At 44.0% G+C, this 288358-nt stretch overlaps 2 protein-coding genes across 3 annotated transcripts; both read right to left on the bottom strand.

Moving 5' to 3' along the window:
- Positions 1-39074: 39074 nt before the first annotated feature.
- nrn1a (neuritin 1a) lies at positions 39075-46245 on the bottom strand. Its single transcript, XM_068049932.1, has 3 exons — positions 46155-46245; positions 42842-42986; positions 39075-40257 (listed from the first exon to the last, which is right to left on the bottom strand). Exons 1-3 carry the CDS (start codon positions 46207-46209, stop codon positions 40032-40034), a joined length of 426 nt encoding a protein of 141 aa, XP_067906033.1. The 5' UTR covers positions 46210-46245; the 3' UTR covers positions 39075-40031.
- Positions 46246-137134: 90889 nt separating this feature from the next.
- Positions 137135-248520, bottom strand: LOC137382228 (coagulation factor XIII A chain-like). 2 transcript variants are annotated; one of them, XM_068054456.1, is made up of 15 exons: positions 248391-248520; positions 245228-245405; positions 213222-213410; positions 201088-201339; positions 199854-199972; positions 195926-196033; positions 185226-185400; positions 181497-181635; positions 178176-178279; positions 174715-174803; positions 171052-171205; positions 159130-159411; positions 155632-155792; positions 145470-145606; positions 137135-140337 (listed from the first exon to the last, which is right to left on the bottom strand). In XM_068054456.1, exons 2-15 carry the CDS (start codon positions 245385-245387, stop codon positions 140199-140201), a joined length of 2208 nt encoding a protein of 735 aa, XP_067910557.1. In that variant the 5' UTR covers positions 245388-245405; positions 248391-248520; the 3' UTR covers positions 137135-140198. The 2 variants fall into 2 exon arrangements, with proteins under 2 accessions (XP_067910557.1, XP_067910558.1); XM_068054457.1 differs by having other exon boundaries at positions 245228-245401.
- Positions 248521-288358: the final 39838 nt, after the last annotated feature.

The raw sequence follows: 288358 nt of genomic DNA, 5'->3' as shown, positions 1-288358 counted from the left end.
AGTGGATAACCTCACATTTTTCCACATTATATTCCATCTGCCATGTTCTTGCCTACTCACTAAGTCTGTCTAGATCCCCTTGAAGCCACTTTGCATCTTCCTCCCAACACACATTCCACCTAGTTTTGTGTCATCCGCGAACTTGGAAATATTACATTTGGTCCCCACATCCAAATCATTCATATATATTGTGAACAGCTGGGGCCCAAGTACTGATCCTTGAGCTACCCCACTAGTCACAGCCTGCCAATGTGAGAATGACCTGTTTATTCCTACTCTCTCTTTCCTGCCTGTTAACCAATCCTTAATCCATGCCAGTATATTACCTAATTTTGCTAACCAACCTCCTGTGGGGGACTTTATCAAAAGCCTTCTGAAAATCCAAGTATACTACGTCCACCGACTCCCCTTTATCATTTCTGTTAGCACATCCTCAAAATAGGCCAGAATTAGAGGAGCTCAAGTATCTTGGAGAGTTTTGGGACTGGAGGAGATTACAGAGATAGGGAAGGTGAGGTCATGGAGGGATTTGAAAACAAGGAGGAGAATTTTTAAATCAAGACGTTGCTTGAACTGGAGCCAATGAAGGTCAGCGAGTACAGGGGTGATAGGGGAACGGGACTTAGTGCGAGTTAAGACACAGGCAGCAGAGTTTTGGATGACCACAAGTTTAAGAAGAGTAGAATGTGGGAGACCTGCCAGGTGTGAGTTGGAATGGTCAAGTCTAGAAGTAACCAAGGCATGAATGAGGGTTTCAGCAGCAGATGAGCTGAGACAGGGGTGAAGTCAGAGATGATACGGAGGTGGAAATAGGCGGTCTTAGTGATGGCATGAATATGAGCTCTGAAGCTCATCTCGGGGTCAAATGTGACACCAAGATTGCAAACAGACTGTCTTAATCTCAGACCATTGCCAGGGAGAGAAATGGTAGATTGGAGAGGAATATAAAAAACAAAAATACCTAAAGTAAGAAGGATAAAGACCCAAAACATGACAATGTATTTATGAGTATTCACCTCATGGCATAGACCTTGAAAATGTGGAGACACTGAAAGGCAGTAGAATGTTCCCGAAAGACTGAGAGGGAAGGTCAAATAACTAGGATCCTCTCACCATCTTTGAATACCTAGCAGCTGATTAAGCAAACATTAACTAAAGATTAGGAGAACAACACAGAAGCAAAATATGGCTGATGCTGGAAATCTGAAATAAAATAAATGAAATTCTCACTCTCAACTGGAAAACTTATCAACTTTGCTTGCAATTTCCACCCTTCTCTCAGCTTCACATGGTCTATCTCTTCCCTTCTTCAACTTCTCTGTCTCCATTTCTGGAGATAGGCTTTCAATAACTATTCACTGACTCCCATAGCTACCTCGGCTACACTTCCTCATACCCTGCTAAAGGCTCCATTCCATTCTCCCAGTTTCTCTGTCTCTTGTTGCATCTGTTCTGATGATGCAACCTTCCATATCAGTGCTTCTGATATGTGTTCCTTTGTCCTCAATCAAGGATTCCCCCGCCACCACAACCATGGTTGACAGGGCCCTCAACCATGTCCATCCCATCACCCAAACTTCTGCTCTCACCCCTTCCCCTCCTTTCTATAGCTACAATTGGGTTCCCTTTGTCCTCACCTTCCACCCCACCAACCTCCATATTCAATGGATCATCCTCTTGCATTTCTGCCACCTCCAGCATGATGCCACCAGGAAACATATCTTCCCTTTGTCTCCCTTTCAGCTTTCTGAAGGGAGCCTTCCCTCCACAACACCCTAGTCCACTCAATCATCCCCAAGAGCCCTCCCCTTCCCACTGTATCTTTCCATGCTAGTGCAGGAGATGCAACACCTGCCCACAACCTCCTCTCTCCTCACCACCCAAGGCCTCAAACACATGTCCCAGTGAAACAATAATTTACGCGTACTTCTTTCAATTTAGTATACTATATTCACTGCTCACAATGCAGTCTGCTCTACACTGGGGAGACCAAACACAGATTGAGTGACCGCTTTATGGAACATCTCCGTTCTGTCCGCAAGCATGATCCCGAGCTTCCGGTCGCCTGTTGTTCTAATTTTACGCCTTACTCTTACTCTGGCCTCTCTGTCCTTGACCTAATGCAGTGTTTCAATGAAGCTCAATGTAAGCTCGAGGAACAGAGCCTTATCTTTCAATTAGGCACTTTACAGCCATCTGGACTCAAAATTGAGTTCAACAATTTAAGACCGTAATCTCTGCCCCCATTTTGTTTCCTTTATCTTCGCACGTTTTGGTCTTTCATTTTTCTTTTGTCTTTGCTTTTGGATAGCAGCTGTTCATCATTCTGCCATTCCGACCTCTTCTTGACACATCTTTTGTTTCGTTACTTGTCCCATTGCCACTCTCTTTGGGCCTGCACCACCAACTCTTTTGTCATTTAATATCTCCCGTGTTCCGCCCAAACACAGACCTTCCCTTTTCTTCTAATTTCACCCTCCCCCATTTTTCACTTGCTTAAAACCTATTACATTTCTAACTTTTCTCTGTTCTGATGAAAAGTCATCGACCTGAAACGTTAACTCTGTTTCTCTCTCCACAGATGCTGCCAGACCTGCTAATTATTACTAGCATTTTCTGTTTTTATTTTATATTATGAGCAGAACCTCTAGTTGCTGTCTTGGGCAAGACAGTGTTCTCCAAAAAAGACCTACAAAAGGCAGAGAAGAAAAAATTCAAATGCGATAATATCGGCAAAACTACTTTTTATATCTATAATCTGTAGATCAAGGTTTACATTTGATGGTTACACTTCCCACAAGCAACCATTAAAGATCTTTGTTATTGATGGATTACTGTCAAGTGATAATGTATACAGGGTTTAACTTACCAGTAAACACTTACTGCTAATGCACTTAAAACACTAATTGAGTCAATTGTTTGGAGATGGAGCAATTTTTTGATATTACTAAGCCTTTACATTTAAATGACAAATCCTTGCCAACACTATAAAATAAAGACTACATGATATTATTGTCAGAATGGATCTATCTGAGGTTAGGCAGGAGGAAAAGGTAATATTCCATGGTCGGGGTCAAGACCAGGTCTGTACCCAGGAAAAACTATGCTGATTCTGTATGAAGTTTCTAATTGTGCCAAAGAAGCAGCAGATTAAAGAATGGAGCTCATTAGGAAAGTCACGATTGCGTTGTGGCAACTGGTCACACCAAATACAGAGGGGGTATTCTCACCCTGTTGCTGTAAAAGTAACAAAGGCCATAAATAGTTCAGTTCCTTCTTGAAGTTACATGGGGCAAAACTTCCCGCAGGCTTCGGGACCCTGACATTGGGGCCAAATCTGAGTCCCGGGTCCACACTTGCCAGAAGGGAGACCGGCCGAGCAATCTTCCCAGAGGCGGCCTCCTAATTGACTACCTCTGCAATCGCCATCCTTTTAAGGACGGCAGGCGGGTCCCCGATGCTGCTGGTCCAATCAGAGGGCCAGCAGCTCTGGGGCCTTGGCAGCCCCACCGGGAGAGGTGGGCACTGCTGAGGCAGGTCAGGTAATGCGAGGGTGCCTCAACATGGAGGCGTCCTTTGAGGCGTAAATCTAATTGCAAATTTTAGAGGGGCCAAGACAGTAGGCCCCTCAGAGTGGAGGGAGAACCCCTCCAGCAGAAGTATTTGGGCCAAAGGTGCAACCTTTCCTGATGACCACCCCCTCTTTGGGGCATGGAGTCTCCAGCTCTGATAGCCCTCCTAGCCTGCCACAGGGAGGGCGCTTCAATGGAGCTTGCGGCCTCCGCATGTAGCGGGGGACTGCTCCATTGCCAGCAAAATGCCAGCAGTGCCACAAAATCACCCCTAATTCATGCATTGTATATAAGTTGCCTATCCAGCTCTGTGCAGTATCCCATGCTGCTTCCCAGGCCTCCCCCGGGGGCACGTCCCTGGTTGCGGAAATGTTTTGGGGAGCCGTCCCGTTGTGCCACCCCCCCATTTTCCTAGCCCTCCCACTTCCAAGTCCGACACTGCAGGGCCAGGAAAATTAAGACTTTGGTATTGTCCATGCATTGACAGGAGAGAGTAGAGTCAACCTCACTGAACAGTACTTCAGTTAAATGGAGCTCTCTTGTTTTGACTTCCATGAACCATAATTTTTGTCGATTGCTGCATCACAAAATACAACCCATCAAATGCAGACAACTGCACTTACTTATTCATGTTATTTGTACCATCTCCAAATAAAGGTGACCAAATATATTAGATAATGCTTCTGTTCTTTAACTATACAATGTGCCTAAATTTATCTCTGGGAAGCAAATATGTCAATGAAACACACAAGTGTACCAAAGAAGGTGCCAACTAATTTAAAGGGGACAAGTGTAATGTTTGTGTGCTTAGTTTGTATACTGGGTGTATTTATACTGTGACACCCTTATAATTATTCTCTTAAGATACTTATGTTCTTAAGTATGATGGAACCAAGCATGAAAGCAAGAGATAAAAATGAAATTTTTGCAAAATTCCTCAGCCAGAACGTCTGGCTGAAGATTGTTGCAAATGCTTCAGCTTTCCTTTTGCACTGATGTGCTAGGCTCCCCCATCATTGAGGATGGGGATGTTTGTGGGGCCTCATCCTCCGGTTATTGGTTCAATTGTCCACCACCATTCACATCCGAATGTGGCAGGAATGCAGAGCTTTGATCTGATCTATTGGTTCTGGGATTGCCTATCCCTGTCTATTGCATGCTGCTTCTAATGCTGTTTAGCATGTCTGTAGTCTTGGCAAAGGCCTGGAAGTAGGTTGGATGGACTTTTCTTCAGTTGGCAATTAAAACCTCTCTTCGGGAGACCGAAAAAAGGGAGAAGAAATAACAAGGGTTTAACAAAGGGAAGTGGAAAGCAATTAAAAAAAACATGATGAATATTTTTTGGTGATATCTTGTAAAGATATTTTTGAATAATATAGATAAAGGAATATACAAGATCATCATGCATTGTTCACTGAATAATATACAAGGCACTTTTTATTTGGAAGAGGAGCTTTATTTCCATGTTACTTTACAGATCCCTCTTTGTTACATTGAACAATTACTTGCTTCTGAATGATCAATCCACCAGCACTCCTGCTACATACCTACATATTTCTCCTTTTTCATTTGCACATATATCATAATTTTTCTTTCCTTCCATTTCTCAACAGGTTGTAGTTATTTAATAATCTGTTATCCCCTTGTAATTACTGTGTACAATTTCAACCAGACTACCTTCTCTGAGTGCCTCCCATCTAGATGCACATACCCTTCCATGGCCATTTGCACACACTTCAGGTCAGTTTTCATCTGGGTCTCTTCCAGCAAAGCAATTACCGACTCCGACAAAGCAGGAGGTAAATGCACCAGAAGATGAGTCTATTAGCAGAATTATACTCAGAATAGCAACCTCTTAATTGCTTCACCACACACCACATCCTCAGATCAAACTCCAAACAGTATTATATCAATTTCACAAGGCCCCAATTTAGTGAATTCCTTGACCGGGAGCTTCCATAAAAAAGCAGTTCCAGAACAATAAGTTATGGACTCTCCCCGTAGCTCCCCCCCCCCCCCCCCCCCCACCATCAGCACCTTGCATTATAGCACGATGTAATGGACTTGGCGTTGGGTGTACTGTGTGGATGATAACTCTGCTCTTACACTTGTGGTCATTCTTTCCCAATCCGCATTTTTACTCTTTTTTTCCCCCCATGTTTTTTTACTGGTATGTGCTGAGGAAGTCTTTTCAAGGTGTTGTGCAAGAATAAGCAGCAGGCAAACGCACACCCCACTACCTTAGACATCTTTTTTCCTCCAAAGTTTCTCTCCTCTTCTTCTGAAGATGCTGATTCAAGCTGAGGGATGGTTTCAATGGGTGTCAGCAGCACAGAATTCTCACATGCAGGCATCAAGATAGTGACTGCTAGTAGACTATTGGGCGACAGGAGGAATTTTAGCAATGTCCTTACTCAAAGACCACACATTTGCACTTTCAAGAACGGATTCACTCTTTAGTAATCAGGATTAATTTCCCTCCCTTGTCCAAGGAGCTGATGGCAACTGTATTATCTCAAGAATCACAACCTCATTGGAGATTAGCCAACTCCATGCAAGCCAGGTATGTAACCTGGTGCCTTTGTGGTTTGCATGACTTAGTGCTAAGACATCGCGGGAAACTATCTTCCTGCTTCTAGCAATGTGTTTTGGTACGTTATTTTAGTATGACTGTGGTGTCAGTCATGGCTGAGTTGGTAGCACTCTTGCTTCTCTGTCAAAACATCGTGGCTTCAAGTCCCACTCCACTGACCATTTATCATATTGCTGTTGTGGGAGCTTGCTCTGTACAAATTGGCTGTGTGTTTCCTACATCGCAACAATCACTAAACTTCAAAAGTACTTCATTGGCTGTAAAGTTCTTTGAAATATCCTGAAAGGCGCTATATAAATGCAAATTCTTTATTTATGATGGATCTGATGAGGGGACCAAAGTGTGCTTGTCATTTCATTGGGCAGCTACAAATTACACCTAATGAGTGAAATCAGTTTTGACTATACTTGAGGATAACCAGAGAAAGAGTAGGGCCCATTAGAGACCAAACTGGCAATCTGTGTGTGGAGCCGAAGGACATAGATGAGGTTTTAAATGATTACTTTTCATCTGTGTTCACTATGGAGAAGGACGATGTAAATGTAGAGATCAGGGAGGGGATTGTGATATACTTTAACATATTAGCATTGAAAGGAAGTATTAGCTGTTTTTGGTGGGCTTAAAAATGGATAAATCCCCAGGCCCAGATGAGATATATCCCAGGCTGTTATGTGAGGCAAGGGAGGAGATAGCAGGGGCTCTGACACAAATTTTCAAATTCTCTCTGACCACAGGGGAGGTACCAGAGGATTGGAGGACATCGAATGTGGTACCATTATTCAAGAAGGGGAGCAGGAATAAACCAGGTAATTACAGGCCAGTGAGTCTAACATCAATGGTAAGGAAACTATTGGAAAAAAATTCTGAGGGACAGGAATAATCACCACTCAGAGAGGCAGGGATTAATCAGGGATAGTCAGCATGGCTTTGTCAGGGGGAGATTGTGTCTAACCAACTTGATTGAATTTTTCGAGGGGGTCACTAGATGTGTAGATAAGGGTAAAGCAGTTGATGTAGTCTACATGGACTTCAGTAAGGCTTTTGATAAGGTCCCACATGGGAGATTGGTGAAGAAGATAACAGCCCATTGGATCCAGGGCAATTTGGCAAATTGGATCCAAAATTGGCTTAGTGGCAGGAGGCAGAGGGTGCTGGTCGAGGGTTGTTTTTGCGAGTGGAGGACTGTGACCAATGGTGTACCGCAGGGATTGATGCTGGGACCCTTACTGTTTGTAGTGTGCATTAATGATTTAGACGTGAATATAGGAGGTATGATCAGTAAGTTCGCAGTTGACATGAAAATTAATGGTGCTGTAAATAGTGAGGAGGAAAGCCTTAGATTACAGGATGATATAGATGGGCTGGTAAGATGGGCGGAGCAGTGGCAAATGGAATTTAATCCTGAGAAGTGTGAGGTGATGCATTTTGGGAGGACTAACAAAGCAAGGGAATATACAATGGATGGTAGGACCCTAGGAAGTACAGAGGGCCAGAGGGACCTTGGTGTACTTGTCCATTGATCACTGAAGGCAGTAAACGAACATCATGGGGCAGGACGTTAGAAATGCTCCATCCATCAATATTGGCGACCACGCTCTGGAAGTGGTTCAAGAGTTCACCTGCCTAGGCTCAACTATCACCAGTAACCTGTCTCTAGATGCAGAAATCAACAAGCGCATGGGTAAGGCTTCCACTGCTATGTCCAGACTGGCCAAGAGAGTGTGGGAAAATGGCGCACTGACACGGAACACAAAAGTCCGAGTGTATCAGGCCTGTGTCCTCAGTACCTTGCTCTATGGCAGCGAGGCCTGGACAACGTATGCCAGCCAAGAGCGACGTCTCAATTCATTCCATCTTCGCTGCCTCCGGAGAATACTTGGCATCAGGTGGCAGGACTATATCTCCAACACAGAAGTCCTTGAAGCGGCCAACACCCCCAGCTTATACACACTACTGAGTCAGCGGCGCTTGAGATGGCTTGGCCATGTGAGCCGCATGGAAGATGGCAGGATCCCCAAAGACACATTGTACAGCGAGCTCGCCACTGGTATCAGACCCACTGGCCGTCCATGTCTCCGCTATAAAGACGTCTGCAAATGCGACATGAAATCGTGTGACATTGATCACAAGTCGTGGGAGTCAGTTGCCAGCATTCGCCAGAGCTGGCGGGCAGCCATAAAGACAGGGCTAAATTGTGGCGAGTCGAAGAGACTTAGTAGTTGGCAGGAAAAAAGACAGAAGCGCAAGGGGAGAGCCAACTGTGCAACAGCCCCGACAAACAAATTTCTCTGCAGCACCTGTGGAAGAGCCTGTCACTCCAGAATTGGCCTTTATAGCCACTCCAGGCGCTGCTTCACAAACCACTGACCACCTCCAGGCGCGTATCCATTGTCTCTCGAGATAAGGAGGCCCAAAAGAAGAAAGAAAAAAAAAGACTGAAGGCAGTAGCACAGGTAGATAAGGTGGTTTGGAAGGCATATGGGATACTTGCCTTTCTTAGCTGAGGCACAGAATATAAAAGCAGGGAGTGTATGATGGAGCTGTATAAAATGCTAGTTAGGCCACAGCTGGAGTACTCTGTACAGTTCTGGGCACCACACTATAGGAAGGATGTGATTGCACTAGAGAGGGTGTAGAGGAGATTCACCAGGATGTTGCCTGGGCTGGAGCATTTCAGCTATGATGAGAGACTGAAAAGGCTAGGGTTGTTTTCCTTAGAGCAGAGAAGGCTGAGGGGGGACTTGATTGAGGTATACAAAATTATGAGAGGCATTGATAGGATAGATAGGAAGAAACTTTTTCCTTTAGCAGAGGGGTCAATAACCAGGGGGCATAGATTTAAGGTAAGGGGCAGGAGGTTTAGAGGGGATTTGAGGAAAACAATTTTCACCCAGAGGGTGTTTGGAATCTGGAACGCACTGCCTGAACAGGTGGTAGAGGCATGAACCCTCACAACATTTAAGTAGTATTTAGATGAGCACTTGAAATGCCATAGCATACAAGGCTACGGGCCAAGTGCTGGAAAATGGGATTAGAATAGTTAGGTGCTTGTTGGCCAGCACAGACACGATGGGCCGAAGGGCCGGTTTCTGTGCTGTATAACCCTATGACTACAGCCATGAAAGGAATCTAGGGAGAGTTGCTATTTGACCGAATGTTCAAAATAATTTCCTCATATTTGTAAAGCTCCACAACAAGTATAGATTTATTGAATTAGACACCAGTCTATTTGATACAGTAATATGTAGAAGGAAATATAATTAATCTGACTGAAAAATCTTTCAAGTGGATGGACATCTCAAATGTACTGGGAATGAACGAAATGATAAAGAAACGAAACAATTTAGTGACATTATGCCGGCCTGTTAATATCAAAATATTTCACAGAGCTAAAAAAAAAAATCAGCAGGTACCTGGCAAGTGAGGAAAACTACGTTGGGTAGTTTGTGCTAGTTTGTACTAGATGTTTCAGCACAAGCCGGGTGAAAGATTGGGGGAATTTTAAATGTAAGTTACATCAAGCACAAATCGAGTTTCAGTGATCTTTGACGCTGGTCTAAAAATCAATTTGCCCAAAGCTGGCACTGCCCTCAAAACTGGTAATGCCCCAAGATCGGAATATTGCTGTTCAAATTCAGCTTGTTTTTTTTAGGCATGCAGCCACTAACAGGCTCGTTTTAAAAGTTGTTACATTATTTTAAAAAATTTTAATTTACTAAGAAACAGTACACCAATGAAACTAATAAATAGTTCAGCATAGTTTTTTTTAAGTCCTTTCAGTGATTTTAAATCAGGTTATTCACAAGTGGAGCACTGAACACCATTATTAAAAATGCATGTTTACCCATTTTCAGCTTTATTAATAAAACTGCACCAGGTTACCACTCTTAAATACATCATGGAATATTTTTAATGCAAAGAAAAAAATAAACAATTAGGTTCTATCGTGCTGCGCTGGTTCACAGAAGATTGTACACTTGTGGTAATGCTGATACATTTTTGTGGAAATTTGAACTGTAACCTAACCAGTGCAATTTCAAGCGCAGTTTGCACCCAATTTCCTGATTGCATCCAAAAGGGAAACCTACCCTGAATAACTCACATGATTGAGATATAGGAATTTTCCAGTGGACAAAAGCATTTCAAGAGGGGTATTTTTTAAAGAATAATTTAGTTAAGTTAAAGGAACATGTCAAATGTTTGTAGACTTTCACACTGACATTTGAGAAATCAATCAGAGTTCCAGCAATTATTGCTAGTCTTGTCTTTAAGCCAAACTGAAATTTACAATAAATCAAAGCCTACTGCTTTTAATTGAGATTTCAAGCATCTTTAGATTCAAGAGTATCAAAAACTACAAAATATTTGCATGGTGATTTGTGTAGCCTGAGAATTGTTGAAATATTTTTCACATCTCCAGGCTTATAATGTCATAGTACCATACCTTTGTTTTAAAATTATATTTGTAAATTCCTGTTATAAATAGAGCAGTGAGATTTAATAAATGCCCTCCCTTTGTAAGGTTATCTTTAACTCAGAAGTTATCCTGAACAGCTTTACACTTAAGGCTCTTGTTCTTATTGTTTCTTTTTTGAAAGCTATGAAATCCCTTTTCTTCCCCTGCCCTTGCAAGACCTTTCAGGTCATGGACGTTCTGTGATTGAGGGGTGATAGCTAGCTTGCTTGCAAACTTTCACCAATGCTGCACCTCATTAACTGCAAGAAGGCTAGACCCTCATCACTCTGCCTATGCTACCCTCCCCATGGGGTTGTACCAGGCCCATCTCAGTATTGCACCATAGCAGCATTGCTGAGATTAGATTAGATTAGATTAGAGATACAGCACTGAAACAGGCCCTTCGGCCCACCGAGTCTGTGCCGAACATCAACCACCCATTTATACTAATCCTACACTAATCCCATATTCCTACCAAACATCCCCACCTGTCCCTATATTTCCCTACCACCTACCTATACTAGTGACAATTTATAATGGCCAATTTACCTATCAACCTGCAAGTCTTTTTGGCTTGTGGGAGGAAACCGGAGCACCCGGAGAAAACCCACGCAGACACAGGGAGAACTTGCAAACTCCACACAGGCAGTACCCGGAATCGAACCCGGGTCCCTGGAGCTGTGAGGCTGCGGTGCTAACCACTGCGCCACTGTGCCGCAGATCTGGAATGCAAGATGAATTGTCCTATGAGGAGAGGTTGAGTAACTAGGCCTATATTCCCTAAAGTTTAGTAGAATGAAAGGTGATCTCATTGAAACATATGACATTCTTTAGGGGGTTTAACAGGGTCGATGTCAGGAGGATGTTTCCCCTGGCTGGGAAATCTAGAACTGGGGTCACAGTTTCCGAATAGGGGGAACATTTAGGATGGAGAGGAGGAGAAATTTCTTCATTCAAAGGGTTGTAAATCTCTGTAATTGTCTACCACAGAGAGATGTGGATGCTCAGTTATTGAGTATATTCAGGTCAGAGGTAGACAGAGTTTTGGACACAAAGGGAATTAAAGGAAATGGGGATAGTGCAGGAAGGGGTAGCTGGGGTAGAAGATCAGCTGTGGTCTGACTGAATGGCGGAATAGGCTCGAGGAGCTGAATGGCCTACTCCTGCTCCTATTTCTCATGGAAGGATTGAACCTGTTTCCCATTTATTTATTTTTTAAATGGAGAAACCAAGTTAAAGATGCAAAGTACAAATCACAGATGATGTCCAGGCTCAGTGGGCATGCTCCGCCTAGCTCGTTAGTGATGGACAAGAAGAGAAGCGAGAGCTGGTAAATATACATGTTTAATTGTATAATTAATTTTTATATGGAAATCATCCTTGCATTACGGGGGGGGTGGGGTCGAGGAATTTTAAAAACATAGGAGGCGGGACTTAGAAGCAAAAAGTTTGAGAACCCTTGATCTGTACCATAGCTTTGGAGTTTTCACAGAAAAGAATGCATGGAATTGTGGAAATGTGTTCCCCAAAAACAAAGTCCTATAATCCTACGTAATAACAAAAGATTTCCACATATTCAATAGGCATAAGTTAGCTCCCTAAAAAGAATCTGACGGAAGTGTGGAATGCAATTCTCAAAACATTGGTAAAATTCTCAGAAAATATGTTCCTATACAGTCCTCATAAACCAATGGTCTTGAATATATTCAAACTGGATGACATTTCAGTTATTTCCTTGTCTTAATAATTTCATCCAGTCTAAATGGGCATTTTATTTATTTATTCACATATTAAAGCTGTTTGACATAAGAAAAACATTATCATATCATTGTCTAATGTTTTATTTTTTCTTTATTGGACTTTGGAGGTTTGACTTGCTATAGGCATTGAGCCTGACAATGCCATAATCATCAGTTAACAAAAAAAGATTTATGGTATGTTTATATGTAACCCAGAGGTTTACCTTTTCATGTAAAAGTCTTTCCTCATTTACTGACTGGCATATTAATGATTCCTTGGCTGATGCTTTGAAACACCAGTTCTCAACACTCTTATCCTGAAATGACATTCCTCCCAGCGGCATATAAAAACATATCAGAAGTCTGTGCTGTATAGTACAGTAAGAATTGGCCTGTCTGGTTCCATCAGCCCTAATCATAGTCTTCCATGGGAATTGAAGGCCTGTTGTAATTTTAATAAAATACCATAAGCCTGCTTATGAGATTGCATGCCTACCATAGTCACTATGCCTAAATCCCAATGCCATTATTAAAATTTCCTGCTATAAACAGAAAGGTTTACTGTAATCCTTCTGTGAGATGCATGTGCTTGTGAGTAAAGTGTAATCTTTCCTACCTGTTGATTGATATTTATGGTATGATTTGGTGAAATATAGATGGTAATGTGCTAATAAAATATAGAATTCATGTATTAAAATGTTGAACTAATACTGGGAAGTAGAATTGATCTAATAAAATGTGGAATTTGTACTGGATTGAAAATGCAGAATCATTGGCCAGGATTTTGTCGTAGTAATGATGGTGAAACTATCAGTGTTTGCTGTCATTACGCCCCTGAAACTGACAGCAACTTCTGGTGTCCGCACAAATGCAATTAAATGCAGAAATTCAGAAGTTGCTGTCTCTGTACAATGTGCTGTTGATGTCCCTGTAGATAAAGAGAAATTGTTTCTAATGTCTGAAGTGTTGATAACCAGAGGGCACAGATATAAAGTGATTGGTAAAAGAAAGAGGTGACATGAGAAAAAGCTTTTTTACACAACAAATAGTTAAGATTTAGAATGCACTCTCCAATAAGGTGCTGGATACGGAGTCAATAGTCGTCTTCTAAAGGGAATTGGACAAATACTTGAAGGAGAAAAGAACTGCAGGGATATGGGGAAAGAGCAGGGGGTTAGGACTAACTGGATTGCTCGTCAACAGATCTGGTGCAGACTCGATGGGCCAAATAGCCTCCTTCTGTGTTGTATTATTCTATGATTCTATGGGATGGATTTTCGCAGCCGAGGGGACTGCCAAAATGGGGGGCGCGCGTCAGCATGGCTCCCTGACACGTTCCCACTGGCAGTTTCCTGGGATGGGCAGATAGCCGGATCGGCTGCCCATACCACCCAGGCAAGCAGCCAATTAAGATGACTAAGGCAACAATTAGGGCCGACTTTGCAGCCTCGCCAGCATTTGAAGGCAGCAGCAGGCTGGGGGGGGTCTTCGGAGCCAGAAGCTCCGTGCCTCCGTGCCCCAGTGAAGGGGCTGCAAGCATAAAAGGTCCAAACTAGTCCTCCTCTCTGAGAGGTCTCACCGTCTTCAATCCTCCTCAGCTTTTAATTTCATGAACGCCTTTGAAGGCGTCTCCATATTGAGGCACCCACATGGTTCCCAGCCTGCCTCAGCAGCGCCCACCTCTCCCGGTGGAACAGCCAAGGTTCTAGAGTGTCTGCCCGCCATCCTTAATAGGATGGTGAACGCAGAGGTGACCAATTAGGAGGCTGCCTCCGGGAAGATTGTGGGGTGGGCGCTCTACTACAAGTACGGGCTAGGAATCCCCATTTGGTCCCGAGGTCAGGGTCCTGAAGCCCGTGGCAAAATCCAACCCTATGATTAAAGATACTAAAGAATTAATCAAACAGATTAAATGTTTTTGCTGAGCAATATCAGCCTGCCATTTTTTGTGCTTCACGTGTTCTTAAAGAAAGCTCACGTTCTCAGGACTAACTTTGGGTGAAGACTTACTCTGCGCAATAGTTGTCGTAAAGTTAGAGATGTTAGGGTAGAGTCTCCATTCATTTCCGTTAGCAATAGCAGAGCAAACCGGGGCAGAATTGACCAAACCAGCGCAAAAGATAGGGGAATTTCAAATGTAAGTGAATAACGCCCCAAGATATTTACAATGCATGTTTTCTACAATCTTTTACTCTAGTTCAAGATTCGATTCTCCCAATACAGGCCCCGCCCACAAAACAGCTCTGTCCCCAGATCAAAATGGTGAGATTCTGCCATTTGCACTGGTTCAAATTCCGCTCATTTTCTTAGTGCAGGCACTAATAGGCACATTTTTTAAAAATTCATTTCAAAAAAATATTTAATTTACCAAGGAACTGACCAGCATACACCAATGAAATTGTTTAAAGGTTCAGTATAGGCTTTTTTTTGAGTCATTTTCAGTGACTGAACACCCTTATTAAAAATGCTTAATTTTAATGATAAACCCATTTTCAGCTTTATTAATAAAACTGCACCAGGTTACTACTCTTAAATACATCACGAAATATTTTCAATGGAAAGAAAAAAATTATGTTCTATTACATAGTCCAATTGTGCTGGTTCATGGAAGACTGTACATCTGTGATTATGCAAATACATTTTATCAGTGACTGAACCAGTGCAATTTCCCAATGAAAGTGGAGACTCTACCACATGTTCTTTATACTGACATTTCCCTTTTCACTAACTAATGAAGGCAGCATTTCCACAATGAAATCAGTATTTGGCGTAATGATAATGTGAGGGTGTACAATTAAGGTGGATTCAAATTTTTTAAATTCTTTTATGGGCTCTGGGCATCACTGGCAAGGCCAGCATTTGTTGCCCATCCTTAATTGCCCTTGACAACTGAGCGACTTGCTAGTCCATTTCAGAGGGCAGTTAAGAGTCAACCACATTGCTGTGGGTCTGGAGTCACATGTAGGCCAGACCAGGTAAGGACAGCAGATTTCCTTCCTTAAAGGACATTAGCAAACCAGGTAGGTTTTTACAACAATCAATGATAATTTCACAGCACCATTACTGAGACTAGCGTTTAATTCCAGGTTTTCTTTTTAGAAATTAATTGAATTTTTAAATTCCACCAGCTGCTGTGGTGGAGTTTGAGCTTTTGCCTGCAGAGCATTAGCCTGGGCTTCTGGATTACTAGTTCAGTGACATTACCACTACACCACTGTCTCCCCCAATTCCTGCTTATAAATTGAACAATCTGATCAGCTCACAGTCAGACTGCAGAGGCCATTGTAACTGATGGAGTCAGGCTCACCAAAGCTCTGGGCTGTTGTGCATCTCATGATACAAGATCACTCATAACACCTGGCAGAAAAAACATCTCAAACCACAGGAAAATCAGTCAGGAAGGAATACGGGAGACTAGCCCCCTGCACAGGGATATTGATGTTCTTCGTCTATTTCAGAAAATTTGCAAGGAATATGGAAGAAATAAAAATATGTCAGAAATAAGATCTTGTGGAAACCCCCAGCAAGTGGTCACTTGTGTGTGTTTGGCTGTGTGTATGAAGAGAGTAGAGGGCAAATTTTACAAATACTTAGGGCTGGAATTTAAGAGCCTGCCGCCAATCCCCCGCACGGTGGCTCATTTAAATAGCTGGGGGCGGCCCGCCCCCCTCAATCACGTGGAGGGAGTGGGTTGGCTGCCCTTTAAAATAGCGTCAGCTGTCTGTGTGCAGGCGCTGACGCCATTTTTAAAGGGCAGCCAATCCTGCCGGCTCATTTAAATTTTTCAAGAAGTATCCCCCAAAGAATGTATAATAAATTTCTAACTCCCCTTTCCCACCCCCTGATAACATTTACATTAATTATTTGCCCTTCCCCCCGCAAAACACTTATCTTTTAAATGTGACCCTCCCCTGCCCCCAGACTCCACAATTGGGGCGGCACAGTGGCGCAGTGGTTAGCACCGCAGCCTCACAGCTCCAGCGACCCGAGTTCAATTCTGGGTACTGCCTGTGTGGAGTTTGCAAGTTCTCCCTGTGTCTGCGTGGGTTTCCTCCGGGTGCTCCGGTTTCCTCCCACAAGCCAAAGACTTGCAGGTTGATAGGTAAATTGGCCATTAGCAATTGCCCCTAGTATAGGTAGGTGGTAGGGAAATATAGGGACAGGTGGGGAAGTGGTAGGAATATGGAATTAGTGTAGGATTAGTATAAATTACAAGCTAGCCAGGAAGGATCTAAAGGGAGAGCTAAGAAGAGCAAGGAGAGGACACGAGAAGTCATTGGCGGATAGGATCAGGGAAAACCCTAAGGCTTTCTATAGGTATATCAGGAATAAAAGAATGACTAGAGTTAGATTAGGGCCAATCAAGGATAGTAGTGGGAAGTTGTGTGTGGAATCAGAGGAGGTAGGGGAAGTGTTAAATGAATATTTTGCGTCAGTATTTACAGTAGAGAAAGAAAATGTTGTCGAGGAGAATACTGAGATTCAGGCGACTAGGCTAGATGGGATTGAAGTTCACAAGGAGGAGGTGTTATCAATTTTGGAAAGTGTGAAAATAGATAAGTCCCCTGGGCCAGATGGGATTTATCCTAGGATTCTCTGGGAAGCTAGGGAGGAGATTGCAGAGCCTTTGTCCTTGATCTTTATGTCGTCATTGTCAACAGGAATAGTGCCGGAAGACTGGAGGATAGCAAATGTTGTCCCCTTGTTCAAGAAGGGGAGTAGAGACAGCCCTGGTAATTATAGACCTGTGAGCCTTACTTCGGTTGTGGGTAAAATGTTGGAAAAGGTTATAAGAGACAGGATTTATAATCATCTTGAAAAGAATAAGTTCATTAGCGATAGTCAGCACGGTTTTGTGACGGGTAGGTTGTGCCTCACAAACCTTATTGAGTTTTTCGAGAAGGTGACCAAACAGGTGGATGAGGGTAAAGCAGTGGATGTGGTGTATATGGATTTCAGTAAGGCGTTTGATAAGGATCCCCATGGTAGGCTATTGCAGAAAATACGGAAGTATGGGGTTGAAGGTGATTTAGAGCTTTGGATCAGAAATTGGCTAGCTGAAAGAAGACAGAGGGTGGTGGTTGATGGCAAATGTTCATCCTGGAGTTTAGTTACTAGTGGTGTACCGCAAGGATCTGTTTTGGGGCCACTGCTGTTTGTCATTTTTATAAATGACCTGGAAGAGGGTGTAGAAGGGTGGGTTAGTAAATTTGCGGATGACACTAAGGTCGGTGGAGTTGTGGATAGTGCCGAAGGATGTTTTAGGGTACAGAGGGACATAGATAGGCTGCAGAGCTGGGCTGAGAGATGGCAAATGGAGTTTAATGCGGAGAAGTGCGAGGTGATTCACTTTGGAAGGAGTAACAGGAATGCAGAGTACTGGGCTAATGGGAAGATTCTTGGTAGTGTCGATGAACAGACAGATCTTGGTGTCCAGGTGCATAAATCCCTGAAGGTTGCTACCCAGGTTAATAGGGCTGTTAAGAAGGCATATGGTGTGTTAGCTTTTATTAGTAGGGGGATCGAGTTTAGGAGCCACGAGGTCATGCTGCAGCTGTACAAAACTCTGGTGAGACCGCACCCGGAGTATTGCGTGCAGTTCTGGTCACCGCATTATAGGAAGGATGTGGAAGCTATGGAAAGGGTGCAGAGGAGATTTACTAAAATGTTGCCTGGTATGGAGGGAAGGTCTTACGAGGAAAGGCTGAGGGACTTGAGGTTGTTTTCGTTGGAGAGAAGGAGGAGGAGAGGTGACTTAATAGAGACATATAAGATAATCAGAGGGTTGGATAGGGTGGATAGTGAGAGTCTTTTTCCTCGGATGGTGATGGCAAACACGAGGGGACATAGCTTTAAGTTGAGGGGTGATAGATATAGGACAGATGTCAGAGGTAGTTTCTTTACTCAGAGAGTAGTAGGGGCGTGGAACGCCCTGCCTGCAACAGTAGCAGACTCGCCAACTTTAAGGGCATTTAAGTGGTCATTGGATAGACATATGGATGAAAATGGAATAGTGTAGGTCAGATGGTTTCACAGGTCGGCGCAACATCGAGGGCCGAAGGGTCTGTACTGCGCTGTAATGTTCTAAAAAAAATGGGTGGTTGATGGTCGGCACAGACTCGGTGGGCCGAAGGGCCTGTTTCAGTGTTGTATCTCAAAACAAAAAAAAAAGTTTTGAGTTCACCCCTTCCCACCATCCCCGACACCCATTACGTTTATCTAACCCCCGTCTCCCCCAACCACAGAAAATATTAACTCCTCCCCGCTCCCCGCCAGTGTCATGCCGCCTTTCGCCAGACAGGGAGGGTGAAGGTGCGGGAGTGCCAGCTGCCACACCGAAGATTGCAGTGGGAAGGTTGAAAGTAAGTTCATTTAAATGTACTCATTTTATTAATTTAAATATTTAAATTCCGGTCCTGTCTTCCAGCGGCAGTGAGCTGCCACAGAGCCTCGCCACCACCAGGAGGATCAGGCCAGGCCTCCCCCCACCGCAACCGGTGTCGAGGTGAATGGCGGGCCTCTTCCAGACCCATCTTCAGGTCTCCCCGCCATGGATCATGATGTTGGGTGCTTGGTAAAATTCAGCCCCTAGTATCTGTTTAACTTTTTGCTAGATAGTTTTCCTTGTATAAACCTATGTTATGTTATGAGCTACTTCCCAATATTTGTTAACTGATGCCCCGCACAAAAGAATGATTCCACGCGCAAAACCCAATCCCTACAAACCAAAACACACAGCAACTGGGTGTAGTAAGCTCACGGGGTCAACAATGAAACCGTTTGGTGGTGAGGTAAGCAGAAGATAGAATCTGCATTTATATAGCACCTTATCATGTTCCTCAAGATGTCCCAAAGCACTTTACAGTCACTCAATGACTTTTGAAGTGTAGTCACTGTTGTTATGTAGCAAACACAGCAGTCAATTTGCAGATTAGTGGACAGAAAATGGTACAAAATCTAACTGTGCACTCCTGATCACTCCTACAGTCAGTGAACACCATACCAACAGACCATGTGACACAGGTTGAAAACTATTATGGAGCATATTTTCTCTTTAGTGCTTGAGCATAAAGCAACATATGGATGGTGCACATATAGGAATATTGAGAAGTAAGGATTGCACGGTTGTAGTGAAGCTTGCCCAATAAATGGACAGACAGTTCAGCTGGGTGTGCAATCCTCCATATCTCATTTAATATATATGCTTCACTCATGCGATGCTTTACATCCAAATGCTAAAGAGGACATTTTCAATTGTGAATGAAGTTAATTATGAAGTAATGTTGAACCTTAATAGTAAAGAAAATAGGCGATTCAGTTACATTACAATATTTCACTTGCCTATTTCAGATTAATAAATGTTTTAAACTTTGCAGTTCCCTTCAGTAACTTTGGACCATACTTCTATCCTGAAAAGTTTCACATGAGATGGAAGTCTCATGGAACAGCTTACCAGTTCCTAGTGCATGTAGCAGAATGGTCAGGTTTTAGGAAGAATCTAGACTACCAGCCTAAGTGTGGTCTTCACAATTGATCCAAACTGTCAATCAAAATGGATTCTAAAACCTCAAAGACATTGACTTTGGGAAATAGGCTTTTAAATAATAGCATTGTCCCTATCAGAATGAGTGTGAATGACTGGGTGGATGGGTTATTTTCTATTGCTTATCTGGTTAATTACCAGGCCATGCTCCTGGGCATCACTTACAACCAATAGAGCAAGTCTTATTTGTTCTTGGGATATGGACAATGTGGGCAAGGCAATATATATTATCCATCCCTGATTGTTCTAAAGGCATTAAGCGGCTGAAGTTAAAGCCCGGCAGGGGCGCAAACAGGCAATAGCTGATCAGCTGCCCGTTATACATTTTAATTGAAGTCAGTGGAAGGAAAAATGAGTTGGTGCTCTCTCCCCAACCCCTTACCCCCCCTCTCCCTGACTTCCCAACCCCGTCTCTTCCCAATCTTGGTTCCGGTCAGTCTGTGTGGGTTAGTTTTGACATGTGAAGTCCATGTATAGATCAGCTGATTAAGGCTCCCAATTCAGAGCTGTCATCTTCACATAGAACCTAATTCCAAACCTAGTATCCATGGAGATAGGGAGAGAGATTGGGCCTATTAAAGTGGTGTTGACTGGGGAGCCTGACTGCACCTTGCACAGTGCAGGGGGATTTTGGCTATGGCTCCAGGGTGACTATCAATAGGTTATAAGATTACCAGTAGTTACAGGAATGATATTGGGGCATTGCAACTATTACTGTTAGTTACCTACTGTCTATCAAATAAAAATAAAATCAATGCACATTAAAAATACACTGCAATGCTGTAAGAGAAAAAATAATTCTAAGCACAGTTTAAAGCACAAAATGGCTACTTGGTTTGCTGACATCATTTGGTTTCTATTTAGTTATTAAACAGGAGTACTCTGAGTGCCTTCTCCCTGAGAAGATGTTTATTCTGAAAATTCCAAAATGATGTAACAATTGTGGAAAGCAAAGGGAAAAATACAATAAATATGTCAAAACAAGCTTCCTCTACTTATTAAAATGTTCGACTGGAGATTCTAAGTGTAAGTATTCTGCAATAAACACTCATATGTATTTGATCACTTCCTTAAATTGTAAGCCATGATGTAACATTATGTTCAGGTTCTGTAATGGCACTGCCAAACTGCATAAATCTCAAGCCCCTACAGCCTTTTTGTCATGTTGAAGTGAAAAAATGCCATTGCTGTACGTGTCAGAAGGAGGTCCTGCATTTGGCTTGTAAAGGTCAGCACAGGATGGACATAGTCTCTCTCCTGGCTTATGTCTAAATGATTTGTCTAAAATAGACTTTTGTGACACATGTAGAATGTTGTAAAATAAAGAAACAACATTTCAGGCATTCTGGCACTGTATTGCGAAGCATAAATGAAGCATTGTGAATTCCAGCCAAACAGTCCCTAGTTTACACTGCTTGGATCGAAATCAGATGTCTTGCCCAGGATAATGGCTTCTGGCTGTCCTTTCCAACTAAAATAAAATTTGAATTTTATCATGAACATTCCATGAATTCAGCAGTATCACCTATTTTCACCCTCACAATATTGCCCGGCTCTGTCTCTACCTCACCCCACTGTCGCTGAAACAGTTATCTATGCCTTCATCCCTTCCATCTCAAATGTTCTTCATTGTCGATCTCCGTTTATAAATTTTAACACTTCTAAGACTCTGGTGCAAACATCCTGTTCAATACAATTCCTTTTCCCCTATTTTACACCTTCACAGGCACCCTATCCACCTCTGTACTTCAACTTTGAAATTATTGTCCTCATCTAAAAATCTCTCCATGGTCTATCCCCTCTCTTCCTTTGCAACCTCATCTAGCCCTATGTTGCTGTCTGTGCCCTCTGCTCTTCTGGCTCTGGTCTCCATTGCACCACCCATCTCCTTCACTCTACTCTTGGTTGTAGAGTCATCAGCCATGAAAGCCCAGCATTTGAGACACTCATTCTAAGTTCTTCAATTTACCACTTCTCTCCCTTCCTCATTCTAAAGACCCTCTTTGATCCTGTTTTTGGTGAATACCAAATCCTTCCTCCATTCCTTTCCACATCTAGTTTTCTGACCTCTGTGAAGCACTTTGGGATATTTTATTGCATTAAAGATATGATATAAATGTAAGTTGATGGACAGGAGAAGGTGTGCTTCAGTGATCTAGATTGATAATGGGAAGATTTATTTGAGTGGAATGGATAGATGCACATTCTGAAACCAGCTTCTAAGTCACCCGCTTCTGTTTTTAACCAACCCGATCTCAGAAGGTGAGTCACTCATTAAGATCTTTCAAGGAGCATTTTTACTCCATTTTTACTTTTAGCACAATGGAAGCTGGGATTTCCAGGCCCTGGGAATCCCAGCAGGTAAAAGGAGGTGAGAAAGGCCTGTGATACTTGACTTTCTGGCACTACTTGTGCGCCTGAAGGAACAGCAGTGCTACTCCAAGCCCACCAAGCATACCTCTACGCAATTGGACCCCCATGATCGGTCGACACCGCCACACAATGTCCAAAGCGCCCCAACAACCCATAATGTCCAATTTACCCCCTCAGTGTCTGATTCACCCATCCCCCACAATGTCCAATTCACCCCTTGCAATGTCTGATTCCCCCCCCTTGATGTCCAATTCAGCCCCAGAAATGTCTGATTCACCTCCTTTGATATCCGATTCATCTCCCACCTCGATGTTTGATTCACCCGCCCCCTGATGTCTGATTCACCCCCTATAATGTCTGATTGCCTCCCCCAACATCTGATTTGCCCCAACACCACCCTTGCTGCAATGTCAGAATCACTTGATATCAGTTGCCTTCCAGCATGAGAAACAGTCAACCAGTTAATCTGGCAAGTGAGAAAGATTTTGAAAAAAATTATAAGACATCCTGCTGTTAAATTCATCAGGACGAGCAAGAAATCTTTACTTCCTACCTTCCTGTCCAAGAAATTTCCCCCACTCTGATCCTGGTAAGTATTGGGGCCAATGTGTTTTATCTCTTCCTTCTTTTGGATGAGATGTTAAACCAAGGCCCGGTCTGACCTTTTGGGTGGATGTAAAAGATCCCATGGCACAATTTGAAGACGAGCAGGGGAGTTCTGCCCTGTGTCCTGACCATTTTTTTATTATTATTTCACAACCTACATCGCCAAAAAAGAGTATTTGGTCATTGTCATATTGTGTTTTTGGGATCTTGCTGTGCTCGATTAGGCTGCCGTGTTTCCTACATTACTAAACTTTAAAAAAAACCTCATTGTCCGTAAAGCATTTTGGGATGCTCTGAGGTTGTGAAGGGTGCTATTTAAATTTGCTTTCTTTCTTGCCTTTTCCCTTCACTTGATGTTGCTGCCAAGATTGGGCACTTGGCTTGTGGCGAGTCATGAGCAGGTCCTACCTCTAATTACTTGAAGACCTATGTGAATATATGAAAAATGAAAGATGTAGCTAGATGGGGATACTTATCAACTGAAGAGGCAACAAAAAGATTAATTTATTGTATAACAGCCCATCTCATTTGTACTACACATTTAATTTACTTAGATTATCATAGAATCAAGAAGGACAGTCACTAGACAACTGAGAAGCATAAGCTTGAGTTTTTGCTGGGCAGACAGCAGATACCCCTTTGAGACCTCACCTTTTGGAAGTTTCCAGTTTGCTTGAGTCTCACAAGTTTAGTAATGTTTCTAGCAATTAACAATGTACAATCAGAACTTTTTGAAGGATTCCTTTTGAACCATTTAATAGCACCTTGTCTAGAATCCATAACTCAAGAAAAAAAATGAGTGTTTAGAAATGCATGAGTTACCCAAGGACAGCCAGCATAGAGTTCTTAAAGGCAAATAGTGTTTGACAATGTTTTTTTGAAAGCGTTACAAATTGTCTACATAAATTGAATGAAGTAGATGCAGTGTTTATGAATTTTCAGAAGGTGTTCGATAAGGCATCTCATATGAAACTTGTTACAAAAGTTTAGGTCTATGGTATAACAGGAATTCCATCAACATGGATAGACAGTCGGTTGGCAAAAAGGAAGTAAAAATTGTGGTAAATGGGTGATGCTAGAATTGGAGAAGGGTTGAAAGTGCCAAGGGTCGGTGCTGAATCCATTTTTTGTTGAATGATTTGGACATGGTCACCGGGAATACAATATTAAAATTTACAGACAACAGAAATGAAGAGGATTTGGCAAACAGCAAGGGAGACTGTAAAAGTCATCACAGATTAGTGGAATGAGCAGATAGATGGAAGATGCACGTTAATGCACAGAGGTGTGAGCTAATGCATTTTGAGAGTGTTATGGCCCGGGGAGGAGGGGTCACAGGCTCCCCTTTTGTCCTTCCTCTTCTTTAACCACAACAGGGTTTATTCATTTTTAAACAGTGGATGTGCTTACCACCTCAGTGAGTGTTATACCTTTTACTTTTGCTGTGATCGTGAAAGAACCAATTGGACAGGTTTTCTTGAGTTTAAACAAGAAAGAGGTGAGTTTATTATACGTAACAATCTAAACCCGATCAAAATAAAATAAAAAAATGCTGCACACTGACATGAGAATGAGACATAAACAAATCGATTACAGGGTGAGAAGTAGATTTGTGGTTGGATTCGAGTCCAGAATAAATAAAAAATTAATACACAGTCCATGAGGTTGAATGATTCTGGAGTCTTCCAGATGAAGTTGTATTCTTGGAGTCTTTGGCTGGTTGCAGTGCACTTTGTGACTGGCCCACTTGGCTCAGAGTTTTCTTGGAGGCAGACTTGTAGGTGGCTTCCTTCTCTGGTGTCTCTGTTTGTAGCAATCTGTTGGCTTGGAGGGTTCACAGTTGCAGATAGTTTTCAAACTTGTGATGTTATCTGGAGAGAGAGAGAGGGACACTGTGCTTCTGCACAGTTTCAGTCACTGGCTTGTCTGGCTTTGTCCAAGGGAAACTCCTAGCTTTCACAGAGATGGACAGAGGGTCACATGACTGCCTCAGTGTATTCTACGGAACCTTCTAATGGTTCGGAATTTCCATCTCCTCAAGCCTCAGGATGCCAATATTTACACTTGGGGGCAGGGGAGGGGGGTTGCTCTTTCAAAGTCAATGTGTCAGGATGGCTGTGGTAATGAATGCAATCTTAGGTAATTCAAACACTAGAGCAAGCCTTGTTTTGGGTCCAGGCTCATCAGACATATGTCTCCTGTTGAAGTCCTTGGAATGTGAAAGGTGTTTCAAATGCAAATTGCAGTGGCCATCTTGGCTGCCAATTTTTCAAAAGTTAACTGTAGGAATTTGGCATATCATGTTTTCTTGACAGAGAGAATAAAAACAAGGAATCGAATATACATTCTGTGCAAAGATGTAGAAGAGTCTGGATAAACAGAGAGACCTAAAGGATCAGAAACATAATTCCCTGAAAGTGCAAATGAAATGGGCAAAGCTATAAAAAGCCAATCGCATATTGTATTGTATAAATAGGGGCACTGAGTACAGGAGTAAAGAAGTGATGGTAAGTTTGCACAAGGCAATGTTTAGTCCAATGGTTGAATGCCGGGTGCTGTTTTGGGCACTCAATTACAGAAAGGACATTAAAGTCACAGATTGCGCACAGTGTAGTTTCACCAGGATGAGAAATTGTAGTTATACCTGAGACCTGATACTGGGGCTATTTCCATTGGAGCAGAGAAGATTTAATAGAGGTTTTCATTATTATCAAAGGTTTTGATTAGGTGTATAGGGGAAGGCTATTTTCTCTGCTTGAGGAGACAGTGATGAGGGGTCTTATATTTAAAATTGCCACCAAGAGTGTGAGGTGAAGAGTAATGTCTTCATTCAGAGTTTTGCTGCAGTGTGGAATGCTTTAAAACCAGGGTGGTTGAGAAGGAGACCCTTTTTTAAGGGTTAATTGGCTCTCTATTTGAAGCAGATGAAGATAAGTGGGTTATGGGGAGACAACAGATCAGTGGGATTGGCTCACAGCTGGCACAAACAATGGATGGAATGGCCTTCTAGAACGACCTCAAAGGTTGTTAGATTTTTATGGTTTAACACAACTTTGTTCAGTAATAGTGGCACTCTGGTCCAGGGTGACTAGTGGGTTAGGGTTAAGGGTAGTGATTAACAAATCAGATAGTAACTGTCTTGGTTGCAAACAGTTGGTGTCCTATTTTTGCAAATTTGGCTTCTAGTGTACCAAAATATATTCAGAAGTCAGTTTTGGGAATTACAAAACAGTATTATCCTCTCTGTGATCTTCATGACGAAATACTCATTGTGAAGCAGTCAGCAGTCAGTGTTTGTATATTCCCATTTCCTGGGGTTAGAGACTTTAATATTTACGCAAAATCATTTGAAGTGAAGCCGTTTCCATTCAACCCAGCTCTCACTGCTAATGGACAACACAACAGGAATGCTGCACCTAATGGATGGGTAATAATTTTTATTTTAGGTTTTGTAAATAAGAAATAAGGCAGCCCATCAAAATACTACAACAAAAACTGATTGCAGCCAAGCTGTGATAAGAACACTAAGCATGTTTTATAAAGCTGGGATAATATTTCAGCATTAGCCTTGACAGCATATTATATTATAGACCCCAAGACTGGAGCTCCAGTGCATATTAAAATACAGTGACTGATATTAGGGGCTGAAGATTTTACTCACACATTGGGAAATAAAGCTGTAATAGTGTCTGAAATGGAAGATCTGACAAACACACTGCTGAAAAAGATGACGGAAGTTTATGAGCCTCATAAATACTTGGAGCACAGTGTTCTAATCTTTTTCTGGTGAAAAAGTGGTTTTGTACTCCTGATCAGAATTTGGTGTATTGTCAGATACAGCAGATCTAAAATACACACTAAATTAAGGTAGAATTGGCTGCTGACAGAACATTTGCAGAGGTCATGTGAAATTCATGCAGATAGGTCATTAGGTAGACATGCAGCCAGAGCTACTCTCACTGCTTATCAAGCCTCACTAAAGACTGCCTGCATCTCTTAAAGGGGAGACCCACTATGACTGGAGGAAGGAGGAAAGATTTCCTATGGTAAAAATGACTTTAAGCAATGCTCCCTCTAATCGCTGTGGGTGCACGCAGCAATCTGGAATGTACTGCAATAAACAGCCTGCAAACAACAATGAAAATTTAGAAGGAACATTGGGTGCAAGAGCCACAGATGGGGCAGCTAAATTCTCTGACAAGGTTAACGGGAATAGGGAGATCCTAACCCTCTGCTTCCCTTGTGGGGTAGAAAGTCCCTGACTCCAGACAACACCTTGCAAGCCAGTGGGAAGAGGTGGTTGAAAAGGTAAATGTGATTAGCTTAGCGCTCATGCTCAGTAAACAAGCTTTAATGACCTCACCAGGGTTGTCAAGGTAAGAATCTGTGCTCAATTACTCTTTCCTCACACTTGCACAACCTTCACACCCACTACTCACAACACTCTCCTCCCTCACTTTCCTTTACAATCCTCTACAATCACTGCACCACACTTCACTTCCTTTTGCTCCTGCTCACACTCTTCCTACTCAAAGCACTATGGCAAACCTCACTGCCTTGCACTTCACATCTTCCACACAACATCCGCACTGTTCAATTCTGATATGCATTTTCTCAAAGCCTTTATAAGGTTACCACTAACAAACTGTCTTTCTTGCAGGAGAAGGTAGCACACCGCATGTGATGGTGACCAGAGGAGCAGGTCCTTGACTTGAAGTCCAGTCATGGCCGTGGTGTTTTGAAATGCAGGAGGAGACATCAGTCGTTTTCTTCACATAGTCATACAGCAGAGAAGGAGGCCATTTAGCCCATTGTGCCTCTGCCTAGCTCTTTGAAAAAGCCATTCAACTAGTTTCACTCCCCTGCTCTTTCCCCAGAGCCGTTTTTCCCTTCATGTATTTATCCAATTCCCTTTTGGAAGTTGCTATTGAGTCTGCTTCCACCAGCCTTTCAGGCAGTGCATTTCCAGAACTTACACTCTTTAAACTCCCTTCACTTCTTCACCCAACAAATCCTGTGGCGGGGATGTTCCGGGCCTTTTGAGGATGGATTCAGAAGTGGGAAGGCAGGCAAAATGGCATGGGAAGGCATTGGGGATTGTGCCCGACACCTTCCTGCCACCATGCCATTTTGCCAGGGGCAGGAAAGGTGGCAGACGGCCTGCCCGACCAGAGACCAATTGAACCACTAAAGTGGCCAATTAAGGGGTTCTTCCTGCCTCGGCTGGCATTTTATCAGAGGCGGTTGGGGGTGGGGGGGGGGGGGAGGGGGGTCCCTCCGTCACGTGGGAAGGCTGCCAGGTAAACCATGGCAGCTTCCCACCAGGTTCTGGTGGGGTGCTAGTGGGAGGCCTCCTTTTTGGGCAGTCTTTGGCCCATGGAGGGGCCTCCTGGTGGCAATGGCCACCCCCAAAGCATCAGTGCTGCCTTCCCTCATTGACCCCAACCCCCCCCCACCCCGCCAATTGCCCCAATGTATTGCACTGTAGGAGGTGTGAATTCCTTCTGCCCACCCACATAATACTAAGTAACCATTCTGAGGGCGTCTCTGGGGATATTCCCAGACTATCCTGAGGACTGAATCCAGCTTTTCCCTAATAGGGGCAGCAGGATCTATGTCGGCTGAGAGCAGATGAATGTCCCGTTATGGCCAAAAATCTGGGATTGATTACCTTTACCAAGGTGGCTCTCTATTCCCTGATGGGAATGAGAATTTGTTTTTGCCCACTTTTCTTTGATCGATTGGGGTCTAGGGTTCCCCTGTTGGAGTGACAGGGTACTGCTCTGACTTCCACTTCTTCAGCAGAGTGGGTGCCTCTATTATGCCATTACAGGCACAGGCACCTAACTAGAATATTAAAATGAGCTGGTCCCTGGGACTTGGAACAGGCTCACAACCTGTCACAATGACAAGTTGAAATCCTGCTCCCTCACAGTTCAATCGGCTGTGGAGATTTCACAAGCTTTCCAAGCTGTAAACTTCTTCCTTCTAAAAATAAATGTTGTCTAAGTGTTGATGAAACAAATACTGGTAGAAATTTTCAAACTATTACCATCATGACTTTAAACAGCAGCCAATCTTGCTTTACAATATTGTTGATGAGAAAAGCTTTGAAATTATGGAGTGTGAGAGGGAATTCTCTTATCAGGTACAGGTGTTGTCATCTCCAGGCCTCACCGGGTGAAAATTGTATAAGATTGTGTTACTAAAATATCCCAGCATTCCATACTAACTGTTGCTGCAGAAATTAAAGAAAAATTCTCTGACATCAGTAAGTTTAAAACCTCAATTCTGGTGATTTAAAATGTTTTGTCCTTGTTTTCAAATCCCTCCATTGCCTCACCTCTCCCTATTTTTGTAACCTCCTCCAGCCCTACAATCCTCCAAGATCTCTGCACTCTTCCTATTCTGGCCTCTTGAACATTCCCAATTTCAATTGCTCCAAAACTGGCAGCTGCACCTTCATCTGCCAAAGCTGAAAGCTCTGGAATTCCTTCCCTAAACCTCTCTGCCTCTCTTTACACCTCTAAGACGCTCCCTAATAAGTACCTGTTTTCATCTGTCCGAACATCTCCTTATGTAGCCTGGTGTCAATTTTATTTGATTACGCTCCTGTGAAACACCTTGGGATATTGTTTACCACGTTAAAGGTGCTAAATGCAAGTTGTAGTTATGGTGTGCATGTGTACTAACTGTGAACTTCTGCACTCCTGCAGAAAAGTGAACTACTTGCTTGTGTCAATGTTGTTAATTTTCCTTCATGATCTTGACAAGTTACATTAAATCACCTCTTTTCCAAATAGGTAAAGCCTTATAATTTAAATTCCTGATACCTATGGGCTGATTTTGTTCTTCTGCTTTGGAATGCAAAAGGGGCAAAAGAGAATACAGTGGAAATCAAATCTATCAGATTCTTGCTGGTTTTGAGCTCCATTCTATCTTCCACTCAAACCTAGGCAGATTTCTGAAGCTCCTGTGAAGTCAGTGGAAACATTATTTTTTATGTAAAAGAAGATGGGGAAGGACTTTGCATCAGTTTCTGACCCACAGGTATGCTGGATACCAAGTGTCAGTTGGGAGGAAAGCTTCAAGTGGACCTGTAGCCAGGGAGGCTGCTAAAAGGCCTACAGAATTTTAAAGAAATCTGTTGTTGCTTTGTCTCTGGATCCAAACTTCCCATTACTACTTATAAATCGAACAGTAACATCTTTTAACCTTTGTTTGCGTCACAGAGCTTTGAAAAACTCTCTATTGTTATTTGAGATGCTTTCAGCAATCTTGTGGTCAATGTACGTCTTTGCTTCTCTTTTTTTTATTGCCTAAATTTAGAATTCATCCAGTTTACTCAACATTGGAAGGATGGCAGTAAAGTTGGGGGTGGGGGGGGGGCGGAATTCAGAAAAATATAGGTCGAATAAAGACAACAGAAAAGGAGGGAAGTGCAGGATAGAAAGAGAAAAAAGAAGAGACCATAACTGGTGCTATATCAACAAGATAAACATGGCATGAAAACCCAAACCCCTACCGAACAGGTAGGAGAGAAAAGTTTGTCTTTGCTCAGATTCAGGAGTTAGATTTTCATGTTGTATTTATAAAACCCCCACAAGTATTTTAAATTATAGTGGCAACTAATTTGTGTCCCAGAAGGAATTAGAAAGCTTTTTTAAAAATTAGTTGGTTGTTTAAGAGAAGAAAAATGTGAACTGTTTACAACCTCAAAAATACTGGGTGGGTTCAAAGGAGTTGCATATTTGTAGCTCAGTATGTGGGTGTACAGAATGATAGCATGTGAATTCAGAGATATATGGCCTGATTTTAACTTCCTCTGCCTGGCATAAATACATCAGTAATAATCGCCTGAAAATGATGTTGGATCACTTACTGCCACATTTACCCTGCTACTTCCTCCACTGTCACCTTGGGCACTATCCTGAGATAGATGAGCACAGTATATATCTGTTTCAGATGGGAGGCTACTTGTAATATGCAAATTAATGTCTTATGATGTACATAGGACTCTGAATGTAAATTTGAAGTATAAATAGGTAGAGCTGTTTTTGTACCGGGAATTGAGCAGCTTAACCAGCAGCTTAAAGAGACGATTGGAGGCCACTCTCAACACAGCACAGGAAATGTTATTTTCTTGGTGGAGCCAGGAGGAGCACTGATCGTGTTGACTCCACAGCAAGGAAATCTGGGTCTCTGCCAGCCAGTCTGAGCCCCACTCCCCTAGATTGCCTCACTGCCATTCCTCGGCTCCAACTGTTGGCCAGCTCAATGTGGATGTGGGCTGATTTCTTGTACTCCCACAACTGGCAAGCTGCAGCATTTGGCACCCACTGATAGAGCATAAATGTGGCTTGGGATTCCCGCCCGCCTGCCTGTACCTGCTGGCAGTTAAAATCGATCCTGATCTTCTACGTTGTAATTACCATTCGGAGCCAAGCCACCAAGGAGAAGCAAAAAGATAAGAAATTCTCCCTGTGGGAAAGAGCAGGGCATTTTACTGCAGGATTTGATTACATTCCAGCATTAGCAGAGACAATGACAGGGAAATCAACTGGCAAATGGTGTGCAAAATAGAAAAAGGGGAAGGGAAATTTACAAGAGGGGACAGAAGAAATTTTATTTTACTTTTTTATGTTATCCTTCCTGCTGTAATCGTCCTGCTTTACACTTCATTCCGCCTTTGCTAATGTTACTGTATAGGTGGTTGCTAGGAGATGCACAACTGCAGCTCAATCTGACTGGCCCATTGAATTTTTCTTTCTCTATTAGAAGAGAAGTGATTGACCGTTGAAACTACGAACTAACCACATGGGAAATTTGAGCATGAACCCACTTGCACCACTGTGCCATTCTCATTTGGGCAGAAAATAATTTTGAAAGATTTGGGTTGGGATTTAGGTGTGTAGTTAATTAGATCATTGTCACTTCAGTTTTAGCATTTGAGTTTTAATGCAGTCTAGACTGATGGGATAAAGGTCTTCACTGTGTGTGTCTCTCTCTGTTGACCATAAGCAGTGCCACTGTAATGAGTTCAGGCAGTCTCACCCCAGCTCCCAGTCGGCACAAGCCAATCTCATTCAGGACAGTCACAAGAGTGGATTGTGTAGGAAAGGTTGATGTGAGTTTGGGATTGTTGGGCAGGAGAGAGGGAGCTTTACATGTTATACCTGACATGGGAGTGCTAACAACTGGTGGCCAAAGTGGAAAATATTCCAGTACAGGCATCTGTCAACTCGATGAGCCCCCCAAAAAATCTACAGTTTATGAACATATTCCAATTAGGAGCAAGAGTTGGCCCCTCGAGCCTGCTGCGCCACTCAATGAAATCATGGCTGATCTGATTGTAACCTCGGCTCCTATCCCCAATAACCTTTCACCCCCTTGCTTATACAAACATATGAATTAGTTTTAAGTGGAGTTTGCAAGAGCAAAAAAATACCCAGAAGAAATAAACAATCCAAGTGGTTTTTCAATTATTGGATTTCCTTATGCTAAAAAGTACCATTTGAAAAGAAAGCTGCGGTCTGTAAGGTATGGTATAATATGCATATATATAGTATACATTAAATATTAATGTCAGACAGAATGTCAGTATAATAGTACATGAGTGATTTATGTTTTTGGTACATACCAATGTCGTCAGATATGAGTTCGACTTTCAGAATTACACTTTTGAGAGCTGTTGAACTTCGTTTCACTGCCGGTCGCCAATGTCCAAAAGTATTTGCTCTCTTTAAATATACGAGTTAAGTGTAACGAGTTAGATTTTCAGAATAAAACGTAATTCTGTCCGCAGCATTTCCTGTTTTATCCCCAATATAGTGAATGTTTTTTTTATATCAGGCCTGCCAGTTATCTCTAACAGTACAATTGGACAATGTAGAAGGATATATTACAGACAATCAGTAGCGGGGCTCCTGTTTGAACAATAGTGTCTCAAACGATCTCAATTCAATGTATATAACACTGCAATTGATTTGGATTTTGTGAGCGTCTTTAATTAAATACATAATAGATATTCTTATTGAGAGTTTAATAATACTGGCCTGCCACTGAGTTACTAGTGATTATTTCTGATCAGAACGCAAATTCACGCCATTGTGAGAGTAATGTATTTATTTAGATGTAAATCAGCAGTGTTTCAGGAATTCGTGCAGTATTCCTGGGGAATTCTGTGGCCATAGTTTGATGAGACAAGCGCATATGCTTCAAATGGATGTGGATTGTCAGTCTAAATTTGCATTAACGGTGCCACGGAATAATTCAGCGCTGTCAATGTTGTGCCCAAGTCTGAAATTCGACAAACCATACGGAAAATAACCAACAACATTTGCAAACCACAACCAAGCTTTAACCTTAAAGGAACATCTACTAATTTGTGGTTTAGTGAAACTTAAAGCTGGAGAGAAACTAATGTAAACCATTAGGTATAGACTGTTTCCGATTACTATTGAAAGAGGAAAATTGGCACACCGATCTTTCCAGTCTCAAAGCAGGTTTCTCGGAAATCTAAATTGCGATGCAGTGTCTGAGAGTCACAAGTGAATGGAAAGCCAGTTTTTTCCATTCCCCGCAGATCGGTGCCGGTTTGGAGGAGGGGCGCGATGAGCTTCAATATTGGCTTTAAGTTTTGATGACAACGTTGACTGCACAGTGTCAGCCGCCCTCGCCAGCTCTCCGTGCCACATTGTACCCTGAGTTTTTCGGAACTGTTATCTTTCCACTGCCAATTTTTAGATCAGTGTCTGCATCAGTCTGGGAAAATAGAAATCACCATGCAGGATGAAACTGGCCGGCATAAACATTTATGAAATAAAAAGTTGCCAGGGAGACTGTGCTTAGACACTGATGCAGTCGCTGATTCGTTTGGTTGTCTTTTCATTTGATCTCCCTGTGACGCGAATCAAAAAGCTACACGATGGTGAAGAACGGGAGAGAAGGAAGAGTTAAATCAAATGTAAATGCGAATTTAATGGAAGCAGAGTCGGTCCCTGGCTTTCACTGATGTGTGGGTGCTGTGCAATGATCATGTGCTCTCTGTTACAGCAACATTTGCTGATTAAATCAGTCCTTCGCTATATAAACGGCTGTTTATTTTTTTAAATATTTCAGTATGTGTTGCAAATGATTATTTCTGCGAGAAAGATGAAAAGTAACTTGACAAAGGGAGACAGGTCTTTGCTTTTCGAAAATACTGTATATGCAATTCTCAATATACAAATAAAATGTCACAACTATATATATTAAAAAAGTAAATGAAAACCGTTATTTGGACGAAAGTATATGATGTCGTCAAATCTAAAACACTAGACTTTACAACAGGCTGTACGATAATGTAATATCCTAAGAGATTTGGCTCCCAATTCACTCCCTCTATTATTACCAGAGAACAAAAGGGTATATAAATATATCTGTCCAGTTTAACAGTCGATAGTATTCCGCCCAGGTTTGGATGAATAATACATGCCTACACAGCAGCACGAGATGAATTTGCAGATAAAAAGTTCCATGCATGTGGAATCTTCATTAGGTACACGGTTAGCAGAAGAGAGCAGCTGGGCGATTTGCAAGGACGAAGGGTGTGCGAATTTCACCCTAGTTTCCTTTCATTTATGTTATTGCAATAAAACAAGCGGCGTAAAACCGCTGACAGGTCATTTCCTTGCCATCCTTCTTCGATGGATCCTTTGAGACTCTCTGCATCCTAGTAACTGAATATGATAAAGTACAAGCTTCCAGGATGCTACAACAGAGATACGCCATTGCCCTCTGACCTCCCTTCTGCTCATCTCACATTGCAGCAACGCATTCATCTCTTCATAACAGTCAAGGTAACGCTGCAACATTTCACTACAAACGTCGAACAAAACTAAAATATATCTTAAATAAATAAATCGCTTGTTCTTTAAAATACATCAGGCATTACAATCACGACACTTTTGCACAGGTTTGTTCAGTAGTGATTCTGGGCACAGGGGTTACACGAAACAGGAACAGAGGCATCAGCCCCACTTTGATGAGCTGCAAACAGGTACCAGAATCATCTTTTAACACATTTAATTCACTTCGCTTTGTTCGCACACAAGAGCTAATATTACAGGGGGCGGGGGGAAATCACTGCGATGTTACATAAGACCCCAAAACAGAAGGAGAACCAAAGAAGCGAATAAATAAATCATCTCATATTAACGGCGGCGGCAAAACTACGTGTTTTACGAATTATCTTTCGTTTTTTAAATTGAGGTAACGATTTTTTTTTTGAATATTGTTCTATTGGATACAGCATTGGAATTTGCAATCTATTTCCACAACCAAAAACTCCAGGTATCTGTGCCAATTTAGTTTGTTAAATGGACTTATTGTTTTTGCAGGATGTCCTGGGTGTGCATTTTAACACACAATCTCTGCTATGAAATATTTTCCAGAACTGAACTTGTAATGTCAGGCGCAGACACTGTTAAAACGAGCTAAACACTTAAACGAACATGTATAATTACACCAGATACACGCTGCATTCGTTACACTGTTCTAGGTATCCAACCGAAATTGCGAAAGCTCTGCTGCAGATGTAAAACTTTCCGAAATCTAACACTAGAAATATTCTGCACGGGATAGAACCCACTTGCAACGTCGCTCTGGCGTTTGTGTGCGTTCATGCATTAAACATGCAAAATTAAATAAGCAAAACTAGAACAAAATATGGTTTTAAACTCGATGTTTTTAAAAAAAAACGAGGTTAGTTTTGTAAGTGTTTGGTTAAGATAGCTGAAAGTGCACGACATTTGGGGAATGCTCTGACACTCTTGCAGATTATAGACAACGTGTTAAGGATTAGTTTGGACAATTTACATGTTTTTACTAAGATAGACTGCATTATATTTCTAGTCGGACGATCGCTTATTTCTGTAAGTCAATGGTGCAAACAGATTTTTTTTGATTTGTATCACTGCAAAATATATTTCATAATCAACATGTAAAAATATATGTCTAGTATTAATAATGTTAATTTTGATGTGCAGAACGTGTGACTTCAGGTATATAGTTATATACTGAATGTGAACCTGTTTAATATGCATCTTGCTGTTTTTGACTAATTTAAAAAAACTTACCATTTACTCCATCTTTATGAATAGCTGAAAATAATGTCTTTGCTGTGAACCGTCATACTCTGCCTATGTTAAGATTTTAAAATGGGAATTGCCTTAAATCATTAAAGATCCTGTTCTGCTCCCACGGCACTGAACGAGAAGTTAATTAAATAACAGCGGACTCTGCTTGTCTCAGATAGAAATGAGCAGAAACCGAAAGAACACGTTTTCACACGTGTAGCTGTTTGATGCTGTGATCTCAACACAGCAACTCCCCTCCCATCCAACCCAAGTCACTAGCAGTCACGTTCGACGCGTGCCTGCTTGTGTACCGCACAGCGGGACAACTCTATAAATAGTTCCCTCACCCAGCACAAAATCAGCTGCGGTTAAAAGGAGCGGGGAGAGATTTTGGTGCAATTTACTGGTGAGAATTCTGCAAAAGTGAATGCGTTTTGTTGCGTTAAGCCTCAGGGCAATCCACTTCTTTAGCAGCAAAGGTTTATTTATCTCTTACAGGATTTTTTTCTTTCTCTGTGTTTTGCTTTGCATCTCTCTGACCCCTTGCCGGTTTCTGCTCAAATACCCGCACCTGAAGCTGTCCATCAGGCTCCTCCCCGCAGTCGTTGCCTAGGTAACGCTGCCTTGCCGCCTCGTCTCCTGCAGAACTAACCATGAAACATTCATTATTAAATCACTACTTCTCCATCAATACGCGCCTCTCATTCCGCACTGTATCAGCACGAAAAGCAACTCCCGTCTTTCCAGAAGTTTTCCTTCAAAAATTAATCTTTTTAAGGCTCAAACACTGCATATATGTTGCACTGAAATCTCCAGTGACTGTAACTAACAAGCCTTTTCTAAAATTTAAAGTACAATGCATGAAAAGAAAAGTTAAGAGCGTGAGTCACCCTTACTAACAACATCTGTTGATAACATGCAAGTATTTGTATTAAAACAACACGTTTTGAGAATAAATATCCTTCCTCCTGCAGTAAAATGAACTTTAAAAAAAATCTGAAGTCTTCTGCGCGACTTTATAGGATCTGCAATGAGGATCCGCGCTGAGGGTTATTTTTCTCCTCTTGCTTTTCGGGGCGGCAGGAGCCGAGCTCTTGACAACAACAGTGAATGAGCTACTGCATGGGGAGGAGTCCGTCCCTCTGTCTGACTGACACACTGCCTGCCTGCCGCACTGCCAATGCACCGTGCCTTCCTCCAGACTCGGTTGTCGGGAGGGAAAGAACTGGAAAGCCTGCCGAGATGCAGCGCAAAGCGACTCACGGTGATAAAGGGGCTGGAAGAAACAAAGAGACGATCCGCAAAGTCAAAATATCCAAACTCCCAAGTGGCATTCCCGACACTGCTAACTTCGCTCAATCACAGATCTTATTGCATGACAGTAACCCACACAGTCCTGGCAAAAAGCCGGGTCCCTGTTTCATTTGATCATTTATATAGATCAGTAGCATGCATTTATTTATTATCGTTATGTTGACCTAACATTTATATTAAATTAATCTTGGAGGTTTTATGTTTTAGCAAGTGTTTTACCTAATATTCCTGATAGTGTATTTCATTCACGTCAGATTAGATTTTTTTAAGCGCCTTTCGACAGAATTTTTAGCCCGACATTGAAAATTAGGATTTACAATTTCAACTGGATTTGATCACATTCATCTACTGTCGTGGTTAAAGCTAAATGGGAATATTGATTCCTCTAGGTTTAATGCAGACTGCCGTCTAAAATCGTTTTAACTGCATGTTTTTATCATCACCCCTTTCTATATATATATATATATATAAAATCCGTATTAAAATAGACAAGTGACCCCGTCTCTGTACCGTGGTTAGACTCAGAAACGATGCTGAAATATTTCAAGCGGGCCTGTTTAACGGTAACACAGAGACCAGCCCTCGCTGCATTCTGCTTTCATCCATTATAAAGGGAGGAACCTCCAGGGACAGCAGCAACTAATACGCATCCAGTTAAAAAGTGACTTTGTTCCAGATTAGAGACGGGTAATCTATTTTCGTATCATTTTAAAATTCAAGTCTTACCACGTCCAAATCAAACATTCCTGCATTTGTGATTTCAATTAAATCAAGAGTCTCATTTTTTAAAAAGTGTCCTATGTCCTGATAAAAACGTAATGTTAACCCAAGTTATTCACAAATTGAAACATGATGACTTGGGTCGTTGTTTTATTTAATCTGTACCGACTAGTTCTGATAACATTTCTTGCAAGAGGAATTGCGTGTGATTCATGTTAAGTGCTTTTACATTTTCTTTTGCTCCAGGTCTGAGCACAGCTTTGATTCTGAGCACGATTATAATTATTTCTCTCCATTCCACCAAACACTTCTGAAAATGAAATGAGGGCGACGCGTAATCCCCCTCCCCGCCCCTTGAAATATTTGCACCTAGTAGGGAAATCAAAGGTCTAACCAAACGCATCAAGACTAGACGTGCATTTCTGATCAAGATAACGTAGACTGTAGAAAGGTCCAAACCTCGCCTTGCATCTATTTGCAGGCGAGGCCTGTTGTCGCGGGGGGGAATCCGGTGCCATGCCAATCCGGTTACCACCGACTGTTCATGATTTATGAACTGGTGGAAATTTCGCGTTGCTCACACATTACATTTTCAACGGCTTGTTGGGGAGAAATATTCCATTAGTGGCACAGCATCAGACTTAGACGCCGGTGCAAACGCCTACACAAAGTGTTGAATGAATTCATCTGAAGTGGCAAAGCACTGGCTCCATTTGAGTGAAAACATGTCCAATAAATCATGTACTGACCATTCTCCCTCTATATTAGATCTAAAACTGTTTCCTCTATTAGCTGCTCTGACGCTATCCTTTTTCCACTAATGTCCCTTTCCCCATTATACTTGTTTTAAACTGAAAACACCAGTCGACTAAAAATGGGAAACCTTAGAGCTACTTCTATTTCGGATCGATTGTAGCCTGGGCACCCGTTGAGAATCCTGCCTTATTAATTATGAAACAATCCGTCTGATGCTAGAAGCATGACAAACAGAGCCTGGGATTTAGATATTTTAAGTCGTCATTTTAATACAAATGGTACAACAGGAGCTTAATAACCATATTCTAGCAAGTTTTAACATCTTATATCATTTTATATTGTTGTCTAATTTTCGCTCAAACATCAAGCGACACTGTCAGTTCAAACACAAAAACTTATATATATAGATTTATTTCTGGATATGTAGCTATATTCATTTTTTGCCGGTTTGCGTTTGAGAGTAATTTTGTTAATTTCTAAAATAATGATTGGTTCTCATACTGTTTCGTTTGAGATACATTTAAGACCCTTTGTGATCTATTCTGCTACGCAACATCCAAAAATAAGTTAGCATATATATTTATATATATATATTTAAAATAAAGAAATAAAAATGCTTGTGAGGATGACAATATATCTTTACGATACGAAACAAATCTGCAATTCTCTGGAGAGAGAGGATTTTACAGCGTGACCATCATTATTCGCATTTGTGTTTTGGAAGCGTGATCACCGTAGCTTTCTGGTCACGACGATGAGAGTTGTGAAATGATAAAAGCTCGAGACGTGAATACGCACTGGGTGGTGGCAGTAAGAACAGAACGTAGGTGTTAAATTATTCACCAGGAATCACACAAAAGAGTGGTCAGCTTTTTGCTTCTCTCTTTCTCTCTCTTTCTCCGAAGGACCCACAATGTTTTAGCGTTTGGCCCGAGGCCATTCCTGAGTTTGAACCGAACATTGGGGTTCTGGTGTGCATCTTGTTGAGATGGTTTCTGTGAGTTTAGACGCAGTCTTTAGCTGTTCTGTCGCCTTTCGCTGTTCGGTAACATTTTGGCAAATAACACGAAATCGCCTTTGTGTAAATCAAAAGAAAATGAGATCTTTTTTTCCAGTCCTAGCAAATACCTTCTTAGGGTCACTGATGAATCACAAGGTCCCGTAATTCTGAAATGGTTGCAAAATCCACACCATATGGGTGTGTGTGTGTGTGTGTTTTTTTAATGCTTTTGTGTATTTTTCTAGAGGATAATCCAGGTCAGTAAGGCGGACAATGTTAAAACAACGAAGGTGAAACACTGGGGAATTATTGCATTTGCAGAATTATTCCTTTCGCACAGATCAAACAAACTGCCTTCGAAATCCAGATTTTTGGAATCTTCTTTGAGTTTTTCCCAAACTTCGGTTGCTCCATCTTGACAGTCTGCGAGGGCAGTCGTAGCGCATGCGTGAAAATCGTTCCAATATCTACAGTGGGGAATTAATCGAAAAATAAAAAAAAACATACAACGGAAGGATATTGACATAAATCAATAAAATAAGCACCATATAGGTTAAATGGTACTAACTGGCTCACGTATGTAATAATCCGCTCCTACATTCTTATTCTACTTTCATCCCCCCCCCCCCCCCCCCACTCCCTCAACCCGGGTTTTCAACTCGATTGGTGATCAAGCCGCTTTTTAATCGTTATTAGAGTGCAATAAATTCCATTTGTCACCCCGCGCTTCCAAGTACTATTGCATCGGACGCATTTTCTCATTTTTCTCTCTGAATAGATCCCGGCGTTGCGACCTTTTACTGGGCTTCACCTTGAGATGATCCCAGCTCTTTCGCACTGGAAGTGACTGCATGCTTTCGAACTGTGTAAATCCAAAATTATCTTTGGGAAATCGGCGAACACACACACACACAGCAACTCCATTTAATATTATAAACTTTGCCGGTTACTAGATCCGACTGCATAATTTTATAGCGATTTGTTTCCCTTCGTACAGATTTAAAGCGATACAACTAAAGCTTCAATGATGGTGGCTTTCGGGTTGCTTGCAGAGCTTGTTTTATGAACACTGGAAAATGCCAACAATAGCCCGTGTTTTATGCATATGTAATAAATAATGAGATATTGAGATGCCAAGGCGAATTGCTGCATTTTGTAGTATTTCTATTGTAATTTTACGTCCCAGAGGAGAACGGTATCATTTCTGATCTCCCTTCTCTCCCTCTCTCTTTTAGAACGGAGGCATTAAATAGCTTCAGGAAGCAAGCGGGGATCACAGTACCGAATAACGAAATATATAATTTTCGACTTGAATAATGCATTGGACAGTTAATTAAATAGTCACCACGCGGCAAATGCAGCAAGCACATTTTCTGCTGGATTATTTCTGCTTTACAATAAATATTAACTCGTCTTGTTCGGAGGCTACGCTCACAAGGAAATCTGGAAACAGTTATCCTTTTCCGTAGTGTCGCGAACACTTCAGCTCTTCACTCATATCCGCAAATATTTCCAATGCTTTATAATTAGCCTATTACAGTGTGTTTGTTCACCCCCCCCCCCCCCCCATGTGTATCTGGATCGTCCGTAACACAGAGCTTACCTGTATTATCACAATACACTATACCATGGGGTACTTAATAGGAGGCAAAGGAGTGTTGAATTTACAACCAAAAAGCTCCTTAATGAAAATTTATGTGATATCTATTCAAACTACCCTTATAAAACATAATCATAGTATGTGTACCAATCAGAAAGACCATGGCATTTTTGTAAAAGGTTAAGAAATAAGGAAGTGCTTTCCAAATTATCTTTACACAGTTCTTAATCTTTACGTTTCTTCGGTCATATGATAAGCTACAACCTCTGCATACTTGCTGCTGTCCGCCTTTCCAGGTGTATCTGCATGTGCCTTACGTGCGAGCGAAGAATCAGTATAAACACACAACAGATATTAATAATTTTGTAAACTCTATTAAAAGGCAGTTACTGTGGTGCATTTCCGCACAGGGTAAATATTCATGTGCTCATGTGTGCAGAATGTAAATCTGTAAATACATTATATATAACCACAAACGTAGGTATATACTGGTATTCCGCTTTAAAGCCTGTGGCCTGGTGGCATGAATTGTATAATGTGAATTATAGGCGTGGGTTTATTTATAGAGAGAGAGAGAACTGGGGAATATGTGCAAATGCATCTATACATTTATAAGCTTGCAAAGTAGAATATGTCCCTACCCTCTGATGAAGCACAAGTCTCAGTTGGTATAAAGTTCCCTTGCCCATGCGTGGATGTGTACCTGACGTGTACAGATTTTGAAAACGTTTAGCGACAACATGTGAGCGTGAAGAGGGGGCGGGAGTATGTGGGTGCGTGAGCATGTGTATGTGCGTGTGTGAGTGTGGGGGGGGGGGGGGGGGGGTGGTGTTGGAAGAGGGAGGTTGAGCAAATGAGTGTGAGATTCAGTGTGGGAGAGTCGTCCGTCAGCCAGACAGTGAATAGAGTTATAGAATGGTTACAGCACAGAAGGAGGCCATTCGGCCCGTCGTGTCCGTGCCGGGTCTCTGGAAGGGCAACTCACCTACTCCCACTCCCCTGCCTTTTCCCCATAACCCTGCAACTTTTTTCTCCTCAGTTAATTATCCAGTTCTCTTTTAATTGAATCTACCTCTAGTACTCTCTCAGGCAGTGCATTCCCGATCCTAACCACTCAGGTTAGGTTTTCCTCATGGTGCCTCGGTGTCCTCTGGACTTGACCCTTCCACCAATGGGAACAGTTTCTCCCTATCTACTCTGTCCAGACCCCTCATGGTTTTGAACACCTCCATCAAATCTCCTCTCAACCATCTCTTCAAGGAGAACAGCCCCAGCTTCTCCAATCTATCCACATAGCTGAAGTTCCTCACCCCTGGAACAATTCTCATGAATCTTTTCTGCACCCTGTCTAATGCCTTCACATCCTTCCTAAAGTGAACTGGATATTCCTGTCTGAGTATCCATGTGAGAATGTGTATGTGTGTATATTGATGTGATAGTTCCATACTTACGAACAGATGGTTTTAACATTCTGCTTATCGTCCGTGTCTTGCTGATAGTTCACCACGTTGTCTCCCATCTTGAGTAAGCAATCCGAGAACCCTTTAAATATTGCATCGCACTTCCCAGCCGCCCGCACAGTATGGAACAGATAAGCTGCAAAAGAGAGGTAATTAAAACTGTGATAATAAAATGTTATTATTAATAATATCATCTTATAAAAATATGGCAACCATGAGAGTTAAAAACTAGTCGGCAGTCAGAGTAAATTGTTGCCTTCATTTTAGCTATTGTAGCCAATGGTTTTCATCTGCAATGTCTTACATATATCAATTTTTCAACTAGCCCAGGTGTTCCTTTTAGTTCCCCTCCTCTATTCGGTTAGACACTGTTGGGAGCTACTCTTATTAGTTTCAGACAAAAGTAACATTCCTGATGTGTTAAAGATTTTTTTTTAACTACCTGTGTTTGAACACGTTCAATCTTTTTGTAATGCACCAGTCGGCATTAATCAGGCCCCCAATACAAAAGCAAAATACTACGGATGGTGGAAATCGGCAATAAAAACAGAAAATATTAGTTCTGATGAGAGGTCATCGACCTGAAACATTAACTCTGCTTCTCTCTCCACAGATGCTGCCAGACCTGCTGAGTATTTGCAGCACTTTCAGTTTTTATTTTATTAGTGTTGAGCCCCTTCTCCTTCCCATCTGTGACCTGCACAAACCCTGCAGCCTCTTGGATTTTACTTTCAGCTAAAATTCTTTTTCTAACCGTTATTACTGGGAACTTAATGGAAGGTTTAAGTGATAAAGCCGGCAGTCTGGCCACATATTGCTTTTTGGTAAATTGTTGTGGCTGTCTTCGTGTTAATTGCCAGTCTTTGGCTCCTGCTTAACGCCAGCACACAAACAAAGCGACAGATCTGATCTCGAAAGACGTCGCCAGGACGCAGTGTTTTAATGCGTGACCACGATCAGATTTTCACAATTCCTCCCTGCTGCCGGGGTTTAATTTGAAAGCCTGCAATACTGCGCCTATAATTCTCGGAATTCTGCATGCTTTTTCAAACAGCCGCGCGACTGTCCACTTTTGCTTATTTGTCCCTCTTTGCTTGGTTGGTTAGGTCACACTCAATTGGTTTTTATTCTAAAATTCAATTAGATTTATGGGTGAATAGCGGAACCGTGTACATGTTATTTATCCTTATCAATCTTGCCCGAAGTGTTGGGGAATTAGAATATGTTGGGCTAATTGATCACTCCATGGATTCTGACCAAATGCGCCATACTGACAATGGGGAGCCGAGCACAGTCAAACCAGCAGCACGGGGATGCTGCAATATCTTGTCTAATAATCAGCTGATGACAACTTAGCTTGTGCATGTATCCCGCTTAAAGACACTGATTCGGGACAGAGACGAAGATAGTCCAGGTAGTTATCCTCACAATATAACGTGCTATTTATATGCAGATGTGATGTGCAGTCTTTCCCCTCTTATTAACTGCGCCCAATTCCATTTATAAATGTCTCTGACATTTCGAAAATGTGTCTTAGTACACGGTTAATGACTTCTAACCTGATTTTTAATTCGATTTTACAGGTTTGAGGTAAGGATTTTGACTCAACATCATCTTTAGATTTAAATTGTGTAATTCAACAAATTTTGCGAGCGAATTGTCCAATGGAAAGCGTAAATAAATATAGGAAATAAGAAATATTAACAAAAAAGAACCACTCCCTTCTAAATTCACTGGAACAATACAATACATATATTGTAGCGGGATCCTCATCTGCAATTCATAGTGCCTGCGAGGTGTGTTTTATCATTGTTTAATGCATTAAAATAACTTCCAAACATTGTATTCTAATGGGTAAAATATTATTACAGTGTATTAAAACGGTGAACTGATTATCAAGCACCTTTCTCTAAAAAAAATGCAATAGACCCATTACCCGGTCCAAGTAAAATTCATGTGGGAGTACTGTAGTGGGAAGAAGTCAAAGACAGCGCTATATTCACGGTGCTGCTGAAGTGACAGAGATGATGCATTTTTGTCAGGCGAATAGCTCCAAAAGGATATTTCCTATACGCTCGTGGCAAATTATTTAAGATACCAGCTCTCAAAATTCGCAGCCTTTAAGTTTAATATTCCTTCTCAAACAAATGAAGATCGCACTTGATTTTCATCGCATTATATTTTAAAACACGAGTTTTTATTCTACCCTGCTCCGATTCCCGTTCGTGGGAGCGTTGCCGTTTTCTCTCGATGCCAAGTTCGTTCTCTAAACCGTGGCTCTCATTTTGCATCGTGTTCTGGAGCCAGTTCCTGGATTATTGAAAGAGAGCCCCTACCTCCTTTGGTTCCCCATCTAGTATCATAAATGAATTTTAGATGTGTTATAATTTCTTGCTATTTAAATCACAATGAAAATAGCAATGAATTAATCCAATTGCGTTTTAATATTTGGATATATTTGAGTGACAGTAAACTTAGTGTTAAGCAAAATGAATCAATTATTATTTTTTGAATCCCTGCAGTTTTTTAGGGCGTGATAACAATCGATTAATATATCTTTGACATAACATTGTACACGCAAATCTCAAAATAATCGTTAATAAATACCCCGCAACGGTGGGTTTAAATCTAACTATGAGAGCTGTGGATTCCAGTCCCTCTATTTATGGGTGGCATAGCTAGAAGCAGGTTAACTGTGGCTGAATGTCAGCAGCCGGGATCTGGGCTACACTCCCTTGGCCATGCTTTGCTCTTATTCCGCCGGGGGTTGAAAACTCGAGCTTTACTCTTTTATCATCACCCCCTTTCTCCCAACAAGTTGACAGATTCGTGTCGCCCGCCTGTTGTGTAACATCACAAGAGGGAAAGAGAGAGCGAGAGAGAGAGAGAGAGAGAAACTGCACAGCAGATTTAAATTTCGACCCACGTCTGATATTCCCCCCTCCGTTCTCGGAACGGAAATAAGGTGACACCGTCGGCATTATCACTGACAGAATCGCCTTTCAGAAAATAAGAAGCACAAATAAAAAATTACCGTTGGATTTCCTGTATTAGACACCAGATCTTGCTCGAACGACAGGTGAACTGGTTTGAGACTAATCCGGATGCTGGGTTAACAGCTCACCTCCCTTATATTTCCCCTTCCAGGAAATATGGTTTCATGCGAAATACGAAATAGCATGCTAAATCTGAATGCTGCATTCGCTGTGGACACTTTAACAGTGTCAACGCAGACCTCCAGACCGACTCAAGATTGCATCTGGTGCATAAAAATGAACGAATCAATGATTATTATTTTACTTACCGAGCTGTACAGCAAGAGTAAGTGCAAGGTACACTCCGTTCAATGTAAGTCCCATCCTACATTTAGTAGAACCATTGGAGACTGAAAGCTTTCAAATGGTTATCTGTGAAAATGTGGGGAAAGGCCGGACATTGCACATTGCCAACAAGTTAGCCTACAAGTAATAGCACAGTAGAGCAAGGGTGGAATGGTTGACTCCCGTCTGAGTGAAGGGGGGAGGGAGGGAAGGCTCAGCCTCACAGGCCACGTACAGTCCTGACGTATGGGTTACACTTACTGAATCCTACTAGGGTAAGGAAAAGAAGACGCGCCATTTATAGCCATCAGAGGCTGTGTATTATTCAGATCTATGCGCTAATCCCCCGCCCGCCCTCTGCCACTCGTTTAAACTCCCCCGGGGTGGGGGAAACACAGGGAGTTTGACCCCTTGATAGTTGAATTGAGTGAAGATCACTGGGAGACAATTGGGGAAATCGAAAGGGGAAAGGGAGGGGGGGGGGGGTGGTGATTCTTTTTAAGGAATGCTTGGCGACAGTGAAGCTTTAGTTAATAGAAGTGTAGCTGTTTGCACCAATCTACCGGGTAGAATGGTTCTGTTTACTGTAGATATACGGTCACCCCTTCCTAAATCGGGTTGGGTAAACGAGTATTAAACATTTGAACACACACCTTGGGATTCTTTTAATCTGCTTAAAGTTTAACCTTTCCAATACGTTTTTTTTTGTTTAAACAATGCTAAAACACTGCCCTAAGCATAAAAGGCAGACATGCTAACATTCCTAGTGTGTTTGATCCAGTGACTCGGGGGCAGCGTCCCGCCTTTTACTGAAGCCTTTTCATCTCACAACTGTAAAATAAAAGGAGAATCAGCCCGTCTTATTGAAGAATGCCCCACTTCACAAAGACATCGGACACTTTTTCTTCATTAATTACAGTGCAGCGATGGTATCTCTCTGGGGATTAATACATCGCTCATAAATCATGTAGGATCCAAAATTAATAAAAAGAACCCTCCACTGATAATTACTAAAGTGTTCATTTAGAGTTTATTTTCAGTGTGTGTGCTCGGGTCGGGCGGGAGGGGGAGTTAGAGGAGTCATAGATCACCCCAGTAGAAAACATTAAATGTAAATTAACCTGTTTTGCCCATCTCTTAACCCGTGTAGTCGTCATCATGATCATCAACTGTTCAACCGGGGGAAGAATCACACTCGCAAGCTGGACCCAAAGCTGTCGATAGAGCGTCAATGGATCTGCACTGTACAAAGGGAAACTGACTAGCCTTTTCTTTTTTGAAGCCCTTTTAAATAATTTATTTCTCGGTGGGATTACGAGAGAAATGAATGACGTCAACCAGTGCTGTTTGTTCAAAGTGGAGTCTCCCCTCCGTCCTGACGTCAGTTGGAATTTCTAAGTGAACATCGCCCTGACGAACTGATGGACAGAATAATAATCAGAGAAGGGAACCCGACCACTCAACCTCCTAAAGAGCCCGCCCTCGCCCTTCACACAACACACAACATTCGCGCCTCTGCTTTGAACCCTGCCTCTTTAACACTCCCGAGTATTCAGGTCCCAGGACTTTTCACTCACCAACTAGAACTCATCCACCCATATTTATTTGCCTTAACACGCTCACATCGTTCTTTCCGTCGGGATTGGTTTTAAAATGAATTCACAAAATAAGGAGAGCTGACTTTAAAAATAAATGACAGTATTCACCAGGTCAACCAAATTGACGAAATCATTAAATATATATTTCCTTGCTGAGTTAAATTCAGATTTAACCAAACACCAAAGCATATATTGTGCCGACTTTGCGGGAGAAATTGTGGCTTGCACGTTTATTGGCCGCAGAATTTTCTCGATACAAACAAATGCAATGCCCCAGCCGGATCTGGGTTCCATGCCTGTGTGGGGTTATGTGGAGTGACATTTAGATTCACCACAGGATTCTGATATTCCTCTTAATTTCTGAAATGGCCCAGTAGAGAGTGGGCCACACACATTGAGGAAAATTGATCTTATGTACAGGATGTGTTCGCATAACCAGCCGGACACATTGTTAACCTTGAGTGATGCAGTGGTGTTGGGGTAGTGTCCGCACACATTGGAACTGCCCTTGTCGCATTGTTAAACAAGTTCTTACAAATTATACATTCCTATCAAAATCCACCAACAGAGTTGCATTAAAAAAAAATCCGATTGCAGATCCGCATTCAAAAAACTTCTGATAACGGAATTTTGAAATTAAAAAAAAGCATAGGAATAAAAAAAAATCGCGTCGTTCACTCAAACACAATGTTTTATGATCTTTATTCCATTGAAATCGTGTCAGATGTTTCATACAACTCTCTGAATCTGGAGATTGTTCAATATTTGCAACCTACTCAAAACTGTTTTCACAATGGAAATGTTTTATGAGGCATTATATAAAGCTGCAATGTAAACATGAAAAAAGCAACTATGAACAGAAGTTATGTTGCTCATTATTGATATCTAATAATAAAGAAACAATTAAAATATTACATTTTGCTGCAGAAACATAATCGCAAATCATAGATAATTAGAAGACAATTTCTTAGGGTACATATTATACTTCATATATATATATATATATCAAAACTGTAAATAACCCTAATGTAATCAGCATATTATTTACTGCACTTAAAAGCTTAATTACCAATCAATCATAAAAGGCGCAGTCAGGATTCGGTTTGCTGGACATTGGTATTAATCACGACCCTACTTAATCCGCTGTCAAATCCTGACAGGTATGATCAGGTTTGCAATCGGGAATATAAAAATAGTTGGCAAAATGATAAGTTGTCAGTAACAGGAAAGTTAACCACAATGAACCATCAGAAAGGCCTTGAATGTTATTTCATTATTTCATTACAGGTAAATTGGCCATTGTAAATTGCCCCTAGTGTAGGTAGGTGGTAGGGAATATGGGATTACTGTAGGGTTAGTGTAAATGGGTGGTTGTTGGTCGGCACAGACTTGGCGGGCCGAAGGGCCTGTTCCTGTGCTGTATCTCTAAATAAATAAAAAAATATATATATAAATATATGAGCCCTATCACAACTTACAAACTAGGCTTTCTTGCTCAAGCTGTGGTGAAGTCTTGTACAATATCTGGGTACTTGATGAGAACTGGGTGGCACAGTGGCACAGTGGTTAGCACAGCAGCCTCACAGCTCCAGCGACCCAGGTTCAATTCTGGGTGCTGCCTGTGTGGAGTTTGCAAGTTCTCCCTGTGACCGCGTGGGTTTCTGCCGCAGTCAAAGACTTGATAGGCAAATTGGCCATTATAAATTGCCCCTAGTGGTGGTAGGGAATATGGGGTTAATGTAGGATTAGTATAAAATTGGGTGGCTGTTGGTTGGCACAGACTTGAAGGGCCTGTTTCTGTGCTGTATCTCTGAAAAAAATTAAAAAGCTGATTTTTCTCATTGTCCCACCTCAGCCATGACTGGGGGAGGTGAGACGGTGAGTATTGAGCTCCGAGCCTGACTACATGTCACCTGGATTGTGGTTCTTATTACTCGATCTCTTGCACTCACTCACGCTCACTCTTTTCATTAATACAAACACTTATTTAGTGTTTTCCAGAATCACTTACTCACACCTTCCCTAACTCAGTTACTCTCACTGGTTCACTTCCTCTCGAACTCAGTAACTCAGCCTTTTACTGTCGCTTTCACTTGCTCTCTCGCACTCATTTACTGTCACTCAGTCTCAACCTCTGATGTTGGCAGTCAACCGTGGCTCAGTTGGTAACACTCTTACCTAAGTTGTGGGTTCATTCCCACTCCAGAACATAAGTGCAGAAGTCAAGAGCTGATACTCCAATGCAGTACTGAGGTGGTGCTGCACTGTTGGAGGTGCTGTCATTAAAAGAGACATTAAACGGAGGCCTATCTGCCTTCTCAGTTGGATGTAAAAGATCCCATAGCATTATTTTGCAGAAGTGTGACCGATATTTATCCTTCAATCAACATAACAAACACAGACTATCTGGTCATTATCACATTGCTTTGTGGGAGCTTGCTGTGCACAAGTTTCCTACATTACAACAGTGATTAGACTTCAAAATGGCTTACCTGGCTGTAAAGTGCTTTGGGAGGTCTTGTGATTGTTAAAGGTGCTATATAAGTGCAAATTTTACTTTTTAACTCACTCCTTTTACTCTCATGTCCACTTGCTGTCTCGCACTCACTCAATTTCAAGCTGACGCATTCATTCCTTCTCTTGCTCTCCCTCAGTCACTCAGTCTCTCACTCATTCAGTAACTCATCCTCTTTGCCTGAAAGGAGAGGCAACTGTACACTGGTCCTGGAGCAAAAGCAGAATTGAACTCCTTTTCATTTTCTTGTTCTCTCTCTCTCTCTCTCTGTCCTAACCTCACTGACTGGCCTGATACCATTCCCTCCTTGCCCTTTTGCTCTATATGACTCCAGAGACAGACTCCTACACTTACTCATTTCAATGTCTCTCACAGTACTCTGGGGGGAAAAAATCTAGCCAGGGATTTTTTAAAAAAGAGCCCATTTAGCCAGCTTGGGATTGTTCCTCCCACTTGTTCTACTTCTGAATTTCACATAAAAGCAATAAATTCATAATACATCAACCACTGATGCCTGTTTAAAAACCAAATCAAAAGAAAATACTACAGTGGGATTTTAATAATTTAAAATAATAAGACAGAAGCAGTATTAAAATGTAACCTCAACATCTAATATGAAAGCCTTTTAGAATGATCCAGCATCTTCACATTTCATCAAGTATTCTAGTTTATAATCCCCAACTTTCACCTTTATGCCCCATGACATTTGGAGAAGGAGGCAGAAGGGAAGAAAGGGGAAGAGGGGTAAGAACAGGAAAGAAAAGGGAGAAGAGGGTGAGGGAAGAGGTGGGGTGGAGAAGATAGAAGAGGGTTCTAGCCCTCTCCCTGCCAACTGTCTGAGGCTGAACCAGATTGTTCACATCATTGATGTCATATTTGACCCTGAGAGGAGCTTCCAACCACAAATTGATGCCATCACTAAGACTGCCTATTTCCACCTCTGTAATGTTGCCCAATTCTGCTCCTGCTCATCCACTGCTGAAATCCTTATCTATGCTTTTGTTACATCTAGACTTGACTATTCTAATGCACTCCTAGCCAGCATCCCATGTTCTACACTCTTTACATTTTAGGTCATCCAAAGCTCTGCTGCCCTGTTGTAACCCACACCAAGTCCAATTCGCCCATCACCCTTGAGCTCGCTGGCCTACATTGGCTTCCAGTTAAGCAATGTCTCTGGTTTAAAATTCTCATCCTTGTTTTCAAATCCCTCCATGACATCATCCCTCCATATTTCTGTAATCCTTTTCAGCCCTACAACCCACCGAGATCTCTGTGTTCCTCCAATTCTGGCCTCTTGAACATCTCTGATTTTAATTACTCCACCATTGGCAGCCATGCCTTCAGCTACCTAGGCCCAAGCTCTGGAATTCCCTCCCTAAAGCTCTCCACCTCTCTTACTCTCATTCCTCCTCCTCTCTTGGTGCTAGCTGTGGCACAGTTGGTAGTACTCTTGCCTCTATATCAGAAGATTCGGGGTTCTAAACATAGACCAGAACCTGAGCACATATGAATCAAAGCTGATACTGCAATGCATTACTGAGGGAGTGCTGCACTGTTGGATGTGCTGTCCTTTGGATGCAATGTTAAACTGAGGCACTGTTTGCTCTCTGTTAGGTGGTATTCAGGCCAATATTTATCCCTCAATCAACATCACTTAAACAGATTATCTGGTCATTATCACATTGCTGTTAGTGTGAGCTTGCTGTGCCAAAATTGGCTGCTGTGCTTCCTACATTGCAACAGTGATTACATTTCAAAAAGTACTTCATTGGCTGTAAGTGCTTTGGGACGCCCCGTAGTAGTGAAAGGCATGCTATAAATGCAAGTCTTTCTTTCTTTAAGATGCTGCTTAAAACTTACTGTTAGGAAATCCTTTAAAATGCAATTAAATGATTTCTCATGATTCAGGCTAAAGTGTGTTGTCCAAGTGCACGTTTAATACGCAGACACCGATACTAATTAGACTATCAATACTAATATGGTTATACAAAAGATTCATACAACCTGTTTTTTGAAAACCCAAGGTGCTAAAACTTGTAGATGTTGTCCCTCCAGCTGTCCTGTGTGTTCTCTAGATGTTGTTCCCTCGAGCTGTCCTGTGTGTTCTCTAGATGTTGTTCCCTCTAGCTGTCCTGTGTGTTCTCTAGATGTTGTTCCCTCTAGCTGTCCTGTGTGTTCTCTAGATGTTGTTCCCTCCAGCTGTCCTGTGTGTTCTCTAGATGTTGTTCCCTCTAGCTGTCCTGTGTGTTCTCTAGATGTTGTTCCCTCTAGCTGTCCTGTGTGTTCTCTAGATGTTGTTCCCTCCAGCTGTCCTGTGTGTTCTCTAGATGTTGTTCCCTCTAGCTGTCCTGTGTGTTCTCTAGATGTCGTTCCCTCTGGCTGTCCTGTGTGTTCTCAAGATGTTGTTCCCTCTAGCTGTCCTGTGTGTTCTCTAGATATTGTTCCCTCCAGCTGTCCTGTGTGTTCTCTAGATGTTGTTCCCTCGAGCTGTCCTGTGTGTTCTCTAGATGTTGTTCCCTCCAGCTGTCCTGTGTGTTCTCTAGATGTTGTCCCTCCAGCTGTCCTGTGTGTTCTCTAGATGTTGTTCCCTCCAGCTGTGCTGTGTGTTCTCTAGATGTTGTTCCCTCTAGCTGTCCTGTGTGTTCTCTAGATGTTGTTCCCTCCAGCTGTGCTGTGTGTTCTCTAGATGTTGTCCCTCCAGCTGTCCTGTGTGTTCTCTAGATGTTGTTCCCTCCAGCTGTCCTGTGTGTTCTCTAGATGTTGTTCCCTCTAGCTGTCCTGTGTGTTCTCTAGATGTTGTTCCCTCCAGCTGTCCTGTGTGTTCTCTAGATGTTGTTCCCTCCAGCTGTCCTGTGTGTTCTCTAGATGTTGTTCCCTCCAGCTGTCCTGTGTGTTCTCTAGATGTTGTTCCCTCTAGCTGTCCTGTGTGTTCTCTAGATGTTGTTCCCTCCAGCTGTCCTGTGTGTTCTCTAGATGTTGTTCCCTCCAGCTGTCCTGTGTGTTCTCTAGATGTTGTTCCCTCCAGCTGTCCTGTGTGTTCTCTAGCTGTTGTTCCCTCTAGCTGTCCTGTGTGTTCTCAAGATGTTGTTCCCTCTAGCTGTCCTGTGTGTTCTCTAGATGTTGTTCCCTCCAGCTGTCCTGTGTGTTCTCTAGATGTTGTTCCCTCTAGCTGTCCTGTGTGTTCTCTAGATGTCGTTCCCTCTAGCTGTCCTGTGTGTTCTCTAGATGTTGTTCCCTCTAGCTGTCCTGTGTGTTCTCTAGATGTTGTTCCCTCCAGCTGTCCTGTGTGTTCTCAAGATGTTGTTCCCTCCAGCTGTCCTGTGTGTTCTCTAGATGTTGTTCCCTCCAGCTGTCCTGTGTGTTCTCTAGATGTTGTTCCCTCTAGCTGTCCTGTGTGTTCTCAAGATGTTGTTCCCTCCAGCTGTCCTGTGTGTTCTCTAGATGTGCAAGCAGTCTGGTTCAACCAATGGTTGGGGAGGGGGTTTGTATCAGTGGAATAACATTTGCTTCCATATTTCTTCAGAAAAGTGATACAAATCCATGTTTATTAATCAGAAATGGTTCTTCAACAGGACCATAATTTCTGTCTTAATTCAGTGTACAGGACATGTTTGCTTTGGAGGTGCACCTCAATTCTCAAGATCAATTGGGGTGGCTTTTGAGGACTCTACGGCAATGGAAATGGGGTGGTAACACCTTGAAAATGATGTGGAATGAGTTAGTGCCTTGTCCTGCCATTGCCAGGGTCTACTGCCGGATTGCCAGAGTGTCCGCCTGAGGGCCCTATGATGTAAATAGAGACAGTCTGCCAGTTTAGGGCAGTATAGAGTGGAGTGTGTGCATGTTCTGCTCAGTATCAGTTAGTGTTCCAACCTTAGGGGAGCACGCAAGCAAGATTTATTGTTTATGGGGCCAAGAGGTGTTGGCGTTCTTGTCCAGGCTCCAGAAAACGAGCCTGATGTCGATGTTCACCACCCCCCTGCCTGAGATTGGATTCCACCCCCTCTCAACCTCCTGACTGCTCTTCCCGTGCCCCATCCGACCTTCTTCAGGCCTGGAGGCCGACTGGGCCCACAGCCATTGGGCTGGTCCAGGGTCATTCAGTGGCAACCTCTTTACTGAGCTAAAGTTTACTGTATAAAGTTCAATAGATCATTCTATTGTGGTACATCCTCAGCATGGGTACTTCTGGCTCACCTCAACCTGCCTTCTATTTTCTCTGACACCAACAATTTACATTTCTGTGGCTTTCACACATCCATGGAGACACTGAGAGTGATCTACAGCATGTGGTGGTGGAGCAGTAAGCCGATACCATGGGGGCAGTGGGGAAAGTGATGGCCTAGTGGGAGAAATAACATCATGGGGAGAGTCTTAAGAAGGTTTTTGAGGCAGGGGAGCAGATGGCAGAAAGACAGCGTTCCAGAGGGCGGGGTCAAGGTAGCTGAAGAAGTAGCTGTTGGTGGAGCAGAGGCAGCAGAGAGTCAGAATTAGACCAACATTGCAGCACTGGAAAGTATGTTTTGGGACAAATGGCTGGAGGAGGTAGAGAGGAGCAGTGCTGTGCAGGAATGTGGCAGTGAGAATGGGAATTATTAGAGTAGATTCTCTAGTAGTTGGTGAGATCTGTGAGAAATTGGGTAATGGGAATGTGGGTAGTAGTGTGAGTGAGGTGTGAATGGTAGAAGTAGGGCGATTGGCAAGGGAAGCGCTGGACAATCCAGCTTCAAGGTGATAAGAGCATAGATTGAGATGTGTCAGTTGTTGCTGAGTTCAGTGTTGGACAAAACGCCAAGTTTCTCTGGGCTGAACCTGAGGTGGTAGCTGGAGAGTGAGTTAGAGTTGGGGCTGGAGGCACTTTATTGTTTGTAGGATCCAAAGAGATGGCTTAGTTTTGCTGATATCAAGCTGGAGGAAGCTTTTGACTTTTGGCTTATCCAGATCTTAATGTCCGACGGATGGCTGGAGGCAGTGACAACAATTGCGGGATTGATGGAGGAGGTGATGAGGTAGAGCTGGGTGTCATCAGAGCACATGTGAATGCTAGTCATGCCCTTCTGGATAACACTGTGAAGGGTTAAGCTGTAAAAAGTGAAGAGGAAGGGGTCACGAATGGAATCTGGTGATACACCAAAGAATGCAGGAGAAACTGTTTGAGACTATGTAATGTCTACAGTGCGACAAGTAGGAGTAAAACCAGGAGAGAGCAATGGCACAAAGGTGGACAGACAATGACAGCATTCAAGAAGAACGAGTTTGTGAAGAGTGTGCAAAGTAGCAGAAAGGTTGAGGAAGGTGAGTAGGGATAGCGCTTCTGGGTTTCCCGCTCTTGTTTTTCAAGCTGCTCCATCTGGATATGTGGCAATGAGACACTGGTTTATCTCTAGATTCGACTATTTGAATGTTCTCCTGGGTGACCTCCGACCTTGCATCTTCTGTAAACTCGAGCTCAGCCAAAACTTTGCTGCCTGTATCCTAACTCACACCAAGTCCTGTTCACCCATCACCCCTGTGCTTGCTGACCTATATTGGGCCCCTCAATTAAAAATTTTCATCCATGTTTCAAACCACTCCCTATCTCTGTAACTTTCTCCAGACCTACAACCCTCCGAAATCTCTGTGCTGTTCTACTTCTGGTCTCTTGTGCATCCCCAATTTTCATCATTTTACCATTGGCAGCTGTGCCTTCAGCTGTCTCAGCCCCAAGCACTAGAATTCTCTGTGCAAACCTCTCTGTCTTTCTACCTCTGTTCTACTCTTTCACTTAATATCTCCTTCTGTGGGTCGGTGTCAAATTTTGTTTGATAATGCTCCTGTGATGCACTGTGGGATGTTTTACTACTTTAAAGGTGCTATCTAAATGCAAGTTGTTGCTGTTGTTAAATGCTGCAGTCATTCTATTGCACACACATTAGTGAGGCTGTTTCGAACGGGACTCGAGGTGTGGGGGTCGGAGACTAGTGTCGGATGCATCTGCCCAGAAATCCGACGTTGTGACGTCGGTTCTGGATTTAGTCAGCGGCGAGAAGGCTCCAAGGTGGCGTTGCCACCCCAACGTGACGTGAGTGTAATTTAAATTGCTGAACATATAATTATAATAGATTTTCATGCAATTTACAGCAATTCAATCTTCTTCTTTGGCCTCCTTGTCTCAAGAGACAATGGGTAAGCGCCTGGAGGTGGTCAGTGGTTTGTGAAGCAGCGCCTGGAGTGGCTATAAAGGCCAATTCTAGAGTGACAGGCTCTTCCACAGGTGCTGCAGAGAAATTTGTTTGTCAGGGCTGTTGCACAGTTGGCTCTCCCCTTGCGCCTCTGTCTTTTTTCCTGCCAACTGCTAAGTCTCTTCGACTCGCCACATTTTAGCCCCGTCTTTATGGCTGCCCGCCAGCTCTGGCGAACGCTGGCAACTGACTCCCACGACTTGTGATCAATGTCACAGGATTTCATGTCGCGTTTGCAGACGTCTTTAAAGCGGAGACATGGATGGCCGGTGGGTCTGATACCAGTGGCGAGCTCGCTGTACAATGTGTCTTTGGGGATCCTGCCATCTTCCATGCGGCTCACATGGCCAAGCCATCTCAAGCGCCGCTGACTCAGTAGTGTGTATAAGTTGGGGATGTTGGCCGCCTCGAGGACTTCTGTGTTGGAGATACGGTCCTGCCATCTGATGCCAAGTATTCTCCGGAGGCAACGAAGATGGAATGAATTGAGACGTCGCTCTTGGCTGACATACGTTGTCCAGGCCTCGCTGCCATAGAGCCAGGTACTGAGGACACAGGCCTGATACACTCGGACTTTTGTGTTCCGTGTCAGTGCACCATTTTCCCACACTCTCTTGGCCAGTCTGGACATAGCAGTGGAAGCCTTTCCCATGCGCTTGTTGATTTCTGCATCCAGAGACAGGTTACTGGTGATAGTTGAGCCTAGATAGGTGAACTCTTGAACCACTTCTAGAGCGTGGTCGCCAATATTGATGGATGAAGCATTTCTGACGTCCTGCCCCATGATGTTCGTTTTCTTGAGGCTGATGGTTAGGCCAAATTCGTTGCAGGCAGCCGCAAACCTGTCGATGAAACTCTGCAGGCACTCTTCAGTGTGAGATGTTAAAGCAGCATCGTCAGCAAAGAGGAGTTCCCTGATGAGGACTTTCCGTACTTTGGACTTCGCTCTTAGATGGGCAAGGTTGAACAACCTGCCCCCTGATTTTGTGTGGAGGAAAATTCCTTCTTCAGAGGACTTGATGATCTTGGAATTAAGTGGATGACAGGCGGCCCTCATGTGCCTTCGGATTCCCGGCCATGGCAAGGTGGTGACACCAAGGTGAGGCCTCAGTACTGCAATGGAAAGGCAACCATGACCAGCACTGGATAGGCGAAGAGGGGCGAGCGGAGACCTTTGTTGGCCTGCAGTGCTGTGAACTCGGTACGGGTGGGCTCGGTGCCGGTTGGTGTGCAAGTGCATGTTTGGTCTCAGGTGGCATTACCGGGTGGGCGTGTTGCCAGATGGCATTACTGGGTACCATACTGCTGGGTGGTCTGCACTGGTGGCCATACTATCGGTGAGAGGGTTGACTCCCAGCAAGGGTGGGCACTGAGGGCCATTCGCGAGGAAGCCGAGAGGAGTAGCAGAGGCACAGCTGGCAAGACAACTTCATCTCTGCAAGGATAGCGTTCTGGAGGCCTACTGTTCACCTGGCATGGGTCTCATACACGCTGTCTTTGTGACCCTTGTGGCGTGATGCAGCTGCTCTGATGGAGGGAGGACTAGGATTCAGCTGCGCCTGCCTGTGAAGCTCCACGATGAGATCAGCGACAGCCAGCCATGCCAAGAAGGGCCCAACTGCGCCAGAGAATGTACTGAACTCGACTCAGCTACCTCCAGATGTCCAAGCGGCATTGCCAGCGAAGACTGCAGCTCTCCAGGGAGGCCATCACCAACTTATGTGCCATGCTGCAGGATATTTGCAACCGATAGGATTTGGTGGTCATCCTATGCCTGTGGCCTTGAAGATCACTGTGGCACATAACTTTTACGCATCTGGACCATTCCAAGGATCCACTGGGAGCATGTGTGGGGTCTCCCAGGCAGCAGCCCACCACTGCATCAAGGAGGTGGCCAATGCCTTGTTCAAGAAGGCCGGTGACTATGTGCGCTACCGTACCAACCATAACAGTCAGGCCAAGAGGGCCATCAGATTCGGGGCCATCACTGAATTCCCCCAGGTACAAGGTGTGATACGCTGCACACATGTGGCCATCAAGGCTCCAACAGACTAGCCAGCTGCCTTCATTAATAGCAACGGCTTTCATTCCATCAACATTCAATTGCTCTGCGACCACCAAAAGCGTTTACTGCAGGTGTGCGCCTGCTTCCCGGGACACAGCCATGATGCTTACATGCTTTGACAGTCCCAGGTGCTCCAGCTTTTCAGGCCCCCCACTCGCCTTCAGGGATGGATTCTCGGGGACAAGGGCTACCATTCAAGACATGGCTACTCACGTCTGTGAGTAACCCTCGGACTGCAGCGGGGGACAGGTTTAAACCTTGCCACGGCTCCACTCGAGCGACCATCGATCAGGCCATTGGGCTGCTGAAGATGAGATTGCAGTGCCTTGATCGATCCGGTGGAGTGTGCTGCAGCGAGGGTCTCACGTATCAGGGTGTTCTACTCTGCTCTGCACAATCTAGCACAGCAGACGGGGGATGCCTTGCATGAAGAGGACATTATTGATTGCCAGTCCTAAGATGATGAGGAGAACATGGAGAAGGGTGATGAGCAGGCAGCAGTGGATGTTGAACTCCTTGCATCAGAGGCCAGGCACATTGAGCAACAAGCCAGGGAGGCAAGAGACAAACCCATACTTACCCATTTCCAGCCACAACAATGGCCTTTGATAATGAAATCAATAAAGACTCACCTCTCTGCGTTCAGTCTGTCACCTCCTTTCTATTTGATTCCGTGCCGAGTGCCCAGCTTAACTACACGCTCTGCCCATGTGAGACACTTATCAAAGGAGGGCTGTGCCTACACTGGCAGCCCACTATGAGAGAAGGGTGAAGTCAGCATCTCACAATTAAGGCATGAAAGAATAAGCATTTTTCACAATGAATGTTAACTTCAATAATGGAAATACTTTATAACACAAAACAAATGGCAGATGTCAGACACCCGTGAAACCTTAAGTGCGTCAAGGTGGTTTTCTTTATACGTTTCCGAGGGCTTCTACATGGTGTAACCCCTGCACTAGCAGCTGGACTGGAGGCTGCTGATCAGGCTGCCACTTGGCCTGGGACGACATTGGCGGCCGTCCTTTGGCTGCTTGAGGCCTCGAGGGCCCCGGCTGCCTGAGGGTTCCCTGCACAGGTGCGGCACCCTCCTCATGCGTTGCAGCAACTGGAGCTGGGCCCACTGACGAAGCGGCTAAGGAGCCACTGTCCACACTCAGAGCGCCATGAAGCAAGCCTTCAGAAGTTGAGGTAAGCTTCTCCTCCTCCCTTTCCGGGCTCACTTGAACCTCCTTGCAGACCAGAGAAGGAGGAGGAGCTGGAGAAGATTCCAGGCACCTTGTCCTTTGCTCGCCTTGCCATTGCTGCATTAAGTTCATGACCAAGGTGTGGAATCTTGCTCTCCATGAGCGTCACCAACCTCTTGATGGGGGAAGGAATGCGTTTACATGCCTGAGACATGGCAGCACTAATGGCATGGATGGACTCTTCCATTGTCCGCTCAATCATGCACATTGCCTCTGGCATCTCTGCCAGATGTTGCCTTACCTCTCCTGCAACTCCAGCATGCTTTGTGCTGTCGAAACCAGAGGCCCGTCATCAGCCTGGGGCTTAGCATGGGCCTGGTCACCCACAGTCCTCTGACTGTCAGAGGCCTCGGCTGTCTCAGCCAGCTGCTCAGGCGCATGTGCAGTGCTCTCACCAGTGTGTGACCCTGATTCTACAGCCGAGCTGAGGTGAAAGTATCTGCACTGGTGGAAGGTGCAGGAAAGTCATGTGACAGTGCATCCTCTGACTGCTCCTCCTCGCAGGTTGACGGCTGCCCCCCTTCTGATAGAGTCTCCTGCGAACGCCGACCTGCATGAGAGAACACAAACATTTGTGGGTCCAGCTGTGCAGATCTCTTCATGATATCCATGCGTGATGTGCATCTCCAGAAGTGTTTTGGATGTTGATTGAAGACAATCCTCACTCTCTTGCACAGAGACTGCCGTCTCACCATCTGCTATTGAGTTGCTGGCCTGGGTCCCACTAACTCCAGTGCCTCCTTCTAAGCTGTCGAGAGAGGCTGTATATCTGGAATTCTTCCACCAGTCCACAAAGCCTCCCTGTTCCTATGGGCTTACTTGTCCTGCAAGTAGAAAGAGGGAGATAATAATACTTTGCAGAAAGAGCAACAGGACAGTTATGCTAACGTCAGCCCTTCATCCCCTGCTGATGTTTCCTATATAGCTCATCCCCACATCAGCTCTCAGGGTAGGTAATGGGGGTGAGCTTTGTAAGATGGTGGCCTGTAGCCAAGATGCAGCCATGGACAGGATGTGGTGATGCCTAACCCCCTTTGCCAGTGTCTTTGTGATGCCTCCCTCCCCATGTTGCGCTGCCTTCCGCATAACCACGTGCAATCCCCAAACAGGAGAGAGGTGTGGCGCACTCACCTTGACAGAACAAAGGAGGTTGTTGACTCTCTTCCTGCATTGCACCCATATTCAGGGGTTGCCCCCTGGCTGCTGACCTCCTCTGCAATCATCTTCCAGGCTTGCTTGGTCAGGTGGGAGGACTTCTTCTTGTCCTCATTGGGGAAGAAAACCTCCCACTTTTCCCTTGCAGCTTGAAGGAGAATCCCCAGGGAGACATCACTAAACTGTGGGGCCACCCTGTGTCTTGCCTCTGTCATACTGCAACATCCTTTTCTGAGGGATGGGGGTCCAGGAGTCATTCCAACACTTCAGGAATGAACAGCAAACAGCAAATGACTCAAAGGCAGCAATGCAACAGGGCTGGCAGGGCTTTAAATATGGTGCCAGCACCTGCTCCAGAGTCAGCTGATGCTGCATTCAGCGCATTGAAGCCTGCACCTACCGCCCCCCCCCCCCTCACCCCATCGTGTGATTGGACAGGCCCCGCACCTCCATTATGACAATTGGCCACCTGCTGCCTGATTGCGGTGGGCCCGCTGTACATGTGATGAGCGGGAACAGCATCCGCATTCAGGTCCACTGCTGGAAACCATGACAGGAACACGAAATCTAGCCACAGAAGTCATGCTCCATCAATGGTTCTGTGGCTGTTCTGTTCCTTGGTGCATCTCTGCTAACTCCTTTCACTGACCTAGCACTGACTTGTACAGTACATATGTGGTAAGCTCAGAATTGCACAATTTTGCATGACTTAGCCTTCATCGTACTTTAGCAAGTCCATAACAAGCTAAGCACAATTTACCCTGGAACTGTGTCATACCAGTTTATGCATAGGAGGATTATTAGGAGATGTGGATGATTGCTTTGTTAGTGCAAACTCTGCAAATTCCTCCACGCCAAGATTTTGTGGAGGATAAATGTGATGATGAGAAATTTATCCCCTGTGGGAGAAATTGCATTGTCAGTATTAATGTAACCATCTGTTATTGTAGTTTGGTTACTTTGGGATTAGCCCTTCATTTGGCATAATTACTACAAACTGATGTTTTCTTCATTTAATTGAACACAGCTGCATAGCCAAACTGCATAAAGAACCTGATTAATAAAGGTAGAACCTAACTGTAATAAGCTAATCTTCAGTCTTCCAGTTTTTCTGCATGTGCAGTGAAGATGTCCTTATAAGGGTCATTTGTGGTTGGGTTTAACAAGATCCCTCTGTTAAACGTGCAGCTGCAGTCTCCCATATTCTACAACATATGAAAGCTTGAATTATTAGAATTTGCCATCATTCACTAGGGGCTGAATTTTCCTGGTCCATTGAGGTCGGTCTGATTCGGAATATCGGGATGAATGCCGACGTCTTCACATCGCAACCGGATAGTCCGGAGGTCAGCCGGCATGGCAGGAGCATCTCGTGCTTACACACAGCGGGCAGGTAAGTAAGCCTGTTAGCAGGCAATTAACATCAATTTTACCAGGGTTTTCTGATTTTTGCATAAGTGCATGGGAACGCAAGGATTCAGAATCTTGCCAGGTATAAGGAGGCGGTAAGCTAGTGGTAGGTCAATGTGGCTGCAGAGGGCAGCCTTTGTAAATCCCAGTGTGGCTTGGCAGGCAGACATTGGTACTGCCTGTTGGGAGAGGGGAAATTCAGTGCATCTACATACCGTGGGTCTCATTCACTTAGGTTTCGGCTCTTCAAATGAGGAGGAGCATCAGAGAAGGAGAGAGCTTCAGCCACAGGCAATGGGGCAGCGGCAACCAGAGGGGCAGCAGGAGCAGCAGCCTCATTACGGGGGGAGCGGAGGGGAAGGGTGCAGAGGGGCATGCAACCAGCCTCCTGTGCGAAGAAGAGGTTACTGGCACAGAGAGTCTACCGTCCGAGGCTCAACTACCTTCAAATGTCACAGCAGCATTGATGCTGCAGACACCGCCTTTCCAGGGAGGCAGTCACACAGCTGTGTGCCATGATGGAGGACAAGCTGAGCACTGCGGGAACTGGTGGTCACTCAATGCCAATGGCGCTGAAGGTCACCGTGCCGCTGAATTTCTACACTTCAGGATCATTTCAGGGCTCCACTGGAGATACGTGTGGAATCTCCCAGTACGTAGCTCATCACTGCATCAAGATGGTCACCAAAGCCATCTTCAAGAGAGCCAGACAATATGTTCACTTTCCTATCGATGAAGACAGCCAGACAGAATGGCCATCGCTGGATTCGCCCAGGTGCAGGGTGTCATCAACTGCATGCATGTGGCCATCAAGGCTCCCATAGACTAGGCAGCAGCCTTCATCAATAGGAAGGGCTTCAACTCAGTCAACATGCAACTGGTCTGCAATCACGGCAAACACTTCCTGCAGCTGTGTGCATGCTTCCTGGGAAGCAGCCATGATGTCTACATACTAAGGTAGTCCCAGGTGCAGACATTTTGAGACACCTCCCTCCCCCACATGCCTTCAAAGGTGGATACTGGGTGACAAGGGCTACCCATTGAAGACGTGGCTACTGTCATCTGTAAGGAACCCTAACACTGTTGCAGAGGAGAGATACAACACCTACCACAGCACAACCCGAGCGACCGCTGAGTAGGCCATAATGTTTTGAAGATGTGGTTCAGATGCTGGGATTGATCTAGTGGTGGCCTTCAATATGGCTCAGCAAGGGTCTCAGCTTTCATGGCGGTGTGCTATGCTCTGCACAAACTGGCACTACAGAGGGGAGAGAACTTGAACAGTGAGGATATCGTGGAGTGCAATGCTCCCTCCGATGATGAGGATGATGATGACCAGGCGCAGGATGTTGAAGAACCCCAGGGATAACAGGCAGGGCATCATGAGATACACACAAGGGAAGCTTGGGGCCTGTTAATAGAGCCATGGTTCACATGATCTTCAGTGATAGATCCATGTCTCAGCTTCAGCACTCTACAGCCCCATTGCCACCTCTTTCATTGACCTTACCATTTCCCTGCACCCAGTAGGCCACTGCACTCTGGCATGGGAAATGCCTTGACCTCATGTGGTGTGGTCCCACCCATCACACCAGGGATCGGCAACATGTCTGTACACTGACATCGGTGTCTGTGGTAAAAAATGTTTGAGGTCGTGACTGGTAATTTCAGGGATGAGAAATTTCCAATTGTCTTCTTCTTTCCGACCAGACTGGTTTGAAAAAAAAATCACAATTGTCAGTTTCACAGCTGAATTGGAATTTCTAAGCTCAGATCTTTATCTAATGCTCATTAACACTCCTTTCCATTTCCACAGTTGACAGGTGTTGGGAGTGGGAACGGCAGTTTCCGCACTTGGACAGATCCAGGTTTGTCCGGCAGGCTTTTAAAAAAAAAATCAGAACCCGCCGGAAAACCCAGAACCTATCCGAAGTTTGGAAACTGTTGTTCCCACTCCCAGCAATGGTCAGAGATAGAGAGAAGAAGCGGGAGGCAGAGAGAGAGAGATGGACAAAGGGAGAAGGGGACAGAGAAAGAGGGGTCAGAGAGAGAGAGGGACAGAGAGAGAGAGAGAGGGACAGAGAGAGAGAGGGGGGGGCAGAGAGAGATAGGGGGACAGAGAGCTTGGGGAGACAGAGAGAGAGATGGGGGCAGAGAAAGAGAGATGGGGACAGAGAGAGAGAGAAAGGAGGGGACAGAGAGAGAGGGGGGACAAAGAGAGAGAGAGGCACACAGAGAGGGGGATGACATACAGAGGGGGAATGACACAGATATGGGAGGGAACAATACAGAAAGGGGGATAACCTGGAGTGGGGGACAGCACAGGTGGGGAGGAACACAGGGAGGGGGCAACACAGAGAGGGCGGGGGAGGAGAGAGAGAGAGATTGCGAACAAGATCACTTCTGCCAGATGGACATCTATCCGAAGCATCCCGCATTGCTATAAGCATATGGGCAGATATTGACTACTTGTGCAAGCAAAAAATAAATGCCAGGTATCTCAGTAAATCAGTGTCCAACATAGTGAAGAAAAAGGAAGTCAATAAATTAGCCTTTTCATTTAAAGTTTCTTCACAAAAATGCACATTTGTTGTTGTTTTGATTAATAGTAAATTAAATTTTCAATGCCTTTATCTTTCTGAAATTGTCTCACCGGCCTCCTATGTAGAACAAAAATTGTAATGTGGCTTCCCACGTGAAAAGGTTGGACACCCCTGCTCCAAGCCTTTAACCTCGTGTTTTAAAATGACCTGGCAGTTAGGTTATTTTAAAACACAAGTTTAAAGCTTGTGTTATGTAAACCCATTTTAAAATGGCAAAAGTCACTTAGGCAATATCCTGATTTCTGCAATCTGGCACATATTACTTTCACTTGGGACACAAGCTCAGTGATATGTTGAAAGTTGCTGGACTTTTACTTCTGTAGAAATGTCCGCTGCTATCCATTTGGAATCACATTGTACTAGAACTTATATTGAGGGGAAAAAGGCAAGAAAATCAAAGGAATATCCAGAAGTCGGCACTGTAAGTTCCTCGTGAATAAAGAGTATAGTGTAATGGGGCTGAGTGATATTGGCAAAAACAGGATGCTGCTGACCCATATACAATAGTTAGTAAATACAATGTAATGGCTGGCTTTAATAAACCTTAATCTATGATGAACTGTCTATGATCCCTTAAAAAAATCAATGCTGCAATTTCAGTTTTAAAAACTGTCGGGGAAGACATAGTAAAAATTTATTATGTTTCAATGACCATGTTAGAAACAGTCATTAACTGATTTTTTTTCCTGCAAATTGGATTAAAGGACACGTTTTACAAGTATGCCAAAGATCAGTAACTGCAATGTGCATCATTTACTATCCAGTTTGAGGCCAGATAACCTGAGTGGGCCAACGTCATTTGAAAGTTGTCTGTATCATGTAATTACATTACATTAAACGTGCATCTTTGCTGACAGGTAAGCGATTTGGCTTGGACATAAATTAATTAGTCTGGAGTACAATCTTACAGATAGTGACTAAACATTTTGTAATAATACATGCAGTAACAACCACTCAACTTTTTGCAGAAAAAGCTTTATATTAATAATTATCTTGTCAGAGCTGAATTGGAATCAACAGTGATAGACTGAGATTTAGACATAAATGAATTTAAGAGAATCACTTTATTGAGGAAACGTTAGGGCACTCTTTATTTGTAATTGTGTTTATCTAATCTTGTCACTAGGTTTGGTGAGTAAATGCCATTTTGTCCATGAGAGATGCTGTTATTTCTGTATCTTAGAATCCAGGACCTAGTTTAACAGCCTGCCAAGGTGAATAAACTAGTCTTAGCTACCTACTGTTAATCTCTCTGTTCCTTCCAGTCCCACTCTGCTTTTCTGTTTTAACGTGACTCTTCTGAAGTACTATTTGCTTCATCCTATAAAATTCTTCTGATTTGGAAATCACTGTCCTTTTGTCGGCAGTCCTGTCTTCAGATACATATTACAAGCAGGTGGAGAAGCTGCACAAACATTGATCATCAAGAGTTAAATTGTGACACTAGCAGTGTGAGAAATGGTCTGACTTCCTATTGCTGATTTTCCCACTGACTGACCTCAATGACCACAATAACAAACCTCTCCTTAAGTTTCATGGTTTATTGGATGAATTTGCACTCCTGACACAGTGCAAATCCACAAAAGTCATCCATTAAGGTCCATCTACCACCCCGTGACATGATGTAGCTTGCTTTATTCTGTCAACAAAAGTATTTTACTTTTTACTGCGTACTATTTTGCTTGTTAGCTAGCTAATACATTTGTGCTACTCTCCATTGACGTTTGTAGGCTTAGCTACTTTATTTATAGGGAGAAATGTGTTTTAAATCGGACTGTGTTTTGATGGCATTAGATTGGCTGTACACTTTACATACAGATTAATTGCCCCCATGTCAGTAGCTGAGTCAATAATTTTGTCACATGTCCGTGGTGCAACGTGTCAGTGCCTATCCCCGCATCACACTCTTTGATGGAGCCAGGATACGCCTATAGTCCCAGCAGCCCACAAGAAATGCAAGGAACCTCATGCCTTGACACAACACACATTTATTGGGGAACTAAAAAATTGCAAGACTGTGTGCTTCAAAAAAAAATTAACCCGTGCACCCTGAGTGCAGTTAGATGCTCTTTGTAACATGATGCTCCCCCTGCGCTGTCAGCTGAGGTGGAGGCAGGCTGCTGACCTTGCTGCCCTGTGGCTTGGGATGACATTGACCATTGTCCTCTGGCTGCCTGATGCCTGGAGGGCCCTGACATATTGAGGGTCTCCTGCACTTGCCTCTGCTGTCGTTGCAGGTAGGTGAGACACTGGTGTCGCTAACAGAGGGGCTGAGGGGTTTCTGTCAACACCAGGAGTGTCCTGAGAGGAGTCCCCAGATGCATCAGACAGCTACTTCACTGGCCTTTCAAGGCGCATGTATAATTCCCTGCTCACCTGAGGAGTACAAGGACCTGGCGGTGAGTCCAGTTGCCTCGCATCCCCCACACCTCACCCAGACATTACTACACAAAGCTCATGGAGGTGGCGATGGCACACAGTTTGGAGCACACCTCTGACATCCACTGAACATTCTGTTGGATATGGCTCTCCATGAGGGTTGCCACTCTCTCTATGGAGGAAGGAAAGTGCACACGCCAGAGACATCATGGCACCCAAGGCCTGGATTGACTCTTCCATCATCTGTGCCAGGCTGCACATAGCCTCTGAAAGCTCCGCCAGATGTTTGCACATCTCTCACTGCAGCTCCAGCATCTTCTGCCTTGCTGATGACTCCAGAGGCATGTCATCAGCCTGAGGCTCAGCATTGCTGCCCCCCCTCCCCCCTCCCCATCGTCCTCTGAGTGTCAGTGGCCTCGTCAGCTGCTCGGGTGCGTCTATGGTGCGTTCACCAGATTATGATCCCAGATCTATTCACGAACGGATACCGACGTGAGAGTATCTGCACTGGTGGAGGGTGTGGGGGAATGATGTGACAGTGCATCTTCTGAGGCTCCTTCCTCCTCCTCAGAGGTGGACAGCTGTTCCCTGATCTCAGGAGCTGTCTGCTCATGCCTTTGCCCTGCGTGAGAGAGAGGATTAATTAGAGGGCAATGCGCAATCCATCACATCCTTCAGTCCACCCCTTGTGTGGAGTTCCATGTGACCTGTGGTGGACAAATGAGCACTATGCCCTGTGTTCACCAGAGTCTCCCTTGTGCCCATCCATGAGGCCACTCACTCTCTCGCGTCTTCACTCCCATCTCACCATCAGTGCTGGAATGGCCCCCATGCTGTCCTCCAAGTTCTAGTGTCTCCTCCATGAGGGTCAGGATTGTGAGGAATGGGTCGTCACTGCCAGTATTTGCTTTTTCCTTGGCATTGTGGGCTGTCTTCTCCTGCAAGCACATCGATAAGTATTATTAGATTGTTAGTTGCCCGCCAAAGTCACACACAACGCCTATGCTGGTGACAGTCTGACTGTCCATGATGGTGCCACTGCAATGCCTCCTGCATGCGGCAGTGCAGGAGTCAACTCTAACAGACTGGGACCCTTCACAGGGTGGTTGACATGGTAACAATAAGCAATGCTGCTGCCTGGCCCCATTGCCAGTGATTATGTTGGCATTCCTTTTCTAGCCAGCTCATCCTCACACATAGTCACATGTCAACCCTTAGGAAAGCAATGTGTGCTGGACTCACCTTGGTGGATTGTATGAGATTGTTCACCCACGTGTGGCACTGCAGCCAGGTTCCAGGGACGACCTCACGGCTGCTGACCTCTTCTGCAGTCTCTATCCAGACTTGCTTGGTCTGGCGGGCAGGTCTCCTCCTCCCATCCCAGGGGAAGAGCACTTTCCGCCTCGCCTAAGCAGTGTGAAGGGAGGCATCGCTAAACCGTGAGTCCACCCGGGATCTTGCGTCTGCCATTCTTTGACAGGCCTTCTGTCACAGGTCTTCCACTCAAAGCTTCTTTATGGCCGGAACTATTTAAAAGAGTGCTAGCAGCCCTTTAAATATGGCAGCAACACTGCCAGCAGCATGACCTCATGCCGCCACCGACATCTTACTGGATGCCTCCTCCGCCAGCTGGCAGTTTATTGGCCGGCGTTCACAGAATACTGGGTCCCAATCCGCTGCACCAACCCCCCCCCCCCGCCAACCCCACCCCACAAGCTGTAGCGGCCCCGTTTCTGGTCCCAGCAGGAGGACCTTGGGCTCTGCCGGAAACCTAGCCCTATGTTACAATTGAGAAAGTTTTAAGGTGTCTGTCCAAATGAAATTAGCGGACATTGCAAGCTATCTATGTGTGTCAGCTGTGGCTCAGTTTGTAGCATAGTCACCTCTGAGTCAGAACACGTGGGTTCAAGTCCCAAAGTTGAATTGAGCCTACAAATCTAGGCTGATGCCCCCAGTGCAGTACTGAAGATGTGCTGCACTGTCAGGGGTGCTGCCTTTTGGATGAGATGTAAACCAAAGCCCCACCTGCCCTCTTAGGTGGATGTCACAGATTCCCTGGCACTATTTTGAAGAGGAGGAGGAAAATTATCCCCACCACATTACAAGAGTGACTACACTTCAAAAGTACTGCCTTGGCTGTAAAGCACTTTGGGATATTCTGAGGTTGTGGAAGGTGCTATATAAATGCTTGCTTCTTTCCAGGATAACACTGAACAATATCTAGCTGACCTATTTCGGGGATATGAGAGAGGGATAGGCATGCACTGGGTTTGGTCAGACAGTGCTTGCTACCTTCCTAGCCATGGAATTTGTGGGGAATTCATGCTGTGGGCAATAGTCCTCTGTAACTGTTATGGGCGGCACAGCGGCGCAGTGGTTAGCACCGCAGCCTCACAGCTCCAGCGACCTGGGTTCAATTCTGGGTACTGCCTGTGTGGAGTTTGCAAGTTCTCCCTGTGTCTGCGTGGGTTTCCTCCGGGTGCTCCGGTTTCCTCCCACAAGCCAAAAGACTTGCAGGTTGGTAGGTAAATTGGCCATTATAAAATTGCCACTAGTATAGGTAGGGAAATGTAGGGACAGGTGGGGATGTGGTAGGAATATGGGATTAGTGTAGGATTAGTATAAATGTGTGGTTGATGGTCGGCACAGACTCGGTGGGCCGAAGGGCCTGTTTCAGTGCTGTATCTCTAAACTAAACTGCACTGCTCGATAGTCATAGTAGATTGCAGTCAGTGTGACTCAGCTAGTCTTCTCTTTTGGGGAGCCATAAGCAATGAAAACATAACTTTGCTTCCCAACCACAGAAACTAGGAAATGTTCCCATCACCCGAATCCAGTGCCCAATAGGATTGCTTCTTTTGTCTCTCCCCATGGTACCTGAGCCTCTTGCCAATGAAGTACTCTATCCCTGCCAACTATGATTGCCACTCTAGTGCGAAGAACTGTATAGATGTATGGAAGCCTCAATCCATTTGCCCATGAGACCTGTGAAATGTTATGAGCAAAAATCAGAAGTTCCTATCAAGACTGTTACTCAGTACTTTACAACAGGAGAGTGTGTGTAAATTCATACAACTTAATGATAATGAAATAAAATTATATTAAAAAGGGATGTGCTAGAAGACCAGCCTCTGAGACAAGGAGTGGAAAGGCTAACAGAGGCAATTAAGGCACACAATTATTTTTCCAGGCTGGTTGTCACAGGATTCCAATTGCAGTCAGTCTGACCCTTTTGTAAGAAAGACAAGAAAGACCAAAACACCTCACATGCCTTTCTAACATGATCCTAAAGAACTTAGTCCTAGCCAAACTTGGCATCCAGTATAATTAATAGCTCATCAGTTGGGACAGATGTCCCTTGTATTTTCCAATCAACACCTTTGAGAGCAGTCCATGAATATGTAACAACAAACTCTATATCACCTGAATCAGTTTCTATTTTAAGCATTACTGTGTGAGATACGAAACAATATCCTCATTTACAGACTTTTTAGAATGCAGGTTAAAAATATATATATACTTTTGTATTTATATAATGCATTTTGAACATGCACACCATCATAATCTAAATCAAATATGGCTGACATTCCTAAATGGTTCATAACATGGGAGGAATGTGTGTCCAGGGTTTTAACAGATCCCTCAGCAAAGCTCAGAGCCCTGGCACTGCTGAGGACTTGCCAGCACTGATACATGCAGCTTCCTATCTCAATTAGCTGATGGCAATGGCCAAAGAAGTCAGTAATGCCTTATGTCTCTCTCTTTTGGGTTAGCAGTTCTCAGCTGAAATGTGCCCGGATCAGATGATCCCTGACGTTGATGGCATCCTGATGAGAACCTCAAGTCCCTCGTTGGGCCAAGTCACCTCCCTGTGCAGCCAGGGCAACTCTATTCTGCATCTTCCTCCTCCTCCTCTTCCACTAATGAGCTGTGTCACTACAGGGCCTCACATTCTTCAAGGTGCACCACTCTCTGGAGATCCATCTTATGGAGAGCACAGTGTGCAAAACCCTTCCAGGAATGTATTGCAGGACGTCACCCAACTGGTCCAGGCACCGGAACCACATCTTCAGAAGCCCGATGGCCTGCTTGATGGTGATCCTTGTGAGCACCTCTATGGCTCCATCTTGGTCTCTTGTAAAGGGGTGAGTAGCCATCTCTTCAAAGGATAACCTTTGTCCCATAGAATCCATCCACTGAATTTTGGGGTGGAATGAAGAGCTGTGGGAGGATGAAGGAGTCATGGCAGCTGCCTGGATAGCGAGCGCACACATGGAGGAAGCTCTTGTTATGGTTGAAGACCTGTTGAATGTTGAGGTAGTGGAAGCCTTTCCTGTTGTTGAATTTCACTGACTGGTCACTGGGTGCCTTGATAGCTGCATGGGTGCAGTGGATTATGCCCTGCACCTGAGGGAATCTAGCAATGGAAGTGAAACCCACTGCCCTCTGTGCTTGTGAGGCCCCATCTGTCTGGAATTGAATGTACTGCCCACCTCTAGATAAAAGTGCCTCAGTAACCTGCGAGATGCAGTGGTGTACAGCTGTTTGAGAGACGCCACCAAGTTTGCAGCTGAGCCTCGGAAAGAGCCAGTGGAAAGGAAGTTCAAGGCCATGGTGGCTTTGATGGCTACTGGCCAGGGCATGGTGAACAGTGCCACGAGGGCACAAGTCTCTGTGACTATCTCTGGAGAGTCGCAGTCTCCTGTGGCACTGGTTCTCTGAGCTCTCAATGAGCTCCTTAACTGGCTTAATTGACCTTTTTGCAAATCGGGCAGGTTTCTGGGACTGGACTCCCTGATCTGATCAAACTCGCAGGTGGCGGAAACTGGCACTGCTATTTTCAGCGCCTGCCTCTGTTCCCACTCCCGGTGGGATGTAAAAATCCAGCCCGTAGTCACTGTTGTAATGTAGAAAAAACAACAGCCAATTTATGCACAGCAAGCTCCCACAAACAGCAATGCGATAGTTACTAGATATCCTGTCAATTGTGATATTGATTGAGGGATAAATGTTGGTCAGGACACTGGGGATAATTCCCCTGCTCTTCTTTGAAATAGTGCTTTGAGAGGATAGATGGGGGCCTTGGATTAACATCTCATTCAAAAGATGCCACTTCTAACAGTGTAGCACTCTCTCAGTCATACACTGGGGTATCAGCCTGGATCTTTGAACTCAAGTCTCTGGAGTGAGACTTGAATCCACAACCTTCTGACTCAGAGACAAGAGTGTTACCAACTGAGCCACAGCTTACATGACATGGCATAACATACAATTAAAAATTAATAATTTTCCAGATCTCCGTGGACATGCTGGATATGTTTTACTGCTCTTTCATTGCTTGTAATATACAGTAACTTTCCCTTCTTTAACAAGATGTAAATGGTCTTAGCCACACTCCTGCCCTTGCTTTGGAAATGATTTTACACCTTCAGCCTTGCCTTCATTAAGTTACATTCTCTAGTCCTCTGATTCTGCTAATTCTGGAGGCAGATGTAGTCCGGGAAATTCAATGTCTATATGCTGTAAGTAAATGGGTGTTTAAGCTCCTAATTACCTCTTTTTAATGAATAGTTTCATATAACGATGAGGCTCCTGCTCCTTGAAATACAGCTTTATGAAGTTTGCTAAGCCGATTTTACTTCAGTTACCAACTGTAGAAAATCATCCAGCCTCATTAACAAAAGTCAAGTGGGTCATTTCCAGTTGTTAAGTTGTTTCATTTCCATTATTACATTTAATTTTCCTTTGGATGGCTTAACTTGCTTAAATTAACATCCAAAAAAGCTAAAAATGGCATTCGTGTTAGTTAGATGGCAGCTACACATAACTACTAAATGGTGTTAAAGGCTCCAGACATGGTGGTTTTGCTGTCCATTTTTAATATGGGCTCCGAATTCAAGATTTTATTTTTAAAAAATGAAAAGATATGTTGTTTACGTTAACTTGAGGTACTCCGACATATATTATTAACGCACATTGCCTGAGATGAATAGGTTCTCCTTTAACTGCATTGAAATTTTGTGCATTCTAAGACAGTTGTTCTAGGAAACATTTTCTTGTGCTCGTGGCCTGCCTTAGATATTCTCCTGGGTGCAGGGGTCAACTGACTGAATATAAAGCCTTCGATATTAATCCCCTCACCGCCCACGACAGACAGGAAAGGGTTTGGGGCGGGATTGAAAATGAAAAACCGGGGAAAGGAACCCTAACCTGCCGGATACACTCCTGTTGCCATTTTTATAGGGGTGGGTTTCGTGATGTATGGCACAGTGGTCAGGTGGGACATGTCCTTAACCTGCTAAAATTGGGCTCCAACACTGCAGTTGGGTGCCTGTATCAAAATTCACTGCTGCTGTGTGGGTTTCCCAGAGGTCGAGATACCCGGCAGTGGAAGGGTGGCGGCAGCTGCTGACTCCATGAGGTAAATGCCTTTCTCAGCACTCCTTGAGGGTCATCAAGCGGCACTTGCTTATCAACAACCTGCACAGTGATGCTCAGTTTGGGTTCCGCCAGGGCCACTCAGCTCCTGACCTCATTACAGCCTTAGTTCAAACATGGACAAAAGAGCTGAACTCAAGAGGTGAGGTGAGATTGACTGCCCTTGACATCAAGGCAACATTTGACCGAGTATGGCATCAAGGAGCCCTAGCAAAACTGAGGTCAATGGGAATCAGGGGGAAAACCCTCCGCTGGCTGGAGTCATACCTCGCGCAAAGGAAGATGATTGTGGTTGTTGGAGGTCAATCATCTGAGCTCCAGGACATCACTGCAGGAGTACCTCAGGGTAGTGTCCTAGGCCCAACCATCTTCAGCTGCTTCATCAATGACCTTCCTTCAATCATAAGGTCAGAAGTGGGGATGTTCGCTGATGATTGCACAATGTTCAGCACCATTCGCGACTCCTCAAATACTGAAGCAGTCTGTGTAGAAATGCAGCAAGACCTGGACAATATCCAGGCTTGGGCTGATAAGTGGCAAGTAACATTTGTGCCACACAAGTGCCAGGCAATGACCATCTCCAACAAGAGAGAATCTCACCATCTCCCCTTGACATTCAACGGCATTACCATCGCTGAATCCCCCACTATCAACATCCTAGGGGCTACCATTGACCGAAAACTGAACTGGAGTAGCCATATAAATGCCGTGGCTACAAGAGCAGGTCAGAGGCTAGGAATCCTGAGGTGAGTAACTCACCTCCTGACTCCCCAAAGCCTGTCCACAATCTACAAGGCACAAGTCAGGAGTGTGGAATACTCTCCACTTGCCTGGATGGGTGCAGCTCCAACAACACTCAAGAAGCTCGACACCATCCAGGACAAAGCAGCCCACTTGATTGGCACCCCATCTACAAACATTCACTCCCTCCACCACCGACGCACAGTGGCAGCAGTGTGTACCATCTACAAGATGCACTGCAGCAATGCATCAAGGCTCCTTAGACAGCACCTTCCAAACCCACGACCTCCACCAACTAGAAGGACAAGGGCAGCAAATACATGGGAACACCACCACCTGCAAGTTCCCCTCCAAGTCACACATCATCCTGACTTGGAACTATATCGCTGTTCCTTCACTGTCGCTGGCTCAAAATCCTGGAGCTCCCTTCCTAATAGCACTGTGGGTGTACCTACCCCACATGAACTGCAGCGGTTCAAGAAGGCAGTTCACTACCATCTTCTCAAGGGCAATTAAGGATGGGCAATAAATGCTGGTCTGGCCAGCGACGCCCACATCCCATGAATGAATAAAAAAAAAAGGAGGAGCAGGAGTGCTTCTCCCAGCTCCCCACAGAAACTTTCAACCTCCCCGCTGCCCATTGAGACCTCTTTTTCATAGCCTGTTGCGATCGCTGACCTTTCCCCCACCTCCCTAAAGACCCCAATGGCATTTCTCTATCTGCGAACCCAGCTGATGTGCAACTCCCAAGCACCCCCACCCCCCACCCCAACCCCAACCCCAGCAGTTGCCAGGGACTGTCCCTAAAGAAGGCTTTTCTTCCCATCAATTTTTCCAGCTGTCCAGTGGGAAATGGAAGAAAAATATAAAGCCCTGCTGTTAAATTTGACAGTACCATCACATCCGAGGCCTTGCCGGATTCTTCAGCCTTTTACGGCCTTCCCTGCAACCTCCCGGTCTCACTGTAAAGACTGGGGCTCATAACTTCCCGATACACCGTCATATTCACCTCTGCAATCTTTTGACAGACCGACTGATAACATTTGGTAAGAATTGTTCAGCTACTTTGTCTCAAGGATTGCGGGACAGGAATTGGAGCTTGTTGCGCCCATTTTACGGATGTAATGCGGATGCAATGAGACTCAATTTTAGGAACTAAAGTTCCGCACCTTAAGGGCACCTGAAAAATGACTGACTCGAGCTTGGTTTGGCTTATTTCCACCTAAAATAGTTGTTCGGCCCTTTCATGTGTCACATCTCAGGATGAAAGAATCACACTTGAAGTCACAGATTTAACTTTAACAATGATTTAATAAAGACTTTTGCTTACTGCTGCTACATATGCTATCTGACCTTACAACAACCACTCCCAAGTGACCCTCATGAGCTAATATCACCAGTCTAGGCCTAAGCTTTTGTGGCACTACAAGTCTGTTGCCTCTGAGAGCACACTTTCAATTCATCTAATATAACAATGCTTGAATGCGCAATTCTCCCAATTTCCAGCTTGGATTCTCGGTCTGATGTCATCCAATTCTGGGTCTTTGGCTCTCTTTCAATCTCTCTAGTTGCCATTGCTCTGGGTGTAGCATGAACTGCCACAAATTGCACGAACAATTCAACTTACTTGATCTTTGCCTCAACTTTCCCTCTCAGACCAAAAGGTGTTCTGTGTACAAGCTGAGTTGCAGGCTTCACGTTCTCATCAATTGTGAATCTCACTTGCTGTGGTTGTGCAACTTTCTAATTCCTTGAAACACTGGTCCAAACTCCTCTTGAAGCTCCACATAGGATTTCACAGAATTCACTTTCAATCCAATGTGTAGCATCCCCAAGGCTTGGGCAGTTTCTCTACTCAGAAGAGGCTCACCATCTTCCTCAATCACTATGGATTCTGCCTCCACTCTCCGATCTCCAGCTCTCACAGTCACAGTGAAGAATCCAACTGTTTGAAGTGGGGTTTTAGATGTCTAAGGATAAATCTTTTTGACACATTTTCAAGATGTGTACTTGATTCTCTTTGTCTTCAGTTCCTCCCACAGTTCTGTCTGATGACATTACTGTCACTGCCTGAATCTTTTTTTTAATTCATTCATGGGATGTGGGCGTCACTGGCTAGACCAGCATTTATTGCCCATCCCTAATTGCCCTTGAGAAGGTGGTGGTGAGCGGCCTTCTTGAACCACTGCAGTCCATGTGAGGTAGGTACACCCACAGTGCTGTTAGGAAGGGAGTTCCAGGATTTTGAGCCAGCGACAGTGAAGGAACGGCGATATAGTTCCAAGTCAGGATAGTGTGTGACTTGGAGGGGAACGAGGTGTTCCCATGCATTTGCTGCCCTTGTCCTTCTAGTTGGTAGAAGTTGCGCATTTAGAAGGTGCTGTCTAATCTACAGTAATGTTCACTTCAACACTCCCAACAATCACTGGAGCTATTTCATGGTCGCTTCCATTGACAGAAAACATGTATCTACAATTGCTATTCGTGCCCTCACTCTTTGCATCTTCAACTCGTCTCACAGTTGTACGACTTTCATCTCTCTTTCCATTACGTGGTTTGCCAGGCTTCCCACTCTGTTTAGCTTTGCTTCTGCACTTCTTGACAAAATGGTCCTAGCCCCACATTTTCTGTATACCTTTCCCTTGGCAGGGCAACAGGCACCTCTTTCACAGTGCCCCAAATTGCCACACCTGAAACATTTTCTCTTAGACTTTTGCGGTTTACATTTACGCGTATCTGGATTCCATTGTGTCACTCGATTAACCTCAGATTTTGTTGTACTGTTGGTGGAAATGGGACCAAGTTTCATGCTGTGAACTTGTCCAACCACTGCTTCCAATGCAGCTGCTATCTTCAAAGTGTCATCCAACGTTAAGTCACCTCCTCTTTCCAGCAGCCTGCATCTCAATTTACCCAACTTGCAATGTTGGACCACCTGATCCATAATCTGCTTATTCAGATTTGTCGCAACATAATTGCATCTATCTGATGCCTGCCTCAAACGAGTCACAAATTGGGCGACTGTTTCCCCTCTTTCTGTCACTCTGATGGAAAGCATGCCTTTGGAATGTGGCATTTAGTGTCGTTCAAAGCTTTCACTGCGCGTTCATAATCCGTCTTTTCTCCCATGTCAGGCCATGTCTTGAAAGTCTCCCTCACCAAAGCACCCACATTGAACAGCAATAAGGTCCGTCGCTGTGCTTTCTGCACCTCTGTTGCCCGGTCCAAAAACAAACCACGACTGTCAGCATACACTTTAACTCCTCCAGCCATGCTTTCCATTTCACACTGAAGGAACTGGCATCACCCGTTGGATCAAATGGCTTAATTCCCTGGACTGCAGACTTATCAGCTCTAGCAAACGCCATGACACAATCCTAAATATCTCCTAATTTACCTCTGGATTGTTTTTCTTTATCCTTGTCGTCAATGTCACATCTCAGGCTGAAAGAATCACACTTGAAGTCACAGATTTAACATTAACAAAGATTTAACAAGTTTTTAATAAAGGCTTTGCTTACTGCTGCTACATATGCTATCTGACCTTACAACAACTCCCAACTCCCCAAAGCACTGAAAGTTCCTTGCAGTTTCTCTTCCAAGTACTGTATTGTCTCTAATACTCAAGTCACACATACAATCATGACAACATAGATCATCGGGTCCATGCCCTCCACCTCCAAAATGATAAAGAAGGAAAGAACTTTCATTAGAATGTCTCAAAGAGCTTCACAGCTAACAAATTACTTTTGAAGTGTAGATAGAGAGAAACTGTTCCCACTCGTGAAAAGATCAAGAACGAGAGAGCACAGATTTAAAGTATTTGGTAAGAGAAGCAAAGGTAACATGAGGAAAAACCTTTTCACGCCGCAAGTGGTTAAGGTCTGGAATGCACTGCCTGAGAGTGTGGTGGTGGCAGGTTCAATTGAAGCATTCAAAAAGGAAGTAGACTGTTATATGAAAAGGAAGAATGTGCAGGGCTATGGGGAGAAGGCAGGGGAATTGTATTTGAGGGAATTGCTCTTTCAGAGAGCCAGTGCGGGCATGATGGGCAGAATGGCCTCCTTCTGCGCTGTAACAATTCTGTGATTCTGTAGATGCAATTATTTTGCAGCCAATATGCACACATCAAGGTCACAGAAATAGCAAATTAAATAAATGACCAGCTAATCTCTTTGATGGTAATGGGTGAAGGGAACTTGGGAAAGGATAGGTCATGGGCAGCGGAGTGTTGAATGACCTGAAGTTTATGAAGGCCAGGTGTCTGGCCAGCACAGGATTGGAATCGTAGATTTTGGAGCTGACAAATATATAGGTGAGGGTTTCAGCAGCAGAACAGCTGAGTTTGGGGCAGAGGATGGACACTGTTACAGGTGGGAATAGGCAACCTTCTTTATTATTTTGGATGTGGAGGGCACGAACCCTTCAGCGTTATGACCCACACGAGCTTTGATCCGTACTGGAGCTATGTCTGAATCTGTATTGTTATCAAAGGAGTTTCTTTTATTATTAAGGGTCCCAGAAAGCTACGTTCTACAACTTTGAAAAATTGCATTCTGCATCAAGCATTTGTCTCATATTTCTTCAAGCATGTTCAAAAGCAAATGTTTAGTATACCAAGTAATTCCAAATACTTTCCACTTCCATATAAGGGAAAATCTGGACTTTAGAAAAATGAAAAAAATTGAAAGCATTTTTGAGAAATTTTGGATGTTATGAGGAGGACTGTTGCATACTTAAGAGGATGAGCCCGAAGGTTATACATACAAATATACAGAAAGAACACAAAAAGGCAATTGGATCCATCAAGATTCTGCCATTCATATATGGTGCAACTACACACAATTATTTACTCACCCCTGAACCACACAATCTTCTGGGGAAAAAGACACATGTTGCCAACTTGGAAAAATTCTGGAAAATTTCTCTCCAGCACCCGTAAGCAATGAAGCAAAGCTCCTGGAGAATATATAGGCCCATTTCACGTTTAACTAACAATTTACCTTCTTTAATTGAAAAGATCCTCTTCACTGAGGGACTCAACATGTTCCCTTTTCAGGGACTGTAGCGAATCCATACCCAGCGCATGGTATGCTGATGACTCTTTGTGAAATGAGATACTTCCTGGAAACTAACATAAATCTTTATCTCAGGAATTTATAAGCATGTGTTCCAGTCCAGCCACCCCTATACATGTAAAATAAGCTTTAGCTGACCTTTGTAAGTAAGAATCTCACTGCATCCAAATTCCAAATCACCTGATATTTTTCAGCTCATTTAAATAAGGAGACGGTGGTGTAGTGGTAATGTCCCTGGGCTAGTACTCTACAGGCTCATGGTAATGCTCTGGGAACATGGGTTCAAATCCCACCATTGCAGCTGGTAGAATTTAAATGTAATTAGTTAATAAAAAAATATGGATAGCAAAGCTAATTGCAGTGATAGTGCCATGCAACTGTTGCTGATTGTTGTAAAAACCTGTCTGCTTCACTAATGTCCACTAGGGAAGGAAATCTGGTCTGGCTTACATGTGACTCCAGCCCCACAGAGATGTGGTTGACTCTTAACTGCCCTCTGAAATGGCCTAGCAACACACTCAGTTGTCAAGGGCAATTAGGGATGGGCAACAAATGCTGGCCTTGTCAGTGATGCCCACATCCCATGAATGAACAGAAAAATCAGTAAGAGTCAGGTTGAAGTTAAATGCAATTTTGTAAGCATTTGAGATATATAGGGAGTTCGAGTAATCCAAAGCTTTCATTATTATAGAACTTCACTTATTTGGATTATTAGATCATATTGTAAGAGAATCCCATAGGTTAAGGAAGGGGGTTTGAACTCACGGAAGTAAAAATCCTAATTTTACACGTTGTCCAAAACATCAAACGTTGTAGATATTACTGAAGGCTAATGGCATACAAAGCCAGTAAACATTCCCAAAACTTTGAATTGTTTCCATTGGTGCCAGATATTCATTTTCAAGTTAGGTAATTATGCTTGTCCTACCGAATGCAAATAAGTAATACTGTTTGTGGTTTTGGCCTTTCACATCATCAAACAATAGTTTGCACATCACTTTCCTTCTAACCACCCTACTGTCCAATTTGAAGCTAGCTATTTCTGTGTTCTATGTGATATTATTATTTATGAGCCCCTACTGTTCTTTTCAGAATGGATTCTAGTTTCTTCCTATCTTCTCCACTCACATCAGAGTGCTAGATCTGACAGGTACATTTCTGGCATGGGTGATTCTCTTATATAAACCAGACCTACCTTGAAGTTCATACAAAACATGTGGTATTATAAAACAACCTGGAATAAGCGGGTTGTCTTATTGAGGAAAGGTTGGACAGACTGGACTTGTTTTTATTGGATTTTAGAAGAGTGAGGGGAGACTTGATTGAAGTTTATAAAATCCTGAACGGTCTTGACAAGGTGGATGTGGAAAGGATGTTTCCTCTTGTGGGTGAGTCCAGAGCTAGGGGGCACTGTTCTAAAATTAGGGGTTGCCCTTTTAGGACAAAGATGAGGAGAATTTTTTTCTCAGAGGGTTGTGCGACTTTGGAACTCTCTGCCTCAGAAAGTGGTGGAGGCGGGGTCAATGAATATTTTTAAGGTGGAGGTAGATAGATTCTTGTTAAACAAGGGAATTAAAGGTTATTGGGGTAGATTCGAGACACAAACACATCAGCCATGATCTTACTGAATGGCAGAGCAGGCTTGAGGGGCTGAATGGCCTATTTCTGCTCCTAATTCGTATGTTTGTATATATCACAAAACAGTCCTGACTCTTTCCTTGAAAATAATTGCATTTAAGTTAAACTTTCATAGATGCTTAAAGCAAAATTGCAGAACAGATTGTTAGTATATGAGCAGGGGCGTTCTCCCTGGTAGCCTGGTCAATACTGATCACCCAGCCAGTATCACTAAAACAGACGACCTGCTTATTAACCTCATTGCTGTTTATGGAATCTTCCAGTGTGCAAATTGGCTGCTGCATGTCCCTATATTACAATAGCGAGTACACTTCAAAAAATGCTTCATTGGCTGTGAAGGGCTTTAGGACATCCTAAGAAGCTATATAAATGCAAGGCCCTTTTTTCAGTCAAAAAGCATTATTGCCTGCAATAGATTGGAATCTTATTTATTTGGAAATGTAATCTTGCGAACAGTCCTAGTTAGGTTAGTCAATGGTTAAGAACAGTTTGTTTCTGTTAAACAAATATTTTATTTGCTAAAATATTCAACAATCGAATTTGATATTCGAGTGCATTATGCATTATTTATTGAGGCAAACTGCTTTTGGGTGCATATCATCACAAAAGTAGCAGTACACCTTTGGTGATTTACTGAGTACATCAATGATGTTAGGTGTGAAAATCTCTCCAGTAAGCCATCGCATCCCACTCTGAGTTTGTAACAGGTACAGTATAATTCAAACTTCAGGAAACATTTCCTGTTGCAGTTTCTTTGTATGTTTTCTTAATAACAGAACGTTTTTCAGAATGAACTGTCAATAGCATAGAAATTTTTAAGAGTGAAGTTATACTGCCACTTTCGTATCAATATGAAACAGTGATGGATCCACAGCCAAAACATAGTCAAGTTGGTGATCTGACCCCTGAATAGACTAAAGTAGGATTTGTATTAAGGCAGTATGACTTTAGTCCACTGTCGATCTGAATTTTCAAAGTAAGCAGGTGATACATTGGAATTCATGGAGACTGTATAAATGTATTTTTCAATGCTTCAACAGGAAAGTGATGTTTCTGTTAAAATTAATAATCACCAGCCAAAAGTACATGAACAAAGCCTATATGAGCAGCCTTCCATTCTCACTGTGGTCAATGCAAAGCGTAGTTGGGACTATCAACTAAGCATCATTCTGAGATCAGTATGACTGCTATGACTGTACTCAATGTGCTGCATTTTGGTGTGACACAGAAACCCTGGAAATTGGGCAAAATCATAGAGAAGTTTAATGTAGTTTGGGAACAAGACTGGTAATGTATTACGCTGGAAAAGTGGCATGAGAATGTTATAGCTAAACTTGTCTACTCAACAATGGTTCATACAATGACTATAAAAGGAACATTTCAAGATATTTCGTTGCTCTTCTCTTAATAAACATATGTAGAGTTATCAGGTATCTCAGCCATCCACTTAACTAGAGCAACTGCTAAAATATATAAAGTCACTGTTCTGGGCAGAGAAGAGAGCTTGAAGTTGAGGTGAAAAGACACAGTTCCTGTGCATGGCTGAAAATGTATGGCTGTTAGAGTGATTGCAGCCCTGACTGCTGCCAGCATCTGCAGTGCCAAAGCTGTTCTGCAGCCCATCGAGAAGGAATGTCAGCCAGAAAATCACTCTCTCTTTACACCATCCTCATAGCACACTGCAAATAGGTCCAAGCCTTGTGATGATGTGTGAAGACTGGAAGGATCAAACCTTTCTTGTGTGTGATAAAACAATTTGTCCTGTCACCTGCTTTTAGGGTTGACAATGGAAGGTCCGAGTGATGTAAGGGGGTGGAGGGGATGGAGTGGGTGGGAGGTGAAGTTGATACAGTCAGTAGCACAATCCATAAAGTCCATTCTTACAAGAGGAGCGAGGCTGGTCAACATTATAGGATTTGTCGTGATGGTAATTCTCCTTTCCCACTGTGAAAGGCCCTTGGAACCAATGCATTTGTGGGTGGAGAAGTGAGAGGAGAATGTTAGGGCAGGATTTACTCCTAATCATCATTCTACTCACTACCTAAAATAACTGGGTTTTTAACAGCCTGTGGGATGCCACAGCAGAGACAACTCATTGTATCTCTTCTCTCACCAGTTTAATAAAGCATCCTACAAGGTACTAAAAATGTAAGATGTTATGTAATTATTGTACTCTCCTTTTGAAATTAAGGGCGACTTTATCAAGACTAAAATTATAGTTTTAGTGGTGAATCACTCTCACCATTTTTATATAGTCAGCTATTAACACTTTCTCAGTGAATCATTTCACATTTGCTTAATTATAGTAATGCAGTCTCTCACAAATTAGATTGAATGCTAATTTTTCCCAGATAAACCGTCGTTGGTGTGTGGAGAAGCCTAGTGTTTTGTCTTTGCTGATAATTAGGCATTTTTTTCAGTCAGAAATACATTGTACAGATAAGAACAACTTACAATTACTTAGTTTAGAATACAACAAAAAGCCTTAATGTGCTCCACAATGGAGATAGATAGGGGAGTACATGCCTAACCATGGAGGGAGAGATTAGGAAGGGTGACTGCAAACTTCCTGAAAAGATGGGTTTTGAATAGATATTTAGAGGAAAGTGGAAAGCAGGAGGGAAGGAATTCCAAAGAGTGTGGAAAGAGTTCCAGACCTCAGTCATGTAGATACTATATGAGACTGACCATGGTCCCTCATGTAACCTGAGCCCTCAGTTACATATATATTAATATAGACCAACCGACTCTGTTACATTGCAATGAAGCAACTAGTTTCAGTCATATACACCTACTCTGAGGCATTAGTTTGTCATATACTGTTCTGGACCAACTACTTGCAGTCACATGCCTGTGTTGAATGTCAGTCTGTGATTAATCTTTCTCTAGGTTTAATCCCTTCCCTATGAGGAAATACCTGATCTCATTATGGTATGAAGATTAAGGCCAGGTACGTGTGAATAATTGTGAGTGCAAAACTGTCTACTACCACATCGTACCCAAATAATGGGCTTTTTTAAACTTCCTTTTTTGTATTTGTTCCCTCCTCAAGCTTATGTCTCTCTGTGTCATACACTATACACTGATGTCAGCAACTTTTAATCCCAAGATACTAAGAGACACAAGAAAGGAAATCTGTAAGAGATTGGCAGTCATTATGAGGATTGATGAACAACAAATATATGAAAAAAGGACAGGAAAGGATCATCAGACATATCAAGCCTGCCACACTCAGACATATGCCATTGAACTGGTCAATGACAAAAACCTGTGGCTATTTTAAGAAAAGTGTTGGAAGATTCCTCTCCAACTTCCTTAGGCAATCAAGCAAAGCTCCACAGGGCTGTAATAGCCCGTAACTTCTCACAATTCCAGCTAGCTAGAATCCTTTCTCCTATAACTAGAAACTGGGTAGAGGGAATAGTCCCTGACCTGGCACAGGTCGGCCCAAGGCACACTTGATATTGGACATTGGGCCTCATTTACATGAAACTGACTAGCTGTACAAGCCTGAAGTCAATGGACATGAAAGTCAGCAGAGATGTCGTACATCATCACCCAAAGTCAAAATGACCACTCATGTCTTCAGATAATGTTGTCAAAGGGCAGTATGTAGATCAGGAAGAGCATGCAGCCAAGGGTTGACCCTTGGGGGACTAATAGTGTGGGATGCAAAGAGTAGCGATTGCTGGGGTTGTTGTGGCGATTGTTCAATAAGTAATAATGGAACCAAGCAGCAGCAGTCCCACTCAGCTGGACAGTGGCATTAGAGGAAGATAGTGTAGTTTTCCGTGTCAATGGCTGCAGAGAAGTCAAGCAGCATGAGAAGGAGAAGTGTACCGCAGTTAAAATCACGGAGGATGTCATTTGTCACTTTGGTCAGGACAGTTTCTGCACTGTGCAGAAAATATGGCATGGATTTAGAAAAGGAAATCATGCTTGGCCAGGTTCCTTGACTTTTTTGAGGAAGTGACATCCTAAGTAACTGTGAAAAGCCCTATAATATTTCAAAAAAGCATTTGACAAAGCTCTCCATTAAAGACTCCTGGCTTATCTCAAAGACATGGGGATTTAGGATGAAACCTGGAAATGGATAAGAAGTTGTTTGAAGGGTAGAAAGCATCAGTTACTTGTTAGAGGGGTTATGTCAAGCTAGGAGGAGGTGCTCAGTGGGGTGCTCCAGGGATGAAGGTTGCACCCTGTTGTTTGTGATTTGCATTGACAATTTGGATTCAGGAACACAATGCAAATTAATTAGATTGGCAGGTAATACCAAACTAAGAGGGTGCGGAGATAGTTCAGAAACAATAAAGTGAATTAGATAAAATGTGAAAGTAAATGAAATTTAAGATGGGCAAGCATAAAGTTCTGGACATAGGAAGAAAAAAATAGTTGGCATAAGTACAGCAAGTGTGAATGATGCTGAAATAGTTGTGTTAAGACAGTTCTAGTAGATCTGATGTTCAATGTATCTAACCTGCTGTGAGCAGCAATTAACAAGTCCAGTATAATACTGCAGCATGTCAGCACAATGTAGCGTACCAGTCATGTTCCGACTGTATAGTGCTCAGACAACACTGAGTACTGTGTCCAGTTCTGGTCACTGAAGCACAAGGATGACGTACAAGTTCTGGAGGCAGTTCAAAGATGAGTAGAACCCTGAGGATGATCCTTAGCATCACAAGACTGAGTTCTGAAGAGAGACTGGAGAACCTGGGTCTTTTCCCCTCCAAAGGGGGCAATTGAGAAGGGACCATCTAAAGATTTGATAAATGACAAATAGGATGGAAAAGTAATTCTTAGGAAATTCCTTCTAACTAACCTCGTATAAGGCAAATTTAGGATGTCAGAAAGTTCTTCATATAAAGAGTGATCAACACATGGAATGGACCTCTGAGCCAGGTAATGGAAACAAAAGCACTGGAATCATTTAAGAAATAATTAGATGCCATGATGGTGAACTGTAGTGTCCTTCTGGATTGGTAAGCAGAGATGGGCCGAATAGTCTTCCTAGTATGTATTTACCTTGTGATCCAACTGGCAGACAACCTGCTTGCAGGAATCTGCCAATGGCACTCCATACTCACCTGGTCAGAGGAGGTAATAAATGACCTTAGGAAACTTCCCTTCCAATTTCCTCCCTCCTGCCCTAAGGTGAAATATGTGACTTCTATTCTGTACCTTTCCCAAAGCGATGCTTCAGACCAAGAACTCAAACATGGAATATCAGTGTGTTTCAAGCTATATTTTACTATTCCAAAGTGTGGTAGACAACCATATGAGGCTGCATTATGGGAACTAAATTAAAAACTAAAATGAGAACTGAATTTTTGTAATTGGACATCACTAAATGATTATTTTGGTCTTTTTAATTTATGCAATTATTCTCAAAATCAAATGGCTGATTAAACCCTCAACTAATTAGTACAAATTAATCTAAGCATCATCTTAATGTTCTATCTTTAGCAATTTAAGAAGAAAAAAAGACCAGCCTTTATATACACCTTATCAGGCCTCTCAGGACTGTTCTCAAAGTGCTTCAAATAAAACAAATTACTTTAAAGTGCAGTGACCTTTGCTACTCAGGCAGAGTTCTTGCTCCTTGATGCTATCCAGTGACCCATTCTGGAGATGCATGTGTGCGGACATAAGTTAAGGATGGAATCAGGTTTGACTATGAGTCCTACGTGGCCAAATACCTTGATGTCACTCATAAATAATGCCCAGTTCAGTGCCTTCGGTACTGTAACCCAGCAAGGAGAGAAAGGAACGGGAGAAAATTGGTGAGAATTCTTTTTGAAACCCATTATTGAGTTAAAAAAGTATCTTCATAATTTATATCAAATATACAAATGTACAAATTAGTTAGTTTTACCAAAGGCCTCAAATGGCCCAAATGCAGGTGTGGAAATGCTTTGTGTAGTCTAAAGTCTTCGCCAGTCACACTACATGAAGCATTGCTGCACTATTATTGACTCTTCTGACAAAGCACACTTATTCTTAATCCATTTATACAAGCAATCACTTCTGGTTTTGATGACAGTGAATTACCTTTAGGGGAGTGGTGGAGAGATGCATATTGCCACAGAAGGAATTTTGGAAAATTTCTGCTCAGAAATAGTGCAATAAGTATTTTGAAATTGTCTCCTGAAAAGTAAGTAAATATTATTTTCTTACATTTCAGATAGTTAAATAAATTGGTCTTCTCTACAGATCATACTGACATAAATGAATAGATCTCTGCATGTTTTCCTAGTGAGGCCTAAGACAGATAAAAGCTAAGCAAAGATTAAACTAACTAGCTCATTTTCTGCGCACGTTGTTGGCAACCTGTGCTGGTTGATGGTAGTTTTCTCATTGGGACACAGGAATGTAGGCAGGAGTGGGCCAACTTATAGGTGGCCTGCAAATCTTAAGGGAAATTGCACTTTGTGTGCACTGCCTGTTATGACTCCATGCTTGGAATATACGGTGTTCTTCAAGAGTTTTCAGCAGTAATTTCAGAAAAAATAATCAATGATTTAACCAGAGCTGCTAAGGTAAGTGTGACGGAAACCATACCTGCTAAATGGAAACATATTAATTTTGTCAGCTGGATCACTACTTGAATCATTTTACTGGATATTGCACAGAACTTGTTTTTTAAAATAAAAACAGAGTTGGACAGCTGAAACATGGCTGCCCATTTGCATTCTGAAAGACAGTTGAATAGAGAGACAATAGAAGTGCTCACTGATTCAATTAACAAGATTGGTCTGGGCAATCATAATAATCAACCTTCTTTGTCTGTGTAAGAGACAAAGTTCCACACCCCACCGAGTGTGACTAGAGAACTTTGAGAATCAACAATCCTTGCAGACGATGCCGTTTCAAGCAAAGAGTTGGTCACATGACTTACCTGCTGGCCAGACAGGGAACTGTTTGAATTGTGTCTCACAGAAAGGTTTGGACAGACTGAAATTTGAAGACCAAAGAGAAGGAAGCTCTCTCTCCCTGTCTCTCTCTCCAAGAAAGTCCCAGGGACCCACAGTGGCAGCTTCAGCCTCAAGACAGAGGACCTCTTCAGCCTTCTGGTACCAGAGAAGCAAGTTTGAAAGTGTGAATTGAGCCTCAGTGAGAACTCCAAGACCACAATTTCAACCCAAGGACTTTACAGCAAAACAAAAGACAGTAACTGAATTCCATTTACTTCTCCAACCAGCCCTCCCTTAATTCTTTCTCCCCCTCTGTATCCATTTGTGTGTGTATTTATCTTGTATGCATGCTAGCATGGTTACACCACATATTTTTGTAATTTTGTAATTTTAACCGAGTTAGAGTGGTAAGGCTAATAAACATCTTTCTTGTTTAAACCTAAGAAAACCTGTCTGGTTGCTCATTTGCAATTACAATCAGGGAGCAGTGAGCAAGGACTCACTGAAATGTTAACCTAAAAACACTGTTTTAAAAAGTTAAACCATGTTACGGCCAAACCAGGAAAGGGGCAAGAGTGGAACCTGAGACCCCTTCCTCACCCGGTAATAACACTCCAACTTACATTTCTTTCATTCTCATCTTAGCCCTGCACCACTTGTAGCCCCAGCACTCACAAATTTACCTTCCCCCACTTCCCATCACTCTCCTCCAATCACAGCATCTTCTTCTGCTGCTACCTGCACACTCTGCACTTGCTACTGTCCTCATAATTACTCCCCTCACTTCCCCACACTTGTGGAATCCATGCCATACATGCCATGCTACCCTGACACACAAATCTTCACAACCTTGCAGCAGGCCACAAATTAACACGTTCCCTTTCTTCTGCAGGACAAGAAGGCACACAATACGAGGTGCAGACATGCACAGGAGGAGAGATAGCAAAATTTCAAGGGATGTCCTCAATGGAAGAGGCTGTAACTGATGTAGTGGACAGAGGGCAGTCCAGAGGCCTGCCAGGTGGTGAGGCTAGAGGATGTGTTCTGCAGGATGTTTGGCCATCTTACTGACCTCTTTCAGACATACACTCTGCATGACAATGAGGTGCTGTGACTATACTTCAAAAGTATTTCATTGGCTGAAAAGCACTTTGAGACGTCTGGTGGTTGTCTATATAAAGGCAAGTCCTTTTTTTCTGAAACTTTTTTAAAAATTCATTCATGGGATGTGGGCATCACTGGCCAGGCCAGCATTTATTGCCCATCCCTAATTGCCCTTGAGAAGGTGGTGGTGAGCTGCCTTCTTGAACCGCTGCAGTCCATTTGGGGTAGGTACACCCACAGTGCTGTTAGGAAGGGAGTTCCAGGATTTTGACCCAGCGACAGTGAAGGAACGGCGATATAGTTCCAAGTCAGGATGGTGTGTGACTTGAAGGGGAACTTGCAGGTGGTGGTGTTCCCATGTATTTGCTGCCCTTGTCCTTCTTGTTGGTAGAGGTCGCGGGTTTGGAAGGTGCTGTCTAAGGAGCCTTGATGCATTGCTGCAGTGCATCTTGTAGATGGTACACACTGCTGCCACTGTGCGTCGGTGGTGGAGGGAGTGAATGTTTGTAGATGGGGTGCCAATCAAGCGGGCTGCTTTGTCCTGGATGGTGTTGAGCTTCTTGAGTGTTGTTGGAGCTGCACCCATCCAGGCAAGTGGAGAGTATTCCATCACACTCCTGACTTATGCCTTGTAGATTGTGGACAGGCTTTGGGGAGTCAGGAGGTGAGTTACTCACCTCAGGATTCCTAACCTCTGACCTGCTCTTGTAGCCACGGTATTTATAGGGCTACTCCAGTTCAGTTTCTGGTCAATGGTAGCCCCTAGGATGTTGATAGTAGGGGATTCAGTGATGGTAATGCCGTTGAATATCAAGGGGAGATGGTTAGATTCTCTCTTGTTGGAGATGGACATTGCCTGGTACTTGTGTGGCGCGAATGTTACTTGCCACCTATCAGCCCAAGCATGGATATGGTCCAGCTCTTGCTGCATTTCTACACGGACTGCTTCAGCATCTGAGGAGTTGTGAATGGTGCTGAACATTGTGCAATCATCAGCGAACATCCCCACTTCTGACCTTATGATTGAAGGAAGGTCATTGATGAAGCAGCTGAAGATGGTTGGGCGTAGGACACTACCCTGAGGAACTCCTGCAGTGATGTCCTGGAGCTCAGATGATTGACCTCCAACAACCGCAACCATCTTCCTTTGTGCTAGGTATGAATCCAGCCAGCGGAGGGTTTTCCCCCTGATTCCCATTGACTTCAGTTTTGCTAGGGCTCCTTGATGCCATACTCGGTCAAATGCTGCCTTGATGTCAAGGTCGGTCACTCTCACCTCACCTCTTGAGTTCAGCTCTTTTGTCCATGTTTGAACCAAGGCTGTAATGAGGTCAGGAGCTGAGTGGCCCTGGCGGAACCCAAACTGAGCATCACTGAGCAGGTTATTGCGAAGCAAGTGCCGCTTGATGGCACTGTTGATGACACCTTCCATCACTTTACTGATGATTGAGAGTAGACTGATGGGGCGGTAGTTGGCCAGGTTGGACTTGTCCTGCTTTTTGTGTACAGGACATACCTGGGCAATTTTCCACATTGCAGGGTAGATGCCAGTGTTGTAGCTGTACTGGAACAGCTTGGCTAGGGGCGCGGTAAGTTCTGGCGCACAGGTCTTCAGTACTATTGCCGGAATATTGTCAGGGCCCATAGCCTTTGCAATATCCAGTGCCTTCAGTCGTTTCTTGATATCACACGGAGTGAATCGAATTGGCTGAAGTCTGGCATCCGTGATGCTGGGGACTTCAGGAGGAGGCCGAGATGGATCATCAACAAGGCACTTCTGGCTGAAGATTGTTGCAAATGCTTCAGCCTTATCTTTTGCACTGATGTGCTGGGCTCCCCCATCATTGAGGATGTGGATATTTGTGGAGCCACCTCCTCCAGTTAGTTGTTTAATTGTTCACCACCATTCACGGCTGGATGTGGCAGGACTGCAGAGCTTAGATCTGATCCGTTGGTTATGGGATCGCTTAGCTCTGTCTATCGCATGCTGCTTACACAGTTTGGCCAAGTAGTCCTGGGTTGTAGCTTCACCAGGCTGACACCTCATTTTGTGGTATGCCTGGTGCTGCTCCTGGCATGCCCTCCTGCACTCTTCATTGAACCAGGGTTGGTCTCCTGGCTTGATGGTAATGGTAGAGTGGGGGATATGCCGGGCCATGAGGTTACAGATTTTGGTTGAGTACAATTCTGCTGCTGCTGATGGCCCACAGCACCTCATGGATGCCCAGATTTGCATTGCTAGATCTGTTTGAAATCTATCCCATTTAGCACAGTGATAGTGCCACACAACATGATAGATGGTATCCTCAATGTGAAGGCGGGACATCATCTCCACAAGGACTGTGCGGTGGTCACTCCTACCAATACTGTCATGGACAGATGCATCTGCGGCAGGCAGATTGGTGAGGACGAGGTCAAGTATGTTCTTCCCTCGTGTTGGTTCCCCCACCACCTGCCGCAGACCCAGTCTAGCAGCTATGTCCTTTAGGACTCGGCCAGCTCGGTCAGTAGTGGTGCTACCGAGCCACTCTTGGTGATGGACATTGAAGTCCCCCACTCAGAGTACATTTTGTGCCCTTGCTACCCTCAGTGCTTCCTCCAAGTGGTCTTCAACATGGAGGAGTACTGAGTCATCAGCTGAGGGAGGGCAGTAGGTGGTAATCAGTAGGAGGTTACCTTGCCCATGTTTGACCTAATGCCATGGGCGGCGCAGTGGTTAGCACTGCAGCCTCACAGCTCCAGCAACCCGGGTTCAATTCTGGGTACTGTCTGTGTGGAGTTTGCAAGTTCTCCCTGTGTCTGCGTGGGTTTTCTCCGGGTGCTCCGGTTTCCTCCCACAAGCCAAAAGACTTTCAGGTTGGTAGGTAAATTGGCCATTATAAATTGCCCCTAGTATAGGTATGTGGTAGGGAAATATAGGGACAGGTGGGGATGTGGTAAGAATATGGGATTAGTGTAGGATTAGTATAAATGGGTGGTTGATGGTCGGCACAGACTCGGTGGGCCGAAGGGCCTGTTTCAGTGCTGTATCTCTAAACGTCATGGGGTCCGGAGTCGATGTTGAGGACTCCCAGGGCAACTCCCTCCCTATTGTATACCACTGTGCCACCACCTCTGCTGGGTCTGTCCTGTCAGTGGGACAGGACATACCCGGGGATTTTGATGGCAGTGTCTGGGACATTGTCTGCAAGGTATGATTCCGTGAGTATGACTATGTCAGGCTGTTGCTTGACTAGTCTGTGGGACAGCTCTCCCAACTTTGGCACAAGCTCCCAGATGTTAGTAAGGAGGACTTTGCAGGGTCGACAGGGCTGGGTTTGCTGTTGTCGTTTCCGGTGCCAAGGTCGATGCCGGGTGGTCCATCCAGTTTCATTCCTTTTTATTGACTTTGTAGCGGTTAGGTACAACTGAGTGGCTTGTTAGGCCATTTCAGAAGGCATGTAAGAGTTAACCACATTGCTATGGGTCTGGAGTCACATGTAGGCCAGACCAGGTAAGGACAGCTGATTTCCTCCCCTCAAGGACCTGATGGGTTTTTACAACAATCGACAGTGGTTTCATGGCCATCATTAGACTAGCTTTTAATTCCAGATTTATTAATTAAATTCAAATTCCACCTTCTGCTGTCGTGGGATTCGAACCCATGTCCCCAGAGGAATACCCTGGGTCTCTGGGTTTCTAGTCCAGTGATAATACCACTACGCCACCGCCCACTGCTCAATAATTTGGCACAAACTGACATAAAATTATTATTCCCCATTCTTCTGAGATTGGAAGATATGGCCTATTAATGGAGCAGTGTGGAGTGTACATTACTCTGCATCTAACCAAGGTTATTTGCTGTCGACACTAAGTGCCAAAAGTAGAAAAATATTTGTTTGCTTGTAGAAATAACTCTCATTTTGACCAGCACAAATATTTGTCAAAAATAAAATTACAACAACTTGTGTTTATATAGTGCCTTTAACATAATAAAATGGAACAAGGTCCTTCACAGGAGTGTTCGAAAGCAAAACTTGACACCAAACCATATAAGGAAATATTAGGGCAGATGACCAAAAGCTCGGTGAAAGAGGTAGGTTTTAAAGAGAGTTTTATGGGAGGAAAGAGAGAGAGAGAGGCACAGGGGTGTAGGGAGGGTATTCCAGAGCTGAGGACTTTGGCAACTGAAGACACGGCCACTAACGGTAGAGCAATTAAAATTGGGGATGCTCAGGAGGCCAGAATTAGAGGAGCGTAGATATCTCAGTGAGTTGTGTAGCTGGAGCAGATTACAGAGATAGGGAGGGGCGAGGCCATGGAGTGACTTGAAAATGTAGATGAGAATTTTAAAATCAATGTGTTGCTTAACTGGGAGTCAGTGTAGGTCAGCGAGCACAGGGGTGATGCGTGCAGGGGGAACTAGATGAGAGTTAGGACACGGGCAGCAGAATTTTAGATGATGTACAGTGATCCAGTTTCAGTAAAATATCGTCAAACATTTTAATCTGTGACAGTTTGGTTCAGTAATAATACCACAATAATGGCCTGTTGTATTACTGCCAGTAAATCTAAGGATCCGTGGAACCTCTCTTCTCTCAGCCCCAGTTCCTGATTATTTGCTAGAATTTGCATGGGGCTAAGTCATGCACGGAATGCTGCTTTATGACTGCAAACACCTATCTCCTGGCATAAATCAAAATTGCTCAAGAAAGAAGAAATTAATTGATGCTGTTTGTTACTTGTATTTACTCCTGTGCCTAGAGTATTGCGCCATGCATGTAAAACCAAAATCTGAAGATTTCCAGTTATCCGTCACTTTCCAGCATCCGCTGGGGACACTCCCTTCCAATTCAATAGAATGTCGAAGTTCCACTAGAATGAAAATGCCTACAATGTCTGTCTGCCGGATTACACACATTAATTTAGTTCTGGGAGAAACAGCCTTGTGGAGTTAAATTATAACAATAGACTAGCAGCACCACCTACCGTTGGCAAGTCAGCTAATCTGACAATGCAAATCGAGATAATTCAAAGTGAATCAGGTCAAAGAATTAATTCAGGAAACATGCAGCCTCGAGAGGTTTAGGAGAGGATGAGCAATTGTCAGTTTTTACAAATAGATGGGAAACTGCCAGCATGGAATTCTACAAAGAGGGGAGTTAAAACTGCATTTCATGATCAAGTAGGTAATCAAGGGATGCATGCTGTTTCATTGGAAAGAAAACTTATCACACGATATATTGTGATTTGTATTTTTTTATTTAAATTTCAAAATGAGAACAATCACCTGCTTCTTCCACCATCTTCAACTGTGGGGTATGGGGGAGAGAGTAGGTATCATTCGTGATTAGCTGGTTGTGATTATATTCAGTTTATCAAATAAAATGCACAAAGCCTAGCAACTACACTGTGGGATGTGAGTGCACAGTCACATAATATGTCCATCTGTCATCCTTCTCTTGCATTTTAGCAGAGGCTTAAAAGAAATGGATTAGTGAATCCATAAGTGGAGACAGTAATTTCAGACAAATGCATGAAGTGTTTGAGCACTATAATCAGCTAGTGTCATTTTCAGGCCTATGTGATATAAAATAAACAAAGGAGTAATTTAAATAATAAATGCATATTCATGAAAATAAAGGTACAGCAAGAAGGTAGGATAAAAATATTAGAAGGAAACTTCCAGAAATGTGACAACTATAAAGGTGAAATACAAAGAAAATAAGAAGGGTTTTGGAAATGGAAATAAAAGATGACATTTCAAGAGAGCTTGCAGACCAGAAATTCAATAAAAAATGAACTCTTAAACCTGGTAAATCATACTAGGTTACTTGCTGTGCTCAGAAAGTTAGACTGATCTCTTAGAGGCAAAGGCAAGAGTATTATGGATATAGGTGTCCTTGTGGTGCAGCAGACTGGTGCATTAACACACTGCACTATGGAATAGTGTGATGTAAATTCTTCCCTGCAATTCCCCATATGGTGAGTTCCAGATGTCATCTGGGCCATCTGGTGTTACAAAAATGGGGAGGTGAATCAGACTGGACCTGCCTCCCAACAGACATAGGCCAACCTGCTCCCTTGATCAGAAATACAGTTGGGATTTGAGGGAAGAAGGGAGACAGACACTTAAGGCAGCAGGAAAAGACTGGTTTGTAAAAAGATTGTTTGGGAAAATGAGTCCTGATAATGAATGCAAAACCAAACTACATTCATGACACACTCACAGTCCTTATTATGCTTGCTCACCAAGGACATTTTGTAGGTTTATTGAGTTGCTGTTACCTGTAGGTTTTATAACAGACTGAAATATAACAGCATCTGCAAAAAAAAAGCTATTAGCAGGATTATGTGTTTCCACAGTTATGAATTTATATCAGGAACAAAAAAAAAACCCACCCAAGAGCTCTTCAATAGGGGATCAGGATACCAAGCTGGAGTTAGGAGAGATGACCAAAGGTCTGATTAAAATGTTTGATTTTGAGAATATTTTTGAAGGTGGGGAGAGATATAGGCTGTGGATTTCCTCTGAGCAGCTCCTGCTCTGCCACTGTAATGTCAACAGAAGTGTGACAGAAAACTTATTATAGCAATGGATTGGGAGCATTTCTGAGGAAACTCACTGCCATAGTAGCACATTGTGACGAGAAATGCAGAGTCCAGGACTGCCACTGATGATGGACTGAAGGGAGGTGAAATTATGTAGGAGACAAGAGTCAGAACAGAATGTACCTGCTATGGCGAAGAGCTGGAGGAAGTGGCAGAGTTTAGGATGGAACATGATCATGAAGCCATTTGTGAATGAGACTGGAGATTTTGACATCAATGCAACGAGGGAATGGGGAGATATTGGAGAATGATGAGCTCAGGGAGGGTACAGGATAGGAAGTGGGCAGAAGAGTTGGATTTTTTGAAGACTGTAACTTATGAAGCTGGTAAGGACAGCATTAGAGGTCAAGCCTAGGACAGTCTAAAACATGCATAAGTATTTCAGAGGGAAGAACATAAGAAATAGGAGCAGGAGTAGACCATTCGAGACTACTCGCCATTAAAATGATCAAGGCTGATCTGATTGTGACCTTAAATCTACTTTCTTGTCTGCCCGCCATAACTCTTGACTTCCTTGTCAATCAAAAATCTGTTTAACTCAGCCTTGAATATATTCAATATATTCCATTTATGTGCTGCCCTTGTCCTTCTAGTTGGTAGAGGTCGCGGGTTTGGAAGGTGCTGTCTAAGGAGCCTTGATGCATTGCTGCAGTGCATCTTGTAGATGGTACACACTGCTGCCACTGTGCGTCGGTGGTGGAGGGAGTGAATGTTTGTCAGTGGGGTGCAAATCAAGCGGGCTGCTTTGTCCTGGATGGTGTCGAGCTTCTTGAGTGCTGTTGGAGCTGCAGCCATCCAGGCAAGTGGAGAGTATTCCATCACACTCCTGACTTGTGCCTTGTAGATGACAGACAGGCTTTGGGGAGTCAGGAGGCCAGTTACTTGCCGCAGGATTCCTAGCCTCTGACCTGCTCTTGTAGCCGCAGTATTTATATGACTACTCCAGTTCAGTTTCTGGTCAATGGTAACCCCCCCAGGATGTTGATAGTGGGGGATTCAGCAATCATAATACCATTGAATGTCAAGGGGAGATGGTTAGATTCTCTCTTGTTGGAGATGGTCATTGCCTGGCACTTGTGTGGCGCGAATGTTACTTGCCACTTATCAGCCCAAGCCTGGATATTGTCCAGGTCTTGCTGCATTTCTACACGGACTGCTTCAGTATCTGAGGAGTCGTGAATGGTGCTGAACATTGAGCAATCATCAGCGAACATCCCCACTTCTGACTTTATGATTGAAGGAAGGTCATTGATGAAGTAGCTGAAGATGGTTGGGCCTAGGAAACTATCCGGATGAACTCCTGCAGTGATGTCCTGGAGCTCAGATGATTGACCTCCAGCAACCACAACCATCTTCCTGTGCACTAGATCACCTTTCATTCTTCTAAACTCCAATTAGTATCGGCCAAACCTGCTCAACCTTTCCTCATAAGACAACCCCTTCAACCTAGGAATCAACCTAGTGAACCTTCTCTGAACTGCCTTCAATGCAAGTATATTCCTCCTTAAATAAAGAGACCAAAACTGTGCGCAGTACTCTAGATGTGGCCTCACCAACACCCTGTACAGTTGTAGCAAGACTTCCCTACTTTTATACTCCATCCCTCTTGCAATAAAGGCCAACATTTCATTTGTCTTCCTAATTAATTGCCTTACTAGTCTCTCTCCATTTAAATAATATTCTGCTTTTCTATTCTTCCTACCAAAGTGGATAACCTCTCATTTTCCCACATTATATTCCATCTGCCAAATTTTTACCCACTCACATTATCCTACCTATATCCCTTTGCAGACTTTCTGGGCTGACTTTTACGCTGCTTCAGCGGGTTGGATGGTGGTGTGGGGGCAGTGTAAAATTGAGCAGGAGGCTCCGGGAGACCTTTCTGCCCCGCTCGTTCCTCCAGCCAACTTTATGGCAGTGAGGCAGGGGGGAAAACTGCCCGCCCACCCGAGGCCAATCAAGGCCCTTAAGTGGCTGTCGGCCTTTTGCGCTCTGGGGGGAGGCTGCCATGGAAGTCGGTCACAGGGTGCCCGATTGAGGGCCGCCCCCACCTCCCAACCCATCCCCGGAACCCAAGACACTGCCCTCCCCTTCAAATGACTACCCTTGCCTCGTTGGCACGACTGATCCCCCCCCCCCCCCCACCCCAACGAGGCAACCCCAACATACCTTCAATCCTGGCTCCATGGCATCCTCCTTGATTGGCTGGGCTGCAGTCCCAGCAGTGGCCACCGGTCCTGGTGGTGCTGTTGGGACTAAGAGCTGCCGGCCCGCTGATTGGCTGGCAGCTCACTGAGGTGAGACCTCCTCCCTCAAGCGGGTGGAAGTCCCGCCTCGGGACAGTTAAAGCCCGGGGACCCGTAAAATGTGGGTCGGATGCATGGGCTAAGCGTAAGTGGGTTCGGCACTGACTTTTACATCGGTGGCGAAGTCCAGTCTGCCTACGGTAAAATCCAGCCCTCTGTGTCCTCCTCACAACTTGCTTTCCTACATATCTTTGTAATGACAACAAATTTGGCTACCATGCACGCTGTCCCTTCATCCAAGTCATTAACATAGATTGTAAATAGTTGAGGCCCAGCATTGATCCCTGGGGCACCCCACTAGTTATAGTTTGTCAACATGAAAATTACTCATTTATCCTGACTCTCGGTTTCCTGTTAGTTAGCCAATCCTCTATCCATGCTAATATATTACCCCCAATACCATGAGCTTTTATTTTGTGTAGTAACCGTTTATGTGGCACCTCATCAAATGCCTTTTGGCAATCCATTACATTACATACATTACATCTACTGGTTTTCCATTATCCACCCTCATTGTTACATCCTCAAAGAACTCTAATAAATTTGTCAAACCCAATTCCCCTTTCATAAAACCATGTTGATTCTGCTTGATTGTATGATGATTTTCTAAATGTCCTGCTACTATACTTCCATATTGATGGATTCTAGCATTTTCCCAATGACAGATATTAGGCTAATTGGCCGATGGTTTCTTGCTTTCTGTCTCCCTCCTTTCTTGAGGTTATGTTCTCAGTTTTCCAGTCTGCTGGGACATTTTTCGAATCTACGGAATTTTGGGAGTTTACAACCAATGCATCCACTCTCTCTGCAGCCACTTCTGTTCACACTCTAGGATGCAGACTGTCAGGTCCAGGGGACTTGTCAGAGATGCAGAGTGATCTGGGTGTCCTACTGCATGAATCGCAAAAGGTTAGTATGCAGGTTCAGCAAGTAATTAGGAAAGCTAATAGAATGTTATTGTTTATTGCAAAGGGAATTGAATACAAAAGCAGGGAGGTTATGCTTCAGTTATACAGGGCATTGGTGAGACCACATCTGGAGTACTGTGTACAGTATTGGTCTCCTTATTTTAGGAAGTATGTAAATATGTTGGAAGCAGTTCAGAGAAGGTTTACTAGACTAATACCTGGAATGGGTGAATTTTCTTATGAGGAAAGATTGGACAGGCTGGACTTGTATCCGCTGGAATTTAGAAGAGTAAGATTGAAACATATAAGATCCTGAGGGGTCTTGACAGGGTGGATGTGGAAAGGATGTTTCCCCTTGTGGGAGAATCTAGAACTTGGGGTCACTGTTTAAAAATAAGGGGTCGCCCATTTAAGACAGAGATGAGGAGAAACTTTTTCTCTCAGAACTCTCTTCCTCAATAGGTGGTGGAAGCAGAGTCTTTAAATATTTTTAAGGCAGAGGTAGATAGATTCTTGATAAGCAAGGGGGTGAAAGGTTATCAGGGGTAGGTGGGAATGTGGAGTTGAGGTTACAATCAGATCAGCCATGATCTTATTGAATGGCAGAACAGGCTTGAGGGGCCGAGTGGCCTACTCCTGCTCCTAGTTTGTATGTCTGTATCTCAGCCTTTAGTCCCATTAGTTTTCCTAGTACTTTTTCTCTAATAGTTCCTATCTCCTTTTTGTCTGTTGATTTTCTACGACTATTGGAATGCTTTCAGTGTCTTCTAAAGGATGAACTTTGACGATATAGAATCATAGAAAGTAAAATGCAAAAGGAAACCATTCAATCTATTTTCTGCATTGTTAGCTCTTCAGATGCAGCTGTTTAATTACATTTCCATGCCCTTTCCTGTATCTTTTTATAGTTTTCGTAGAATATGATAAATATTACAGAGATGGAAATAGACAGTGTTGGTGATGTACTGTTTTTGAAGTCGAATGCAGGCTGAAACAGGGCACCAAGGTTGCTGAGCAAGCAAGGGAAGGGGAATGGAATTACAGACTAAGGTACAAACTTTCTCATAGGAGATGAATGGGATGTTGCAATGGATGGCAATCTGGCTCAGACACGCCTTGCAGTTAGACATGCAGTCTGATATCATGGCAGTCATCTTAGGAGCTTAATTTCCATGTGGGTTTCTGGGTGCTTCCGTCGATGGACAAGTGGGAGAATCCCCACGGATATTCACCTTTGTGGTGTCAAAGGTGGTAACAGAAAGGAAAAGGTGGGTGTCATCAACCTTCATTACTGATAATGTCAATAAAAGGCAGCAGTTCTGGGATGTGTCTACCTGTGGCAACCTGATGCAACCAATGTTATTGGGGCCAGAGGGTGGGGAGGCGGTGGTGCAGAAGGAAACTGAAGCAATGGAGCAAATAGCCTCAGTTTTGGAGAGAAACAAATCCATTACTCCTATCGTCAGAAGTAAGGATGGAGAGGGCAGGTGAGGGAGCTCAAAGGAGTTTGAGTTTGAGTAAAGTTTGTTCTTAACACGAGGGTAATCCTGGAGTAATTATAAAATTTGACCTCCGAGAAGGGAAAGTGATAATGCTTGAGGTGATTAAAGAAAAATCTGGTGATGAGGGATTGGGCCAATCACACACTATATACACTCAAATATATTTGAGCTGGTGAAGGTAGATATTATATCAGAGGAATGGTGCAGTGAGGGAATATGAAGGATCTGCTGGTACTAATGGTGTTGAAAGTGGGAGCAAGGCAGGTATAGCAGCTCAGTGGAGGCTCAAAGAGATATCAATTCCATACTACTTGCTTTATAGGACCAACTAATGTAGCACAGAACAACTTTCAGAACCATCTCTAGTCAGCAATTAAATTACTCACTAGGTTAATACTTGCTTTCCTGTAATGACTGTGTGCGAGTGAGGAGTAAAAACTGGCAATAAGATGAATTGCTTCTCCCCATTAGGAACTCAATCCTATTAAAATGAATGGGGAGATAATACGCAGGAAACCTACTCTTAAGTGGTATTTTCTCTTCTTGGGATTGTTGTTGAGAAGCAGCCAATTCATTTAAATTTATACCACACTTGGCAACTGAAGAGAGATTCTTTTTAATGCTTTCGCAATTATAAGATTGTAGTTATTCATCAGTGGGGACTGGCAATACTTTCCTGTTGGTACCTCTGCTCTATATTATCCAGCCTCTTGCCAGCTGCCATATGTTGGGTCGTTCTATCCCCCAGTGCAACTTGCTTCAGTAGCGGCACAGTATGAGTATCCTATATTCCTATCAATTTTTGGCTCTGTAGTGCAGTGCGTGTGCACACACAAATTACATATCGAACTGCCAAGATCTCCAAATTTCACACCCCTGGGCCAAACAATTTATGCAAAGATTTAATTACAGCTGTGACAGTCCATCCTTTACAATCATTTAAGGATTATTTCATATAACCTTGATATTTTTGACATAAATCGTGTACATAAATCGTGTATTATCTTCAAGGGCAAAGTGATCAATAGTGACACAAAAAGATGTATTTTAACAACCTGGACACTGTAATAAACAGCACAACAATAATTAAATCAGAACAATATAATAGCATGAAAAATGCAACAAAGACTCTTTGGGTTGAATATTAATGACAAATATGAAAGAAAGGCAATAAACCTGTTAACATAAATGCAGTAAACATCTTCACTAAATTAGCAAAATATGAATTTTTAAATTCATTCACAGCATGTGGCATCACTGACAAGGTCAGCATTTATTGCCCATCCCTAATTGCCCTTGAGAAAGTGGTGGTGAGCTGCCTTCTTTAACTGCTGCAGTCCACGTGATGTAGCCACACCACAGTGCTGTTAGGTAGGAAGTTCCAAGATTTTGACCCAGCGATGATGAAGGAATGGCGATATATTTTCAAGTCAGAATGGTGCATGACTTGGAGGGGAACATGCAGATGGAATGTTCCCATGTCGCTGCTGCCCTTGTTCCTCTAGGTGGTAGAGGTTGTGGGCTTGGAAGGTGCTGTGGATGAAATTCCATAGGAATTTTTCAACATGACACAAAGGGCGATTCCACCAGTTGAACTGAAAATACAAGACTCCTTCCCTGTTAGTCAGAGTTCCCTCCAGGAGAGGGGCCCTTCAGCAGTTTTGTAATTTACCAAAGTTTGATGCTTCATGAAACAAGGAGGTCCATGAGGAGGAAGACCACGTGGTGCATGCTATAAGCTATCTCTTTGTGCTCATTTCAGTAAACAGACAGCTTGCTGTTCCACATTGGGCGCCTTTTTTGTTTGTCGTGTTTGAAGGTGTTTCTACTGAAGCTGAGCACACTGGATTATCTTTAGGGTGCTGCTCCCAGTCCCTAGCTCTTCTGCCAGCTCCAGTTCAAATTGGTACTGTGTCAGTGTCATATTGTGTTTGATGCTCCTGTGTAAGATTGTGTCATGGAGGCTGACCAGCTTTGTTCTATTGTTTTACATGACATGTAAAGATTTCCAAGCTGAACATTCTTATCCACACCCTGGACTTCTGAGCCAATTTGCTGCTTGCAGTCCTATAACTACTAAACATTATAGCAATTATTAACTACTTGCTTGTCATGCTAGTTAATATTGCAGCTTGTTGTAATATTCCAGTTTCTTTTCCTTTTTAACAATCTGGCATGGTGTGATGATACTTTTTCCATTTGGTATTGCCATTGTCCAGTCATTGTTAACAGGGGTAAGCTTGGAGCCTTGCTAGCAGCAAACAAAGGTGAGAGAACTGGGGCTCCACTGTTTTAACCCTATTTCCAACCATTGTCCATGTCATACAATACTCTGCACCAGTAGTGGAATCTTGCTGGGCTATCCCTTATATCTGGTGTGTTAAGGAAACTGCTGGAACTTTTGTATCAATTAGAATATACTTGCTGTCAGCCCACTTTGCCCAATTCAATGGTACCACTGATCTAACTTAAAAAGTTAAAAGTGAGCATCACATTGGAATATTTGTTTTGATTTTCATTTATTGATCTGAGGGGTCATTTTATGAATCCATGTGCATGTGCGTGTGCATGCATTGGGAGAGAAGAGGGGAGAAAGTAGAGAGGGGAGGGTGGACTTGACCACTGGCAGTCAATATTAGAGTCATAGAGCTTTACAGCACAGAAACAGGCCTTCGGTCCAACGCACCTGTGCCGAGCATCAAGCACCCATCCAATCTAATCCCATTTTCCTGCACTTGGCCCATAGCCTTGTATGCTATGGTGTTTCAAGTGCTCTTCTAAATACTTCTTAAATGTTGTGAGAGTTCCTGCCTCTACCACCCCTTCAGGCAGTGCGTTCCAGATTCCAACCACCTTCTGGGTGAAAACATTTTTCCTCAACTCCCCTCTAAACCTTCTGCCCCTTACCTTAAATCTATGCCCCCTGGTTATTGACCTCTCCGGTAAGGGAAAACATTTCTTCCTATCTATCGTATCAATGCCCCTCATAATTGTGTATACCTCAATCAGGTCTCCCCTCAGCCTTCTCCGCTCCAAGGAAAACAACCCCAGCCTATCTAGTCTCTCTTCAAAACTGAAATGCTCCAACCCAGGCAACATCCTGGTGAATCTACTCTGCACCCTTTCAATATCGAAAACTTGAGTGCGTGGGGCTGAACTTTAGTTCCAGGGTCCCAATCCTGATGCCGAGCTGAATTTTGGGTCAGAAATCTGGAGATGACTGTGATGGGACCCTGGAAGAAATTTGAGGAGGTGGCCAATTAACAGGTTGCCTCTGGGAGCCCCGCCCAATTGAGGATGGTAGGTGGACTTACAACTGGGAGGGCCAATGAGAATGCCCGAGGCTGTGGGCAGTTGGCAGCCCCCATGAGGAAAGATGGGCACTGCTGCTGTAGTTGGACGACTGAAAGGGCGCCTCAAGTTGGAGGCACCCTCTGAAGACTTGTAAATTGTGCAAACATACCGTGGCCACAGCTGCCAGGCAATCATTGTCGAGGGGAAACCCCTCCCCCATGGCTGAGGCCCTTGCAGACCTGCGGATCCATACTGGGCTGTTTTGCAGGATGCACCTCTGGCTCCCCCCCCTCCCCAACCCCCACCCCAGCCTGCCACCAGGATGCCCCCACCATTCCATTTATGAGCTCCAGCCACATTGTGGGGATCCATCCGCTGTCTGGGAAATCCAGATGGTGTGTGAAGAGTGCCCACAATTGGCACTTTAATTTGCCTAAATGATTATCTGCTGCTGGTCGCCCCCCAGAAGATGCCTCCTTGAAAATAGGCCAGAGGAGGGAACATGCCAACAGGCCGGCACTCTGGCCGGTAACAAGAAATTGCAGCCACGTCCACTTCCAAACCTGCCTGTGCCGCGAAATGAAAATTCTTCCCATGGAGGCTCCCTCCGTCATGTGTTCTGTTGCCGCATAATTTCTCTGTTGCGATCTGGCTTGAATTTATTGTTTTGATTTGCTTTTGTTGCATTTTTAAAGATCATTTTAGGTGAGCTCTGCCCAAAACCTTTCATGTTGTTTCCCTCGACCCCAACCCCTTTTAAGGTGTTGCTTTTTGGCAGCATTGAGTTTAGTTCAATCCTGCAGATCTGTCCTAAAAGAGGACTCCTTCATCAGGTACCAGGGGTGTGTCGAGGCTGCTTGTTCCTCTGATAGTGTTTGAACGAGTCTTTGCTTTCTTAAAATAGGACCCCTTCATTACATATGTTTTTGCTGGTTCCTGTTGCAGCATGCATTGCTTTGTATTCCTGTCTCTTAAAATCCACCTTCATTATACAGCCCAACCAGTTAAATGGTTCAGATCATTTTGAACCCTATAATCACCTGGCCATATAATTTGGTGCCATATTAGTTGTATATCACTGAGTACCCTATATCATTCATGAAAGGATATGAGCAACAAGGGGACCTAAAACAGATGTTTCCAGAGCGTTACCTGTTACTGGCTGCCATCCAGCTTTTTTTTCGATCTGTCTTCACTTTTGCCTATCTGTTGCTCAGCCAGTTTCCAATCCAACTCGTGAATTGGCCATTAACATGAAAAACCTTAAACTTCATAAAATCATATGTCGAATCCAATTATATGTTTGTTTACTCAACAAATATAGGGGCTGAAATTCCACCAGCGTCCTTAATGTTTTCACCACAGCCACATTCCAGGGAACATCGTTCACTTCTCCCAGCTACTTCATGAAGGGCGCCACCACCACAACAACAACTACAACAACACGTATTTATGGAGCACCCCGAACATTGCAAAGCATCCCAAGGCGCATCACAGGAGCATTATCAAATAAAATTTGACACTGAGTCACATAAGGCGATGTTAGGGCAGGTGACCAAAAGCTTAGTCAAAGAGGTAGGTTTTAAGAAGTCGCTTAAAGGAGGAGAGAGAGGCGGGAAGCTTTAGGGAGGGAATTCCAGAGATTAGGGCCTCGGCGGCTGATGACGCAGTCACCAATTTTTTTTTTAGAGATACAGCACTGAAACAGGCCCTTCGGCCCAGCGAGTCTGTGCCGACCATCAACCACCCATTTATACTAATCCTACACTAATTCCATATTCCTACCACATCCCCACCTGTCCCTATATTTCCCTACCACCTACCGATACTAGGGGCAATTTATAATGGCCAATTTACCTATCAACCTGCAAGTCTTTGGCATGTGGGAGGAAACCGGAGTACCCGGAGAAAACCCACGCAGACACAGGGAGAACTTGCAAACTCCACACAGGCAGTACCCAGAATTGAACCCGGGTCGCTGGAGCTGTGAGGCTGCGGTGCTAACCACTGCACCACTGTGCCGCCCAATGGTGGAGTGATTAAAATCAGGGATGCTGAAAGGGCCAGAATTAGAGGAGCGCCGATATCCCAGAGGGTTGTGGAACTGGAGGAGATTACAGAAATAGGGTGGGGCGCGGCCAGGGAGGGATTTGAAAACAAGTATGAGAATTTTAAAATCAAGGAGTTGCTTGACCCGGAGCCAATGTAGGTCAGCGAGCACAGGGATGATGGGTGAATGAGGCATGGTCTCAGTTAGGAGACGAGCTGCAGAGTTTTGGGTGAGCTTGAATTTATCCAAGGGTAGAAGATGGGAGTTTGGCCAGGAGTGTATTGGAATAGTCAAGTCTAAAAGTAACAAAGGCATGGATGAGAGTTTCTGGAGCAACTGAGCTGAGGCAGGGGTGAAGTCAGGTGATGTTAAGCAGGTGAAAATAGATGGTCTTAGTGATGGTGCCGATGCGTGGTTGGATGCTCATCTCAGGGTTAAATACGACATCCAGGTTGCGAACAGTCTGGTTCAGCCTCAGACAGTTGCCAGGGTGAAGGACAGAGTTGGTGGCTAACGAACAGAGTTTGTAGTGGGGACTGAAAACTAGGGCATCCTCACCAGAACAAAACAGTACATTGCCTTCACGTTGGATGGCAACAGCCAGATTGAGAGAGCTCTGTGATTTTCAGCAGTGTCCAGTGCCCTCATGTCCGGGAGGTAGTAGATTGCACACGTGTATCTCCAGGGCACGAGAAGACCATCCAGCAGCTTATGTAAACAGGAAGGGCTTCCACTCCGCCAAGTGGTGGAAGAAGAATGTAATTCTGTGCCATTTTGATGGCAGCTGCCAGGACGCCTTCATTCTGTGATATTCATCTGTTCACACTTCACTTTTCCACCCATCCAGAAACGTCAGAGGATAACTGCTAAGGAATAAGGGGTAACCTTCCCACCCCTGGTTAATGGCCCCTCTCTGCAACCCCATCACACCTAAATATCATAGGTACAATGACCACAGTGGAGCCAGAAAACAACTTACATTTATATATCGCCTTTAACATAACAAAAGGTGCAAAAGTACTTCACAGAATCACAATCTAACAATGATTTCACACAAAGCCATATAAACAAATGTTAGGACAGCTGACCAAAAGTTTGGTCAAAGAGGAAGCTTTTAAGGTATGACAAAGTTGGAGAGAGAGTTAGAGAGACAGAAAGGTTTGGGGACAAAATTCCAGAGTTTAGGGACGAGGCAACTGAAGACATGGTCACCAATGATGAAGTGATGGAAATCGAGAATGAGCAAGAGTTCAGAATAGGCAGCGTGCAGAGATCTCTGAGGATCCTAGGACTGGAGAATGTCATTGAGATAGGGAGGGGCAAAGCCATGGAGGGGTTTGAACACAAGGATGAGAATTTGAAAATCTAGGTGCTGGTGGACTGGGAGGCAATGTAGGTCAGTGAACACAGGGGTGATGGATGAATGGGACTTGGTGAAAGTTAGGATACAGGCAGCAGAGTTTTGGATGAGATCAAGCTTACAGAAAAATGGGAGATCAACTAAGAACTACCTGTAACAGCATACAGTATACCATCGTATGCTGCAGCACTGCTACTACCATCAGGTTGGAGTCACTGATCTGTTGGAGAGCAGAGTACAGACATCTTGAATGCATTTATTCATTTGTTCCATCAATCTCTGTAAGTTCTGCCTCTCCTGAGCCCAACAGCTTCAGTACAAAGGCTGTGAACATTGACTCCTGTTGTGAGGCCTCGGCTGCAGCACCCCTGGAAATGACCTCATTCTCCAAGGTAGAAAGCAGAGTGCTGATGCCATGCTAGAAAGCAACTCAGGCAGAAAACGGGACTCCTCCATACATTTAGCCATGGTTGTGAATCGCCTTGGCAGGCCTTTCACTACCGCATATAACTGCTCGTGTGAAGCAAGCGGTTCTCTTCTCCGAAGAAGAGTCACTGACCCGAAACGTTAACTCTGCTTCTCTTTCCACAGATGCTGCCAGACCTGCTGAGTGATTCCAGCATTTCTTGTTTTTGTTTCTCTTCTCATTGCTGGGCTCACTGATGTCTGCAGCTTTGATCTTCTCAGCAGAGCTGAATGAGGACTTTACCCTTGGGTGAGCTGTCTCCGCTCTCGTGCTGCACTCTGCCATTCACTGGTGCTAGCCTCTGGGCTTGTCCAACACAGCTTTTTGACAGCCATGAAAACATTTGGCCCCATGTGCAGCCACTTACTTTTAAGTTGCCACAATTGTTAAGTGCCTGCCACAGAGCTCTGAGAGCTGCTCCCCACCTCTTTTGTAAGCTTCCATTTAAGCCCCAATTCAGGTCAGGAGCCCGCCATGCTTATTAAATTAGGACTGACCCTGAAAGATCCAGCCAAAGCACACTGCACAACATTTAGGTAGAAGAACGCAGACCTTTGAAAGTCTGCCCATGATTCTTTTAACTTCCACGACTACTTTTCCCCACATGACAGTTAAGTAATGATACATGAAAACATTCTTTAAAACCAGCATTTCATAAAATTCCCTCTCCGCAGTTTCTTGTACATCATTATCTTGGAAAATTGCTCTTTAATGCTAGACTGCAGGACTCTTCCAAAATATCTTTGTATTACATCCTGTCATCACCCGCTAGACAGGATTCTTAGTGCATTTTTATATCTCCCTCTTAATTTTGGGGCGACTTTATGTAACTGCTCATAATACTTTTTTTGCACGTTCTCATATAAATTCATCAAATATGGATTCAACATACTGTTGATCCTACTTCTTACAGCTATGTAGTGTTTGAGTGACTGTTTCCTCAAACTGATTAATATATGAATAAAGCTACAATATAAGAGTTAATACTTCAACACAACCCACCTTTTACATGACTGGGTTAATAATCCCTTCTTTAGAAGCACCATAGAAAAACTATTGACCTATTCTAACATTCGTTCCTCCTTAGACTTATCGGAATTTTATGCATGCACTTAGAGCATTACACAGAGGAACACTGATTTATCGGGGTCAAATTACTGCTGGGCTGTGTTGCATCCACTTGCAGAACTCAGGTGAGCAGGATCCACTGAGAAGGTACATTTCCTCTGGAGTTGGAAGCCTGTGGCAATCACTTGCAATCCTTACGAAAGGAGCCTTATTAAGCATTGATTGGCATCCTTCCATCTAAGAAAGATGATGGACATGTAGCAAACAATCCATCTAAATGGGGAGTCTTCTCTTGGTGCAACTTTGCTGATGGCTGTGAAGGCCAATCCTCGCGAGGCAGGTTCTGCCACAATTGCTGCACGTGAAGCTGCCAAGTGACGCTGTGAGTTGTTGTTTTTGACGTTGGCACCTGTTTCCAAGCTGCTGTAGCAACTGGTCATCGTGGTAGTGCACACCAGTCCACGGGATGTGGTGCCATTTCCCTCTTTCACCAGCTAGTTAATTCCCAGGTATGATAGTCGACATTTAGGGCCTTCATGTCAGCCTTGCAAGCATCCTTGAAGTGGAGCTTTGGGCACCCCACTGGTCGTCTGGCCCCGACTACCTCACCATACAGAAGGTCCTTGAGTATGCAACCGTTTTCCATCCTGCAGACATGTCCAATCCACCGAAGCCATCTCTGTTTGAATAGTGCCAACGCGCATGGGACCTCTGCCTTTGAGAGGACTGCCACATTTGTGATTTTGTTCTGCCAGAATATAGCCATAATGTGTCGCAGACAGCTAAGATGAAAATTATTGAGCTACTTTTCCTGGTAGCTGTACGTCGCCCGTGTTTCACAGCCATACAGCAAAGTGCTGAGAACACAGGCCTTATAAACCATCAGCTTGGTCCTCAGGGTCAGCTTGGTGTTATTCCCTGTGCGTTTCACAAGTTGGCCGAAGGTGGTAGCTGCTCTCCCTATGTGTGTATCGAGCTCTGCATCAAGGGACAGAATCAAGAGGGTGCTTGGCCCTGCCATGATCAAGGTTGCCTTATTAAGCATGCAGCATGCTAATGAAGACTGTCAGCAGGCATGCTTCACTTTCTGATGTTTGGGTGGAAATCCTGCCCCATGGGATGTCTACCCAATATAATCGGGTGTTAAAGGGAGAGTGTTTGAAGTCCAAATTTAAAGGGACCGAATGAAAATATTATAAATAATTTTTAATCTTTTACTTACTTTTTTTGTAATTTTTTTTCTGGATTACATCATGAAGGAAACGCCAATGAAATGCGAAACACAGCAGAAACGTTGTTACCAATATCACAGTGAAGGTTTGCTATATTCTTACCAGATGCCATGGGAACCATGGACTTTTTAGTGCACTGGGAATTAACCGGCATCCACTTATATGGCATGCCCATCGTATTCATGGCTCCTTTTGCCACCAGAAAGGAATGCACTTTCCCACTGTTCAGCACCGTTATGCAAATGAAGTGATTAGGATTGGGACATGTCACGCATCATAAATCCCATCTCTTGAACCCTCAACTTCACTCATGCAACCTCCACCCAGCCTTAAGCAGGGCTTCTCTGTTCACTTTGACGAAGGCAGAAATGGGTTCCTAAAAGGGAACTGCAAGGGTAAAGCCAACCAAACACTTCAGGTTGCTCTAACTTTTGTTTCCCTGAGCAATCCTGAAAAATATTTCGGGGTTCCACATTAGGAGCTTCAAGCTGAGCTATGCAGCATTCTGGGAGAGTTGCAGTTCCAGTACAGAGATTTGGAGCAACTGCTCAAAGGCTTCAAAATGGGATCTTCAATGGACATTTACACTTTACATGTTGGAGGTAGAGGAAGAAGATGAGCAAGAGGATGCCATGGAAAGCAGGAGAATAAGGCAACAACAGAGATTAGCCAAACCCTAACAAAGATTTCCTACCACCAGGGTTTACAGACCAGGGCACGCCTTCACAACATCTCTTGACAGTTATATCTTCAGGAGGTTTCATGAATCCCTGAAAGATCTAGACTCCATCCTCCCAGATGATTTGAGAACCACATCAAGAACAAGGTTGGTACCCACAGTAGAGAAGAAACATGCAACTGCCTTTTATTTTCTTTGCAACTGGGCCATTCCAGGAATCTTCTGCTAAGTAAATGGATTTGCAGCACATTGTTGTTGTCAGCAGGTTATAAATGCCTTGGGTGTCAGGACACCTTAGTTCACAGCTTTTGACACTGGAGCCAAGCAGGCAATTGAATGAACTAGAAATTTTACAGAACTGCAGGCTTTCTCAGTGTTATTGCTAACAATTGCATGCTTGTGGCCCAACGTGACCTGAGTCTCTTCTTTCATTAGAGATTTAATTCCTTGAACGTCCAATAGATGTGTGACTACAGGCATATTTCCTTCAGGTTACTGCCAATTTTGCAGGCCTGACATTACTTTTTTTATTATGAGGCAGTCTAATATTCCCAGTCTCTCTTTCAGGATGAAGGAATGGGGCCTAGATAACTATTTTGTGACAAGGGATACCCAAAACCGCCCTCGCTGATGACCACACTGCATAGGACCACCAAAAGGCAAAGGACCATTATAATAAATCTCATGGCTGAACTGGAACTAGAGTGAGCTACTGGCCTGCTGAAGGGTAATTCAGGTATCTTGACAGGTCAGGATGCTGTTTACAATATGTTCCTCAACAGCGTTCACAAGAGTCACAGCCTGCAGTGTGCACCACAATATTGCTTTGTAAATAGACATGCCCGACGAGGAAGGAGAGGCAGAGGGGGAAAAAAATCAAGGTTGACGTACAGCACAAGCAAAAGATGCAGCAGTATCACAGCAGCAGTTCGTGAGCTATGAAACCAATGTAGTCTTGAGTGATCAAATATTTATTCTTGGCATCCACTGTCAGTTCCAGCACTAACGTTGATAAATATGGCAGTATTTGAATGCACCTGTCATTATTACTATGATCACTCCCAGGTTATATCATACTCGTGAAATTCATAATGTTGTAATGGTTCTGGAACAATTTGGTGAAACACAGACTGAGAATTACCGCTGTGTGTACCCCTTGTGAGTTTATGTACTTTGCTTTATTTTCATACATCTTCTAGGTGCTAACTCAAGGCCTGCGTTCTGTGCTGTGGATGGCTGCTTCCCTCAACCAGAGTCACTTTGAAGTCTCTTCTCTGTCAGGGTCACTGATTCCTGGGATGGACTCACAGCAGCTTTCATCTCAGGGTTTGGATCCTCAACATCCTGTGTCTGCACTCATAATCCCACTTGTGAAATTATCTATAGCCCAATGGGATCGTTTGTGCTGCTGTCATGAGGGAGAGCAGACTGCTCAGAGTATAACCTCCCTGGAAGCAGGACAATTCCTCTCTGATGGTGACACAAAGATCATAATTGGCCTCGGCCACAACCTTAGTCTTGGGCTGCCCATCTTATGTGATGGAGCGCTGATGTCTCCATATGTGTATGAAGCCCTTTCAAGCATCCATCTCTTCATTACATACCCCCTGAGATCATCGCCCTCATTTTCGAGAGCCTAGGACTGATATTTCCTGGGCCTCCACTCAGAAACAGCATCCTCCCACTGCCGCATCCTCTAATCCTTGTGTACTTAGACTCACCCAGTGACAATTCCTTGTGTCAATGATCTAATTCACCCTGACTGTGTCTTTCTGAGCAACTGAGTACTAGTTACGGGTGGGGGCTGAGGTTGTGGGGTAGCAGCATGACTGAGTGGCGTAATTTATTGGGTTGCTTTTCACTGTCAAGGCTCCAGATAGCTGTATCTTTAGGCCTCCTGGCAGTGTTCCTTCTGCAGAAATTAAAAGAATCACATTAAGTTTATTCCTTGTATTTATTTCATCCCTCCTTGTTTTGGGTTCCACACGCTAATAGCACGATGCATGACATACGTGAAGTTGTTTTCACTGCACCGCCTAATTGTGCTTAGAATGGATCCACTGTGGTTACAAGTGCTCCATCTTCATCATTCTCAACTTCCTGAGATTGATTGGCGCCGAGGATCTCCAAAACATGTTCCTGGTGGGATATTAGGACATATATCTCCACTGGCCCTCTGTCTGTAGGTAGCCCTTAATTTGCAGGCATTGTGAATAATGTTCTCCTGGGCGGTGGGAGTATAGTGTCAGTGTTGTGTTACCTTCTCCTGTTCTTCTTTTTCTATTATGCACTCTTTCAACTCTTGAAATGGAAGAATGGTAAATGCATGAGAACATTGGGCTGATAGAAGTTGAAAGACAGGGATGCCTGAATGTGTACAGTAAGGAAGGGTGACTTGGAGTAAAGGCCTGCTCGGGTCTGCAAAGAAAAACCCAACTCGAGCCTGACAGAGCCACATCCGACCCTCGCCCGACTCGGCCCGAGTCCTTCCATTTTTTCCCGCGCCCGACCCGACCATTAGTTAACTTACCTTCCGTTTTTCACTTTCTTGCTGATCTGCACAAGCTTAAAATAACTATAACAAAACCACATTTCCAGTCCAAAAATTAAATTAACAGTGGAGCCACTTACCTGTGATAGAGTGTGTCCGACCCGAACCCGACACATGTCGTCGGATCCTGTCAGGTTCGAGTCGGGTGGCAGGTCTTTAACTTGGAGAGAAGCAGGTGATACAGGTTCCCCAACTTACTCACAGCATGCAGTGAACACTCGCCTCTGTGATTCCACAACAAAATTGGTGTGGAGACCCCACAAAGAAAGACTTGCATTTATAAAGCTCCTTTCATGACATCACAATGTCCCAAAGTGCTTTACAGCCAAGGAAGTACTTTTACAGTTTGGTCATTGTGGTAATGTAGGAAACATAGCAATTAATTTGCACACAGCAAGCTCCCACAAACAACAATATAATAATGACCAGATAATCTGTTTTACTGATGTTGATTGAAGGATAAATATCAGTCAGGACACTGGGGATAACTCCCCTCCTCTTCTTCACAATAGTACCATGGGATCTTTTATGTCAACCCGAGAGAGCAGACGGGGTCTCGGTTTAACATCTCATCCAAAAGACGGCCTCCAACATCGCAGCACTCCTTCAGTACTGCACTGGAATGTCAGCCTAGCTTTTTGTTCTCTATTCAACACCTACCTTGGCTGCTTTTGTCAGGTCATTGAACTTCTTTCTGCATTGCACAGCTGTCCTGGACATCACTAAGGTTCCACTAACCCCAACTGCCACTACTTTCAGACTGCTCTTGCAGCACGGTTTGCAGACTTTCCCACTCTAACATTAAAGGAGTGCACCCCTTCTCATGCTTAACTTACTTAACAGATGCTATAAAATTAGCTGTTCCTCTCTTCCATCCCACTGTCTGCTATAACATTGAGCTTAGGAATGTGCCCTTGAAGTAGATTACTTAGAAGATTTCATTCTTTTCCTTCCCCCTGACTAAATGTTCACAGTTGGACACAAACTAAAACACATCAGATGTCAAGTGCTGCAGAAATCGTAAATCATTCTGGGGAATGTCTCAGGGTTGCATTGACCTCAAGTGTAGAAAGTGGGATAATTGTTGATTTTCATCACTATTTAAATACAGTGGGCTTTCAGAAGATCAAACAAAATCATTGGCTTTGGATACATATACTTAACAGCTTCCATAATATTCAAAAATTAGGATGCTTTTAACGTTGATTGTACATTAATTCCTTTCAGGCTTCACCTGAATGTTCAAGAATACAGTCACGATGTTCACCCTGTGCAGAATAATTTTTAGAGGGCAAGGATCATCAGTCAAGGAAACATTCTGCTGATAAAGTGCTCACTCTTCTGAGACTGCCCAATTGCTGATTTATCTCTTGTCCATTCCTCATCTCGTATTTCCTACGTAATCTTAAAACACTTGCAGAATCAATTCCTTAAATTCCTGGTTGTGACCACCTTTGTTAAGAATGCAATATTAAAAAAGTAGCTGTCAAAACACAGATTGGAGTTGAATTTAATTCAATTAGGAATACAAATAGAGTAAATGCAAGTGCTTTTTATCTGTGCCTTAATGGCGGAAACTGGATGTATGAGCAGTTAACATGCTCCAGGACAATTATCCACCCTGACATCATTGAGACCCATCAGCAATTTTTACCAGGAGGCCTGAGCAGGAGACGATGGCAGGTTTCTCAGCAGGTTGACTCAGCACAGGACTGGATTAGGACCATGAGAAACCCCGAGAAGGTAAGTTTCAATTAGATTTCATTTTCTTGCAGGGTCAGAAGGAGCAGGAGTACTCCTCCAAGCCCCACAAGGAATCTTTGGCCTCCTTGTCGCAATATTCTCCCTTCTCCTCCCAGTCAAAGGGTTCCTGTGGACTTATTTACTTGGTGAGTGGGCTCTGAGCCACAAACATACGGACATACAAATTAGGAGCAGAAGTAAGCCATTCGGCCCCTCAAACTTGCTCTGCCACTTGATAAAATCATGGCTGATCCACTTTCCTGTCTGTCTCCCATAACACTTGACTCCCTTGTCTATCAAGAATCTATATAACTCAGCCTTGAATATATTCAATGACTCAGCCTCTACTGCTCTCTGAGGAAGCAAATTCCAAAGATTAATGGCCCTCTGAGAGAAAATATTTCTCCTCATCTCCGTCTTAAATGGGAGCCCACTTATTTTTAAATTTGTCCTCTGTGTTCCAGTCTCGCCCATAAGTGGAAACATCCTTTCAGCATCCACCCTGTCAAGTCCCCTCAGAATCTTATATGTTTCAATAAGATCATCTCTCATTCTTCTTAATTCCAATGGATACAGCCCAACCGGTTCAACCTTTCCTCATAAGATAACCCCTTCATTCTAGGAATCAGTCGATTGAATCTTCTCTGAACTGCTTCTAATGCAATTTTACCCTTTCTTATGTAAGGAGACCAAAACTGTATACCTTACTCCAGATGTAATCCCACTAAAGCCCTGTACCAAAACTTCCCTACTTTTAAAGCAAAACTTCCCCACTTTGTGCCACTTCCCACCTGGAATTGGGGTAGCCCAGGAGTTAAAGTGCTGACATCAAAACTAACCCACTGCGAACTGCTCCGTCAGTTAAATTGCAGCTAATCTTTCAAGGAAGCTGCATTGCCGGAGCAAACAGTTAACTTTCTGTAACAGTTTATGATCTATCTGAATGATTAGATGGGGGAAAAAAATCCCCTTATAAAGTTTTCAATCTGGGTACTGTCCATTCATTGCACTTAATCATAATCTTAAAAAGATATATTGAGACAGGAGTCCCTAATGTCCTTCCAGCCAATACCTGATTCTTACTGTATTTGTAACACCAACCATTATGCTTTGAAAAATGTCGCTTATAGTAAATATATCAATCTGCCCTACTGAATCTTACTCATGCCTCTGATATGTATGGTGCCCTCTAAATCTGTCCAGTAGAGGACAAGAAGATCCAATTTTCAGACATATGTTCCAGCAATATTGAACACTGCTACAACCAAATACATAAAGACCTACAACCTGGTCTTGTGACGAAAACAATTTATTGCTGAGAATCCATTAAATATCTTTCAGTCTCCGTGTAGTTTAATTGACTGCTAAGATGAATTGGAAAACATGTTGGTAGTAGAGTGGTCAACTCTAATTGAATGTATTCCTGGAGATTTCATATTTGCATGACCGCCTGCCTCCAACTGCCCCGCCCCAGGCTCCTGCCATTGGTCACCCAGCACTTACATTCTCATGGGTCTCTGTCCTCCCATGGCCAGTTGGAAAACAACATGGGTTCGGGCCCCACGTTGGCTGAATTGTTTTATGGGAAGCTGGAGATAACGCTAGAGAGGGAAAACAAGGTGCACAAAGAATTGGAAGAGACAGATAGCGCCAGAGTAAGAAATAATAAGGTATTAAGTGGTGTTAGAGTAAGAGGGAATGCAATAAGGCTGAAATTAGGTTTACTGTGCATGTATGAGAACACATGGAGTATGGGAAGCAAGGTTTGTGAACTGCAAGTGCAGATAGCCACATGAGAACATGATGTTGTGGTGATAAAGGAGACCTGGCTCAAAAAAGAGCAGGACTGGGATAGTAGTAGTGTAAAGGGCAGAAATGGGGAAGAGTTTCTGATGTGTGTTCAGGAGAATTTTCTAGATCAGAATGTTTCCAGTTCAATGAGGAAGGAGGCATTGCTGGATCTAGTTCTGGGAAATGAGGTGGGTCAAGTGGATTACTGTGTCAGTAGGGGAACATTTAGGGGACAGCGATCATAGTATCTTATGGTTTAGGTTAGCTATGGAAAAGGATGAGGAGCAATCCAGAGTAAAGCTAATTAATTGGGGGAGGGACAATTTCAATGGGGTGAGAACAGATCTGGCCCAGGTAAATTAGAATCAAAGCTTGGCAGACAAAACTGTAACAGGACATTAAATAGGTCGGGTACAGAGAGGTTCATTCCCATGAGGGGGAAAGGTGAAACAAACCAAGCCGGCGCTCCCTGGATTGCAAAAGAGATTGAGAGTAAGATGAAGCAGAAAAAAGGGTGCATATGACAGATGTCAAGTTTATAATACATGTGAGAACTAGGCTGAAAATATAAAGTCCAGAGGGGAAGTGAAGTAGGAAATAGAGAAGCAAAGAGAGAATATGAGAAACGATTGGCAGCTAACATAAAAGGGAATCCAAAAGTCTTCTGTAGGTATATAAATAGTAAACGGGTGGTAAAAAGAGGAGTGGGCTCGATGGGGGACCAATAAGAGAATTTACCCATGGAGGGAGAGATACTAAATGAGAGCTTTGCATCTGTCTTTACCAAGAGGTAAGAGTTGCCAAAGAGGCAATGAAAGAAGTGGTAATTGAGATACTGGGCTGGATTTTACCGAGCTCCTGACGTCAGGCTCCGTGGTGGAGGTGGGGTAGTGCCGGAAGATCATTCCAGCAGAGGCCTGCCACAGAGCCTGACGCCAGGAGGGCCGGGCTTGATCCTCCCAATGGTGGCAAGGCTCCATGGCGCGCCCCCCCCCACCCCCAGTGCTGGGCGACAGGACCTGCATCTACATATGTAACTGAATAAAATGAATACATTTAAATACACGCACCTTGAATCCTCCAGGCCTGCCCCAATCTTTCGTGCGGCTGCCAGCAATCCTGTGCCTTCACTTGCTCATCTGGGGAAAGCAGGCGTGACACTAGTGGGGAGGAGGGGGAGTTAAGATTTTTAGATGGGGGGGGCTGGGAATGGGGTCAAATAATCGTAATGAGTGTCGGGCATGGTGGGAAGGGGTGAACTTTGAACCTAGTACAGTCTGTGGGGGGGGGGGGCGGTGAAGGTCACATTTCAAAGGTAAGTGATTTGGAGGGGGAAGTACAAATACTTAATGTAATTGTTATTTGAAGGGTGGGAAAGGAGTGTTACAATTTTATTTGGTACATTCTGTGGGGGGGTGTGGGGAATACTTCTTTAAAAATTCAAATTGACCGGCAGGGCTGGCTGTCTTTTAAAAATGGTGCCAGCACCTGCGCAAAGGCCATTGTCAGCGTCGGACAACCTGCCCCCTCTACGTGATTGGGAGTGGGGGTGGGGGGGGTGGGGGGTGCAGGCTGACCCAGCTATTTAAATGAGCCACTGTGCAGGAGATTGCGGCGTATCTGCGGCATGCGACTCGCACATGCAGGCTGCCATTAGATAAAGGGATGATGCCAGAGGACAGGTGAATCTCAAATGTTACGCCCTTATTCAAAAAAGAGGGTAAGTATATGTCCAGCAACTACAGTCCGGTCAGTTAATTTTCAGTAGTGAGAAAGCTTTTAGAAATGATAATCCAGGACAAAATTAACAGTCACTTGGACAAATATAGACAAATTAAGGAAAGTCAGCACAGATTTAAGAGCAAATCATGTTTAACTGGTTTGAGTTTTTTGATGAGGTAATAGAGAAAGTTGATGAGGGTAATGCAGTTGATGTTGTTCCGATCAGGTGAGGAGGGGTCGAAAGGCTCCCCTCTTGTCACTCTCCTTGTTTGAACCACAATAAGGTTTATTTCTTTTAAACAGTGGATGTGCTTACCAATTCAGAGGGTGTTAAACACTTTTATGTGCAATGATCATAAAAGAACCAATCGGACAGGTTTTCTTGAGTGTAAACAAGAAAGAGGTTAATTTATTGCACTTAAAACCAAAACCCGATCTAAGTAAAATAATAAATAATGCTCCAACTGTCACATACACACGAGAATCACACACATTCAAATAGGTTTACAGAGTGAAGAAGAATATATTGGTTGGATTAGAGTCCAGGACAATAAAAACAATATACAGTCTGTGAAGTCTGGTAATTCAGTTGTCTTCTGGCTGAACTCGTGGTCCCGAAGTTTCTAGCTGGTAAAGGTGGCCAACTGGCTCAGGTTTTCTTGGAGACAGTAATTCAGATGGTTTTCTTCCCGTGATCTCTGTCTACATCAATGATAGACTTGGATGTTTTGCTGCCAGCAGACAGGGTTCAATCTTATAGGGTGGCCTGGAGAGAGAGAGAGACAGACAGACAGACAGACCCCACTTGGGTCCTGCCCTGGTCAAACTCAGGTCCTTATCTGCTGTAGAGAGAAGAAACTGCAAGTTTTCACCTAGATGGAGGGTTTGTCACATGATGGCCCAGTGTATTCTCTCTTTTCCACTTCAATTAGATCAAGTCTAAGAATTCCAATCTCTCTCAGGTCCCATTATTTCTGTGTTTACCCTTTGAGTGGTTCATCTTCACCAGTGTTTATGTTCCAAGATGGCTTTGAATGTCTTGTTAATGAAGGCAAGGCAGGTAGCTCATTCAAACTGCTCAAGCCATTGTTCTGATTGGAGTTTTTACCAGACTTATGTCTCCACCTCAATACATTAGCATGTAAGGTATTTAGATGTAAATTGGGCTGGCCATTTCTGCTGCTAGCAGTGATACTTTTATCAGTTTTTTGTCTCCTGCTTTCTTTTCAAAGTTTAAATCAGGTTTCCAACCGATGGATTAAAACAAATCATTTGGCATAGCACATGTTCATGACAATGTGGTGTCCATGGACTTCCAAAAAGCAATTGATAAAGTGCCACATACTGGCTTTTCGGAAAAGTTGAAGCCCATGTAATAAAAGGGACAGTGGCAACATGGGTACAACGTTGGCTGAGTGACAAGATACAGAGAGTAGTGGTGAACAGTTGTTTTTCAGACCAGAGGAAGGTATATAGTGGGATTCCCCAGGGATTGGTATTAGGACCACTGCTTTCCTTGATCTATATGACCTAGACTTGGGTGTACAGAGCATAATTTCAAAATGTGCAGATGACACAGAACTTTCAAGTATTGTGAACTGTGAAGAGGATAGTGATAAAGAGGGCACAGACTGTGGAATAGGTAGACATGTGGCAGATGAAATTTAATGCAGAGAAGTGTGAAGTGATACATTTTAGTAGGAAGAATGAGGAGAGGCAATCTGAAAAGGTTTCAGGAGAAAAGGGACCTGGGGATATATGCGCACAAGTTGTTGAAGGTGGCAAGGCAGGTTGAGAAAGCGATTACTGGTAATAAATTATACAGGATTCTGGGCTTTATAAATGGAGGCATAGAGTACAAAAGCAAGGAAGTTATAGTGAACCTTTAAAAAACACTGGTTCAGCCTCAAGTGGAGTATTGTCCAATTCTGGGCATCATCCTTTAGGAAAGTTGTGAAGGCATTGGAGAGGGTGCAGAAAAGATTACGAGAATGGTTCCAGGGCTGAGAGTCTTCAGTTATGTGGATAGAATGGAGAAGCTGGGGTTGTTTTCCTTTGAGAAGGGAAGGTTAAGGGGAGATTTGATTATAGGCATTCAAAATCACATGGGGGTCTGGACAGAGTTGATAGGGAGAAACTGTTCCCATTGGCGGAAGGATTGAGAACCAGAGGACACTGATTTAAAGTGAATAGCAAACAATCAACAGCAACATGAGGGAAAACCTTCTTAAGCAGCAAGTAGTCATGATCTGGAATACACTGCTCGAGAGTGGAGGCAGTTTCAATTGTGCTTTTCAAAGGGAAATTGGAGAATTACCTGAAGAGAAACTATTTGCAGGGCCATGGGGAAGGGCAGGGAGCGGGACTAGCTGAGTTGCTCCTGCAGAGATCCAGCATAGACACAATGGGCTGAATGGCCTCCATCTGTGCTGTGACCATTCCATTATCCATTGATTCTAAGACTTTTCATTGCCCAATTGGATAAAGCTTGACTGTCAGTCATAGAGAGATACAGCATCAAAACAGGCCCTTCGGCCCACCGAGTCTGTGCCAACCATCAACCATCCATTTATACTAATCCTACATTAATCCCATATTCCCTACCACAACCCCTCCTACCACCAGGGGCAATTTACAATGGCCAATTTACCTATCAACCTGCAAGTCTTTGGCAGTGGGAGGAAACCAGAGCACCTGGCAGAAACCCACACAGTCACAGGGACTACTTGCAAACTCCACACAGGCAGTACCCAGAACCGAACCCAGGTCGCTGGAGTTGTGAGGCTGCAGTGCTAACCACTGCGCCACTGTGCCGCCCAAAAAGTCAAACACCCTTTTATCCCATCTACAATATTGTTTATGACTAATGAAGAGAAATATTCAAAGAAATGAAAAGAAAGACAATTATTTTTCATGCTGTTATGATTTTACTCCAGAATTTATGGGCATTTGCTGCCCTTGTCCTTCTAGTTGGTAGAGATCATGGGTTTGGAAGGTGCTGTCTAAGGAGCCTTGGTGCATTGCTGCAGTGCATCTTCTAGATGGTACACACTGTGTACACACATCTAACTATCCACATTTCAGCCAACACTTCAGATACAAATAATACCTGCTGACAGGAAACAGCAAACATCACCTCTGGAGATGTGATGGTTTAAGTGCCCCCTACCTTATAGGGGAAGGCCCAACAGCAAGAACCTAGTGTAAACAAGTACCAATGCAATCAGCAGCATTTGCATTGGATCTGTTGTCTTGATTTAACTGTAATCACGAAGACGATTTTGTCACACAGAGGATGGTGAATGTTTGGAATTCTCTATCCAACGGTGCTGTGGAGACTCAATCATTGAGCCTACTCAAGACAGAGATTGATAGATTTATTAAAGATATCAAGGGATATGGAGATAGTGCGGGAAAATGCCATTGAGGTAGAAGATCCTCCATGATCTAGTTGAATGGTGGGACAGGCTTGAGGGGCCGAATGACCTACTCCTGCTCCTATTTCCTAGTTTCCATCCCATCCCCCCTCTTCCAAACCCGTCTCCACGGGGCCAGAAAAAATCAGCCCTGAATCTCTGTCCCCTTTGTGACATACCCTTTTAATTAAACCCATGCCTTTAAATTTGACTTCACACAATCTTCAACTCCTACCACTGTAGTTATTCCTAGATCCATCTGAGTTTGCACCTGGAACTGTATATATTTATGCAAATTACCTTGAGTCCTGTTTGCATTTGAGATTTAGGTGGGTGTTAAGCCAGAACAAACCAAGTTAGAACTGGCTTACACCTGAAGTTTAAAATTGGCCTCCAGGTTTCCTAATTATAGTGACTGATTGCATGTATTTGGAGGAAGTCAAGGTTGTGTAGCCCCCCCACACCAATATGATCTTCAAACTCATACTGCAACCTCGATAAAACTCAGAGCAAGGGACACCTGATTTGGATAATAAGTGCCACCAGTTGGATTTCTGTCTGGCCTACTTCGTAATTTTATATTTTGAGTATCTGCTGCCATCGCCTAATAACCTAAACAGACAGGATAGAAAGTTCAATGACAAAACAACGCCTAAAATATCAGCAGCACATAGAAAGTCTTTCGGTTCCCTTCCCCATCAAAGGTTCCTTAGTCATGTAAAACTCATTACCAAATCCAGCAAAAGCTATGTAAATGTGGTCCCAATTATCACCCTTAAGTGCTCTGAATGTGTTGTTGTTTTCTTAACTGGTGAGCTGGAGAATAACGCTTTATCACCATTATCTGAAATAATAGAAAATGTTGGAAATACTCAACAGGTCAGGCAGCATCTGTGGAGAGAAGATGATTTTTCACCAAAACTGAGCTTGAAATGAAAGGTCACAAACCTGAAACATTGGGTTGGGTTTTCCTTCTGGGGTCTGGAGAACTTCCAGGTCCCAACCTGCACCATGGCGGAAGTAGACACCCGATGCGATTTTTCAGTGCCAGGCCAATTAATGGCCTGAGGGCGCGCTCGCCATCCAATTAATGACAGTGAGCGGGCTCCAGAGACTGGAGGGACAATAGGAAGCCCTCGAGCAATGACACATTGGCAGTCCTACTGTCCGCGATGGGAGCTGCCTACGTATATAGGAGAGAGACCGCCTCCATCTTGAGGCGCCCTCTGAACACGTGCTAAAAATATAAAAACAGAAAGAGGCCACAGCTGCTATGCTGTCCTCATGGTGGGGGTGGGATGAGGTGGGGTGGGGGAGAAACCTCCGGAGTGCTGCCCCATCACCCCCCGGGCTGCCGCCAGGAGGCTGCCTCCTCTCACGGGCCATGTTTTGGCCACTGCAGGGGACCCACCTGCCAACTGGAAAATTCCAGTCAGCGCGGGAGAGGGGCTTTAATAGGTCCCTTAATTACCTCTATTAGCTACCCGCTGCTTGCGGGTGAGTTGCCACCTTGTGCCCAATCAAGCCTTTTCAAAAATGGCTTGGGAGTGGAACCGTCATTTTCCACCCGCCTCTATCGGCCTTTGAAAATCTGGCCCATTGACTTTGTTTCTCTTTCCTCAGATGCTACCTGAGCTGCTGAGTATTTCCAGCATTTTCTCTTTTTATTTCATCATCATGACCTTAACACCATTGAAGCATAATGGACATTCAGTACAGCTAAAGCCATACAACTGGTTAATTTGAGCTGAGCATCGCAGGATACCAATCCTCTTTCAAGGCCCCTCAACACATACAGTTTAATACCTTTCTTTTATCCCATTATTACTACCTTGGAGGAAAAATTGCACATTGAGCTAATGATGTGCCTGGCTGACTAATCTCACATTAGCTGGTACAGTAACTTGCTGTCTGTTCACAGCAGGTAATTGTAGTGGTTGCCAAGATTAAGTGGAAGAATATTATCACAGGCAGTCTTCAAACACAGTTCAGACAATGTCCACTTTATCCTTAATCATACTGCATAATAAAGTCTGGGTTGGGGGTTAAGTTGCTCTCAGCATCACAAATCACTTCTCATGTGAGAGGTGGCAGAGAATATCTGTGTGGTGGAGTCTTCCACACTGCCTCGATCACTTAAAATGTAGTGTGCAGGAGGACGCGTGAGTGCAGTATAGTACCGGAACTCTACTAGCCTCAATTAGAAGGCATCTTCACTAAGGTTCACACTCTCTAGGTGCACACAGCATGCTGGCTTAGAACTACATCACCGTTCCTTCACTGTCGCTGGGTCAACATCCTGGAACTCCCTTCCTAACAGCACTGTGAGTATACCTACCCCAAATGGACTGTAGCGGTTCAAGAAGGCAGCTCACCACCACCTTCTCAAGGGCAATTAGGGATGGGAAATAAATGTTGGCCTAGCCAGCGATGCCCACATCCCTGAATGAATAAAAAAAAAGGGAGTGCTGCACTATTGGAGGTGCTGACTTTTCGATGAGATATTAAACCGAGGCCCTATCTGCCCCCTCAGGTGGATGTTAAATATACCATGGCACTATTGCAAAGGATAGCAGGGGAGTTCTCCCTGGTGTCCTGGCCAATATTTGTCCCTCAATCAACATCACAAAAACAGATTATCTGGTCACCTTAAAAGATGATGATAAATTCAAAGGAATAAAAATGGGCTAGAAAATACAAAAGCTGCGAATATATTTTAAAGGTCTTTGCAAAGGTTGTTTTGGTAACAAAAATGCCAGGGAGATTTTAGGACAATAAATGTGGACAGGAAATTGGGCTGAGGCCAGGTGATGGAGAAATGCGACCTTCCATTGACTGGCTGACGAAGTAGAGGTGGTGTAGAATGAGGTCGTACCAAGGACGGTGTCCTAGCTTTAGACTCCATGGCACTCTCCTTCTGGGGCAACATTGCAGTGTATCAGACAGAAGGCGGGGTAAGATTACTTGAGGGTGTCTATTAAAAGTACCGGCAGTGGCATGTTGGCCGCATGTGTCCTTGCATCAGATGGACGACAATAATCTGCCTTTGTATAGTGCCTCTCATGTAGAAAAACGTGTCAAGGCACTTCACAGAGGCATAGTTAAAAATGGATGCCAAGCCAAAAAGCTCTGCACCTGGCTCTCTGCTGACCCAGAGCTTGTGTAGCTAGTTTTCACACAGTCATTGCCAATTGGTGTGCTTCTGCCTGTAAATGTGGGTAGGTGGGAACTGGCAGATGGGCGTAGACCGCCTCTGCTTCAGCCTAACTGCCTGGTCACTGTTCCCTCACATTTTCCTCGAAAACAACGTAAGAGGCATTCTCATTGGTAAACCCATTGTCCCAATATTGTGCATGTACCAAAAATGATAGCACTGGGCCACATGGCTCAGAGTCTCCTAACCAACTACACGGAAACAGAAAATAAAAATTTGAAAAAATTAGAAGTAAAGAATTTGCATTCATTATAGAACCTTTCATAACTTCAAAATGTCCCAAAGCATTTCACAGATAATGAAGTACTTTATAGTCACTGTTGTAGGGAAAAGTGACAGGCAATTTTTATTTATTTATTTAGGGATACAGCACTGAAAGAGGCCCTTCGGCCCACTAAGTCTGCGCCGAACATTAACCACCCATTTATACTAATCCTACATTAATCCCATATTCCTACCACATCCCCACCTTCCCTCAATTCCCCTACCACCTACCTATTACAGGGGCAATTAACCTGCAAGTCTTTGGCTGTGGGAGGAAACCGGAGCACCCGGCGAAAACCCACACGATCACAGGGAGAACTTGCAAACTCCATACAGGCAGTACCCAGAATCGAACCCGGGTCGCTGGAGCTGTGAGGCTGCGGTGCTAACCACTGCGCCACTGTGCCGCCCAATTGTACCTGCCAAGGTTCCATAAACAGCAGTGAGATAAATGTTTTATTGTTGTTGATTGATTGACAAACGTTGGGTAGAACATCTCTCCTGCTCTTCTTTAGATAGTGTTCTTTTACATGAGAGCTCAGCTAGGGTTTCAGTTTAATGTATTATCCAAAACAAGGCACCTCCTACAGTACAGCACCTCCTTCAGTATGGCACCTCCTACAGTCCTGTACCTCATACAGTATAGCACCTCCTGCAGTGCTACATTGAAGTGTCAATCTAAATTCTGTGTTCAAGTCTGTGGAGTGGGGTTTGAACCCACAAACCTCTGACTCAGGCAAGAGTGGTACCGCTGAGCCCCAAAATGCTGCTATAACTCTTATTATAGGACTCTTAAAAGCACTTCCTAATCGGGTCACTCTAGTAGCACTGGACACACTTTTAATATGTGCGGTAAATGACTGAGCACTGTACCAGCACAAGCATCAGGAGATTGCATGGATATCTAAGCAATGTCTCTGAAGGTTATCTGCAAGCTGGTGGGTACTTGCAGTGCCATTGCAAAGTCTGACTGGAACATTGGATGGGATACAAAATGGGTGGAAATCTGAAGTAATGGATGTCTGTCCATTTTTCCAATCAGTTACACTTATTTTTTGGCCTTTAGTTGAGTGAAACTAATTGGAAAATTTATCCCCCATGTATATAAGGCACTATTATCCATTTGGGTGCTGCTTTGTTATCACAGGCGCTATTATGTGCTTGTATCCAATCAGTGCACATGAATATATTGGTGCACCATATAGTTCAATCTTTAGATATATGACTGTTCTAAAGAAAGGTCACAGATCTGAAATGTTAACTCTGTTTCTCTCTCCACAGATGCCACATGACCTGCCAAGTATTTCCAGCATTTTCTGTTCTTATTTATGAAAGACGTAAATACTGAATGCAGATTAAAGGATGGGGACCGTGCGCTCTAAGATTTTTACATGCAGTAGGGTAGATGTTAGGAATTCCCACTCTTGAGATGGAGCATTTCCCACCGAATGACATCTCTGGAATTTAAACACTGAGACCAGCGGACCTGACATGGTGAAAATCCAACAAGGCTTACTGACCTCCGTGCCTAAATTCGCAGATATATTCCTTGGAGGGTGAAGCTGTGCATCAGGAGAACAAATCTGTAGTGTTTTCCAGTATACTTTGTACTCCCTAATGTAATACTGTAAGATGTACATGTTTTGTTAGAAAGTATTCTGCTTCATATGGAATTAAAACTATGAATATTCAAAGATAAAGCCCAGCTGCCTCATGTGACTGTCGCTCATCTTCAATGTGGGCTAGTGTTGTTTCCTGTCCCTGGAACACAGCATAGCAGTTAAAAACTTGTTTTTAAAAAAAACTAAATGTGACCTTGATGAGCAATGCAGGCAAGACTTTCAGTAAGCCAAAATCTCTTGTCTAAAAATACACTCACTCTGTGCACGAGGCTGACCTAGACTTTAGCTATCAGCATGAACTCCTACTGCACAGCATGATACCACAATGCAGTCTTCCATCTTCTGCAATGGGAAATACACCAAAAAGTGCAGAATGTTGTTTTTAAACAGACGTCAAGTTAGTAAGACAGACTGAATGCTGGGAAAATTTGATTTTTTTTTTTGTAAGTGAGTTATGTGGTAACTCCCACGCTGTCACTCTCACTGGGATATAATTTTCTCCAAACTGCAATGCAGTTCACAATGGACATTAGGATCGAGCCAGCTACAAAACTGAGGAAATAATTCTCATTTTGCTGCTCATTAATTATTTTATCTTTATATGCTCATACACCGATGACCTAAATTTGTGTCTTGTCATTTTATTGAAAGTTTTGTTTATATTGTTAAATGTTTTACAAAACAAGCAATTCTCACCAGATATACCTTGTAGAATATTCTTTGAATGTGAGCTGCCAAACAGATCTTGGGACCACTGCCCCTGACACCCCACCCGCCCTCGCCAGTCTACACTATCAATTCCAGCTCCTTCTTTAGAGAACAAGAGCAAAATACTGCGGATGCTGGAACTCTGAAATGAGAACAGAAAGTTTGACAGCATTTATTGAGAGAGAAACAGTTAACGTTTCAGGTCTGCGTCCCTTCATCAGAACAGGTGAAGGGTCGCAGACCTGAAACGTTAACTCTGTTTCTCTCTCCACAGATGCTGTCAGACCTGCTGAGTACTTGCAGCATTTCTGTTCTCCTTCTTTAGAGAACCCTGCTGTACCTGTGCTTCCAAACCTCTCTCATCTAAAGAAGGATCAGCATCTGTTATTTTTATGTCCACAATTTTAAACATGAGTAGCTACTTGTTGGTTCTTGTAAACATTTCTCCAAGCCATATATTCAGCAAGGCAAAGAAACAAAATCTCATTACACATATATTATGCTTTGAAATATTTCTCATTTATACTTCTGTACTGAAACCAAATCTCAACTGAAACTCCATATTGTCCTATGCCAATGAGATTTTAAAGTACTTTAATGATATAGAATATAAATCCTTTACAGCTCCGCAGTGCGCAAGCATATATTCAGCATTCCGAAGAGCTAACTTCTGACAGCTAGCTTCATAGCAAATTAAAGAGTTTTACTGCCCATTAAACATGTGATAGATTTAAAGACGGCATCGCCTGAGTGTCTACGTGCATGGAATGGAAAGTTAGGTGACTCGTGTTTATGTTAACTACTGAATCAAAACAGAACTCTGCTGTGTTCTGAAATTGCTCACTCACAATAGAATATCAATGTTTGCCTATTATTTTTGTTTGAAGAGTGGATCAAAAGTAATGCTGAAAAATCACAGCCTAGAAAAGACTGTTAGTATTACCACACAAATGCTTAACATATTCACATCCCGTTACTCTGCCAGCTAGTTATTTTACATGGGTTAGGTCTCTGTTAAAATAATGGCATCAGACGCCAGGAATTTGCTTTAGGATTCTCCCGATGAGCCACTGTAACTTTGTGATGGATGCTGGGGGCAGGATTTTGCGTTTTTGGATTGGGATCCCAACATCAGGGTCAAATGGGGGTCCTGACCCTGGCACTCTGTTGGGAGCAGTCACCTGATATCGATTTTGCCTGAATTGGCCAATTAGTGTCTAAAGGGCACGCTCACCATCTAATTAACGACATTGAGCAGCCTCTTGACGCTGGAGGGCCGATAGGAAATCCTCCAGCACGGATGGAGCTGCAGCCTGCTGTTGGGGGTAAGGGCCAGAGAGGGTGCCCCCATCTTGAGGCGCCCTCTCAGCAGATTTAAAACTTTTGAAGAAAAAAATGGCCACAGCAGTTGGGCCATTGTGGTGGAGGGGAAATCCCTCCACAGGCTGGCCCACGGCCGCAAAGGAGCCACAGAAGCGGAGGTGGGGAATCTTGTAGCACTAACCCCCACACCCCTCCCAGGTCTGCCACCCGGAGGCATCTCCAGGTAGATGCCATGCTGCTGACGTCGCGGGGGGGCCTGCAGGCCGACTGGAAAATTCCAATCGGTGCCTCATCCTTGGCCTTAATTGGCCCCTTAATTAGCTTAACTAGCTACCCGCCGCTTAACGAGCAGTTCAGCCCCTCACCCGGCCTTCCCAAATGTGACTTGGGGAGGGATAGTGCCAGTAAACCGGCAGGCCGATTTACGACGCAAAAATACACACCCGCCCACCTCTGTTCCTGCCCCCATATTGGGGCAAAAATCCTGCCTGTGTTTCTGATGATCTTCCACTGATGTTAAGGCAGCTGCTTGAGAGAAACTTGTGGAAATTCCAGGTGAGAACGCCACACAAACATGCTGGCCAGGATTTTGTTTCGACCACTGGCAAAAGCGCCGGCAAAAGCCACGCGTCGCCTCCACTGGGGAAGGTCCACCAAATCAAGTGCCAATCAGGCACTTAAATGGACAGTGAGTGGCCTTCACCAGGATCAAGGACCCTGGTGATGGAGGTCCCGCCCTCTGAGAGCTGTTAGCCAATCAGAGGCCTGCAGCTCTTTAACTGAGCAGCACCACTGCAGAGGTGGTGGCTGCTGCCGGTACTGAACTCACACGAGGCCCTGGAACCAGGCCACAGGTAAGTCACAGTGGGAGGGGTTTTGCGGATGGGGATCGTGAGGGAGAGGGGTGTTGGAAGGTCGGCAGCAAGGGCAGGGGGGTGGCTCTCAGCTGCCTCCCTTCCCGATGCCAAGACCCTTGTTCAGGCACTAAGTTTTCTGTTAACTTAGCCGGAGCTGGCAAGCAACCTGCATGGGTTTGCTTGCCATGCTCCTCGTGCAGCAACAGAGCCACCTGCCGCTGGGCTAATTCTGCAGGTGGCAGGATGAGGCACTTAATTGACTATTAATTGACCTCAAGGGGATCAACTGGTGACAGGACGGGAAGGCCATTCACAGACCTTCGCACCCTGGACAAATTGGGTGAAGGCAAGATGGTGGTGGAATCCCCCCTGTAGTGTTTGATTGATCTGAGTTTGATGGTTTTGCTCTGTCCATTATCAGTGTTCGCTGTGTTTGATTGCTTAAACCTCCGGGTGGAGCTTGTAAGCAGGTGTGGAACTGAGGGAGTTTTCTGGAAGCTTCCACACAGAACACACGGCTCTCAAGACACGTACGAAAATCATGTAACAACACCTTTCCTGTTAATGTGCTTTAAATAAACCAGTTGGTTATTTAACACAAGTGTGATATCTGCATTGCTCAGTGTTAAATCGGATATTGAAACTAAACCCAGTAACCCAGCATAAACATTACAAAAAACGTGGCGACGAAAATGAGTGAACAAAATCGAATGTCACCAGTTCCACAACCTTTTCTTCCGATGCCAGGAAATCCTTCTTTGTGTTGAGAGCGAAGGATTTTGGGGTTCAAGACCTACTTTCTTGCTGGCGGATGGACAGCCCAGATATAGCAGCAAACTCTAAGAAAGCAATACTCATACATTGCTTAGTGTCGAAGGACAGCGTGTCTTTGAGCAGCTCTCAGAAGATATGTCTGCTTTTGATGCGGCAGTGAAAATAATTTGGGCCAAAGAAATGTGTGATGATAGAGTGATATACATTCCACCAGAGATCCCAGGGACATGGTGAGTCCATTAAACAATATGTGACACCATTGCAGCAATTGGCATATACATATAAATTTGGCACATTAACCAACGAACTAATTCAGGACCAATTAACTGAAAAGACTTCAATTCCACGACTTAGGGAACATCTCCTTATGGAGGAGGATGATTTAACTTTGGAAAAAGCCATAATCTTAGCGGTCCAAATCGCATCTGCATTGTAAGATTAAAAGAGGTTACATGCACCCTTAGACTCATGGTTGCAGACACAGCTTGTCCAACCAGCTTCAGTGCAAGGGTTAAGACCAAGAAAACCTCATCAAAATGTGCCTGTTATCTGTTGTTATCTGAATGTTGTCTGTTACCTTCAAAACTGTGCCCAATATGTGGAAATACTCACCGAGTCACCCCAAGTCCAGCTTAAGGGAAAAAGTGTAATTCGTGTTCAAAGTGGAACCATTTTGCAAAGATGTGCAGGTCGTCACAGAGAAAGACTTCATCCGTTCGACACGTCGGGGAGTCTCTTCCTGAGAGTGAGGTACAACATGTATATTCCATCGCAAAAAGTAAAGCACCAGGTCACTTTAAGCAGTGTTCAGTTGAGCTCGTAGGCTTCTCCATGTCACTTTTTATCGATGTTGGTACAAAAGTACCGATCTTGAGTGACAAACTCTACCATCAGTATTTTTCACAATTCTCTCTCACTCCTGGAACAGACACTCTTCAAGCTTATGACAACGCTATCATTCCAGCTTCGGGGATGATCACAGTTCCAATATGTGACAGAAACATCACCCTAGACAGCTTCACATTTTATGTAGCTAAAGGACGAAGCCTTACAGGGGTAAACTTTTTCGACAGGCTTGGATTCAAACTCACTGACCCCCACTGGAGCACACATTAATGGGATTAATGATGCAGATTATACACACCCAGTATTCTTCCTTATTTACTGGATTTAGGGAGATCAAAGGGTACTGTCATGTTCCTCACATCAATACATCAATTCAACCAGTTTCACAATGTTTGAGATGGTTGCCATTTGTAATCCGTGCTGAAGTGTCACAGGAGCTGAAACAACTGGAAGCAGATGGTATAATTTGAGCGAATTGACTCATCCCCATGGATATCAAATCTAGTCATTGCACGATGAAAAAATGTTGAGGCTACAAAGGGATATAGATAGGATAAGTGAGTGGGCAAAGACCTGGCAAATGGAGTATAATGTGGGAAAGTAAGAAATTGTCCAATTTGGCAGGAAGAATAAAAAAGAAGCATATTATCTAAATGGTGAGAGACTGTGAAGCTCTGAGACGCAGAGAGATATAGGTTTCCCAGTGCATGAATCGCAAAAGGTTAGTATGCAGGTACAGCACATAATTAGGAAAGCTAATAGAATGTTATCATTTATCACAAGGGGAATTGAATACAAAAGTAGGGAGGCTATGCTTCAGCTATACAGTTCATTGGTGAGACCACATCTGGAGTATTGTGTACAGTACTGGTCTCCTTATTTAAGGAACAATGTAAATGCGTTGGAGGCAGTACAGAGAAGGTTTACTAGACTAATAGCTGGAATGGGCAGGCTGTCTTACGAGGAGAGATTGGACAGGCTAGGCTTGTATCCACTGGAATTTAGAAGAGTAAGAGGCGACTTGATTGAAACATATAAGATACTGAGGGGTCTTGACAGGGTGGATGTGGAAAGGATGTTTCCCTTTGTGGGAGAATCTAGAACTAGGGGTCACTGTTTAAAAATAAGGGGTCACCCATTTAAGACAGAGACGAGGAGAAATGTTTTCTCTCAGAGGGTCGCGAGTCTTTGGAATTCTCTGCCTCAAAAGTCAGTCTTTGAATATTTTTAAGGCAGAGGTAGATAGATTCTTGATAAGCAAGGGGGTGGAAGGTTATCGGGGGTAGGTGGAAATGTGGAGTAATCAGTTCAGCTATGAACTGATTGAATGGCGGAGCAGGCTCGAGGGGTCGAGTGGCCTACTCCTGCTCCTAATTCGTATGTTCATATGTTAGACTATGCATTGACCTAACGGCAGCCAACAAAGCTATCATACCAGACAAGTATCCACTTCCTACAATTCAAGAACTGTTAGCATCATTTCATTACTCCACAGTCTTGATATGCGATGGAGTTATCTTCAGATACTTCTAGCAGAACAAAGCTGATATCTTACAGCTTTTGTTACTCATGAAGGAATGTTTCAGTATCCATGAATGCCATTTGGACTAAGTTCAGCACCTAGCACATTCGAGAAGATCGCTTCTTCAGTCTTGTCGGATATTGAGGGGACGCTTAACCTGTTTGACGATGTCTTTGTCCATGGACGGGACAAAGCTGAGCATGATCAACGATTACAAGCAGTGCTCACTCAACTTGCAAAACACAATTTGATGCTCAATAAGGACAAATGCATATTTGCAGCACCTGAGATTGATTTTCTAGATTACAGAGTGACAGCAGCTGGAGTAAATGTCAAAGTCCTTCATGCACTGCCAACACCATCTAATGTGAAAGAATTGGTCTCGTTTCTAGGTACGACCACCTTTTATCACAAGTTTGTTCCTAAATACGCAGAGATTGCGGAGCGTCTTTGGAAGCTACTTCGTAAAGAGCATTTGAAACGGTCAAGGTGAAGATAGCATCCCCACCAGTCATCGCACATTTCAGCCCACATGCGGCAATGTTTGTAACGGTAGATGTATCAGGAACTGCAATTGGCACTCAACTCTCACAATCCATTGATGGATATGAACGACCAATAGCATATGCGTCACATCCGCTGTCGGTCACTGAATGTAAATATTCTACTGGAGAGTGGGAAGCACTAGCCTGTATCTATGCATGTAAATATTAGCACATGTATCGTTTTGGTAGAAAGTTTACTCTTTGCACCAATCACCAAGCGTTGACTACATTATTAGCTACGTCAGGATCAGGTCATCGACCTCTATGCATTTACAGATGGTCAGATCGTCTACATCAGTATAACTTCGAGGTCGAGTACCTTGCGGGTTCACACAACCGAGTAGTGGATATGCTTAGCCGTAATACCATCACAGATAGAGTTAGTGACAGCAAAGCTACTTGCGACATCGAAGACTACGTGATGTGGTAATTTCCGCATGACTGCTAATTTGGTTACACGAGAGGAGTTGGAGACAGAGTCAGCAGCAGACAATGTACTGCAGCAAGTGAGTCAATACCTCAAATCTGAATGGCCTCATGATATAGGGGAAGAACTGATCCTGTTTTACAGAGTACGCAAGGAACTTACACTGTTTGGCGATAACGGTATTTGCATGCGGCACTCGGGCAGTTATCCCAAAGGCACTACAACAGCATGTATTGTATCTTGCCCATGAAGGACATTCGGGCATTGTTAAGATGAAACAACAATCCCATGAAGCAGTCTGATGGCCAGGAATAGATTGCTGTAAAGACGAGTTCATTAGGGACTGCGTAGCTTGTGCACTCAGTGAAAAATCTGTTAAATCTTGTCCTGAACCTCTAAAACCGACCCCACGACAATGAAACCATGGAAACAACTTCAAGTTGATATTTTTGGAGAAGTGCAAGCAGCCCCTAGGAATTAACATTTTTTGCTTGTTGTTTACGATCGCCATAGCAAATGACCCGGAAATTGCTAAAGCAAATTCCATTACAACCATGTCAGTCATCGACAGTCTGGACAAGTTATATACAAAATGGGGTTTGCCGGAGACTATCACAACAGACAATGGAGCACAGCTTGTTTCAAGTCAATTCACAGAATTCCTAGCTAGTTAGGGAATCCATCACCAGCTGATGTCCCACTAAAACCCACAGTCAAATGGTGGCATTGAACAGTTCAACAGGGTAATAAAGGAATGTCTGAAAGCTAGTATGTCAGAGGGGAGAACACTCAAACAGTCCGTTCACATCTTACTCCGCACATACCGATCGACCCCACACTCTCTGACCAGCTAAACTCCAGCCGAGCTTATGATAGTAACTTTCGCATGCCACTGATCATTCTTAAGCCACCACTACCAGTTAATGAGGATGTCAGAGCAAAAGCAGATGAAATCGCAAAGCGACAAGATAAAACAAAAGCATATTTTGACGAACGTACAGGAGCAAGGGAACCACAGTTTAAAGTTGAGGACTGGGTTCGAATCAAACGGCCAAATAACAACCACAAACTTGCTTCATCAGTATCAGGTCCAAAGCAAATTAAACGTTTGCTCAGTACACATGCTTATCTGTTGGTTGACAACAGCAAGTGGAATGCGAGACATTTGTGAGGGAGCAGACCAGGATATTTTGAGGATATTGGCGATGAGGATACATTTCCTTTTCCTATGAATGATATTGAGAATCCGCCTCATCAAGCTGATCAAACAGATCCACAACCTCAAATTCGTTGATCTAATCGAAGACCTAAGAGACCTTCTTATCTCAAAGACTATTTCTGTACTTATGGAAAACTGACAAGTTGAACACTAAGAAATAACTTGATGTATATATGTTTGTCGTTTAGAATATGTTAATTTAAAACTGTCTTTAGTCAAAAGGGGGGAAATGTAGTGTTTGATTGATCTGAGTTTGAAGGTTTTGGTCTGTCCATTATCGGTGTTTGCTGTGTTTGATTGCTTAAGCTTTTGGGTGGAGCTTGTGAATATGTGTGGAATGAAAGAGTTTTCTGGAAGCTTCCACACAGAACATACGGCTTTCAAGACATGTACTTAAATCGTGTAACAACCCCTTTACTGTTAATGTGCTTTAAATAAACTAGTTGATTATTTAACACAAGTGTGATATCTGCATTGCTCAGAGTTAAGTTGGATATTGAGTTAAGTAACCAGTGTAAACATAACACCCCTGTCACCATTCTGCCCGATCATATGCTCTCCCCGCCTCCAAACCCAACGTGGGGGAGAGAATAAATTCCCCCCACCCCCATACGTGTTTGTTTGATAATTTCACAAACAGAAATTTCTAGGCTAATAAAGTTTATGAAGTCATACAGCCCAGAAGGAGGACATTCTGCCCAATGTGCCCATTCCGGCTCTTTGAAAGAGTTGTCCCATTAGTCCCACCCTCCTGCTCTTTCCCCATAGGTTGCAAATTTCTGCTTTTTAAGTACATATCCAGTTCCCTTTTGAAAGTTACCATTAGATTTCCTTTCACCACCTTTTCAGGCAGTGCGTTCCGGATCAGAACAACTCGCTGCATAAAAAAATGTTGTTCATCTCCCCCAGGTTCTTTTACAAATTGTCTTAACTTTTTCATCCTCTGGTTATCAACTCACCCACCAATGGAAATAGCTTCTTCTCATTTACTCTATCAAAACCTCGGATATGTTGAGAAGACGAAGAAAGGACCAAAAAAAGTGTGGAGGGGGGGGGAGGGGGTGGGAAACAGAGAGGTGTTTGTCATATAATTATACAAATCTGACAATGGATTACCTAACATGACTGTGGGTGTAGCTACACCACACAGACCTCAGGGTTTCAAGAAGGCAGCTCACCGCCACCTTCTCAAGGCAATTAGGGAGGGGCAATAAATGCTGGCCTTGCCAACAATGCTCACATCCTATGATGGATGAAAAAAGATCCTTGTAATGAATGCAATCTCTTGCATTATTTTCATAGTCTGAGTCTATTGTTATTAGCTCTATTTATTTAAGCTACTCAGATGAATTTAATTCAAACTTCTCAGAATTTTCTCTCTACATTATCAGCAGGTCCTTACATCTCATATCCAAAGAACAGATAGAGAAGCATTGTAAAAATCAACTGGACAAGGGGAAGTTTCATTATCGTACTGATTCAGACCAGCTCATGTAATATTATGTGATGGTACCAGTTTTCTTTTGTTTTAAAGGGTATTTACCCTTTTTCTTTCTCTTTGTCTGCTCTCCTCAGGTAATTCAGCCAACTAGATTGGTGAGGTTCTGCATCCAGATTTCTCTCAGGACGGCTCCATTATGTGTGGAAGAAGACTGAGAGACAACTCTAATGTTCCATTTCCCTTCCCTATAGGGGTTGCTGTCTCAAAATAGCATTGCAGTTGAAAAGTAGGAGACTGAAGCTGTGTTCCATATCATTTAGTGAGAACCTGGGGTAACATATTAACCGATTGCAGCAAACAAAAACCATATATCGATGAAACTTCTATCTACGCAAAGGAGACTTTGAAACAAAGTTACAGGAAAGTTAATTTTATTAGCAACCAGGTTGGAATAATGTTTGTGAACATCATAAGAACATGTGTAATACAATAAGATGTAGACCTACCAATAAAGCTCCTCCCTATAGCATTATAATGTACCATGAATTCTATTATGAAACATATTAGGACAATGTTATGAATATGCATTCCCAGTACAGTGTCTGACCCACTGGGAATGCCTATCAGGAAATCATGGTGGTCCACGATCATTTCATAAATGATCCTAACAAGTGAGGCCGCTTGCTGGGAACACGTATTTGTACAATCAGTTATATTCTTTAAGACTTACTCCCTCTGCAACATATCATTTGTTTCCCCTCAAGAAAAGCTTATGGTAACCTGCACTGCCAACCACTGTACTGATTTCTACTCCCGATTCACTGACCTGCACTTCACCCAAAAGTGTCATGAGTGGAGCCTCCCAAAATTCACAAAGTTACACAGGTTAGATTAGGATTTAATCGCTCCACCAATGACGACCATGTCTTCAACTGCCCAGGTCCTAAGTTCTGGAATTCCCCCATAAACCTCTCTCCCTTTCCTCCTTTAAGATGCTCCTTAAAGCCTCCGTCTTTGAAAGAGAAAGCTATAATACCTCCTGACGTGACTTGGTGTCAAATTTTGTTTGATAATACTCCTGTGAAATGCCTTGGGACATTTTGCTCTGTTAAATGTGCTATATAAATGCAACTTGTTGTTATTGTTGGATATTTTACTGGCTGTAACTGGATGGAAGCTCCCCATCCTGGGATGCCACTTATTTAGATCATTATTCTTATGGCACCAGGAGAAGGTGCAATATACTAGCATCTTCTTTCTTACATCAGTCTGCCACTCTGTTTATTTAATATGCTGCAGTGGTGTTTGCAAAAGAAATCTCGTCATTCAGGCTCCCAGGAAGGATTGCATGGTCCTTTACCTGTACTTAGGTAGAACTCAAACACTATTTACTCTGAACAACATATGTCTTACAGCCACATAATCCACATTTGTGGTTTGGGGTATTGCCATAGCAGGCAAGGTCAGGGTGGGGAGGCGGTGTTCCTACACACCACTGGTAGCAAGGAGCTGTGTTAGCTGAAATATTGCAATGGCCCTCAATAGTCATGGAGACGAGTTCAACAAGCCAGGACGTGGATCATGAAGTGGTACTGTCATTTGCAACATGACCACTGTGCAGAGTGGTTGGATTTAGAGGCATGGACAGACCATATACAGGAACAGACCCGTGTAACTGCTGTGTCTGTAGTACTCCGCTGGCTGGGGTATGGGTTGGGGGGTTTTGAGAGAATGAATCTGTGGAACAGTGTGTGGGAGGCAGTCCATGGGGAAAGAGTGAGCAGTATCCTGGCAAGGAGCTGGCACAGACACATTGGGCCTCCTAAGCTTTCACAGTTTTATATCCAATGTACAACTTCGCCATTGTTATATAACCTTTGACCCTAGCCCTATATAGCCAAGCCCTGTCTGACATAACCTTAAAACTACCAGCTCATACAATTTTAGCTTTTTTAATTGGTTGCTCAGATATATATAAAATAAAATACAGAAATATTCAATATTATGTTTTGCATTGCATTTTAAGAAAAACAAAATAGGTTAACTGTAATTAGCTTTGATATAAAAACAAATCAGCTGAATACTTTTGACGTTGAAAACAATGGGAACACAGTATTTACTTGGAGAAAGCCAAAGTTTGGAAGATATATTTCTCTTTCACTGATTCTGTAGCTCCCAGCTACACACTGCACCTCTCCAGCTCCCCGCTACCCACTGCACCTCTCCAGCTCCACACTGCACCTCTCCAGCTCCCAGCTACACACTGCACCTCTCCAGCTCCCCGCTACCCACTGCACCTCTCCAGCTCCACACTGCACCTCTCCAGCTCCCAGCTACACACTGCACCTCTCCAGCTCCCCGCTACACACTGCACCTCTCCGGCTCCCAGCTACACACTGCACCTCTCCGGCTCCCAGCTACCCACTGCACCTCTCCAGCTCCCAGCTACACACTGCACCTCTCCAGCTCCCAGCTACACACGGCACCTCTCCAGCTCCCAGCTACACACTGCACCTCTCCAGCTCCCAGCTACACACTGCACCTCTCCAGCTCCCAGCTACACACGGCACCTCTCCAGCTCCCAGCTACACACTGCACCTCTCCAGCTCCCAGCTACACACGGCACCTCTCCAGCTCCCCGCTACACACTGCACCTCTCCAGCTCCCCGCTACACACTGCACCTCTCCAGCTCCCAGCTACACACTGCACCTCTCCAGCTCCACCCCCACCACCACCCACAGGTTATGGACCTGTTAACCACCCTCCACTGCAGGGAGAAGAAGTGATCAGAAATAATGAACTGTGGGTGGATGGGCATCACACGAGAACAGGATTGGATTCAAATGTGATGCCTCGAGGTTGAAAAGCCTGCTGATGATCACCATATAGGCTCACATATAAAGTACAGCCACCTGGGTGAAAAGGGTGCCTGGCATCTGTGGATCTGTACTCCAGTCGGGTAAAGGAGGGGCACAAAGGAAAATTAGGCAAGAAAAGAGAGGAAAAAAAGCATCCCTTTATTTCAAATATCTAAGAAGTCACAAATGCGTGACTATATCTGCACATTTCTTTTGATCCAAGCTTTCTGTGACACATTTTAGTTATTTAAAAAAGGGCCTCAGGACCCGATAGCTATGGGTGAAGAAGAATAGCAAACTATTGATACAAGCTCTATTCTGGTTTATAATATCCAATATATAATAAAGCAAGCATTACAAAATAGGAAAATGCTGTAGCATAGATATGAAAAATGTAACGAGGATAAACTCTTAAGTGCTGTCACCAATTCGATATTGGTTGAAGTGAAAAAAATATTGAGACACGGCAGCATTAGCAACAAGCTCCAAAACAGAGGATGGATACATCAGAACTCACTTTTAAACTTATCATTTAATACTTGCTCCAGGTTACTTCTCCATAAAACTCTTTTTTTTATGTGATTAAAAGAAGATTCTCAGCTTGCTCCATTTCTCTTTCCTACACAACGGTTAACTCTAACTCTCCAATGACCTGCCTCAGTGCATCGCAGTCCAGGCTCGCGACCACCTTCCGCTGACCACGCCTCCATGGTACAAACGATTCCTCCGTCTTTAAGGTGGCATTTTCTGAGAGAATGCTGCAAATGGAAAACATGGATTTTATTGCAAACTGAAATGGCTATCTTCAGATTTAATAAATAACCCCTGGTTAGATATACGTTTGCATAACTGTGTCATAGTTTGCGCTTCGGTATTTTGTATCGCAACTTCCTTCAGCTTGAAACTAGAATGCCATGACAACATGGCAGCATAGGAACTTTTTTTTAATTTGTTCATGGGATGTGGGCATCGCTGACAAGACCAGCATTTATTGCCCATCTCTAACTGCCCTTGAGAAGGTGATGGTGAGCTGCCTTTTTGAACTGCTGCAGTCCTTGGGGTGTAGATACACCCACAGTGCTGTTAGGAAAGAAGTTCCAGGAATTTGACCCAGTGACAGTGAAGGAACGGCGATATAGTTCCAGGTCAGGATGGTGTGTGGCTTGGAGGGGAACTTGCAGGTGGTGATGTTCCCATGCATCTGCTGTCCTTGTCCTTCTATGTGGTAGAGGTTGCAGGTTTGGAAGGTGCTGCCTGAGCAGCCACTATGCCAATGTTTAAGGTGGTGGATTGTGTGTTGATTGAGTGGGCCGCATTGTCCTGGATGGTTTCAAGCTTCTTGAGTGTTGTTGGAGCTGCAGTCAACCAAGCAAGTGGAGAGTATTTTATCACACTCCTGACTTGTGCCTCGGAGATGGTGGACAGACCTTTGGGGAGTCAGGAGGTGAGTTACTCGCCAAAGAATTCCGAGCCTCTGACCTTTTCTTGTAGCCACAGTATTTATATGGCTGGTCCAGTTAAGTTTATGGTCAATGGTAACCCCAGGATGTTAATGGTGGGAGATTCAGCGATGGTAATGCCATTGGATATCAAGGGAAGATAGTTAGACTGTCTCTTGTTGGAGATGGTCATTGCCTGGCACTTATGTGATGCGCATGTTATTTGCCACTTATCAGTCCAAGCCTGAAATATTGTCTAGGTCTTGCTGCATGTGGGCACGGACTGCATCAGTATCTGAGGAGTTGCAAATGATACAGAACACTGTGCAATCTTTGGCGAACATCCCCACTTCTGACCTTATGATGGAAGGAAGGTCATTGATGAAGCAGCTGAAGATGGTTAGAACACTCCCCTGAGGAACTCCTGGCCTAAGATGATTGGCCTCCAACAAACACAAACATCCTCCTTTGTGCTAGGTACGACTCCATCCACTGGAAAGTTCTCCTCCTGATTCCGATGAACTTCACTTTTGCTAGGGCTCTCTTGATGTCAATGTTAATCACTCTCACCTCACCTCTTGAATTCAGCTCTTTTGCCTATGTTTGGGTCAAAGGTGTCATGAAGTCTGGAGCCGAGTGGCCCTGGCGGAACCCAAACTGAGCATCAGTGAGCAGGTTATTACTGAGTAAGTGGCACTCGATAGCACTGTCAACAACACCTTCCATCACTTTGCTGATGATTGATAGTGGACTGCTGGTAATTGGTTGGATTGGATTTGTCCTGCTTTTTATGGCCAGGACATACCTGGGCAATTTTCCACATTGCCGGGTACAAGCCAGTGTTGTAGCTGTACTGGAACAGCTTGGCTTAGCGGTGCGGCTATTTCTGCAGCAGAAGTCTTCAGTATTACAGCCAGCATGTTGTCAGGGCCCATAGCCTTTGCTGTATCCAGAGCCTTCAGCAGTGTTTTGCTATCACATGGAGTGAATTGAGTTGGCTGAAGACTGGCATCTCTGATGCTGGGGGCATCAGGTGGAGGCCGAGGTGGATCATCCACTCGGCACGTCTGGCTGAAGATTGTTGCAAATGCTTCAGCCTTGAATGTTGCACTAACGTGCTGGGCTCCTCCATCAGTGAGGATGGGGATATTTGTGGAGCCTCCTCTTCCAGTTAGTTTATTAATTGTCCACCACCATTCATGACTGGATGTGGCAAGACTGCAGAGCTCTGATCTGATCCCTTGGTTGTGGGATTACTTTTCTCTATCACATGCTGCTTCTGCTGTTTAGCATATGTATAATGTTGTAGCTTCACCAGGTTGGCATCTCATTTTTAGGTATTTCTGATGCACTCCTGGCATGTTCTCCTGCACTTCTCATTGAACCAGGGTTGATCCCCTGACTTGATAGTAATGGTAGAATGAGGGATATGCTGGGCCATGAGATTATGGATTGTGTTTGAATACAATTCTGCTGCTGCTGCTGATGTTCCACAGCACCTCATGGATGCCCAATTTTGAGCTGCTAGATCTGGTCTGAATCTATCCCAATTAGCACAATGGGAGTGCCACACAACATGATGGATGGTATCCTCACTGTGAAGACAGGACTTCATCTCTACAAGGACAGTGCAGTAGTCACTCCTAATGACATGAACAGATGCATCTCTGACAGGTAGATGAGTGAGAGCTTGGTCAAGTAGGTTTTTCCCTTTTGTTGGTTCTCCCACCATCACACAGGTCCAGTCTGACAGATAAGTCCTTCAGAGCAACTCTTGGTATAGACATTGAAGTCTCCCATCCAGAGTACATTCTGTGCCCTTGCTACCCTCAGTGCTTCTTCCAAGTGGTGTTCAACATGGAGGAGTAATAATTCATCAGCTGAGGGAGGGCGGTAGGTGGTAATCAGCAAGAGGTTTCGTTGCCCATGTTTGACCTGATGCAATGAGACTTCACGGGGTCTGGAATAAATGTTGTGGACTCCCAGGACCACTCCTTCCCACTGTGTCTCCATCACTGGTGGGTCTGTCCAGACGGTGGGACATATCCAGGGATAGTGATGGAAGAGTCTAGGACATTGGGTGTACGGTATAATTCAGTAAGAATGACTAGGCTGTGGGACAGCTCTTCCAATTTTGGCAGAAGACCCCAGCTGTTAGTGAGAAGGACTTTGCAGGGTTTGCCTTTGCCGTTTCCAGTGCCAAGGTAGATACCAGGTGGCTTGTCCGATTTTATTCTTCTTTGACTTTTCTGCAGCAGTTTGATACAACTGAGTGGCTTGCTAAGATACAGAGTCAGGAGGCGAGGCTCGGAAAACTACAAAAAAATACATCAGGCCGACTCCCTGATGTGGTTCCACCACCTTGTAATTTTCCTGGAGGTGGCTTCAAGTAGTGACGGCAATCTGCCCAGCAGTGGCGGGAAGCCAATTAAGGGAGCTGAGGAGATTGTTAGAGGAATTTTTCCAGGATATTCTAATTTTCACAGAAGCGACCAGGACCCTGGCAGTCTGCATGTCTCATCAGCGCATAGGAGGCAAGTGCATAGTGGGAGGACCCAGCGGCTTGAGATTTACCTGCTATTTATTTGCTGAAAATGGGAAGCCTGCGGTCAACAGGTACAGGCCAGCCATTGCAGCAGTCACTCATGAAGACTGCTGCCACTGAGAGTGATTGAGTTAAAGAAAAGCCTTCCAGTACCTTCATCCTCCATCTCCCTTTCATTCTCTTATATCCCAGTTACTGTAGCTGCGCTCCCACTCCAGCCACAGTGAAGGCTGCCGTCCCCACCCCCACAACCCCCTTACACTCCAAATCTTGATTGGCCCTCCCTCCTCCTCAGACCGCCTGCTGTCCCTAATTGGACGGCAATCCCGGAGGCGGGTTTTAATTGACCACGTCCCATAAGATCGCGTCTGAAGTCCTGTCACATGCATGTCCAAGTGTGCAACCTGGAAATCAGCTCAACATCAGGACTCCGACTCAAGCGACAAGATTCAGAAGTGGAAAAAGTTAAAGACATAACAGGTTTTAAACTACTTAAAACCTTTTCCATTTTTGTCAGTTCTGACAAAAGGACATCAACCTGAAATGTTAACTCTGTTTCTCTCCCCACAGATACTGCCTGACCTGCAGAATATTTCCAGCATTTCTGTTTTTATTTGGAGTCATTCATCCTTTGATTCTCTCCACCTGCGGAGAGAAACGTGGATTTTTGAAGCATGATGGGGCGGGGACTGGAGGCTGCAGGCCCAGAATTTCCCGCTGCTGGCACAGTTTCACCTCTGAACCATGTTCAACAAGACCGGGTCGGTGGTGGAAGGCTACCCTCCCGCAAGAGGCAGGTAGCCGATAAAGGTATTTAAAGGGCCTATTAAGTCCCCACTCCTGTGCCGACTAGAATTTGTGGTGACCAAAACACAGCCAGAAAGATGAGGCTATCTCCAGCAGGAGATCGGGGCTGGTGGGGGGATGGGTGCGGGGTGCGGGGATGCGGTGGTGGATGCAGTGTTCCAGTGGCCTTTTTGACCCCTCCTTATAGTCACCACACTGCAATAGCCACAGCTACAGTCACAGGCTCACACTCCTGAGGACAGCCTACCAGCTGCAGCCTCTTTCTATTTTCATATTTTTAAGAAGTGTTCAGAGGGCACCTCAAGGTGAAGGTGCCCTCTCTCTCTCTCCCTCTCTCTTTCTCTGACATACACCAGTAGCTCCCTCCTCAATTGGGCTGCTGATGTATCATTGCTCGAGGGGCCTCCTATTGTCCCTCCAGTCTCAGGAACCCGCCCGCTGTCCTTAATTGCACGGCGAGCGCACCCTCTGGCCATTTAATTGGCTTGGCACTGCAAAGAAATCGTGTTGGGGGTCCACCTCCGACGCCATGCTGGGTTGGGAAATTCTCCCGTGTTGGGTTCCCGACCCCAGAAGGAAAGTCCAGCCCCAAGCCTCTGCTGACAGAACGATAGTCACTGACGAACTCATTGTGCAGGAACCAGAGGTGTCAACTTCAGTTCTCTCTCTCTGTAGCACAACATGCCGGTGCTCTCGGATTATTTCTCATTATTTCAGCTAAGAATAGATGATGTATAACATCTGAAAGGGGTGGATTCCCCCCTCTCCCCCACTCACAAGCGAACTTTAAGAACCTGGCACGAACCTGCACCCACCCCCCACCAACTCCACCATCTTAATCTTCCCCCTGTACCCTAGGTCCGCACCTTGCTGCCGGATAGAGAGAATTAAAGACAACTCTCTAGTTTTCTGTCAAATTCCCAACTCTTACCCGATATAAAACAGATGGGATTTTATCATACTCTGGAAAGACTGATTTGTGTTTTTAATATGAAGACATACTAATAAAGGGGCATCCACACAGCCAGAAATGTTATTCCATGTAAATGCTTTATTCATGGTCATTTAAACTGATTTTTTGAAAATAATTTTTTCCTACCTGAAGATCTTTAACTTAGGCTTCAATGAGTCTAGTCCGTCAATGCGAAGAACTATGTGTTCTAGAGGCTTTTTGAGAGGGTTTGTAAATTCAATGGCTATGGTTACCTTAAGTCCATACACTGCTGGTCCTTCAGCCTGAAAAGAGATGGGAAAAGTAAATTTATTAGGAACTATTAGTGGTGATTGGTCTGTGTCCTTACCAATCCCTCAAGATTTCTATAGAGGCTGTGAAATTACCCAGACGAATGTATCTACAGAAATATCCTAACTGTCACCATGACTGACATTTTAAGGTTGTTTTGATAAATTGGGAGTAGGCGAGAGAAATAGACTGGGTTACAAAGGCAAAATACTGTGGATGCCAGGAAATCTGAAATAGAAGCAGAAAATGCTGGAAACACAGAGCAAATCAGGCAGTATCTGTGGATAGAAAAACAGAACTAACATTTCAGATCAGTGATCTTTAGACAGAACTGGAAAATCTTATAAACGTAACAGGAATCGGGGCAAGGAAAGGAGGGGAGAAAATAACAAAAAGGGAGGTCTATGCTCGGGTGGGGGGGGGAGGGGGGCCGGAGAGATTAAATGACAAAAGGGATGATGAAGCAAGGCAGAAGGGGGTGCTAATGGAACAAGTAAAGAAACAAAAGATCTGTCCAGGGGAGGTGTAAATGGCAAAAGCAAATTCACTACCAGCATCTGCAGTCTGAGAAAATGGGTCCAGTGATTATGATTGACTGGGCTGTCGAGAGACGAAGACATTACACAGATTGATTTACACATTAGGAAAACATGGAGTAAATGGAAAATCAGGTCCCAATAAACTGTGGTGAGCAGAATATGGAGAGGGGCCTGGGGAAAAGGGCAGTATAAAACATAGGTTACCAGAGTGGCGAGGAGCATTTCCTTCATTCCATCTTTTTCATACAAAATTTGATTGCATTTTTATTTTCCTTCGACATGGATAGGAGTGTGTCCAATTTAAAATCTTTTGAAAATAAAAAACTGTGCTGTTGAACTACAAGCTGTCTTATAAGGCCTGATTTTAACTAGGTCTGTCAGGCAGAAACAGGGTGGTACCAGAGTTAAAGCAGCTGTGGCGAACTTAATGTCCCATTCTCACTCTGCTGCCTTATGTACTGGAGCCTTCCCTCTGACTGAATCAGGCATTGAGTCTCATTAATTAATGCAAATTAGCATCTTATAATGTAAGTAGGACCTCGATGAAATAATGAGGGACGACTTGCCAGACAGTACGATGTACCCACTCTGCGCAGTTGAACTAAATGTGAAGAGGAAGGAGCCCCAAAAAAAGGGATTGAAAAATCATTTTCCTGGCTCTCCAAGAAAATGTGGACAACTGCCACCCTAGGCTCCACTCCCCTGTGATTGGTTACCTCCAACAACTCCCACCCCCAGATCTACCTCCCTGATGTCTGAGTTAGCTTCCTGACTGCCTGATATTGCATCGGCCTGGAGCCAGAGAGGTGCAGCGGAATGCCTGGTCAGGGCAGGCTGCTCTTCAGTGACATGGCAAAGAGACCAGGCTCTCAAAATGGAACAGGCCTCCTTTTGGTTGGATTAGGCAGCCAGTCTGCCCACTCGACTGGCAGGCTAAAACCAGAGAGTTCCAATCTACCCTACAAGCTTATGCTACAGGGTCTCATAAATTGTGAATTAAAATTAAAACCATTTTCAGTCAATACTGTATTCATCCATTTTATTGCTTGTAACTGCTGGTGTTTAAATGAGAAAAAATTAACTGAACTCTGCATGGTAATTTACAGTCAATTCATTTGTGACGGATCAAGGTCAAGAAGATCAAGATTGCTAACCTCATTTTCTCAGTTTACGAATTGCTAATAGTTGTTAATACTGGTACAGTCATGGAAATTTAAGCCTGGATTTAACCAGGAGGTATATTCCATGTCAGGGCTGAGGCAGGGGGCTGTTCTGAAGTCGGGACGCCCAGAAGAATGGTTTTTCCAAATGTCCTGCAGGGCTCCTTTAAATTATTTTTTGTCAGTTTCCCGCCAAAGCCAGTCTGATTGACTTGTCAGGCGGAAAGCCTGCAGCACAAGGCCGAGGCTGAGGACAGCAGATAGGTCTAGTGGGGGAGGGTGTTACAAATTGAGGGGGGATCCCAATCGTTGGGGGTGGGGGGGTTCCTGATGGTGGTCGGTAGGGGTTCTGATGGTGGAGAAGGGGAGCAGACAGATTGTGGAAGGGGGAGGGGATTTACTGGGTAGCTTGATGGGCCTGGAGGAAACACTCCTGCTCCTCTTGGCTCAATGAAGAGTGCAGGAGGGCATGCCAGGAGCAGCACCAGGCATACCTCAAAATGAAGTGTCAACCTGGTGAAGCTACAACATATGACTACTTGTGTGTCGAACAGTGTAAGCAGCATGCAACAGACAGAGCTAAGCGATTCCACAACCAACGGATCAGATCTAAGCTCTGCAGTCCTGCCACATCCAGTCGTGAATGGTGGTGGACAATTAAACAACTAACAGGAGGAGGTGGCTCCACATAAATCCTCATCCTCAATGATGGGGGAGCCCAGAACATAAGTGCGAAAGATAAGGTTGAAGCATTTGCAACAATCTTCAGCCAGAAGTGCCGAGTGGATGATGCATCTCGGCCTCCTCCTGAAGTCCCCAGCATCACAGATGCCAGACTTCAGCCAATTCGATTCACCGCGTGATATCATGGAACGACTGAAGGCACTGGATATTGCAAAGGCTATGGGCCCTGACAATATTCCGGCAATAGTACTGATGACCTGTGCTCCAGAACTTGCCGCGCCCCTAGCCAAGCTGTTCCAGTACAGCTATAACACTGGCATCTACCCAGCAATGTGGAAAATAGCCCAGGTATGTCCTGTACACGAAAAGCAGGACAAATCCAACCCGGCCAATTACCGTCCCATCAGCCTACTCTCAATCATCAATAAAGTGATGGAAGGTGTCATCAACAGTGCTATCTAGCGGCACTTGCTTAACAACAACCTGCTCAGTGACGCTCAGTTTGGGTTCTGCCAGGGCCACTCAGCTCCTGACCTCATAACAGCCTTGGTTCAAACATGGGCAAAAGAGCTGAACTCAAGAGGTGAGGTGAGAGTGACTGCCCTTGACATCAAGGCAGCATTTGACCGAGTATGGCATCAAGGAGCCCTAGCAAAACTGGAATCAATGGGAATCAGGGAGAAAACTCTCTGCTGGTTGGAATCATATCTAGCACAAAGGAAGATGGCTGTGGTCGTTGGAGGTCGATCATCTCAGCTCCAGGACATCACTGCAGGAGTTCCTCAGGGTAGTGTCCTAGGCTCAACCATCTTCAGCTGCTTCATCAATGACCTTCCTTCAATCATAAGGTCAGAGGTGAGGATGTTTGCTGATGTTTGCACAATGTTCAGCACCATTTGAAACTCCTCAGATACTGAAGCAGTCCATGTAGAAATGCAGCAAGTCCTGGACAATATCCAGGCTTGGGCTGATAAGTGGCAATTAACTTTCACACCCCACAAGTGCCAGGCAATGACCATCTCCAACAAGAGAGAATCTAACCATCTCCCCTTGACATTCAACGGCATTACGATTGCTGAAACCCCACTATCAACATCCTGGAGGTTGCCATTGACCAGAAACTGAACTTGAGTAGCCATATAAATACCGTGGCTTCAAGAGCAGGTCAGAAGCTAGGAATCCTGCAGTGAGTAACTCACCTCCTGACTCCCCAAAGTCTGTCCACCATCTACAAGGCACAAGTCAGGAGTGTGATGGAATACTCTCCCCTTGCCACTTGATTGGCACCTCGTCCACCGCCTTCAACATTCACTCCCTCCACCACCGACGCACAGTGGCAGTAGTGTGTCCCATCTACAAGATGCACTGCAGCAACACACCAAGGCTACTCAGGCAGCACCTTCCAAACCTGTGACCTCTACCACCTAGAAGGACAAGGGCAGCAGATGCATGGGAACACCACCACCTGCAAGTTCCCCTCCAAGCCACACATCATCCTGACTTGGAACTATATCGCCGTTCCTTCACTGTTGCTGGGTCAAAACCCTGGAACTCCCTCCCTAACATCACTGTGGGTGTACCTGCACCCCAAGGACTTCAATGGCTCAAGAAGGCAGCTCACCACCACCTTCTCAAGGGCAATTCGGGATTGGCAATAAATGCTGGCATAGCCAGCGATGCCCACATCCCAGGAATGAATAAAACAAACCAAGCAGTGTACAGGGACTTCCCTTAAGGATTCAGCTCTTTTTACCTCTTTCACCTTCTGGAATTCCTGACATGAGGGAAATCCGGCTGACACAAGTTAAAAATAGAATGTCTTTTAAAATGTAGGCAGGCAGTCTCATAATATTTAAATGGCCAACCTGCTTCCCGCTAGTGGATTGGTTGCCTGCACCTCATCTCACCTCCATTAAAATCGGAAGTGGGAGAGTTGGGTTCCTGTTTCAGATTTTTTGAATTTTAAACTCTGACGCAACATCAACCTACCTAGTTTTGGGAGTCAGGATTCAGCACTTAACCGCTACAGAAATCCAGCTTACATTCTCAGAATTTTCTGCATTCGTTGTCAGTAGTTTTGAAGAATGTAACATTATATGTCAGTCATTTCTCTGGCCAATTTTGTTCTTCCCTTTCAATGGTTCTGTACTAGTTTTCAGTCAGTAAGTAGGATATTCCGTGATCTGGTCATGTGCCATTTTCATTGGTGCTGTTGTGTAGGGCGGAAACAGCCATACGTGGTGTGCAGGTTGTTTTTTGTTTCCTCTTTTGCAACCTATCTTCTCTGCAAAACGCAAATTTGATCAGTATATGGAAAGTTAATCTCACTGCCTTGGACCACCTCCTTGAAGTGTCCACGATTCTACTTTCAGGTGAGTTGAGGCTCATTGAATTATGCCCATGTCTCTGTTGTTCTCGAGTTTGACATAATTCCATCTTCCTTCCCAATGAGTTCAGAGACGGGCTACCTTTTCCTGCTGACCAGGAGGCTATGTTTGTCCCACCCGAGCACAAGTGCATATACTCAGCCTATTCCTTTTCATAAATTTAAACATCCAGTTTGGGTGACGCTTGAAACCTCTAGGATTCACATCCACTGTATATGATGTGGCTTGAGGTTGGATCTTCCATGACATTGCTGGCACCACCCAGTCCAACAGCTTCTTTTCTTATGCAAGCCATTCTCCCTCTGGATCACTTTGAGACTTGCTTCTGGAACAATCCGACCATTGTCAATTCCTTATTGGGACCCGCATGTTGCTTTTCTGCTCTTTTTCTCATCAGCAGCCTCTATCACCTGCCCATTATAAGTTCTTATGTGTGCCATTGTACCTCAAATATTAATGTACAGGCCCTCCTTCAAAACTAGGAGAAGCTGACAAGCAGCTTCACAAATGTTGACAACTGAAGAAACAATGTACATTTGGAAAATAGACCTGAAGAAAGCCCTGTGTCCACAGAAGCGTAGATGTATACGACACAAAAGGGGGTCTTTCATGTCTGTGCCAGCTCTTTGCTGAAACAATACAAAACTGATCCCACTGCTCCCCACTCTCCCCATAGCCTGAAGTCTCCATCTTCTTCAAACCTATATCAAATTTTCCCTTAAAAGACACAATGGTTTCTTTCCTCAACCATTTCCTGGAGCAAACTATTACACTCCTCTGTCCAAGATAAATCTCTGAATCTCTCTCCTCCCTCACAGTGACAATTTTAAATTGATGACCCTGCATATTTGATTCCCTAGCCAACAGGAAACAGTCTTCCCCTCTTCTTCCTATTAAAATCCTTCATAATTTTTGAAACTTCTTTTATATCTTCTCTTAGACTTCTCTGCTCCACTGACAACACTCACAGTAAATCAAGTTTCTCCAAATAACTATAGGATCCCCATCCCAAGCATCATCCTGGTGAATCTGCACTGAACACTCTCTATGGCTTTAATGTCTTTTCTAGAATGTAACGCCCAAACTGTGCAGTGCTTTAACTGTGATCTACCCAATGCATTATATAAATTTGTCATTATTTTCCTATCCTTTGCTCTATGCCCCTATTTGTAAAACCCATTACATTATTGGTCCTTTTAAGGGAGTAATTGACCTGCACCCTGCACTTTCAGTGAATTATGAGTTTAAATTCCTAGGTCTTGCTGTTAATCCGTACCCTTCAGAAGCTTTCTGTCGAGTCCTATTTCTTGTTTGTCCTCCCACTTTTCCACATCACGTTGCATCTGGCACCTGCCTAACCTGTGTCATTCAGAAGTCTTTCACCCTCCTCCTCACTATTTCCCGCACAGATTTTAAACAGTACTGCAATTCACACGAGGAAAGCATCTTTCAAACTAGGAAAAACAAAGCTGCATATTTCATTCCATCAGGGCGTGCTACTGGCAGAACAGCAACAACTCAAATTAATTCTTAATTATGGAGTTACTGGTCAAGCAGCTGAGTAGACACAGCTACCGTCCCACAGCAGCGACCAAATTGTCAACTTGTGGGCAATACCAGTGTTCTGCCCATCTCACCCTGCAGTAGGCACAGCATGGAGCTTTATGGGTTTGCCAAGCTGTGGAGAAGGTCTGCAGCCAATTTACTTTCCCCTCAAGACTGTGTAGCGAATGGAACAGTCGGGAACCAGGCAAAACATAGTCATATTTCATAGAAGTAAGTTTATTTTGGAACTGTTCCTTGATTTTACCAGAAGAAACCATACTGGCACAGATACGATGGGCTGAATGGACTTCTTCTGTGCTATAAATTTTCTATATTTCACCCAGTGGTAAACTATTACGCCTTTCCTTGTTGTTTTATGCAGGATTAATGTTGTGCAAATTGCTGAACACACATTATATTCATTACCCCACAAAGAGTATTTGAAATTACTAGGCAAGCAGAGTTGCTTTGTTTGTGTTTTATTATGTAGCGAAACTGATATTCCATTTATAGCAGGCCATCCAAATGAAAGTTTGGCCTGACACATTAAGGGAGAGGATGTAAAGAAGAGCACTTCCAGAAACAAGATTTATTCAGTGAAGCATGACTGATCAATATGAACCACTAGGCCAATATCAAAATGATTGTTTTCAAGTGGTTCAATAATTATTAGCAAATCTCGAGGGCCGGTGGGAATTGCCTTGGAATGAGGGTTTCATACACACTTCTAGCAAAGTTAGAGCAGTTCTGAGGAAATTCATTGCTTAGAGCAACAACTGTCCTGTGATGCTGGGTTGAATATGGAATAGACACACCCGTTACAGGCTTCATACACCACCAGCACATCCAAAGCACACACACTGGACTGGATTTTGTTGAGCTCCCGACGTCGGGCTCTGTGGCAGGCCAGGGGGTGTGAGGTGGAAGATTGCAGTGGCAGCTGCCCACCATGGAGCCCATGCCAGGAATGCAGGGCCCGATCTTTCCAGCGGCGGGGACCCGGATTTCAATATTAAAATCACCTATTTAAATACATTTAAGTGGAAGCGGGAACGATCTTACCAGCAGTTCCGGATCTTCCGAGTGGCGGCACTCCCGTGCCTTCACTTTCCCGTCCAGGGAAAGCTAGCGCCACCAAGATGGGGAGGGGGGGGATCTCTGCATTTGTAGTGAAGTGGGCGGGGGGATGGGGAGGGTTGAACCCTGCACTTAGGACAGTTGGGATGGAAAAGGAGTAATCTGGGCTTTTCTGGTGTGGTTTGGGGTGTGGGTCAAACTTTACTTTTTGTTCAGTTGGGGGAGGGGTCAACTCTGATCTGTCAATACAGGCCTGGCAGCCCTTTAAACATGGTGTTGGTGCCCGCACAGAAACAGGCCGCCGTTGACATATTATAATGAGCCGCCTGGCTGGAGAACGTGGCGGTGTGGCGGCACGCAGCCTGTGTGTGTGGGTCACCATTTTATTCGCCCATTGTTGCTCTGGATGTTGAAGACTGGGCTGGATTTTAAGAGCCTGCTGCCGATCTCGGCGGCGAGCTCAGAAAATGGCAGCCTGCTTGTGTGGGCCGCACACTGAAGAACCGCCATGATCTCCCACACGGTGGCTCATTTAAATAGCCGGGGTGGTCCGCCACCCCCTACCCAATCACGTGGAGGGGGCGGGCTATCCGTCCCCGGCAATGGCATCTGCTGCTATTGCACAGCCTGCCAGCTCATTTAAATTTTTAAAGAAGTATCCCCCAAAAAATATATAATAAATTTCTAACACCCCTTTCCCACACCCCAGTAATAGTTACATTAATTATTTGCCCTTCCACCCCAAAATACTTACCTTTTAAATGTGACCTTCCCCGCCCACCCACCACAACAAACTGCACAAAGTTTAGAATTCACCTCTTCCCACCATCCCCTACACCCATTGGGTGAATCTTCTGTGCCCGCCGCTAATGTTGGCAGTGGACGATAAAACAGCGACCGGCCTGTACGGGCCGCATGTCATGGAGCCGCCACAAACTTCTGTGCAGCGGCTCATTTAAATAGCTGGGAGGGGCTCACCCTCCTCCCCCCCAATCACATGGAGAGGGCTGGCAATGGTGTCAGCTGCCTGTGCTCAGGCGCTGACGCCATTTTTAATGAGCCCTACTGGTAAATTTAAATATTTAAAGACAAAGTGCATAAAAATAAATTAAGACATTTCTTGTTCCCCTCTCCCATCCCCCCAATAACAATTAAATTACTTATTTGCCCTCTCCCCCACCCAAACACTTACCTTGTCCATCTGACCTTCTACCCACCCCCCAAACTGCATAAACTTTAACCTCAAATCCTTCCTATCATCCCCTACACCAATGATGTTACTTTGACCCCGTTCCTCCCCTTCCCGCACTGAGAAACCAATCTCTTCTCCCCCTCCCCACCAGTGCGGCGCCACGTTTTCCCGGATGGGAATCCAATTTGAGTGGGAACTCAGGCAGCAAATGGGGGTCCTGTCGCCGAGCGGCGGGGGAGGCCACCATGAGGCTTCTGCTGCCGCTGGCAATATCGGGCCGGGCCCTCCCGGCATTGGGGTGCAAGGCGGCCCTCTCCCAGAGGCATCTTCAGCACCCCCCACTCTCTACCACGGACCCCAACGCCAGGGGAGAACTAAATCCAGCCCATTATGTTTATTTGACCCTGTCTTCCCCCCACCCCCCGCACAAAAAATATTAACTTCTCCTCGCCCCCCCCACCGGTGTCACGCCACCTTTCCCCAGACGGGAAAGATTGCGGTAGGCCCGGAAGATTGAAGGTAAGTCCATTTACATGTATTCATTTTATTAATTTAAATATTTAAATTGCGATCCCGTCGCCCAGTGGCGGCGGGACCGCCACCCGAGCCTTGCCGCTACCGGGAGAATCGATCCGGGCCCTCCCAGCGTCAAGGCCTGTGGCGGGCCTCTTCTGGACCCATCTTCAGGCCCCCCATCACGGATTCGTAAAATCCAGTCCACTGTCAAGAGAACTAATGATTAAATATCATGTGCTCACCATATTTGCAGGTATTAAAGTATCTAAAAGCAATTCAAATTGGCCCAGATTGAACATACGAATAAATGTGGGTCACTTTTTATTAGCAGTTTTCCAATCACTTCTATCCTGACATCTTTTGCTTTGTGCATCTTGCTCATTATGATGCAAGATGTATCCCACTGTAGCAGTGTATTGTAGCAGGTGCTTGGGGGCAGGAAGTTAGTTACTGTCTGCAGAATTGTTTGGGGTCCTAAAACTGGGTGAAGCAGTTGGTTAAACACTAGCCTTTTAACCCTGGGACATGGGGACAAAACAAGCCCCAAGCTAATTGGTTTAATGTTTCACCTGTCTGTTGCCTTAAGATTCCCACCCAAAATGGGTTTGGACAGTCTCATGGATCCAATTATTGTGAAAAATAGAAAAGTGTCACGTGAGTGTAGTCTTCAGAGATTGGGTCTGAGGCACAGTATTGGGCCAGAGTAGAAGAAATTTCACCTAACCGTCACAGCTGACCAGGGACTCTTTGATGCTATCACTAAGATGCTAGAAATGCAAATGCGTTTCATTGAAGGTCTAATATCCCTTTCCTTGACAAATGCAAAAATAAAACCCTTAAGCATTTCACTGCCAGTAGGATTTTGCTTCCTTCTTTTGCCAGAAGCAACCAGTTAATCCGATTCTACGCATGACTTACTCTTATATTCAGCTTTGGAATCTGCAGGGGTACGGCCTTCTGGGAGACAAGAGTCTGTCCTGTTTCAGCGACTTGTCCACTGACGAGAAAGTGTAGAATAGACTGTTCAACAAGGTGATCCACATAGTCCTTTGACTTGATCTCCACTTTTTTCTGACGAACTGAGATCAGTGAGATGAATAGTAGGTTAGGAATACTACATTGATCATGAAACGGTTGTAATTTAATTTGTTTTGAAGTAAGGACCTCCCTCTTTTCTTGAAAACTGTTGTATTTTTTTAATAAAAACTGGGCCCTGCTTTGTCCCAAATTGTTCACTTCCACAAATTCAGGCCAAATTGCTCACTCAGTAAGCTGTAAGAATGCACATCCAGTACAAATCTCTCATATATTCATGTGTGAAGAACTGAGTGTAATGCACAACATGTACCACACAACAACTCGTGACAGTAATCTAGGAACAAAATGTACCCTTCTGAGGTATTGAAATTGACAGAGAAGACACCTTCACTTATAAGTACTACTGTGGAAAATTAGCCATCGAGATTGAAAACTAGCTTGACAATAAAAGGCAGGTAATTAAGAACTAGAAAAAGCTTGGCAGTGTTAAGTAGTGAGGTGAATTGGACTGGATTGAGTCAAATAAAAGCAAAATACTGCAGATACTGGAAATCTGAAATAAAAACAAGAAATGCTGGAAATACTCAGCAGGTCTGGCAGCATCTGTGGAGAGAGAAGCAGAGTTAACGTTTCAGGTCAGTGACCCTTCATCAGAACTGGCAAAGGTTAGAAATGTAATAAGTTTTAAGCAAATAAAGTGGGTGTGGGGCAAATTATAACAAAAGGGTCACAGAGAATAACTGACAAGAAGGTCATGGAGCCATTAACACACCCTTTGCCTTTGCTCCATGACCTTCTTGCCAGTTATTCTCTGTGACCCTCTGTCCTATCAACACCTTGCCTTTTGTTCTTCCTCCCCCCCTCCCCCCTTTCACTTGCTCAAAGCCTATTACATTTCTAACCTTTGCCAGTTCTGATGAAAGGTCACTGACCTGAAATGTTAACACTTTTTTTTTCTCTACAGTTAATACCTGACCTGCTGGGTGTTTCCAGCATTTTCTGTTTTTGTTTCAAATGGCAGTGATCTCTTTGGAAGTAATTGTTCAAGGTAAGCTCATTAGCATAGCTTCAGGTGCAGATTTGGATTGATGCAGGGAGTGCACTAGTGATGTGGTGGTCCTGATGCTCGCCAATGTGAAACATCAGCAACAATAACAACTTGCATTTAGATAGCGCCTTAAATGTAGTAAAATGTCCCAAAGTGCTTCACGAGCATTATCGAACAAAATTCCACACCGAGCCACAGAAGGAGATATTAGGACAGGTGACCAAAGGTTTGGTCAAAGCGGTACATTTTTAAGGAGCGTCTTAAAGGAGAAGAAAGAGGTAGACAGGCAGAGAAGTTTACAGAGGGAATTCCGGATCTTAGGGTCTAGGCAGCTGAAGACACGACTACCAATGGTGGAGCAATTAAAATTGGGAATGCGGAAAAGGTCAGAATTCGAGGAAGGCAGAGATCTCAGAGGGCTGCAGGGCTAGAAAAGGTTACAGAGATAAGAAAGTGCAAAACCGCTACCAACCCCTTGCTATTTCCTCCCAAATCCTCATTAACCATGCCGGAGGGTTTGGAGGCGAGGAAAGCGCCCTTCATTGGCTTACCACCTTTAGTTCTGGTGCAGCCAGTTGAAGGAAGACCTTGCTTTTACAGTTCCAGACAGTGCCAGATTACTGAGGTAGCAGCAGTCCCGGTGTGACAGCAGCAACAAGGGCATCAAGGTCTTCAGATGTATCTGTGGAGGTACTACTAGCAGAAGTCAGGTTAAGGTGGAACTGTTTAATGGGCACTATGGGCAGGAGGCCTCCTAAATAAGATGGTACAAACAGTGTGGATGGAAGAGGCAGAGACAGTCAATACAATCTCCACCACCACCACAAGAGCTGCCATATAGTACCGAAGACGGTTCAGTGACCTCACAAAGGTGGCCAAGATAAGTCAATGTACTTGGCCCAACACACAATCACTACCACTAATAGAAGCTTTATTCATCCCCTGACCTCTCAAAGTCTATCCCTCTCAGTACCTGGAAGGGCAACCTCCACCTATATTCACCAGCCACACTCTCAACAATGTCTACCACTTTTCTTCAAAGACACTTCATTTAAAGGGACATTGCATCTCCAGTTTTCACCATCATGAGATGCATGTGCTCATATGGGGGAAAGTGACGATGCCTCTCACAGGCTTCTAACATTGTCTTCTCTCTCTCCAAAGATAAAACTAACCTACAATCAGTGACAGAGAAATGCAACTGGGGAGCACCAACATAATGGGAGTCATGTTATCGGCAGGAAGAGGAAGCTGTCCAAGTTCTGGATGCTGCACAAGAGTCTGTGGGAAAGGGCAAAGTTGGAGCTGAGTGGCAGCAGAAGGTTGGCGAAGGCGGGTCAAGATCAGCAGAACTCCTCTCAGCTTCGTCCAATTTCTCAAAGCCTTGCTGTACCCTTGTACTCAGCAAGTAGTTCCTCAAGGGGTAATGTCACTGTCTGCGCAGCTGAACTAGATTCTCGGTCTTTTCTCCCAGGAGGTGCCTCATAGGAAGACGGCAGCTGCTCTGATGAGCACTCGGCAATTTGCACTCCTGGAGCTGCCACTGCTGTCACTTCCACTCCAACTCCATCACAACAAGCAGCAGCACACAGACCCACTCAAAAGAAATTAGTGTTTCAGAAAGGTTGTCATCAGCTGATGCACATGAGAGTGAGGGTCTGAGAGTAGTAACTAGAGCTATTGGGAGTGTTATATACTGTGATCAGAGTGCTTCTGAGCAGCCATTAAACATTGCAGTTCAGCATTTGCTTGGCTTAGGTGATACCTATCAGGCCTGTTGTCCGAGCCTCCTTTGGGAATAGGAATCTCCGCTTGCACTAATGGCCTGCTTTTGCAAGGACTTTCTGCAGGTTCAGGCATAAGCGATGTGGCAGGTGGACACAGAGCAGCCCTTGGGCAGACAAACCTGACTGTCATCCCTCAATACCTCCATCTCCTCTTTTTCCAAAGACTTCAGATAGATGGCTTCCCATTGAGAAGTCAATTGATACCAATAATAAGGCTGTGGCAAAATAGCCAAACAATTCTTGCAAACCTAAGATCTCAGCAGAAAAAAAAAATGAGCAAAAACAGCTACAAAAACCTGAAATATTATAGATTCACCTCCTGCCACAGTTGATTTCCTAGCAATGCTGAAGAACAATTTTTCATGAGAATCCTTTAGAAATAATGTCCTGCGGGCAGGAACATTGGAAAATGGTGCGCAGGACATCCCCACCACATTTAAACGAAGCATCAGCTTGTTTTCTGCTGTTCCCCAACGACCCCCGTCCCCGGAAACTAGATAACAACGCATGCAGAGTCAGAAAGTCTAGGCTAGTGGATCTTACCCTTGTAAGGTTCCAGAGTCATTTTAATGGTTTCATCCTTAATTTGGATTTTCGGGACTCCCGTGTAGAACACCACGCTGCCGCTGATATGAATAGTCATACTTCGTTTTTCACTGCAGCTGTTTCTCAGCTCCACTTCAACCTCGAAGTTGCTGCCAAGCAGAACCTTTTCAGGCACAAGCATTTTCACTGATACATCAATTGCCGTCTCAGTTACATCTTGTTCCTTTTTGACACCGTACTGGACTGCTGCGTTTTGTGCCATTCTCTCTTCCTGACTGCCTAAAGAGGTTGGTGATAAGAAAGGAAACAAGGTGAATTCTTCCTCAAGCAACTAAAAGACACAGGAGGTAATATTATGAGCTCCAGGCTGCTTCGTCCATTAGGAGAGCAGATTCGGAAAATGACCTCTCTTCTACAGTGCTGCATAGAGTCATGACATCTCACAGTGTGGGTGGCAGTGCGGTAGATTTTGAGGCATGCCACCTGACAGAAAAGGGATGGAAGCGCCCTGAAATGGCCAGGGGTTGGAAAATCTACTCTTTTATTCTATTTTTAGAGTTTTGAGACATCCTCCCCTTGCCACTTTGCTCATGCAACATGCCTCTACATGAAGTCATGTTATGAAGCAATTCTCCCCACAGTTAAATTCGATTTAAATTAAAAATTTATTCTTGCACAATTAAAAATTCATTAACCTGGATTACTTGAACACTGGCATCTATAGATCACTGTTCTGCTGTGGCAGACTTTCACATTTTTAACAAAGCATGTATTTCACTCCTTCAATTGTGTCTTCTAAAACTTTTACTGCTGAACTAAATATCCTACATTGATCCCTCTTTTTATGTGTGCCTTTCTCCCACTTCCTTGCCTTTGCTATTTCTTTCTTCCTCTTCATTTTCAACTCATATAACTTTACAGCTTTATTAATTTTGCATTTCAGTCTTCATTCCTCCCTATCTCCCCCTTGTACAGACAGAAGATTTCAGTAGTTGCGACAGGATGAGTAGATACTTTGGCCTAGAAATTGAGTTGCGAACTGAGCACAAAGAATGGTCCCTGAGTCCGAATGGGTAAGCCTATCCAATAGTGGGCCTTGGGCCTCATCTACATCAGACTGGCGAGCTGCAGACACATAGAACCATAGAAAAATTACGGCACAGAATGAGGCCATTCAGCCCGTTGTGTCCATGCCGGCCAAGAAAAACTAGCCGCCCAATCTAATCCCACCTTCCAGCACCTGGTCCATAGCCTTGCAGATTACAGCACTTCAGGTGCATGCCCAGGTACCTTTTAAAAGAACTGAGGGTTTCTGCCTGCACCACCGTTCCTGGCAGTGAATTCCAGACACCCACCACCCGCTGGGTGAAAAAGATTTTCCTCATGTCCCCTCTAATCCTTCTACCAATCACCTTAAATCTGTGCCCCCCAGTAATTGACCTCTCCGCTAGGGGAAACAGGTCCTTCCTGTCTACTCTATCTAGGCCCTCATAATTTTATACACCTCAATTAAATCACCTCTCAGCCTCCTCTGTTCTAAGGAAAACAACCCTAGCCTATCCAATCAATCACCTGCTGGGGAACATGCCAGCAAGGACCTTTTGAATTCAGGTCATTGCATTGTTAGCAGTGGCCCTCAGGTGGTTCTTGAGAGAGTGGATAAATGATTGGGAGTGTGTGGATGTGGGTGACCGAGAGAGGAGAGTAAGCAAGCAGGAGGACGGGGAAAAATCAGGAGAGATAGTGAAAGCGGCCTGCTATAGAATGTTATTTCCTACTTATGCAGCGCAGAATATTGTAATACTTCTATTTTTCCTGTTTAGTATTTGCTGTATGCTTTAAAATTAGTCAAGGCTTAATTGCACTGTAATTCTCGTTAATGTGACAGATTGGTACAGAAGAACCAATTTTATGTTTTTGAATTAAAGGTCGTATTAATGACAGTATTGGGAAAAATAAAACCCTTAAATGTTTGGCAATTAAATAAAGGCAAAGGAAAGGAAATATATCTGATGTAGACTCGACAGAATTAAAATGATGCAGATCATAAATAGCAAACTTTAAAATAAAAAGCAATTTTCTTTCCCTCTTGCCCATTGCTGATGAGCTGAAACTTGCATCTTCAAGACTCCTTTAGCCTCATTTGCCCACCCAATGTGGTGTTTGTGTGTCTGGGGGGTTTCTCACCTGACAGCCTAGCTGTAAACGTGACAGAGCTCCATTCAGGCACGTTGGTGGCCTGAATTGATTTAACAGAAGATACCCAAAGGATGAAGCTCAGGAAGAACAAAGATTCAACATGGATAAAAAATAGAGTAACTATGCACTTAAAAAAAGGAACTAAGCACATCCCCAAGGTGTGGCTTGAAGTTTGAATATTGCAATCTGCAGAAATAAATGTTTAAATTTACAACCAAAAAAGGGGTGCCCACCCCAATCTGCCTTGGACTTTAAAGTTTCCATGTCTGTTGCCATGATGATATCTTGCATGCTATGAGGGAGCATGAGAAACATCACAGGCGGAGGGGGTCCATGATTGTTCAATGGACGAGATTAGTGTCCAAGGTACCTCATCATGGGTGAGAACTCAGGTAATTTACTCTTAAAATCCTGAACAGCACCACTGCCTGTACAAGGTACTGATGCTGTGTGGGACAGGTCGGAGGGACCAGTGGGTCTATTTCTGCCCTGTCGCTTGTCTCAGCTAACCCAGAGGAAAGAGACTCACTATTGAAGCCAGAAGCATAAGCAAGAGCTGTTTGGCCAAGCTACCTTGGTTGGCCCAGCAGATAATCACTCACCTTGAATGAGTTGCCCAGGTCTGAGAGTTCCTTGTTAAAAAACGCACATCTGGAAAATGTGCTGTACAATGACCTGACATTTAACGCAAATGCTTTACATCCACGATTTTTTACAAAGGGATTTAACTTTTAAATTTCAAAATAACTGACAAAGGAATTTCTGGGAATGTCTCTCACTTTCATACGCTTATGTTTACACCGTGAAATTTCAATACCATATTCTAATTTTAGTCAGGGCAACGCAGATTCTAGAAAATGGGGTTTGTCTGACCTGAGATGAGTAAAGTATTTTAAACATCACCATTTGTGATCAGAATTATTGTTGTGCTTTTGGTTCAGCTTTATTTGTCGTGTTCTTCTGAAGATGAGGTTTCAGGGCAGGGTAAAAAATAAAATGTTATATGTAGATATTAAGTTAGCAACTTTGTTTAATTTAGATGGCTGATTACTATAAACTTGCAGTGGGTATTTTGAAAAGAAATTCCGATTGTAAGGAGGTGGGTATATAAATATATGATAAGTTAATGACCTGGTTGTGTTACATTCTGTATTACATCTATATTGTAGAAGAGGTTATAGGTGTGGATTGGGCCAGAAAAAGCAATGTGAAGTAACCTGTTTTAAAATTCAACATTTGGAAACAAGTGAAAAGTTTTATAATGAGGGACTGTAAGTAAGCAAGACATACTGAGAGCAAGGTAAGGTAAAGATAAAAGTGAATTTGGCTTAATTGCTGCAGGGAAGGGCAGGGGAAAAAGCGGCAGTAGCATAAAATATGTTTAATTTAATTTCATGTAGGCTCGTTGTCAAGAAGCTCCTTGGGACATTCCCCAGGACCTCAAAACTATGGAGCCCCTTACCTTTCCCAGTCTTTGTTTCCTATATTCTCTGTTGTTTAGAAGAATTAGAGGTGACCTCATTGAAACGTAAAATTCTTCGAGGGCTTGACAGAGTAGATACTGAGGGGTTTGAGACTAGAACTAGGGCCATAGTCTCAGAGTAGGGGTCTACCACTTAGGGCTGAGATGAGGAGAAATTCCTTCACTCAGAGGATTGTGAATCTTTGGAATTCTCTACCCCAGAGGGCTGTGGATGTTCAGTCTTTCAGTATATTCAAGGCTGAGATTGATAGATTTTTGGACATTAATGCAATCAAGGGATGTGGGAATAGGGTGGGAAAGCGGAGTTGGGATAGACGATCTTATTGACTAGCGGAGCAGGCTTGATGGGATGTATGGCCTACTCCTGCTCCAATGCTCCCATTTTTCTAAAAACCTCCTATGTTGCACTGTAATTGCATCCTCCCATCAGTAGTGTCACTATTTCCTTATTTATCTTGTCTTCGCTGCCACCCTTTTTCAATGCCTTGACCCTTGATGTTGGTTTCTCAATTTAAAAAGAAAGAAAAACTATTTTGTTAATTAGGGAAACAATAAATGAAAGGCTCCATTAGATCTTTGGTTGTGCAGCAATATATTTCAAAGGTTAAAATATTGGCAAAATAAAGAAGGCTTATTACTTTAGCCCACATGTACACTATTGGATACACTTTATGAATGCACACTGATGGTGCAGAGCCTTGACTGCTGGGAAGTTGCGGACATAGTTCCTGTGATCGTCTGTTAAAATTGTTGGTAGTGCGCTAGTGATTTCTGCATATAGGCTCCTGGTGGACGAGGGTCCGTGTCGTAAGAGTGCATTTGTAAAGTTCACCCCTCTAGATAGAGAAAAGGTTTTCCTCAAAATGTTCATGTTACCACAGTAACACTAGCAAGGAGTGAAGTGCAGACACAGAGAGCATTTTTAAGGAAACTAGTCTCCAACCCACAAAGGCAATGGGGCAATTGCGAAATAATTCTCCATTCTTTGCAGCACAGCTTTGAAAGACAACTTCATAAAGAGAGGGAAAGAAAAGGATACTGAGAAAAATCTAGATTTTTCGTACGCTCAGACATGCTTTGCCCACTAGGGGGATTTCTTGGAAAACCATGGCAAGTGCGCCAAGAATTTCCCAATGTGAGTTCCTGGCAGGTGCTATTCCTGAAAGGATACATGCACTCGTGCTAAAACAATTGGGATTTATATGGCGATTTTACCGCTAGGGGAAACTGCAAGAGTGGGTTTTCAAATAGGCGGGTGACTTAGCTACCAATGTCTGGCCTGAATCCTGCTGTCCTCAATGTTAACTCGCTCCTCTGAGCCAGAGTCAAAGGCCTGAAGTTGGTAGGCTTTAAATATGCAGATTGGTGATCTGATGACATCATTAGGCCCAGACTATAATTTTAAGAGTGGCTTGATTGGGGATTTCTAAAGAACGATAATAACTTGTATTTATATATTGCCTTTAACTTAATGAAATATCCCAAGGCACTTCACAAGAGCATTATAAAGCAAAATTTGACACCGCCACATAAGATGATCTTAGGGCAGAAGGCCAAAAATTGGTCAAAGAAGTAGGTTTAAAGGAATGCCTTAAAGGAGGAAAGAGAGGTAGAGAGGTGGAGAGGTTTAGGGAGGGAATTCCAGAGCTTAGGGTCCAGGCAGCTGAAGGCACGGCCACCATTGGTGCAACGATTAAAATCAGGGTGCTCAAGAGGCCAGAATTAGATGAGTGCAGGTATCTCAGAGGGTTTTGGGCCTGGAGAGCCCAAAAAGGGAGGGGTGAGGCCATGGAGGGATTTGAAAAAAAGGCTGTGAATTTTAAAATTGAGGTGTTGCTTGACCGGGAGCCAATGTCGGTCAGCGAGCACAGGGATGACGGGTGAACATAACTTGGTGCGAGTAAGGACATGGGCAGCAGAGTTTTGGATGACTTCATGTTTAAGGTGGGTAGAACGTGGGAGACCAGCCAGGAGTGCCTTGGAATATTGAAGTCTAGCGGTAACAAAGGCACGAGTGAAGGTTTTCAGGAGCAGATGAGCTGAGGCACAGGTGGAGTTGAGCGATGATATCTGGTTGGAAGCTTATCTTGAGTCAAATATGACTGAGGTTACAAACAGTCTGGTTCAGCCTCAGACTGTTGAAAGGGCGAGGGATGGAGTCGGGAGCTAGGGAACTGAGTTTGTAGCAGGAACTGAAGACAATAGCTTCGGTCTTCCCAATATTTAATCGAAGGAAATTTCTGTTCATCCAGTACTGGATGCTGGACAGACAGTCTGATAATTTAGCAACACTGGAGGAGTCAAGAGAAGTGCTGGTGAGGTATAGCTGGTTGTCGTCAGCATACATGTGAAAACTAATGCTGTGTTTTCAGATGATGTTGGCAGGGGGCAGAATATAGATGAGAAATAGGGATCCAGGATGCCATTTCATGTAAGCTTTTTTAACATTTTCCTTGCACGGGGAGCAAGTGTTGTTTCTCCAGGAACCACAGGGAAAGTTGAGGCCTCCATTACCCAGGACCTCAATGCCCCCACACCTATTACCACTTGTGAGGAACTTCCCAAACCCTCTCACACAACTTACCTTCATGCCAGCAAGCCTCCCTTTGGTGCCTGCAAGCGGCCTCCAGCCACCCAAATTTCTATCCCTGCCAGCCAGCCTGACACTTACTCCTTATTTCGCCTGGGCAGCTGACTGACAACATGCAGATGAAGCCTGGGATTTCAAATCAGCTGGGATTCATGTTGCAGAGGTCGGGAAGGTTGACCCTCTCACCCCTCCCCCCCACCCCACCTCAACCAACCCTCCACCCATCTGAATCCTGCTCCTGTTAAAGTCAAGGCTTTACATCCTACATCTTCTTAGATGTAGGAATACTCAATTTACTCTTGCACCATTATTAAATGCACTATTAAACATCAAAACAGAACAACATCTTATAGAATTGAAAAGAACACTTCACCAAACTTGCACACTGAAGCCAAACCCACTATGACAAAATGCAGAGATGGAGAAACATTACTCAATGAAATCCAATGAAAGAACCATGGGGATAGAACTGCTCTGCTTGCTGTGAAGAAACATTGCAAATTCATTCAATAAAGTTTGTGTTTACAATGTCGCTACACAAATCAAACCGCACACTTCCTTCAAACATTCACATTACATTAGTGGAGATTACATGACATTTCCAGTGACATGACTAATTATTTTTAACAAACTGTCTGATACATCAGCAATGTGTATCATCAAAAAATGTCTCATTTCACCAAATTTTGACAAGTTACATAAAAATCTCATGGTTAGATTATACCAAATAATATTTTTGCAGCAGTACATTTTCACTTGATGCTTTAAAATTGACTTTATTGAGCACACATTGTGCTCATCAGTCTCAGCATAACAGCACTTCGGCATTGCCCTGTTATGTTCTACATTTCCCATTTACAATATTTTTATGTTGTCACTGCACTGGAACTCAGCAGGACAAATGCCTTGTTAACCTTCAGAAGAAACGATGTGATACCTTCTTTCCATACCTCTTAGGGAACACGCACCAAGCTGCCACATGCTCATACACAGTCATGTTTGTTGCAATTCACCAATCATAAATTTCAAGGCAACATAAATGTTGCATAAAATAAGCCATAATCCATATTTAAATTTAAATTAAATAGGCAAAGATCACTAGAATTTTTCTTTTATTGTCGATTTAAAAACCCTTAATTGCCTCAGACGTTCTGCCACCACCTTGCCATAATTTCATTGTAAACACGAAGGAAACGGGCTGTATTTTCAGGTCAGCCGGGAAATGAACAGTGCACCTGTTTGTTACTCTTACACGTCCCCACAGTATTCCTATGGGCTTTTGCACTGGAACTTGCAGTAATTAGAAAGCCAACACTGTACTCTCTACAGGGGAACCTGGAGGTGTGTGAACAGGGAAAGCAACTGTGCGTCTCTTTTACAGATCACATTGAAGAATCTTTACTGAGGGACGCAGAGTCTGAACCAGGAAGTGGCAGTTCGAATAGTTAATTCAATATCAAACCATGTACAGAAAGCAAAATAAAGAGAGGGAAAGAAAGATAGAATTGAAAGAGAGAGAGATGAAAGAGACAAAAAGAAAAAGTTAAAAATCACCAACATTAATTGAAATCTGACCAAATGAGACTCCACCCTCATAAATGTTAATTTGCAGTACCAGAGAGTTTGTTTGGTAGTAATTCAGACTTATTGAGCTGTTAAAAATTCACTTACACTGGAATGGACAAGTCCTAACTTTTTCTGGTGAGTTCAGCAGGTATCTATCACATACCTACAACACCTTTAGGAAGTATGTGAAGATCCTTGAGAGGGTGCAGAGGAGATTTACCAGAATGGTTCCAGGGATGAGGAATTTTATCTACAAAGTTAGGTTGGAGCAGCTGGGGTTGTTCTCCTTGGAGCAATGGGGATTGAGGGGAGATTTGATAGAGGTGTACAGGATTATGACAGGCTTAGATAAGTTAGACAAAGAAAAACTATTCCCATTAGCTGATGGTACAAGGGCTGGGGGACACAGATTGAAGTTTTGGGGCAAGAGATGCAGGAGGAATGTTAGGAACAACATTTTTAAGTGTGTAGTAATGACCTGGAACTTGCTGCCCATGAGGGTGGTGAAAGCAGAAACAATCAATGATTTCAAAAGAAAAATTGGATGGACACTTGAAGGAAATAAACTTGCAGGGCTTTGGGGATCGAGTGGGGGAGTGGGACTGACTGGATTGCTATAAGGCAGGGGTCGCCAACATGTCAATCACAAGCTACTGGTAACTCACGTTGGCCTTTGAGGAGCTCACCCACGTCATCCCGCCAGCATTAATCAGCGCATGCGGATGCTGATGTCACTGTGCACTGACATCATCACGGGATGAGTGAGCAGCAATGGGGGGCGGGGTTACGAGCGGAGGGGGAATGTGAACGGCGAGGAGGTGAGGAGCGAGTGGGGGTGGAGGGGGGGGGGGGCGGAGTGACAGAGGTGGCTGGCTCGTGATATTTTTCCATTATCGGAATTAGCTCTCACTAAAGAAAACGTTGGTGACCCCTGCTCCACGGAGAGCTGGCAGGTACTCGAAGGACCGAATTGCCTCCTGAGCCATAAACGACTGTATGACTCTATAGCTTCACACCATCCCATATGTTTCAATGCTGAGTGTCTCAACAAGATACTGTTATAGCGAAGCTTCTGGAGGAGCAGGACAACTCAGACAGTAACTTCCTGATTCCCACTTTTAATTGTGTGTGTGCGGATGCCGGAAGTTGCTTTCCAATTTACTTCTTAATAATGTAAGCACCTACGGTGTCACTGTTATTGGTACCACAAAATCCAGGCCATTGTTTCTATAGCACTTCCAAAGATGCCACTAATGCAACATCCCTACAGACATCCAGCAACAATAAAAAAGTGTGATTTGACAGGCTTAAAATGGATTATAAAATACTTACTGCCTTTGAGAAGGCTGCATTGAAATGGAAGAAATGAGTAGCAAAGAGAGAAACCTAATGTGGAGGCACAAACTGGCCCTTGACTTTTCACCTTTGTGACAAGAAACAGGAGTCAGAACTAATTCCGGGTCCCGAATCTGCCCCTGGGGGCAACAGTCACTTGTTGGAATTTTGACCAGGGAATCCCCCTTAATTGTCATGGAGATACATTCCCTGTCCAACTAAGGGCAGTATGCGGGATCTTGAAGTTGGAGGGCCAATCAGAGGCCTTCCAGCTTCAGAAGAGCAGCTAGCTGCAGTGAAGGGTAAGTAACAGAGGGGGTGCTTCAACATGGAAGCACCCTCCTGAACCCACCTCCCCCAAAATGGCCTGTGCTGGGAATGGTGTTGGGAACCCAGCATGCCGATCGGCGCCGGTATCTTCGGGTTCTGTCCGCTTCCATTCCCAACCTTGCCAGGATCCGAAAGTCCTGCCCTGGGAATTCTTGCGCAAGTGATGACACTGCACTGCCTCTGAACCTCTGTTGGTGAAGAGGATGCAAAGTGTGTTGCTCTGTTTGACAAGCCTTCTATCACTTTGCACCATGAAACATCCATGACCCCTGGGCTGACTGAAGCCAAGACCACCAATGCCCTGATTTAAAAATTCTCATCCTCGTGTTCAAATCCCTTTGTGGTTTCACCCCTCGCTATTTCTGTAACCTCCTCCAGCCATAAAACCCTCCAAGACCTCTGTGTTCCTCAAACTTTGGCCTATTAATCATCCCACACTTCCTTTGCTCCACCATTGGTGGCCGTGCTTTACGATGCCTAGGCCCTAAGCTTTGCAAGTCCCTCCCTAAACCTCTCCGGCTTTCCCTCTCTCCTCCTTAAGATCTTCCTCTATATCCTAAGAGCGTCTTTGGCTCAATGTCAATTTCTGTTCCAGTGAAGTGCCTTGGGATATAGCACTATGTAAAAGGTGTTGTATCAAAGAAGCTGTTGTTTTTCATTCCTGCCCTTCTTGGCTCCCTTCTGGGTCCTGCTGCTCCTTGGCAGTTGGTTTTCCTGCGAGTTTGGCACCAGGCAACGATACCACTGGAAATGAGCTAAAATGACGTTGGGGTCTGAATGATGTAATCAGACCCCAACCTGTGGTGAGGGCCTGGCACACTGCCCAAAACAGTGGCGAGGGGAATAGGCCATTAAGTGGCTGTTATTAGGCTTCTTAAGGGCTCAACAGGCCTCTGGGCAGGAAGGGTGTTGTTGGCCTATCTTGCCCCCGGACAAAACTGTGTTGCGAGAGGGAGGCAACGAGCCCTCCACACCCCCTTCTTTCCGTCGCAATTCTATCACACCCCACCCGCCTCTGAACCCATCTCAGGGGGGGCCCATAAAATCCAGCCTTGTTATCTGTTTGTTGCTTTGGAATCCACTGAGGCCTGAAACACGTCCTTGCCATGAAGGCACACTTGAAGGGGCACAGGTCGTGACAGCACACCAACAATAGATCTCCAATCTTCTGGTCCACACCCCTTGTGTTTGCAGCCTCCTCCTGGCAGCATAACCTGGGTTTCTGTCCCTTTGACCTTGCTAATCACTTCATAAGGTTTCATTTGATACCTTTGTTTTTATTGCTATTCATTCAATGGTACCAAATGAATCCTCGAGCTACTTTCATAGAATAAGAGAATGATCCAGTGATGTCCGAGAGACTGGCAGCCACACGGGACACATCTCCAGAAATTGTGTGAACACAGCCCATGATTTCCGTCCACTGAAATTAGTGGACAGAAGCTCATGAGTGTGAGCTCCTGATGTGAGCTCTCTGCCACTGCCACTCCCTGCTGGAAGTGTCAAATTGCAGAATTACCCCGAAAGTATGAAACCAGAAAAGTGATTTAGTTCTCCCAAGTGTATTAGAACAAACCAAATTGAAATTCAATTCTTATCAGCAAGTTAGAAACAACAATATCAATATTAACCTCCCCCCACCATGGTGGGCGGGAGTGGGTCGAGGGGGACGGGGGGAGTGGGGAGGGGGGCGGGTCTTGGTGGTGGCTTAAAGACTCAAATTCAGGGAACACCACCCAACACCCCCCAACACACAGCACACATGCCCAATACCTTATTTATGGCGGTTGATATTGCGGCATCCGAGTGTCCTGGCATGGAGAGGCGGGGCACTTCGTTAACATATTTAAATAGGGCTCCCACAGTGCAATTCACTTCAGCTTTGCGGGCTTCCCAGGAGACAGGAAACATGGCAGTGAGAGGAAGGTGGGAGAAGATCACAAGCTTCTGCCCCCTCCCCTCCCAATCACAGGCCTCTCCCCCATCCCTTCTCAATCACAGGCCCCCCTCCCAATCACAGGCCTCTCCCCCCTCCAGATCATGGGCTCTCTCTCCTCTCCTGATTGCCAGCCCCTCTCCCTCCAGTCAGTTGCAGGCCTCTCTTGCCTCCCGATCGCAGGCCTCCCTCCACTTCTGATCACTGACCTCGCCCCCCCCCCCTTTCTCATCCCAATTACGAGTCTCTCCCCCTCTCAATTACAGGCTTCTTTCCCCTCTCCCAATAACAGGCCCCACCCCCCCTCCCAATCCTCCACTTCTCCAACCTCTCAATTGCTGGGGACCATCCCCAAAGGTCCCCGACTGCAGGCTCCTGTCATTGATGCCCTCTCTGGTCTGGCAGCCAGGCTGTCCATTTGGTCAAACGCTGGGCAGGAAATGGAACAAAAAAAACTTTGCTGAGAAGGCCCTTACTCACCCTCTTGGTATTTATATTGATCCGTGATGTCTTCACTACTATCAGATCCCATCTCCTTGGTCAGAATTAATTTTCCAACTTCATCAGTCTTGACATCACCTTTAATCAGTGAACCATCCTTCTGTCTCTTCCAGTATACAATATCACTGTTTACCTTTAAGCAGAAAATCAAAATTAACATACAAAATGCTGTAAAATGTTTTGTAATGTGCTAATAGGTCCACAAACGAGAAGTTACTTAATGTTCTCTCACTGTGCAGAAAAACAGGACCTGCCAATGTCCTAACAGAACAATCTGCCCATTTTGGGTATGTTTCTTGGCTGGATTGTGAGATGAACACATAATGTCACACTTTACAATCTTCCAAACCCAATACGGAGTTCAACAATTTCAGACCATAACCATTTCTGGACACCAGCTGCTGATCATGGTCTGCTAGTTCTATTCACACCTCCTCTAAGCCCATCTTTTGTTTCTTTACTTGCCCCATTACCACCCCACTTTGCCTTGCACCATCATCCTTTTTGTCATGTAATCTCTCCTGTCTGCCACCCTATCCACGGACCTTCCCGTTTGTTCTTTCCTTCCCTTCCCCCTTTCCCTACCTTTGTACTTGCTTAAAACCTGTGACACCTCTAACATTTTCTCAGTTCTGATGAAAGGTCGGATGGGGAAAAACAATAGTCACGGATCTGAAAAGAGAAAATGATTAATAAAAGAGAATGAGAGAGACAGAGCACTGGGAGAAAGTGACAGAACTGGGGGTAGAAAGACAGAGCACTGGGAGAAAGTGACAGAACTGGGGGTAGAAAGACAGAGTATTGGGAGAAAGTGACAGAACTGGGGGTAGAAAGACAGAGTATTGGGAGAGAGAATACGTGTTCAAGGAAAGCAACAGAGAAATTGTGACCAAAATGAAAAGTACCACGCTTTGGCTTTTACCTTCTTCAGCGATTGAGATCGTATAAAGCTAATAAGGTTGCTATTTACAGATGATGACAAAGAAATGAATGAGTAGTAGAAGCTAAGTGATGTACTGTATCGTTCACAAATAAGGAAGCATGTTTTTATTGCAAGAACAAATAAAAATGAAATTTATTTCACTGTTGCTAGATTATGCCATCAACAATCTCAGCAACTTACCTTTCGAACAACTTTCATTTGTACTTTGCTAAAGATTTCTGGGATAGTTGCGTTACATTGCATCAAAACTGCGTTTGAGACATTCTAAGTTTCCATTTGTATGCACAACTGCATGAATGATACATGGTGGCGGGGGCAGGGAGGAGGAAGTATTATTTATGAAGTCTTAATTTGGACACCTTTCACAAGCAATGACACCCAGAGGTTTTTCAGTTTCTATCTTTTCATTTCTGCCAAGGTCACAAATGTCTCGAATCTCTTGACCAAAATGTGCAGTGTTAATCAGAATGATTGTGGAATGAAAAGACACAGAAAAGAAAGATCCCTGCTAGATCGAGTTGCACCTGTTGACTTATACCAATTGGTAAGTAAACTGAGTCAGTGGTTGAATTCCACATGGCCAGTGTAATCCTCACTTCAGGAAATGTTCTGAAACTGAGGCTACTGCTGCTATTATGCAGATGTCAATGGCTGTAATATCACACGTAACTATGAAAAATTCAAGAACAGCAACTTTCATTTATATGGTCCTCCTGTTGCAGGAAAATGTCCCGCAACATTATCAATAAAATTTGACACCGAGATAGATAAGGAGATATTAGAGCGGGTGATCAAAAGCTTGGTCAAAGAGGTTGATTTTAAGGAGGGTCTTAAAAGGAGGAAAGAGAGGTAGAGAGGCTGAGAGGTTTAGGAGAGATATAGGCCTAGACAGTTGAAACTGTGGCTGCAAAAGGTTGGGCTATGGAAATCGGGAATGCACAATAGGCAAAACCTGGGGAACACAGAGGGCTGAATTTTGTGCCCACGGCGGGGCTCCAAGCGTCAGGCCAAAAAGGCGGGGTGGGGGGGGGGCAATCACACCTTGGCCAGCTGGAGCCACCCCTGGAGCAATTCTATGGCTCTGGGCTAATTAATAGCCGGTGCCGGTAACTCCATCGCATTAAAGATGGGGATTCCACCTCCAAGAACTGGCAGCTCAGCAGTATCAGCAGCGCCACCAAGAGCAGTGGCCACTGCCAGTATTGCAGGAGGCCTTGGACCCAGGCCCAGCGCTGGAGCCCAGACACAAGGTCAGTGAGGAGGGATCACCAGGGCCAGATCAGCAGGCCCCGGAACGGGGTGGGGGGAGGGTGGGTTTTTAGTGCAGGGGGATGGGGATTCAGATTGCTGTGGGTTTTCCTAGTGGGAGCCCTCTGTGGGCCACATATTGCCCATGAGGGAGGCCCCCCCCTCATCAAGCTTGCAGGGAGGTCATTTCGTTTTACTGGGTGACCACCCCACCTGGTGGAGGCCCTGTCCACCGTCCACTGCTGGTTAAATCCCAACAGCAGGGGGAAGAGGCCCTTAAGTGGCTGGTTATAGGCTGCAAAAGGCCCTTGTTGGTCTATTCCGCCCCTGACAAAATTGCGTTGCGATGAGGAGATGATGGGCCCTCAACCCCCGCCTCCCATCGTAATTCTATGGGCAACCCCCACCACCCCCCCCCCCCCCCCCCCGCCTCCGAACCTGTCTCGGGGGTGGGGGGTGCCATAAAATTCAGCCCAGGGTTCTCAGAGGCTTGTAGGATGGGTGGAGATTACAGAGAGGGGAGAGAACATGGGAGGATTTGAAAACAAGGATAAGAATTTTAAATTCAAGGTGTTGCTGGACTGGGAGCCAATGTAGCTCAGCAAGCACAGGGCTGATTGGTAAGCAGGGCTTAGTCTGAGTTAGGAGGCAGGCAGCAGAGATTTGGATGAGTTCAAGTTTACAAAGGATGGAAAGCAGGACACTGGCCAGGAGAGGAATAGAGTAATCTGGTCTGGAAGTAACAAAAGCAGAGACGAGGGTTTCAGCAGCAGATGGGATGAAGCAGAAGCATAAATGGGGGATCATACAGAGGTGGAAATAGGCAGTTTAGTAAATAGGCTGGTTCAGCCTCAGACAGTTGCCAGGAAGAGGAATGAATTCGGTGGCCAAGGAATGAAGGCTATGGCACGGACTGAAGACAATGGCTTCAATCTTTCCATTATTTAATTGGAGGAAATTTCTGCTCATCCAATACTGGATGTTAGACAAGCAGAATGACAATCAAAGGACTTTGGAAAGGAATGTAAGGTTGGAGATAGGATGGTATTTGCAAGGCCTGGGTGTCAAGTGTGATTTTTTTGAGGGTGGGGGGTGATGACAGCAGATTTGAAAGGGAGGGGGAAAAGTACCAGAGGAGAAAGAACTATTAACAATATCAGCCAGCACAGGGGCCAGGAAGGGAAGTTGGGCAGTCAGCAGTTTAGTGGAAATAGGATCTTAGACAGTGTTTGTGTCACTGGACTAGAAATCAATGATTTGGCAACAGAGGATTTTGATTGGGTGGATTCGTAAAGTTGTAACTGTATCTTGAAAGGGGAACAGAATTCATGTCTGTGTTGCACTTCACAAAAGAAACGTTCAATAATGAAACTGTTCTGCTGGCACCACTGCACCTATCTGCCCTTATATAAATCTCGAGGACTGTTGTCTACACTCAGGTTTCCACATACCTCCGCATAAATGAAAGGCGCATCATATGGAAAGAAAACCTGCCCATGTTTTATGGCATTAACAGAAGCTGGTCCACATCTATACATGCCTAAGGAAAAGAACGTGAATAATCAAAATAATATACAACTTACTGGAAAGAATTTATCCAAAATATTCTGTTGCAATATGAATTGAAACATAATAGAGTCTGATATTCAGGCTTACAGACGTAAAGACACTTATAGTAAATGAGAATGAAATGCATCCAATTACAATCAAATAATTAATGTGCTGTTTTTGAATCTGCTGCTTTAAAACTTATGACTTACAATAAGCTAAGCATTCCAATGGTTAGACATTGGCGATAATCAGTTAAGTATGAATGAGAAAGACAACCAGATGAAGACAGACCATGTTAGACCTTGATCCTACCAATGATTATGCTGTCATATAAACATTAGTGTTGTGGAAATGGGAAATTAAAGTTAAAAATCAAAAAGGCTCGGAGATGGGCTGTGTGGTAAGGGAGGCAATGAAACAGGAAAGCCTTCTTTTCTGGAAGCAATTTGAGTCGATTGTTTGCACAAGTAGAGAGCTGTGGAAGAAGTTGGCTTTGTAGTTGGGTGCAATCTCCAGCAACAAAAAGGGGTTGTCACTATTGTGCACACAAATGCTTGTTTCAGTAATGTTGAAAGAATTGCAAAGCAAAGGACTGTTTATTTACCATGTCAGGACACCACCTGGTCAGGGGGTACAGTAGCATAGTTATATTACTAAACCAGCAATCCAGAGGTCTGGACTAATAATCTGGAGACAAGAGTTCCAATTCCACCATGGCAGCTGAGCAGTTTAAATTCACTTAATTAAATAAATCTGGATTTTAAAAAGCTAGTGTCAGAAATGGTGACTGTGAGACTACCAGATTATCGCAAAAAAACATCTGGTTCACTAATGTCCCTTTAGGGAAGGAAATCTGCCATCCTTACTCAGTCTGGCCTATATGTGACTCCAGACCCATAGCAATGTGCTCCTTTGAAATGGCCTCACAAGCCATTCAGTTGGATTCAAGAAGGCAGCTCACCACCCATCTCCACAAGCGCGATTAAGGATGGGCAATAAATACTGGCCTTAACAGTGACACCCTTGTCCTGTAGATATATAAGAAAGCAGAAGGCCAACGGACAAGGGACTGAGAGCAGCTAAAAAGGTTGTCTGGCCCAATAAACTGGGAGGGCAGTGGAAACCTTTGGTTAGGGGTCTCTTCATCCAAATCATCCTTAACTACACAGCTGTATTGAACATATTCAAAGAATAATACTGCGATAAACTATTAGCTTACAATGAATACAGGATGAAGAATGCATCTGGCATTAATTAGTTCGTAGGGTCATTTTACATAAATAAGCATCATTTTTTTGCACTCAGCCCTCTCTGAGATTAGTGTATCTGTTCTCTCCCCATCCCCTCTCTTTTTCCAGCCTTACCAAAATCCATTCATCTTTCCGTCTTTGGTTCGGTGCAAAACACGTACCTCAAACATCCTAACCTTTCTCCTCTACGTAGATGCTGACTGACCAGCTGTATATTTCCAGCATTTTCTCTTTTTATTTCCAATTTCCAGCACTTGCATTTCTTTTCCTTTTGTTATTTTACATTTCTCAACCTATTCTCTTTTCCAGATTCTAATGAATTCCATTTATGGTGAACTTATTTTATCTACTTTTGTGCTGGATTTAACACAACACCAACTGCGCAAGTTGTTACAGAATGTTGTCAAGACACTATTTCCACTCCTTTGAGAAACAAGGAGGAAGCTGCCACAAGTTATCTCTAATCTATTTCTATCATAGCATCTTTTGTATAGAGGGTCAGTTAGCTAGACAGCTAGTGTGTAATGCATGAAGATGCTAACAGTGTGGGTTCAATCCCATTACTGGCTGTGGTAGCTCATGGAGGCTTGCCTCCTCGCCTTATCACATACTTGCACAGTGTTGACCCTCAAATTATATAGAAAACATAGACATAGAAAAAATGGAAGCAGGAGTAGGCCATTTGGCCCTTCGGGCCTGCTCTGTCATTCAAAAAAGATCATGGCTGATCGTCTAATTCAGTACCCTGTTCCCACTTTCTCCCCATATCCCTTGATCCCTTTGGCATTAAGAAATAGATCTATCTCCTTCTTGAATATATTTAATGACTTGGCCTCCACTGCCTTCTGCAGTAGAGAATTCCATAGGTTCACCACCCTCTGAGTGAAGAAATTTCTCCTCATCTTGGTTCTAAATGGCATACCCCGTATCCTGAGACTGTGACCTCTGGTTCTGGACTCCCCAGCATTGGGAACATCCTCCCTGCATCTAGCCTGTCTAGTCCTGTTAGAATTTTATAGGTTTCTATGAGATTCCCTCTCATTTTTCTAAATTCTAATGAATACAGGCCTAGTCGATCCAATCTCTCCTCATACGTCAATTCTGCCATCCCAGGAATCAGCCCAGTAAATCTTCTTTGCACTCCCTCCATGGCAAGAACATCCTTCCTCAGATATGTTTCCAACTGTCTCTCTAATGGGGAGAGAATCCTTTGGGACTGCAGCTAGAACAACAATCTTTTGTACATTACTACATGGTGATAATTCCTTGGTATCTAGGAGACTCTTGGCCTGGATTTTCTTGTTGGGGAGCATTTCTGGCATGGAGCTCACCTCAGCCCATCATGGAGGTGCTCCCATTACCCTGGCCAAATCTTTGGCTTCAGGGTAATCTTGCATGTGAGGTAGGCTTTCTAGTCTTCCAAACTGAGTGCACAGACACCATGGCTCCCTCCATCAATCTTAGACTGCTGGCTGTCAGGCCTCTGCATCCCCAGCAGAGGTATGATGGACTGAATGGCCTCATTCTGTACTGTATGATTCTATGATCCTGTGTTCAATCTGGATAGATAGCAAGAAGCAGGCCAGAGGCTATCTTTCCCTTATTTTAATATCATTAATATCCACCTGCCCATTCATGGCTTGCTATTTGGAAACAGCCAGGGAGGTAGGGTTACAGCACAGAGTGTCCCCAACCCAGATTCGCTAACAAAAAAAAAGTGGGAAAAGGCACCGTCACCCTAGTCTCCTACACATACTGAGGATAAATCGCTTTGGTCAACATTCGTGGACACAACAAGATATTCACTGCCAAAGAAATGTCGGACTAATCAGAAAATTACAAAGCCCAATGCTTGCCTAAAGCATGTTGAATAGAATTAGGTCATGTATCTCCTCAGTCATCTGTTGTTCTTTGAGGGCATATAAGAGGCAAAAACCATTAGCGAGATGTTCGCAAGGTAATGAAATACCAGGGCGTATATTTTGTATTTTATATTTCTCAAGGGTATTGTCTCTCACAGTTCATTGGGTATAAGCATTAGAAACCTTTTTATTGCCAGCATCAATATCAGAAAAGTAAACTTCAGGAGACAAAGTCTTGTGGTGACTCACCTTCACTTGTTTCCTGAGGTGTGGCATCTATTGCTTGCCACCCATCATAGCCTGGTGGCAGGTCATATCTGGACATCCAACATTCATTCCAGCAGTGATAGTTCCTAATTATAATGATGAACAAGATAACATGAGATTGGTAAACTTGACAAGAAGAAAACCTAATATATAAAAACTAAGTGGGTCAATTTCCTGTACATGATAGTTAGACTTTTCCAGCCATTTTCTGCCACTTTATTATTTTAAAACATAATGAGAAAGGAACCACACTTAACACTACATAAAGGGAAATGCTTTGTCTTTGATTAAGTTGTAGAAACTTCAGAAATTAGATTTTTTTCTCACAACTGAAAAGTACCAATGTTGTCATTTCACTTAGAGAAATTATGGGCTGTTGGCCAACAAACTGAACAAGAAAACACATTGAGAACTGAGACATTTCCTTTCAACTCCCCCGATATCTAAATTCAAATATAGCACACAGTATGAAACAATATAAATACATTCCAATTAAAACAAGTTCAGCCTTAGTCCCGGGAGACACTCCTGTTTCATAACACCAAACTACATTAACTCTTTGAACGTGGAGAGCGCCTTTTAACTTTCAAAGTATATCCATGCTTTCAATTATTTAAAAATATTTACATGTAATTTGATTCACATTTTAAATGCAGAATGTTATGATATACAGCAGGGTAAAGACAGTTAAGTATAGGATAAATTCAAAACTATTTTCCTGTTTGCATATTATAATGACTTTCCTGACAGCTTCACACGCTTGCTTGCAAACCTGCCCAGGTCAAACCTGGAAGGTGACGGGATCATGTCAGGTTCTTGACCGACACCACTTTTCGGGGATTTAATCCACGCCCTCATTCGAGCCCACCTCCCCTTGCCAGCAAAAACTCTGCCCCAAAGCTGCAAAGTCACCTATTCCTGCTGAGCGCATTACACTTACGAGAAGTTACGTCTCAAATGAGTCATATATTGTATCCCAAAATGTCATTTTATGAAGGAAGTGCATCGAACTCATATTTGAATGAATCAATTTTATTTGCTGCCACTGTCTTACTAGGGAGCCTGTTTCATAGATTTACCACTTGCACACTGAAATTCTGGGGGGAGTTTTAACCACTAAAACAGGAGTGTTTGGGTTGGGTGGGAGGTTAAAGTCTTAACAAGCAGAATCCCAACACCAACCCACCTCCAACCTGCCCACTTCCGGCTTTAACAGAGTTGGGAAGGTGGCGGGCAACCAACCAGGTTCAAGGAAGCGGGTTGGAACTTTAAATATTACAATGAAGGTGCGAGCCTCATTGTTATTCAACTTTGCCAATGTAACAGTGAAGGGCCAGGTTTCCTGAGCCTTGGGATAACAGGCAACTACTCCCCAGCAAGGGCTACCACATCCAGGAGATGAGTGCCTTGACACCTGCTGAATCCAGCGTGCCTACCCGGGAAGCCGCCGCGATCGAGCACCCACCCCACGTCCTTCCCCACGAGGCCTCCAACCATTTCCACCACTCCCAGGCCTCCAATCTCCTTCCCAGGCCTCCAATCCCATCCTTAGGCCTTCGGGCCCCCTCCAACCCCAGGCTTTCAATTCCCCTTCAAGGTTTCTGATCCTCTCATGCCAGCTCTTCAGTTCCACTTCCCCCCCTCCCACCCCCACGTCTGGCCTCCGATACCCACCTCCCTTCCGACTCCCCACAAAAGAGGTCTCCGATCTCTCTCCACCCTGGGTCCCCAGGATCGGCAGCCTCCTTCCCACTACCCAAATTCACCCTTCCACCGCCAAGCTTGCCCCATGCCAATCACACCCCCATCCCCATTGAAATTGCAGCCCCCTCCCCGATCATCTCCCCCATCTATTGAGATCGCCCCTTGATTGGCCCCCAATGGATACCCGCTGCAAATGATCCTCCCACCACAAGATCGACCTCTTCCCCCCCACCCCCCGACCGATTAACCACCCCCAGCAATCCCCCTCCCCTGGATTGACTCTGCTCTCTCCCATTCGGCGTGGACCTCCCCGGTCTCCATCGACCTGCTCCCCGCCTGACTGGAAGTCAAACTTGTCGATCAGGTTGGCTTCCAGGCAGGGAACAGGTTGGTGACTCTGCATGCACTCTGTGGTGTCTGGGAAAGCCCGACTTACAGCGGGTCAGGTGAGTTCAGATCCAGGCCATTTTTTCCACTGATTAGCTTTGAATGAATCCAGATCAAGTTCTAAATTTGTTTTGCCACTTATGATAAACAATGATTAACATTACCCTGGAAATGACCATTAGTGATATGATATTGAACTTTTTACACTATCGGCTAAAGACAAAATTTACCTGCAGTGAAAGTAACTTTTTGTTCCATTTGAAGTTCAACATTCTTTTTGTTCCAATCATTGGCCTTTCACAGTAAATTGAATTAATTTTCACATCTAATGTTAACGGAGCAATAATAGCCTCATAATGTGGCTGATCGCACTGGCAGTCTTATTGGCCCATGGACACCAATGAAGAAGTTGACAACATTTTGAAAGGGGCCTTCCTCTGGCCACCCAAAACACCCACAGGTTTCAGGTGGTAGGCCCTTATCAACACCCAAGTCAGGATCCTACATCCCCAACTGCCACTTTAGGTCGAAATTGTTCACAGAGGGCACTGTGCACAGTCTGACCAATTCCATGGGCGATGGAACCAAAGAGGCACCTCCAAGGTAAGTTTGGAATTATTTAATAATCTGGGCCGCTGCTGCCCTGGATCCCCCACCCTTTGTGATTGTGACCCATCTCCTCTGTCACCACCACCCCCACCCCTACGCAGGTACCTGGTTGGTGGCTGAGGCAGCCCAGTATTGGATGGTCCTAATTCGACAAGCTGAATCAGGATGCCCATTTTGTACTTGGCAGCTTGCCGGCCCTTGTTAATGAGGCAGGTGCCTCAAAACCGCAAGTATGGGTGAACACCCGCAAGTCAGAATCGACCACAATATCCTTAGGATGCTTTCCAAAAAAATGTACATCGGAATTTAGCTGATTTCACAGTAAATGAAGCTAACAACAAGCTGATGAAGGAAGATTATTGACACGGAGAAGCCACCATTTATGCCAGTTTTATCTTAATAGTTTCTGCAAAAGACAACTACAGAAACAAGGGATGTGTAGACATGGTGGGAAGGTGGGACTGAGATCAAGCGAGCAAAAAAGCAGACTTGTTGGGTCAAATGATCTTTTAACATAGAATATTATATAACAGACTTATTCTTATTTTGAATGTAACATTATTTACTGAATTTGACAGAACACATGCCGTTAATTGTTCTTACCAGATTGAGTCCTTCGTCAGTTCTCTGTCTTTTTTCCCATTTTCATCAAGAATGATGTCAGTAATTAAGTTAGCATCATTATCATGAGCTGAGGAGAAGTTTGTCACCACTCTTGCTGGTATTCCCAAGCAGCGAAGAACTGGTCAGAATTAAATAATAGAATATGTTCAATTTCTTCTGCAAGAAACTAGGTTTTAATATAAATGAAATGCCTCTTAAAAATTTCCTTTCTGCACCGCTGTGCAACTGCGCATTCACGCAGCTCAGAAGGAATGTTGCCTGTGACCCAAGTCAGAAAGCATGGCGAGCCTTACTGACCTGCACACCAGAAACATTTTAAACATCACTCAGAACAGCCGAAGCAAACAACTCTTCCCTGCAAGACCAACTTCTGAAAGTTTCCCACCCTGACTTGGAACTATTTCGCCGTTCCTTCATTGTCACTGGGTCAAAATCCTGGAACTCTCTACCTAACAGCACTGTGGGTGCACCTATACTATACAAACTGCAGTGGTTCAAGAAGGCAGCTCACCACCACCTTCTCAAGGGCAATTAGGGATGGGCAATAAATGTTGACCATGTGCTGTAAAGAAATAGAAGGAAAAAAACAGCTCGATGCAACAGGTTCCATCCTCTGTAACATAGCAGAGATGTGGAAGATCTGTTGGTCTTCTACAAGAGAATCACTGCAGCAAATATAATAAGTTTGCAGTCCTTAATCCAGACACTGCATGCTTCTAGTAGGAACACAAGAGCTGCTGTAGTTTCAAGTCAACCTTCTTTTAAATCAGAGGCTAGGAGAATTATCAGAAGCAAAGCTTTTAGGATGAAATTCAACTTCAGCAGGGACGTAAATTGGATGGTAGCCAATGGGACACAAGTTAACACTCCACCTGATCTTCATTCCAATTTACTTCAATGTACCCCTGGTGTCTGATCCGCTCATATGTGTTTTGCACCTCCACCAACATTCAATTTTGACCCCTTCTTGTTTTTATTACTCTTTCCCCCAAATTTTCTCACCTCAGAACAGTTTCACAAAAGACTTACAAATGAGAAACACCATTCAATGTCTCTTAATTCATTTTTCCAGAACGTTCCTACATTCCCTCATTCGCTGCATCTAGCTGCTTCTTAAATGATTCCTGAATTTTGGCTTCGACTACTCTGTGGCTGTCCATTCCTGGTATTATTCAAGAAGAAACTTCTGATAGCAGTCCTAAAGTTACTTTTTACTAGCTTGGGTATTTGTTCCCTTTTCTTACTGTTTAATTTAAAGTGGCATTCTGGGTTAACCTTTTTCCATACCATTTACTGCCTTACATACATCTCTGCAAGATCACCTCTCAGATGCGTTCATTCTAGGTTGGAAAGCTCATATCTCTCCAGTCTTTCTTCAAAACTTAAACTCATGACAGAAAGGCTTAACCCTGATGGCTCTTCCCTGTATTCCCACCACTGCTCGAATTACTGCCTCATTTCTCAGCAACCAGAAATGGAGACAATATTCAAGGTGTGGTCTAACCTGAGGATTGTTCAGTTTTAGCAAAACTTTCCCTGACCTGTGTTCTACTGTGTTCCCTTATTTTCTTCACTGCATCTTTGACGGCCATGCCTTCAGCTCTAAGCTATGGAATTCCCTCTCTAAACCTCTCTGCCTCTTGCCCTCACTCTCTTCCTTTGACACTCCTTAAAACATCTCTCTTTGACCAAGCCTTTGGTCATCTGGCCTCGTATCTCTTTACGTGGCTTGTTTTGTTTGAGAGGCCGGAATTTTACGCCGCCCTCAAAGAGCGAGCTGGTGGCAGGTGGGTCGTAAAATGGAGTGGGAGGCTCTGGGGGACCTTCCCAACCCGCCCCAAGCCAATCACAGCCCTTAAGTGGCCCAATCAGGAGGGCCCCCACCTCTCGGGCCATCAGCAGGTTGCCTACTTTTAGCAGGCTGATTTTCTGAGGCCTCGGCCACCCGCCGCCACGGGGATGTTACAGTTGGCAGGTGGGCGGCCAAGGCCTCAGAAAATCTGCCTGATAAACGTAGGCGGCCTGCTGATGGTCTGGCGGGGGGAGCCCTCCTGACCTGTGCCCAAAGGAGGGTCACCCCCGATGTCCCAACTATTCCCAATGCCCAACACGTCTCCTACCCACCACCACCACCCCCCCCAACTAACCCCTCTTGCCTCGCCGGGGGCGATCAGTCCTGCCCCGGCGAGGCCCCAAAAACTTACCCATTTTCCATTGCTCCTCAACATCTTCATTCTTCAGTTGGGTTGCAATCCCAGCAGTGACCACCGCCCCCTGGTGGCACTGCTGAGACTAAGAGCTGCTGGCCCGCTGATTGGCGGGTAGATGAGGTAGAAGTTCCGCCTAAGACCAATTAAGGGCCTGGGGACCGTAACATCCGGCCTGGATCCCCAGGCCTAGCGGAGGTGGGATAGAAACATAGAAAACAGGAGCAGGAGTAGGCCATTTGGCCCTTCGAGCCTGCTCCACCATTCATTATGATCATGGCTGATCATCCAACTCAATAACCTGTTCCTGCTTTCACCCCAAAGCCTTTGATCCCTTTAGACCCAAGAGCTATATCTAACTCCTTCTTGAAAACATACAATGTTTTGGCCTCCACTGCTTTCTGTGGTAGCGAATTCCGCAGGCTCACCACTCTCTGGGTGAAGACATTTCTCCTCATCTCAGTCCTGAAAGGTTTACCCCGTATCCTTAGACTATGACCCTTGGTTCTGGACTCCCCCACCATCGGGAACAGCCCGCAAGAAGGTCAGCAGGTTTTACCTGGCGGTGTGCTTGGGTCCTTTGCCGTCTGGCCACTGCAGGCGTGTGTTTGTGTGAGACTGTGGGCTGGATTTTAAAGCCCCTCTGCCATTGGGAATGGTGACGTGGGGGCAATAAAGATCGGTGCGGAGGAGGCCTGCCACAGGCCCCGACGGCAGCAGGCCCCATGCCGATCTCAGCGGTGGCGGCAAGGCCTTGTGGCAGCCGCCACGCCACTCGGCAACGGGATCCCCATTTCAATATGTAAACTAATTTACATACCTGATTTAATGAGGGTCCCGTCGCCTCCTTAATCGCTGCACTGATCTTCATTTGGGCGGCCGACAATGCCGCGCCTTCGAAACCCCATTCGGGGAAATGGGAGGGAGGAGGAGGATTTTTTTCTCCGTGCAGGAGGTGTGGAGCGGGTTAACAATGATGCAGATTGGTCAGTGGGGCTGATGGGAAGGGGTAAAGGGCAAAGTTGCCGAACTTTGCAGGGGGGGAAAGGTCAAATTCACAATATTTGAATTCTGGGGGGAAAAGGGCATGAATGTTTGGAAATGCCATCGCGGTGGGGGTGGGGGGGTGGTGGTGGATGTGTTTAAAGGTAATTTAATTGTGTTTTGTGGAAATCTAACTTACCTGGCCCTTTAATTGTTAAATCTCCATTGAGGACTGTAAGCCATGCGGGCGGGCTGCATTTTGTTTTACGTCCACCACCTACTTTGACAGCGGACTCTTAAAATGCAGCCCTGTGTGTCAGTGTGAGACTCCGTGTCTAGGTGAGCGTGGCTGGGTGAGGTGTCTGTGACTGCATCTGGGTGTGTGTGACTGCCTGTGTGACTGGGCATGTGTGTGCGTGTGTGTCTTTGCATGTGTCTCATATTTAGGTGTGATTATATAACATGCAGGCCTCTTACTACTTTTATGTTATGCAAGGCTAGACACAAAAGTTCTTACCTGTGTTAAATACTGCAGCAAAGACCCAGCATTGTCCATAACAAACTGGCAGTCCAGTCTTGGAATACTGCAACAAGATTTCGACACTGCTATTCCAGGCTGTGGGGGCCACTCCATCTCCGTAAACACCATCCCAACATCCAACAAGAACACCACCATCATCTTTAGAGTTAATCTGGTCAAAGAGAATATTTCATTTTTCATATGCTGTATTTTACAGATATTGTTCAGAAATGGGAGCAAACAATTCCATTTCAAAGTAGCTTGGCTGGAATCCTGGAAATACAGTGTTGAGTTGTTCACTTGATACTGAACATATTGAAGTCTATTTATCAATGTTATTACAACAGAATTTAATGAAGTATTATAATATTACAATGTTAGAGATGCTACTATGGTTAATAAAGACATTCAGCAATCCGTAGATATATGTTTGATTAATGGTTTTTTTAATCTTGGGCAATTCAAAATATTTTCACCATGATCATTTCAGATCCTCTTTTTGGATTCACTTGAATTGATTTCTATGCAGTGTAATGTCCAATTATAATCTCATTATTGAAGTTGTGTAGATAATTGTGGATACAATGGCACTGTGCAGCACTGTTTAAATACATGCCATCAATTATGGTGATTTCATAAGCCAAGATGCTAACAATTGCATTTATTAAATTCTGTCAACCAAAGGATTTCTTAGTAAAACCAGAATCTGCCAAAGCTAGACTCCTGAGAATATGCTTTACATCTGATCAGGAAAATACATGTTTCTTGCTTTATTTCAAACTGCTCACATATAGAAGTTAAAAACTGATGAGATTATAGAGTCACAGGATCATGACAGGAGGCCATTTGGCCCATCGAGTCCATGCTGGCTCTCTATAGAACAATCCAGTCAGTCCCATTACCCCCCACTCGATTCTTTAACCTCGCAAGTTTACTTCCCTCAAGTACTCATCTAATTTCCTTTTGAAATCATTCATCATCTCTGCTTCCACCAGCCTCGTAGGCAGGTTATTAACACTCGCTGCGTAAAAAAACTCTTCCTCACATCCCACCTGCACCTCTTGCGCAAAGCCTTCAATCAGTGTCCCCTAGTCGTCGTACTATCAGCTGATGGGAATAGCTTTTCTTTGAAGAAATAGGCACATAGGAACTGTTTTAAAGTATATCCATGTTAGTTAAAGTTAGGAAAGTTTGGGACCAGATTCTCCACTGGCAAAATATGGTCAGCTAGACTTCCGCCTGCCCATTGTTTGTGCCCCTGGCTTCAGTCTACTTCCTGGGGTGAGAGCTGGCACCATTTATGGCATCAGAGATACTGGACCCAGGTGAGACAGAGACTTGTTGCTGTGCCTCAGCAGAGCATAAATGAGCCCGCTGGCCTCTCAATCAATTCCACTGCCAAAATTCCACTTTTATTTTGAATCCCGCCCCAACTTCCCCTATACAAGGCTCTTAGCAATGCATTTACTAATGTCCAGTTGTCCGTTTTTCTTGTGTGTGTCTAAAGTGCTGGCAAGTTATTCAACCGTGGAGGACATCACAGTCAAATCCATTTCTGTCCTAACCCTAAAGTCCACACATGCATACTTTCTAGCAGGCGTCCCTGGATATAAAGTTAGTTTAAAAATCCACAAACAGTTTTGAAAACAGTACTGTTCTGGTCCAGAGTCTGCATTTTTAGAAGCTAAATATTTTAATAGTTGCTACACAAAGAAAAATATAAAACCAAATATAAGACACTGCAAGCAGTAATATCCCCTCTAATGGGTAACTGAGCAAATTCATAGGCTGAGTGTTTGAAATTCTTATTAAATAATTTCCTGCTGTGCAGAGATCAACCCGTGTTACCTAATTGTATTTTGTGAGTTGTGTGTTAATCCCCTGTTTAGCAAACAGAACTGCTCGATCTATCTCATGAGGCACTAGATTGAAGTTTAAGCTGTTAACCAAGTGCAGAAATCTTAATGAAATTAAATATAAGCTGGGGATACCCAGCTAATAAGGCAATGTAATTTTCTTACAGTTAATAAAGTTCTTGAAAGCAGACCTAAGCATCCTCAAATTAGCACATTTTAAGAACTGGATTAGAATACAGGAATTCCTAGATGAAAAAAAGCCCAAGGTCCATCTCATTCAGCTTCTACTGTACTGGTCATCAAATAATACAATAATGGAGTTGTTATCTAATCAGCAATCAATCTCTATCCATTAGTCTTCAACATATTTGGACATTACACAAGGAAAACCAGTGGTGGAGAGCTTTGTGATCCATAGATCCAAAGTCAACTCCTTTCTCTCAAGCAACACTACATTTTACATATCACATCTCAATTTACTCATTAATCCCAAAATACTATTTTCTGAAAGAGATCTATCTAATTTGCATTGATTGAATCAATAGAATGTGCTTCCATTGTCTCACTAGGGAGCCTGTTCCATAGATTGACTACTCTCCCACTGAAAAATTGTTCCCAGTTTAGTTTGGAATTTACTCCTGTTCAAGTGCAGGCTGTGTCCTCTGGTTCCATTGTTCTGGACAAGGTGGAATGGTGTATCATGATCTCCATTATCTAGTCCCTTTAAAATGCTAAAATCAGCAATCATATCACCGCCCGACCTTCTCTTTTGCAGTGAGAACTTGCCCAATTTATGTAACCACTCTTCATAATCCAATCTCTCCATCCCCTCAATAATTCTGGATGCTTTCTTTGGTATCCTTTCAATAGCTGCAATATTCATTTTGTACTACATGTTCTAAGTGCAGTTGCACAATGATTTATAATGTGACAAGATAATCTCGCTATCTTGGCTCAGTATTGACCGTTTTAATACCGCTTCAACATCTGATTTGCTTTATTCATTGCCACCGAGTATTGTTACAATAGCTTCAATTTTTTGTCAATCCGGATCAGACAGGTCTCTTTCAATTCAATGCACATTATTTTCTTTCCATTTAAGTAATTTTCCCTTCCTGGATTTTTTGCCTCCACTTAGAATTTCTCTACATTTAATTTCATCTGCCACCTGCCCGTCCAATTCCCAAGTATATTCAAATCCTCCAATTCAGCTTTGGAGTCTACCACCTACCTGGAATAAGAACGGCTGTTAAATCATGGAAAGCTCTCAGTGTAGACAGAAATTCCTTGACGCTATGTATCTTGAAGTGAAATTTGGACCAGTCATGAATAATGTCTACAGAACAGTCAGACATCAAATATCAAACTGGCCAAGTTCAGGAAACAAACTGGCATTACAAATGATTTAACCAAAAAGGAATCATCATGGGGGTGGCGTAGTGGTATTATCACTGGACTAGTAACCCAGAGAACCAGGGTATTTCTCTGGGGACATGGGTTCGAATCCCACCACAGCAGAAGGTGGAATTTGAATTTAATTAATAAATCTGGACTTAAAAGCTAGTCTAATGATGGTCATGAAACCATTGTTGATTGTTGGAAGAACTCATCTGGTTCACTTATGTCCTTTCGGGAAGGAAATCTGCTGTCCTTACCTGGTCTGGCCTACATGAGACTCCAGACCCACAGCAATGTGGTTAACTCTTACATGCCCTCTGAAATGGCCTAGCAAGCCACTCAGTTGTACCTAACCGCTACAAAGTCAATAAAAAGGAATGAAACTGGACAGACACTATCACTGTGCTAAATGGAATAGATTTTGAACAGATCTAGCAATGCAAAACTGGGCATCCATGAGGCGCTGTGGGCCATCAGCAGCAACAGAATTGTACTCATCCACAATCTGTAACCTCATGGCCCGGCATATCCCCCACTCTACCATTACCATCAAGCCAGGAGACCAACCCTGGTTCAATGAAGAGTGCAGGAGGGCATGCCAGAAGCAGCACCAGGCATACCTCAAAATGAGGTGTCAACCCAGGACTACTTGCATGCCAAACTGCATAAGCAGCATGCAATAGACAGAGCTAAGCGATCCCATAACCAACGGATCAGATCTAAGCTCTGCAGTCCTGCCACATCCAGCCATGAATGGTGGTGGACAATTAAACAACTAACTGAAGGAGGAGGCTCCACAAATATCCCCATCCTCAATGATGGGAGAGCCCAGCACATCAGTGTGAAAGATAAGGCTGAAGCATTTGCAACAATCTTCAGCCAGAAGTGCAGAGTTGATGATCCATCTCAGCCTCCTCCTGAAGTCCCCAGCATCACAGATGCCAGACTTCAGCCAATTCGATTCACTCCGCATGATATCAAGAAATGACTGTAGGCACAGGATACTGCAAAAGCTATGGGTCCTGACAATATTCCGGCAATAGTACTGAAGACCTGTGCTCCAGAACTTGCCACGCCCCTAGCCAAGCTGTTCCAGTACAGCTACAACACTGGCATCTACCCTGCAATGTGGAAAATTGCCCAGGTATGTCCTGTACACAAAAAGCAGGACAAGTCCAACCCGGCCAATTACCGCCCCATCAGCCTACTCTCAATCATCAAGAAAGTGATGGAAGGTGTCATCAACAGTGCCATCAAGCGGCACTTGCTTAGCAATAACCTGCTCAGTGACGCTCAGTTTGGGTTCTGCCAGGGCCACTCAGCTCCTGACCTCATTACAGCCTTGGTTCAAACATAGACAAAAGAGCTGAACTCAAGAGGTGAGGTGAGAGTGACTGCCCTTGACATCAAGGCAGCATTTGACCGAGTATGGCATCAAGGAGCCCCAGCAAAACTGAGGTCAATGGGAATCAGGGGGAAAACCCTCCGCTGGCTGGAGTCATACCTAGCACAAAGGAAGGTTGTGGTTGTTGGAGGTCAACCATCTGAGCTCCAGGACATCACTGCAGGAGTTCCTCAGGGTAATGTCCTAGGCCCAACCATCTTCAGCTGCTTCATCAATGACCTTCCTTCAATCATAAGGTCAGAAGTGCGGATGTTTGCTGATGATTGCACAATCTTCAGCACCATTCGTGACTCCTCAGATACTGAAGCAGTCCGTGTAGAAATGCAGCAAGAGCTGGACAATATCCAGGCTTGGGCTGACAAGTGCCAGGCAATGACAATCTCCAACAAGAGAGAATCTAACCATCTCCCCTTGACATTCAACGGCATTACCATCGCTGAATCCCCAACTATCAACATCTTAGGGGCTACCATTGACCAGAAACTGAACTTGAGTAGACATATAAATACTGTGCCTACAAGAGCAGGCCAGAGGCTAGGAATCCTAAGGTGAGTAACTCACCTCCTGACTCCCCAAAGCCTGTCCACCTTCTACAAGGCACAAGTCAGGAGTGTGATGGAATACTCTCCACTTGCCTGGATGGGTGCCGCTCCAACAACACTCAAGAAGCTTGACACCATCCAGGACATACCAGCCCGCTTGATTGGCGCACCATCTACAAACATTCACTCCCTCCACCACCGACGCACAGTGGCACCAGTGTGTACCATCTACAAGATGCACTGCAGCAATGCACCAAGGCTCCTTAGACAGCACCTTCCAAACCCGCGACCTCTACCAACTAGAAGGACAAGGGCAGCAAATACATGGGAACACCACCACCTGCAAGTTCCCCTTCAAGTCACACACCATCCTGACTTGGAACTATATCGCCATTCCTTCACTGTCGCTGGGTCAAAATCCTGGAACTCCCTTCCTAACAGCACTGTGGGTCCACCTACCCCAAATGGACTGCAGCGGTTCAAGAAGGCAGCTCACCACCACCTTCTCAAGGGCAATTAGGGATGGGCAATAAATACTGGCCTAGCCTGCGACGCCCACATCCCTGAATGAATTAAAAAAAAGTCAAATTGTCTCATGGACTAATTAAATTATATTCCTCATCAGTTGAGGGGTTGACTTAAAACTCTTGGAATAAAATTAAATACAACTAGGGAGTTAGTACAGATGACGAGGTCCAAGCCAACAGCTTGAAAATTGCAAAATAACAACAGCTGTATCTGCACTGTCAAATGTTATTAATCATTGGTCCATATTTCCTTTCTGGTGTGTAGTTCAAAGAAATTTCTTTCTACAATGAACACTTACCCAGGAAACAAGGAAAACTTTACAACCAAGCACATATCTTTCTTAAAAGAGTATTTCTTAATGCATTGAATAATAGCTTCATCGTGTGAAAGCGAGGTTAAGGAGCGGAGTGTAAGACAGCACTAAGGCTGAAGAGATTAGCAGGGAAGATAGGGTAAATTGAGTGGTTATATTACACTAAGAGCAGCTGAATTTCATTCATTTGTCCAGCAATTCTACTGAAACATGTCAGATGCTGAGAATGGTTCAGTCAGTGAGCTGAATCGTACTGGCAGAGTTTTCACATAGCACAGAGGCCAGGAATAAAGCAGAAACCCATTAAAACATTTAACTGTAAAGTGCAGCAATCTTATATATTGACTGCGCAACTAACAACCTGACAGACCCAATAACATAAATAAAAGCAAATTACTGCGGATGCTGGAAATCTGAAATAAAAACAAGAAATGCTGGAAATACTCAGCAGGTCTGGCAGCATCTGTGGAGAGAGAAGCAGAGATAACGTTTCAGGTCAGTTCTGAAGAAGGGTCACTGACCTGAAACGTTATCTCTGCTTCCCTCTCCACAGATGCTGCCAGACCTGCTGAGTATTTCCAGCATTTCTTGTTTTTAGACCCAATAACATGTTGAATGACTCTTCTTATTTCATATCATTAACAATGTCGATTTAGCCTTGGGGAAAGATCAGAATGTGCATCAACTCCCTCTCATTATATTCTCTTAGGTAATTGTGAGAGCTTATAGTGTCATGTTTACTATATTTATTGTACACTAGTACCTGAATATATTAGAATCTTAGAATTTTACAGCACAGAAGCTTTCCACCTTGTTTCTGTATTCAATGCTATGAGAAAATTCTTGTGAGCCTTCTTAAATTTTGAGTTAAAGAAACAGAGAGCTTGCATTTATAAGGCGCCTTTCATGGTCGCAGGACGTCGCAAAGTGCATCACAGCCAATGAAATACTTTTGAAGTGTTTCCACCATTGTAATATAGCGAAAAGCAGCAGTAAATTTCTGCACAGCAAGATCCCACAAATCGACGGCAGCGGCTGTCCATCGATTCGATGATGGTGTCTACTCAAGGTCGTGTGTTTCTGACACGGGTCTTCATGTGACCGAACAGGCTGATTCTCGATCCGCAGATCTTTGGACACATGGGGCAGGACGTCCCACGAGGTAGTGGGATCCGGAGTGCAGGATTTGCTTCCTTTTCTTTCCTTCTGTGCCGCTGCTCTGCCTCGTCGTGCAGGCGTTTGGACTCAAAGCATGATGCTGCTTGCTGGACAAGTTGTCGCTATATTGAACAATTGGTAGCAAGTTCCTCCCAGTTATTAATGTCAATGCTGCTGCACTTCAAAGAGAACTTCAGAGTGTCTTTGAACCGTTTTCTTTGTCCTCCTCTGGAATGCTGGCCATCTGAGGTTTGAAAAAACAAGATCTGGTGGGGGAGATGGTTTTCAGCCATGCAGACACAGTGTCCAGTCTATTAACGTTGGTTTTGCAGGTGTTTTGCCTGAATGCTTCTGGAGCTGGCTTCAAGAAGATCACTAGTGTTTGTTCGACAGTCCTCCCATTGAATCCGGAGGATGCGGTGTCGGCATTTCTCTTGTGTTCTTACGTGTCACTGATACACAGTCCAGATCTCACTGCAGTACAGACGTGTGGTGACAACAGCTGTTCTATACGCGAGGACTTTTTTTGACTTGCGGAGGTCTTTGTTGTCAAACACTTGCTGCCATAGTTTGTAGAAAGCTGAGCTGGCGCAGCTGATTCGGTGTTAGATCTCCTCGTCAATGGTGACCTTTTGAGAGAGGTGGCTGCCAAGGTATGGGAAGTGCTCAACATACTCCAAAGTCTCTCCTTCAACATATAAAGGAGGTGGAATATTTGGCTGACCAGGTGTGGTTTGATATATGAGTTTTGTTTTGGCAACATTCAAGGACAGGCCGAGCGTCTTGTATGCAGAATTGGAGAGATCAAGAGCAGATTGCAAATCTGATGCAGAATGGGCATTGACACTGCAGTCATTCGCAAACCGTTAGGATGAGTGAATAGAGTCTTTATGTGAGCAAAAGCCCACCAGCTTTGAAGACCTCAGCTGGAATACCATCAGAGCCACAGGCTTTGTTGTTTTTCATTCATTTGATTGCTTGTTGCAGCTCTCCCATCGATAGTGGTTCATCCATGGATTCTACCACAGGGTTCTGGGAGATAGCTTGAAGAGTATCAAATGCCACTGTGAATTCATAGTTGAGTTTTTGAAAATGTTCTTTCCAGCGTTGATGGATGGCATTGTCATCCTTAAGAAGAGAGACACCATCCACCATGAGCGAAGGGCATATTGTTCATTTGACCTTGATCTATGGATGGTCCTGGTGGCTTCAAAAAAGCTTCACATGTCATGATGGTTGGCATACTGTTGGATCTCTCGGGCTTTCTCTTCCCACCACTTGTCCTTTACCTTCTAGATTTTTCTTTGGGTGTCAGCCTTGAGCTGTTGGAATGCTGCCTCTTGACACGACCTGGGGTTGTTCTGCCAGGTAATGAAGGCTGATCGCTTTTGTCGCAGGAGGTCACATATTTCAGCATTGTTTTTGTTGAACCAGTCCTAGTGACGACGCTCGAATCCAATGGCTTGGACATAGGAGTCTAGTACAGCTGACTTCATTTGTTCCCACTGTTCTGAAATTGAGTTGGATGCGTGAAGATTTTCCAGATTGGTTGTGAGCTGCACTTGGAATTCCTCTCTTTGGTCGGGCTGCTTTAGGGTGGAGACATTGATCTTCTTCCTCTTGGACTTTTGGGTCTTGCGATGTCTTGGTGCTAGGTGGATGTTCATCACCGATTGAGTAAGTTGATGATCTGCCCAGCAGGTATCAGTTCCCCGTATGAATCGACTGATAAAGACATCACTTAGATCTTTGACTCGGACAATGACATAATCCAGGAGGTGCCAGTGCTTTGATCTAGGATGCCTCCATGTGCTTTTATATTTGTCCTTCTGGCGGAAGAGGGTGTTTGTTATAATGAGGCCTTACTGAGTACACTTTGTCAGCAGGAAGACACCATTTGCTTTGGCTTTTCCCACCACTTTTTCCCCAATGGTTCCTCTCCAGACATCAGAGTCACAGCCAACCCTGACATTAAAGCCCCCCAGAAGGATGATCGTCTCTTCTTTTGGGATGGCAGTGAGATCTTCATCAAGGTCAGAATAAAACTTTTCCTTAACATCTTCATCGAAGTCAAGGGTTGGGACATAAGTGCTGATGACGGTGGCATATTGATTATCGCTGAGCTGTAGGTGAAATATCATGAGTCTTTCATTTATGCAGTTGGGGAGTTCTGGAAGTGGATTCAAGATCCTATTCTGGATGGCAAAACCATCTCTGTGGGCACGAGTGTCGCTGTCAGCCTTTCCTTTCCAGTAGAGGGTGTATCCCCCTGCTTGTTCCTTCAGCTGTCCCTCCCCAGGAAGGTGGGTCTCACTGAAAGCAGCGATGTCAATTTGGAGTCTTGATACAATTGCAGTTCTTCTTTCCGATGGTCACTCTTGAGATTATCCATGAGTGTTCTGACATTCCAAGTTGCAAAATTTAAAGTTTTCTTTCTTTGATCAAGAAGATGGTGTTCCTGCAGGGTGTGGTTCCCCAGCCAGGAGAAAGTGGGACAACCTATTTTTAGTGCACCTTTTCTAGCCCCATCTCCATTTGGGGTGAGCAGAGTGTATCCTAAAGAGGACTGCTCAGTCACAGGTGCTGCTGCACAAAGACACCTCTGTCCCAACACATGTGTCCAATGACCTTAATGCATCTGTCGCCTGTGTGCAGATTCTTGACTTGGGACTGCCAGGTTCACAGCCCTGTCCCCGTCGCCAATTCTCCATCGCCACAGGATTTGGCAAATGGACCCTGGTAGAAGACTGTGAGTGACTTTGTTTAACGTGGGGACCTTGGGGCGCCGTCATTGTCCACATGATCTTGACAGGTTGGTGGTCAGATTTCGGTGACATGTCGAACCACGATGACTGGGAGCACCTTGCCGCTGCAGCCTTCTTCCGCCTTCGCAGCCAGTGAGATGTACAGTCTTCCTTTGCCTGTTCTGTTGTTGAGGATGTTTTGGACTGCACTTTGCCTGGCCCCCGACCTTGCCACCATGGGTGGCCCCACCAGGAGCAAGCAGCTCCCGTGATATAACTCAAGGGATCGTCTGAGCACACAAGCCTCTCCACCACATCAAGGTGGCGATCCATGGAAGGATCACCATAAATAGCAATGAGATAAATGATCAGATAATCTGTTTCTCAATAGTATTGGTTGATGGATAAATATTAGTTAGAATGCTGGGATAATTCCCTAGCTGTTCTACAAAATAGCTCCGTCAAATCTTTTGAGCCAGCTTAGAGGGCGGACTGGCCTAGGCTTAACGTTTTATCAGAAAGCCAGCACTTACATAGATTTACATAGGATCTACAGTCCATTCAGCTGAATTGGTCCACGGCAGTGTTTATGCTCCACACGAATCTCCTCCCATCTCTTTTCAGCAAACTCTATTCCCATATCCTTCCGACAATGCTGCACACCCTCAGTACCACACTGAAGTTTTGTTTCTATAACCTCTTAAAATTACTCCATAACATTACTACTATGATCCTGCAGGTTTATCAACTTACCATTGCAGATGCTACTCGGGAGATTTTGATTGGACACCCTCTTGCTTGCAAAGGCATCCGTGCCCTGTCCAGTATGTAGATACATGAGTCCAATACCTTCCTTTCGAACTAGATGGAATTATGGGGACAAACAGATGATTATAGAATAAAGATACAATCATTTTATATCAGTATAATAACATTAATGTTTTCTTGATATCTTCTGAATATTAAAAGTTTTGATTGTTATTTATACGGTAGTAAATGTCCAAGAATATTGGCAAGCAAAATCAAAGTGAACCAAAGGTGCTTTATCAATACATTAAGGGTAAGAGGATAACTAAGAAAAGAATAGGACCCATAAAATACCAAAACGATAACCTATGTGTAGAAGAGAAATATGTTGGTATTGTTCTTAATGAATACTTTGTCTTCCCAAGAGGGGGACGATGCAGATATTGTAGTTAAGGAAGAGAGGTGTGAAGTATTGGATGGGATCAACATAGGGAGAGAGGACGTATTAATGGGATTAGCATCCTTGAAAGTTGATAAATCACCAGGGCCAAATGAAATGTACCCCAGTCTGTTAAAAGAAGCAAGCGAGGAAATAGCAGAAGGTCTGACCATCATTTTCCAGTTCTCACAGGATACATGTGTGGTGCCGGAGGATTGGAGGACTGCTACAGTTGTACCTCTGTTTAAAAGGGGAGTGAGGGATAGACTGAATAATTATAGGCCAGTCAGTCTAACCTCAGTAGTGGGCAAATTATTGGAATCTATTCTGAGAGAAGGATAAACTGTCACTCAGAAAGGCACAGATTAATCAAGTAATAAAAACAAAATACTGCAGATGCTGGAAATCTGAAATAAAAACAAGAAATGCTGGAAATACTCAGCAGGTTTGGCAGCATCTGTGGCGAGAGAAGCAGAGTTAACGTTTCAGGTCAGTGACCCTTCATCAAGGATAGTCAGCATGCATTTGTTAAGGGAAAATCTTGTCTGACCAATTTGATCGCATTTTTTGAAGAAGTAACAAGGAAGATAGATGAGGGTAGTGCAGTTGATGTGATCTACATGGATTTTAGCAAGGCTTTTGACAAGGTCCCTGATGGCAGACTGGTTAAAAAAATAAAATCCCATGGGACCCGGGGAAATGCAGCAAGGTGGATTCAAAATTGGCTCAATGGCAGGAAACAAAGGGTAATTGTTGATGTGTATTTTTGTGACTGGAGGGCTGTTTCCAGTGGCGTTGCGCAGGGCTCAGTATTGGGTCCCCTGCTTTTTGTGCTATATATTAACGTAAATGTGGGAGGCATGATCAAGTAGTTTGCAGACGACACAAAGATTGGCCGTGTGGTAGATAGTGAGGAGGATAGCTGTAGTCTGCAGGAAGATACTGATGGTCTGGTCAGATCGGCAGAAAAGTGGCAAATGGAATTCAACCCGGAGAAGTGTGAGGTGATGCATTTGAGGAGGTCAAACAAGACAAAAGAATACATGATTAATGGGAAAATACTGAGCGGTGTTGAGGAAGTGAGGATTTTTGGAGTAAATGTCCACAGATCCCTGAAGGTAGCAGGGCAGGTTGATAAGGTGATTAAAAAGGCATATGGAATCCTTTCCTTTATTAGCCGAGGTATAGAATATAAGAGCAGGGAGGTTATGCTGGAATTGTATAAATCATTGGTTAGGCCACAACTTGAGTATTGTGTGCAGTTCTGGTCACCTCACTACAGAGGAGATTTACAAGAATGTTGCCAGGACTTGAAAAATGCAGCTATGAGAAAAGATTGGATGGGCTGGGGTTGTTCTCCTTGGAACAGAGAAGGCTGAGGGGAGAGCTGATTAAAATGTCCAAAATTTTGAGGGGCCTGGATAGAATGGATGTGAAGGGCCTATTTACCTTAGCAGAGAGGTCAGTGACTAGGGGATATAGATTTAAAGTGCTTGGTAGAAAGATTAGAGGGGAGATGAGGAAAGGTTTTTTCACCCAGAGGGTGTGGGGGTCAGGAACTCACTGCCTGAAAGGGTAGTTGAGGCAGAAACCCTCAACTCTTTCAAAAGGTGTCTGGATATGCACCTCAAGTGCTGTAATCTGCAGGGCTACGGCCAAATGGTGGAAGGTGGGATTAGAATGCATGGAACATCTTTTGGGCTGGCACAGACGCAATGGGCCAAGTGGCCTCTTTCTGTGCCATAAACGTTCTATGATTCTATGATAAATGAGAAATTTCTCATCCTAAATAAAACTGCTATACTTAATGATTAAATACAGATCCGTAAATTATGGTTATGCCACTTACGTCCCCCAAGTTATTCCCAGTCTAATCCAACCCTGTGAGACTTCTACCCTCCAGTGGTTCACAGGTGTTAGCACTTTAGATGAAGAAGTTTTGGCAGCCTAGGCTCCCTCATTTCGTTTTCAGCTTTTACCATTAAAATATGACCTAACATAAAAGGCTGGATTATTCTCTTTGTACAGCCCAATCTTTGGGTGGTACTGGCAGGGGTAAGGTGGAAAATCGGGCAGAGTCTTATTATGTCAGATCCATGTGAAGCCACAAAATTTTGGTATCACTTTTGCCGGGTGACATATGAATAAAGGCAGACATATTAAGCAGAAATGGCAATGATGTCACGCCATTCTGGGTCCTATCTTATGTCTTTATCCTGATCTTTATTTTAAATCTGATGTTAATCAGTCCTATATAAAACAGGTCTCCAACATCACTTCTGACAAGCCAAAGGTAGAAATTAATTTCAAGGGTCCAAGCAGCTTTTGAATCATACTGAGCTTGTTTCTCCACCATTTTCAATTTTTTTTTTTGTTTCTCTGCTGCTGCCAACTGCGTGACTATTTATGTACCTCCTAACCCTAACCAGGCCCATTGTCGCACCTGCCTCAGTTTATACGCTGCTGAAACCCCTCATCCATGCCTTTATTACCTCTAGACTTGACTATTGCAATTCTCCCCTGGCCACCTGCCATCTTCTATGCTCCACAAACTTGAGTTCATCCAAAACTCTACTGCACATAACTTGGTCCCAACTCACACCATGTCCCATTCACCCATCACCCCTGTGTTCACTAACTTGCTTTGGCTCCCAGTCCTGCAACGCCTCAATTCTAAATTTTCATCTTTGTTTTCAAATCCTTCCATGGTCTCACTCCTCCCCATCTCAGCAACTTCGACCAGCTCCAAAACCCACTGACATCTCAGTGCATTCCTTCAATTCTGACCTTTTGAGCATCCCCATTTTAAGATCTTCAGCCCCCTAGGCCACAAGCTCTGGAATTTCCTCCCTAAATCTCTCTGCCTCTCGACCTCTCTCTCCTCTTTTAAGGTCCTCTTTTAAGGTGCTCCTTAAAACCTATCTCTTTGACCAAGCTATTGGTCACCCACCCTAATATCTTCCTATATGTGGCATGGTGTTAAATTTTGTTTGATAATGCTTCTGTAAAGTGGCTTGGTATGTTTTATTACATTAGAAGGTACTATATAAATGGGTGCAGTTGTTGTTGCATACTGCAAAACTTTGCCTTACAAGGAGGCTTCATCATGGACACCGCAGAAAGGGAAGGGACCGTAAGACAGTGGAGGATCAGTTAGTTGAACAGCTACAGTCTGACCTGGATAAGGATATCTGGTTTCTCACACCAGCAACATGTTTGATTCTTAACTGCTCTCTAAAGTAGCCTAGCAAGCCATTCATTTGTATCAAATGCCTTCTCATAGCAACTAGGGATGGGCAATAAATCTTGGCCTTGCCTGCAATACCCACATCCCAAGAATGAATTAAAAAGAATTCAATCAATGACACGATCTCTGCCCCATTCCTAGCACATGACTGACCTTTGGCTACGTGGTAGAGCAGAGATGTTTATTAAAAGATAACTGAGATAGACACAGCAGAGGCAAACTATCCCAAAGATATATAAAAACAATACCTGGCCAAAAATCCAAGCTCTGGAAATTATTTCTGTACACTTCCCATAGTAAATGCAGCCAAAATCGTTTAAGACATACTCTTCATTTTCTGCTGCGTTATCCAGATAAACATTATCCTCTGAATCATTCCAGTAGATCCATTCATAAGTTTAAAACAAAACAGGTAGAATTGGAAAGTAAGTTTAGGCTTTATGTGTTATGTGGCTAAAGATGCACAATTAAGGAATAATATTCAATATCGGAAAATTAGCACCGCAGCCTCACAGCTCCAGGGACCCGGGTTCAATTCTGGGTACTACCTATGCGGAGTTTGCAAGTTCTCCCTGTGACCGCGTGGGTTTTCGCCGGGTGCTCCGGTTTCCTCCCACATCAAAGACTTGCAGGTGGTAGGTAAATTGGCTGTTGTAAATTGCCCCTCGTGTAGGTAGGTGGTAGGGAATATGGGATTACTGTCGGGTTAGTATAAATGGGTGGTTGTTGGTCGGCACAGACTCGGTGGGCCGAAGGGCCTGTTTCAGTGCTGTATCTCTAAATAAAATAAATTTAAAAAAAAAATAAAATAAATATTAAAAATGTATCTATCAACTGCTGTAGAACAGTGGTACGTACAGAATATAGTTAGCAGTGAATATTAGATGGTAATTTATTCCAGATTTTCAGCTGACATCATGCATTAGAGCAAAGTTTTATGGTGTACAGATATCAATTGAATCTAAGATTAAACTGCCGTATCCTTGCCCACTATAATTTGTTCTAATATGGAATATATGGGTCATCTTCCGACCTCTCATTCCTGCAGTGAACCCAACAATCTGTAGTGCATGTCAGAAATTTGGATGCACACAACTATTTGGGTTTCTAACTATTTCGATTAATGATCAGAAAATCACATACAGCCTTCTCCCAAATTTCTCCCAGCAGACAAAGCTCACTGGCAGGAGTGGAATTTCACTCCTTAGATTCTCAGTGAAAATGAACGATGTTAATGACAGTTCAAAGAAGGACTGTAAAAAAAATGAAACAGACCAAAGACTGTGAGGCTACCACATAGTCACCTCTGCTGGATGATATGCCACGGGAACTGATTAATTGCAGTTTTAAAACAAAAGTATAAGATTTAAGGGGCTTAGTATATTTTATGAAACGGTCCATCAAAAACGTCATACTGGCATTTATCACTAATTTGATGATTTCACAATATGGCATGCAGTATATTTAAACAACATACAATACCTTGACACCAAGGGTTGAAGAGAACATAGATATCTGTTTCTTTCTCTCTTGGAGTTCTGCGGATTCCATATGGGGTCATTATAGCTACATACATTCTGAATCGTCCCACAATACAATGTGGAGGAGTCATGATTGAGAGGCTGAGTGTGTTGTTCCAGGCTCTCTCTACTTTGGCTCCCCATTTCCCTTTTTCCAATTGTTCTTGTATGTAAATTGGAATGTAAGTTCCTTTGCTGATGTCAGGGTATCGACCTGCAACAAAATACTACATGCAGTGTCTCCATTCAAAACCATTGATTGACTTCTTTGCTTAACCTGGTTACATTTATTTTTACACATATCTCAAAACTCAGGTGTGCATTTATGTCACAAAAATATCTACAGAACATGGGAAATGTTCATAGGGCAAAAGAATTATGATTGAATCAAAGTTTCCAAGCACGAATCAAAAACTGGAATGCGCTGTCTGAGTATATCCTCGTAAACATCTTTCCAAATCCTTTCTGTGGTCTTGTTTGCTGCCACACATTTAAATAAATCTAAAGACATTACCACAGTCACCCATATTGTCAGATATAAAACCTTACACTTCACACCCAATCCCACAACTTAGGCTCAATTTTTCCCACACTTCAAATATTCACCACAGACACCCCGCTACTGCAAATTTATAACTTCTGATGCACCATGTGGCCAGGAGATCTGTTGGCATGGGTATATTTTTTCCCCTCAATGTTGCTGTATTTTTAACAGTTCCCAGTCAGAATGATGGGTCCTCCCATTTTGACTTTGGCCAGTTTTATCCAACACAACTTAAAGAACAGGAATGGCATAAAATCACAGCCAATTAAGACTTTTTTTTATTTGCAAGGGAGAAGGCAGTGGAGTGGGACCAGGTGAATTGCTCTTGCAGAGAGTCAGCAACGACACAACCGACAAAATGGACAAACTCATAGCTCAGTTTCAGGTTGCTATATGCAAAGTTGTCTGAAGGCTATCTTGAAGTAGGTGGCACAGTTCAGAAACTCCCTCTCTGCTAAGCTGTTGCCTCTGGGTGCTGTACTCTTCAGTTGTTGCCAGGTAGCTTTACCCGGAAATGCAGATCTGAAGGGTAGCATAGGAATGAGTCCAGACCATATGCCTTTGGTATCACTTTTTTTTAATTTGTTCGTGGGATGTGGGCGTCCTTGACAAAACCAGCATTTATTGCCCATCCCTCATTGCCCTTGAGAAGGTGGTGGTGAGCCCTCTGCTTGAACCACTGCAACCCTGTGGTGTAGGTGGATCAACAGTACTGTTAGGGAGGGAGTTCCAGGATTTTGACCCAGTGACAGTGAAGGAACACAATATCGTTCCAAGTCAGGATGGTGTCAGAGTCATAGAGTCATGGTCAGGTGTGCAATTTGGAGGGGAACTTGCAGGTGGTGGTGTTCCCATGAGTCTGCTGTCCTTGTCCTTCTAGGTGGTAGAGGTTGCGAGTTTGGAAGGTGCTGTCGAAGGAGCCAGACAGTCCTTCTCTGCTGATGCTCATCTTCCTCAATGGCATCAAATGCCAAGAGATAACATTGAAAGGAGCCTCACTGTAATGAACTTGATGAAACAGCAGCTCCTTTCAGAATCCCTACAGGTGAGAACTTGGCTTGTTTGCAGCACCCAATACACAAGGGCGGTAAGAACTCATCATGTGGTATGTAATGACTCTAATTTAGTGTACTAGCCCCTTAATGAGCAATTATGCCAGCAATAACCAGAACTCAGGCCAATTCCTGTGTTAAACAAAGCATCGGACATCATCCCCAATGCCTCCACAACAGTTTCAGAACAGGAAGAAACCAGTCGGTATGCAAGAACGATACCACACTCACCACATTACTGGCCACCATTGCTCATTTGTCACTGACATAAATGATTCTGCTGATAACAATACCCAGGCTGTGATTTTTACTGATGAAAAACGAGATCATAATTGGTACACATTTAAAAATTTATCAAATTAACCTTTAGGCTCCTAATCATGGATTTCAAATATTCAAGTGCATTTTTAGCCGACTGAATAACAACACACAGATGGTTTATATTATATAAATTATTTTCCTGATAAAATCTGTTTACTGCATACCCAAAGCATGAAGTCACTAGTTCTGAGTGTGCACTGCTTCTTAATGATAGATTTATATGGCATCTGTGTGCAAGACATACTCTGTAAATTGTCTCATGATGGCAGAAAGGCAAGTATTTTACATGTCATCACATGCTAAATCGGAAACAAATGGGCTCTCAGCAAACTACAAAGTCAATTTTTGGAGACATTTGTCTCTATTTCAATTGCCTCCAGCTACACTCTGTTGTTTAAGATCTAACGTTGAAAACTAGCGTAGTGGTCATGTTGCTGGACTAGTAAACCAAGAGAGCTGAGCTAGTAATCTCTAGTGGAGCATGAGTACAAATCCCATTCAGCCTTTAAAAGGCTGCTACCTGAGCTATCAAATTGTCCTAAAAAACCCACCAGTTTAAGACTGGAAGGAAACTGCCTGTCCTTACCCATTCTGGACTATATGTGATTCCAGTCCCAAACCAATGTGGCTGATTCTTTATGGCCCTCTGAAGTGGCTAACAAGTCAGTTGTATCAAATTGCTACAAAGAAAAAGAATAAAACCAGATGGGCTCGTAAGCTGCGACCTAGGTTTGGAACAGGACATGACAAAGAAATACCCAACCCAGTCGATCCTCAAAAGTTCTCATCAATAATAGTTGGGACTGTGCCAAAGTTGGAGAAACTGTCCTTATAGACTGTGGGGTAAGAGCAGGTGAGCCAACACAGACACAAAGGATCAAATCGCCTTTTGTGTTCAATGATTCTATGACTAGATAAGCAACAGCCTTATATAATCATACTCACAGAAAGATATCTATCAACCATTGTCCAACTCCTCCATCACCATCCCTGTGTGTGTCCTGTTCCACAGGCAGGAGTAACCCAGCAGAGGTGGGGTACCATAGTATTCATTTGGGGCGGTGGTTTTGGGAAACTTCAACATTGACTCTGGACCCCATGGAGTCTCATGGTATCAAGTCATATATGAGCAAGGAAACTGCTGATTACCACCTAAAGGCTTATATCAACAAATATATCAGTACTCCTTCATGTTTAACAACACTTAGAGGAAACACTGAGGGTAGAAAGGGCACAGAATGTACTCTGGGTAGGGGACTTCAATGTTCCTCACTAGGAGTGTCTTTGTAGTACCATCCTTGACTGACCTGGCCAAGTCCTTGAGGACATAGCAGCCAGACAGGGCTTACAGTAGATTGTGAGACAACCAACATGAGGGAGTAACCAATTTGATCTCATGCTCACCAATCTACCTGTCACAAATGTGTCTGTCTAGGAAAGCATTGGTAGGAGTGGCCACCACATAGTCCTTGTGGAAACCAAGTCCCATTTTCACACTGAGGACTCCCTCCATTGTGTCATGTGGCACTACCACCATCCTAAATGAGTTAGGTGAACAACAGATCTAGCAACTCAAATCTGGACATTCTTGAGGTGCTGTGGGCCATCAAAGGCAACAGAGTTATATCACCAGAATCTGTACCTCACAGCCTGGCATATCCCTTCATCACTATCAAGATAAGTGACCAACCTTAGTTTATTTATTTATTTAGAGATACAGCACTGAAACAGGCCCTTTGGCCCACCAAGTCTGTGCCGACCATCAACCACCCATTTATACTAATCCTACACTAATCCCATATTCCTACCACATCCCCTACCTATACTAAGGGCAATTTATAATGGTCAATTTACCTATCAACCTGCAAGTCTTTGGCTATGGGAGGAAACCGGAGCACCCGACAAAAACCCATGCGGTTCACAAGGAGAACTTGCAAACTCCGCACAGGCAGTACCCAGAATTGAACCCAGGTCACTGGAGCTGTGAGGCTGCGGTGCTAACCACTGCGCCACTGTGCCGCCCTTCAGTTCAGTGGTTCATGACTAGTAGCAGCACCAAGTGCACTTGAAAATTAGGTAAAGGTACATCACAGGACAACATGCATGCTAAATAGTGAAAGCAGCATGCTATTGAGAGAGCTACATGATCCTATAACCAACAGACCAAGTTAAATCTCTGCAATTCTGCCACATCCAGTCTGAAAGGTGGTAGACAATTAAGTAACTAACAGGCGGAGATGGCTCGATTAATATCCCCATACTCAACGATGACAAAGCCAGCACGTGAGTGCAATAGGACAAGGTTAAAGCATTAACAATCATCATGGAGAAGTGCATAGCGAATAATCCTTCTCAGCCTCTTCCTGAGGTCCTAACCTTCACAGATGCCAATCTTCAGCCAATTCGATTCAACCAAGACATTAAAAAATGGCTAAGTGCACTGGACACGGCAAAGGCTATCAATAACTTCCCAGCTGTAATGCTGAAGGCCTGTGCTTCAAAATTGTCTGTGGTTATAGCTAACCTGTTCCAATACAGCTACAATCCCGGCATCTGCCTGGAAATGTATAAAATTGCCCAGGTACATCCTGGCCAAAAAAAGCAAATCAATCCAACAGGGCCAATTACCATCCCAGCAGCCTACTCCCAATCATTGACAAAGTGATACAAGGAGTCGTCAACAGGACTATCAAGTGGCACTTATTCACTAATAACCTGCTCACCAGTGCTAAGTTTGGTTCTGCCTAGACCACTCAGCTCTAGACCTCTAACTAGCTCAACTGGTTACCCGCCGCTGGAGGGCAGGTAGTTCTGCCGACCCCCATGCCACTTCTGGGAAACTGGCCCAGGACGGGATGATGCTGGCAAACTGGCATGTTGGCCGGTGGCGCGAATTTACACACCACCCACCTCCATGCTTTCCCCCATAGGGGCTAAAAATCCTGCCCTGAATTCCTGGTGGGATGCCTTGCTTGCTTGCACATATTACAAGAAAAATCTCCACTGGTGCATCTTGGCACTGTTTTCTTTTAAAGAGTGAAAAAAGTTGTCTATACTGTTGAACTGAGTTGCGAAAGGACTTTCAGAAACTTGCTCCAGAAAGACATCTCGTGGCCAGAGCCTGCAATTACATTGCGACAGTTGACATAGCAAAACAGAAAGAGACTGTGTGGACAAGCAATTTATATTGGTAAATTTTGATGGAAAACATCACCAAGAATAATGACACCAAGAATTGTGTGCCCTACAGTTTTTTAATAATATATACAGATTTTATGATCTTTTGCAGACTATACTTTCTTTTAACAGTGTTGAAGTTTGCATAGCCTATTACAGAATCGATGAATCACATCATCCTTTCATCTCCTATAAAGTGAGTTGGGTATTTACCCGGTTTCTTTCTGGGAACGATACAAGATAATTGACCTAAATTTTTCTTCTTTAAATATTTATTCACTTCCCTTTTAAAAGCTGTCATGGTTCTGCTTTTCCACCACTGTTTCTGGTACAGCTATTGTGTCTGAATAACTTTCTGTATAAAAAAATCCTTCCACTGTCTATTTTCATTCTTTTGGAGAAGATTATTTATATTTATGCTCCCCTGTTACTGGCACTGGACAATGAAAATAGCTTTCACCTATTTACAACATCAAAACCCCTCATTTGTCATTAACTCGGTTGGATCTACTGTTAACATTTTCTGTTCTAGTGAAAATGGCCTCAGTTTCTCTGGTCTCTCCTCATACCTAAAGCCCTTATCCTTGCTATGATTTTAGTAAATCTCTGTTGTACCATTTTCATGCTCTTGACCTCCTTCCTACAGTAGCACACTCAAAAGTGGACATAATATTCTAACAGTGGCCTAACCAATCATTTGTGCAGGTTTGCTATTACCTCTCTGCTCTTGTACTCTTATATTCTGCTTTAATAAAACATAGGATCCCCCTCTGCTTCTGAAATTGAGGCTGGCTTTCAAATGCCTGGCAAATTCCTGCTTCACCTGCTTTTCAATATAATATATGCGGCCGTATGTGTGTCTCATGCCTAGGATCGGGATCTTCTCCCATCAGTGTACTTATAGTAACTGAGATTGATCCAACAACTCAACGGGCAACTCAGGCACCTTCTCCTTTGTTATCTCTTGCCCCACCCCCACCTCACTTGCTTATAATCTGTGACTTTTCTTATATTTGTCAGTCCCGAAGAAGGGTCACTGACCCGAAACGTTAACTCTGCTTCTCTTTCCACAGATGCTGCCAGACCTGCTGAGTGATTCCAGCATTTCTTGTTTCCTTTCTGACATCACTGAACATTCTAGAATATATGCCATGTCTTTTCCACCAGAGTGCCATCAACCTTTTCATTCTTCTCTTCTTTGGCCTCCTTGTCTCGGGAGACAATGGGTAAGCGCATGGTGGTGGTCAGTGGTTTGTGGAGCAGCGCCTGGAGTGGCTATAAAGGCCAATTCTAGAGTGACAGGCTCTTCCACAGGTGCTGCAAATAAAATTGGTTGTCGGGGCTGTTTCGCAGTTGGCTCTCCCCTTGCGCTTCTGTCTTTTTTCCTGCCAACTGCGAAGTCTCTTTGACTCGCCACACTTTAGCCCCGCCTTTATGGCTGCCCGCCAGCTCTGGCGATCGCTGGCAACTGACTCCCACGACTTGTGATCAATGTCACAGGACTTCATGTCGCGTTTGCAGATGTCTTTAAAGTGGAGACATGGACAATCTTTTCATTACTATGTCTTTATCTATAGTTATCCTAAGTACTCTATCTCCTCTGTGACCTTTGTGTCCCAATGACAAATTCTTTTACAGAAACCAATGCAAAGGATTCAATTATTATTTCCACCATTCCTTGCAACACCCTGAAAAGATTTATTTTTCCATCTGTAATCACCTCTGCTCTTTCTTTAACCTCTTTTTTTAAACTCTAGGACATCGCTGCAAGAGTTCCTCTGGGCAGTATCCTACGTCCAACCATCTTCAGCTGCTTCATCAATGACCTTCCCTTCGATATTAGGTCAGAAGTGGCGATATTCACTGATGATTACATAGTGTTCAACACTATTCGCAACTCCTCAGATACTGAAGCAATCGTGCCTGCATGCAGCAAGACCTGGACAACATCCAGGCTTGGGCTGATAAGTGGCAAGTAATATTCATGCCACACAAGTGCCAGGCAATGACCATCTCCAGCAAGAGAGAATCTGACCATCTCCCCTTGATATTCAATGGCATTGCCATCACTGAATCCCTCACCATCAACATCCTGAGGGTTACCATTGACCAGAAACTTAACTGGACCAGCAATATAAATACTGTGGCTACAAGAACAGGCCAGAGGCTGGGTTTTCTACAGCAAGTGACTCGCTTCTTGACTCCCCACAGCTTTTCCAAGACACAAATCAGGAGTGTGATACAGGGGGAATATTTTCCACCTGCCTGGACGAGTGCAGCTCCAACAACACTCAGGAAGCTCAACACCCTCTAAAGCAGTCCACTTGATTGGCATTCCATACAAATACAAACCTATATTTTCTCGGCTCTGCTTGATTTTCCGTTATGTTATTAGCCCTTGTTCTATCAAATGCCTCTTTATTATTTCTCATTTTAATTTTAAATTCTGTACTTATCCAAAAAATTCCAGCTTTTGCTGCACTCCCTTTAATTCTTGTGGGAATATACCTGTTCTGCATCTCAATCACTTCATGTTTGAATTTAAACTATTTTCTAATCTTTTCCCACTGCCTTTCCCAATATTTCTTTCCAAATTATCTGGGCTAGTTCCATTTTTAATGTAATTGAATTTGTTTTTCTACAGTCAAGTAACTTCATCTTCGAATGTTTCCTCTCCTCAATGTTTAAATTGAACCTAGTTGAGTTATAGTTGCCGTTTATCTACTTGATCTACTTGTTTCACGTCATTCAGGTGCGTGAAAATAGAAATATCTCAGGAAACCGAAGCAGAAATGACAGTGCTGTCATTCTACCCGTCAGTCTCTGTTCTCTTATCTTCACTCAGGCACACTTGGTAAATATCAAAGATTTTGAGCTAGTAATGGTGTACACACAATGCTCTGTATTTGTAGAAGTTATTCCAACACCATATAGTAATGTTGAGTTCAACAACTTCAAGGATTTTTATTATCCTGACTAATATACAAAACAGCTCACTCTAAAAGTGAGGTGAGAGTGACAGCCCTTGATAACAAGGCAGCATTTGACCGAGCGTGACATCGAGAAGCCCTAGCAAAATTGAAGTCATTGGGAAATGGGGGGAAAGTCTCCACTGGTTGGAGTCATACCGTGCACAAAGGAAGATGGTTGTGGTTGTTGGATACCAATCATCTCAGCCCCAGGACATCATTGTAGAAGTTCCTCAGGGTAGTGTCCTAGGCCCAACCACCTACAGCTGCTTCATCAGTGACCTTCCCTCCAACATGAGGTCAGAAGTGGGGCTGTTCACCAATAACTGCACAATGTTCAGCACCATTCGCAATTCCTCAGATGCTGAAGCAGTCCGTGCCTACGTGCAGTAATACCTGGATAACATTCAAGCTTGGGCTGATAAGTGGCAAATAACATTCATGCCACACAAGTGCCAGGCAATGACCATCTCCAACAATAGAGAATCTAACCATCTCCCCTTGACATTCAACAACATTACCATCGCTGAATCCCCCACCATCAACATCCTGGAGATTACCATTGACCAGAAACTTAACTGCACCAGCCATATAAATATTGTAGCTACAAGAGCAGGTCAGAGACTGAGAATTCTGCAGTGCGTAACTCACCTCCTGACTCCCCAAAGCCTGTCCACCATCTACAAGGCACAAGTCAGAAGTGTGATGGAATGCTCTCCACTTGCCTGGATAAGTGCAGCTCCAACAACACTCAAGAAGCTTCACACCATCCAGGACAAAGCTGCCCACTTGATCGACACCCAATCCACCACCTTGAACATTGAATCTCTCCACCACCGGCGCACAGTGGCAGCAGTGTGTACCATCTACAAGATGCATGGCAGCAAGATGCCAAGCCTCCTTCGACGTCACCTTCCAAACCCGCGACCTCTACCACATAGAAGGACAAGGGCAGCAAATGCATGGAAACACTACCAGCTGCAAGTTCCCCTCCAAGTCACACACCATCCTGACTTGGAACTACATCGCCGTTCCTTCACTGTTACTGGGTCAAAATCCTGGAACACCCTTCGTAACAGCACTGTGGGTGTACCTACACCATATGGACTGCAGCAGCTCAAGAAGGCAGCTCACCACCACCTTCTCAAAGGAAATTAGGGATGGGCAATAAATGCTGGCCTAGCCAGCAACACTCGCATCCTCAGGATATATTTTTAAAAATGAAAGATTTGCATTTATATACTACATTTCATGACATCCAAAGCACTTCACAGACAATGAAGGACTTTTGAAATGTAGTCAATTTGCACACAACAAAGTCCCACAAATAACAGTGACCTGACAAGTTGTTTTAGTGATGTTGATTGATTGGCAAACACTGATCAGGACACCAGGGGTAAGTCCCTTGTTCTTCTTCAAATAATGCCATGGGATCTTTTATGGCCACCTGAGAGGACAGACAGGGCCTCAGCTTAAAGTCTCCTTCAGTGCTATATTAGGAATGTCAAGCCGAGGCTCTAGTGTGGGATTTAAACTCACAAACTTCTACCTCAGAGGCAATAGTGCTAACATGGAGCTACAGCTGACACCTTCAGATGCACCTTGGATTCTTCTATGGTTTATCTTGGCATAGCTGTACTTCTTGACGTGGTGTATTTATTATTTCTTAAAGAGTGAATGCAATAAACCAGGAATATCTATCCTTTTTGGTTTTGTGAACTCAGAGTATGCCATGGAGGTTTTTTCTTTATCTTTCTTTTCTTCTTTGGCCTCCTTGCCTCGAGAGACAATGGGTAAGTGTCTGGAGGTGGTCAGTGGTTTGTGAAGCAGCGCCTGGAGTGGCTATAAAGGCCAATTCTAGAGTGACAGACTCTTCCACAGGTGCTGCAGATAAAATTGGTTGTCAGGGCTGTTACACAGTTGGTTCTCCCCTTGTGCTTCTATCTTTTTTCCTGCCAACTGCTAAGTCTCATCGACTCGCCACACTTTAGCCCCGCCTTTATGGCTGCCCGCCAGCTCTGGCGATCACTGGCAACTGACTCCCACGACTTGTGATCAATGTCACAGGACTTCATGTCGCGTTTGCAGACGTCTTTAAAGCGTAGACATGGACGGCCGGTGGGTCTGATACCAGTGACGAGCTCGCTGTACAATGTGTTCTTGGGGATCCTGCCATCTTCCATGTGGCTCACATGGCCAAACCATATCAAGCGCCGCTGGCTCAGTAGGGTGTATATGCTGGGGATGTTGGCTGCCTCGAAGACTTCTGTGTTGGAGATATGGTCCTGCCACCTGATGGAGGTTTAGGGGCCACATAAAGGCCCTGAAAGTCCACAGGGGTTCCATCGATCCCCCAATGTAACTGTAGTACAAGACAGGCAGTATCCATCAAAAAAAAGCCGCAGGGACCTGCGTGGAGTTTTTAACAGTTGCTGGGACATTCCGGCATGCCTTGTAAAAGGTAAAACCTCCACCTACCCTTTTTGGGGGACACCTATGCCAGGTGTTCCCAATGCCCTGGTCTAGTAAAAGAAAGAAGCTGCATTTATATAGCACCTGTCGTGACCTGTAGGAAAGTGCTTTACAGCCAACAAAGTACGTTTTGGAAATGCAGTCACTGTTGTAATGTAGAAAACGTGGTGGCCAATTTGCACACAAGCTTCCACAAACAACAATGTGATAATGGCCAGATCATCTGTTTTAGGTTTTGGTTGGGGATAGATATTTGACAGGACACCGGAGATAACTCTCCTGCTCTTCTTCAAATAGTGCCATGGGATCTTTTATGTTCACTTGAGAGGGTCTCAGTTTAATGTCATATCCAAAAGACACCCCACATGGAAGGGGAGATGCAGACAAGGCAAGTAGCCAGGCCCCCGAGAAAAGGTTACATTTTTCAATATCTTGATCAGCCTTGTTACATGGGCCGGGGTTGGGGGCGAGGGGCGAGAGGGCGCATGACCAGGGTCAGCATGGGGGGAGCCTGGATTACATGGACAGTAGTGCAAGCACCAGTAATGCACCTGCAGTGATGCTTGCAGGCATGTCCCCCCTTGCTAATGTGATGCCCCTCCTCCCCGTTGACCCTGCAAACTCTGGTAGGGTCAAGGCTAGACCAGGTCAAATGCTGGGATTCGGAGTTCACGTCCAAAGCCTTTTCCAGCCACATTTCTATTGATTAACAAGCATTTCAAGTTGCTGCAAGTAAGAAAATTTGGTATCTGATTTAAGATTTATACAGTTACTGTCATAGAGTCATAAGGGCATAGAAGGAGGCCATTTGGCCCATCAAGTCCATGCTGATTCTCTGTAGAGCAATTGAATCAGTCCCATTCCCTGCTCAATCCTCATAGCCCTGCAAGTTTATTTCCCTCAAGTGCCCACTCAATTTACTTTTGAGATCATTCATCATCTTCGCTTCCACTATCCCCCTAGGCAGCGAGTTCCAGGTCATTACCACTCACTGTGTTTTTTTTGCATTTTTTGTTATTAAGAAAAAAGCAATACTGTGAACAACAGCCCTGTCCACACCTCTGGGGCATTTAAACAGGATAGACCAACAAATACGAAATGTAAACACAAGTAGGACCAAGATCCCGAGGTTTTAACAGCTGGATTGCCAGGGCTCAAATGTGGCCCGTGTTATAGTACGAGCAATGCAAAGGAAAAACAAATGCACAATCACATCTGTGGACCTCTGACTTATATCGCACTGAGATCAGAGCTCAGGCTAGTACCAGCAATGTTACCCAGCACCTCTGGCACCAACCTCAGATGTGCCGTATAACAACAGTATACTGGACTCCTGCACCTGCGCTGCTGAATCTGCACCCAGTGTTTCAAATATATACAAGGTAGTCCAGAACTGACGGTAAGCTTAATATTAAGTGTAACATATTCTGGCTTCGTTTTCCAGGGAAAACTGCAAAATGCATTAGAGATTTCAACAAAAAAGAATCCAGATGCCGTTCACTGATTTACATGTGTTATAGCAGCTCAGTCTGTGGCACCACAGCTTTCGTTAAGAACTCACCAATCAAAAACTCAACCCACAACTTGTCTTTTTCTGCATCGTAAGCACGGTTGATGGTAATGGTGATGCTGAAAGGCTGACCACGTCTCACAATCAGGTTCGCACAGTCGTAGGCCTCCGTATGATGCTGTTTCTTGTTAATGCCGTCTGGACTTGGATGTACATCAACGCCCCACACTTCCAGAAAATCTTTAACGGAAAGGAAAATATGTTAATGCTCTCTCAGACAGTTGAGCTTTTCATGTGCCGCACTTGCCTGACTCATTCATGGTGAAATGTTTGGAATGGTATCCTTTCAAACCATCTTTCTTAAAATGAAGTGCAGTATTAGGTGCAGTTATTGAAACCAAAAGTACTGGGAATGCACAAGCCAATCAGCACCTGCTGTACAAAAATGGATTAACATTTCAAACGTAACCTCTCATGTGTATATATCCTGTTGTTCTGTTATACTATAAATCTTTCCGTTTCAGATGCTTCTCAACATGTGGTCGATCTTCATTACTTTGTTTTTGCTTCAAATTGCTAGCTTTCCCATTTTCTTTTTAATACTCCTGCATGACAATGCTTTGACAAAACCCAGATCTTCAACCAATTGTAAATATGTTCTGAATATATACACAGGATATTCATCATGTGCTTGTGCAACTTTAAACTTTAATAACTTTGGATGTGCAAGTAATAGCGTATGAGTGCATAATTCATAAAGTTTTTAATGTCAATGGCATTAATGTTGTTGTTAATGCTGTGTTAATGTTTTTCACTTTACAACAGCACATCATCAAAGTACTTGAATTTGAAAGAAAAATTGATTTCTAGCATCTAGAGTATTTTTGTGTCATTTATTTGAGCTGCCAACCATGGCTCAATTGATAATACTTTTACCTTTAAGTCACAAGGGTCTGTATTCAATTCCCACTCCAGGACTTGAGCACAAAAATCAAGGCTGACGCTCCAGTGCAGTACGGAGGGGGTGCTGCACTGTCAGAGGTGCTGTCTTTTTGGCTGAGATGTTAAACTGAGGTCCTGTCTGCCCTGTCAGGTGGATGCAAAAGATCCCACGGCACTATTTCAAAGAAGAGCAGGGGAGTTACCCCAGTGTCCTAACCATTATTTATCCCTCAATCAACATCACTAAAACAGATTATCTGGTCATTATCACATTGCTGTTTGTGGGAGCTTGCTGTGTGCAAATTGGCTGCTGCGTTTCCTACATTACAACAGTGACTACACTTCAAAAGTACTTTATTGGCTGTAAAGCACTTTGAGATGTCCGGTGGTCATTAAAAATGCTATATAAATGCAAGTCTTTCTTATTGAAAAATTCTATTCCTGTCAGCAGAATGGAGTTACCAGACTCATAGATTTTAACTGTGGATTGCTGTTGTCCATATTATACCATTCTAGTACCTAGTCACGGATCATCTGTTTTGAATCAATATGATGATAATCATTGTTCACATAATTCTTTGTTCAGATGTTCTTGACAAGTTGATCCTACAGACTAGCAAGAGAGCAAAGTTCCTAAGAAAGCTCTAATGATCTCAACCATAAATTATTTTTTTTAAAGATACAGCACTGAAACAGGCCCTTCGGCCCACCGAGTCTGTGCCGACCAACCACCCATTTATACTAATCCTACATTAATCCCATATTCCTACCACCTTCCCTCAATTCCTCTACCACCTACCTATACTAGGGGCAATTTATAATGGCCAATTTACCTATCAACCTACAAGTCTTTGGCTGTGGGAGGAAACCGGAGCACCTGGAGAAAACCCACACGGTCACAGGGAGAACTTGCAAATTCCGCACAGGCAGTACCCAGAATTGAACATGGGTCGTTGGAGTTGTGAGGCTGTGGTGCTGACCACTGCGCCACTGTGCCATTCATGATGTCATGGGGTCACTATTGACACCCAGGAAGAACAGCAACATAATTTCTCCTGTAATTGTATTTTGTTGTGTTGCCTAAGAAACTGATAAGCCAATTGCCATGATTTAAAAAAAAGTTGGACTACAAGTCGATAGTTAATATGGCATTAGCTGTGCAGGATATTTGCCTATTACACCTACCAATCAGGAACTCAGGTTGATTAGAGAGATAAGAACCAGGGTTGAGATACCTCAGCAACATCTCAAATCTAATTGGAAATCAGCCACATGACAACTTGTAGCAGCAGGCCACAGCTCGTGAGCACATAAAATCAGGGGGTTACGGCAATTCAAAGGCATTCTTACTTTATCGATTATACTGCCGTCGCAGAACTAAACTACGGCAGAGAAATTTGAGCATGCCAATTTTTGGGTGAGTGGGGAGCGCAGGGTACTTTCTCTGCTCTTTAATGGTGAGGGCCCATGTACCCCCGCTATTAGGCCTCAGGCCTCATTTCCATAAAGCATGAGCGAGCTTTGGAGAGTAAGAGTCAATTTGCCCACCAAAGCTGAAGATTGGGCCATTGTGACACAAGCAGAGGCCCTCAGCTAAATGAGGAAGCAGGGCAACCGGTGTGGGGGGGTGGGGGGGGGTCAGGGTGGGTGATGTTGCAAACAGTGGCTGCAGGACTTGCTGCCAGAGGGGGAAGGTTTGCTAGCTAGGAGGAACCAATCAGTGTCCAGGGATGGGTAATTAGACTTCAGGCTTGGGGTGGGTTGGAGCAATTGGTGGCCAGGTTTGGGAGGGGATCGAATGCCAGGGAGCAGGGGGCAGTGAGAGCCAGAAGGAATGGTGGGGTGGGGGAAATCAGGAGTCAGGAGTGGCAGAGGGAACAGCCCACATTCCTTTAGTGTGGAATGAGAGGAGCATGCCTACTTCTTCCAGCTGCACATTCAGGTAAGTGTGGGGGCCTTCTTTGCGGTTAGTGCCTCATGGTGCTGTGCACATGGCGAGTGAGGTGTTGGGGTGTTTCAAAATCAAGAACAGGTCAAGCAAGAAGCACTCAACCCTAATTTAAACAATTTATTTCCTTCTTTCAAAGTACCAATGTGTGTTCCTGAGGCCATCGGAACCAACTAACCAATAGGGCAGGTGGTGCAATACCCTCTGGAGGTGTGCATGCACTTCCTGTCCACCATATTGAGGGCTTAGGTGGCCATTTTGCACTTTAAAAATGGGCACTACCTGGCCGAATTTCTAGGGCTACAGATTGAACAATGGTCCTTATCAATTCACAAACTCAGCACATATGGTTTTATATAATGTAGATTTTCAGCAGGCTGAAGACTATGACAACAACTTTGATAAGAACAGCTTACCTTGAAAGTGTCTGACTGCTTAGCAACGAAATACTTAATGTATTCATTTTTACACTATTGTTTCTTCAGAGTATATGGCTTAAACAAACTGACTCGCTATTTATGAGGAGAAGTAAAACCGCATCTGTAAATGATCCTTCAACTGCTTCTAAATGAACACAGCAATACAGTAATATGTGTAGCATATGTTGATGCTGAATCCAATTTTGTATTTTGTTTTATACAAATGTTGCTCTGGAGGTTATATTTGAAATATTTGTGGTGCGCCATAATCATATGTTTGGCAGACATGGCATTTTTGTTCTTCAAAGATAATTGTAGCTGCCAACTCGAACCATTTTAGCTGCAATAGTTGTTTCATAAAGCTCAGTCGCTCTCTGGGGAAATATCTCGCTGGGTCTGTCACCATAACAAAGCAACAATCTGTCAGAGAATGGTCTCTGGATTAGGGCGTATCAGCTGTGCAAGCTAAGCATTATAAAATGGTTTCCTGAACTATTGAAAATGTGCAATTGTGAAGTCTCATATATATCAATAGAAATATGTTTGTTTTTTTGCACATCAATTATGAATTAGGCTTAGAAATCTCAGCCCCAAAAGAATTGCAACCGTGAGAAGCACTCTGGAATAATGCCACCCTGCTCCTGCAACTTGATGCAAACGTATTTCACGGCAGAACCTATGCTGAAAAACTGATCGTGCAATAAAATAAAACTGTGTTTCCATACAGCAAGCGGAAAGGAGAACGGAACCTTAAGGGCATTTCACCCTCTGCAGAAATTTCCTTTTTTTTTAAAGTCTTTCTATTTACAACTCTTTGTGATACAAAATCAAAACACGAATACCAAAGCAATCAACCAAAGATAAATAGGAAATTGCAGACAATTTATACAATTAAAAGTCTTGCATGTAATTTTCCAATTTTGCACTGCTGGTGGGAAGCCACCTTCCCTAAATGGTCAGAAAACTGTGGGCAGTGAATGCCTGATTTCCATTACAGTCCGCACCACTTACACCATCCATGCTCATCGTGCAGCCTCCTATATCGAGCGAATGGTGCTAACCATTTCTCATTACCATAAGATCCAAAGACGACAAGGAAAAACTTTGTGCAACAATGGTTAGGATTTGGAATGCGCTGCCTGCTAGGGTGGTGGATAGAGATTCAATAGTAGTTTTCAGAAGGAAATTGGATAAATACTTGAAGGAGAAAAAAATTGTAGGGATATGGGGAAAGAGCCAGGGATTGGGACCAAATGGATCGCTCTACAGATGTGCCAGTGCAGGCTCAATGGGTCGAATGTTCCCCTTTTGTACTGTACTATTCAATGATCCTGAGTCAATTACAAAGGCACCGCTTATAACATATGAGCCGGGATTTTGCAGGCATCCCTGAGGCAGGGGCAGGGGGGGCATGGAGAATCGCGATGCATGGTGGGGGGGCAGAGGGCCCATTGTCTCCCCATCGCCCAGCAATCTTCTTTGGGGTGTGATAGGCCAACAATAGCCTTCCTGGCCAGAGACCAATTGAGGCCTTTAAGTGGCCTATTAAGGGCTAATAAAGGGCCTCTTCCTGCTGCCGCTGGGATCTTACCAGCGGCGGGGGGCCTCCGCCACATGGGGAGGATGCCTTGTAAAACGAGGCGCCCTCCCTGTGGGCTTGTAGGGGGTGGTCCCTCCTTCATGGGCAATTTGTGACCCACGGAGGAACAACTTTACCCCCTGGGATCCCCACCCCTGGACTGAATGACCACCCCCACTCGCTTCGCCGTGGCCTTCTGGACTGGCCCCTGTGCCCCTGCCTCACCTACCTCTGTTCCGGGTTCCAACGCAGGGCCTGTGTCCGAGGCCTCTGCAGTACCAGCAGTGGCCACCACTCCCGGTGGCGCTGCCGATACTGCTGAGCTGCTGGCCTTCTGATTGGCTAGCAGCTCTTGGAGGTGGGATCCAGGACCCCTGAAAGGGTCAGGGACCCCACCTCCTAAAACCTTGACTCAGAAATGACCAGAGTATCACTCTGGGGAGGGCTGGGAGGGGTAGGGCACGAATAGGCAGAGGCAGAGGCAGGGCTCCTCCCGCCTTTTCTGCCTGGTGCTGGGAGCCCCGCCTCCAGCACAAAACCCAGCCCATTAAGTGCGATGGCTTTTTTGGGAGTTTACTAAGTACTTAACAATTTAAAAAGCTGTGCTGATTGCAGACAAAGTTGGTGATGTGATATTGCTTTAATACTGATTAACATGCTACTGAATATGTAAATAGATTCGTATACATCACAGGAAGTGATGCAAAGTAATATGTGTTACAGTAGTTGGAGCAGTGTTCATCATTAGGTAGAACATGTATTGAAGAGCTCTTCTGGAATTCTATTATTCTTCAATAGTTTACCAAACATTGTTATAGTGTTTGGCACCTTTGTGTTAAGAGCCAAATACACAACAGTCGGGTCTTCAAGCAGTTTCAATCAACTGTTCACACCTGCGGATTACCTTAGTGTTGTGGTTCTGGATGCAACTGCATCGTTAGGTAAGGCAGTTACTCAGTGAGGTTTCCTGGTTCTTTAAAATGTATAAGGTACTTTGCATTTTGGTTTCATGGTTCACCGAATATAGCAGGAAGATCGTATTAACACCAACGTGTTTGCCCGAAGTGGTGGCAACCGTATGCGCTTTCAGCGAGTGAGGCTCCGCACCAGCAATGTGAAGTCTGGGCCTGTTGTAGACTAATTGATAGAGTTTGATTACTGTGATTAGACAACAATTCCATTATCATGGAACTATCAGGATGGTAAAAGGTGAACGAGATGGGCCTTTTTTTTCATATAGCAATTCCGATATTCCTAAAACTGCCTGTAAAGAGCACATTACACTATTGTGATTGGCTCCAATGCGCACTTTAATGGTTCTGTACTGTGCACTTTAAATCTCTCACTTTAAATCTGAATGCCATGTTCTAACCCGTACTGTCACATGTTAATAATTGCCTTAAATAACCGAGATGTGTGTGGATAATCATGCTGATTTACTTAATTTTCCAATTCCAATCTGGAACAAACTAACTTGTGACCAATAAAGTTATTTATCAAATTTAATCAAATCACTTAAATAATTTCTTTTAACTGTTTCTGGATGCTATTTTCCTTTCTCGCACAGGTTTGTATACAACAGTTAAAATAACATTTATAACAAAACAGACACAAAAGTCTGTAAAAGCAATCTTTGCACTTATTCGTAAAATGAATCAATACAGCTCTAGCTGAAAGTTTTGCCCTGCAGAGGTCAGGCCATTTCTCTGGAGTTCTGCTTCAGTCTTCCACTGGGAATTTCCTTGGGAATTCTCCTGCTTTGGCAGTTCAGCGGATATTCCACATATGCACGTAAACAGGTTTTTGCCGATCTCGCGGCAACATTGTGGCGATGGATCAGGGAAAAGTCCTGAGGAAATTCCCAGGCTTTGTTTCTTTGCCCTGTCTCCTTCTTTCTAAATTCTAAAGCCCACCCCCCCATCCTCCTTCCCCATCTACTTACAGCTTCATCAAATGTCCTATTAAAAATATATTTGAGTAACTGAACGTCTAACTCCTTATCCGACTACACCTTTAAATCTTCGCTCATTTGGGGTATGTTTCCTCTCCTTAAACTTACTGCCAATGGGAAGACTTCATATTTCTCTACTTTAATTTTCATCCAATATCTATTTGCCTAATCATCTAATCTGTCTATTTTATCATCATGAGAGATCAACCATTATTCCTTCCAAAATGAAACGAGTTTATCAGTGTTTACAATCAATTTATTAACTGATAACATTCCAAAGTGGAAGCAGTTGATGGTTAAATCTCCACTTCAATGCAAGCAAAATGTTCCACTGAATTTGAAAATTCTAAAAATTTTACAGTGGTGCTGCAGAGGATTGATTCTGTTTTGAGGTTTGACCTGAAACATATTGGAGGGTTAGGGCAGAGGGAACTTTACTGTCTTTCTAATCATACTATACGCAACCTTGGGAGTGTTTGATGCAGACACTGGGTGCTCAGAATAGTAAGTGTTGTAACACTTCGTCTTGTTGAACAAAATAAAAATCACACAAAAAAGTAATTAGAAAAATTAAGAGCTTGCTTTACACGTTATTGAATTCATGAATGACTCCAAATCCTACAAATTATCCGTTACTAACAATCTGACTTTTTCCTCCTCGCTTTCAGTAGATGTTTTTTAAAGCTTCTGTTACCCTGTTTTTGACAGCTAATATGAAAGCTAGGGGGTCTGTCAGTAACACATATGTGTTAAGCTCTGCATGCACCCCTCCAGGGGTAGTGATGTTGTAGAGTCTGCCATGTTAGTCTTGTGTATTTATATTTATAGAAACTGTCTCAGGTTCTGACAATGGCAGCATGGCTCTTAGTCCATAGAAAGAAAACCCCTAGGCTTCCCACATCCCCCATACACCCACCCCCCCCAAACCTCCCACCACTTAGTGCCAGGATACATTCACAACGGAACTGATATTTAAATTAGTGCATAAAAGGAGTCAACTGTGAAAATGAACTTCTCTCTGAGTTTGAAGAAGGTACTGTTTATATATTTTTTTAAAGTTAAATTCAAGAACAGTTATCCCAGACTGATTCTAATGCAATAATGCAAATTGGGATTCAGATGGCATTCATGGCTCAAAGTCAGCACATATCAAAGAATCATAAACGTGCTGCCTGCTATTATCCACCTATCCATCCATTGAGTTTGTGCATGGAAACTCATGAGGCTGAAATTTATGACCGCACCGCAAATCGCGGCGGCCCGCTCTGATGTCGGCGGTCTTCGGGTGCGGAGGCGCCGTCGCTGAGCCCCCGCAATATTTCGCATGAGGCCTCATTTAAATGGAGGGGGCAGAGCGGCTGCCCCCTCGATGACCTAGACGAGGGGCGGGCGCTCCGTTCCAGGCAATGGTGTCCCACACCACCGCGCAGGCGCCAGCACCGCTTTTAAAGGGCTACAGGCCCTTCATTTTCATTTACATTTTTAAAGGTGCATAGTGGCGCAATGGTTAGCACCGCAGCCTCACAGCTCCAGCGACCCAGGTTCAATTCTGGGTACTGCCTGTGTGGAGTTTGCAAGTTCTCCCTGTGTCTGCGTGGGTTTCCTCCGGGTGCTCCGGATTCCTCCCACAAGCCAAAGACTTGCAGGTTGATAGGTAAATTGGCCATTAGCAATTGCCCCTAGTATAGGTAGGTGGTAGGGAAATATAGGGACAGGTGGGGATGTGGTAGGAATATGGAATTAGTGTAGGATTAGTATAAATGGGTGGCTGATGGTCAGCACAGACTCGGTGGGCCGAAGGGCCTGTTTCAGTGCTGTATCTCTAAAACTAAAAACAAACGAAAGAAAAATTTATCTTTGATTCCCGTCTTGCCCCCACCCCACTGAGTTCTCATTTTATAAATGGACATATCCCCCCAAAAACACTTCTGAATATGCCGAACTTTCACCCCCCACCTTCAGAACCTTTGACCCTCAATCCCTTCCCACCATCCCCACAGCCGATCAGAGCAGTTTTCCCTGCTCCCATATCCTTCCCAACCTGAAAATTTCACTTCACCACCACCCCCTCCCCTCCCCACAGTGTCACACCTCGGAACTCCTAAGTTCTGAAGGTGTAAGAGTTGCAGCTGGCAGCCATAATATCAGCCTGGGATGGCCGCCGGGACAAGGTAGGTTACTTTGATTGAGTTTTACTAATTATAATATTAAAATGAGGGGCCCGCCGCTCGGCAGCAGCGGGTGCGCACTAAGGCCTCGCCGCCACTGGTAAAATGTGGTGGGGCCTTCTCGGCGCCGGGGGTCGTGGCAGGCCTCTCCCGGAAGAATTCTCCCGGCCCCCCCACCACAACCTCTGACGCGGGGGCCTCATAAAATTCAGCCCCATGTTCTGTGCATCCATGCATCTTCAATGTGGACTGGCTGCATGCAATGCCCAGCCTTTTTAAAATTTACCCTCTTATAGCCCGGGAGAGAAATGCAGGCAGTTTATTGCTGTCAACTGAACTTTTGGGCGAGATTATAGCCTACATCTGAACTTGTAGATTAGATTTTACAAATCCCAGAAAGATCTAGATGAAAAAACAATATCACAAGACAATAAATAATAAACTAATAAAAATACTTAGATTAAATATCGTTTTTTCACACTGCACAATCAGAGGACTCTTAAGTGGCTATAACTTCAATTTTGATGCTACCCTTTTGAATTTAATGCTGGGTGCAATTGATTCAAAAAATGGTTGTCCAGAAATTACATGGGAGTACTTCCAATTTCTTAAGTTGGCATCTGCTGTTTGTGGTGATGTGAACATCTGCCTACTGAATTAAAGGCATGAGGCAGTGAAACATAATGGCAAATAGTTAATAAAAGTAAACAAGTGAAAATCCAAACACAGATTTTTTTTTTTTTGACATTTTATGAGACTAGTATAAGGTGAGTGAAACTTAAAACTTTGGCAGTCCTTGGTTGGTCAAAGTGAACTTTAGGGCTGACCTGCATTGCTCAGGGTTTTCTTGAAGGCGGAATTGTAGTTGGCTCTGTGTCCCCTAGTCTCTGGCTGTAGCAGTCTGTAGGCTTGGAGGGTCCACAGTCAGAGACGCTTTTCAAACTTGATGTTTTCTAGATAGAGAGAGAAAGGGAAGCACGCAGCCTTCTCTAGTGCTGCACGCTCAGTTACTCCTTGTCTTCTATGAGTGTAACAAAACTCCCAGTTTTTTCAGAGATGGACAGACAGTCACATGGTTCTCTCAATCCACTTTGTTTTTAATGAGGTCCAAAGTCTAGAGGCTGCATTTGCTGACAACGCAACCACTAGATGGCGCAGTAGTTGCACGTGCACAAATGCAAGCTTTGCAACTGGAACGTCAGTGTCCGTGACGTTCAAGCAGCGGCCAGAATTAAAGATAGCGCTGCTCAATTTATCACGGGAAATGCTCATGGCTGGATCGTTCTAGCAAACTAACCTTACATTAAGTTGGATGGATGCCCGGTAATATGCTTCTATGTAGTTATAGGATACTAACTGTAATCCTCAGATCCACTTAATATTCCAATAATCCTATTGAATACAAAAGAAATTTTATGACTGAATTTCCATTGGAAGATAGTGAATCGGCACCTGATCGATGGAGAAGAAAATCGGGCAGAGTATAAAATGTGCTGCCAATTCGTTATTGTGATTCTTTTATATGACTGACCAGGACTGATTTCACCCAAACGCAGCTACTAGCTCCCGCCCCACTGGCCGCTCTCCCCCCTCGGCAACTTGCTTTCTCCCCCTCCTCCCCACCAGCCGCTTCACCCCACTCAGCAGCTTGCTCCAGACCTCGCTGCTCCCTCCCCCCACTTTCCTGGCCGATTGTTCCCCGCTTGCATCACCCCGCTGACTGGCCACTCACTCCCCGCTTCCCCCCCCCCATCCAGCTGCTAGTTATAGGCGGCGCCGCTTCCCTCCTCTCGGTCACTCGCTCCATGTTTGATCAGTCTTCACGCACCACCCAAAGAAGGAAGGTGGCTGCAAGGGGCGACGGAGTGATGTAGGAGCAAGTGGCCGAGAAGAGGGAAGTGGCACGGCCTAGAGCTAGCGGGGAGCGAGCGGTCGGAGAACGGGATGGCACGAAGCGGGGAACAATCGGCCAGGGGAGTGGGGGGAGCAGAGAGGTCTGGAGCATCGAGGACTGGAGCAAGTTGCCAAGGCGGGGGGTGAGAGTGACTAGTGGGGCAGGAGCGAGTGACGGGGATCAAGCTCCAGCCTCAAAGTCTCCCATTCAGCCGTTCCCTCCAGCTGAGTGGGGGGCTAGATACCCGATGACACTTTATCGCTCATGCGCGAAGTTGGACCAGGCGTGCATACACGATGATGTTGGTGCTGCACGATGATGTCATCCCGCGCATGCGCAACTTAGTCCTGGCAAGATGTAGCTGCACATGTGCACCGTTTGGCGCACTCTGATGACGTCAGCAGATCGCTGCATTGTCAGGAGTCACTTTGAAGTCTAAAACCCTCTCTTAGGTGGGGTTGTCAGTGTTTACCTCCGGAGGGAGGCCTCTACTTATGAATATCTCAAGATTACTTTGACTGTCCCGCTAACAAGAATGATCTGCATAATCATCTCAGTTAGCCAAATTATTGTTCTGGCTGGGCTTATTGTAAGACTTTTGTCTCCAGTTTAATCTCCCGGTATTTCAGATGCAAATTGCAGTGGCCATTTTGGCTGCTAGTTTTTTAAAAGTTAACTGTAGGATTTTTTCCTTTGAAAGTCTAATGTAAGTTTCCAATCGATGAAATTAATACTTCTCATTGGCATATGGGGTTTTCTTGACATCTTAGATTCCTGTTATGTTTCAATGCAAGAACACAGTTGTATGTGTGCGTCCAAAACACTTCTGTTTATTTTGGTCAATGCATTCACTAACATGGACAACACAAAAATATGAAGTGGAGAATACATTTATCATAAAATAGGTCTCTTGATCTCGACAAGAAAATATTAAAGGAAATTCCGCCTTTCCTCATTTTTGACAGATATTTGCATAAGTTGACATTTGCTGTTTGAGCTGATGCTAGGATCTGTCTACTGAATTAAAGGTCTGTGACAGTGGCACATCAATGATAAAAGAGGTTAGTATAAAATTAAACAATTGGGAAAAATATTTGTGCTTGGATTCACATGTTTTTGTCACTCGATGTTGTGAGAATACTAAGAAACACTATATATCATTTGATTATGATAAAGCTGTGGAGAGACAGGCAAGCAGAGAGAAAAAACAAGAAAGATCACAAGCAAGAAAATCTAATTTATAAACTAGGGACCATGGAAATTCCTCAGGGCTTGATCTTGCAGCATAGTGAGAGTGAGTCTTATGTCTGCTGACATCACAGGAGGATGACTACAGCAGAGATCTTGAGATGAACTATTTAAAACATGCCAGCAGGACAAGCGTGTGAGTCCTGCCAGCAGGAGGCCAGATACATGAGGGCAAAAATCCAGAAAGGGGGCTGAGTAGGGGCACAACCTTATGTCCCCTATTCAGACCACTACTGGTGAGCAATCCATTGCTGCCAATGATCAGCCTTGATACATACAATCAAAAACATTCCCTCAGAGCTGAGTACATTCTATTCTCAAGACTGTCCTGCCCTGAGAAATGAGTTACTTGGATGATGGATTTTGCAATAACCACAGCATCAGTCGGCTGCGTTTGCTGACAACGCAACCACTTGGTGGCGCTGTACTGGCACATGCACAAATGCAGCCTGTTCCACTGAACCGTCACAGTCTGCAACGTTCAGGCAGCTGCCAGGACTAAAGACGGTGCTGCTCAAATAATCACACAAAGGCAACGTAAACCCAAGGCAGCACACAATGGCTGGAGAGTGCGGGGAGGCAGGTGGGAAGCGAGTGGCCGGACAGAGCGGACAGGGGGTGGGGGGGGGAGCAAGCGGCCAGAGAGAGTGGGTGGGGGGGGGGTGGGGGGGGAGTGGGGAGAGAGCGGGCGGTGTGGGGCGGAGGAGGAGAGCGCACCTGCAGCCACCAAGGTCTTCGGCCGCTCCCCCCTCCCTGCTCTCTTCTCTCCCCCCTGCTCCCCCCTGTTCACCCCCCTCTACCCCCCCCTTGCTCTCCCCCATGCTCATCTGCCCCCCGCTCCCCCCCACCACTCGCCCCCCACTCTACCCCCAGCTTCCCCACCCCCCCCCCCCCGCCGCTCTCCCACCCCCCGCTCCCCCCCACGTCCCCACGTTACGCGATGACGTCTTCTGCGCATGTGCCAACCAGTCCTGGTAATGTGGAACGCCGCACATGCGCAGACAGCAGAAGCCCGTTTGTGCATGTGCGCAGCTTGGCACAGTCTGATGATGTCAGCTGCTGGCTGCGTTATCAAGAATGACTCTATTTCAGATAACAGTCTATTTCCCTTTTAAATGCCTCGATTGAACCTGCTTCCACCACACTGTCAGGCAGTGCATTCCAGATCCTAACCACTCGCTGCATGAAGACGTTTTTCCTCATGTCGCTTTTGATTCTTTTGCCGATCACTTTAGTCTATGCCCTCTCGTTCTCGATCCTTTCACGAGTGGGGAACAGCTTTATCCAGCATGGTGGCCCAGGACATTGTGCATATTTTGTCTTGGTGCTACCAAGTCGGAGGGACTTCAGTTATGTGGAGAGGCTGGAAAAGTTAGGACTATTCTCCTCGTTTAATAGGAGAGAGGGTTATAAGGTGACTGAATAGAGGTCTGCAGTATAATGAGAGGTTTTGATAGAGTGGAGAAAAATTATTTGCCCTGGTGAGTGAATCAGTAACGAGAGGTCATAGAGACAAAGATATAGAGGGAAGATGAGAATTTCTTTCACTCAGAGTCGTTGGGATCTGGAATATTCTATCTGAAAAGGTGGTGGAAGCTGATTCCATAAATAATTTTAAATGGGAGTGAGACAGCTCCTTGAGGATGATGAGCGTACGGGGTTATGGACAAAAAGCAAGGGATGTAGGACTAAGCATGACTGGTCATAAAGAGGCAACACAGCTATGATGGGCTGAATGGCCTCCTTCTGTGCTGTAAGTTTCTATGATTGCACGTCGAATTGCCTTTTGGAATTTCCTATGAAATCTGCTTCCACCACTCTTCCAGGTAGCGCATTCCAGATCTTAACAACCCTCTGTGTGAAAAAATTAATTTTCCCTTTATTTCTTCTAATTATCATAAATCTATGATCTCTAGTTATTGACACACTTGCCAGAGGAAACAGATTCATCCTATTTGTTCTATCAAAATCCCTCTTAATTTTGAATACTTCGATTGGGTCTGCCCCTTAACCTTCTCTGCTCTAAGGAGAATAATCCCAATCTCATTAATCTCTCTACACAACTGAACTCTCTGATTTCTGGTATCATCCTGGCAAACCTCCTCCATACCCTCTCCCTTTTTAACAGGTGCCATTTTAGACAGTAACTTCTCACCATCAGGGAATTGAATCCTGATCTCCTGCATAACAGGCAGGATATTAACCACTATACTAATGAGGAGCTGCATCCTCTCTACCCTCTCCAAGGACTTGACATTCTTTCTAAAGTGTCATGCTTTGAATGGTACACAAAGGCAGGCTGAGACCTAACCAGAGATTTGTAATGATTTAACATGACTTTTTTTTTATTTTTGTATTTATTGCCCCTATTTACAAAGCCAAGTATCCCATAAATTTTCTTGACTGCCCTACCAACTTACTTTGCCACCTTCAATGATTTGTGAATATGCACCCCCCCCCCCACCCCCCTGCCCCCAGGTCCTTCTGCTTTTGCACCCCTATTAAAATATTACTACTCAAATTATACTGCCTCTCTTTGTTGTTCCTCCCAAAGGGCACCACTTCATACTTATCTGCATTAAACTGCATCTGCCATGTGTTTGCCCATTTCACCAGTCTGTCTATATCTTCCTGAAGTCTGCTACTATCCTCCTCACTATTCACTATATTGCCAAGTTTTGTATTATTCACAAACTTCAAAATTGTGCTGCTATATCCAAGTCCAGGCCATTTATATGTGGCAAGAAAAGCAATGGTTCTAATATCAACCCCTGGGAGAACCCACTGCATACTTCCCTCCGCTCAGAAAAACATCCATTCACCACGACTCTCTGCCTCCTATCCCTTAGCCAATTACATTGCCAAGTTACCACAGTCTGCTGTAAAGTGCTTTGGGACGTCTGAGATTGTGAGAGGCACGATAGAAATGCAATTTCTTTTTGGTTACTCTTCTCTCCATTTTAAGGTTGTATATATGTCCTATGTCTGCAGTCAGGGCAGTTTGTGTTTTCTTATTTAAGTCACCAGCGTTGCTGTGACATTGATTACAGCTAAGTAAATGGAATTGAGGACTGTGCTCCTGGTGAGGACTTTCGCTGCTGGTAGCTTTCATTGAAAACTCAGGTGCAAGCTTTATATGGGTTCTGACCATTGGAATCAGAAAATTACCCCTTTAGCTCTATGTAGAATTCTTTCTGTTCTCTCCCCAATAATACCAGTTACATCTTCCAGGCGCTTTATTAAATTCTGGGGTCCCAGACACGGGTCCGGCACTACCATGCTGCTGCACTTCATGTTCTGATGGACTTTTTATGACAGATGCAGCAAGGCCATCAGGAGCCTTTCCTACACCAGAACATCATACCAAAATATACCGATCATAGCAAAATATGGCCATGTTTGAAAAGAACACAATTGCATTCGAAATACTGACCAGAGGAAATCTTCACAAACACATTTGTGATGTTGTTGCACCCAGAGTAATTCTTCCCCCATGATCTTTATGTTTCTGACCATTCTTGTTGTCATATTATTTTACTCTCTCACTTGAGACATTTCCCTGCCTCTGCTTCACATTTATCTCACTATTTCCATTCTGCTAGCCTCTGCCACTTTCTGATCGCTTGCTACCTTTGCCACTTAAAAGCATCTTTAACCTAGATGTAACAGTGATGTATGACCTCAGTGACATATTAAATTGGCACTATGAAAACAAGTTCATGCTTATCAGCATCAAAAAAATGAACTCTTCTTTAAACTGTCTGGCATATTGAAGTGTTTCTTGTATTAACAAGTGCTATGTTGTGGTGGGTATGACCAGCTGCAGTGCTACGTTCTTCATCAGCGAAAGCGGAATGTCTTTTGACATGGATCTGCCTCGCCTGTCTATTCTGGCAGGCATGGGCATGCAGAGCCACAGAGACGTTACTGACATGTCTCCCTTTCCAATCAATATTTATAGATGACCTAATTTGCCATGCTGAGTCTACGTCTTAGTCATGTGCTTCTAATACCATTAGTCTCAACAGTCAAAATACAGAAGTTCAAATCACCATCTAAGTTGTAAGTATAACTGGCAACATTAAGACATTTAATTTGTAACACAAAAACATTGGTTAGTTGCTCAAATGCCACTTGAAAGAGCATCTCAAAGGCTTCGCCAACACAGCTACCCATTCCCCAACAACAGTTAAGTATCAGAAAACAGAATGGAGTCTCTTACAATCTATGTATGAGAGCATACCAGATGGAGAACAGTTTATTTGCCAATGCTGACAAATATTCAGAAATTCTTGCCCAGAGAAATGTAGCAAGTTGCAATCAGATGACAACTAAGGAGCTACCAATCAGCAGGGAGAAGCAACTTGCATATGTGGTCTATGATGGACAAGAAGGTGGATGTTTATTATGGATTTTGGTGCCCTGGGATTGTTTGACAGAAGTTCTATGATAGGTATTGGTTGATTAAATCCTGGACAAACACAACTTTGTATTCATTCTATCCACTACCCATAATGGTAAAGAAACTAGCAAAATTTATCCGAATGGGCATAAGTATTTCTTATTGTCTTCATTAACAGACTTTAATTGAATTCCAGTCTATGTTCCTCTTAAATACCGTCTTCCAATTTTGAAAAGTTCTTTGAGAAGTCTAAGTTAAGGAGAAAGGTAGGAAATCTCAAATTCTGTTTTAGGAAAAACCTTTTATTTTAAACCCATTTACACTGGCATTAATCAATCCCAGATCACTATATAATTGTCTTTGACAACATGAATATTACAGCTACAGGCATGTTAAGGTTAGGGGAGTTAACAAGAATTCTCTGTTGGAGAAGAGGCTTTAAGGGAATTTTAATAAACGTGCACTCCTGGCCTGGTGCTTCTCCCAGGAAGCTTTATGCCGGAGGTGTGCATTTGTAAAATATCATTATTTTTAATAGATGGGAAATTGTGAGAAACATACCCGGGATCAGCACTGAGGGCTTGTTACCTGGAAAAATAATATTTATTAGAGGTCGTGGTATATTAGAATTTTGCTTACTCGCACTTTTTCTGATTCAGTATAGCCACGATCGAAATTAGTAATCAATATGAATTTTTAGAAGTTGGACTGCAAAAAGCAGTTTATTTTACTAAGAAGCAGCAATGTAACTCCCTTTGGACAGCCATTAGGTTCCATTCAAGATATATTGTGGCAAACCAGTCATTTAGGAAGACCGGTGTGGCACAGTGGCGCAGTGGTTAGCACCGCAGCCTCACCGCTCCAGGGACCTGGGTTCGATTCCAGGTACTGCCTGTGTGGAGTTTGCAAGTTCTCCCTGTGTCTGCGTGGGATTTCTCTGGGTGCTCCGGTTTCCTCCCACAAGCCAAAAGACTTGCAGGTTGATAGGTAAATTGGCCATTATAAATTGTCACTAGTATAGGTAGGTGGTAGGGACAGGTGGGGATGTTTGGTAGGAATATAGGATTAGTATAAATGGGTGGTTGATGTTCAGCACAGACTCGGTGGGCCGAAGGGCCTGTTTCAGTGCTGTATCTCTAATCTAAAACCATTGGACTCCAATAAAAGTAATTTTACTGGTGAGCAGGTAGATCTTAATTTTGTACAATTTAATTACACACTGGTTCCATATTTGGTGGTATGTGTAAAAATGCCATAAAACCATCAAAAATTACAACAAAATAAAGAATATAAAAGTAAATTAAAAGGAATGGGTAAAAAGTGCTTATAGGTTACAATCCCAGAGTTACTGTCACCAATCTTAAAAATAACCACTAGATAGCATGTTTTCTGACCTCTCAGCTGAGAGGTTTAACTGAATTCAGGACAAGATTCCTGGTGGGAGAACGTTTGGGCAGTGGGATGATGTCTGGCAAGATCTGATTATCTTCTTGCATGCTTACTTTGGTTGCAGTCTAACTGAGGTGGGTTCCAGGAACCCACGGCTTCCAATAAATATTATTTTTCCTGGTAAATTTTATGAACAAGCCCTCTCAGTGCTGATCTCTGGTATGTTTCTCACAATTTCCCATCTATTAAAAATAATGATCTTTTACAAATGCACACCTCCAGCATAAAGCTTCCTAGGAGAAGCACCAGGCCCGGAGTGCACGCTTATTAAAATTCCCTTAAAGCCTCTTCTCCAACAGAGAATTCTTGTGTCAAATTTTTCTTTGTGACATTCTTGTTACACCTCTGGGGGCATTTTATTACGTCAAAGGCGCTATATAAATACAAATAGTTGTTGTTGATCTAATTGAATGGTGGAACAGACCCAAGAGGTTAAATGGCCTATTCCTATTCTTAACATTAAGCGATATGGCCCAATGTTTGGGCAGAGCTAGGCTTGAACAAGCACCTTAAAGGAGGAAAGAGAGGAGGAGAGGTGTAGTGAGGGAATTCTAGAGCTTTGGGCCGAGACAGCTGAAGGCACAACCACCAATGGTGGAGAAATTAAAATCAAGATGCTCAACAGTCCAGAATAAGATAAGTGTAGATACCTCGGTGGGTTCTGGGGTTGGCGGAGATTATGGCGGGCAGCCATAAAGGCGGGGCTAAAGTGTGGCGAGTCGAAGAGACTTAGCAGTTGGCAGGAAAAAAGACAGAAGCGCAAGGGGAGAGCCAACTGTGTAACAGCCCCGACAAACAAATTTTTCTGCAGCACCTGTGGAAGAGCCTGTCACTCTAGAATTGGCCTTTATAGCCACTCCAGGCGCTGCTCCACAAACCACTGACCACCTCCAGGCGCGTATCCATTGTCTCTCGAGATAAGGAGGCCAAAGAAGAAGAAGATACCTCGGTGGGTTCTGGGGTTGGCGGAGATTACAGAGATAGGGAGGGGCGAGGCCGTGGAGGGACTTGAAAAGAAGGATGAGAATTTTAAAACTGAGGTGTTGCTTGACTGGGAACGAGTGTAGCTCAGCGAGCACAGGGTTAATAGGTGAATGGGACTTGGTGCGAGTAAGGACACGTGCAGCTGAGTTTCAAAATAACGGAGGGTAGCATGTGGGAGGACGGCATTGGAATAGTCAAGTTTAGAGGCAACAAAAGCATGGATGAGATCCTTGGGGACACCAGAGGTAACGGTGGGGGAGCGGGAAGAGAATCCATTGCAAGTGATACTCTGGCTGCATTAGATAGACTTCAACTTGAAAAGTTAACTCTGTTTCTTTCCCCACAGACGCTGCCTGCTGAGTATTTCCAACACTTTCTGCTTTTATATTAGGCAAGAATGGAACCAGGTGAGTGCACTCCCAACCAGCTGGACGACAATGGAGAGATGTTAGAGGAGGAAGGTGGGATCAACCATGTCTGAAGCTACAGATAGGTCGAGTTTCTTCCATGAGATGTGGGTGTCACTGGCAAGGCCAACATTTGTAACTGATACCTTGATAACTTAGTGGATTGCTAGGCCATTTCAGAGGGCAGTTAAGAGTCAACCACATTGTTGTAGGTCTGGAGTCCCCATGTAAGCCAGACCAGGTAAGGACTGCAGATTTCCTTCCCTGGAGGGCATTAGTAGACCAGGTGGGTTTTTACAACAATCGATAGTTTCATGGCACCACTACTGAGATTAGCTTTCAATTCCAGATTTTTATTAATTAATTGAATTTAAATTTCACCAGATGCTTTGGTGGGATTTGAACCCATGTCCCCACGGCATTAGCCTGGGCCTCTGGATTACTAGTTCAGCGACATTACCACTCCCTTAATAGCTTACACTTGTCACAGTTACATAAGATGTAATTTGTGATTTTGATAAGAGCCATTTCCATACTGTGGCAGGGGTGGAAACCTGATTGGAGGGATTCAGACATGGAGTTCCAGGATGGATGAGCATGGATTTTGGAGGCAACAACACATTCAAGGGCTTTGGAGAGGAAAGGGAGGTTAGAGATGAAACAGTAATTTGCAAGGATTGTGGGTCAAGATTTGGTGTTTTGAAGAGAAGGGTGATGATGGCAGATTTATAGGAGAGAAGGACAACATTTGAACAGAGAGAACCATTCACAATATCGGCTAACATTGGGACCAGGGAGGGAAGGTGTGTGGTCAGCAGGTTAGTGGGAATAGGGTCAAAGGAGCAAGCGGTGGGTCTCATGGACAAGATGATCTGAGAGACGGCAAGAGGGGAGATAGGAAAGAAACTAGAGAAAGATGTGAGTTCAAGGCTAGGGCAGGGGGAGCTTTAGAGAAGGTTTGGCCCAGTGGGTTAGTGGAATGGAGGGAAGTGGCAGAGGCAGCTGATCGGATGGTCTCAATTTTAGTGACAAAGAAATCCATGAGCTCCTTACATTTACTGTTGGAGGTGAGGGTGGAGGAGACAGGGAGAGGGGTTTAAGAAAATGGTTTGCAGTCGAGAAAAGAAACCTGGGGTTATCTTTGCATTCCAGGATGATCCTGGACCAGTGAGCAGTTTTAGCAGATGAGAGCAGAACCCAATGGTGCTTTCTGTGGTCCAGCCAGACCTAGTGGTGGATGGCTAAACCAGTTATCCACCATATCCGTTAAAGTCTGCGTCTGTTGGACTTAAGGAAGCAGAGATGAGGGCCGTACCATCATGAGGAAGAATGACCAGGGTGAAAGAGAGTACTGGTTTTATTGAATAGTCGGGCATCAAAGATGGAGGTAATGGTGCTGTTGAGCAAATCAGTAGCTGCAGAAATGTTGTGGCAAACAGTGAGCAAAGGCTAGACAGTTGGGATTTTGAAAGTGCAGTTTAAGTGAATTGGGGGATAGATTTTTTTTTCTGGGCAGATACAGAAAGTGGTACAGTTGGCATGTGGAAGTGGGATGTGGGTGATGAATGATACAAGGAAGTGATCAGAGATGGCCTTATCTGTGTTTGATACGATAGGACTAGCAAGACCGTGTGTGATGGTAAAGTCAAGGGGATGGCTGTGAATATGGGTTGAGTTTACAAGGAGTGGGTGTTTGGCTGATCCGCAGCGCAATTCCATTTTCTCGCCGTTGCTCTATATCTCTTGATGCCCTTGGTTAACAGAAATCATTGGATCTCAGACTTGAAATCTCCAATTGTCTAGGATCGTCAGTCACCCAGACTATGCCAGACGCCTGTCTGGGAGCCGGGGGTAGCAGTAGGGTGGCGGGATGTTGTGTAGACAAGTGGCTTGAGGGAAGGATGAGGAAATGAATCCAAAAATAGACTGGTCAAAAAGTTTAGATTGGACAATGGTTTTTAACTGGCTGTGTGGGTTCTAACCTTTATCAGCAATGTCTTTATGGCTAATATTATCTTTATGGTTAGTTTTTTTTTTAAGTTCTGAAATAGCTACATTATCGTTTCTTTTCGTGTTTCTTAAAATGTCTCCACTGTGTAAGAAATATGCAGAATGTTTCAGGAATAACAATGCATCTATATTACTAACAAAACATTTTTTTTAAAATAGGAAATGCCTATTTAAGTGAGATGAATTCCTTCATTTCATTCATACAGCATGTGGCATTGTTCCAGCACTGTAAGTACGACATCAACGTAAAAAAACCTGATGCAAAAGGCTACTGTAAAGGAAAAGAACATTAAGGGCAGCATAGGCTTTATCTGTGCAGAAATGCATCTTTCCTGAGCCAAGACATGAAAGGATTCCTAAGTCCCTTGCCATCTGTTTAAGTGCTTCTTTTATTCAATTCTCACATCTGCAAACATTTAGTTGCTTTATTAATTCAGAAAAGCTGCATTGACTACCCTCAAACTTTTACATACAGCCAACACTTTTGCATTCAGCAATCAAATCAATCGAAGGTTATGTCTGGTGCTTATAACAGTATATGTACAAGAGCATCTTATACATTCACTCTCTTGTAAATAATTTGGCAACCTACATCACTCCTATGAGTAACTGCAGAATGTGTTTGAACATCTGGAATAGTTGACAGTAATAGAACTGCATTGCTCTCAGAAATGTGGCCATTACTCACACAGATGGTACACCCTATCTGATCGACACAGCTTAAGAGGACACTGCCCTTGGGGAATATATCACCATGCTGAAAGTTCTCCAATATTTTCATTCATGTGGTTATGTTTTGTTCAGGATCAGTAAACCCACTGTGAAAAACTGTAGCAGTCACTTCATCAGGTTAGTGCCCAGGGTTTGGGCCACAACACAATAAGTTAATCACACTGTTAATTAGCACTTTCAGCATAGATTAACACAAAATTCTGGGGGGAAAATCTGTTAAGTTTGCATTGCAGCAGATATGAAAAGGTGCAGAATCTTCCAAGAACAGATGAAATTCTAACCCGGCTTCCACCATCTGCAAAACTAGGTGGTGAGCATACACCTCGATCTGGACTGTATTTTGGCCCAAATTGAGAATTTCAGCTAATTTCATGAGTCTGCAGTCAAAGCTATTTTCTGCTATTTCCTATATGTGCAAAGTGAGAATTACTTGCATTGTTCAAGTAGCTAAGATGCCAGCTGTCTACTATTGAATTTAACTTCTAGAATCATCGAATGGTTACAGCACAGAAGGAGGCCATTCAGCCAGTTGGGCCTGCGTCGGCTCTCTGCAAGGGCAACTCACCTAGTCCCACTCCCCTGCACTCCCCTGCCCTTTCCCTGTAGCCATCCAAATTTTTTCCCTTCAGGTAATCCAACTCCCTTTTGAAGGCCACGATTGAATCTGTCTCCACCACACTCTCAGGCAGTGCAATCCAGATCGTAACCACTCGCTGCATTAAAAAAGATTTTCTTCGTGTCTCCTTTGCTTCTTTTGGTCCTTTGGTTCTTGACCCTTCCGCCATGAGAACAGTTTCTCTCTATCAACTCTGTCCAGACCCTTCATGATTTTGAACACCGCTATCAAATCTCAACCTTCTCTTCTCCATGGAAAACAAGCCTAGCTTCTCCAATCAACCTAGTATCTGGATATCGGCGATGAAATTAACCTTCATCGGTAATGTAAAAGGGGCTCATGCTGAATTGGCAGTCCATTTTACACCGCATGAAGGGATATCACAGAATCACAGAATTGTAACAGCGCAGAAAGAGGCTATTCGGCCCATCATGTCTGCACCGGCTCTCCTAATGAGCAATTCACCTAATGCCACTCCCCTGCCTTCTCCCCGTAACCCTGCACATTCTTCCTTTTCAGATAACAGTCTAATTCCCTTTTGAATGCTTCAATTGAACACACTCAGACAGTGGATTCCAGACCTTAACCACTCGCTGTGTGAAAAGGTTTTTCCTCATGTCACTTTTGCTTCTTTTACCAATTACTTTAAATCTGTACCCGCTCGTTTCTGATCCTTTCACGAGTGGGAACAGTTTCTCTCTATCTATTCTGTCCAGACCCCTCATGATTTTGAATACCTCTATCAAATCACCTCTCAGCCTTCTCTTCTCCAAGGAAAACAAACAGTCCCAACTTCTCCGATCTGTCTTCATAACTAAAGTTCCCCATCTCTGGAACCATTCTCGTGAATCTTTTCTGCACTCTCTCGAACGCCTTCACATCCTTCCTAAACTGTGGCGCCCAGAACTGGATTTAATACTGCAGCTGAGGCCGAACTAGTGTCTTATACAAGTTTAACATAATCTCCTTGCTCCTTGTAAGATTAAATGGGAGAGATTTAGGATAAAGAGCAGGAGAAACTTTTTTTTTAAACACTGAGGGTTGCAAGGCTGCAGGAAACATTTCCAGAGATAACTTTACTGAAAGCGCAACGGAAATCTTGTTTACACGTTTTCCCAAAGTTTCAATGACAAAGCAGGGAACAGCTCTAAGAAATTCATGACCTGTATCAAAATTATTGAACAGGTCAGATATCTGGTTGAAGGAAAGAAGAATAAAGGGATATGGGCACAGGATGGACATATAGGACAAGGATTACTGCTCACGTGGAGGACAAACAGCAACACGGACTGGTTTTATCTCTGTTGTAATTCTATGTAAATCTATGACATTGCAGGCCTTATTTTCCTCTCCAGGGCTGCACTTGGCACCCAACAGCTGCAGCCAACTGGAGGTGTGCTGTGCAGGTGAGGGTAGGAGTCTGTCAAAATCTTCTGTCTCCGGGCATTTGTCTGGAAGAGAGTGACCCCCACAGGACCTGGTTTGGGATCGGGAAACAAAAGCATTGACATATGACGCTCACGCTTGCAGCGACACTCCTAGGCCAAAGGCCTGAAGGTAGTCACAGAGTGAGGTTAAGGATTTTAGCTTCACTAATCTGCTAGTGGTTCCCGGCACTCCCCCAGACTCTTTGCTGTGTGAAAGATTCCTGTGCATGCTCTGTTTGGGTGAACCGCAAGTCCATGCAGAAGAAAATGAGATTGGAATGCAGGAACATTCCCTTCTCACCTCATCTACATCCCTATACTAGGCTTGTGCCTGCTGTGAGCATTGGTCTAGCTACGACCATTTTAGGTATCCCTGAACATATCAGGCCATGGGTGGAAGACGTGATCCAACACAATGGAATCTCCGCCCCAACTTCCTGTTCACTGCACCTTGGAACTAAGGCACATTATAGAAAGAAAAATCACTTTTTGCGGCTTCAAGAATGTTAAAATATATGACATCAAAAACCAAGTATATTTCTTGAAAATAAATGGCTAGCATATACCATAAGATGTCCAAGAATGTTTCACTGCCTTCTTGAGTATTGTTTACAATCTTAATATCCCTGGCTCCACTCATCACTTATCCCAATTTTAAACTTTGGAGAAAGAGCCATAGAGTCCATTAAAACATAGAAGGAGGCCATTTGGTCCATTGAGTCTATGCTGGCTCTCCACAGAGCAATCCAGTCTGTCCCACTCCCCAGCTCGATCCCCGTAGCCCTGCACGTTTATTTCCTTCAAGTGCCCATCAAATTTCCTTTTGAAATCATGATTGTCTCCGCTTCCACCACCCTTCTGGGCAGTGAATTCCAGGTCATTACCACCCGCTGTGTAAAAAAGTTCTTCCTCATATTCCCCCTGCAGCTCTTGCTCAAAACCTTCAATCTGTGTCCCCTAGTCCTTGTACCGTCAGTTCATGGGAACAGTTTTTCGTTGTCTACTTATCTAAGCCTGTCATAATCTTGTACACCTCTATCAAATCTCCCCTCAATCTCCTTTGCTCCAAGGAGAACAACCCCAGCTTTTCCAACCTAACCTTGGAGCTAAAATCCCCCAACCCCAGAACCATTCTGGTAAATCTCTTCTGCACCCTCTTAAGGGCCCTCACATCCTTCTTAAAGTGTGGTGACCAGAACTGGACGCAATACTCCAGTTGGAGCCTAGCCATAGCTTTAAAAAGGTTCAGCATAACTTCCCTGCTTTTGTACTCAATGGCCGGAATTTTACGCTGGGCGGACGGGAGTCGGTCTCCGACGTAAATGTGGGTGCCGATCCCGCTCCCACCCAGCCTGGGGATGCGTCCCGTATTTTATGGATCCCCAGGCTTTAATTGGCCCGAGGCGGGACTTCCACCCACTTGAGGGAGGAGGTCCCACCTCAGTGAGCTGCCGGCCAATCAGCGGGCCGGCAGCTGTTAGTCTCAGCAGCGCCACTGGGAGCGGTGGCCACTGCTGAGACTGCAGCCCAGCCGACCGAGGAAGACGCGATGGAACCGGGACAGAAGGTAAGTTTGGATAGCCTCACCAGGGGAATCGGTCATGCCCTGGTGAGGCTAGGGTGGTCATTTGGGGGGAGGGGAGGCATCCTGGTTCCCGGAGTCGGGGTGGGAGGTGGGGGCGGCCCTCAATCAGGCACCCTGTGCCCGATTGCCCACCCAGGGTGTGGAAAGGCCGGCAGCTGTAGCTGGGCGGCCTTTCACGTCCCCGGCACACCCGCTTGCCATGGGTAAAATACCCGTGGAGGCGGGCGAGGGCCCTTAAATAGCCGTTAAGTGGCTACTTAAGGGTCTTGATTGGCATCGGGCGTTGTTGGTCGGAGGCGGAATCGGGGCGGTGAGGGTTCCTGAAGCCTGCCGCTCAATTTTACGCCGCCCCCACGCCACCATTCGACCCGCTGGGGTGGCGTAAAATTCCGGCCAATGCCTCTATTTATGAAGCCCAAGATCCCATATGCTTTGCTAACCACTCTCTCAATATGTCTTGCCACCTTTAAAGATTGATGCACATGCATTTCCAGGTCCCTCTGTTCCTGCACACTCCTTAGAACTGTCCCATTAAGTCTATATTGCCTCTCCCTATCCCTTCTGTCAAAATGCATCACCTCACACTTCTCTGTATTAAATTCCATCTGCCTGTTCTGCTATCCTCCAAGTTTGGTATCATCTGCAAATTTTGAAATTCTACTCTGTATTCAAAGATCCAAGTCATTCAAATATAGCAAAAAAAAAAGCAGTGGTCCTAGCACTGACCCTTGGGGAACACCACTGTCTACCATCCTCCAGTCTGACAAACAACCATTTACCATGACTCGCTGTTTACGGTCCTTAAGTCAAGTTTTTTATCCAACTGGACACTGACCCTCCTATTCCATGAGCCTCAATTTTGTTAACCAGCCTTTTATGTGGTACTTGATCAAACGCTTTCTTAAAATCCATATAACAACATCCACTGCATTCCCTTCATCAACCTTTTCTGTTACTTTATCAAAAAATTCAACTAAATTAGTCAAGCATGATCTACCTGTTACAAATTTGTGCTGGCTTTCCTTAATTAACATGAACCTCTCCAAGTCCCTGTTGATTTTTTTCCCCTGATTATTGTTTCTGAACCTTACCCACCACTGACGTTAAACTGACTGGCCTGTAGTTGCTCGGAATGTCCTTACACCCTTTCTTGAATAAGGTTGTCACATTTTCCACTCCCCAATCCTCTGGCACCTCCCCCATACCTAGGGAAGACTATCACCAACCCCACTTCCTTTAACAACCTAGGAGGCAAGCCATCCAGACCATGTGATTTAGCTACCCAAAGCTTAGCCAGACTTTCCAGTAGCACTGCCCTCTCAATTTTTACCCTATCCATTGCTTCTACTCTCTCCCCTTCTGCCAATATTTTGTCAGGTTCTTCTTTCTTAATAAACACAAATACAAAGTACTCATTAAATATTCTAGCCTTTCCCTACGCCTCAAAGCACATATTACCCTTTTATCCCTAGTAGGCCCCACCACCTCTTACTACCCGCTTACTATTTGCATGCCGGTAGATGATTTTTGGGTTCCCTTTTATGTTAACTGCTATTCTTTTCTCGTACTCTCTCTTTGTCAGTCTTATTTTCCTCTTCATCTCTCCTCTCAACCTATTGTATTTGACCTGGCTCTCACCTGACCTTCATCATACACCCTCTTTTTTTTGTTTCATCATAATCTCTATCTCCCTCGTCATCCAAGGAACCCTGTTTTTTGGTTCCCCTACCTTTTACCCTTCTTGGAATATACCTAGCCTCTACCTGCAGTGTTTCTTCCTTAAAGATAACCCATTTTTCTGTTACAGTTTTTCCATCAGTCTTTGGTTCCATTTTGCCCTGGCTAGACCCCTTCTCATTGCATTGAAATTAGCCCTCCTCCAATCAAGACGTCCTTGCTTTTCTGCATTACTAGCCTAAACCTTACGATACAATGACCACTCTCACCCAAGTGCACCTCGACAGAACATGTTTCAGAAATTTCTCCCCCTCCTTTCCCTTTACTGTAACATTATCCCAGTCAATTTTTGTGTTATTAAAGTCCCCCATTATCACTACTCTCGTTCTTATACATATCTGTGATTTCCCTGCAGATTTGTTCATCTTTCTCACTATTTGGAGGCCTTTTGAATACCCCCAGTTGTGTGATCATATCCTTTTTGCTTCTCAATTCGAACCAAATGCATCCTTCAAGGACATCCCCTCCTTCCAGTACTATATTGTCTTCCCTTATCAGTACTACCATCCCCACCTCCCTTTTTTGCTTCTCTATCTTTTCTGAACACTTTATATCCTTGTATATTAAGTGCCCAGTCCTCACCATTTTTAAGCCACGTTTCCGTTATTGCCACTACATCATAGTCCTGTGCTGCTATTTGTGCTTGTAGATCACCAACCTTATTCACCACATTTTGTGCATTTACATACATGCATTGTAATCCTCGTAGTCCTTCTCATTCCATTCCTAATATGGAACTACTCCCTTCTCTTCACTGTCCAACAGTCTCACATTATGCACCTTATTTCCCTTTTCTACTTCTATATGCTGGTGCCCATCCCCATGCCAATTTAGTTTAAATGCTCCCCTCCCACACTAGTGAATTTCCCCGTGAGGACATTGTCCCAGTCCTGTTAAGGTGAAACCTGTCCCTTTTGAATTGGTGCCTTCTGTCCCAGAACTGGTCCCAATGCTTCAAGAGGCTGAAGCCCTCCCTCCCGCACCATGCTTCAAGCCACACATTGATCCTCCCTATCTTCCTATTTCTACTCTCAGTAGTGCGTGGCACTGGGAGTAATCCAGAGGATACTACCTCCTCTAACTTCCTCCCTAGGTCCTGAAAATGTGACCATAGGACCTCAATGCCTGCCCTCTCTATGTCATTGGTACCGATGTGTACCATAACTTCTGGCTCACTCCCAGAGAGGACTGCGAGGTACAAGAACAAATGGCTATGTTTTCTCTTTACATCTTATGTATTTTGCTATGTACAAGAGGGCCTTAGTGGGCATGGATTAATTATTAAACTGCTATTGTACTTTTACCAACTGAAGGAAGCAGCACAGCCAAGTGTAAGAGGAGTTTTCCATTTAGAATTATACATTTTATTTCCTATAGATTGGATTTGTCAGTCAAAAATATCTTCTCAGAATTGAGTAGTAACTCAACACTGAATTATTTACTTTGATTTGGACAAGCCAGTAACAGTTAATATTGTCAATGAATCATCATTTCCTGAAATAATAGTGCTTTGTTAATATGCTCAAGTACGGAATAAATATAGAATTATCAACAGGAAGGAGGTGTTGTCAGGTAGCAATGAGTGATATGCCTATCCAGAGAATGTCACTTAGTAGAAGATAGAAGCACACATCGCCTATGTATATTATCACAACCCAAACTTTGTGTTACTGCCTTTAACTACCTCAAATTGATCTACCATTTATATAATGTTTCAGCCAATTTCCTGTTATGTTGCTCGAGAAGGCAAAATCAAGTATAGTCTTCTGGTGAAGCAGAGTTAGAGAGATAGTTGGACCAGGTTGCACTGATATAATTAAGCCCCACTCTACAGCCAGGCATTCTGTCCTTATTTTTATATTTCCATCATAAATTCCTATGTCTACATTACAATGGAAACTGCCGATGTGAATTTCTTACGCTGTGAATATACACTCCCGTCAGTAGTGGCACTACAACACCTTTACTGACAGGAGGGTGCTCATTATAGCATGCATGGTTACACAGATGGTTTTCATTATAAATGTTGACAGAAATTTATAGTGGAAAAGTGGACAGGAAATGCTTGCAGATGTAAGATTTTTAATGTATTGTTAAATATTTATGTTCCAACTTTTCAAGCAACGACGAGTAGCTGCCCACTGAAATTTATTTAGGTTTCAAGACAGGTTTTTCTGGCAGTGACATATAATGTCACTTGCGAACAATTTACAGAGTTCCAATATAAATTTGTATTATATCAAACAAAGGAAAGACTTGCATTTATCTAGCGCCTTTCAAGACTTTACAATCAATGAAGCACTTTTGAAGTGTAATCATTGTTGCATTGTAGGAAACACAGTGGCCAATTCGCACACAGTAAGCTCCCACAAACAGCAATGTGGTAACAACCAAATGATCAATTTTTGTGATGTTGATTGAGGGATAAATATCAGCCAGGACACCGGGGAGAACTCCTCTGCTCTTCTTCAAAATAGTGCCATGGAATCTTTTACATCCACTTGAGAGAGCAGACTGGGCTTGGTTTAACACCTTATTTCAAAGACGCCACCTCCAACACTGCAGCACTCCCTCAGTACTGCACTGGAGTGTCAGCCTAGATCAAACTGACTGGTTCCCACAGATAAACTTTTTTTTAAAACTAGTTTAAAGAAAGCTAATATCCATGCCATATCTGGAATGTGAGTCAAGAATGTTTTAGTTGTCATGCTAGGCCCCACTGCCAAGAATGAGGTACATTAATTGTGTCATGAACATTGATTTTAAACTATTACTGGAGTGAAGAAAGGACTTGTTAAACAGATCAGCCGTGGCTGGAAAATACATTTGCATATTAACAGATGGTGATTTGAAGGACAAAGGACCATTCCCTGACACATTCAACCCACAGTGGACCTTGATCACCAGGGATGGCATTCCAGAGACTGCTAAGGTGTTACAATCCAAGGCGTGGTCAGACCAGTTAGTCACATGACTAACCTGCTTGGCAACCTGGGTTTTTCTAAATTGTACCCTTTCTAGTGCAATCACAATTTTGCTATAGTGTGGTGGCAGAACTTCATGCAGTACTCCAGCTGTAGCCTAACTAGTGTTTTATACAGTTCCAGCATAACCTCTCAGCTCTTATATTCTAAGCTCAGCTAATAAAGGCAAGTATCACTTATGCCTTCCGAACTACTTTATCTTCCTGTCCAGCCACCTTCAAGGATCCGTGGACATGCACTCCAAGGTCCCTCTGTTCCTCTACTCTTCTCAGCATCCTACCATTTATTGTGTGACGTGATGAATGGAGTCCTGGCAGTGTCCGCAGACCTCCATGTGCATTAAACCACAGCTCAAAACCACACCTGTGTTGTTTTAACACATGCAGTGAATAGAATTTCTTACTTTTGTCTCCTTTCCCTGGCGTTGATTGTAAAACACCCCAAATTAAAGCCTGTGATGTTATCTTTTGATTAATTATATCACAAAGCGTCTTCTGGAAGGTTGTTTGTGTAGCTTTTCATAATTTGGTCCTGGATCATGATGCATTTATTATGACCAGGTGAGAAAGGGGTCTAGGGGTTCCCTCTCAGACTTTGTCTGGTTTGACCGTAACAGGGTTTAATTTTTAAAACACCGTGTTTTTAGCTTCCCCTCAGTGAATCCTTGTTCACTGCTCTCCAATTGTAATAGCAAAGAAATTAACCAGACATGTTTTCTTAGTGGCATTCCACTGAAGTTAGCATGGAGATGCTTCTGAACATTGCAATATAAAGAGAGCCCAGCACTGCACAAGAACAGTGTTTTGTCAGGCTTCAGCATGTCTAAAAGCACCTGTCTATATTTTACACCCTTCGCTGATTTTTTTCTCTCTTAAATATCAGGAGTGCATAACATATTGTATAATGACACTCAATAATCCTACAGCAGTTTTTCAGAGGTACAAAAGTGGCATTATTTCATTTCTCTTACTACATAGCTGAATGGAATTACCCAATATTAGTCACAATGTTGATCTTTCATTATTTAACCCATAGGCAAGTGAAGCTGATAATGTCTATCAGTGCATTGACTAAATTACTTCATTCTACTTTTCTTTTAAGTACTAATTTAAGTTCCACTGCAGGAAGCAGCAAGTCTTGGCTTAAAAGAATGTTATTTGTGAAGTATGGCAATTGATTTCAGCTCAGCTCGCAGCTGGATGAAGCAGAGATTCTTCAAATTATTGAATTCACTCACATTTTCTATTAATATGAAGAACCACAATATCAATTTAAGCCATTTTACTGTAACTGAATGTGAACTTGCTGTTTTCTTAATGATATCAAAGGGTTGATCATTTAATCAATAACCCCCCTGGTATAATGACATTTCACAATGTCAATAGGTTTCCACTTTATTATTTTCATTGCCATAATGGACTTTTGTAACCCAGGTAATGTGCAAAAAAATCCAGCCTGGTTACGTTGCTCAAATTCTCATCTCATTTTGCCAGTTGTAAGAATTAATTAATCATGTTGGTGATACCCATAACTGCATTACATATCAGAAACCTTTGAAAGCGCTTCAACAGGTACCTTTCAGGTTGGGTGGTCCTCTAGGAGTGAGTCCAAAGTACTCAAAGTTAAGTACTTCATTCTCTTCAGCATTGGAGTCATTGGAGGGGGTGATTCTCCGACCAATGTATGAAGCTAATGGTTTCCTGCTGTTTGAATTATCAGGGCTGGATTCAGACATTTCTGAACAGAAAACTTGCTGAAACAAAATGAGACAGGTTGAGTCAGAGTAATTTAGGAAGTCGACAAAGAGTGAGCATTTAACAACTGGATAGAAAACAAAACAGGTAACCTGATTGGCATAGAAATGCATGTTACCAACAAATAAGGACATATACATCACCCTGCTCCATTTCAAAGTTCATCCCTTCCACAAACTAAACATTAATTGATTCAATCAAGTATTTGCAAATGTAATAATACTGTGAAAAACTGCAAATGCAGGAAATTGGAAGCAAAAGCTGAAAATGGTGGAAGACTCAGCATTTGTGGAGAGAAGGTGGGGGTCAGTGGTTCAGGTTGATGACCTTTTATCAGATCAGATCTTCCAAAGTATCAAAACTTCCTTTTTGTCAAATAAACACCCAACCCAACCAGTTTCCTTTCTATGCATCCATGAAGGTAACTTCATCAGCTTTGGATGGTTGTGATGGATCTTATGGTCAAACGATGACACTGACGGTCACAGGTCAAGCTCAAATTTGAAGCATGTCCTTTGGACAGGGTACAAGAAGACCATCACCATCCATGGAACTGTATCTCAACAGAAATCATTCAAGAGGGAAGGCTAGGAGAAGAAATCAGAGGACGTACTGGGAGCACAAGGGAAGCTTCTAATAATGTCCATTATATTTCCCTAGAGTTAGCGATATTCTTCACAATGAGTTCAATTTCACTGAGGCTGGCATTACACATGTCCCATACCTTCTATTGTCTTTCCTGAATTGGTTATCTTGAGCGCTCTTTCCATTCCAAATACTTTGATTATGTTGATTTGATACATTGCTGAGATCCTCATGCCAATTTTGGAAATTATACCCAATATTTATGTATTAAACTCTGATATTTTCCATAAGTATTAAAGGAGTTTCGAAGACACATCATAACTATGAATGGGATCACAAGTTGCACTGTACTTTTCAAATATAATGTAAACTTATCTTTTTAAACTGTTGATAAATCGGACTGACAGCCCATTCCTATGTCTTGTATCATACAGGACAGAAACAGGCCATTTGGCCCAAGGGGTCCCTCCGTCCCTCCCACCCTTCTTCACCTAACTCCATCAACATACCCTTCTATTCCTTTCTCTCTTGTGTTTATCTAGCTTCCACTTTAATGCATCTATGATGGCCACCTCTGCTACTCCTTGGGGTAGTGCATTCCACATCCTATTCATTCAATTAAGCCCCCATATTCTGGGACTGGGTAGCTCATTTGGCTAGATGGCCAGTGTGTGGTTTAGAACACTGCCAACAGTATGGGTTTGGTTCCAGTTTGAGGAAGGCAATGCTAAACCACCTCATATACCCTCTTCACTAGTTGTGCTTATCTTTCCTATGTGGAGAAAAAAGTTGAGAACCTGCTCTTGGGCAGAACACCACCATTCAACCCATACTGGCCCTGGGAATTGCACTGTCAATGAGGTTCAACCTGAGATTGATACCAAGCCCCAGTACAATATTGTGACAGATGCGAGAGGTTTACTGTTTCATCTGTTATTGCATTCCACCATGGATGAGGAGGTTGATAGGATCGGTCATTTGTGCAGAACTGACCAATGTAAATAAAAGACAGGGAGATTCCCAGATCCCTAGAGATTTGTTAGCAGGGGAGTTACTAACATTCTACTGTTGAAAAGCACGTTTAAATAAATAATGAACCTCTACCTAAAGGATAAAAAAGAGGATCAAACCTGCAGAGGACTATTTTCAATTGTATATTTTTACACTTGACCCTGAAATAGTATTCTAAAGATGACAATTTATACTTTTTAATGTGAATCTAAATGCGTTTTATGTTGCCAAAGGTTTTTTTTTAAAAAAAGAAATACCTTGCATTCATATAGCGCCTTTCATGTCCTGAGGACGTGTCAAAGCACTTCACTGTCAATGGGTTACTTTCAAGTGCAGTCACTGTATAAAATTGAAATAAAACAGACACCATCTAGGTGGAAAATACATGGTATCGCTTTTATTTCTGTCATGGCATATAAGGCCACAATTCTGAGAGCATGGGATGCTGTTCGTTAGCCACGCCAAATGCCTGAGATAAAGACATGTGTTTCAAATAGTCTTCACATCAAACCGCTGAGAAAGATACTTTCAGTAAAGCGGAGCAGCACAGATAATTGCAACAGTTAAGCACACATCAAATAAATGTACAAAAGGATTTCGGAATTTCTCTTCGAATCTCTTTCATGGAGTGAGTTAAAGTTGTGATGATTATATATATTTTTAATAAGTGTTAGTTCGCTTCGAAAAGCCAACAGACTGAAAACTGTTACAATTATCACACGCTTTGTAAATGGAAACATCAAAGTTGGTGGCTGTTTGGAAAGACATTTGAAACCACAACAATGAAAAGCAGAGTCAGGCGAGCAAGCTAATTAGCAGTCTCAAGCGTTTGATTTAAATAGCCCGACTAAATATCGAGTAAAAATTACCAGAAAGTAAAATAAATCTGAGTCTCTGTTAAACAAATACGCAGAGAGAATCTTGCAGCTCCCAGCGCTTCCTCCAGGACCGCGCCAGGGTTTGGAGAAACATCACAAAGTTTACTTCAAAGGCTTCTAAGTTGCTCCTTGGAGTATTATTGCACAGAGACCCAGCATAATAACTTACAGAAAGCAAGCCACTGATGATATGGTGCAATTCCACCATCCACAGTTCAACAGCTGGGATGTTACTAAAAAGAAAAATGATCGCAGCGTCCAGATTAAAGTGTCACTTTTGGATTGATAAGTAAGAAATCGAGACATTTATCCTAACTTTAAAAGCCGAAAAGACCAGCCTACAAACGGTATATTTGTCCCAGGCAATTCACTCATGACACCAACAAAAAAAAATCAAAATTTACAGTATCATCACGAAATCTAACTTAAATGCAATAAGCTGCCTCAAATAGCGATTATAACATTAACAATACAACTGCAGGAAGTTTCCTTGCAGACTGTCACCGTTACCTGGAGGGACAGCAGCTGGGAGTCAAAGCAAGGTGGTTTATTGAGGGTGGAAGCGGAGATCTCTGAGGAGTGCCTGACTGCACAATCTTTATAAGGCTGCAGAACCCTCCCTCCACACGCTCGCCTTTGTGAAGAATGTAAAGGAACTTTCTTCCGGTTCTGTGGTTGCCAATTCCAGCTGACAACACCAGGCTCACAGATGCCACTCCTCACAAATCTGGTGCAGCAGAGTTCTGCAGTCTGTCTACAGTTGGCCACCAGATAACCTATAGTCTCAGTTTCAGAGCATTCAGATTGCAGGTCACTGTGATTCACATTAAGCAGAAAAATTAATAGAATTCTCCAATACAAAGAATGCAGGGCAGCAGGTCAGCTCGACTTGAAACATGAACTCTTGTTTCTCTCTCCAGCGATGCTGCCTAGCCTGCTGAGCATTTCCAGCATTTGCTGTTTATATTTCAGATTTGCAGCATCCACTGTATTTTGCCTTTGTAATAGAGTCCAGCAGTTTTGCTGCTTAGGGCTGTTTCCTCCATGAAGAATATATGGCTAAGCTTAAATAATGAACGTGTAACTGCAGCTAAATATTCTGGAGCATTGTTTTATCTGGGAGAAACTGGGGAAGTCCATTCCTACAACCAAATATCTCCCTATCACCTGATATCAGGGGAGAAACTTTCCACTTCACCATTCCATTGTTAGGGTCTCACACTCAGTGGGTGGCTTATTGGAAAATTGTGGGTGCATTGACAATGATTATCCATCCATTGATGTCAATGGATGGATAATCATGAATAGAAAACATGGGACTTTTCCAATAAGTCATGTGCTTCATAGTCAATTGGAATGAGGTATCGGTAAGTTCTGCCACCCATCTGTATTCGTATTGTTATCTGCATGATATTGGCCCAGTTCTTCCTGGACTGGGGAATATCACAGTACGTGCTGGTCATTGGCCTTTTGCTTACACCATTCGCAAAACTTTTTTGCTCTGTAAGTTTCTGGAGGTGCAAGCTGATAATGGGAAGGAAATCTGCCATCCTTACTTGGCCTGGGTCTATATGTGACTCCAAACCCACAGCCCTCTGAAATAGCCTAGCAAGCCATACATTTGTGTAGGGCAATTAGGGATGGGCAACAAATGCTGGCCTTTCCACGATGCCCATACCCCATGAAAGAATTTTTTTTTAAATGACCACGCGAACAAGGGGCATCTGGAACTCTAGTGAGCGATGGGATCAGCCAATAAGATTACAGGTGTGAGAAAGAAACAGAGGAACAATGGAGAAGGAGGGCAAAGTCGGGTCAAATCAGGTACAGAAAGAGAAATAAAGAGAAGGAAAGAAAGATTGGTTTAAAAGAGAGAAAAAATAGAAAGGATAAGTAAGAAAAAAGGTAAAATTTAAAATTTTCAGATCTCTGGGATGGATTTACGACATACAGCAATGAGTCTCTCTGGGCTAGAGAAGTTAAATGGCATTGCATTTACAATTGTCACATCATTGAAAGGGTACCTGCGCTGCTAAGTACCAGCTCTACCTTTCTGCCGCAGGTTCAATTCGAGTTGAGTGTGTAAATCCAGCAAATTCATAAAAATAACGGGGCAGCTTGAGCCTCAGCTGCCATTTGTTCAAGACAAATGGGTGGAGTGACGAAAATCGACCTGCAAGTTGTGGCAATTGACAACGCACGGCATATATATTCTTTGGCTAAACTTGCTGACCGATTTGCATATTAATAACAGCATGTGTGTGAATTCACTGTTACTTTTCCAGCAAGATTTGGGCCATTACTTCCTGTAGACAAAATTCAAGGTGTCAGCTATGACTGAATGGGAGCACTAGAGCTGAGTCAGTGGGTTGTGGGTTGAAGTCCCACTCCAACGACTTGAACACATCATCCAGGTTGACACTTTAATGCAATCCTGAGAGAGTGCAGCACTGTCAGAGGTGGCATTTTGCGGATGCAGTGTCAACCCAAGGGCCCATCTGCCCTCTCAAATAGATGTAAAAGATCCCATGACACTATTTGAAGAGCTGGGAAGATCACCTGGTGTCCTGGCTAATATTTATCCCTCAACCAATATAACGAAAACATATTATAAGGTCATGTATCTCATGGTTATTTTTGTGCAAATTGACTGCCGTGTTTCCTACATTACGACAGTGACTACACTTCAAAACAAGTACTTCATTGGCTGTAAAGCACCTTGGGACACCTTGAGGTAGTGACACTATATAAGTAATTGCTTCCCCTTGTTACATGGTTGTAATACTTATGTGTCAATTTTATTCTAAATTCCTATTATTCTGGGAGGGGCTCTTATTTATAATTTACTCGTCAAATCGTTGATTTGTTATGTATACATCACATACAATAGTACACTTAAAAAGGTTATACTTACAACCAGACTTAATGATGATTGGTTGGCAATTCAAATGTGTCACAGTTCTAAGCTCAGTATCATAAGCCTTTACAAATCAAAGTACTCTTTACAAACAGCCAGGTTTTTTACATTTCTCTTACGCTCTATGCCTGGCAACCCACTCAATTCTGAATTACGTAATTATATAAAAGTTAAAATAAAACTTTGTATAAGGAGAATTTAATTGATTTATGGACAGATGGTCACATGGTTCTCTCAATCCCCTTTGTTTGTAATGCGATACAAGGTTCAGAATTGGCTCCACAGGTTCCAAGATACCAATATTTACACTCGGAGGGAGTTTGCTCTTTCAAAGTCAATGTGTCAGGATGGCCTTGACTGTTATGCTAATGAAGCAATCCGAAATAATTCAATTACTTAGAGCAAGCCATTGTTCTGCGTCCAGGGCTTCTCAGATTTCTGCCTGCAGTTCAGTCTCCTGGTATTTCAGTTGCAAATTGCAGTGGCCATCTTGGCTGCTAGTTTTTTTAAAAGTTACTGTAGGATTTTTTCCATTAAAAGTCTAATGCAAGTTTCCGACCGATGAAATTAATATTTCTCATTTAGCATTTGGGGTTTTCTTGACAAGTGGATAGTAAACAAGTTTAAAAATCTATTACTTCCCATATACTTTCATATATCAAAAAGTCATCATTTGGACTGTAAGATTCTCCAAAAGGCTTTTACCGTTATAATATTGTAGATCATTTTAAATTCGGTTTTAGGGATTCGCCCTGAATTTGGAATTTTCAGTTCTATGTCCATATTTATTTTACCTTCAATAACTATGATCTGTACCGGCATGTTTAACCCTATTCAACTTAACCTCTATGGAGCATGTATTAGAGCCTTGAGTAATAGTCTTATATGAGTAGTGTATGCGCTCACTCCCCTGAGCCACATTAACCAATTCATGTAGCGGTATTGTCAGTGACACTGACCATTACTGAGACCCGTGCTTGATGATACTGCATGCTGGTTGAACAAAGAACAGTACAGCACAGGAACAGGCCATTCGGCCCTCCAAGCCCACGCCGATCCTGATGCCTGTCTAAACTAAAACCTTCTGCACTTCCGAGGACCGTATCCCTATTTCCCATCCTATTCATGTATTTGTCAAGATGCCTCTTAAACGTCGCTATCGTATCTGCTTCTACCACCTCCCCCGGCAGCAAGTTCCAGACACTCACCACCCTCTGTGTAAAGAACTTGCCTCGCACATCCCCTCTAAACTTTGCCCCTCTCACCTTAAACCTATGTCCCCTAGTAACTGACTCTTCCACCCTGGGAAAAAGCTTCTGACTATCCACTCTGTCCGTGCCGCTCATAACTTTGTAAACCTCTATCATGTCGCCCCTCCACCTCCGTCGTTCCAGTGAAAACAATCCGAGTTTATCCAACCTCTCCTCATAGTTAATGCCCTCCAGACCAGGCAACATCCTGGTAAACCTCTTCTGTACCCTCTCCAAAGCCTCCACGTCCTTCTGGTAGTGTGGCGACCAGAATTGCACGCAATATTCTAAGTGTGGCCTAACTAAAGTTCTGTACAGCTGCAGCATGACTTGCCAATTTTTATACTCTATGCCCTGACTGATGAAGGTAAGCATACCGTATGCCTTCTTGACTACCTTATCCACCTGCGTTGCCACTTTCAGTGACCTGTGGACCTGTACGCCCAGATCTCTCTGCCTGTCAATACTCCTAAGGGTTCTGCCATTTACTATATACTTCCCACCAGCATTAGACCTTCCAAAATGCATTACCTCACATTTGTCCAGATTAAACTCCATCTGCCATTTCTCCGCCCAAGTCTCCAACCGATCTATATCCTGCTGTATCCTCTGACAATCCTCATCACTATCCGCAACTCCACCAACCTTTGTGTCGTCCGCAAACTTACTAATCAGACCAGCTACATTTTCCTCCAACTCATTTATATATACTACAAAGAGCAAAGGTCCCAGCACAGATCCCTGCGGAACACCACTAGTCACAACCCTCCATTCAGAAAAGCACCCTTCCACTGTTACCCTCTGTCTTCTATGAATGAGCCAGTTCTGTATCCATCTTGCCAGCTCACCTCTGATCCCGTGTGACTGCACCTTTTGTACCAGTCTGCCATGAGGGACCTTGTCAAAGGCTTTACTGAAGTCCATATCGATAACATCCACTGCCCTTCCTTCATCAATCATCTTTGTCGCTTCCTCAAAAAACTCAATCAAATTAGTGACACACGACCTCCCCTTCACAAAAGCATGCTGCCTCTTGCTAATAAGTTCGTTTGTTTCCAAATGGGAGTAAATCCTGTCCCGAAGAATCCTCTCTAATAATTTCCCTACCACTGACGTAAAGCTCACCGGCCTATAATTTCCTGGATTATCTTTGCTACCTTTCTTAAACAAAGGAACAACATTGGCTATTCTCCAGTCCTCTGGGACCTCACCTGTAGCCAATGAGGATGCAAATATTTCTGTCCAGGCCCCAGCAATTTCTTTCCTTGCCTCCCTCAGTATTCTGGGGTAGATCCCATCAGGCCCTGGGGACTTATCTACCTTAATGCTTTGCAAGACACCCAACACCTCCTCCTTTTTGATAATGAGATGACTGAGACTATCTACACTCCCTTCTCTAGGCTCATCATCCACCAAGTCCTTCTCTTTGGTGAATACTGATGTAAAGTACTCATTTAGTACCTCACCCATTTCCTCTGGCTCCACACATAGATTCCCTTCTCTGTCCTTGAGCGGGCCAACCCTTTCAAGAGTTACCCTCTTGCTCTTTATATATGTATAAAAAGCCTTGGGATTATCCTTAATCCTGTTTGCCAATGACTTTTCATGAACCATTTTAGCCCTCCTGACTCCTTGCTTAAGTTCCTTTCTACTGTCTTTATATTCCTCAAGACATGTTTGGTACACAATTTCCCTCCAAGCTTTAATTGGATGGTGGCCTTCAGATCCCAAATATGGTCACCCACCTTTGGACACTTCCTGTGGCACAAGCTCTAATTCTTCAGCATCAAAGGGAGCAGTGCACCCCATACTTTTCCACCAAACCATTGAACAATTTTCTACTATTATCACAACTACATCTCTAATGATAAGCTGTGGCCCTTTAAAACCTGCTAACTCCCCAAGGTCAGCCTTCCTTGTTGAGTCTGCTACAGGCTGAACCCCCTGGGCAAGCTTTACATTTTCTATTAGCAAATTCAAATTAGGTGAATGGAATCCTGTTATAGAATTCAGCATGCCCTGCCCAAGTTGCCAGCACAGGCTAGCCTGTGCCATGAGACTGCACAGCCCCTTTTGGCCAGATTCGTAAAATATTGCATTTATTTCAATCACAATGTCTGGGCTTGTATATTAATCTCATGAGGGGTTATGCTTGCCTAACAGAGATGGTGGCTAGATGATGTAATGACATCTTGTAATGAGAAGTCTTTCAAATGTCATCATTTGACGCTACTTTGTATGCTCAGTAGTAGATTTTGTTGCTAGGTTGATGGATGATGGGATAGAAAGCTCCATATCCAAATTTGCCAGTGACACAAAGATAGCAGTGCAGATAGAAACATAAAATTACAAAGAGATGTCGATAGATTAAGTGAATGGACAAAACTGTGGCAAATGGATTTCAATGTAGACAAATGTGAGGCCATTTACATTGGTCCTAAAAAGGATAGAACAGGATATTTTATAAAAGGTGAAAAACTTGAAACAGTGGAGGTCCAAAGAGATATGGGGTCCAGGTACATAGATCATTAAAATGTCATGAACAGGTACAGAAAATAATCAAAAAGGAGCATGGAATGCTGGTCTTTATATCCAAAGGTGTAGGATACAAGGGGGTAGAAGTCATGCTTCAGCTATACAAAGCCCTGGTTAGACCACACCTGGAGTTACTGTGAGTACTACTGGGCACCACACCTTAGGAAGGATGTATTGGCCTTGGAGGGAGGGCAGTGTAGATTTACCAGAATGATACCTGGACTCCAAGGGTTAAATTACGGGGAGAACTTACACAAACTATGGTTGTGTTCCCTGGAATTTAGAAGGCTAAGGGGTGATTTAATAGAAGTTTTCAAGATATTAAGGGGAGCAGGAAGAGAAAATATTTCTCTTGTTTGGGAGCCTAGGGCTAGCGGACATGGTCTAAAAATTAGAGTCAAACCTTTCAGGAGTGAAATTAGGAAGCACTTCTACACACAAAGGGTGGTAGAAGTTTGGAACTCTAGTCTGCAAATGGCAATTGATACTAGATCAATTGTTAATTTTAAATCTGAGATGAATTAATTTTTGTTAACCAAAGGTATTAAGGGAAATGGAGAAAAGGGGGGGATATGAGTTAGGTTGCATCAGCCATGATCTCATTGAATGATGGAACAGGTTTGAGGGACTGAATGGCCTCCTCCTGTTCCTATTTATTGTTTGAATTCATTGAGCTTCACTTTTATTAGTTACGGTGTTCGGCATAGCACCCCCTACTTGAAGGTTTTAAGGTCATCATGAATATGTGTTCAAAGTGACTTTCTTCTTTCAGCTTTTGCATCAGCAACATTGCACTCAGCTGGACAACTTCTCTGTGGATTTGATGCAACCGCAGTGACTCAGCTGAAGAAAGCATAAGGCTGGCTCATATGTGCGTCCTGATAAGTACAAACTGTTAGCTCAAAGTCCTGTCATGATGTTGACCTGCTGTAGGAGATTGGACCACAAATATGGGTTCAAGTCAGGTTTCTTGCTATGAAAAAAAAATGAGCCAAGACGAAGGCATATTCAGCTGATAGGATGTGATGACAAAGTTACATATTTATCACTGCCAACCAGAATCCATTTACAGTGAATACACTCTGGCCTTTTTTAATCCCAATATTGAAGTATGGTATTATAAAGATGGATATAACTTTGTTATATATAGAGGCTCAATACTAATCATGCAGATCACTCTAGCCTTTCCAAGTACAACAATCAACAGTAGTTAAAGATAATTACTGTACATTGTGTGAATCTTATTTTTGGAGGTGACTAATTAAGTAATCATTTAATGCCGTCAACACCATTTAAAGGAGGAAGTACTTCTGTTCCAAGCATTAAACTATTTATATGGAAGAAAATAAGAGACTAAATATAAGCATGCAACATTTTAAGTTTTATCACTGGCAGGAAGAACCTTCAGTTTAGTGTCCCTCCCTACTATGGAGCTCCAGTGATATCACTTTTAGAAACCAGTCCTTTACAATTGGGACCTGCTTCATTGCAAGCAGCTGGACAGTTGCCCCAAACTCAAGAAACTGAGCAACCAGCTTTTGTTTAAATTCATTCATGGGATTTGGGTGTCACTGGTAAGGCCATCCCTAATTGCCCTTGAGAAGGTGGTGGTGAGCCACCTTCTTGAACCGTTGCAGTCCATGTGATACAGGTAGACACATGGTGCTGATACGTAGGGAGTTCCAGGAATTTGACCCAGCGACAGTGAAGGACGGCGATATAGTTCCAAGTCAGGATGGTGTGTGACTTGGAGGGGCACTTGCAGGTGGTGGTATTCCCATGCATTTGCTGCCTTTGTTCTTCTCGGTGGTAGAGATCGTGTGTTTGGAAGGTGCTGTTGAAAGAATCTTGGCAAGTTGCTGCAGTGCATCTTGTAGATGGTACGGCGATGCAGGATCCTGTTCATAACATCAGGTTGGATTTTATGTATTTGTACTGCCAGCACACAAGTTCACATTCGTTGGACAGCTCCGCCTTCATTTTAAATGTATCCAGCTTGCTTTTGCAATGGAGTCATTCAAGAACACTCTTAAGTAATATCACCAAAGCACCCTTGGATGAAGGAAGAAACTGCTCAATGGCCTCCATGCTGTTGATAAAACTGACTTTAGCTGTGTTAGCCATGACTCAGTGGATAGCACACTGTGAATCAGAAGGCCATGGCCAGAGGCAGCAGTAAAAAAATAAGGCCCAGAACTGTGAGGGTCCTCAGTGTGGAGGGGGAACACCTGCACTAGAATGCATTTGGCTGTGATTGCACCCCTTTGAGCCTTACATCTCCCCGACACCAACATTTGCAGAAGCTCCTAATGGCCTTCTGACCTCCAACCGAGAGGCTGCCTCCGAAACATTATTGGGCTCCCGACACGATGGGGGGCTCCGAGTGATGCCAGGAAACTTGCATCACTGTCTGGAACAGGCCCTTAATTGAGACCTTAATTATCTGGAAGGCTGCCTGCTTCCATTGAGCGAGCTGGCATCAGCTGCTGCGAAACTTGCCCGGAGGGGGATCCACGTTGGGGCGCTGCCCTGACGGCGTTTTCCACTACTTTCCTGGCCTCCCGATCTCCAAACCCGCCTCCATGGTGCCAGGAAAACTCCCCCCTCTGACTGCAGTTCTAAGGGAGTGCTGCACTGTGGGAGGTGTCGTCTTTTGGTTGAGACATTAAACTGAGGCCCAGTCTGTCCCCTCAGGTGGATGTAAAAGGACCTACAGTACTGTTCTTCTGGTGTCCTTGCCAATATTTATCCCTCAATCAACATCACTTTAAAATAGCAGATTATCTGGTCATTATCACATTGCTGTTTGTGGGAGCTTGCAATTTAGCCCTTGCGTTTCCTACATTACAACCGTGGCTCCAAGCTGAATTTTCAGGCCCCACTGAAGTAGATGCTCCCAAAAATCACGAGGCTGTCTGGCGTACCAGTTTCCTGATCCTATTCCTGACGTCAGCCATTTTGGCTGGCGCGGGTTTGAGGTCTAGCAAGGCTGCCCATCCCCATGAGGCAGGAAAGCAATTAAGCTTATTAAGACCCTTGTTAAGGGCAAGTAAAGGAGGCTGACTGGAATTTTCCAGTCGGCCTCCAGTTTCCCAACGCGACAGGGGGCAGTTTAACTGCAGCTAGTAACTCACCTCCTGACTCCCCAAAGCCTGTTCACCATCTACAAGGCACAAGTCAGGAGTGTGATGGAAAACTCTCCATTTACCTTTGGATGGGTGCAGCTCTAACACCACTCAGAAAGCTCGACACCATCCAGGACAAAGTTGCCCACTTGATCAGCACCCCATGCACCACCTTAAACATTCACTCCTTCCGTCACCAGTGTTCCATCTACAAGATGCATGGCAGCAACTCACCAAGGCTCCTTTGACAGCAACTTCCAAACCCGCAACCTCTTCCACCTAGAAGGACAAGAGCAACAGATGCAAGGGAACACCACCACCTGCAAGTTCTCCTCCAAGACACACACCATCCTGACTTGGAACTATTTCACCGTTCCTTCACTGTTGAAGGGTCAAAATCCTGCAACTACCTTCCTAACAGCACTGTTGGTGTACCTACACCCCAAGGACTGCAGCAGTTCAAGAAGGCAGCTCACCATCACCTTCTCAAGGGCAATTAGGGATGGACAATAAATGCTGGCCTAGTCTACAATGCCCACATCCTATGAAGGAATAAAAAAAACTTCTTGGAAACAGGCACACAGCGGCAGATCAGGGGTCCAGCAGTTAATGCAGGTCTATGGGCCCTCCCTGCCTGCCTAGGCAGGGAGGGGGGGAGGGTGCAGTGAAAGGCCACCCTGTAGAGTGATTCACCATGGCCCCCTACACAGTGGTGTCCTGGCTGCTTTATTTATTTTTTACTTAGATTTTTTAAGAAGTGGCTGAGAGGGCAGCTTTTTGTTGAAGCACACTCTCAGTTACTTGCACTGCAGCCGGGTGCTCCTCTAAAGCTGGAAGGCCTCTCATTGGCCCTCCAGATTTGAGAGCTTGTCCGTTGCCTTTAATTGAACTGGGAACCTGCCTCCATCCCAATTAAGGGGGGACCCCAGTCTAAAATTCCAGGTCGGTGACTGTATCCCCCCCGGGAGCATGTTCGGGACCCAGAAACAGTCCCAGCTCCTGTTTCCTGCCCTACCCCCCCACTCCCCACCAAAGTGAAAATTCTGCCTTAAACCTCAAAAGTTCTTAGTTATATGTAAAGCACTTTGGGATATTCTGAGGTCATGAAAGGCACTATATAAATGCAAGTCTCTTTCTTTTAAGTAAACATGTTATAAAGAAATGATGGGAAGTGTGTACAATGCTAAGTAGGTTGGTATCCTTCCATCTATGAAAGATGATGGACACGCAGTAAACAATCCATTTCGGTGGGGTGTCATCTCTTGGTGCACCTTTGCTGATGGCTATGAAGGTCAATCCTTGAAAGGCAGGTGTTGCCACATGAAGCTGCCGAGTGGTGCTGTATGTTGTTGTTTTTGACATTGGCACCTGTTTCCAAGCTGCTGTAGCAACTGGTCATCGTGGTAGTGCACACCAGTCCACCGTATGTGTCGTCATTTCCCTCTTTCACCAGCTGTGATAGTCAACATTTAGGGCCTTCATGTCACGCTTGCATGCATCCCTGAAGTGGAACTTTTGGGCGCCCCACTGGTCATCTGGCACCAGCTAGCTTGCCATACAGAGGTCCTTGGGTATGCGACCATCTTCCATCCTGTGGACGTGTCCGATCCACCGAAGGTGCCTCTCTTTGATAAGTGCCAACACACTTGGGAGCTGTGCCTTTGAGAGGACTGCCACATTTGTGATTTTGTCCTGACAGGATATACCCATAATGCTCTGCAGACGGCAGAGATGGAAATTATTGAGCTTCCTTTCCTGGTAGCTGTAAGTCGCCCGTGTTTCACAGGCATACAGCAAGGTGCAAAGAACACAGGCCTTATAAACCATAAGCTTGGTCCTAAGGGTTAGGTCGGTGTTATCTCGTGTGTGATTCGCAAATCACCCAAAGGTGGTAGCTGCTTTCCCTATGCGTATATCAAATTGTGTGTCAAGGGACAGGTTGTCTGCCATCATGGACCCAAGGTAGTAGAATTTGCTAACCACTTCCAGTGGGGTGTTATTTAGTGTGATCAGCGGCAGAGATGCAACATCTTGTCCCATGACCACAGTTTTCTTGACGCATATAGTCAAGGAAACAAGTTACAGGCATGGAAGAGAGAGTCTATGAATCTTTGTAGCTGAGTTTCCGTGTGAGCAACTAGCGCAGCATCATCAGTATAGAGGAGTTTTCTGATCAGAACATGATGTGTTTTTGTCTTTGCTTTCAGCATAGATAGATGCTATGGAAAACAGATTATTTATTAACAGGAACAAATTTTAATTCAGGAACTAGTCTTAGATGGCAAATTCCTGAAAATAATTTTTCTTTAGAATGTACATCCTTTGACTAGCCACTTCAATTTTTTTCTGATTCTATTTTGAACTTTCAAGAAAGTATACTAAAGCGACAAGCTATCAGTAAATTACACATTGTTACATGACATTGTGTAGTGTTGCAGACAATACTGTTAGAAGCCACAAGGAATCCTAGTGTATTCTTAGATAATGACTGGTTTTACAGTTAGCAGGATTGTCTAAAATGACATTTTAATGCAATGAGGTAGTGTACAACAAACAAAACACATGGCAAAGCAGGGAAACAAGAGGATTGAAAGAATGCTTCCAGCTCAGGTTTTCCAGGAATCCATCTGGTTTCAGTCAGCTAAGAAGTCTCTTTGCAGGAGAGGTACTCAGGAGATTGCCAGCCCCTCAGTGGGACGAGCTGAAGCCATCATTCCCAGGAAGCTATCCATTCTGTTGGTTAGCCTCAGGGCAGCAAGCAACTATTTATAGCACTCCAAGATGTGAGTCCACACTTTAGAGAAAATGTACCTGAGTGAGACAGAAGGTTTACATGATCCTCACTGACTGGGCGGTCATCCAGCATCAAGATCCAGGCAGACCATGTCAGCTGCACTGACTGGCACTACATGTCAGGGCACAGAATAGAAAGTAGATTAAAAACACAGCTCTGCTCTGTTGTGCCTAATATGCACATACTCTTAAAGAATCCGCGGAATCCGACTGGTGAAAGGTGTATCGATATTTTATTCACACACTAAATCATCAAATATAATCTCTCACTACTTGTACAGTAACAAAAACTCATCAAAGTACAAGCTCTCACTGCTTGTACAGTATACTACCCATCAAGACACGAGGTGATCAGTCTCGGACTCATGGCTGCTCTTCTGTTCTCTGAGCCCCTGGCTCAGGGTATCTTCTCGAGTGTTCTTCCCCGGGGTTCTCGTACCTTCCTCAGTTTCAGTCAGGGGTTAAATCTTGTTTCCAAGACCCTCACCTCTTACTTACTCATAGGGGTCTGGTATAATGACATAATGATAATTCCTTATTTGGCTCAGTGAGAATCTGCTCAAAACTTCACAGTTTCCCATTATCTACTATGAGTCAGATCTTATGTAGTATCCATGACGACCCCCTTTATCTGCTACATGGAAGACAGGGTCTGGTATCATCAATCTGTCTTATCTATACTGTTTACAATTCCTCGGCCATCTGTGTGCTGTGGTCCCTTTGTTTTAATTAAGTTTTTATGTGTTTTTGGTATATGTGTTTTTACTGGGTCTACAACTCAGGGTCCAGAAAGACAGGGAGCCATTGGACTTGAATTACCACTGGGGTTCTTCCAGTATGCCGCTCTATTTCTGGTGAGAGACTGGCATAACCCCACCAGGTCTCTGCCATTTTTGGGAGGGGTAGTTTCGCTGGTCTCCTGTTAGAATTACAATACGAGACTGGGGAAGTGCTTGCGGAACTTCAGCTCCCGAGTATTTAACCAAACTGGTTAACAGCAATTCCTGTAGGGAAGCTGACTCTCCAATTCCAGATTCCCCTTACAGCTTTATTAGAAGTGTACTGCCTAATGAGGAACTGTACCATACACACCAGGCAGGTCCCGGATTTGATTCTCAGTGTATGTTGGCTTAGCTGGGATAATTCTAGCAGCACTACAATTGGCCTCAGGACCCATGGAATAAGAGAAGGAAAAACCAGTAAGTTTTCCAATCCATGATCAGGATCTAATGATTCTCTGACTCTCTGACTCTATGATTCCTATTCGACATCCCTGACTCTGCCACTGATGCCGCTATCCCTAGGGACTATTGGGAAAGGGATGGTGGTCATCCTTGGAGCAGCAACAGAAAGGCTCAATAATGCCATTTTTGCAGGGAAAGGGCCCGGACCACTCTTCTATTATTATTATATCGAGGTCATTCCAACCTGACTGTTATATGGCTAAAATTCACTAGCTTCCTAAAGTCAGAAGAGCTATATAATTAACCCTCCAGCTGAGCAGTGATTTGATCACTGCATTGTGGTTTAATGTTCCAGTTTAAATGCAGAGTTTTTCAATTATGGACTTTCTTATTGTTCTGAGGAACTGCTGAAGAAATCAGTTACACTTCCTAATAGTCAAGAAGTAGGGTTCCTCAAATGGTTACCATGGGGATCTCACTGGCAATGAGTTAGTCATATCTAGATACGTGGAGAGAATCAGTGCTACACTGTTATAGTTTCCCATCTCCAATTCATGCTTTCTTCAATCACTGCTTAAGGCTCAAAGTGCACGACTGGTGAATTTTTCATCAAAACTGAACATACGAACATACAAATTAGGAGCAGGTGTAGGCCACTCGGCCCCTTGAGCCTGCTCCACCATTCAATAAGATCATGGCTGATCTGATTTTAACCTCAGCTCCACATTCCCGCCTACCCCCGATAACCTTTCACTCCCTTGCTTATCAAGAATCTATCTACCTCTGCCTTAAAAATATTTAAAGACTCTGTTTCCACCACCTGTTGAGGAAGAGAGTTCCAAAGACTCACGATCCTCAGAGAGAAAATACTTTCTCCTCATCTCTGTCTTAAATAGGCAACCCTTATTTTTAAATAGTGACCCCCTAGTTCTAGATTCTCGCACAAGAGGAAACATCCTTTCCACATCCACCCTGTAAAACCCCTCAGAATCTTATATGTTTCAATCACTTTTTACTCTTCTAAACTCCAGCAGATACAAGCCTAGCCTGTCCAACCTTTCCTCATAAAACAGCCCACCCATTCCAGGTATTAGTCCAGTAAACCTTCTCTGAACTGTTTCCAAAGCAGTTACATCTTTCCTTAAATAAGGAGAACAATACTGTACACAGTACTCCAGATGTGGTCTCACCAATGCCCTGTATAGCTGAAGTATAACCTCCCTACTTTTCTATTCAATTTGCCTCGCAATAAATGATAATATTTTATTAGGTTTCTAAGTACTTGCGGTATCTGCATACCAACCTTATGCAATTCATGCATTAGAAGACCCAGATCCCTCCTCATCTCAGAGCTCTGCAATCTCTCACAATTTAGATAATAAGCTTCTTTTCTATTCTTCCTGCCAAAATGAACAATATCACATTTTTCCATATTATACTCCATTTGCTGGATCTTTGCCCACTTACTTTATCTATATACCTTTGTAGCCTCCTTATGTCTACTTCACAACTTACTTTCCTACCTATCGTTGTGTCTTCAGCAAATTTAGCAACCATATCTTCAGTTCCTTCATCCAAGTCATTTATATAAACTGTAAAGAGTTGAGGCCCCAGCACTAATCCCTGTAGCATACCACTCGTTACATCTTGCCAACCAGAAAATGACCCATTTATGCCTACACTCTGTTTGCTGTTAGCTAGCCAATATTCTATCCATGCCAAATGTCACCCCCTACATCATGAGCTTTTATTTTCCACAATAACCTTTGATGTGGCACCTTACCAAATGGTTTCTGGAAATCTAAGTACAATACATCCACTGGTTCCCCTTTATCCACAGCACAGGTTACTTCTTCAAAGAACTCCAATAAATTGGTTAAACATGATTTCCCTTTCATGAAACCATGTTGACTCTGCCTGATTACCTTGAATTTTTCTAAATGCCCTGCTATAATATCTTTAATAACAGCTAATATTTTCCCTGTGATAGATGTTAAGCTAACTGGCCTGTAGTTTCCTGCTTTCTGTCTCCTTCCCTTTTTGAATAGAAGAGTTACATTCGCTACTTTCCAATCTAATGGAACCTTCCCTGAATCTAGGGAATTTTGGAAGATCAAAGCCAATGAATCAACTATCTCACTAGCCACTTATTTTAAGACCCTAGGATGAAGTCCAGCAGGACCCAGGGACTGGTCAGTCCGCAGTTCCAACAATTTGCTCAGTACCACTTCCCTGGTGATAGTAATTTTTTATTTATTTAGAGATACAGCACTGGAACAGGCCCTTCAGCCCACCAAGTCTGTGCTGACCAACAACCACCCATTTATACTAATCCTACATTAATTCCATGTTCCTTACTATATCCCCACCATTCTCCTACCTACACTAGGGGCAATTTATAATGGCCAATTTACCTATCAGCCTGCAAGTCTTTGGCTGTGGGAGGAAACCGGAGCACCCGGCGGAAACCCACGCGGTCACAGGGAGAACTTGCAAACTCCACAGAGGCAGTACCCAGAACTGAACCCGGGTCGCTGGAGCTGTGAGGTTGCGATGCTAACCACTGTGCCGCCCCTAATTTTCTTCAGTTCCTCCCTCCCTTCCATTTCCTGATTTACAGCTATTTCTGGGATGTTACTTGTATCCTTTATGGTGAAGACCGATGCAAAATATCTGTTCAATTTATCTGCCATCTCCTTATTTTCGTTTATTAATTCCCCAGACTCATTTTCTATAGGACCAATGCTCAATTTGTTAGCTTTTCTTTTTTAAATATCTATAGAAACTTTTACTATTTGTTTTTATATTTCGAGCCAGCTTTCTCTCGTAAGCTAATTTTTCCTTCCTTATTAATCTTTTAGTCATTCTTTGCTGCTTTTTATATTCTGTCCAATCTTCAGACCTGCCACCCATCTTTGTGCAATTATATGCTTTTTCTTTAAGTTTGATACTATCTTTAACTTTTTTCGTTAACCAAGGATGGTGAGTCCTCCCCTTGGAATTTTTCTTTCTCGTTGGAATGTATCTATACTGTGTATTCTGCAATATCTCCTTAAATGTCTGCCACTGCATCTCTACTTTTTTAAAATCAATCGAAGGGCAAATGAGTTCCCTTAATTACAGAAGAGTTCACTATAGTTAAGGGGGTAACCACTGAATTCATATCTGTACAGTCTTTATTCCAGAGCACTGACTGTCAGGAAAGTATCATTTTCCTCTCACATGACCCAGAACTCTAGAATACATTAATTTGCTCAGCTAGTCAACCAGGGACTAAATACACAGTTCAATTTGGGGTCATAAAGTCCCTCGTGATCGGTAATATTAGTCACAGACAACACATTAGGGAGTCTCAGTCTTGAATTTATATATCGAGATTTCAGCCTCTAAAAATCACTCCAAGTCAAACAAAAGCAACAACAAGTTGCATTTGTATAGCAGCTTTAATGTGGCAAAACGTCCCTAGCTGCTTAACGACAGCATTATCAATAAAAATTTGACACCGAGCCACAGAAGGAGCTATTACGGACAGATGACCAAAAGCTTGGTCATAGAGATAGGTTTTACAAAACGTCATAAAGAAGGAGAGAGAGGTAGAGAGGTAGAGAGGTGGAGAGGTTCAGGGAGGAAATTTCAGAGCTCAGGGCCTCGGCAGCTGAAGGCACGGCCGCCAATGGTTAATTAAAATCGGGTTAAAATTAAAGTCAGTCCTGAAGATGTTTGCTATAACTGTGAGATAACTGCATTAACCAAATTACTTTTACTTTTAATAAGCCATCATTTAGCCAAACTCTTTGGAACGGGTTCAACTATCACAACGGCAGATGACATTGGCTGGAAGTCACATCCTTCATGTGTAGTTGACAGCTAAACATGCAAACAAAAGTGAGCAGTGTAGCTCTTAAAACTGTTAAAACACGCTGTGCTAAGAACTGATCAGAGCGAGGTTTCTACACAGCAGGGTCCTGACTGTGGCTATGTCATCGCACAGAGATATCAAGAGGGCCTCACAGTTGGGGAAAGGTAGGTAGATATGCGGGGGTCCTAAAGAATTGATGAAAAAATAAACTAGGAAATTATTTTTGTGAAAAGAGGACTCGACTACAGCTGTACTAACAGTGAATGAGACATCCCTGTAATAATGCTGCTACACCTCTTGGGATTATGGATGGAGCCTTGAATCTGCCATGTGAGTGTTAAGGATGACAGGTGTAAGACATAACCAGAAAAGAACAGCTGATACTAGTCACACCAGACTCATTTCCTTTTGACTGCTGGCTTATGTGTCATCTGATGTTGCTGGAGATACAGCACCCTGCTTATGAGGCTCATTATCGCAGTCATATTTCAGCATTCCTTTTAGCAAAATAGGCCACCCATCATTTTATGTTAGCAAAATATGCCACCCCTTTCATTCTATCTTATATTTTTTCCTCAAGACTCCTTTTTCTATATCATCTGTGCTTTGTGTTTTATTGCTTTTCATCATCAAAGTGCATTTGTTAACTAATTAATGCAGAATCACGGGCAATTTTGTCGACCAAAGCCCATTCGAAATGTGGTTGAAAATTTCCCAAACTTATTCCGATTTACCTTTTACTAATGTGTGCTTACTGCAACTCAGTGTGTTTTGCCTTTGACAGTTTTAGACAAATGTGACACTTTCCAGCATCAGTACTGCCAAACCCTGCACTGTCAGAATTGGCAGCGTTCCCTCTCTCCATGTATCACAGCAGTTGTATTTTGAAGCATATTCGTGACATGCATATATTTATCAAAAGGCAGAATATTAATACCACCACGATTACATCATTAGTGGAATTATTTTTTCCTTGTCTGCACCCAATTGGGCTTGTAGTCAGCAGCGCTCGTAGCAATCTAAATAATTGTGCGGGTAGCCCAAGTCAGAAGATCTTAAAAAGCTGCTTAATTCTCTACTAGATCTGTTTTACCTCAGGCAACAATGTGACTCTTTCAACAGGTTAGGTCAGGTTCAACCGCAGCTAGATGGAGAAAAATCCACTCTGATTCTAAAATGTAGTACTGCTTCTGCACTGTCAGACTGCTCGACTCACATCCAGTCCTGGATGGGCTGCAATTTCCTCCAGTTAAACATTGAGAAAAACAAAGCCGTTGTCCTCATCCCCCACCATTCCCTAGATTGTGATTCCATCCCTTCCCTGGCCACTGTTTTCTTTTTCCAAAAATATACTTTATTCATAAAAATCTGTAAAAGAAATTTACGAAACAGTTCCAAGTTGACATTCCAGAAAGTGCAAAAGAAATCAGTTTTCTTCAATACAGAATGTGAGTTGCCTCACAACCCTTCCATCCCATTTTACATGCAATGTACATTTGCATTACACAGCAAAACCATATGTTGGTGTATACAGCCTGAGCGGTTATCCATGGGTTCAAGCCTCTCGGTTCACTATGGTAGGAGGACCTTACACAATGGTCTTTCCCCATTGAGCCTTTGTGGTAGCTGCCCCAAGCTTTAGTGCGCTCCTCAGCACATAGTCCTGGACCTTGGAATGTGCCAGTCTGCAACACTCGGTCATGGACAACTCTTTGCGCTGGAAGGCAAGCAAGTTTCGGGCAGACCAAAGAGCGTCTTTCACCGAGTTGATGGTCCTCCAGCAGCAGTTGATGTTTATTTCGGTGTGCGTCCCTGGGAACAGACCATAGAGCAGAGTCCTGTGTTACAGAGCTGCTTGGGATGAACCTCGACAAAGACCACTGCATCTCTTTCCACACCTGCTTTGCAATAGCACATTCCAGAAGGAGGTGGGCAACAATCTCTTCCTCACTACAGCCTCCTCGAGGGCAGTGTGCGGAGGCGGCGAGATTCTGGGCGGGCAGCAAGGATCTGACAAGGACGGCCCTTCTCGCCACCAGCCAAGCTACATCTTGGTGCTTGTTTGAAAGTTCTGGTGATGAGGCATTCTGCCAAATGACTTTTGCAGTCTGCTCGGGGAACCATCCGACCGGATCCACCATCTCCTTTTCCTGCAGGGCCTTGAGGACATCCCATGCAGACCACTGCCTGATGGATTGATAGTCAAAGGTGCTTTTCTGCACAAAATTTTCTGCAAAGGATAGGTGGTACGGTACAGTCCAACTGGATGGAGCATTCCACAGCAATGTGACCAGACTCATCCTTCGCAACACTGGGGACAGATAGAACCTCAGCACGTAGTGACATTTGGTGTTTGCATACTGGGGCTCTACGCACAGCTTGATGCAGCTGCACACAAAGGTGGCCATCAGGATGAGGGCGACGTTGGGTACGTTTTATCCCCCCTTATCCAGTGGACACAGTCCACTTTGGATCTCCAGATAAAGTGGAAAATGGCTCGGGTGACTGCCACGGCGCAGGAGTGGGGTAAGGGCCAGACCTGTGCCACATACAGCAACAACGTGAGCACCTCACATCTGAAGACCAGGTTCTTACCCACAATGGAGAGCGAACACTGCTCCCACATGCTCAGTTTATAGTTTGCCATGGCTACTCGCTCCTTCCAGGTTTTGGCGCATGCCCCAGCCCCTCCAAACCATATCCCCAGCACCTTCAGGTAGTCTGACCTGATGGTGAAGGAGACAAAGGATCGGTCAGCCCAGTTCCCAAGGACATGGCCTCGCTCTTGCCGTGATTTACTTTGGCTCCTGAGGCCAGTTCGAACTGGTCGCAGATGCTCATCAGCTTGTGAACGGACAGCAGATCCGAGCAGAAGACGGCGACGTCATCCATATACAGGGAGGCTTTGACCTGAGTGCCTTGACCTGGGATTGTCACCCCTCTTATACCCACATCCTTTCTAATGGACTCAGCAAAGGGTTCGATACAGCAAACAAACAAGACAGGGGAGAGGACAGCCCTGCCTGACTCCAGATTTGATCAGGAAACTTTCTGATTCCCACCCATTGATTGCGACTGCGCTACTGATGTTTGTGTAGAGCAGTTTGATATAATAGCAGATTCCCTCCCCAAACTCCATTCTGGAGAGCACGTCCACCATGTATGTGTGTGATATCCTGTCAAAAGCCTTCTGCTTGTGCGAGCTGATGAGGCAGGTGTCCACCCTCCTGTCCCGTACATAGGCGATTGTATCCCTGAGTAGCGCGAGACTATCAGAGATCTTCCTGCTGGGTACATTACAGGTCTGATCAGGGTGAATCACCAACTCCAGAGCAGACTTGACCCGACTGGCAATGATTTTGGACAGAATCTTGTAGTCTACATTAAGCAGTGAGATGGGCCGCCAATTTCTGATTTCTGCCCTCTCCCCCTTCCGCTTGTAGATGAGGGTGATGATGCCTTTCCTCATGGATTCTGACATGCTGCCGGCCAGGAGCATACTCTCGTATACTTCCAGCAGATCCGGGCCGACCCAGTCCCACAGAGTCGAGTACAACTCAACTGGTAAGCTGTCGCTTCCGGGAGTTTTACTCGTCTCAAAGAACAAAGAACAAAGAAAATTACAGCACAGGAACAGGCCCTTCGGCCCTCCAAGCCTGCGCTGATCCAGATCCTCTATCTAAACATGTCGCCTGTTTTCTAAGGGTCTGTATCTCTTTGCTTCCTGCCCATTCATGTATCTGTCTAGATACATCTTAAAAGACGCTATCGTGCCCGCGTCTACCACCTCCGCTGGCAACGCGTTCCAGGCACCCACCACCCTCTGCGTAAAGAACTTTCCACGCATATCCCCCCTAAACTTTTCCCCTCTCGAAGGACCTGACGGCCTTTGTCAGCTCGTTAGCGATTTGACCAGGCTCTCCCGCGTGCTCTCATCTAATGACAGATGACATTAAGGACGGGGAGGCTGTGCTGTCTGTGGGCTTCATATCGTAAAGCCCGGCATAAAAGGATTTGCTAATCTTTAGTCTGTCAGACTGCGAAGACGTTACCGAGCCGTCCTTTTCCTTCAGGCTGCTGATCACAGAGCTCTCTCTGTGTACCTTTTGGAAGAAGAAATGCGAGCACGTCTCATCCTGCTCAATGGAGCGGACTCTGGACTGGAAGATGATCTTGGAGGCCTCCGTGGCAAAGAGCGAGGCCTGCTGGCTCTTCACCTCATGGAGGTCCTCCTTGACCTCGACCCCCATTGACTGCAGCCAGAGTAGATTCGGCTTTCTTTTCTGGATTTGGGACATTTCCCTCTGTCTCTCTCTCACCCTCTGAACACCTTTGAGGATAAAGAACCTCTTGATGTTCGCCTTGATCACTTCCCACCAGAGCACCAGAGACTCAAAGAGGGGTTTCATGGTTCTCCAACCTTTGTAATCCCTTTTGAGTTCCTCAATATTCTCTGTGGTTAACAGTGTAGCATTGAGCTTCCATGTCCCCCTGCCAACCCACTGGTCATCCTGAAGGTGACAGTTGGCCAGTAGGAGACAGTGGTCAGAGAAGAACACCGGCTTGACGTCGATGGATCTGTCCGTGAATGCACAGGACATAAACAGGAAGTCAATCCTGGAACGGGCAGAGCCATCCATTTTGACCAGGTGTATCTACGCTGTGCTCCATCTGCAGGGTTGCTGAAAACGTTGTGCAGCTTGGCATCTTTTACTGTTTCCATTAGGAATCTGGATGTAGCGTCCAGTTTGCTGTCATCACTGCTGGATCGTCCAGCTGCATCGACAATGCAGTTGAAGTCACCACCTAGAATGACCGGCCTGGACGGTGCCAGCAGCAGTGGGAGCTGCTGGAGGACGGTCAGCCACTCACTGTATTGGACCGAGACTTACATGTTGATTAACTGGCGTGGAACATTGTTGTACATTATATCTGCTATGAGGAGGCGACCGCCTACCACCTCCTTAACTGCGGGGATGGTGAAGTTGCCTCCCTGCAGCAGAATACCCAGGCCAGAGGAACAGGAATTATTTCCACCTGACCAGATCGATGGCCCATGGGATCACCATCGCAACCATTGCCTGTAGGTGCTGAGATGCGGTATTCTACACTCCTGCAGAAACAGTAGGTCGGCTTTGACCTTGGCGAGGTAACTCAAAGTTGAAACACATCGCATAGTGGATTTAACGCTACGCACGTTAGTGGAAGCAATCTTTCCACCCATTTAAAACTGAATGTTGTTTACCACACCAGCTGTCCTTACTAGTCCCAGTCCTTGGGTATTTTCCTGCATACCCATAGTGTGCACAAGCTGTTGCATATGCGTTGGGCTCAGAAATCCCTTCTGGTCACTCACGGGGGGTTTGTTCCGCTGGGTTGACATCGGGTGTGGGGGGGTCTTGTAGGCAGCAAGATTTGGACTGTCCTCTGCTGGTAGTGTCTGACCACTGTCTCAGGCTGAACCACAGTTGACCCTGAGCTGTGTCTATGGCCCAAATCCTCTCCATTTCTAAGACCACTACTTGCACCACCATAATATCACCCTCCACACCTCCCCTCACCCCACCTCCACTTATCTGCTACAGAAACACTTACCCATGCTTTCATTACATCCAGACTTGACTATTCTAATGCTCTTCTGACTGGCCTCCTATCACTGCTGTCAATATTCCAACATATACCAAGTCCCGCTCATTGATTTACATGGGTTCACATTCTACCAACGCATCAATTTAAAAATTCTTATCCTTGTCATCAAACCCCTCCATGGCCTCACTCCTCCCTATCTCCGTCTCCTCCTCCAGCCCTACAACCCTCCAAGAAATCTGTGTCCATCAAATTCTGGACTCTTGGGCATCCTCTACTCCCTTCGTTTCACCATTGGCGACAGTGCCTTCAGCTGTCTAAGCCCTAAGCTCTGAAATTCTCTCCCTAAATCTTTCCACTCTTCCCTCAAGACTTTCCTTGAAACTTAACTTTTTGACCAAACATTTAGTCACCCCTCCTAAAAGCTGCTTCTTTGGCTCAGTGTCAATTTTTGTCTTATTACACTCCTATGAAGCACTTTGGGGAGTCTTCTTATGTTAAAGGCGCTATATAAACGCAAGTTGTAATATTTAACTGACCGGAGTCTAAATTTCAATTCATGCCCACATCAAATATATCGCACATACCAGCAAGTCACTTATAACCCAGTATTGTATTTTTTAAGAAAACCTCTTAATAGCGATAAATATTTTACATATTTTGTACTTGTTCTACAAAAGAAAAAGTGAACTCAGGAAACAACATCTTCCTGCTGTTGCAACAAGTTTCTTAAAGTTCCTCAGGGAGTGCTGACGATTAATTTAGCAACTTTTCTTGATAGTCTAAATATATCAGACTGTTTCCTGTTGATAAAACAGAACAGAAAAGATGGGTCCTCTATTTGATTTCACATGACAAGCTTCACTCAAGCTATGGGTATTATATGCTTGGCTTTTCAGGAACATTTTCATAAATTTCCACATTGGTCACTAAAAGATCAATGGTCTGTCATCCATAAACCCTGGAAACAGAGTACCAAAAATAAGAACTTTTCAGGCCTGGAAGAGCCTGTAACTGAGAAGCCACAGGAGTTGGTTTTGGGACCATTGCTCCATCCAATATATATTCACTTGAACATGGGTATCCCAAACTAGATCAGAAAGCTTGTACATGATACTGGGAAACAATACAACAACAAAAACTTGTATTTATTTAGTGCCTCTAACATAGCAAAACATCCCAAGGTGCTTCACAGGAGTGTCATCAAACAAAATTTGACACCGAGCCACTAAGGGAGATATTAGAGTAGATGACCTAACCCTTGGTCAAAACAGTAGGTTTTAAGGAGCATCTTAAAGGAGGAAAGAGAGGTAGGCAGTCGGAGAACTTTAGGGAAGGATGTCCAGAGCTTAGGGCCTCGGTAGCTGATGACCAGGCCATTAATAGTGGAGAAATTAAAATCAGGGATGCACAAGAAGACATAATTGGAGGAATGCAGAATTCTTGGAGGGTTGGAGGAGGTTACAGAGACAGGACATGGAAGGATTTGAAAACAAGGATGAGAATTTTAAAATCGAGGCATTGCTTAACCAGGAGGGAATGTTGGTCAGCGAGCACAGAGGTGATGAGTGAATGGGACTTGAGGCGAGGAAGCAAACAGGCAGCAGAGTTTTGGATGACTTCAACTTTATAGAAGGTGGAAGATATGAGGCCGGCCAGGAGTCAAGTCTAGAGGTAACAAAGACATGGCTAAGGGTTTCAGCAGCAGACAAGTTGAGGCAGGGTCGGTTTGGGGCGATATTACGAGGTGGAAATAGGCGGTCTCAGTAATGGCGTGGATATATGGTCCAAAGCTTACCACAGGGTCAAAGACAACATCAAGCTTGCAAACAGTCTGTTTCAACCTCAGACAGTTGCCAGAGAGAGGGGTGGAGTCAGTGGCTAGGGAATGAAAATTGTACAGAGACCAAAGTCTTCAGACTTTCCAATATTTAGTTGGAGGAAATTTCTGCTCATCCAATACTGGATGTCAGACAAGCAGTCGGACTATTTAGAGACAGCGGAGGGTTCGAGAATGTGGTAGTGAAGTAGAGCTGGGTGTCGTCAGCGTAATGTGGAAACTAATGCTGTGATTTCGGATGATGCTGAGAGTTTTAGATAATCGAACCAGTGTATGTCTGGGAAACTGGATTGTAATTAGTTAGACCTAATTGAAGTTTTTACAATTACGGCAGGTGTTAACTGGACAAATAGACGTAGCTTGAAAGAGCAATGAAATTGTAGAATAAGTTGCTGTTATAAATGAGTTTAGGAGGCAATTGTGTCTGGAGACAAGGGATTGAGGAATATGGCAAAAAGATGGGTAGGTGTGATTACTATCCACGAAAAAGGGACAGCTTTGTTGGCCCTAATGCTTCTTAATCTGTATCCTAAAAATGTTTATGTTTTTAGTTATTGCAAGTTAAGGACTAAACCCTTTTTGGTTGCTTTGTTCCACCAGAGTGCTTGATTAAAACAAAAGCAAAGTATTGAGGCATAGGAAAAATAAAGCTGCCCAGGCCACAATGAAGTGCCTGGTGAATTTTTTGGACTTTCTTTCCATTTTTATTTGGTGAGACTTGTCGGAATGTAACATCTACATTCAGGGTTATTCCACAATGCAAGTATCTCAGGTGGCCTTGAGTGATGCTAGTAAGTTAAATTTGGCTCTGCGTGCCCCGAGATACCTGTTTCGGTTTTAAAAACAAACCAACTATTAGTTCCCCTGGTGAAAGAAATTGCATCTGCTGAGCTGTCTCAAAGGAGAAAAGGCTCTGCCAGTCCTGCATCTACTTTTAGAAGCTGAGCGAAATATAAACTTAAAGGAAAAATGTTTAGAACTGGGAAATGATAGAGCCTTACATATATAAAAAGATTCCAATGAGTAATTAATTCATTCTGATTCATTAATCAAGCATGTTGAAAAGAGGAACATAGAAACATAGGAGCAGGAGTAGGCCATTCAGCCCATCAAGCCTGCTCCGCCATTCAATCGATTATGGCTGACCATCTATCTCAATATCACTGAAGCAGCCCATGTCCAAATGCAGCAAGATCTGGATAACATCCAGGCTTGGGCTGATAAGTGGCAAGTTACATTCATGCCACACAAGTGCCAGGCAATGACCATCTCCAACAAGAGAGAATCTAGCCATCTCCCCTTGATGTTCAACGGCATTAACATCGCTGAATCCCCCACTATCAACATCCTGGGGGTTACCACTGACCAGAAACTGAACTGGACCAGCCACATAAATGCTGTGGCTACAAGAGCAGGTCAGAGGCTGGGGATTCTGCAGCAAGTAACTCACCTCCTGTCTCCCCAATGCCTGTCCACCATCTACAAGGCACAAGTCAGGAGCGTGATGGAATACTCTCCACTTGCCTGGATGAGTGCAGCTCCAACAACATTCAAGAAGCTCGATACCATCCAGGACAAAGCAACCCGCTTGATTGACACCCCATCACCACCTTAAACATTCACTCCCTTCACCACTGACACACAGTGACAGCAAGATGGACTGCAGCAACACACCAAGGCTCCTTCAACAGCACCTCCCAAAACTGCGACCTCTACCACCTAGAAGGACAAGGGCAGCAGATACATGGCAACATCACCACCTGCAAGGTCCCCTCCAAGCCTCACACCATCTTGACTTGGAACTATATCACTGCTCCTTCACTGTCACTGGGTCAAAATCCTGGAACTCCCTTCCTAACAGCACTGTGGGTGTACCTACACCCCAAGGACTGCAGCGGTTCAAGAAGGCAGTTCACCACCACCTTCTCAAGGGCAATTAGGGATAGGCAATAAATGCTGGCCTTGCCAGCGACGCCCACATCCCACAAACGTATAATAAAAAAAACTTACCCACGCTATCCTCATATTCCTTGATATCATTAAGTATCCATCGATTCCTGTCCTGAACATGCTCAATGATTGAGCTTCCACAGCCCTCTGGGGTAGAGAATTCCAGAGATTCACCACCCTCTGAGTCAAGAAATTCCTCTTCATATCAATCTTAACTGGCCTGCCCCTTATTCTTAGACTGTGTCTCCTGGTTCTAGACTCACCAGCCAGGGTAAACATCCAATCTGCATACACCCTGTAAGAATTTTGTAAGTTTCAATAACAACACCTCTCATTCTTCAAAACTCTAGGGAATACAGGCACAGTTTCCTCAATCTCTTTTCATGATACAATCCTGCCATGTTCTTGCCCATTCACTTAGCCTGTCCTAGTCCCCTTGACGTCTCCTTGCATCTTCCTCACAACTTACATTCCCACCTAGTTTTGTGTCATCTGCAAATTTGGAATTTAGATCACTTGTAGACTTCCATTATTACCTGAAATAACTGGTTTAGTTGAGCAGTTACAGTAACGAGCAACTTACATATCTCTGAGCCCCCTCACATACAGAGAATCTGTCAAAATGCTTCAAAAGAGGAGAAATAACCATTGGACACCAAGCAGTTGGGAAAATGAATGAGAAATTGGGAAGGATGAAGGCACTGTCAAAGGGAAGGGTTTTGAGGTGCTTTCTGACAGCAAGGGGGAGATGGCAAGCTGGAGGGATCTGGGGAGGGAGTTGCAGAGGGTGGGTAGTAATGGCTCAATAAGCAGCTACTAATGGTGGAGGAGAGAGGCGAGCAACAGGGACAAGTCTGTTGTCCGAGGAGAGGAAGGTATGTGAGGAGACATATTCTTGGAGGATATTGCTGAGGGGTTAGAATGAGACCACTATAGGATTTGAAAGCAAAAGTGAGGATTTTTAAGTCAATTTATAGGGATTTAGGGAGCCAGTGGAGCATGGAAAGGATGGGAGTACAGGAATGTGGAACTTCTGTAGCTGAGTAGATGGGCTTTTCCATTCTAAATCAATTGTAATGAGTAATAATGGGATGGAGGAAAATGTTGAGATGTCAACCCTCAAGGAGATAAAGGCATGGACTTGGGTTAGTAAAAGGTTATCTCACTGCACCTTGCTCTTTAATCAAGGTGGAGAAACAAGGCAAAACACCCTATTGGAGGACCATTTATGCACATTTTGTTTGCAACAACAGTCGGTTTATAACCTGTCTGCTGGGAGTCTCCTGCTCCTATGAGGTCCTCCCCTAGTGGCCCAAACTAAGCTGGCAGCAGCCTGCTCTTCATTATATTGGGGCTCCTGAGCTTTTGGCCGGTGACGTCCGGGTTCTCAAGTGTGTGAGGGTCCAGCTGCAGACTATTGGTCCTCAGCTCCCGCCAGGGTAATCTGGCCCAGCTAGCCTCCTGGCACCATGGCGGCTGTAGGTTGAGTGAGTAGGTGAAGGAGCAGAGGTGCTGACATTCTGTGAGAGGGCAACACATACCATTCCCATTGTGCCACTGCCACCCCTGTAGGGCTGGGTCTCATCATATTCCCTGATCTATGGGATTGCACATCATGAATGACTATCATGTCCTCAAATCTCTCCGAGGTGGAGTCCACAGAGTCACCAAAGCTGCAAAGCATGCGAACATGGACTCACGGTGCGAGGGCCCATCTGCACCTTCCATGAAGGTAACGACACACTCCAGGCTGGATTGTAACATTGATACCAAGCAAGGTGGCAGCATTCAGGGTGGAAGCAGCCTCTTCCACACTTTCAGCCTTTCCAATACATCATACAACTGATGATGTGAGGCTAGTAGTTTTCTTTTCATGGTTTGATCCCTGCAGACCTTATCTCTGTCCTGCTTAGCATAGCTGAGAGAGGACTATGCCGACTGGCAAGCTATCTCCTGGGCTGTTGCTGCCACCAGTACCTGCTGCTCCTTACATACTGGATTTCACCAGGTGCCGATCCCTCTGCCTCACTATCTAACCCATGCAGAGTCCCATTGTCTGTGCTGGTAGCTGGGAGGGGTGGAGTACATGACAGTGAATCTTCAGGAGGATTGTCCTCCGTCGAGGTGTCTTTCCTATTGCTTGCTTGCCAAGGAGGATATAGAGGAAAGAGGAAAGGGCCAAGAATTAGAATGGCACTGAGAGATGGAATATTAGCAGATGACAGTCTTGAGAATTCAGCTGGAAATGGTGAAGCTTGCTGCATCTTTGCCGAGGTACACGAAGGTTTAAGAGTGTTGTGTTTTATTTTCCTCGTGCTTACTAAGACTTCGGACATCAAGGCACTAACTACGCATTAGAGGTCAGTTAACGCTTAAATAATGGGTTCCTTTATTAAGGGTCATAGCATGGCATTACATTGCAAGAGAACTTCAGTACATGTCAGGTCTATGCGGTGATCAGCAGCAGACTGAGGATGAGACTCAGTCACATGGTATGTTACATTATTTCCTCTCTAGCAAGGTGTACTGAAAATGTAACCACACCCACTTAAAGATATACAACAAAAAGTAATATACAGACACCCTATTCAGGTAACCACCAGTCTCACCTTCCCTGATGCTCATGGCTCCACCATGGTCGTTGATCTCCAAGGCTTCGTGCCCCTCTTAGCTGAGGACAATGATAATCTTCCCCTGGTCCTAGCACTCGCCTTGGCATTGTGCACTGTTTTGTCCTACAGAGGTGAGTTAGCGAGTGCCTGTTGAAAGGTATGTGAAAAAGTGTGGGACTTGTGCAAATCGTGTGAGTGTTGAGAGGTGGAGAAGAAGCAAGATGGAATGAGGATAGGGAGGTGATGAATGTAAAGCAAAGTGGGGGTAATATTGACTTTGAACTATGGTGTTAAAGGAGCAATATTGAATCAGCCATCGATATACGTCTCTCAATTTTTTTAAATCCAGAGAAATGTACTACGGGTGGTTGAATCGCTTTGGTATGCCAAAGCACCATACAACCACATAACAAAGCCCATTTCAGTGGGTGATCCAAGGGACTCTGTCGATCGAGGAGGAGCTTTTTGCAGACATCTCTTTCTTTCTCCGTCAGACCCATTAACCATAATTTCCTGCAGTGGCAAAGTGATGATTGGAGGTTCCTGTAGCTATGCACACTGAGATAGTCTATCAGGTGTAAAACACCAAGACAGTCTATAAGATTGATAAGCTACTTCTTTAGCAGCTCTTTAACACAGGCATCATTCAATTCCAGTATAAAGCCACGCTGAAGGAGTCTACCAACAGGGAAGATCATAATGAATCACAGATTCATAGAAGGTGATGGTGAGTTTTATATTTGTTTATATTTGCCATTCCTCATTTTACAACTTTCAGTTTTCTTTTAATTCTAGCCTCAGTGGGAATGAATATCATAAACAATGATGTGGCTTTAATCGAAAATGCAACAGATCCTGGGATGTAGGAAGCCAGGCTGGCCTAACAACTTGCATGTCTTCACCATTTCTCTACGGAGATATATATTTATTTTTTACTATCACCTTCTAAATACTAGTATAGTCAATCCCCCTACTCCACTAGCATTCTTACTTTGATTTCTTCGAAACAAATTAATTCAGCATGACTTTGGATTGCAGCCAATATTGACTTCCTGCATATTATTACTGATTGAGGTCAGCATTCTAAATAATGCAAATACAGGATGTTTGGAAAGTTTCAAAGAGCATTAAATGCTCAAAGGAGCTATAGACACCATTAACACTCATCTAGAAGGCATGGGTTAATTAGGTGCAGTCAGCATGGATTTGTAAAAACCCAATCTGAGGGAATTCTCCATTGTGATACTGCCTGGAATTGGATGGGATCACTGCAGACAGTTTTCGGAAACTCAGCCAATGAGACTTACTGCCAGCTCATCACCTGACTGAGATTTCCCTTCACCCTTGAAATGAGATGAGAAAATGTCAAAAATACTCAGCAGGTCGGGCAGCATCTGTGGAGAGAGAAACAGACTTAATGTTTCAAATCTTGTGGACCCTTCATCAGAACTGGCAAAAGTCTTTGAGCAAGTTTAAGAGGTGGGGGGAGGGGAAGAAGAACAAGAGGGAAAGTGTGTGATAGATGGAGGGGGGAGAGGTTACATTACAGATATCATGGAATAGAATGTAAATGGAATGGTAAATAACTGTAGTGAAAGACAAAACAGGAGTCCAGAGAGAGAGTGCTAATAGCAGAATAATGAACAGCTCCGTATGAAAGCAAAAACATGAAAAACAAGTTTAAGACTAGCATGTGGTTCAAAATAAATAAAATATATATTTTTTTTAATAATATCATAAAAAATAATGGGGCTCCTGGTCTGAAATTATTGAAGTCAATGTCGAGTCCAGAAGGCAGTAGAGTGCCTAATCAGGAGATGAGGTGCTGTTCCTCGTGCTCACGTTGGGCTTCACTGAAACACTGCAGCAGCCCGAGGACAGAAATGTGAGCATGCGAGCAGGGTGGTGAATTAAAATGGCAAGCAACCGCAAGTTCCAATATTATTCGTTATAAGCCCACCGACTCCCACAGCTACCTTGACTACACTTCCTCACACCCTACCTCCTGTAAGGATTCCACCCCCCACCACCACCTCCCCTTTCACTTGCTCAAAGACTGTTACATTTCGAACTTTTGCCAGTTCTGATGAAGGGTCACAGACTGAAACATTGGCTGGAATTTTACACCCCAAAAAGCGTGGGCTGATGGTGGAGCGGGGGGAGGCCTTCCCGATCCGCTCCTGCCTCTGCTGCAAATCTACCCACTCGCCCCAGGCCCATCAAGGCCCTTAAGTAGCCAATTAACTGGCACTTACGGGCCTTTGCCCACCCCCCCCCCCCGCTGCGGGTATTTTACCCTTGGCTGGTGGGTGGCTTAGGCCTCAGAAAGCCTGCCTGATGAAACTATGTAGGCTTCTGGTGGGTTGGGTTGGGTTGGGTTGGGGCCCTCCTGATCGGGCACCCGGTGCCCCACAGAGGGCCGCTCTTGAAGTCCCACCCGTCCCCAACACACAACATGCCCCAGGCCTGCCTAACTGACCCCCCCTTGCCTCGCTGGGGCCCAACCAATTGTCCCTGGTGAGGCCCTAAAAACTTATCTTTTTTCCAGGGCCATCCATCATCCTCCTCCTGAAGCTGGGTGCAGTCCCAGAAGTGGCCACCGTTCTCGGTGCTGCTGCTAGGACTAAGCTGCTGGCCCGCTGATTGGCCGGCAGCTCCATTGGGCGGGACTTCCTGCTACAAGGAGCAGGAACTAATTAAGAGAATGCGGAATGTAAAATCGGTCTGGCGCCCCCACATGCACCCCCCTCCCCGCGCCACCCCCGCCAAATGAAAAATTCCAGCCGTTGACTCTTTCTCTCTACACAGATGCTGCTAGACCTGCTGAGTATTTCCGGCACGTTCTGATCTTATTTCAGAGTTGCAGCATCCATCGCATTTTGTTCTTATTTCCCTTCACCCTTCACTGGCTGGGATCAGGTTGCCCTCTTCTCGCAGCCCACTGCATACATAGACATGTCGAGAAATAATTACAGGAGTTTGTTGCAGTAAGCCTCTCCATTTACAATGAATTCAATGGCATTGATTCTGATTTTAGCAATGGCATGATACAGCTCACCTTGGAACATCTAAGGTGTTTGCTTTTCTGGCCTGTTGAATACTTAGATATGATGAGGAATAAAGGTGTGAATTGGTGGGCTGTGTTTGTGATGATGTGAAAATACCTTTTGTGTGATCGTATGACTCACTGGTGGGGGGGTGTTAATTCTATTGCTAACATGTGAATCTGTGATTTCTCACAGGCTTCATAACAAGAGCTACTTTAGAGGGGTTTTACATAGCGTTATATTATGAGCAACAACTGGCCAGTTTCAAGGCAAGTTCATTCCTCGTTTCCCTCAAGCTTCTTGATAATGCTTGACAATGAGGTAACATCAAAAATATACTTCCCCAATATGTGGTAGTACAATGTGTATTGGAACAGCCCAGATTAATCAAGTATCTCCAGTTAAAGCTTTAATGGCCCCTTACAGCAGGTGCACAGATCTTTGTGTGGGCACAGTCAATAATATCCTGGGCATGAAAGTACACCATGGGCACTGAAGTCACATGCTTTTTGATGCTGAGTATATTAGACATTTTTCTTCTGAGAAATAGCTGTAGATCTGGATGCTACTGAGCAACTAATGACTCGTCTCGCTGGCTGCAATCTGTAAAATACACCAGCATCAGCAGAGCATAATTCAAAGGAATATGCACACAGGTCCTATTTTCCAATTTCTATTAAGACTCTTGTGTTTCATGGAAGCCTACACCCACTGCCAGGTGAACAGCGGACCTGTGAATCAACACAATTTTACTGCGCCGTATTACCGGTTGGGGAATATGTAATTAAAAACACAGCTCTGATGAAGGGTCACTGACCTGAAACGTTAACTCTGTTTCTCTCTCCACAGATGCTGCCAGACCTGCTGAGTATTTCCAGCGTTTTCTGTTTTTATTTCCAATTTCCAGCATCTGCAGTATTTTGCTTTTGTATTAGTGGGGAATGCATATCTATTTTCTGTTTTCCAGGAAATTTCAACCCCAGTTGCAATATTTTTCTCTGTTTGCTAATTTTGACAATAAAGTAGATGTGAGTAAATGGAGAAAATACTACTCCTAGGCTCACAAGTATGTGTTTTGAAACTGAAATTGGTAAAGAATATAATCCCTTTTTAAATGGAACAAATAATTAGCATTTATATAGCAACTGTCACATCCGCAAGATGCCCCAAAGCACAGCTAGTGCATTACTGTTGGGGTGTAGTCAAGGTTGTTATAGTGGTGAATGCAGTAGCCAACAAGCACAGAGTGAGCTCCCACAAACGACAATGTGCTAAATGACCAGTTCATCACTTTAGATGATGTTGGTCGAGGATAACTGTTAGTCAGGGCACCAGGAGACCTTCCCTTCTCTTTGAGTTGTACCCTGGGGTCTCGCTTTAACACTTCATCTGTAAAACCGAGTTTAACCTTGCTTTTGTAGTAAATTATTTCAGTACTGCTCTATTTTCCTGTTCACATTACAAATAAGTTATTTCCTGGGTCAGGTTTTTACTGTTACACATTGTGGCTTGCCCAGTGACCTTGATTTGAGTTCTCTTGTGAAACTGTTATTACTTCAGGGACTCCCATGGAATTTTAGCTCTTTTTTTTAACGTTTCTCCAATTTTCACGGCTGGTTTTCTCCCCTCCCCACCTGATACTACGCTGGAATATGATTCCACGGGGTCCAAGTGCCCATCATTATCTTCTCCAAGTGACCATTCTTCATATGTGAGCTTTGACAGTAAGGGGGAATTTTTCTAACTCTGTAGATTTGTCAGGGAAACGTTTTTCAATCCTCAGGTAGGCTTTGGAAGGGGGCAGGGGGCAAGTGAAAAGGACAACAGTTGGGAGAGGGAAGGACGCAATCAGGAGGGGTGGGTGAGAGGAGGCCAGTGGCTGCCCATGTTTTTAATGTGGAGCCAGGAGAAGCATTCCTGCACCTCCTAGCTCCACATTCAGGTGAGAATTCTGACACAAAACTTATCTTTTGGTGACAGCCTTTTAAGGACTTGGTATTCCTGACTGCAGTCTGTGTAGCGCTGGCTGCATTCAGGACTGACCAACCTTTTCAGGCTTGGGCCCTGGATGCATATTTTGATCCTATACCAATATGGTGGGCGACATACTTACAGCTCAGAATGTGCCTGCCCACGCCACTCACCATATTGGGCATTATTCAGCCTGTTCTACTCCTGTAAAATGGCATCATTGAATTTCCAGGCCAGTGTCTCCTTACATCCCTTCATTAAGTTCCTTGCCTTGTTGATGTATTCAGTTTTCTAATTCCCACAACTTAAGCCAGCAGCAGTATTGGACTTGCTGTCCAAAAATCATTTACACATGTGTAGATTTCATGTTTAAATTGCATGTATATGCTAACTATTTTCTTCTATGCTGTCTGCACTTGCTTTCTCTTCCGGAGCCTCCGTGGGTTTCAATCTGATATCAATTTTTCCCTTGACTTTGATCCGTTTCCTCTGACCTCTCACCTTTACACAGGGGTCAGGGGCTCCATGATTTCTTTTCTCTTTACTTTTTCTCTTTTTGCTCGTAACACACTTTTTCATTCTCCTCTCCTTTTCCGGACTGTCTTAACCATCTGTTGTTTTCACCTCAACGACACTCTCCTTTCCAAATGCAAGCACTAAATAAAACTTGTTAACAGATTGAACCCAGAGGAGGTGTAAAAGGAATGAACCACAGTTAAGAGAAAGATAAGGTGTTTGGAACCGGCCAGCAAGAAAATAATCATGTTATTTAAGTTATGACTTAGTGGAAAATGCAGTTTGTAGTTTTACTCAGCTGCACTTTTACCTTGGGTGTCTTTCATACATTGCCCATTTTTTGCCTTTGCTCCCGTTCTTCTTTGTGTTTTACTTTACTTGCAGCTGTGCCCTCCATATCCTTCCCACTTCTCCACTGCCTGTCCTCTCAATTGTTCCTGACCATCGAGTATCTGGTCTTCTTGAATACTGTCTTAGGCCCAACCATCTTCAGCTGCTAAATAATGACCTTGTCTCAAGCATAAAGTCAGAAGTGGGGATGTTCGCTGATGATTGCACCATGTTCGGTGCCATTCGCAACTCCTCAGTTACTGAAGTAGCCCATGTCCACATGCAGCAAGATCTGGACAACATTCAGGCTTGGACTGATAAGTGGCAAGTAACATTCATGCCGCACAACTGCGAGGTGTTGGAATTTGGGGTAATCAGAGTCAATTAACCCTTTATTCTCTTTTCCAAATTCTGAAATGATTCGAAGTGATAATCCTTATTGGTGACAATGGTTATATTTTATTCAGTATAAGTAAGATTTGACATATGCTCATGTTTGAACAGTAATATTGAAGTGCAGAAGCATTACCATATCCTCTGGGTGGAAGACTGATCTCCAAGTAATCACTCCATGGCCATGACAGTCAATGCAGCAATGTACATGTGTGGTCCCTCTGCCAACCCCATTCTCCTGTGAGGATCTGTCTGTGGGATGGTCCCGAGCCAACTCTGGCTAGATACCTTCCCTAGTCGGATGCCTCCTCTCCTAGCCATAAACCTCCTTGATTCTCATTTATTCAAGGGATCACTTTTTTAATACATCTAAAAGTCAATGGAGACCGATTTAACCCAAACCGATACCCATTACTTACCACACTCCAACACCTATCATCTTGTAAACATTCCAATGCTAGCACCAGGCCAAATGGTGGCCTTGGCATTCAGTTATTTTGTCTCTTTCAAACTACATCTGGGACTCAGAGGTGTTTTATCACCTTGCTCCCACAGAGCAAGCTGTCTGTTTTCATGCTCTGCAGGATTTCTGCTGGAGTGTTTTTGTCTTCACTTTCTCACCATTTGATTTGATATATCTTCCTCATTCTGAGCCAATAAAACATTTGGTCAGTGAAGGCCCAAACCGCAATTTCCCATCTGATCACCTTTAAACATTCTTTAACCAGAGCGTGTCACAAACAGGAATAAGGTATTTCAGTACAAGATTAAGTGTCACAATGAAATTAAAGAATTGTTCAGTCAGTCATAGTATTTATGTTAGTGTTTATTAATTCGCAAGAAAACCCGAAGCAGGGATTTCCCGGGATTCTTACACAGCCAATGACCATCTCCAACAAAAGAGAATCTAACTATCTCCCCTTGATGTTCAACATCATTATCATTGCTGAATCCCCCATCAACATTCCGGGGGTTACCATTCATCAGAAACTGAACTGGACCAACCAAATACATACTGTGGCTACAAGAGCAGGTCAGAGGCTGGGAGGTTTGAGGCGAGTAACTCACCTCCTGACTCCCCAAAGCCTGTCCACCAGCTACAGGGCACAATTCAAGAATGTGGAGGAATACTCTCCACCTGCCTAGATGAGTGCAGGTCCTACAACAATCAAGAAGCTCAACACCATCATCTTGATAGCACCCCATCCTCCACCTTAAACATTCACTCCCTCCATCACCGATGCACAGTGGCAGCAGTGTGTATCATCTACAAGATGTACTGTAGCAACTCGCCAAGCCTCTTTCGACAGCACCTTCCAAAGGTGCGACCTCTATGATCTAGAAGAACAAGGGCAGCAGATGCATGGGAACACTACCACCTGCAAGTTCTCCTCTAAGCCACACACCATTCTGACTTGGAATTATATCACTGCTTCTTCACTGTCACTGGGTCAAAATGTTAGGTCTCCCTCCCTGATAGTACTATGGGTGTACCTATACCCCAAGGACTGCAGGGTTCAAGAAGGCAGCTCACCACCACCTTCTCAAGTGCAATTAGGGACGGACAATAAATGCTGCCCACATCCCATGAACAAATAAAATCAACTTCAGGTTTGTCAAGCCCAGGCCTCTTAAATGTCTGACATCAACCTTTTGAGTTATCTTTTTAACACTCACCTTTTATAGTGCTGGCAAAGCTATTGATTGAGATTTCTGGAGTTCAAAAGGAGTTAGCCCTAAACCCATGTCTTTCTCTAGTTTCTCCTTTTCTCCCACAATTTCTTCTCCAAGCTCAGCTCATCCTGTTCCCTCGATCCCATTCCCACTAAACTCCGAACAACCCAACTTCCTTTTTCCAAAATGGCTTTCCTCAGGCAAGCTCAGTTAGATGGAAATTCTCCAAGTTGTTGGCTCTCAAAATCCATTTATTCAAATGGGAATCTGCAGTCCAATGGCAAGTTTTGTATCACAGCATACAGGCATCCCGAGTCCAGTCAATTAGACAGACTTTCTGTAGTCAACTTGTTGACTTCTCTGATCATCTGTGCATCTTGCATTCCTTTAACTGGACATTGATTGGGTCAAACACATTTTGTACTACTTGGTTTTTAGGGGGGAATTTTCAAGTTTTTAAATTTCTTTAATGAAATTCCATAATTTTTCTCTTTTGGTGCCAAGCCACATGGTTCTATAAATAAATAAACAAATCCTGTGCTCGCTGCATTGTCTCCCAGTCCACCAACACCTCTATTTTAAACTTCTCATCCACGTGTTTAAAGCCCGCCATGGCCTCATCTCTCCCTATTTCTATATCATTCAGCTCTACAACACTCTGGGACTAAGTGTTCCTCCAACTATGGCATCTTAGGCAAATTTCCATTCCCTTTGTCCCATTGTTGGCGGCTGTCCCTTCAGACGTCTCGGCCCTAAGCTCTGGAATTCTCTCCCTAAACCTTTCCACCTCTCTCCTGCTTTGGAACCCTCCATAAAACCAACATCTTTGACCAAGTCTTTAGTCCCTCCTTCTAATATCTCCTTCTGTGGCTTGGTGTCAGCTTTTGTTTGATTACGTTCTTGTGAAGTGCCTTGGTAGGATTTCCTGCATTAAAGGCAGTATACAAATGCAAATTGTTGTTGTAAATGAATTTTCATAACCTAGAATTTGTACCCGCACAAATCAGTAATAAAGCTTAAAGGTTTTCTTCCACAAACTCAAAAAATAGTTGTTACCACTGAAAACAATACAACCAGCCAGATTCCAAACAATCAACAGGGATCTCCCCATGCACACTACATAGGTTTCAAATGTCTTTAAATGTCATCTCTAGAAATCTCAAGCTTTCAATCTAGAAGGACCAAATCTGAGGTTAATGACAACGTAAATGTCGACAGGATTCTCACTTGGCATCGCCAACCCCTGATGAGTCGCTTTTCCCCATCTGGTGTCTGTAAAGATAAAATGAAACATTTTTCTCAACTTTCTACACTCCTTTCAGGCTTGGGTACAATTCTAAGGGTGTTGGTAGTCCTTCTGGTATCTCATCTTCATGGTTATTCTTCTTGTGTGAGTCTTAGCTGTGAGCATCAGTAGGCTATTTGCCCATGGGAGCACCAAGCCAAGCCTTATCCTATCCTCCAGATAGGGTCGAGTGACTTTGCTTCTGTGCTGTAGACTCTGTAACTCATTCTATGGCGATCAGAGTGAGATTCTTGACTGATTCCTTTCCCCTCTCTAGGCTAGAGGCAATGTGATCAAATGTAGCACACCTATTGCTGCCCTCCCTGGCATGATCTAACTGATCGCCACTGGAAAGTGAACCAGGGATCATTCTAGCCTAATTTAAAAGCAAAATTATACAGATGCTGGAAATCTGAAATAAAAACAAAAAATGCAAGCAATACTAAGCATCTGTGGAGAGAGAAGCAGAGTTAACGTTTCAGGTCAGTGACCTTTCATCCGAACTGGAAAAGGTTAGAAATGCAATAGGATTTAAGCAAATAAAGCTGGGGTGGGGCAAGAGATAATAAAAGGGGAGGTGTTGATAGGACAGAGGGTCACAGAGAATGACTGACCAGAAGGTCATGGAGCAAAGGCAAAGGGTGTGTTAATGGTGTGCTGAAAGACAAAGCATTAGTGCAGAGAGGGTGTGAATTGACAGAAAAATGAACAGCCCTGGCCAAAAGCACAAAAATGAAAACAAAAACAGTGGGCACGCACATGGTAAAACAATGAATAATGAAACAAAGTAAAATAAAATAAAAATAAAAAGTGAAAATGAAAAAATATAACTAAAAATAAAAAAGGGGGCCTGTCATGCTCTGAAATTATTGAAACCATTCTAGTCTAAATGGTTCACTTATATAGCAGGGTGAATTCACCCATTGAGCTATCAGAGCAGTTTAAGTTAAACATTTTTTAAAAATAAGTCATATGCTACAAGGGAAACAGACCACTTTCACTTCAAAACATCCAGTTCCCATCTGGCTGTCATACTTCATTCGTATTATTTATACAAATTGCTGCCCTGATTTTAAATCCAGGTGAATATTAGACAGGTGGGTAGCGAGGTGAGTTAGGAATTCACCCGCTGCTTCAGAAATGGAACCCTAGCTCCCAGGGCTCAATTAGATTCTGCTGGACAAATTCCCACCCTTTCCAGGTGAGAATTCAGCAAGAAGTGGCATAAATCTGGGTCCCAGCCTGATTTTCAACTGTCCCTGTGGTATCCCACCAACATTACAGAACTAGCGTCAATTTCTGGCATATGGTGTCCTCAGATGTGAAATGCCAGCCTCTAACCCATTGCACTATCCAGTTCCATTGGGCAAATCGTATCATTGAGCCAAGCATAGACTCGATGGGCCAAATGGCCTCCTTCTGTGCCGCAAATGACTCTCTGACATTGTGAAAATCTTGGGAGAACACTGATGTTTGAAACACAACTGAGCTCATTCTTGAACATGTTTTGATGTGTCAATGAGATATGAAAACCCAACCTCATTTCCCTATGAGTAAGCATGTATTCACACTGAACAGATGTGCATTCATACAGCATAGAAGATGTGTCTA

Source organism: Heterodontus francisci, chromosome 2, assembly GCF_036365525.1.
Source record: "Heterodontus francisci isolate sHetFra1 chromosome 2, sHetFra1.hap1, whole genome shotgun sequence".
NCBI lineage: Eukaryota > Metazoa > Chordata > Chondrichthyes > Heterodontiformes > Heterodontidae > Heterodontus > Heterodontus francisci.
Note: the sequence above shows the minus strand (reverse complement) of the source record. Positions and strands in the feature narration are given on the sequence as shown.

Bases quoted from the DNA above. Each gene is read 5' to 3' on its own strand.
- nrn1a (XM_068049932.1), bottom strand. From the start codon at position 46,209: ATGGGACTTACATTGAACGGAGTGTACCTTGCACTTACTCTTGCTGTA. The intron at 42,987-46,154 runs GTAAGTAAAATA...TCTCTTTTGCAG, and splicing joins TACTCTTGCTGTACAGCTCG to CTTATCTGTTCCATACTGTG. The intron at 40,258-42,841 runs GTAAGTATGGAA...TCCCCACTGTAG, and splicing joins AATGTTAAAACCATCTGTTC to ATATTGGAACGATTTTCACG.
- LOC137382228 (XM_068054456.1), bottom strand. From the start codon at position 245,387: ATGTCTGAATCCAGCCCTGATAATTCAAACAGCAGGAAACCATTAGCT. The intron at 196,034-199,853 runs GTATTGTTTTTA...AATTCCATCTAG, and splicing joins GAGCTTGGATTTTTGGCCAG to TTCGAAAGGAAGGTATTGGA. The intron at 140,338-145,469 runs GTAGGAAAAAAT...TTCCATTTGCAG, and splicing joins CCTAAGTTAAAGATCTTCAG to CATTCTCTCAGAAAATGCCA.